The 253,169-nt window shown below is 35.3% G+C and overlaps 10 protein-coding genes across 10 annotated transcripts; 4 read left to right on the top strand and 6 right to left on the bottom strand.

Moving 5' to 3' along the window:
- Positions 1-3,766: 3,766 nt before the first annotated feature.
- Positions 3,767-21,257, top strand: LOC123662456 (DDB1- and CUL4-associated factor 10). Its single transcript, XM_045597298.1, has 11 exons — positions 3,767-4,185; positions 5,753-5,866; positions 7,017-7,386; positions 8,309-8,464; positions 8,723-8,782; positions 10,137-10,330; positions 11,469-11,591; positions 11,851-12,030; positions 18,131-18,274; positions 19,477-19,618; positions 20,082-21,257. Exons 1-11 carry the CDS (start codon positions 3,959-3,961, stop codon positions 20,355-20,357), a joined length of 1,986 nt encoding a protein of 661 aa, XP_045453254.1. The 5' UTR covers positions 3,767-3,958; the 3' UTR covers positions 20,358-21,257.
- LOC123662332 (electron transfer flavoprotein subunit beta) lies at positions 21,155-23,544 on the bottom strand. The gene is made up of 6 exons (XM_045597186.1): positions 23,357-23,544; positions 22,900-23,058; positions 22,584-22,742; positions 22,423-22,503; positions 21,776-21,916; positions 21,155-21,438 (listed from the first exon to the last, which is right to left on the bottom strand). The coding sequence occupies exons 1-6, from the start codon at positions 23,405-23,407 to the stop codon at positions 21,268-21,270; spliced, it is 762 nt and encodes a 253-aa protein (XP_045453142.1). The 5' UTR covers positions 23,408-23,544; the 3' UTR covers positions 21,155-21,267.
- Positions 23,545-31,625: 8,081 nt separating this feature from the next.
- On the bottom strand, positions 31,626-42,087 carry LOC123662026 (splicing factor 3B subunit 2). The gene is made up of 13 exons (XM_045596917.1): positions 41,397-42,087; positions 39,861-39,991; positions 39,467-39,645; positions 38,938-39,133; positions 38,328-38,537; positions 37,426-37,628; positions 36,619-36,769; positions 35,254-35,457; positions 34,275-34,350; positions 33,459-33,630; positions 32,611-32,717; positions 32,223-32,437; positions 31,626-31,739 (listed from the first exon to the last, which is right to left on the bottom strand). Exons 1-13 carry the CDS (start codon positions 42,034-42,036, stop codon positions 31,671-31,673), a joined length of 2,553 nt encoding a protein of 850 aa, XP_045452873.1. The 5' UTR covers positions 42,037-42,087; the 3' UTR covers positions 31,626-31,670.
- A 2,309-nt stretch (positions 42,088-44,396) lies between these two features.
- LOC123662054 (ubiquitin-conjugating enzyme E2 J1-like) lies at positions 44,397-46,361 on the top strand. Its single transcript, XM_045596943.1, has one exon. It carries the CDS (start codon positions 44,606-44,608, stop codon positions 45,359-45,361), a length of 756 nt encoding a protein of 251 aa, XP_045452899.1. The 5' UTR covers positions 44,397-44,605; the 3' UTR covers positions 45,362-46,361.
- A 6,987-nt stretch (positions 46,362-53,348) lies between these two features.
- On the bottom strand, positions 53,349-55,931 carry LOC123662010 (eukaryotic initiation factor 4A-III). Its single transcript, XM_045596907.1, has 5 exons — positions 55,766-55,931; positions 55,261-55,596; positions 54,692-54,914; positions 53,908-54,162; positions 53,349-53,744 (listed from the first exon to the last, which is right to left on the bottom strand). Exons 1-5 carry the CDS (start codon positions 55,914-55,916, stop codon positions 53,492-53,494), a joined length of 1,218 nt encoding a protein of 405 aa, XP_045452863.1. The 5' UTR covers positions 55,917-55,931; the 3' UTR covers positions 53,349-53,491.
- A 1,649-nt stretch (positions 55,932-57,580) lies between these two features.
- On the top strand, positions 57,581-63,347 carry LOC123662401 (transcriptional regulatory protein AlgP-like). The gene is made up of 3 exons (XM_045597243.1): positions 57,581-58,203; positions 61,701-63,098; positions 63,319-63,347. Exons 1-3 carry the CDS (start codon positions 58,029-58,031, stop codon positions 63,345-63,347), a joined length of 1,602 nt encoding a protein of 533 aa, XP_045453199.1. The 5' UTR covers positions 57,581-58,028.
- Positions 63,348-69,330: 5,983 nt separating this feature from the next.
- Positions 69,331-168,899, bottom strand: LOC123662535 (metastasis-associated protein MTA3). Its single transcript, XM_045597379.1, has 20 exons — positions 168,533-168,899; positions 150,952-151,113; positions 115,777-115,884; positions 87,568-87,761; positions 82,433-82,550; positions 81,878-82,080; positions 80,508-80,707; positions 80,100-80,106; positions 79,366-79,499; positions 78,778-78,899; positions 78,547-78,647; positions 78,200-78,322; positions 77,435-77,654; positions 77,014-77,235; positions 76,549-76,628; positions 76,383-76,446; positions 73,559-73,704; positions 72,171-72,277; positions 69,750-69,819; positions 69,331-69,707 (listed from the first exon to the last, which is right to left on the bottom strand). The coding sequence occupies exons 1-20, from the start codon at positions 168,558-168,560 to the stop codon at positions 69,663-69,665; spliced, it is 2,454 nt and encodes an 817-aa protein (XP_045453335.1). The 5' UTR covers positions 168,561-168,899; the 3' UTR covers positions 69,331-69,662.
- A 489-nt stretch (positions 168,900-169,388) lies between these two features.
- On the top strand, positions 169,389-182,494 carry LOC123662043 (protein transport protein Sec23A). The gene is made up of 13 exons (XM_045596930.1): positions 169,389-169,534; positions 169,623-169,910; positions 170,241-170,496; positions 170,591-171,161; positions 171,495-171,637; positions 172,142-172,281; positions 173,644-173,762; positions 174,431-174,584; positions 175,192-175,343; positions 176,254-176,428; positions 176,877-177,032; positions 181,556-181,621; positions 182,333-182,494. The coding sequence occupies exons 2-13, from the start codon at positions 169,632-169,634 to the stop codon at positions 182,420-182,422; spliced, it is 2,301 nt and encodes a 766-aa protein (XP_045452886.1). The 5' UTR covers positions 169,389-169,534; positions 169,623-169,631; the 3' UTR covers positions 182,423-182,494.
- A 694-nt stretch (positions 182,495-183,188) lies between these two features.
- LOC123661987 (calcineurin B homologous protein 1) lies at positions 183,189-186,929 on the bottom strand. Its single transcript, XM_045596890.1, has 5 exons — positions 186,605-186,929; positions 186,173-186,436; positions 185,191-185,284; positions 183,541-184,661; positions 183,189-183,508 (listed from the first exon to the last, which is right to left on the bottom strand). The coding sequence occupies exons 1-4, from the start codon at positions 186,669-186,671 to the stop codon at positions 184,517-184,519; spliced, it is 570 nt and encodes a 189-aa protein (XP_045452846.1). The 5' UTR covers positions 186,672-186,929; the 3' UTR covers positions 183,189-183,508; positions 183,541-184,516.
- A 6,973-nt stretch (positions 186,930-193,902) lies between these two features.
- Positions 193,903-199,577, bottom strand: LOC123662215 (protein distal antenna). Its single transcript, XM_045597089.1, has 2 exons — positions 199,281-199,577; positions 193,903-196,774 (listed from the first exon to the last, which is right to left on the bottom strand). The coding sequence occupies exon 2, from the start codon at positions 196,756-196,758 to the stop codon at positions 195,238-195,240; it is 1,521 nt and encodes a 506-aa protein (XP_045453045.1). The 5' UTR covers positions 196,759-196,774; positions 199,281-199,577; the 3' UTR covers positions 193,903-195,237.
- Between the last annotated feature and the right edge of the window lie 53,592 nt (positions 199,578-253,169).

The following is a 253,169-nucleotide window of genomic DNA, read 5'->3' as shown; positions in this document are numbered from 1 at the left end:
TTCATAATCGAACGAATTACAAAGCGTTTTGAATTTTGGAAGTGATAGAAGAAATTTAAAGATTCATGTATTTCTTGTTTTTTAAATTTGTTTAATAGTTAGTTAGTCAGTGTTGTTAGTTAGTAATAGTTAGTTAGTGTTTATATTCATTGTATATATTCATTGTATACATATAGTTTAGATTTCGATAAAAATCGTCTATAGTTAGTTCTATTATTTGCTAGTGTTCTTATTATTTGTTAGGACTTAGGTTTAGGTGTAAAACTTTTAACTTATTATTTAGGCATAAAAATGTCTCTTAATAAAAAAGTGAGTGAATCATCGAAATCGGTCTACCCAGTAAAAAGTTCTGAGGTAATACATAAAATAATTGTGTTTGCTCGCAAACGAAAAAAAAAACCGACTTCAATTACATCGACAAGTAATACAACGTAGATCGACGAAAAAATAGTCAAGCAACTACGCGTTATCAAAGATTACTCAAAAAGAAGTTATCAGATCTCGATAAAATTTATATGTGACCACATGATAAACATCAGCTTTCGATTAAATTAAAAATTATCAAAATCGGTACACGCAGTAAAAAGTTATTACGGATTTTCGAGAGTTTCCCTCGATTTTTCTAGGATCCCATCATCAGATCCTGGTTTCCTTATTACGGTACCAAACTAGGGATATCTCCTTTCCAACAAAAAAAGAATTATCAAAATCGGTACATCCAGTAGAAAGTTATGCGGTATAATACAACGTAGGTCGACGAAAAAAGCGTCAAGTAAAAACGCATTATAAGATATAACTCAAAAAGTAGTTGTTAGATCTCAAATAAATTTAAATGGGACCAATTGGCACACACCACCTTTCGATTAAAACAAAATTTGTCGAAATCGGTCTACCCGGTCAAAAGTTCTGATGTAACATACATAAAAAAAAAAAAAAAAAAAAAAAAAATACAGTCGAATTGAGAACCTCCTCCTTTTTTGGAAGTCGGTTAAAAAATACAATCGAATTGAGAACCTCCTCCTTTTTTGGAAGTCGGTTGATGAAGGGAGTTGTTCAGTTTACAATTTACAAGAACAAAGTTCGTTATCCGCATAAACTTAAATAACAGGCTGTTATTTTATAACAGGTATTGATATCTGTTATTTTTCCATAACAGTAACAGATATAACAGGTAACATGTTTCACCTGTTATAACCCACGTCTAGTAGTGATCTTTACTAAAAAAAAAGAGCTTGGCGCTCAAAGCCATAAATAAAATTTTGAATTGGCTAATAAGCCGCGATAAAATCCGAAAAAAATGTTTCATTATAATGATTTAAATTCGTTTAAGCATTAGAAAACAATATAAAATAAAGATAAATTAGCCTTTTGTACCATTATGCGTTATATAAAATCTATACCTACAATGTTAAAGTTTAAGTTAAATTTCTGATCAAAATTTTAATCAAATGCACTTTGTAATTGTTACATAATCAAATCGATGAAAAACTCATATAAATTTGAATCGATTTATTGTATTTGGTGAGTATCGAATACCGAGTTGTATGGTTACTAAAAATTTTTGAATATCATATCAAAAATCGACCGTTCCAGCGGGGATCGAACCTGCATCTCCGACTGACCGTGTCGGTGCTCTAGCCAATTAAGCCATGGAACTGTTATAAGACTTTGGTTAAGGCTCTTTTTAAAAAAGGAATATTCACAAAACTGGAAATACTTTAAATAAAACGAATTTGAAATGAATTTTAAACGCGACCGTCGGAGTCGGAGGTAGGAATAGGACTGACTGGGAGGAGCAGGCGTGTGAGGGTTCTAGAGAAAAGGTGCTGAGATGGCAGGACAGGTAAGGGATAAGGCTAACATGTCAGGGTTATAACACCTCCCCGGGGTAGACTAAACTTCGGGGTTGATCGTCGAAGTTTAGGAAGGATAAAACTATATATGCCTTCTGGTACTGGCTGGTGGAATGATCTCCGGAGCCTGGTTTACCTCATTAGTTGGGATCGGACTTGGAGTAGGTGGATTTGATGAAGGCGGATCTGCATGGGCTAGTTGAGAAGCAATAGGGATTTGGTGGGTAAGACGGTTACGCGATTTAATGTATAAGAATAATCGAGACATTGAATACATAAAATGACACAAATAATAATAATTAATATTATTGAGTAGTGGTCCCCGTATTTTACTATTAGTTGTTGATTTATTATTCCTTTTGTTTCTTCTGCTAATGATTTTAATTTAAATTTTGTTTCTGGAGTAAATGTGTCAAGGTCTACATTTTGTAATTTAATATAATAATAATAATAATAATAATAATGAGGGCCATTACTTATTACATTCTTGAACTTATCAAATGTACAACATGAATCTTGAATTATATTAAAATCAGGGTCAATAGTAGTGGCATTAATCTTAATGCTAACAGATTTAGGTATTAATTTGGTACTTTTACAATATGCGTAACAGTTCATGGGAAACTTTACAATTCCTGTAACAAGTATATTTAATTCTGAGTTTTTGTGTTACATTCGAAAAACATTTTGTTACTTTGCGACTGCACATAAATCCATTTACTATTACTAAGCGGTTTCCATAGATCTAATTGTCCGTAAATAAAGTCTATTTTGCATTGAGTTGGTAAAGTATTTATTACGTTAGATAAAAGTTCACTTTCACAACTAGGGTTGGCACTTGTCGAATACGCAGTAATCACGTCACAGTTGAACTCGCGGGAGTTATCGTTTTGCATTCAGTGAGTGAATTCAAGTCACAATATTCTGATTTGTCCTTAATCAATGCGATGTATTTACTATTAGGTACAACAAAAATAAATGAGTTAGCATGCGGCGTAGGTAATGGTATATTATGGTACAAACTATATTCCTTAGAGAATACTAAAGGGATTCTTAGAATAAAAATAATCTTATTACTTAAACTAAAACACATTTCACTGGATACATTCATTAATACATGTATATTACTTAATTCTAATGTAGTTAGTAATTTACGGTCAGCAGGTGACCGGTACCAATGCATTTTTAACCGACTTCAAAAAAAGGAGGAGGTTACTCAATTCGACCGTATATATATCATACACGATCGCCCGTCAACCCGCTGATTCAGAGCCTATATTAGAGTAGATGGCAAACAATTTGAACGTTTATTATAAAACTATATATTTGAAATTGTTGTTTACCGATTTTCGAAATAAAATTCTTATTTTATTATTTGTTTTGGTTAAAAGAAAAATAGGGCTAGAGAAACACAAGTAGCAATAACTCGGTAATTTGACAATAAAAAAATTGAGTAAAATACCATTTAAAAAACTTCATGAAGTAGGCATGTTTTTTAAGCTATGGGCCACCTAGGTCCCCCTACGTTTTTATTATACTACAGGTGCTCAAATTTTATCATAAAAAATTCGAAGACACAATTTTTCATTTTTAAGTATTTGAAAAAAAGAAACAGTTGTGGTTAGAAATATTTTGTAATGCGCGTGAGCAAGGCCGATTATTCACGGTTATTTACAGAGAAAATCAATTCTTTATTATTGAATTTGCAGCCGTAGTGCCCAAAAGTTGGAACAAAGGTATCGAATTTCGTACTTATTTTTTTTTTTTTCTTAAATAAATCTTAGACCGTTGCAGATAGATTTATTTTTTATTTTTTTCTTGGGTTGGCCCTGTGCCCCTCCACAGTGCCGTTTTGTGTTTGTGATACACGACAGCTGTCATTTCAACATTGACAAACAACTGCGTTCATTGGTCTGTGGCAATGTCTGTGGTTTACGTTCTACATTTTGTGCTACCTGCATTGATTATTATTTTTTCATTATTGCGGAAAAACATTGCTTAGCTAAATTTTAAGAGACGTATGAGCCATATAATAGTTTTGTTTGATATGTTATGTACTTAAATATTTAATCAAAGTTTAAAGTGTTTTACTGTTTATCATCACAATGGGTACGAAAACCATACGAGATAGTACTTTCATGGCGAAATATTCAGCATACAGCCCTTATCGGCTTTTTCGACGGGAGAGTGGGTTCGCCAACCCGATAGGAGCTAGCGATGCGATGGCTCGCAGCTTATACTGTGGCATGAAGCCTATTGCTTCATGGGATTGTGAGCAAGCAAATGCTCTTCCCACCGGTGGCGTATTCAACCTTGAATTTTCCCCGGACGGGTAAGTAAAATGTCTGTTAGCCTTGGTTTAGGTTTTACTACCGCGTAGTTTTAACATATACCGAATTTTATAATTTTTATATTTATAGTTATATGAAAAAATATCATGCATAGATAGCTGGATTTACATAATTCTATTTTTACTTTTATAAAAAATTTTACTATTAAATTATAGCAACTTATAAAATGAAACACAACTGGACACGACTAGCTTTCATTTGTTTATTTTAATGACTAAACATTTATTTGAAAATAAAATTATTTTTGTTGTCGGTTGTCGCATGAACATTTACTACTCTATATTATTTATAAAGGTCTCGGACTTCACATGTTGTGTTAATATAATGCTATTAGATATATTATTGTAGGTAAAACATATGTTGATCTATATGTAAATGTGTCTAAATAATTCTTATTCAACTTTATTGATAAATATTAATTTTATTTTCTACATTAATATACCATTAACATATGTGTCAAGGTACAATAAATATATCAGCCATTAAAAAGGAGTTTCTCAAATATAGGTTTATATGATAATGACAATTGCTGTGGTGTATGTGTGTAGGCACCTCAAATACCAGCGGTTGTGAATTTAATTCCCGTTTGGGATGGATATTCATATTAGTACAAATATTTGTTTCTCGTCTGGTCTAGGTGTGGGTTTTCCCATGGTGTCTCAGAGATTCTTATGAATAGTAGTGAATGGTGGATGGACTAGCAGTGCTAAAAAACTGTGAAAATGTTTAATTCCTCATCTTATTGCTTCCACTCCAGATAATCGGCACAACAACTTCTAATTGTTTTTGCTGCACTGTTTATCACATAAATTGTATCAAGTTTTTTCTGTCAATAAATAAATAATTCAATGGGGAAATGCTACCAGCACTCTTGGCACCATTCCATGCAGACATAAGTTATACTGCAAGTATCTGTAAAGATATACTTCTTATGTTGTAAATTGTAAATATGAATAATATAGTTAAAATTTTGAATTTTTATTCTATTCCATTTTAATTTCACATTAAGTAAACTCTGATTTATATTAAATAATTAATTAATTTATTAAAGGATAACCAACAAAAGATACATTAATAATAGTTTCTTACACATAAGCATACAATAGGCTTTTAATGTTCTTTTAATTACAGGTTATTACAACATGCATTATCACGTCAAATAATACAAAGAATTAGTTAATGAGTAAATTTATCAATAAGCAATCTATAATCTAATATAGCTTATGGTATAGTTTATTTAGGGTTCTCATTTACAAATTTTATTGTTGGCTAAAAGTTAATTTATTATTTTAATAAAAAGGTACAATAGAATTGGCTTAATGCGCTACTATGTACTTTTTACTGAGCACAAAAATTGCTAATTTAGAATAATATAAATTGATTATTATTTTATACTGTGGTAATGTTGTATAGTAGTATATGTCGTACATTTAGTTCTGATATCATTTGTAAGAAAACAATGGGAACTAAAATTAAAGTCTCCCTTAATTTGTGAAAATCTGTCATATATTACATTACAATGTCATAAATTACAATTTGTTTCCACAGATCCCTTCTAGTTGCAGCATGTGAGAAGAAATCTATACAGATTTTTGATCCGTTAACACATCAGAGAATCCACTCAGTTAATGGAGCACATTCAGACTGTGTAAATTGCGTAAAGTAAGTTAGTTTATCTATACCAATATTAAAATTATAACTGATCTATGTATGTGACATTATATACATATTTAAAAGAACAACGTTGTTTGGGTCTTTACAAAAACGATAGGTCCATTAAATCGATATTCGATCCCATAGAATTAAGTGTCCAAAGTAATTCAATCTAGAACTTTTGTCTATCTATCTTTCTGTATGTTTGATCCCACATCATGGAAAATAGGCTGGACAAGATTAGATGCGATTTTCACATACAAGATTCTGGAGATATAACTTAAAATCTACTGAAGGTTTCATTTTGATACACTATCCAAAAAGTTACTTGTTACTCTTAACAATTAAAATTATATTGTAATATAGTAAATTCAACATGTATGAAGTAAACGGATAATATTTTAAAGACTAAAAAAATGTGTTTTAAATTAGCCATTTCAATTAGATTATTAACCAATGGAAAGAAGACCTATGTTTTATTTAATTAACATTAATGATATTAACATTTAAAATTATATAACAAACTAAATTTTAATATTAATCTGCTAACTATATTTAGTCAGAGAAACTGACTATATTTTTACTTTATTTTAGACAAAGTATTTATTTTTTTTTTTTTTAATGGAAAAGCCAATAATTAAATATTATTACATAAAAAAATAGCTACTGTTACACCTGTGCTAGCCACATATCAGCATGTATGCACTCTTGGGCATGAGTGGGAGTGTTGATTGTGGTTTTGTTGACTACGATCTCCTCATTGTAAGGGCTTAACACAAAATAATGAATTGGTATATGATAGTTCTTTATTAATAATTAGATAAACTTACAAAATGTAAATGAAGTATGTTATTATATAAAATTTAAATATTTTATTAAAATGTAACAACAATATTAATGATTTGTTTACTTATCATAATCTAATACGGATAAGGAATTGTTGATTTATTTAACAAGGCTATGAACATTTATTTGATTTTCCTTTTTATTAAAGTTAGCATGTTTAAAAGATGAGATAAAAAAATCAAACGTAATTAACTAATTTTATTAGTTTATGTAATAAGTTATTATGTGTAAAATTAATTACCATTTAAACTTTGTAATAAAATTTCACCTTTTTTACTTTGCAATTATTATATTTTTAAATTTATTTCTACAGATTCCTAGACAGTAGAATGTTTGCGACATGCTCCGACGACACGACAATAGCTTTATGGGATGTTAGATATTTAAAGAAAAAAATCCGATCTCTCTTAGGACATTCGAACTGGGTGAAAAATATAGAATTTTCAGTGAAAGACAAATTACTAGTCACGTCTGGACTAGACGGCAGTATATATACGTGGGACATAAATTCTTACACAGAGTCGAATCTAGTATACCAAAGAGTATTTCACGCGTCCGGACTGATGAGGTGTCGGCTGTCGCCGGACGCTAAACAGATGGTCATGTGCACCACTGGCGGACTACTGGTCATCATTCACGATTTGAATTTGTCAACGCTGGCTCAACACTTACATGGATTCAAAGTGAGTTTTATAATGCATATTATCGATTGGTTTTAAAATGTAACTTACTTTTAATTGTATTCTCTAGCAACGCAATAAAACTAATTTGATTCTTTAGGTATTGATCTTGTGTCATACCAGGATATATTTTAACGCATTTTAAAACACGATTTTTTCTTTTATTCTATTAATAACGAATTAATATAGGGAATTATAGCTTTATAATTATTGTCAAATATTTGTGTTTTTTTACATTGTACATAACTTTTTGTTCCTCAATAAAATGAAATAGAAATGAGACAGTACATTGATGTCAATAAATTTGAGAAGCAGCAGTTTTATATTGCTGTACCCTGCGCGCGTTTCTACGCTTTTTTATTATTATTTATATTTTGGTCGTACCAACTCAAAATTTTTTTGGGCTCATGCACAACACTTTGCTGAAGATCATGACATGATCAAATGCATAGTTTACGATTGTAGAAACAAATGTTTGTCAAGGCCATACGGATCTTTGGCGCGTTCTGTGGTTCCGTGTTTGTTTGTGTTGTGTGTGCTTCTGAACCCGTGAAGTGTATTAATTTTTAAGTTAATTTACCAGATAATATTTCTTAACTATCAATATTACGATTGATCGGTTGCTTTCTGAATGTAGGTACGAAGTTTAGATTAAATGACGACGCGTTTGTGCAGCGGTCACAGCAGTGGCTGTTGCGCTGACGGTCGCGGTTTCGAACCCCCGCTAATGGCAAAGATTTGTATAAGCCATAGAATTGTTTGCCATGTTCTGGGCGTTCGTGCTTGTGTATTGTGTGTGTTTGACACAGGAGTAAATCCTAGTGGAGGCCGTTGAGTATGAGGCCTTGATTAGTGTTATTAATATAGATAGATATATATGACCTCAATTTTGATACTATTATTCCATACTATTATGGATTTCCAGCCAAATCTATACAGACTGATGCAAATGAGCCAGCAGTTGATACCGATCGCGGCCATGTACGACCATTTATTTGATCTGAAACGCACTGAGAACAGGGTCGAGTTTGTGTCTGATTTTCCTGATGGCAATGATGCGGAGGTCGTTAGCGCGCTTCAGGTAAATACTAACGATGTTTTAAAAAAAAGTATAAAAATGTACGTTTTTTTTTTGTTGCCTTGAGCGTAATACATAAAATAACAAATACATTAATTTTAAATTAAAAACTTGATATAATTACAAATATAAAAACAATAATGTTATTGAATTAAAATGAAGTTTGTGTACTGGAATGGATTATTTGCTTGGAATTTATTATGACATTACATGTTGATTTATTATATTATGCTGTTCTTAAATCTATTGTATTTATTTCAGATTCACCCACAAGGATGGAGCGCTTTAAGTAGAAATATAAGTCACGATGATAGGTCGGAGGTAATTACTTTCATAATAGCATTTTTTTTTGTATATTGCCATGTCCTACTGCACTACTACTACTATATATTAATTACCTAGTGTGATAGTACACACTTAAATAATCAAAAAATCGCTATCGCTATTTATAAAATATTTTATATTTCATTAATCTAACTGATATAACAAATTAAAAGCATATACATATATACCTCGCCACAGCGCTTCGCATAGCGCCTCCTCCATTCCGACGAACGTCCAACCAGTGCCCTCCAAAGGGCCCACATCTTCCTTGGCGGCCGGTGTCTATAGTACCCGGCCCTTCTCACCGGTGACGTTGTATAAGGGCCAGTAGGGCCAACAGTAATTCATTTCGAAAAAAAAAATACATATATACTAATTAGGTACTACCAGCAACCAATTTGATATTAATGATTTTATCGAAATATGTATATTGAAAAAGCGAAAACCCATATTGAGAGCTTCAAAATTTTATATTAGGAAAGTAATAAATACAGTCCCCTGATGCTGACACAATAATTAAAAAATAGTTTTAGTACAATTTGACAAATATTAAAATCATATTCAATTAAAATACATCTTGAGACTTTATATCTATTGAATATGTTAAATGCTAGGCTATCGGTTATTTTATCTTCATGTGAATAATAAGTAATAAATATATTTAACATACACAAACGGTTGTCTGTTGCTGGGGTACTGCTTTATGACTGTTATAGGTAACAGTCGACTGATATAGATAATTATTGAGATGACGTCTAATTAATCTATGAACGTCGGCTGCATGCACGAAAAAGGATTACTTGTTGCCCCGATACGCACTTTGTCCCATTACGCTCATTGCGCTTAGTACGCTTGCGCCGCATCTATCTCTCTTCCACTCGATTGGCCTATGTGTCCGAGAAGATGTTTTGTTATGACGTTACGTTAAACTATCATCGTAAATCAACTTTACAGACAACCAATATTTTTTAACTGACTTCCAAAAAAGGAGGAGGTTCTCAATTCGACTGTATTTTTTTTATGTATGTTACATCAGAACTTTTGACCGTGTGGACCGATTTCGACAATTTCTTTTTTAATCGAAAGGTGGTGTGTGTCAATTGGTCACTCCTGAATAGTGTAGCTTTCTGTTAGTGAAAGAATTTTCATGATCGGATCAGTATTTGCGAAGTTTCCCCCCTACATACAAACAAAGTTATAAACTTTACCTCTTTATAATATTAGTATAGATAATAATAATAATATATTTTTATATGTAATAACCGTACGTATATCGTATCGGCAATCGTTCCTAAGGAGTAAACTTTGCGTGTCAGAGGCGACACCGTGTGTAATGTGCTGGTGTGTGCAGTGGTCGTGCGTGCACGACATCCAGGCGGGCGGCGGGGCGCGCGCGCGCGACAAGGGCACGCGCGCGCGCTCGCCGCCCCGCCGCGCCGCGCCGCGCCGCCGCGCCCGCCCGCGCGCGCGCCCCTACCGCCAGCCCGCCGCGCCGCCTGCCCCCGCCACGCCGCCCGCCCCCGCCGCCGCAGCCGCCTCGCGACCGTGAGCATACCGATAGCTTTACGCTGTAGCCTCACTCCCCGTCCCTCCACCCTCCACCTCGCGCCTATTGTACTCCTCGCTGACCCGACACCCTTTGCCTTTTTTTTTACCCAGAGGAAATCCCTAACGGATGCCTACAGCCCGGGGGAGCTGGAGGGTATGTCCGAGTCGCACGGATTAAAACCTCTGGGGTGTTCCTTGGACACGCCTGGGCGTCACAGGGACGCAGTTGCACTTCCGCGAAACACCGTTTGCCCTGTCTCGTGAACTATAAAACATATGCAGTTTAAATGATCGTTGACGGTGCGTTGGCGCAACGGTCACAGCACTGGTTTGTGGCTTTTGCGCTGGCGGGTGCGGGTTCGATCCCCGCACATGACGAACATTTGTATTGACCATACGGATGTTTACCGTGGTCTGAGTGTTTGTGCAGTCCTTGTGGATCTTCCCATCGTGCCTCGGAGAGCACGTTAAGCGTCGGTCCCGGTTGTTATGATGTACACCTGATAGCGATCGTTACTCATAGTAAGGAATATATCCGCCAACCCGCATTGGAGCAGCGTGGTGGATTAAGCTTTGATCCTTCTCTATATGGGGAAAGAGGCCTATGCCCAGCCGTGGGATATTACAGGCAGAAGCGCGAAATGATCGACGACTGTAGCTCTAACCCCTCGCGTCACGAACGTTAGCTCTTCTTCGGCACGATCATTGATTAGCTCGTATTTTAGCCTAGCTGACCCGACAGAGGCGACTTGTGGATTGTCTGACGTAGAGCTTTGCATAATCGTACGTTTTCTGACATTTTCCGAATTACTCCGCAATTTTCTGAACTTATCATTCCGTAATAAATTTCTTCAAATAATAATAATAATAATACACTTTATTGTACATCAAAAACAGAAATGATACATAGCAAAGAAAGAAAAGTATTAACAATATATTCATTAGGTACAAAGGGCTAAACTAAAGGGCTAAAGGGAAGGGGATAACTTTCTTCAAAGTACTTATTAGAAAAACTCAAAAAAATAATGGCCAAATAATCCAGCCATTTTCGAGTTTTGTGCGTAGTCAGTAAAGATAAAAATACCCTGAAATTGATTTTGTCATGACTTTAAATAAAGTCGATATGTCGCGTCAGACCGTCCGAGAGCCCCCGGCGGGAGCGCGACGAGGAGGCGGAGCCCGGGGCGGGGCCCAGCGCGGCGCGACAGGAGCCGGTGAGTCATGGGACTGTTTGTGTGAGCGACACGAGGGTCCGGGCGTAGGGCTCTTATACAATACTTGGATATCATTTTGGGGGCAATAACATTTGATAGGCGATATGATATCTCTTGGCGGACTTAAAGACCTTATCATATGTAGATAGCATTTAATTATAAATTTGAATCGAGAACTTTCTAATTATTTTTAATAAAAAAACGCCACAGAATTTAAATTAAATAACAAAATCAATAAATAATCAAAAACTAATATAATAAATAATGAAGTAGTATTTTTTTAATTGTTGATTTTTTCAATAGTTTCAGTTTGAGGGTAGACAGTAAGGTACAGTACAAATATTACTTTATTGGTGTATCTGTTATAAATTATAGTAAAGAGATATGTATTTTTGTCCAGGGTCTGTCGAGTATTCAGAATGACGTGTGGGAGGCGTCTATTACTATCAAACAACATCGAATGCTCCAAGAGATGTACAGCAGGTAACATAAAATACACATACTTTAAAATCTTATTAAATCTAAAATCTCTTTTATTCTGTTCTCGCTCACATAAACAGATTTCATCGACTCATCATAAAAGCGCTCTCACCTCTTTTATGTACTTTTAAGTGGCGATAATCAAGTAAAATATTTGATTAGATAAGAATAACTATCGCTATTGTAGGTTACTACTAAATTAGGTTAGGCAGTGGCGTATTGTGGAGGACCGGTTTGGGCATAGGTCTCGAGCGGCAAACGAAGACGGGAGCGGTAAGCGCCACTACTCTTTCAATTGAAAAAAAAAAACACTCAAAATCGCGTTTGAAACGGCACGTAAGTGCCTAACGAAAGGGAAAAGGCGAGAAAAAAGATAAATTGAAGAAGTGCTGTAGTATTTCTACGTTCTCACTAGTAGTAACTAGTAGGAACTTTAAAGCCTCTGCCTCTGCCGTTATGCATAGTGTCTTCGAATTAATCTCTATCATTGTGTAGGGGTGTCGTGGGGATATTAGGAATATTTCAATAACTAGGCCAGCTTTTTGATTCAAACTAGCAGTATACAATCGTGATACGATAAGCTATGCAGTGTTTGTCTATAAAAATTCACTAATTTACTATTTATAGGAGAGTTTTTTTTAAATGTATTCACGGATAGTAAAGGTAAAACTCGAAACACAAGAAGTAGGTCTGGTTGTATTGAAGTTATGTTAATAAAATAAAGGTTATTTGTCTAAAAAGAAAAACTAAAATTTTTACTTTTACCCCTCAACGAAGGTTAAACGTCTCTTGGATTTGGACGGTCATCGTCACCGCGTCGCATATACTCGTACATCTCTATATATCGCTAGTCGATATGCCATCGCTGAAAATAATTCATATTATCAAAGGTCTCGACAGAATCTGCGCTTTACTTGTTACTAGCGACCCGCCCCGGCTTCGCACGGTTGCAATGCTGATACTAAATATACTACAGAATGTTTTTATTTATAGTGAGAATCTAGTTAATAGTGTGGTTATTAACATAATAACAACAACATTCAAATATGCGTCGTTAGATTGCGCGTTGTTACAGAATGCGTTAAAGAAATAAAGGTTCACTGCCTATATGTTGACCCGACTTAATAATATTCGTGCCAAATTTGAAGTAAATTCATGCAGTACTTTTTGAGTTTATCCCGGACATACAGACAAAAATTCTAAAAACCATATTTTTTGGCTTCGGTGTCGATTGTAGATCACACCCCAAGTATTCTTTTAATAAAATATTCAATGTACAGTTTGACTTTCCTACCATTTTATTATATGTATAGATAAATGTCACGACTGATTAAACCTATCAGTCTTTTGTAAAGTCTGCCTAACAGTGCTGTAGCCACCTTGATGAAATGAAAAACATACAAAGTGTATGAACATTTTGGAATCCCTGTTTCAAACACAATAGTTTACAATAACTTCCCATACAAATCATCGTTTTTATTTGGAATTTTCAGCAGGGCAGTTCGAAAACCAGCCTTAAATACTGAAATAAGGACAACTTCAAAGAAATGCACGTGGATCTTTGATCTACGGAGTCTCAGACTTGTCCATCTATAAAATTTATCAACCTTTACCCAAATCTGAGGGCTAGAGCAAATGATTTTGCCTCGCTTTGGTCTTCTCATAAAATTCTCATAAAAGTTTTATGCTGTACATATTTCTTGTATTTGAGCAGCGGAGATCTCCGCGTATAAGTTTGCGTACCTTCTTGGAAATGATCTTCTGTCTCATGATATCCAAGGTTTCAAAAGAAAGTTGGGACTGGTGTAGTCCCATTCTTCTCACACTGAAATTAACTTTGTCTGTGGAAAATACCTGCGACCCAGACGGTGTGTACGCTTGGGTGTCTTCAATGTAGTATGTCATCTCGTCCACGAATCGATTGTGCAGTTCCAGTTGGAACTGCTCTGAGTGACATAGTATTTAGGGTAGCTAAGGTTGGTGGATAGATTCCTAAGGCATATATTCCTTAATTGCTTCGCTGATTATGTTTCTTGGTCTCCATGACGAAATTTATCACGTTCATTGTTACAGTGTGCGGCCCTTGCTATGTTCACCTCGATTTCTGCATACCCAATTCGAAAAAAAAAAAAAGAAAATGCATCTTTATACACATAATGTTTAGTTTATTTTTAGAAAAACTAATTAAGAAATTGATACGCTGATTATATGTTTCTTGGTCTCCATGACGAAATCTATCACGTTCATTGTTACAGTGTGCGGCCCTTGCTATGTTCACCTCGATTTCTGCATACCCAATTCGAAAAAAAAAAAAAGAAAATGCATCTTTATACACATAATGTTTAGTTTATTTTTAGAAAAACTAATTAAGAAATTGATACGCTGATTATATGTTTCTTGGTCTCCATGACGAAATCTATCACGTTCATTGTTACAGTGTGCGGTCCTTGCTATGTTCATCTCGATTTCTGCATACCCAATTCGAAAAAAAAAGAAAGAAAATGCATCTTTATACACATAATGTTTAGTTTATTTTTAGAAAAACTAATTAAGAAATTGATTTAAAATTTTTAGAAGTGTAAAAACTTTGAGAATTGCCTGATTTCTTTGTGATTTTTAACATAATAACTACAGTATGTACTTTAAATATGTTAATTCTTGCCCGTTACTAGAAAGATCATCTAGAGAAGACGGTTTAAACCAAAAGGCTTAACTTTCCAAAAAAGGAGGAGGTTCTCAATTCGATTGTATTTTTTTTAATGCATGTTACTTCAGAACTTTTGACTGGATGGACCGATTTCGATATTTTTTTTTGTAATCGAAAGGTGGTGCGTATCATTTGGTCCCATTTATATTTATTTGAGATCTAACAACTACTTTTCGAGTTATATCTAATAATTCGTTTTTACTTTACTATTTTTTCTTCGACCTACGTTTTATTATACCGCATAACTTTTTACTAGGTGTACCGATTTTGATGATTTTTAATTTAATCGAAAGCTGATGTTTATCACGTGGTTACATTTAAATTTCGTCGCGATCTGATTACAACTTTTTGAGTCATCTTTGATAACGCGTATTTACTTGACTATTTTTTCATCTACGTTGTATTACTTGTCGATGTAATTGAAGTCGGTTTTTTTTTCGTTTGCGAGCAAACACAATTATGTTATTGATGTATGAGTAAAGATAGGGCAAATTTTCGTTCGTGGGGACTTCTTAAGAAGCTCCCCCTTCTCAATGACCTTGAGCATTTAGACTTTGCCCACCCCACCCACCCGCACTTCACCTGATCAGTGTTACGTAAAGGTTATTAAACTCGGCCATCTACCGGCTCTAGCTTGTACTACTAGGACATGCGATCGATCCGTTTCCTAGACCAAGAGCTTGCGTACAAGTTGTGATCATCCATAATTATTATTTAATTTTCTCCTCATCGTGTCGATCATTTAGGCTATAAAATTATATTAATTACTAATTGTTGCTTGTTGTTCAGTTCGCAGTTATAAAATAAATAAATTTCTAAAATAAAAGTAGCCTAAGTAACTCCTTACTATATCAGCTATCTGCCAGTGAAAGTCCCGTCAGAATCGGTCTAGCCGTTTCAGAGATTAGCCGGAACACACAGACATACAGACAGACAAAAATTGTCAAAATGCTATTTTTGTGTATGTATCGTGTATACATCCATATGCATTTAGTAAAAAGCGGTTATTTTAATATTACAAACAGACACTCCAATTTTATTTGTATAGATATACTAAATTTATGTTTTATTCTATTATCGGCTCGGTGAAGATCGACTTTAGTTTCGGATCTTAGACTACAAACTAAGCAGCTTTACATTTACACAGCTCAAAATTAATAATTTAAATTATTTTTTTATTTGAAGTAAATACAATTGCAAAATTCAACAGTAAGTCTGTCTGTCTGTTACATTTTCATGCCTATCTTGGATTTAAAAAAGTAAATAAATATGCGCGTAAGCAAGAGCAGCGTGCGATGGCGAGCGACACAAGTTCCCCGTACAAAGGCCTCTGGCCGTCTGCCGCGGGCCGCCTATCGCCTGGCAAATAACCAGAAATTATATTTTTACGATTTTCTAATAAAATACTGCACTTAATAAAAAACCCTTCTGTAGAAATATTAAGTACAGGATTCTTAATTAATAAAAAAAATATTCACTATTGTAAGTAGTAAAATTAGAAAGCCTATACGATTTTTGTACGCGAAAGGAGGTCCAGATAAACAATTATTTCTCTTTATTTAGAGAGTTTTATACAATTATCTTACAGTCACATTAATAAACTGAATCCGAGTTACAACATATATTTATTTGATATTTTTAACGTAACTTTAACGTATACTTTGTAGCACATGAAAACGGCCGAATTTGTCTGGGATCCCCTTAATGTACTAGATCGTTCAATAAGTCCCGAGACTAACCTGAAAATGGCGCATATATTAAAAACTCTTTTGATTTTTAAAAAGTACTGGCTATCAATACAAGAATATGTGTCAAATTTTTAAAAATGGAACAATAAAATTATTGATTTTGAAACATTTAAGTGACGCTACGGTTGTAATTTCGATACAATGGAAAAAAACGAGTTTCGCGTGTTGATAAAACATTGTTTTTTAATGGGAAAAATACCGTTGAAGCACAGCAATGGCTTATAAAATGTTATGCAATGCAGGATCAGCTCCCTCTTAAGCAACCATTTGTCGGTGGTATGCCGACTTCAAACGCGGTCGCATGGACACCAATGATGGGGAACGCTCAGGTCGTCCAAATGAAGCAGTGACTCAACAAAATATTAACCAAGTCCTCAAAATCGTATTGGAAGATCGGAAGGTAAAAGTGCGAGAGATAGCCGAGGTAGTGAAGATTTCAGCTGGTAGTGTTTTCACTATTTTACATAAAAATTTGGCCATGAAAAAGCTTTTTTCTAAGTGGGTGCCGCGTTTGCTTACAACTAATCAAAAGGAACAACGTATCAATGATTCAGAGCGATGTTTGGCGCTGATGAATCATAATAAAAAGGATTTTTTACGTCGGTATGTAACAATGGATGAAACCTGGATATACCATTTCACTCCGGAATCCAATCGGCAGGCAGCGGAGTGGAGAGCGGCTGGTGAAAGCCGCCCGAAGCGTCCAAAGACTCAGAAATCGGCCGGTAAGGTTATGGCGTCTATATTTTGGGATGCGCATGGAATACTTTTCATCGACTACCTTGAAAAAGGGCAAAATATAAATAGTGACTATTACATGTGCTTATTGGAGCGATTGAAGTACGAAATTGCGGATAAACGGCCTCACATGAACAAAAAGAAAGTGGTGTTTCACCAGGACAACGCGCCTTGTCACAAGTCCGTGAGAACGATAGCCAAAATTAACGAATTGGGCTTCGAATTGCTTCCTCATCCCCCTTATTCGCCAGACTTGGCCCCCAGCGATTACTGGCTGTTTGCAGACCTCGAAAAAATGCTTCAGGGTAAGAAATTTGACTCAAATAGTGAAGTTATCGCAGCAACGGAGGCTTATTTTGAAGCCAAAGACAAATCGTTCTACACACATGGGATAGAAAAGTTAGAAAAGCGTTGGAGGGACTGTATCGCTCTTGGAGGAGACTATGTTGATGAATAAAAATTAATTTTATAAAAAAGACCTTTTTTTAGTACTTAGTCTCGGGACTTATTGAACCACGTGTTACATATTACAGTGGTCTACCAATTATTGTTCCAATCGTTGTTTTGTCATATATTTTATTAACCTTCTCCAACCCCCCCCCCCACCTTAAAACTTAGGGGAATGAAAAAAAATTTCAGCCGATTCTCAGACCTACCCGATATGCACACAAAATTTCATAATATTTTATTAACCCTCTTAACCCACATTATAACTTAGGGGTATGAAAAATAGATATTGTTCGATTCTCAGACCTTCCCTTGATATGCACACAAAATTACATGAGAATCGGTCAAGCCGTTTCGTAGGAGTTTAACTACAAACACCGGGACACGAGAATTTTATATATTAGATATTGTACTGTATAACAAGTGGCTCGCCCACACATATAACCCACCGGTACGTGCGCAGAGGGCAGGTGGGCCGCAACTTCAACATGCAGCGCATCATGGGCATCAACACGGGCATCGCCCCGCCCGCGGCGCTGCGGGCGCGCTCGCTGCGGGCCGCGCCCGCGCGCCTGCTGCCGCGCCTCAGCGCCGCGCCCGCCGACAGGTGAGCGCCACGGTCACCTGTATGAGACGCACTACCTGCCCTTTTTTTCCTGCTTCAGAATGTAATATCCCACTACTCGGTATAGGCCTCTTTCCCCATGTAGGAGAAGGATCAGAGCTTAATCCACCACGCTGCTCTAATGCGGGTTGGTGGATATATTTATTCCTTACTATGAGTAACGATCGCTATCAGGTGTACATGATAACAACCGGGACCGACGGCTTAAGGTGCTCTCCGAGGCACGGTAGGGAGACCCACAAGGACTGCACAAACACCCAGACCTGTATGGCCAATACAATGTTTGTCATGTGCGGGGATCGAACCTACAACCGCCAGCGCAACAGGTACAATTCATGGCTGTGACCGTTGCGCTAACGCGGCGTCTTCCTTTTCTTTTTTTTAACCAGAAGAAATCCCTAACGGATGCCCCCAGCCCGGAGGAACTGGAGGGTATGTTTGATTCACACGGACAAAAACCTCTGGGGTGTTCCTTCGACACGCCTGAGTGAAATCACGGGGACGCGATTGCACTTCTGCGATCCCGCTAGCGGTTGCTTTAAGGACTCGTCGCTATTAGTAACTCCTGAGAGGCTCCCTCGAACACAAAGGTCGCCTCCCTTCTCAGGACCGTGCAATAAGGACGATACACCCCCGATCTATCGCCCGCTGATACGGCGTTACGGCGGATTGGCCAGGTAGGCCCAGCGTCGCCGAATCGCGCCTTCCGCGGCGCATCGGGAACGAGTTTGGATCTTGTTCTCCTTGCCCTGCTTAATGTGATCTCACTTGCTGTTAATCGAATGAAATCAAAAATAACTTTATTCAAATAGGCTTTTAAGCGCTTTCGGATCGTCATTTTAAAATTAAAATTTTATAGTGATTATTATTTTCTTAAAGTGGAGCTACCACCGATTCGGAATGTAGATTCTGCAGAGAAGAATCGAAAAGAAACTCCGCAGTTACTCTTTTGAAAATAATATATAAACTATATATTAATATCAGCGGAGCTATCACAGACAAATTTATAAACAGCATTAGCTTGGAAGTCAGTAGCAGTAGCTGAGTATTCCAAGTAGGCACTACAGTATTTTAAAAATTCTCAACCCTTTTCCGTTAACCGGGTCGTCCCGGTTTGAAAGTCTTTTATCTCCAAACTATTTTACCTGGGAAGACAAACCAATTAAGGAATATCTCTGTCGCAGCACGCTGCCGTCGACGTCGGGGCAGACGCCGGCCTGCGACGACGACCCGCTGCACTGCATTCGCCAGAACCGCGACCGCCTGCTCTACTACGTCGAGGAGACCAACGAGGGCAAGGGCTTCATCAAGGTACGCCGCACTTGCGTGACATTATATCGGAATCTATATACAACTAGCCGACCCGACAGACGTTGTCTTGTTTTAACTGAACCACGCAAGAACTGTCGTCTCACTCACGAATTTCAAGAAGAAGCAAATCAGTAGTTGTTGTCAAGTCATGGCGTGTTCAAGGGAAATAGGGATAAATATATTATAAAATACAGATAAATCACGTTTTCGTCACTATCGAGTACAAAGAGCCTTTATAAAACCTTTTTGAGCAGTACAAACGATACGAAAACTCGAACGTAAAAAAGAAGGGTGTTATAAAATTGACGACATCATCTGTTTGCGGCATCATAGCTCTCGAGCGGATGGACCGATTTCTTGTGGTGGTTTCTAAAATCGATCCAGCATTTTAAAAAGTAGCACTTTTTTTCTTCAAAATATTGTAAAGCATTAATAGGGGTCGATAAGAATGTAAATATGTAAAGATCGTCCCTCGCAGGAGCTGTGCTTCTCGGCGGACGGGCGGCTGGTGTGCTCGCCGTTCGGGCGCGGCATGCGGCTGCTGGCGCTGAACGCGGCGTGCGCGGAGCTGCCGCACGTGGCGGGCCAGCTGGCCGCGCCCGCGCAGCTGCTGGAGCTGGGCCAGAGCCTGGGCATCCACCAGGACCTGGTGGTCAGCTCGCGGTTCAGCCCGCGACACCACCTGCTCGTCACCGGCTGCCTCGAGGGCAAGATCGTCTGGTACGAGCCCTACAGCGGCGAGTCCTGCTACTAGGTGCATAGCTCGATACTTAACGGCGGCCTCTCGGGGACCGGGTGGCTAGACGAGATTTACCGATCGAGTAACTCAAAATTTTGGTCGAAATGTACAGAAGTCAAAAACGATTTTCATATAATTATGTAAACAAACGGACACAAACGGGAGTTGCCAATCATAAAATTTTGTCTAGACCCTATTATAGACTAGTGTATACACTAAGCGACACTTGCTGACATTGCTAACATACACACTGCTATTGTGTGGAGAGGAAACTAGCTCCATCTCGTTGATGGGTATGATTGCAAAATAATATACGGCAATTGTTGCCTAATAATACACGGGTTTGCTCACCCCTCAGACTGTATATTTTAACTTTTGTGTTCATTAAATATAACGTAGTGTTGAGATTGAGCAGGTAAATGTAACTGAGTAACTGAGTGGATACTGAATATAACTTATGATGTGAACATATTAAGGTTTCATTTTACTGAAAGCTGGCTTTTCGTATATTTTGCTGTAGTTTTTCGTAATTTGTTACACTAATATGAGTGAAAATTTCCAAAAGTGAGTTATTAGTTGATTATTAGGTGAGTTGATTATTATTATCTAATAATATAGTTCTAAATATGATCAAGGTAAAAAAACAGATCTTGGTTATTGAATATCAAAATTTTGTATTATATTGTTCAAATGTAATAAAAATGATTGATATCTTAATGGAAATAAATTTAACTTATTAGACTTTAAATTTTTAAAAATAGACTAAAAAATAAACAATAATGAATTTAATAAGACTAAGAAAAATATCTCCGTAACTTGACAAAATATATTTAACAAGTATATAGATCTACATTCAAAAACCATGTACAAAATGATTTTACATTACTATACAGAGAATAAAACAAGATGGTAGTATGGTGTTGTTTTAAATGTGTCCTCCTTCCTTGAGCTTAGCGACGAGTGTGTCTACGTCAGGGACTATGGAGCCAGACTGCCTGACGGGAGGATCTTCTACGCTGACAACTTTTATTCTAGCAGCCAAGTCAACTCCTAGATCCTTGGCTGTAACTTTCTTCATTGGCTTCTTCTTTGCTTTCTGTTTATAAAGAAAAAAAACTCATTGTTAGAACATTAGAAAAAATTAAAAATGTAATTTAATAATAACAAACATAGTTACGTAAATGAAATAAACAGGTAAGTTTAAAATATACAAGATTAATAGAAAGGCGCATATATTCGGGGCTTTTGGCTGTTCTCTTTTCTCCCATTATATAGCTCATGTCACTCAGTGACATCATAGCATTCTAATACTGAAAGACTTTTTAAAGGCAGTAGTTTGAGTTTATCATTACAAAGACAAAAAAAAAAAAATGTTTTCTTCTATATAATAATAGTATACATTAGGTACATATAGGTAAGTTAACATCACTCACCATGATGTTAGGTAGTGTTGCGTATCTTGGTTCATTCAGTCTAAGGTCTGCACTGAGTACAGCCGGTAGTTTAGTTTTGATTGTCTCTAAACCTCCATCAATTTCACGGACTACCTTCAGTCCAGAATCAATCTTTTCTACCTGGAGTAACCGAGTTGATACAGATTAGTGTTAGTAGAAATGTATTTTAATAAAAACAATTCATTTAAAAGATAATTTACAAATAAGAAATGAGTCATTACTTTTTGTTTTGTTATTTTGATAATTTTTATTGTATACAGTAGTTTATTTAAAAGTAAATTATTCAGTTACAACATCTAAGAAGTTACTATAATATAGTAGTTATTATAATATAGTAGTTACTATAATATAGTAACTTCATGATCATGTAATATTATTATAAGCATCAAAAAATAATGGATAAATTATTATCTCTGCGTATAGAAACATGAGTTGTCTTATTTAATTTTAAGTTTAAAGAAAAATGTTATCATGAGGTTATCTAAAAACAAATCAAACAAAATAGATAATTGGAATATTGACTTAAAAATTTACTGTTGTACAGTTATTTCAATTATAGTACTGTAGTAATACTGGTATGCAAATTTTGTTTTAATTTGGTAAAAAATATATTTTTAATATAATACCTTTGAGGCAAAAGTTCCTTGAGGCCAGTCTAGGAGGGCTGCAGTCATTTGAGCGGTTTGATTGGAGTCATCGTCAATGGCCTAAAAGTAACAAAACAATAATAATCATTACATATAATATTATTATATTGGTTCGTTAACTAAATATGAGTTATACTTACTTGTTTCCCAACAATCACTAAATCAGCCTTTTCATCTTGTGAGAGTTTGGCTAATATTTTAGCTACATGCAGAGGCTGCATGGTTTCATACTCAGGTCCTGCGACTTCTACGTGAATTGCTCTATCAGCTCCCATGGCGAGTGCGGTTCTTAGAGTTTCCTAAAAGAAATAAATACCTTTTTCTACTATTAATAAGTTTGTCTTTTACTGCAGACAACAAATATATTTTTTTAATTAGGTAGTGATTTTGTTTATCACTCATAATTTAATTTTGAAACAGTTTCTCATTTATTAACATTATTATAGTCCTTTTTACCTGAGATTGTGCTGGGCCACAAGACACTGCAATAACCTCACTAGCTAATTTCTTTTCCTTCATCCTGACAGCCTCCTCCACTGCAATCTCATCAAACGGGTTCATGGAGTGCTTGACTCCATCTGTTACTACTCCAGATTTGTCCGGTTTCACTCGGATCTAAAATACAATTTAAGAATGAGACAGCTGTTTTATGTATATCATTAATTAGTTTTTAACAAAAGTGGCTTAAAAAGGGTTTAAGAGTAGTAGTCAGTGTTAGTATGAAAATATGAAGTTTGTGTATAGGTCACAAAATTTTGTTTAAAAATTTATCATAAAATTGTTTCTATTTAACTGACATACAGTGTACGACTAACTAGTCGTGATGTTCTTAGACATAATCTATGAGAAATTTTTATTATTAATTTAATGTTATAAATAATAATTATAACCTTTGCACCTCCTTTCAACTTACCTTAACTGCATAATCAATAACTCTCTTAACTCCTACTAGAACTCGAGCCATTTTTATTGTTTATAAATATAAAACCTTAGAACTAAATTAAATTAAATTATTACAAACAAAAAAAAATCCGATCAAAGATTCCAATACAACAGTAGGTACGAAGTCCAGCCAACAAGTAGCAATGTTGTCGGCCTATAAAATGTTTTTGCCTAATTTTATGAAAAAATTACTTATAAAATATAAACAGCTAGCTTTTCACCGTGACTTCACTCGCATTATTTATTTATTTTATAAAAAGTATTCTATGCTACTTCTAACACCTCCAAGAATATGTGTACAAAGTTTTATGACGATCGATTAAGTTTGATTGAAGATGACGATAGTTTTCGCATGAAAGGGTAACCAACAAACTTACATTCACATTTATAATATAATTAGGGATATGAACAAAACTTTTTATTTAATGCTAATAATGTTGCTTAATAGAAATAGAGCTAAAATTAAATTATTTTTTGGTCAGATTACAGTACCATACAATTATGTATTCCAAAATTTTATGTTGCTAACGCGTAATTGTCAGTGAATAGTACATTATTCACGAAATAGAAAAAACTATTTTACTTTTGAAGTTATACTTCTTTTGGCACGTTATAGAAAAATAATAAGAGCAAATTATTACGATGGGTGCGCACATCGTCACAAAAAAACCGACAACCTTAAGTTAGCTAGCCAATAAATGCGCGCACACCGCAAAGAGTATAATAATATATAGGCACACCGTCACAAAAAACCTACAACCTGAAGTTAACTAGTCAACGAAGAAGAATTTAGCAACGTGAAGTTAGCTAGCCAATGAAGTATACCTTCTTACACGCTTCTTACGTACGTACATAAATACACACAATTTTTTTTTATTCGTGGGTACATTAGTACTATAAAACTGTGCAATTATGTACGAATTTTGAAGAGTTTGGTGTCCATAGCCGACCTAGTCGGACATGTATCAGACGCAGTGCGCAGCGCGATCACACGCGCCCCCCGGCCCCCGCCGCCCCACACACGGTGCGCTCACACGCACCCCCCTCGGCCCCCGCCGATCGCTCGCGTCCGCTCCCCAGCGTGACCGCGAGCCCACCCGGCGACGACCCAGTCGCCCGCCGCCGCTCAATGAGAGAGGCAGTCGCCGAATAGGATTGAAGTGCCACGGACATTTTGGACTTTCAGTGCAGTGCCACGGACAATTGGACAATTGGACTGTCATTAGGTCAGATTAGTGCAGTGATCGTTCGATAGGTTTATAGACTGTTGGACTTTCAGTGTATTTGTGCTCGGACATTATAAGTGCAAGGACTTTTTAGTGTCTTCGCGTACGCGGGCCCGCTCCTCCCGGAGCCGAGCCGACCAATCACACACCCGGAATATCAGGTCAGTCTTAGGGACTCATCTCTGTCACCTACGGGCAGAGCTCATTAGGGACCAGACCGTAGGCACTCACCTCCCCTGCCCCGGCAGGGGAGCAACATACCCCTTTTCTTCCCCCGTGTCCACTAGGGACATAGTTAATTAAAAATGGAGCGACTCATAAAGTTGCTCGCCACCCGTTTCCCAGAGGTCCTAGAGACCCTAAACCGCGAGCTCAACGAGCAGGACGCGGCCTCCGTAGCCCCCACCGCTGCCGCCTCGGGTTCGATTCCCGACGGACCGGCCTCCCCCGATTCGGTATCGATGGATACCGAAAGCGAAAACGAATCGTCGAACGGCGACGACTCAGAGTCGCGATCGCGGTCGGCTTCACCGACCGGAAGCGACTCAGATTCGGACGGTTTCGAGACCGTCCAAAACAAAAAACGGAAGCGCAACCGCCGCAAGGGCAGATCTACGAGTCCGCCCCCTGTCAAGAAAAGACCCGCCATCGCTTCAGCGGCCAACATAGCCCGCCGCACGCCCCCCGCATCCCCGAACCCTTCGCAGGCAACCAGTGTGCCAGCAAGCTCCGCGCCTAGCGCGACTCCCGCGCCTAACGCGACTCCCGCGACTTCGGCGGGGCCTAAAAAGCCTCCGCCTATTTACATACAGGACCTTAGGTCCTGGAACGATATCTCGGCAAAAATTAAGGCCAAGAAAATTAATTTCACCCACGCGCAATCCACAGCGCAGGGTATCAGAGTCACGTTACCGGACTCTGACTCCCATCGTAAACTCTCGACCCTCCTTCGTGCCGAAAAAGTCGGCTATCACACACACGCACTCGACGACGAACGTCAGCTGCGTGTAGTCATACGCGGGCTCCCGAAAGAGATCGACATTAAGTCGATCCACGAGGACTTAAAAGCCCAGGACCTCCCCATCAAAGAAGTACACAGGATGTACAATCTTCGCACCAAAGAACCATACAATATGGTTCTATGCATTCTCGATCTTTCCCCGCAAGGGAAGAAAATTTATAATATCAAAACAGTGTGCCATCTCTCCGGCCTCACTGTAGAGGCCCCTCAAACGTGGCGTCCCCGGACAATGCCACAACTGCCAAAAATACGGGCACTCCGCCCGCAATTGCTTCACGAGGCCTAGGTGCGTAAAGTGCCTAGGAGACCACAGTACGACGGACTGTCCTCGTAAGGTCCCAGACCCCTCTACTCCTCCCAGCTGCGTCCTCTGCAATTCGCAGGGGCACCCAGCGAATTACCGCGGCTGCCCGAAGGCCCCGCGCAGACGCCCACGGGCTATCAAAGCCCACAAGAACTCGAACACGAGTTCCAAGCCCAGCCCCGCTTCCGCCGAATCCCAGCCAGCGAAAACAATCACCTCTTCTGCTCCTCCCACGGAGCAAACAGTCCCGCGGGAGGAAAAGAACACCCCCGCATCCATTCAAAAGACCCCTCAGGTCAATAACCCGTTGGGAGCCTGGGCTAGACCGTTGTCCAACGGCATCCCTACAGCTACCACTTCTCCGGCAAAACCGGAAGCAGTCACAAAAAGCCAATTGCTAGGCATGAAGGCTTATTTAGATAGTGTCAGGGCTAATCTTGACAGCATGGCGGCGCTCATAGAGCAATCCCTTTGTAGTTTTTAATGGCTACAAACGCTAGGAACAAACCGCGATCGCTCAGCGTTGTTACTTTCAACGCAAACGGCCTTATCCGGCAAATTGATTTAGTACGTCAATTTCTGAGGGACCACCCCGTCGACGTCATGTTAGTGCAGGAAACCTTCCTCAAGCCGTCAATTAGAAGTCCTAGGATATCTAATTATCGGCTCGTTAGGAATGATAGGAACTCCGCCCGCGGAGGCACTATCATTTACTATAAGTCTTCCTTGCACTGCATTCCGCTCGACCCACCCACGCTTCTCAACATCGAGGTGTCAATGTGTCGAGTCAGTTTGACGGGCCATCAGCCCATAACAATAATATCAGCCTACTCCTCTCCGAGCAAATCCCTATTAGAAAGTGACATAAGATCACTACTCTCGTTGGACGTCGCGGTCATTCTGGCCGGCGACTTAAACTGTAAACACCCCCGCTGGAATTCCCGTAGAACAAATACCAAAGGCAGGGAACTAGACAGACTGACGTCACTACCGACCTTCGACTTCGAAGTGATCGCCCCTATGACGCCCACTCGCTACCCCGATAGGAACGGTGACTTACCCGACATACTCGACATAGCGATCTTGAGGGGAGTGACCTTACAGTTACGAACCATAGAGACGTTATCCGAGTTAGACTCTGACCATCGCCCCGTCCTAATCCAGCTAGGACCAGACCCGGATCTCCTCCAACCCACTAAAATCATAATAGATTTTAAGAAACTCGACATCGAGTTAAATAATACTGATTCCAACGAGAATTTGAATAGAATACCCGACACAATTGACTCCGTAGATGTCGCGAAAGCAGCCGCGTTAAATCTCACCTCTTTTATTAATCGCCCTGGAGAGCGATGGGAACTCTCGGAGGAGTTGAAAGACCTGATCAGGCGCAAGAACGCGCAGACTAGAGCCCATGACACTTACCCGACTGACGACAATCGGAGGAAACTCCGTGCCCTACAGAGGGAGGTGAAAGCACGCTTCGCCGAACTCAGGGACGACCGACACAGTAGGCGCCTCGGAGAGCTCACGCCTTCGCACACAGCTTACTGGTCGCTAGCGCGATCTCTCCGAAGCGACACTGTCACCACGATACCCCCCTTGCTACGTCCGAACCTCCCTCCAGCCCTCGACGATCTGGATAAGGCCAAGTGTCTTGCTAGTAGCCTGGAGAGCCAATGCTCGCCAAGCACTGAGCCGGTCGATCAAAGTCACCTCTTAAAGGTGGACTTTGAAGTAGAGCGCAAGGCGGCTTCACCGCCTACTGACGAACCACTCCCTCCGACTACCGTCGAGGAGGTTGAATCGATCCTCAAAGGCCTTCACGCAAAAAAGTCTCCGGGGCCCGATAGGATTTCAAACAAGACGCTTAAGCATCTTCCAAGGCAGTTACTCGCCCTCCTAGTAATGATTTATAACTCCCTCCTGGCTGGCTGCTCCTTTCCCGACCAGTGGAAAGAAGCAATAGTTATAGGTATTCACAAACCTGGCAACCCCAGGAACCTCCCTACTAGCTACCGCCCTATAAGTCTTCTCAATACGCTCGGTAAAGTGTTCGAGAAAATTATCCTTAATAGATTAAAGAAAGCCATGGAGACCATGGAACCTCCGCTCATTGATGAGCAGTTCGGATTCCGAGCCGGACACTCACCAGTTTACCAAGTGCACCGCATCACCGAACATATCCTGTCCGGTTTCGCTAAATCGAAAGCCCACTCGACGGGCGCTCTCTTCTTCGACATAGCGAAAGCTTTCGACAAAGTCTGGCATAACGGCTTAATCTACAAGCTGTACAATCTAAAAATACCAGACAGACTCGTGCTCATCATACGAGACTACTTGTCGAATCGCATCTTCCGCTATCGAGTCGAAGGCACGTTATCGTCGCCTCGGCCGATACGCGCCGGCGTCCCACAGGGATCCCTACTTTATCCGTTCCTGTATTCTCTGTACACGAACGACATCCCCATACCCACCCAAAGCTCAGCAACCAAGCTGGTTCTCTTCGCAGACGACACTGCAATATTCACGACCTCCGTCTCCGTAGCCATGATGTCCAAACGACTCCAATCTACCACCGCACTAGGCGAGTGGTTCAGGAAGTGGAGAATCGAGGTCAACGCCGAGAAAAGCTCAGCGGTGCACTTCACCCGAAACCCAAAATTCGTATTTTGGAGACAAGGGCGCCCGGAGACAATCAAACTCTTCGGGACACCGATCCCATGGCAAAAAGAAGCCAAATATCTCGGAGTCACTCTAGACAGGAAACTTATTTTCAAGTCCCACATCAATCGCGTTCGTAACCGAGCCGCCTTCGTACTCGGTAGGCTTTATATGATGCTATGCGGAAGGAGTAAAATGTCTCTTAGAAATAAGACGACATTATACAAACTCTGCGTTCGTCCTATCATGACCTACGCGAGTCCAGTCTTCGCCCACTGTCACCCCACCTACATCCAACGGCTGCAAGCGTTGCAGAACCGCTTCTTACGCACGGCCACGGCCTCACCGTGGTACGTGCGTAACGTCGACCTCCATAAGGACTTTGGGATCGATTCAATCGCCAAGCATCTCAAAAAGCTTTCTTCAAGGTTTTTTGAGAGAGCGCTCCGACACCCCAACCCTCTTGTAGCAGAGGCCTGCTCCTACGTAGGTAGAGGAAGCGTACAGACGAGACTTAGACGTCCTAAACACGTCTTGACAGACCCCGACGATAGAATAACCGCAGCCAACGCCCCTCTCGTAGGTAACACACCCACACACCGAACACTCACGCACCGCCTTCGCCGGCGAAGACGAGGTCCCCCGCGTTAGGACGGCTCGGATACGCTTAGGCGCATCGACCGTCCACAACACGCCGCAGCGCTCCGCATAGCGCCTCCTCCATCCCGACGACGTTCTAAGCCGAGGTGCGATCTCGCTAGGAGACACCCTTAGGACGAACGTCACCCCCGTGCCCGCCGAAAAGGGCCCACATCTTCCTTCGCGGCCGGTTGCCTAAGTGCCCGGCCCCTCTCACCGGTGACGCTGTAAAGGCCAGTAGGGCCAACAGCAACTGACCTTTCGAAAAAAAAACGAATTTTGATACAAATGCGAAGTTCGCACGATAGCTTTTCTATTCTATCGATTAATATATATGGGCTTATTAGGTTTCTGCTTTTCTGCCTCCTTATATTTGGCTATAACGACAAAAAATATAAAAAATTATGTGGTGTCATGGGACACCAGGAAGGAACGAAGTTCCTTCGGATAGTATAGAAGCAACACAATTTGAAAAAAAAATGTTGAATTTTATATTTATTTTCTAATTTATATAACTGAGGTAGAGCACAGCAGGAATTTCCTGCTCAAAATATGGAGCAGCCCGACTGGGGTAGTAAGTGCCTCGACCTAACAGAAGATCACAGCTAAATAATACTGTTTTCAAGCAGTATTTTGTTCCTGTTGGTGAGTAAGGTGACCAGAGCTCCTGGAGGCCCCCCTCCAATTCCCCAAGGCCCCAACGTTTGCGGGGTCAGCTAGTTATATATAAAATACACTCGCAAATAAGTACATAAAGTCATAAGCTCATTGAATAATAGAATCGTCGAGTAGATGTAGTAAGTAATCTGCTTATTTGTTTTATTATTTATCAAGAATGCCTTGAACTTGAAAGGTAATACACAGTGAAATATACACTAGAATTTATGCTAAAATTAAACTTATGTCATATAGCATTTAACACAAGCTCCCATGAGATCGTGCCAAGAATTTCGGTCCTTAGTTCCCGACAGCCCCACTATTCCCGGCTACGGCAGCAGTTGAGGTAGCGGTGAGGTAAAGGGAGCTAGGAATCACCGGCTTACGGGAGGCAGCCACCCAATACTATACCTGGCTACGTATAATGGACGCACTCTACGTCTAGTCAACGAAGCAGTCCAAAGTTTCTCCCGAAGCCTTGGTTCGTTGGAATCTCATGCAGCAGAGGCGCGAGTTGCCGCTGCTCAAGCAGCTTCGCCAGAACAGAAGGATTTTATGGATGGCTGTAATCTTCGAGCGCACGCAAGCCTCAGACACCGAAGATCCACGTGCACCATTGTTGCCCCTTTTATTCGGAGGATATCCAGGACATCGAAGTAGGTGAGATTAGTGCGGCGTTTGGGCAGCTTAAACACGGGAGGACTCCGGGGGATGACGGAGTTACGACAGAGATCCTTAAGGGCGACCTGCCCTTGTGAGACTCTTTAACGCTGTCATCCACTGAGGTACCATGACGGAGGCGTGGTCCAGGAGTGTGCTGGTGCTGTTCCTTGAGAGGCAATAAGTCTCTGTTAAAGAATTACAGACCGATCTCACTTCTAAGCCACGTCTATAAGCTGTTTTCGAGCGTCGTTACGAATTGTCTCGCCAGAAGACTCGACGAATTTCAACCACCGAAGCAGACTGGGTTTCGAAATGGCTACAGCACCCTAGACCACATCCATAAAACAATTATGATGTTCGGCATATTATACAAAAGCCGAAGAATATAATCAGCCGCTGTGTATGGCATTTATGGACTACGAGAAAGCCTTCGACTCTGTCGTGACCTGGACTGTCCTGAACTGTCTCCAGACATGTCGTATTGACCGGCGTTATATCGAGGTACTGATATGTATGTACGACGCGGCGACGATGACAGTTCATATCCAAGACCAGAGAACAAGACCCATTTTCCTCCGGGCAAAGTCCAGATGAGATATTCTATTATACGGTAAAATAATTAAATTTTATTATTATTGCCGAATTTCATAAAGGATTCACACTACTTTGCAAGAAATTAGAAAATTTACCTACTAATAACAAATTTAAACGGCACTTTCACCCCTTTAGATGATAAATTCCCCAAAATCTTTTCTGATTGGGTGTCAACTTATAAATTACTTCTCTGCCAAATTTCATCTTTATACGTCACGTAGTTTTTGATATTTGGTGATGAAATGATAAACTAATAGCATATTGTTTTTTTACTTTACAGCAGTTTTGCATTCTTTATTTTTATTTTAAGTGCTGTTACTATACCACGACTTGAAAACATGACGTTAATGTTTATTTTGCTTTTATAGTTTTCTCGTTTGATTATTATTTTTGAAGCGCAGCTTCTTTAGAAAAAAAAATAACATTTTTTTCGCCCGATTATTTATTATCATAGTTATTGACATATACAATATTATAGTCAGTACACTTATATTTAAAATATATAATTGTATTACAATTAAAACTTGAATTCTTTGTATTTCTTCGCTTGTTTGGAATCCGTATTTTGTTGACGTTTCCGCTTGTTCTGTAAAAAAAATTGATGGTTAGAAATGACGAAATAAAAGACAGACTAGCATGTTTGTCATATGGTGACCATATTTGAAATGGTGCTAAAAACCAAAAAAAGTAATTTAATTTCCGAAAAACTACTAAAAGTTTGCATGTACAATATTAAAATGAATACGGTATATTGATCGACATAAATAGAACAGGTGTAGTCACATCGAAAAAAAGAAAAAGAACCGAACTAGGGGAGGCCTAGGTCGAGCAGTGAACTATGATAGGCTGAATATTGACTACTATTGTATTTTCGTGCTAAAATTGTTATACTGTACTTATTTATTATTTATTGGTTTATTTACTTACGGTAGTTTATTATCTACATTTTATTGCCAAAAAAATTGGATGAAAAGTGTATGAGACTATACAATACTATTCCTGATTTAATATTTTTTCTTAATTTTAATAATTAGTTATAATATTGACCCCGTCGGTCGGTAGATCGTACCTTCTGGCGCGCGACGTGGTCGGCCAGCATGTCGGAGAGGTCCTCCTTGGCGCGCGGGCGCGTCTCGCGCAGATGGCGCTCGTAGCGCGCCGCCACCGCCTCGGGCTCCAGCTCCAGCTCGGACGGGTCCAGCGCCACGTCCACGCCGCCCGCCTCGCCGCCCGCCGCGCCCGCCGCGCCCGCCCCGCCCGCCGCGCCCGCCGCCGCGCGCTTGCCTGACACGCGCACGCAGTTAACGAATTTATAATGAACTAATGAGGTATTACAACTGTTTTAGGCGAGCGATGAAAAATATATTTTTAAACATTTTGTCTTTTTAACAATAATAATAATTTGCATATATGTCGAATGTGTCTGGAGCAAGAGGTAGTAAAAGATGTTTTATTACCAGGGTTGGCGGCGTTGATGTCGTAAACGTGCGTAGAGGCCATCATTCCAGCCGTTAGCCCCACACGCCGCTCCGGCAACACTTGGTACAGCGCGGGTGTGTCGCCGCTGTGATAATAAAAAAATAGTAATTTAAAAATAATAATCGCCGATGAGAGATTGTTACATTTATTACTTTTAGTCTTAACAATATTAGTAACAGTATTTTGGTTTGAAATATTAACCAAAATTAGCTCCCTCCTGCTGCTCTACAAGTAAGTATAAGCTCTTCAGTCAACAACGTATCCGAGTATCTTGGCACTACAAATATTTATAGTAATAACCAAGAACCGGCTCAGTCTAAGTCGTCACGCAACACCGAAAAGGTTTTTTTTTTGGGTGTCGTTCTAGTAAATATATAGTGTGTGCTTAAGACCACACGGCAGAAATGAAAACTTCATTGGCAATCAATTTATAATATAACAATAACTATTAGATTAATAATAACGATTATAATGTATTAATTGAATATTGTAACATATATTTTTGTTCTTTGTTCATTCTCGCGCGACAATATACTGAACACAGCTACACAACAGCGAATAGCAGCTGACTGTATCTTTCTCGTTCGGGTACACTCGGCGGTCCCGAGTTCACCCGATCAAGCCTTTCATCTCGGAGCGTGACGGATCAGCCTAACTTACAACCTACGAAAAAATGTGTGTGCGGTGCGCCAAAAGAAGTTTTCACTTCGAAAATTTTGAAGATTGCATTGTACCGAGCATTTCAGAAGAATCCAGAAGTTCTTCTGACACGCGTGGAATCTAGATAAGTTAGGGTCGCCGGGCTGCAGCGGGCGGCGGTACGTACCCCTCGACGTCGGAGTCCAGCTTCTTCTTGCGCAGCTCGATGGTGTCGGGCGTCTCGACGCCGGGCGGCACGGAGCTGGTGCCCAGCGGCGTGACCAGCCCCTCGCCCGGCGTGGCCGCGCCCGCCGCCAGCGCCGCCTCCGCGCCCGCCGGCTCGCCCTCGTCCGACTCCTCTGCGGGCGGGGGGACTGTTACTAGCGCTTATTCATACTATCAAGGCGAGGTACGAGCGTACGACACGGCTGAAGTGGATGCTGTAGCCTATACACTTAAAATATTGATTAAGAACGAAAAAAAGAATAGGGGGTTGCAATTGCAGCAATATCTATGTGATTCCGTTTTGGATTTTAGTTTAGAACACATTAAAAAATCTACATCAAAAATTATCTTAGTATCTAATAGCAATCAAAAGACTATCTTTGAAAATAAAATTTAAATTTAAACATTTTAAATTTCTAAACTGCGCAAAAACGTTGTTGCTATCTGTGGCGCTGGACACGTGACTTGTGTGTGATGTCACACGCAAATAAACATTTTAATAATCTTAAAACATAAAAGTCACATTTTCATCATTTTTCTTTAAATTTAATTGATAAAATTGTGTTTAATTGGTGTATAATTAATTTCACAGTGTATTACAAATAAAACACACACGTCTTCCGACCTGGCAACGAAATGAATGATTGGGTTGGTCATGCGTTGACTGGAAGAAATCTCTTTCAGAGATAAGTCCACCTTTGCCATTAACTTTACTATTATTTTATGTTTCTATATGCATTTTTAAGTGCAATAAATTATATAATAAGTCGATGCTTACCTTCTTCAGATTCCTCCTCAGACTCCGATTCCAGTTCACCCCACATAGTCCTATCAATGTCTTGATCCTCAGCGTCCTAGAAAAATTATTTTATTAGAAAAAAATGAGATCATTTTCCTATAATTTACTTAATGAGAATTACTGAAGTCACGTTCCTGAATCATATACAGTAGACTCTCTTTAATTCAAATCTGCGATAATTCGAACCTCTCTATGATTCAAAGTCATCACGAGTTCCCTACAAAATCTCTTTATATTTCGAACTAAATCTATACATTTTTATACACTTGGTAATTCGAACGAAAAAACCATTGCCACATAACAAAACGACGCGTTAATTCGAACTCATCGGCGTCAAACACTCGACAATTCAAAGTTGCAGGGAGAAAGAAACAGAAAGCTTAGTACATTTCGAACTTGTGCATACATGTATCATCGTACACGAGTTTTTGTTTTTATTATGACTAGTTTGGCACACACTTCCGCACAAATTTGTTTGTTTAGTTATGTTTCAGTTACTGTTATTCTTTCGTTATTTACAGATTAAAAGTTTATGTTATTTATGAATCCTAAAAATTATAAATCCTTGACGATTGCTGTAAAGAAGAAGTTAATCGAAAAAGTAGGGGGGTGAGAAGAAATGTGCCTTTTGTCATTGTTATAGAATAGCAATTAATAAATTTATATGTAATAATTGACCAACACTTAATAATTCGAAGTTTTTACATATTTTCTCTCAAAAATTTCGAACCATTTGATATTTCAAACACTCGATAATTCGTAACAGTTTTCGAGTCCCCCGAGTTTCGAATTAACGAGAGTCGACTGTAATTATATAAACCTACTATGTAATAATACATTTTATTTATAAATAAGGATCAACATCCAAGTATAGAAGAAAAAGTGCAAACAGTATCGCATGTGCTTAAACTAAACTATACACGTAGTGGCTCGGGGCTAGGAGTTGAAAGAGGCTCACGTCCTGTCCGCTGGAGTGGTGGCCGAAGACGTCGCCGTACAGCGGCTTGCCGGTCTCGTCGACGGGCGGCTTGCCCCAGCCGCCGGCGTGGTAGCCGAAGGCGCAGCCCTCGGGGATGGGCGCGTTGAGGCCGGGGATCTTCAGGTTGGGGTACGAGGGCGGCGGCCCGTAGCGCTGCTGCGCGATCAGCCACGGCGGCGGCACCTGCGGGCGGCGCTCGCTGTGTATGTGTTCAACGTGCTCACACTACCTTATACTATATTTGAGATAACAACCAGCCTATATAGGAAACACATTTGTTTTGTTTGTTTGTTCATATATATTTTTTAAATAAAGTACATATAAATTATTGATGAATTCAGGCTGTAATACCCCACAACTGGGCATTAGCCTCTCCAAGTAAGAGAACGCGTTGGAGCTTAATCCGCAACACATACAAATAACACATATGCAAGTAAATATATTTTTCAGCCAGTGGCAGTAACAGACTGCAATATCGTGATTGGAGATGAACAAATTGAACAGGTAAATGAGTTTGTATATCTGGGTTCAAGGTTTACAGGAGATGGAAAGTGTGAGTGATATTGAAAGAAGAGTGAATGCAGGGAACAGGGTGAATGGAGCTTTGCACTCCTTTATGAGCAGTCGGAAGACGTCTAACAAGGCTCATTTGGCTGTGCATGAGGGGGTGTTGGTCCCGACACTCATGTACGGAAGTAAAAGTTGGGTATGACAGAAGAAACATGAAAGCGGAATAAATGCAGTTGAGATGAGAGCGTTAAGAAGTATGATAGGAGTTAAACTGAGTGGCAGGATAAGAAAAAGTGAGATAAGAAAACGTTGTCGTCTGAAAGACGATGTAGTGACAAAAATTGAAAAAGGTATGGGTCAGATGGTTTGGCCATGTCAAAAGAATGAGTTAAGAACGATTGACGAAAAAAGTGTATAAGGCGAGTATGAATGGGGTTGGACGGCGGGTTAAGGCTAGGCGGACATTTCGGGACCAAATAAGGAACGTCTTGAAAAAAGGCCAGGTCAAGAGAACCCTAAACCGAAGAGCATGTATGAAGGGAATAATGAAAGTGGACGAAGCGAAACAAGTATGTAAGGATCGTAGCAAGTGGAAAGAAGTAATCTCTGGGGTACCCCTACGGGAAAGAGGCGTGATTATATGTATGTATGTCGCAATAATCTGAGCCACCAACTCTGGAAAAGGCAGCAGGGTACTGTCAACTGCGCCAACGGACCAGTCAAATTTTAACGGCATGGTTATTGCACATGTTACCTCTAATCTTTAATATTAACAGAGTTTACGCCCAAAGTTGGTTCATTTACAAACCAAGACGTATGTATCACAATTCTTACCTTGTGCGATCCCGGGCCCACGGGCATACCCAGAGCGGTTCGCAGCTCTTCAGAGAGGTCACCCGGTTTCTTTTCCCGAAGCCGGGTCTCGAACTCCTTACCCTCGTAGTACAAATCCCCATGAATGGTCATACGGGGTTTTGTTTGCCATCTTTAAAATAGAACACACAATTTAATCACTATAAAATATAAATATAAGTAGGATATTCAAATTAACAAAGATGACTAAAATAAATAATAAAAAATGATTTTCATTTTCAAATAAGTTTACTCACCTTTTAAACAATTGATATTAGTTAGCGAAATATTTTCCTGATTACCTAAAAACCTGACAAGTAGTAAAAAGTTGTTTAAGCTAGTCTAGTGTTTCAACTTGACTAAATGGATCAAAGTATCTAGAATACATAAGTATTCCATTTTAAGATCTCATTTTTATTAGAAAGAATATTGTGAACGAATATAAACTAAGGATTTTATCATATTTCAACGAATCAGTAACTTATTGTAGTTTTCATTCATGTAAACTTACAAAGGTACATAACTACATACATAATGCTATACAAATCAGTATCAATAATCTACAATATTTTACCACAATAGTTTAAGAAGTAAAGTAAAGAATGATTTGTCGAAATTATTTTTAACATTCCAAACACATTAGCTGTTATTGAGGAAAGAAAAACTGGAGTTTAGGAAAACTAAAAAATGCATTAATTTTTTTAGGAATTTAGATAGAACAGAGATGACTAGCTCAAGTAAAAAAAAATGTACTACAATTAATTAGATGTGAACTTATGAGGGACTCACTTGAAGAACGCATCGTGTAGTTTCTGGTAATCGATATCGATTTTGCCAAGCTTCGGTCGTGTCCGCTCGCGCATTTTGGCCTTCAGGGTCTTGGTCTCCTCCTTGTCTTGCAGCGACGCACGCATCTCCATGATTCCCGTCTTCTTGATGAAGTCTGGCAGGTCGAAGGGGGGCTTCTCGATACCACGCTTGCCTTGCAAGTACTGAAACAATTTTACATAACTAATTTAATATGCTCCAACCATTCCTCTTTGTAGAAAGGACGTAGGACTAGTAGTAGTAAGCAGCAGTGAAATTTGGAGGGTGGTCTTCTTTGTTTCAAAATATCGCTTCTTGATGTAATGGATCATGGATTCATAATAAAAATAAAAATTATGCCACGTACTAGTGAGCCTTGTCTTATGAACACTTCCTTAATTTCTTACAGATAAACGAAAAGTTGCTATTACATTAATTACATTTTACGAAATATGAATACGAATTTTACACTTAAAAAGTAAAGAATAGATTGAAGGTATTTAAAACTTATAATATCAAAACAGTGAACATTTGTGATGACAACGCGAGTCTCATGTCGCACTTCGCTACCATTCGTATAGCTGTGCTGTAGTTGAGAGCGGCTTTACCTACGGTGCAGGGAGTGTGCTGCACCCCGGGTCCCGGATGTTAGGGGGTGCCGAAAGCCGCAATCAAGGTGTAAAGTCATTGGATAAAATCGATAGTTTTACAATGTAATTTGACAACAGTTATAATAAAGTCCTCCCGTGACCACGGTTGCTGTAAAGTATCCAAAACGTCGGACATCCAGGTTCAAAAGTTGTTTCATTATAATGAGTGTAATTCGCGTAAACGTGAGGAAACAAGCCCGCGGCCAGTGGGTGGTGGTGGGGCCCGCACGGTACCTTGCGCTTGTAGCACCAGTGGCGCGGCACCTGCACGGTGTTGCGGTGCGCCTTGAGCTGCACGAGCAGGCGCGGGTCGCGCGCCGTCACGTCGTACATCTCCACCACGTCGGGCCGCGCCACCAGCTGCTTCAGCTCCGCCACCGACAGCCGCGACAGCTTCTTCAGCTTGCGCTTCGACAGGCGGTCCTTCTCGTCCGCCGCGTGCTTCTGCGGGACCATTTCAATTTTACAAATTCCAGTCCAAATGAGACTAATTCAAAATTTATTTACAACTAAAGAGGACAACGGTGTGATAAAATAAAGTAGGTGTTTGATTCTAGAATAGTCCACTGAGGTGAGGCATAGCAGGATAACCTGCTCAAAATCTGGAGCAGCCCGACTGGGGAAGGAACTCTTACAGAAGATCAAAACTAAATAATATTACTCTCAAGTAGTCTTGTGTTCCTGTGGTGAGTGAGGTGACCAAAGTTTCTATGCGGTTAGGGGGTACTTTTGGTGTTGCAGGCGTCTATAACCTACGTTAATCGTTTACTATCAGATGAGCTATGCACATGTTTGCCGAACTAGTTACATAAAAAAAAAATTAAATTGTAAAAGCTATTTTTACCTCAACAGCTTCCTCGTCGGCTGCAAACTGATCAGTGACTTTTTCTTGCGGTTTATTACTCAGTTTAGGAGCATCTTTACCAAATTCTTCTTTTATGTCTTCTTTCTTCTCTGTGATTTTAAACGCCTCTAATATTCGATGGAACTGTCGGTACATTGGTTCCAATTCATGAAATTGAATGTTTTCTTGAACATACCTGAAAGTCAAACCATATTTAGTAATTGGCTGCTGATATTGGTTGATTCTTTAAGATAATAAAAATTTTGCATTCAAAACTGACTTCATAAGACTACCAAGAACAAAATAATACTTTGTTAGTGTTATTCATATACGGATTTTAAAAAAATATACCTATATAAATTAATTCATGATAATATTATACGCTCTACTTTGACTAAGATGATTTTTGCTTGATTGTAACCTATAAAGTCTAAAATAATGATATGTATATAGATAATTCTCTATTAACGTTTAAAAATATATGTATAATGTTCCAACAACACTTGTTTTTAATTAGTGATATACTAACTCAATTTCAGCTTCCTTCTCATTTTCTTTATCACTAGATTTCTGTGAATTATCTTTATCTGTTCCCTCTGCTTCTTTATTCTTAGCTTCCTTTCGCTTCTGCTTCGCTTCCTTCTTCTTCTTCTTTTTGCGTTTATTCTTATTTACCTTTTTAGCTTTGTTCGACTTGTTGTCTTGACCCTGAGAGATTTATTTTTATGTAATTAATTTTTTTTGCAGAAGTGTTAAAAGTATCATATTTAGGTTCATAAAGAAAAATCCAAACTAATAACAATAAAATAAAAGAATTCTAATATAATTTAAATTCTTATGACCGTAAAATACAAAGGAAATTAGGTTTATCATATGTGCACATAATATTTGTGAAACTGTGATAAGAGTTCATTCGTTTTTACCTCCTGTTTGGATATGACCGGTGGTAACGGAGCCTCAGGAATGTTTTCCTCATCTGATTCCCCCTCTTCTTCAATGTCATACTCAGTACTGATCACTGGAGCTGGGGGTGCTTCTGGTTCCTTTTCAGTCTCTGTATTGAATTCAATTTTATTATTTAATGTTCAATGTATATATATATATATATATATATATATATAAAGCCGGTCACCAACCCGCCTGCCCAGCGTGGTGACTATGGGCAAAACACATAAGTTCACGCTATTTTTGGCGAAAGCTTATGGAGGCCTATGTCCAGCAGTGGACTGTATAGGTTGTAATGATATATAAAGCAAATGATAACAATATTTTCTTTAAAATAGAAAATATGCAAGTGATTCTACAAATTTTTTACTCATCTCAATACTAAGTAAGTGAAACTGAGCTTTGGAAAACACACCACTGTTGGTCCGTCGAATTATGATCACAAAAGTTATTGACGTGAGATATATCAGTTTCAATATTCATGCTTACATCAGTACACTCCTATTGTGTTTTCTGTTGACTGTCTGTGACATTTACAACAGTATAAACTCAATCACTTCAGCCTCATACAGTCCACTGCTGGGCATAGGCCTCCACTAGTCCGCACCAAAAATGGATTGAACTCATGTGTTTTTCGCATAGTCACCACGCTGGGCAGGCGGGTTGGTGACTGCAGAGCTGGCTTTGTCGCACCGAAGACGCTGCTGCCCGTCTTCGACTTGTGTATTTAAAAGCCAGCTGTTGGATGGTTATCCTGCCATCGGTCTTCTTTTTAAGTTCCAAGGTGGTAGTGAAACTATGTTATCCCTTAGTTGCCTCTTACGACACCCACAGGAAGAGAAGGGGTGGCTATATTCTTAATGACATAACCACACAGCAATAAACTCAATATTAGAGATATATTTTATTACTTCACATAACCTCACTTTTATTTTTTCGAATACATATAATAAAACGCTAACTCAAAAAGTGAACTTCACAATAGAGGCTTCTAACAGGGAAAAACTGAAACTTGAAATTCGATATCTTTAATAGTTAATTATTCATTACGATTTCACGATTTTGTTATTACATATAAAAACACATTTTATCAAGTTGGCATTTAAAAAAAAAACAACTTTTGGAAAATGCGAGTTGGGGTAGTATAAATTGTTGGTGTCGATTTGGTGTTCTTTTAATAGTTTTCAGGCATAGATGTAAAAAGAAATATGTATAAAATGATTTTTAGTTGAAAATCGTAAATAGTAATTGGACCCATATAATAAGCAACACATGCATGAACATGAGTAACAACATCTAAGTTGTCGAATGGCATTATTCAAAAACATCAACATAAATCAATATTTTATAAAAAAAAAAAATTAAAAATTTGAGCAATTTGACAACATTTTAACTAGTTACAAACATTAGGAATAAAATAAACCAATAAAATAATACCAGATACCTTTTCTCTATTATTTTGATAACTATACACATGTCACATAAAGTTTGGCAATTATAATAAAACTAAGTACCTGTTTCTTTTTCAGTTTGATCTCCTAATGCAGCTTGTCTTTGATCTTTATATGCCAAGGCCTCTTCTAAAGCCTTTGGAAGAACTACACCTCCCACTGCTGAGGGTGGTTTGTTTCTAAACTCTTCAGGAGTATCTATTTTCATTGTTAATAAGGATGGCAGTGATGATCCTGTGGGTCCTGCATCAACATTATCTTCATCGTTTTCGTCACCATCATCACCTTGGTCGTCCCAGCCTGGTGGCCCATCGCCCCTTCCTTGTCGGCCCCATCCTGGAGGACCTTGACCTTCCCATGGTCCCATATTTGGACCCATTCCAGGTGGCCCCATATTAGGCGGAGGGCCCATTCCAGGCGGTCCCATATCCATTGGTTGATTAAAGTTTCCTTTCATATTTGGTCCGCCGTGCATCATAGACGGCGACATACGAGGCGGTATTCCTGGGGGCCCCATTGGCGGTGGACCCATTCCAGGAGGAGGTGGAGGACCCATGCCGGGTGGACCCATACCCATCATACCAGGAGGACCCATTCCGGGTGGTGGCATATTGGGAGGGCCACTCGTTGAAGGCATAGATCCTGGTCCAATTGGTGGGGGACCCATAGTTCCCGGTGGAGGCATTTGTGGAAAACTTGTCATTCAAAATATAGGTTACTGACTTTGACAAATGACATATTACTCTGTAGTTTATTATACATTAAGCATTACCAAAAACAATTGTAGAACACAAGGTAAGTAGATAACCTACATAAAGATGGATGAGCGGGAAACTTGAACGTGCGCGGTTGTGTTTTTTCTTGCTACTATTAAAATTACTTTAAATATAGTTCAGAACCGGTGTAAAGTGTATATATTTTGTTATTTAGAGATCTCGTCTTCATAAAATCTACAAACATTGTAATAAGAAAGAGTGATTTTGCACCCCATCACATTTGGAGACTTCCTCATGAAAAATAAGATATATAATATTATTAATGGCAGTTTGAAAAAGATAGGACGAAACAGAATTTCTGTAGCATTTAATAATTTTAAAGATGCGAACTCATTTTTAAATCATAGCCTGCTTCTTGAAAATAGTTATCATGCTTTTATACTATCTTTTAACGTTATTGGAATCGGTATCGTGCCAATAGAGTTGTCCCCAGAAGAAATTATAAAAAATATTTCTACACCTATTGGTTGTGGTAAAGTTGTAAAGGTAAGACGTTTAAATTACAAAACTGTTGTTGAAGGCGCTACTGTGTGGAAGCCCACAGAATCAGTAGTAATTTACTTTGATGGCAGGGTCCTCCCAAAAATAATTTTTATATGCTACAATTCCCTTCCAGTCGAGCTTTACATCTTTCCCACAATTCAGTGATTTAATTAAATTCAGTAAATTTCATGATTTTAAACTATATTATATATTTCTTAATAATATAGATATTTAATATTATATCCCATATAATATGATTTTTTTTATTTTTTATTTATTTTCCTTTTCATCATAAAAAATATTGTTTTATTTCTTCTTATCCTGTTCTGAATCCTGTCATAAATTCCTCTGGTCCGTTATCCTCAATTTTTGAACATTTTTCTTAATTCCTGCTCGTCATTGGCAATGCACTAAGTGCAGTCCATAAAAAAACATACATAAACTTTTTAAAATATTACAATATTTCTAGCTAACCCCGCAAATGTTGTTTTGCCATAACACAAAATTTCAAATATTTTTCTCAATTTGATCGCAGCACCAACTATCGGGACAAACTGAAATTAAAATATAATAATATAAAATATTTGATGCTGCGATGGTAGTGCAGTCTACCGGATCCAATGTAAAACTACTTATAAATGAAAAATTAGTTAAAAAAAGATTTTCCAGTGGACCAAATTGTGAATCTAAACCATCCTCGAATCCCCTTGAACTCACACAAAAAATTTCATCAAAATCGGTCCAGCCGTCTTGGAGGAGTTCAGTGATATACAGACGCACACAAGAAATATATATATAAAGATTAATATTTATAATTTATAACTTAAGATAATATTTATTCTACTCTATGGGCACAACTAAGAAGCATTGAACGAAAGTTTATTACTAATTTTATTAGTACACACATTATGTAGACGTTTACATTATGTAGATAATATCTCAATATTTTATTTTTGCATTTATTTGTTTAGATTAAGATATAAGCGATCAGCGACAGAGTAAGGATACTTTTACTCATTGTGCAGAAATTACAATAATTGTGTTTGCTAGCAAACGAAAAAACCGACTTCAATTACATAGACAAGTAACACAGCGTAGGGAGATGAAAAAAAATAACAAACGCACTAATCATCACTGCGGTTTTCGAAGGTTTCCCTTGATTTCTTTGAGACGCCATCATCAGATCCTGGTTTCCTTATCATTGCACCACCCTTGGGATATCTCCTTTCCAACAAAAAAGAATCATCAAAATCGGTTCATAAACGACGAAGTTATCCGCGACACACTTAATATATATATATATATACCTACATAATAATTATGTATATACGGTCGAATTGCGTAACTTCCTCTTTTTTTAACTCGGTTAAAAAGCAACAATAACGCGTTCTGTACAAAATTAAATAAAATGAAAAAGTATTTAGTAAATATTCGTTAAATATCTACATCTAAAACCATAAAATGTTCAAACAAAGTTGAAGGTCAGCGCTTAATATCCGTTCCAATAACTATAATAGAAGTAAGATAAATCCATGGTAAACGTTTTTGTAAAAAATAGTCATAGGTATCCCTTAATTATAGTAGCAAAATAGCATGTTATGTAGGGATACCACACCCATTTTTTTGTTAGGACGCGTTGTAAATATATTAGTTAGGTACTCACGGTCTGTACTACCGTGTAGTTACTACCAGTTACTGACAACTTGACAAGTGTTAGCTCTTTAAAAATTCATATTAAAAATATTTGCTAAACAATACTGAACCTTAATTGCTGAGATACCTAGTACAAATTCTTTAACTTGTCAAAGGAATATAAATTTGTCTTTGTTTTTCATAACAATACTAAATATCTGTATATCTGTGCTATTCTAATTTGTGATCACCTGTTCTAATGAATTCGTCACAAGTCATTAATTTACAACAACACTGAGAAATTTCTTATCAATTGTAAATGGTGATAAATTAAGCGGTTTATACATTCGACGTGTTACTAACATCTGGAATTTTCTAAATATGGCTGAGAAATATAATACTAAATGTCCAGGTGTAAAACGGCTTATGCGAGAAGCACTTGAATTAGCTGAAGCCACTGAAGAGTATTGTGCAAGACCTCTAGAAGACAATTTATTTGAATGGCATTTTACGGTGCGCGGACCAAGGGGAACTGATTTCGAAGATGGCATATACCACGGTAGGATATTGTTGCCAAAGGAATATCCTATGCACCCTCCTCACATAATACTTTTAACTCCAAATGGCAGATTCGAAGTGAACAAAAAAATTTGCTTGTCGATTTCTGGCCACCATCCAGAAACATGGCAGCCTTCTTGGTCAATAAGAACAGCGTTACTGGCCCTGATTGCTTTTATGCCCACACCAGCTGAAGGAACAATTGGTTCCTTAGACTACTCCCCCGCAGAACGTAAGATCCTTGCTAAAAAATCAAGCAGTTGGGTGTGTCCTCAGTGTGGTCAAATTGCCGAATTACTATCTTCAACTGCTGCAAAGCCTCCAACAGAGGAGGAGCAGTCAGTACTGAATCAAATAGCATTCAAAGGTGAAGAGGAGCAGGCACAGAAACCTCTTGGTGAACCTATTTTTGAACCACAAAATATTCAGTTTGCTCCACAAGTTTTGGAGTCCTCTGATACAACAACAAGTTTCTTAGATCAGTTGACAGAAATCCTTGTAGCTCTGTTGATCGGTGCAATAGGAATATTTATATATAGACGTTGGAATGCTGTTGCAGCTGCTGATTCAGAATTGTAATTTAATAAAAAATGTCAAACATGCAACGACTAAGCTCACCATTGATTATTAATTTAAAATCTTTATGTGTGTGCAAGATACAATATTATTATAAATTCACAAATCTGTATTTCAAATATATAATCTTAAAATAAATGTTTGTGGAATGTTAATGGGGAAATGTTATCTACTAAAACAGATAATTTGTAACTTTAAAGAAAAATAAGTGTCTCAAAGCTATTGTTAATTACAATACTTAATCTTTTACGTGTTGACCTTCATACCATGGGTGTCCCCAGATTTTTTGTAAAAGGGCAAAACAAACAAGGTAAAACTCAATAAGTATGAGATATTTTTTTTAAATTTTATTTTGACTTTTTAATCACTTTGACTATCTACATTACTTCAATAATAGTCTGAGGAGGTTTTGGCTAAATATACCTAAAATTTCCTTCTTAAAATCTAAAATATCAATTGTTAGCTTTGACTCAAGGTGGGGCAAATACCTGCCCTGCCTGGCCCCGCTGTATGTGTTCATGCTTCATATTAATTTCAAATTTGTGCCTTAATGATTAGATTTTTATCAAGCAGTCTTTAAGGCCTATAATACATTAAATCAAATTATGATTTATATATTATCAACAGTATTTTTTACAAATTACTTCATAATTCATGTATGAACTACATTTAAGGTTTTGGTATAATGTACTCAAGACATCTTTACACTTTTCTAAAAACATTTTTTTAACATTTGCTGCATGTATTACATAAGGTACACATACATTATAGAGATCATCTAATTTACATTCCTTATTAGAATGAAAATTATTTTTCAGGCACTTGAATTTTCTGCATAATTTACACATATTATGGTGGTACTGGATAACTAATTTATGTATGTTAGCAGTAAATCTTGCTATTTGCAACAAATAAGTCTAATATTTCACTAGTTTCTTTAACTACTTAAATTCATTTTGAATATTATTTTTTTATTATTACATATTAAAGATTTTAATATTAACCAGACTTTAATATTAACCCCAAGAAGATAGGGTGCCACAAAAGAAACTGAGAAGGATAATAATTGTTTAAAGACAAACGGTATCTATACATATAATAAAATGGTAGGAAAGTCAAAACTGTACATTGAATATTTTTTTTAAAGAATACTTGGGGGATCTACAATCGATACCGAAGCCAAAAATATAGTTTTTAGAATTTTTGTCTGTTTGTCTGTATGTATGTCCGGGATAAACTCAAAAAGTACCGCATGGATTAACTTCAAATTTGGCACGAATATTATTAAGAAGTCGGGTCAACATATAGGCTACATATTATCACGCCATCACCTATGGGGAACGAGCAGTGAACCTCTATTTCTTCAACGCATTCTGTAACAACGTGTAATCTAACGACGCATATTTGAATGTTGTTGTTATTATGTTAATAACCATGTCGTAAGCTAGCTTCACACTATAAATAAAAACATTCTGTAGTATATTTAGTATCAGCATTGCACCCGTGCGAAGCCGGGGCGGACTAGTATTATATATAAATAGTATATCTATACTAATATTATAAAGCTGACAAGTTTTGAATTAAGAAACTACTGGTTTGAATTGATTTTTTTTGTGTTGGATAGCCCATTTACTGAGGAAGGCTTATAGACTATTTTTTCTCAAATATATCAATAAATAACATACATGCAATTCGTAAACGTAAAATTGAATGTTAATTAAGACCAATATTTTGCTGATCATGAGTATTAAATGTAATATTGAAAAGCAATTTAACCTGATATTTATACTTCAACATGCCAAATTTATCTAGGTTTATTAGGTTTAATGGTGCAGAAAATGCGGATAGTAACTCAAACCTCGCCTTGCTACTCCTGTATAAAAATGTTTTGTTTATGTAATAGTCTTTATATATAATTATAATTGATTTGATATCATTTTATAGTTATATTAATCATTCATCGACGCCGCGTTGGCGCAACGGTTACAGCCATGGATTGTACCTGTTGCGTTGGCGGTTGCGTGTTCGATCCCCGCTCATGACAAACATTTGTATTGGCCATACAGATGTTTGTCGTGGTCTGGGTGTTTGTGCAGTCCTTGTGGGTCTCCCCACCGTGCCTCGGAGAGCACGTTAAGCCGTCGGTCCCGGTTGTTATCATGTACACCTGATAGCGATCGTTACTCGTAGTAGGGATTATATATATCCGCATTGGAGCAGCGTGGTGGATTAGGCTCTGATTATTCATCATTATTAATTATTATTAAGCTCTGATCATCCATCATTATTATATATCATAGGTCATTATTATTTAAAAGACATTAAGTTAATTTGTCTTTGTTTAGTGAGTAGTGACCCTCGGTTGTTTTGAATAACATAACTATGGGTTTTCTTTTAAAAAAAATTAGACCACCAATAAATAAGTAAAATATATATATTTACAATTACTTTATTCGCAATTTTCGGTTATCGTTGTTGGAGGAATTCAATTAATTTCGAGCGAATTCAAGTTATAATTGAACATGGAATATGACAATATTTCAGATTTTCGTACAGAGTTCCGGTTAGCTGTTAATCTTCTTCACAGAAATACTTCTCTACTGTTTATCGACTTATAATAATATGAATCATTTTTATAATGAAAATTTAATTTTCTAGGACTCGTATAGATGCGTCTATGCTCTTATGCTCTGAAGCCTTTCAGATCCTTTTTTTTAAACTATAGGTATTTAAGGTATTGTATATCCTTTTTTTTTATATATATATGGTTTTTTATATATAGCTATTCTTTTTCCTTTCATAACTTCGCAGTAACTGTTTTAATTATAATATTTAAACGGTGTTTTAATACAAAATTAGTATGATCTTGAATGAAATACAGCGTTACCAGTTCACACATCTTTATCATCTTTGTAATCTTGCACCGAATAATAAGCTTTATATATTGATTTCTTTTTAATAAACACTAAATTTTTGAGGCAATTGCAAAATTGTTTGTGAGATTTCATTATACGTGCGACCATAACTCCGAAAGAAGTTTACTTTGCGCAGTCGGAAAGTTGGGGTTTACAATTTCGTTATTCCTTCTTCTTTACAATCAAATTCCGAATACGTAATTACTATTTTAATTTTTGTGGCAAATTCCGTGCAGTTTGATATCTATTCTTTTTTACTTGTCGTGTCCCTCTTTATGCCTTTTATATCATGTCTGGATGAGATCGCTGTTCTAGCAATATAATTATTTTTCGTTTTGTCTTATTTTTTCGTGTGCACACTAATGTAAATAAAAAATACGTGAAATAGACAAAGAATGGGAAGTTAAGATAATTAAAACTTTATTTTTTGGGAGTAAATTATTTTATCCAAATCACAATCTGTTTTTATTCACTGAGATCACTATTATTGCAAGAATTTGTAATATTTGTATAATGTATCCAACATTCCAAAAACTTTGCTGTTTAAAAAATGTGCTATTGTATTGTTGGCAACAATACTTATTAATTAAACCAAATTCATTAAAATAATTGTAGATTCTTGTGTATTATGTACTGTAGGATTTATTTGCTTCTAAGATATGCTGCATTTGCTATAAATATATTTATCAGTTTGTAAATTGACAAATTATTTTTATTTACCTCTTCAGTTATGTAAGAACATTTCGCACCTTTAATAAAACAAAGATGTAACTCAAAATTTGTGGATTTGGAGATTTTATAATAAAACCCGTCTTCGTCGCGTAAAGAATAGTTAGACTTCGACTCCGGCGTTTTAACTATAAGATACAGAGAGATACGCGACTGTTGCTCTCTTTTCTATCAACTGGAACTGACAAGTCAGTTCTTATAAAGTGGCGTGATTCAGAGATGCACCGGCAGTGAGCGGAGATTGAAGTGCTGCCGTTTTGAGTAACATCAAATAATTCGATATTAGATTAAAAGGGATTTAAAATAAAAAGATGATTTTTGTTATACTTCATTCTCTCAGAAAACGCATTTGATAATGATGTGTAACATTTGGATTTACTTCGGTTTTGTTTTAAAAATTGACAAATTTTACAAAGTTAACGCCTAACACTTCAGTTTTATATTGAAATATATGCCTTAGTTGTTGGAGTAATTGGTTAAGTATCACTTTATTGTAATAAATAAGGCTATTTATAAAAGTCACTTTTGTTTACTTCTTTTTATTATTTAGAATGACGAAAGATAAGTAAAAACTTTCAACATTCCCTTTTCGTGTAAAAGTTAAGAATAACTTGTAACTGTTGTGCTTATTTGTATAGGTTTTGAAAATGGTCTTAGAGCTCACAATTTTTTTTAAGTTTAATACCACATTCAGAACTGAAACAACTGAACACCACAATGAAGAGTTACAGCGTATCGAGCGTAAAAGTTATAAGATAAACATAATAGTGTATCATTACAACCTATACAGTCCACTGCTGGACATAGGCCTCCACAAGCTTTCGCCAAAAATAGCGTGAACTTATGTGTTTTGCCCATAGTCACCACGCTGGGCAGGCGGGTTGGTGACCGCAGGGCTGGCTTTGTCGCTCCGAAGACTCTGCTGCCCGTCTTCGGCCTGTGTATTTCAAAGCCAGCAGTTGGATGGTTATCCCGCCACCGGTCGGCTTTTTAAGTAATATAATAATAGTGTAATAAGTTATAATTTTTTTTCATCTGATTACTGTAATTAATGTGAAAGTTTATGAGGATGACGTATGGATGGATGATTGTTACTCTTTTATGGCAAAACGACTGAATAGATAATTGTCATTCAACAATGCTGCTATTTTGACGTTAAATAATTATGATTATTATTCATCCTTAAAATATACTACAGTGTTATGAATTATTGTTATTTTAGACTAAAGAAGTTATGCAGGTTGAAGAGGAAAATCAACAAAATACATATATCTCCAGAGGCCAAAAATGTAACTGCAGAGCTGACGAAAATGATGACACCGACTCAATATTTTACTGTCACTTATGAGTTGACGAGAAAAATGACACCTAAATAATACTAGCCATTTACAGTCCTCTAGTTCGTCTTCAAGATCATCTTAATCTAGTTCCGATTCATCTAGCTCATCATCGTCAAGCTCTTCTAGCTCATCTTCATCCAGTTTTTCAAGCTCCAATAGTTCAATGCCTACCCAAAACCCTGCCCCACAAAACTTTACAACGGATTGTGAAGAAAAGACGTCTTACACCAATTCACCACAAAATACTGAGCAAAATATGAGCAAATTCAGCTGAGAGAGCGACGAAATTACAATAGTGTGGCCAGTTACAATATTTCTCCAGTATAATACACAGATCTAAGTGACGTCGACCTGAGTGACGACGATGCACTGTAGATTTTAATACGTTGTTTAATAAGCCTGTCAACAGAAGAAATTTTATGTTTGAAAATCAAAGTTCTTCTGACTCTGACTGCAATAATAAACCAAATATTTGTCAGTCAGTTCAGCCTATTGCAATGCACTGCTGGACATAGGCCTCCCCAAGTTCGCGCTAGACATCCCGGTTTTCCGCAATCCTCATCCAGCTTACACCGGCAATCTTAGGTAGATCGTCGGTCCAACGGGCCAGAGGACGTCACACACTGTGTTTGCCAAGACGCGATCTCTTCTCCAGGACGCGTCTGCTCCAACAGCCACCGGTCCTGCGCCACAGATGACCAGCCCACTGCCACTTCAACTTGCTAATTCTGTGGGCTATATCGGTTACTTTCGTTCTCTCGCGGTAGTCTCGTTTCTAATCCTATCTTTGAGGGAAACCCCAAGCATGGCCAGTTCCATTGCACGTTGAGGGACTTTATATTTGTGGACCAGTCCCTTCGTCAGTGTCCATGTCTCGGCTCGGTAATGTTAACACAGGCAGGACGTATTGCTCGAAGATTTTTGTCTTCAAGCCTTGCGGAATCTTCGAAGTGAAGACTCGACGAATCCTGCCAAATGCCGCCCAGCCCCACCGAATTCTCCTATCGGCCTCCTTCTCAAAGTTGTTGCGGCCTAGTTGGATAGTATGGCCTAAGTAAATATAATCCTGAACAACTTAGAGAAGGGTACCATCGACCGATACCTGTCTCGGTATGACTTGGTTGTTAGACATAACTTTCGTTTTGTCCAAGTTCATACAGAGAACGACACGTCGGGAGGACTCGTTTAGACCGGCTAGCATTTGGCCTAACTCATTTAACGTGTCCGCAAAGATGACGATATCGTCGGCGAAATGAAGGTGAGATGTATTCACCGTTGACATTGATGCCTTGTTCAAGGTCTTAAAGATATCCTCCAGCGCAGTGGTAAACAGTTTCGGTGATATTACATCTTGCTGTCTTACCCCACGCCGCAGGGAAATAGGTCTTGTTCTCTGGTCCTGGACATGAACGGTCATCGTCGTTGCGTCGTACATACATCTCAGTACCACGATATATCGCCAGTCGATATGACATCTCTGCAGAGAGTCCAGGACAGCCCAGGTCTCGACACAGTTGAAGGCTTTCTCGCAGTCCACAAATTCCATACACAGCGGCTGATTATATGTCTCTGTCTTTTGAATAATCTGTCGAACAGTATGGATGTGGTCTACGGTGTTGTAGTCATTTCGAAACCCAACCTGCTCTGGTGGTTGGAATTCGTCGAGTCTTATGGCGAGACGATTCAAATGTGCAGAAAATATTGATTGCGACGGTATTTAACTTAGGGTTTCACCAACCAAAAAAAGGTCAGTGTGATATATGTGTATCATATGATAATTCAAACAATGAGCAAAAACAAGATGATAGACAATATAAGAAAGAAGAGACTGCTGATTTTTATACTATTTACTAGCTGACCCCGCAAACGTTGTTTTGCCATATATGATAACTTAGGGGTATGAAAAATAGATGTTGTTCGATTCTCAGACCTACCCGATGCACACAAAATTTCGTGTGAATCGGTCTAGCCGTTTCGGAGGAGTTTAACTACAAACACCGCGACACGAGAATTTTATATATTAGATTATTTGTGGTTAGTAATTATTTGTGATTTTAGGAGATATTTACTAGAGACTCATCATCATCATTACAGCCTATACAGTCCACTGCTGGACATAGGCCTCCACAAGTTTACGCCAAAAATAGCGTGAACTCATGTGTTTTGCCCATAGTCACCACGCTGGGCAGGCGGGTTGGTGACCGCAGTACTGGCTTTGTCGCACCGAAGACGCTGCTGCCCGTCTTCGGCCTGTGTATTTCAAAGCCAGCAGTTGGGTGGTTATCCCGCCACCGGTCGGCTTTTTAAGTTCCAAGGTGGTAGTGCAACTGTGTTATCCCTTAGTCGCCTCTTACGACACCCACGGAAAGAGAGGGGGTGGCTATATTCTTTGGTACCGTAGCCACACAGTACTAGAGACTAATTGTACCTAATTCTTATAATAGTGTATAGTTTTTGTTTTGTTTAAAAAACAATATTTGTAGCCATAAAGAGATATATAAATATCGAAAGATTAATAAAAATTTGTTTAATTTAAAAAAAAGGTGATAAATTTCAGTTTTCGTTTTATAAAAAAATGATGCATTAGTACATACAACATCATAATTACAATTAAATAATCATAAAACGAAACATTGTGATTTATTTTTAAAACTTTTTGTTATGTTTTAATACTAAAGAGAATTTTTTTGAAATACTACCTAAAATATTAAGTAATTTTTGGCATAAAGAGATTTAAGTCGGAACTTTTTTTTCATCTCCATTTTACAGCTATTATAGATTTTAACACAGTTGTTTTTCTATTATTCTATTAATCTCTGTACTTTAAACTACTGATATCAATACTAAAAGTCATTAAAAGCATTACAAATAATTGGTAATTTTTAATCAAACACAATGCGGAAAAAGTGCTAAACTTCAAACGCCAATTCCCACAAATTGCGATTTTTGAGTTACATCTTTGTTTTATTAAGGGTGCGATTTATAAGTAATAAAAAAAACAATAAATTTGGGCTATAATTTATTTATAAAGTATATGTTAAGAAATACAAGCTGTTCGGAGAAAGTAATCGTCTTAGTTTTTTTGCATACTGACATTTGAAAGTATTTTGTGAATAAAATATGTAAGTGTCTAATAAAATGAGAACAAATTAAATTAAGTCAGCTACATTCATCGGCATTTCATCAATTTGTGTTGAATAGTACTGTTCAATATCTCTTAAAATCCTGATGTCATCTGATTTTACAAAGTTGATAGCTACACCTTTACGTCCAAAACGACCTGAACGGCCGATTCTGTGGATGTACAACTCACGATTGTTGGGCAGATCATAATTAATGACTAGGGAAACTTGCTGGACATCTATTCCCCTCGCCCAGACATCAGTTGTAATGAGAACTCGGCTGCAATGAAAATGTCAATCTTTATAAAATTAATTACATACAAGATATTTACTTTAATAAGCAAATATTTAATAGATTCAAAGGTAGAAGTGTTAAAAAACTTAATTCAACAAAATTGACTAAAGCAATAAGTACATTTTCAATAAACAATTATTTATATTACCTTTGGCCAGATCTAAACTCTTTCATAATATTATCTCTTTCTTTCTGTGGCATGTCTCCGTGCATAGAGCTTACTGTGAAGTTGGCCTCTTGCATCTTTTGCGTTAACCAGTCAACCTTCCTCTTAGTATTACAAAAGATCACGGCTTGTGTTATTGTTAGAGTATCATAAAGGTCACAGAGAGTATCAAATTTCCATTCCTCACGTTCCACAGCCACAAAGAACTGCTTGATGCCTTCCAGAGTCAACTCGTCACTGTAATATAAATATCATCTATTCAATAAATTCAGTTTACAGTTTTTGTTATTTACAAATATAAAGTTACTTTAATAAAGGGGTCGTCCAACAATCACGTGAGACTCAAAAGGGGAGCAGGGGTTTTGGAAAGAAACCACAAAATATCATCATGAATATTTCTTTTTGTCTAATGTGCAATTTCTATACCAACAAATACCCTACAATCTCAATGTATATCTAGAAATTTGTACCATGATGCTTAATTTTCTAAAATTTAATCAGATTTATATTCTGAAAATTTCAATAACTAAAATTATTTTGAAACTTTGCACAAAAAAAGTTGGGGGCGTTGGTGGGAGAGATAGTCTAAAACCTCACCACAGATCACCAAAGTTTTATGCAAGTTGCTAAAAAAATCATATGAATAATTAACAAACCCTCCAATTTTATAAATGTCGAAATATAAATTAATACAATCACAAAATAATTATATTCAATTTTAACTTTCAAGCTTAAAAAAATAATTAAAAAAAGTTTGTATACCAACCGTTTTACAAGTATCCTTATGGGATCTGTCATAAACTTTGATGTCATTTCCAGAATTTCATGAGGTAGTGTAGCAGAAATAAGCACAACTTGAGTTGCTGGGGGTAGATAACGGTAGACATCATAGATCTGTTCCTTAAAACCTTTGTTTAACATTTCATCTGCCTCATCAAGCACCAACATTTTGATTGACCTTGTACGAAGCACACGTCTTCTTATCATGTCTACAGAAAATAAACACATGTGAAATAAGTTTAGAGGACATGCATTTTTTTACATAAAAAACTCCCTAATTCCAGTTTTTAAAACAATGAAAGTAAAATATAAATTAAATATTTATTATTTTAGGAATAATAATATAAAACATCTACAATAAATCTGAAAAAATTAAAACTTAAAAATCTATTACCATTTAATGGTATATAAAGGAGTTATGGGAAAAACATACAAAATAAACATATAACATCAATTTGACATGTAAAAACTTTTTATGTATATAGAAAAGTATTCATTTATAGAAATAAGAAAAAGTTTACAATATAATGAAAGTAGTGCAAATAGAATAATTACCAAAAACTCGTCCTGGTGTTCCTGATACTACATGTTGACCATAGTCCAGTTTCCTTATATCTTCCCCGAGGTTAGTGCCGCCAATACAGGCATGGCACTGGACGTTCATAAAGTCACCTAAAGCCAATATAACTTTCTGGATTTGTGTAGCCAACTCACGAGTCGGTGAAAGGACTAATACTTGTGTTTCACGTAGTGTAGTATCTAGCGACTGAAGTATTGATATGGAAAAGGTTGCAGTTTTCCCTGTACCAGACTGAGCTTGAGCTATCACATCACGGCCTTTTACTATTGGCAATATACTTCTCTGCTGTATAGCTGATGGCTTTTCGAAACCTGAAACAAACAGTTCATGATATTTAAATATAACGTAAAATCACACGTAAACAAAATAAAATAAAAAATCACACGTTGAAAAAAAATAAAACTTGAATTGACACGGGAAAGAAATAACACTCATAACTAAATATTGAATATGTTTATGAATATGATAATATTGCTTTACCATAGGTATATATTCCACGTAATAATTCATCGCGTAGACCCATAGAATCGAAAGTTGGTATAACTTCGACATCTTCACTTGTATCGAATTCCACATTCGACAAGTCTTCTGATATTATTTTACGATTGTAAGATACTTCTGACGCCGTCATATTTGTGTTATCGTGTACCGACTCTACTTTCTAAACATTAACCAAAAACAGTGTCTAGAAAATAACTTTGTATAAGCAAGTAACTACTAAATGCTTTTGTAGTTTAACTTTTAAAACGGTATATCCATGCGATAATTACACTAGTAATATTAAGTTCTATTACACCAACAAATTCAAAATTCGTATAATACTACACTAGCATGGACTTCATTGAACAAACTTAATATGGCGGCGTGATGGCGGCCAAAGAATAAACAATTACCACAGAGTACTTTGTATATCTAGGTAATAGAGACACGACTCAGGGCTAAAATGCATCACTAGCGCCGCTGGATTTGAGATTTGGTACCACTTCCACTACCACTTCAGCCCATCGAATATCGCTGCTGGACATAGGCTTCCACAATTTCGCGCTAAAAATGGCGCTCTCACGTATTTTGCTCACAGTCACCACGCTGGGCAAGCGGTTTGGTGACCGTAGGGCTGGCTTTGTCGCACCGATGACGCTGCTATCCGTCTTCGGCCTGTGTATTTCAAAGCCGGTATTTGGATTAATCACACAGATTTGGTACTAACGTGGTTGAATCTAGATCTATGCCTACGTACATACGCATATTAAGCGTAGGCACAGTACCTAAATATATGTATGTAGTACGTTTCAAATATAATATCTACTTTTACCTACAATTTGTATTAAGCTGACAACCAACTGACCAAAGACTACAATAAATGCCATTAGCATCTCGTATAGCAATCATTGTCCTCTACCTTCATCCCCACTTTCATATAGGTAGTAACAAAAAAAAAACAGTTTAAAAAGTTAAACAAAGAATTAAACGCATTCAGCCTGTAACATCCCACTGCTGGGCGTAGGCCTCTTTCTCCATGCAGGAGAAGAATTGGAGCTTAATCCACCACACTGCTCCACAGCCACTGCGGCTTGGCGGATAAAGAGAAAGAATTAAACGATGACATGAAATAACGGTTTGAATCACTACAAGAACAATTTTATTCAGCAAATTTTTGGATCGTTATGCAGAATTCATACTATAGAGAGAAGTAAAAATGGAATTATGAAAAATGACTGTATAATACTTATTGAAAGTAAATATTGAGTATAGTCGAAATGGAAACTATTTTTCCGAATGAATGAATGAATGAATACATCTCCTGTGTATCATTTCTCTAACAATTTTCCTGTGTGTATTGTCGTTTATACCAGTATCGTATGCTCTTGGAAATTAACTTAATTTAATGATATGTAAGTATGTATAAGTTAAAAGTGAACTATATAATTATAATTTGTTCAACTTTAACATAGAACAAACCTGTGGAACAAATTTATTTACCATAGACTTGAAGGATTAAAAAACTAAAAAGCATTATGTTTTTCCAAGTTTTTATTCAAAATTGATTTTTAATAGAAACTTATAATTTTTTTATTATTATTTATAAGTGCCCGTAAGTATTTTGAATAAAAATTGTGTAAAACAATTTAGGTGCTTCAATCTTAATACATTTTTAGGTAACTAAATTATTAGGTAAACAAAAATACTTCCGAGATATTGTATTTAAATTTTTTTTTATATAACTGAATGTACTATTTTTAGATTTTCAATAAAAACAGCAATAACTAAACGTATTTAACAACGCATTCTGATTTCAAGTTTATTTGTGGCCAAAATGAACGATTATATTTGGATTTTGAACGAATCAAAATGGATGCTGGGTGTGAATGAACTATGTACTGAAAAACGAACAGCTTTTTATCGAGTTGTGTCGTGGGCCCGATTATAATCGGGAATCCGGCATCACGGGTCTGTTTAGTAATTATTTGATCAGTTGTGAACTCGTAAATGTGTCCTAAGAATAGGGATTGATCGATTTAGTGGCTAAATTCGGTAAATACCTTGTCGGTTATGTGTTTACGAGAGTGTCAGGCGAGCTTCCCGCAGGTGTCCCTAATAGGATGAGGACTCTGACGGAAATATTGAATGTCGATGCAAATCAGCGAGTGGTGTGTGTCGGGCTGCCGTAGCTACTCGGTGCAAGATGGCGAGAATATACGGACTAAAGTGTTGCTCGTGTGCTCTATGAGCGGGCAGAAATGAAATGCATATACAGGAAGGAACAAACACAACTCTGACAACATGTACCAAAATGACAGAAGAAGTAGACAGAAGACATGGTGTGAATGGAAACAGCAGTAGTAAGGGTGTCAATGACGATCCTCCTGTGCACAGTACAGCTCCCGCTGCGACGGGTGGAAGGCTTAAATTCTTCAAAGGTCAGTGTGGTATAATCGTCAGCTGTAATTAATTACAAAATATACTAATATATTTTTCGTTATTGTTATTATATTACTTTTTGGGTCTATTATTTTATTATTCATTGATTTGAACTTGAGTGTGAGTATTTATCAAAGTTAGAAAAACTAGAAAGTTATTCATGCTCTGATAAACACATACAGCTACATTTGAGTGAGCAGTTGCCAATTGTGAGCGCAAACCTCTGTGCTATTGTTGTTTTGTAAGGAGCTGGAGGCACCCTTGCGGAAACATATCTTTTTCATGTATGCTACACTTCACCATAATAGTTTTAAAGTTTTTATCAGCCTGACACCTTGTGGTATAATGAAAAATATTCTCATTTCTTGCGTAATTCAATATATTTTTTAATTGAATATTTTTTTCACTACTTATGTTTTTTTTAGTCAATTTAAAGATAATAAATTTATAGTATAGTGAAACAGAAAGTAGAAGCTCATACACTAATGTACTAGACATGAATCCTTTAAACATCAGACAAACCTACAATATTTAAAGATAATATTATGTTATGTAAGTAGTGTACTATCTCAATAAACATGATCGTATTGTCAGCAAAACCAGCACAGTTGACCCCAGAGTAAGCACATTGTTGTTTTATAAACAAACATTTAGGGCAAGTGTCAATTACAAGATACGCAAATAATACAGTGATAGCATATCTGGATAAATACCAGTAGATTCATATTAAACTACTAGCTGACCTGGCGAACTTCGTATCACCTCATTTTATTCTGAAATATAATAATAACATAATATATCAAAATAAAATATAGCCTATCTTTTAAGTTGGATCGAACTGCACATGGTGTGCGAATTTTATTATAATCGGTTAAGTGGTTTAGGAGTCCATTGAGGACAAACATTGTGACACGAGATTTATATATATTAAGATTATCCATACACGAAACTGTTTTTAAATTTTTCATTAAGATATTACTCTATACTATTTTTATTATACATATTACTCTTCCAACTAATTGAAATTAAAGAAAGTTTTTAATGGAATGTTATTAATGTATAAAGCAATTTTAATTTATAATATAAAGTTTAAGTTCCAGTTCAACATTTCATTATACTGTAACATATATTGTACAGATGCTATGAAGTAGTATTTTTAATCCTTCTTACTCTTTTTTGTGAGAAAGTTATGCAGTGGTCTTTGGTATAGAAGTAAGTAGTTTACTCTGAGGTACACTTGCTGTGTGGTTACAGCATTAAGAATATAGCCACCCCCTCTCTTCCTGTGGGTGTCGTAAGAGGCAACTGAGGGATAACACAGAGCCACTACCACCTTGGAACTTAAGAAGCCGACTGATGGCCGGATAACCATTTAACTGCTGGCTTTGAAATACACAAGTCGAAGACTGGCAGCGGCGTCTTCAGCGACAAAGACACAAGACAAAGGCAGCCTTGCGGTCACCAACCCGCCTGCCCAGCGTGGTGACTGTGGGTAAAACACATGAGTCTACTCCATTTTTGGCGCGAACTTGTGGAGGCCATGTCCAGCAGTGCACTATAATAGGCTGAAATGATGATGATGATAACACCTTGCTTTATTTTTATTAAGTTAATGCTTGTAATTTAAAGAAAAAAAAAACATTATTGCAAATTTTTGGGTTTAGGAAAATACAGAATTTAAAGGTTTTCCTTTAAAATAATTTTATACAAAGTTTTATACAGTTATACAATTTATTTACATTTTTCATGTTTACAATATTTAAAGTTAGTATTTTGGTAAGCAAATATGAGTTATCAAGATAATTATATAATATTTATTTGTGTGTGTATGAACTTGTGGCAGACACAAATATATCTTATGTAAACAATGTAAGGTGTGTTTGTATTTGGTTACTATTTATTATTTAAAATCTTATTCTTATTTATATATGCCCTGTCTTATCAATGTTTGGTTTTGTTGTAGTTTTCTTTCAATTTCTATTTAAATTATTAGACTCAGTCTTAACAGGTTAAGAATAATTTTGCTGTTACACTGGTGACGATAATATTTATGAATTTATGAAGTCTTTAATATAAAGCTGCATTCAGTCTTGCATCACATATCGTCAGGGATAGTGCAAATACGCATATCTACCACACGTTAATGCCGCGTGCGTATCTGCAATAGATGCAACTAGCGACCAGCCCCGGCTTCGCACGGGTGCAATGCTGATACTAAATATACTACAGAATGTCTTTATTTATAGTGTGAAACTAGCTTATAGCATGGTTATTAACATAATAACAACAACAACATTCAAATATGCGTCGTTAGATTACACGTTGTTACAGAATGCGTTAAAGAAATATAGGTTCACTGCTCGTTCCCCATAGGTGATAGCGTGATAATATGTAGCCTATATGTTGACCCGACTTGTTAATAATATTCGTGCCAAATTTGAAGTAATCCATGCAGTACTTTTTGAGTTTATCCTGTACATAATACAAACTAACAGACAAAAATTCTAAAAACTATATTTTTGGCTTCGGTATCGATTGTAAATCACACCCCAAGTATTCTCTTTAAAAAATTTATCAATGTACAGTTTTGACTTTCCTACCATTTCATTATATGTATAGATTTTACAGGGGAAGGTTAAAACTTAACATAAGTTTTTTATTTAAACGAATTTTGCAGTCATTTTTACACAGAGAGTAATTATTTATGTGTTTTATCTCAAGTTAGGAAAAGTATTCAATTAAAGTAAATAATTTAGGCTGTACGGCAATTACGCGGAATTTATTTGACCATAAACTTATCACATTGTAACCTAATAATAAGTTACGCGGTTTTAAAATGAAACAAAACTACTTAAAAAAACCTAATTCCTACGTAAAGTAGGTATACTTTACGTTTTATGAACAACATAGATCACATGCATCCTTTTTCGGTTAAAACAAGGCTATGTTTTCACCTTTCAGAACATCTTCAAAAAGTTGTTTGTTGCCTTTTCAACATAAATACGGTATAGTTCAAGTTTAGACTGTATTATTGACTCTAAATATAATTTCGTACTTTCTTTTCTGCACTAGCGAACAGGCATTATGGGCATATTATATTTAAAAATGTTTAAGTAAATACAGAGTTTTATAGCAAAAATAGACCACAAACGCGCTCCCGGTGTCATCAGATTCACGCAAGTATTGTTATTGGGCGATTTCTGACTTCCTATCGGTCGAAATAAACTCACCTCAAAGTGGTGGCAGCCGAATAAGATTTTGTGTGAATTGCCTACGAAAACTTAAATTGGCTGCATTTGTCAGATACGCGGAATTATCCAATGCTAGTTACGCGGAATTGCACTATCCCCGACGATATTTAATTATTCTAAATTACTTCTAAATATCATTCTTATTTATTGTGTCAAAAATAAGAAATAGTCCGGCTACGTGCCGCACGCCGCCCGGCGTCGAATAGATGTATTACAATTAAAGTTTTGCGTGTTTTTTTTTTTAGATGGTAAATTTATCCTGGAGTTGGTCCGCGGCAGCGCGCGCGAAGGCGAGCGCGTCGGCTGGGTGTCGGTGCCGCGCAAGACGTTCTGGCCGCCCGCCGCCGCGCCGCCCACGCCGCCGCACGCCGCGCCGCCCGCCCCGCTGTCGCTCTCCGACGACAACTCCTCGCTGCACTCCTCGCCCTGCGCCTCGCACCGCGACCACTGCTTCAAGCAGGCCGCGCCGCGCCGCAACCTCTCCAAAGAGCTAGCCATGTACTACTGCCGACCGACCACTCTGCACACGGCGCACATCCAGGCCGCTAGCCGGCTCAAGCGGAGGAGGCCCTTCGACACGAGCCACCTCGACGGCCCCGACGGAACCTTACGTAGGGCCGTCGCCAACGGGCTGTGCGACAAGAAACGAAACGGCGACGTCGGCTCGCCGGAGAGCGGGAGCTGTCGGAGCGAGGACGTCGTCGACGCCTCGAACGACTCGAAGATGAAAACGGACGAGGACAGGTGGACGGATTTCGATCGAGAGAAATACTATCACATGAAACTTAAAAAACCATATCAGTATCATAAGCTAAGAGTGTACAAAAAGACGCGGTCCGCGATCCGGCGAAAGGAGCTGGCTCGAACCGTCGACCGACTGCGCGAGAAGGTCGCGTCGCTGCCGGTGCTCGTGAACGCGAAGCTGGCGAGTTGCCGGCAGGAGCACATGATGGTGTCGCCGCGCAAGCGTATCTTGCGCGAGATGGAGCGCGTGAGCCTCGAGGACCAGGCCACCAAGCGCCGCGCCAAGACCGTGCCCGCGCTCAGCACCGCGTCCTACCCGCCGTCGCCGGGGCCCAGCCACGCGCACGCGCCGCCGCGCGCCAACGGCGCCGCGCCGCGCAAGGAGCCCGTCAGCCGCAACGTCAGCAGCTACAGCATCCACTCGCTGCTCAGCATGCCCGACGACAGCCCGCGCCGCTCGCCGCACTCCTACCCGCCCTCGCTGAAGACGGAGTCGCCGTCGAGCGTCACCTCGCCCGACTTGAGCCCCAGCCCCGACGGCTACCGCTACCGCTACTCGGCAGTGGCGCGCGACTCGCCCACGCCGCCGCAGCCGGCCGCACCGGCCGCGCCGCCCGCGCCGCCCGCCTTCCGCAGCTACGCGCCTCCCACTTCGCCGTACGCGCCGCGCGCCTGGCCCGCGCCGCCCGCCCCCGCGCCCGCCTACCGCGCGCGCGACGACTGGGCGGGCGCGGGGGCGGGCTACGTGTTCGGCTACGGCTACGTGCCGCACGTGTACCGCGCGCCGGCGCCGCTGTGGATGCACTACGCGCTGGCGCCGGGCGCGCCGCCGGGGCCCTGGGCGCCGCTGGCGCACCCGCTGCTCACCGACCACATCCCCAAGGACGAGCCTACTTCCGGTGCGAACCGACTGCTAACTCTATTCTTTCTTACAAATTTCGATTGCTAATTTTCTGTTACGAATAACGTATACCAAATCGAAGCGGAAATCTTAATATTTTTGCATCGATTCGTAATCGAGCACATTTATTTAACTTAAGAAAATAAAATAATCGTTTGATTTGTCATCTCCACGTTTGCAGTTTACATAAATCTAATTTTCTCTCTCGTGCGTTTCAGATTTGCCACTGAACCTATCGAAGCACTGAAGCCGTCGTCGCGAGCGCGGGTCGCCTCAGTGCGGCTCGGCCTCGCCGTTACGAGTCGAAAACGAGTCACAGAAGGGATCAGAGAACTCGTCGCCACGGAACACGTCCGCCGCGCCCAGTGTGCGACGGTCCGACGTATGACTACGAAGCTGTTAAAGACTTAGATTAGTTGCAAGTGAAACAACCGCGACGCCGCCCTCGCGCACGCGCGGCGCCCACGCATCCCACCCCCCGCGGCGCGGGCCGCCCTTCGGGTAGAGATTATTAACTATTTCTGCGAGAGCGAACAATATTTTTATATATCGTGATTATCCGGCGCACCCGAGTGACCGGAAATTTATTTACAAAGTTATATGTATAATAATATACAGATGCGACTTTATTTTAGTACGAGCCGTATGTGTGTATGCAGAGTCGTGCGTGTATTTTCATACGAATTATTCGAACTGCGAGTAAATATTTTAATATTGGCTATTATTTTAGAATAAGACGCTAAGACCTAAACGAAACAAAAATACAGTTATCGATTGTTAACGATCAGTGCCTTGTAATAGATGAAGATATTATTGATGAAAATATTTATGAATAATAATATTATGAAGTATTACGAATTTCCTGATCTTGTGAGAAATATATTAAATACAGTTTTTCTATCGTGATCGTATCCGTTTTTGATATATTTACAAATAGGTACAAAGATTTCGGTCCGTTTAAAATCCATAAAGAATGACTACGTTCGATCTCATTATTTAATTTAGAAAATAAACGAGGTAAAGACTACAGTTTTGGGATCAAATTTGGATGTGTGTTATGTAACATGTATATTAAAAGACATTGTATATAATTTGTGAATGGTGTATTATTGATGAAAGTGGGCGTAGAATTTACGAGCATCGACCGCTTGCGGTCCACTCCTGTAAGAGTTTATTACCTTCAAATAATAATTAATTATGGTAATTGTACAGTATTTTTGTATCGAGTATTTTATGGCGATCGTGGCGACTACCGTGTGCGTCACGTTATATGTACCGTGGAGACGGCGCGTGCCCGCGGCGACGCAGCCTTGAGATTAAAATATAGAAGTAGTTTTCTGCAATTGTAGCATGGGGGTTATGTATTATAAGGACAGTTAAAAGACGGTATGGGACTGAATCTGATGTAATTTTATCTCTTATGGAATTGTATAAAATAGTCGTGTATTCGGAGGCCTACTGTAACATTGTCCGCCAACAAAGTTGACTTAGTGTAAATTTAGTTTTAATAGAACCTGCTCAATTAAACTCTGAGTAAAGTTAGGGAACAACTTATTATCGACGTTGTCACCGGGACGAAACTGATTTTTGTAATTTCTTTTAATGCTCTCGTGTGACCTGTCTTTAATAATATGCGTTTAGTATTAATGACACAGCTTGTAGTTTTTATGAGATTAAATTTATATTAGATTTCATCGAAGTGATAACACTATAAGCCTAATATATTGAATGAGGTATGTAGACTATCTTGTAAATTATATGTTAATATATACTAAAACAGTAAAACGGCCTCTGGTTTATAACTGTACTTGGGAAGTTTAGTTTGTACTATTGAAATCTGACTGTTTAATCTGTCTTGAAATGGACTGTTACGTTTATTTATTAATATGTGAAAATATTACTAAAAACTACAAAAGTACACACATGTGCCATTAAATACGTAGGTTTGTAAGAAATTAGGAACTCAGTTTTCTCCCGCGCACAATGTTCTCTCGCTACTGTTATTGCAAAGTTAATATTTTTCTACGCAGACATGTATTTGTAATGTATGTGATAGCGCTTTTCGAATAAAGTGAAACGTGACGACGCAGGTGTCTTAAAATCAACTTAAAACATATTTATCACGCGGAATAATAGCTATTATCCATTTATATTAAGATGTAGTTATGTACTCGAATAAATATAACTTTTTAAATTATGTTGTTTTATTTTTAAATTTTAATTGTTGAGCCTGTAAGATAAAAACATAATGAATTGTGGTATCGCTAAGCGATTTCTAATTTATTGTTTTCAATGAAAAAGAATCTAAATAATTTAGAACTATTATGCAGCAAAAACAATTCTTACAAATTTATGCTCCATTGTCATTACGAACGAGAACAAATATTAATTGGATACAAAATTATTTAGGCCAATCTAATACCTTCAAACGAGCAATTCTTGTATACATACATACATACATGTGAAAGGTTAAGTCGAATAGTCGTACGAAGATTTAAAAAAAAAATCCATTTGTGCCGAAAATGCCTTGTATCATTTTGGAAAAGAGCTGGTACTTTTTGAATCGCAGATGCGGTTTTTACCAAAATGCTAAAAACTAGTGCAAGGAACCGCACCACAGATACTGGCGTTAAACTCTTTTTTCGTTTGAGATAATAAATAATAATAAAAAAACTAAGCACAATAAGAAAATTGCCCTGTATGATCGACGCTTCTGCACGAAGCGCAGGTACATAAAACACCTAGTTGCGTAATTTTTAATTTAATATCAAAAATTGTAAATACACTTATTATTTTAGTTTATATTTTATTAAAGGCACGATGGGAGACTCGACAGATACCAATATCAGAAAAAAGTTATTGTACACATACAAATATCTGCTCCGAGCGATAATTGAATCCCCGACCGCTAGCATAAGGCGGCTACACGGATCACTATACCAGAACGGTTGTCGGCATCGTATTTTCAATTTTGTAGATATGTGTTATATTTATTGCTGAAACTAATAACTTCTACAGTGTTTTTTGATAAGTATTTATTCTTCTTTTATTTTCAGTTGTCAACCGTAATTTTTTAATGTTAATAAATTGTCACTCTTCGCACCAAAACTGCCACTCGTGCGGTTTTCGTGATTCGTTCCTTTCCCTTACTGCATGTGCGCTAAGCCGTTGATACAAATTAGTGCTTCGATTAAAATCTATATTCTGTTGAATTTAACTTTACTTATGACGAAATGGCTATTTAGCCATAAGTCTGCCCATTGAACTGTTTGTAACTACCTTTATGCTCTGTTTGTAATATATTTGTGATGTACAATAAAGTATAAAATAAATAAATAAATATTAAAAAATAAATATAGATAAGATATTTTTAAGATATGCTGTGTGGTTACGGCATCAAAGAATATAGCCACCCCCTCTGTTCCCGTGGGTGTCGTAAGAGGTGACTAAGAGATAATACAGTTCCACTACTACATTGGAACTTAAAAAGCCGACCGATGGCGGGATAACTGCTGGCTCTGAAATACACAGGCCGAAGAAGGGCAGCAGCGTCTTCGGCGCGACAAAGCCAGCCCTGCGGTCACCAACCCGCCGGCCCAACGTGGTGACTATGGGCAAAACACATGAGTTCACGCCATTTTTGGCGTGAACTTGTGGAGGCCTATGTCCAGTAGTGGACTGCGAAAGGCTGCTGTGATGATGTGATGAAGATAGGAGAATTAAGATAAGATTTATAAGATATTTATGAGTACCATATATTTACATTTTATTTATATACTAGCTGTGCTCGCGATTTCGCGTGGAATTTAACAAAAAAGTTGGTGTTCAGTTCACAAGAGTTATAAAATAAAATTATCCTAAGTTACTCATTATTACGTTAGCTATCTGCCAGTGAAAGTCCCGACAAAATCGGCCCAGCCGTTTCAAAGATTTGGTCACATCAGCTCACGGACACCCACTGCTGGGCATAAGCCTCCCCAAATGTTTTCTACGACGATCAGTCCTGTGCAGCACGCATCCAGAGGCTTTCCGCGACCCTGATCAGATCGTCGGTCCACCTCGTGGGAGGCCTGCCAACGCTGCGGCGTCCGGTATGCGGTCGCCACTCGAGAACCTTTCCACCCCATCGGCCATCGGTTTTTCGAGCTATGTGCCCTGCCCATTTCTGCCCACTTCAGCTGGGCGATCCTTCGAGCAATGTCGATTACCTTGTTTCTCCTACGGATATCCTCATTTCTGACAATCACGTAGGAAAATACCGAGCATTGCCCTCTCCATCATCCGCTGAGCGACAAAATTAGCCGGAACAAATAAACAGACAAGAAAAAATTTGTAAAAAATGTTAAATTGGTATATGTACCGTGTATACATCCATATGCATTTAGTAATTGGCGGTTATTTTAACATTACAAACAGATACTTCAATTTTATTTATTTGAAAAATCTATATTTTTTATACTAAAAAACTACTTTCTTCAAGGTTCTAATTTCATTTAAATTTTAATATTTTTGGTGTTTAATAAATTTATTTTCCTTTCATACATAAAGAAAATACCGCTTCGATACCCATCGAACGATCAGGGGCGTAGCTACCGCCGTAACAGTCGTATCAATGATAAAGGCTCCCGGGCTAAAGAGGCCCCTAACTAGTGTAAGCAAAAATTAGTAAAATGTTATCCACGGCGTCACTTAATCTCGTTCTTCACGGGAAAAACACATAAAAAACTGTCATACGTGCCTTTATCGCTTTAGAAATGACAAAAGTTAAAAAAAGCAATCCCTTTTCTTTTGTGAGAAATATTTACCCTTAATTTGGGCCCCCCAGGTACGCTACGCCATTGCGTACGATGTGCAAAGCTAACCCTACTATCGCCGAGCGCTCAGGATCCGTGGCATATTGATTAATACGCAATGGCGTATTTTAAGATTCAGCGGCTCTGGTTAATTTTGGTTTTTGACATGTTTCGGCTGATTTTTTTTAATAAGGCACCCGTTCCATAAAATTTTTAAGGAAACATATCCGGAGCATATTTCGCCTTACCTTTTTTTAGATAATTGTTTAAAATTGATTATTTTTCACGTCCTACTATGCGTGTGCTTGACTTGTGCCGCCGCCATAGCATAGGGCAAATACGCATGTCTGTAAGAGTCTAACCTTTCCTTGAACTTGAGTTACAACCACCCAATCAAACAACGCAAGCTTCTTTACAAAACAGAATTCAGTATAAATTACAACGTGTACATGAAACGATGTAGCCTTTCAACTCTGTGCATTGACTGAGAACCTAAGCTACTCTGGCAGCGTGCTTCTGCATCGCTCGCTTCAGCCTGTAATATCCCACTGTTGGACATAAGTTTCTTTCCCTATGTAGGAGAAGGATCAGAGCTATTTCTGCATAACTGTCCTATACTATTTTTCGTAAACCTAAAAAGGTCGATAAGTGAGAACAATGAAATATTAATACTAACTGCCGTATTCAAGTAAAGAACTTTATATGGAAACGAATTCACGTTTTCGTAGAATATGCATTATTAATAATGCATTATTTTAGAACAAATTTGATTAGCATAAAAAACTTTATAGCGAACCTTAAAAGATAGGCATAATTATATGCTACCGCAGATTTTTTTGTAGAACTTTTAAAGTGGAACAATTCTGTCATACATTTTTGCGAAAATTTAACTGTTTACGCAGCGTACGCAGCGGAAGCTCTCAAAAGGAAAAAAAACCTATCCATTAGTTTTTTTTTTAATTTAATGTTTCGGGTAAATAGAATAAGAAACGTTGTACATTTATAATGAATACAAATTGATGTTTAAAGGTATAAATGTGTCATGGGCAATAAAACGATAGAAATCTTGATTTAGAATAAAATTTTGTTTAGTAGTTAAATGGCACATTAATAATAATAATTTGAAAGTACTAATTTATACTAGTATTATATAGTTGAAAAGTTTGTTTGTTTGTTTAAATGCGCTAATCTCAGGAGCTACTAGTTTGAATTTAAAAATAAAATTAGTTGTTATTATTTACATTAAATAGCCTATTACCGATGAATTTAGAAATGGATTCTTGATTCTTTATTTTTATATTTAATCTTTAAATTAAAGATAATTTTAGTTATTACCTTAAGACTCAACAACGAGCGATTGATTGGCCGTTTACTTTTAAGTTAGGCTTTTAAATTAGGTACGATACAAAATCATAAAAAGAAATAAAATACGCAGTATTTCAATTTGTGCTTTTATTTATGAAAAAAATTGTAAATTATCCTACAATGAATCTCCGAATGAAATAAGACTTACATATCAATATGTATCAAATACATTATTTTGCTCATCGCCAGATCAAACCACATAAGAACAATATAGTTTAAAATATTATCTACAGAATCCTTCGTCGGCGATTCGATTACCAAAAATACAATCTTCGCTCAGGTCGGGGCGGCCGCTCGGGGCTATGTACACGAGCAATATACAGCGGGGCGGCTCAGCCGAGCAGCGCCTCCATGGTGTAGGGGTGCGGCGGGGGCGGCGGGGGCGGCGGGCGCGGCGGCTCCTGTCAGTCCAGGATGACGAGCTGCAGCGGCGCCGCGCCCGCCCCCGCCTTGCCGGCGCCCGCCCCGGCGCCGCCCACTGCGCCCGCCGCGCGCATGGCCCGCCAGGGCGCGCGCGCTCCGCGCCGCAGCTCGCCGCAGCTCAGCGTCCGCCTGGCGGCCCTGCGATCACATCGGTCGAGTTAGGAGACATGCTTTTTGATTTTTATTTATTTATTTATTTATTATAGGACAACTTACAAAACGTACACTAAAACAGATTTTACAAAAATGTTTACAATAATTTGCTGAGTGTTGTTTTATTTAAAAGTTGCTACGGCGTGGTTAAGGACTGTTACATTTTAAATTTGTATAAATGTAAAATACAAAAAACCTAAAAACTCCCAATAACAAATTCTTATATAAATTAAAATTTACAAAAAGATAGAAAGAAAAAAAAAATACAATTTATCCATAAACAATAACAAATTAATGTTAGCTAAAAAAAATTTTAAAAGAAAAATTATATACAAAATATAAAATATACACTCATACATCTCATGAAAAACATACAGAACATGATCGATATTGAAGGACATAGTGATGCATTTAATGTCAAAATAAAGGAGAAGTAAAGCTTGCAATAAGTTTATTTTTAAATTTTGCAAGGCTGTCTGAAAAAATATCCACATCAATATCGTTGGTTTTTGTTATTTGGTTATACTGTTCAAATAATCTGTTCATGGTAGCGTTCTGACCTAATTTTGTTTTTGAACGTTGAATCGAAAATGGAACGTATTTACTTGCACGGAGAAATCTAGTGGGCGCATTTATATATATTTTTACAAGATCGGGGCTGTCCAACATACCGTTAACCAATCTATAAATTCTACTACAGTAAGATGTCTGTATCGTTTATGGGGCATGCTAACACTTTACCCAGTTGCTTTACTACTGTAATTATGTTTTCCATTTTATGTTCAGGTACGCATTGAATTTCCAGATTCGACAAACGCATTAGTTGGTCTAATTGGATACAGCGAGCAGAGGCAGCCATGAGATCATTTTTAATAGATTCGTTCTCTTTCTTAATACGATCGATATCACCCTTGTATGCCTTTATTTCAGCATTTAGTGTTTCGAAGTGATTGTTCATAAAAGCAATCGAGTCATTAAAATTTCTAATATCATCTTTGATTTCACGTAACTGGACATTAATTGATATTAAACTTAAAATCAGAAATACAGTTCCGCAGTTCATCCTTTATAAATACTACGAAGATCCGAATGCGATAAACAAGAGGGTATGCAACAAACACTTTCGTCCCATTGTCGCGAAGTTCAGTAGTATCGCGCTTAGCTACGTTAACATTAGAACGGGAGGTAGGCGACAACAACGGCCGGACTGGCGTGTTTGAATTATCATTCTTAGGAGCTTTACAACGACAGGCAGGACATAACCATTTTGATTTGGTATCAGTAGTAAGGTTCTTAAATTCTTTATTGGATATACTGATGTGAAACACAGAGTGTGAAAGTATAATAAACACGACCGGCATTTCAAATATAAATCGTCTTTAATAGTCGACTGACACCCAGAACAGTGCATTTTCGTTGTCTGTATCAGCGTCGTAATCAGTCGTTGATTTTGAGATTAAATTATTGATACTCGCCACTGAAACAAAAGTGACGCAACCCCAAACGCCACGTCGACGGATTCCATTTTCAGTTGTATTTGGTTTCAATCGATTGAGTTTTAAATTAAACCGTACTAACAATAACTAGTCAATTATTTAATAACTAGCTGTACCCGCGACAACGTCCGCGTGGTATTTAACAAAAAGTTATTATTTAGTTTAGTTATATAAAATAAATAAATTTCGAAAATAAAAGTAGCCTAAGTTACTCCTTACTATATCAGCTATCTGCCAGTGAAAGTCCCGTCAGAATCGGTCCAGCCGTTTCAGAGATTAGACAAAACAAACAGACAGACAAACAGAAAAAAATTGTAAAAAATGTTATTTTGGTATATGTACTGTGTATACATCCATGTGCATTTAATAAAAGACGAATATTTTATTATTACAAACAGACACTTCAATTTTATTTATTGGTATAGATGATAAATAAACGACGCGTTGGCGCAACGGTCACAGCACTGGTTTGTGGCTGTTGCGGGTTCGATCCCCACAGATGACAAACTTTTGTATTGGCCACAAAGTTGTTAGCCGTGGTCTGGGTGTTGGAGCAGTCCTTGTGGGTCTCTCCACCGTGTCTCGGAGAGCACGTTAAGCCGTTGGTGCCGGTTGTTATCATGTACACCTGATATTGATACTAATGTACACCTTATAGTGATCGTGACCCAACCATTGGAGCAGCGTGGTGGATTAAGTTCTGATCCTTTTTCTACACGGGGAATGAGGCTTATGCGCTTATGCCCAGCAGTAGGATATTACAGGTTGAAGTGCAAAGCGTAAATTAATATGTTACTTTTATTGGGCGGGGGGGATTAGTAAACATGGCATGGTACGTACTTGGCGGTCTCGGTGGCTCTGAAATAGAGGTCGTCGGGTGCGTCCATCCAAGAAATGACGTGACGTCTGCCTCCACGACCAGTCAAATTAGTCGGTTTGCCGTTAACCTATATATACAACAAAAAAACAAGATATACTTAATGCGTTATTTATAGTACATATCATAAAGTCATCAGTATCATAAATAATAATAGTAATAATAATAATATTTTTTTTATTTGCATTAAACTTGACATACATTATACAATATAGATAATACATATACATGTTTAGTCAACAATATGACATGCAAAATTTGATTGGAAAGTAATAAAAAAAATTATAGTTACATAAAAAATTATAAACATTTTTGAATATTATATCAATAATTGTGTTTGCTCGCAAACGAAAAAAAAACCGACTTCAATTACATCGACGAGTAATACAACGTAGATCGACGATAATTGTGTTTGCTCGCAAACGAAAAAAAAACCGACTTCAATTACATCGACAAGTATTACAACGTAGATCGACGAAAAAATAGTCAAGCAACTATGCGTTATCAAAGATTACTCAAAAAGTTATCAGATCTCGATAAAATTTATATGTGACCACATGATAAACATCAGCTTTCGATTAAATTAAAAATTATTAAAATCGGTACACCCAGTAAAAAGTTATTGGGGATTTTCGAGAGTTTCCCTCGATTTCTCTGGGATACCATCATCAGATCCTGGTTTCCTTATCATGGTACTAAACTAGGGATATTCCCTTTCCAACAAAAAAAGAATTATCAAAATCGGTACATCCAGTAGAAAGTTATGCGGTATAATACAACGTAGCTCGACGAAAAAAGCGTCAAGTAAAAACACATTATTAGATATAACTCGAAAAGTAGTTGTTAGATCTCAAATAAATTTAAATGGGACCAATTGGCACACACCACCTTTCGATTAAAACAAAATTTGTCGAAATCGGTCTACCCAGTCAAAAGTTCTGATGTAACATACATAAAAAAAAAAAAAAAAAAAAAATACAGTTGAATTGAGAACCTCCTCCTTTTTTGGAAGTCGGTTAAAAATTGACCGCTCCAGCGGGGTTCGAACCCGCGTCTCCGACTGACCGTGTCGGCGCTGTAGCCAATTAAGCTATGGAACGATGTACCCGCTAGATCGAAATTTTTGATATGATGATTTTATTTTCAGTTTAAGCGAAACTTTGATATGATATTCAAAAATGTTTAGAATTCCTAATGTGTGGGTAACACAAAAATAAAATTGTACATATTAAAAAATTATAGTTATAATTATGTATATAAAAAAAAGTTAAAACATTATATTAAGTAGATATTTTTATTATTTAAAAACATAATTCGAAGTTTGAATATGCGTGCGCGTGCGAGTACGTACGTGCGCGAACACGTGCGCGGGCAGCGGCTGGCCGGTGGCCTGCGCGCGCGCGCACATGGCGGCGTACTGCTCGCGCGACGGCCGCTGCATGGGCGCGGGGTGCTTGTTGGGCCGCTTGGCGGGCGGCGGCGCGGCCTCGCGCGCGCCTCCTGCAACACGCTCGCGTCACTACTGGCGTCAGCGCGCAGGGGCGCTACTCACGGCACGGCTCGGGCGAGTGCTTAGCGGGAGGCATTCAGTACGACGAGTAGCATTCCATTTTAGGAACGATACGATTTCGATTATCGAAATTATCGATTTCGATGTATCGATCAAATTGTATCGTTCCGAAACGTGTGGATCTCCAGGAGATATTGTGGCTTCGACCGAGTGTATCAAGTGTCGTATCACATTATATTACCTAGGGATCCAGTCTGAATATACAAAAAAAGAAGAGGTGAAGCGACAGATTTACAACTATATAAAAAAAACATTGTAAGAAAAACAAATAGGGCAAGGACAACTTCGATTTACCCGTCGATGTTAGCTCGACTATTAGCGTCATCGAACACCGCACGATAAGACTTCGCTGTTTGTTTCACAGCCGTTGTAAAACATCATTCATTCGCAAAAACAATACAAAAATATTGCAACACACTTACGGAGTAGATCTGCGTGTTAAAATACATTTAAATATGGGTAATTAAAAGAATTTTGTAAAAAACATTTATTTGCTAAAAAACTTTGTTATGATTTCAAACCTGTTGCTACTCCAGGAAAGTAAGCAGCACAAAAAGAAAAATTCATTTCATAGAAATTATTATATATAAAATTTCATGTGTTTCTCTTATTTTAAATTGCTTTTAACCAGTTTATGAATTTGTAAATCCATTACAACTGGTATATTATAATTATCATATGTATATGCAAAACCTTCGTACCTAAGTGAATTTCATTGGAATGTGTAAGTTCAAGTTACATATCTATTGGACATTGCTATACAAACATTACATTACATATATAATCTTTGTATAGTAGAGGTAAATAGTATAGAAACTATTGGATTACGTACTTTTTGTTTCTTTTGTTTAGTTTAAATCGTTGTTGATCTGTTACAGCTTTATAGTACCTAAGTTAGCGGTAAGAATATAGTGACTCATCGATGCAACTCAACTGAGTCAGGCTCCTTGATCAATGAGATCAAAGTAAATTGTATTCATATTAAACACTAGTTGAAGTAAGGCCTTCTGAAAGCAAAGGCGCGTCTTTTATCAATTTTAAAAATGAATAATTCATCTATTTGTAAACGTAGAAGATAAACAATAATTTATAGTATAACTAAAAATCAAAGAAATACTGTCACTATAGTTAAAATCCTTGAAAAAATAACGTAAAAATTATAAAATGCATGATTAGCTTAAAAAATATATTTAATTTATTTTAATTTATTTTACAGTAATTTTAATTTTGATTTTAATTTTGATTTTGATTTTAATTTTAATTTTGATTTTGATTTGTCTTTGATTTTGATTTAATTTTGATTTTGATTTTGATTTTAATCTTTCTATTTGGAATTTTTTGATAATTTGATTTGACTTTTGTTATTTCCCTATTCTTAATTACTTAATTAATGAATTTGTTCTAATTGAATTAATTAATAATTTGTTTCTAATCGTTATTTTGATTAAATTGTCCAATTGTTTAATTTTATAAATGTATATGATAATAATAGGTTTTTTATCTTTATTTTTGATTTTGATTATTTTGGTTGTGATGATGATGATGGGGTGTCACTCTTTTTTTTTTGAATATTGTAAGTGTTGAACTATATTAATGTAGGTATATTTAAAGTTCAAATATTTTAATTATTTGTGATTTTTTGTGCTTTTAAACATTGTATTCCAAAATGTTATGTACACTTGTAAGTGACATGCATATCAGATACTTTGTTATTATATATTTGTAATTTTAAAATTTTTATATGTATGTTGTAAGTGTGCTTTTGAAAATAAATAAATAAATAAATAAATAAATAAAAAAAAATATAGAACTCGAAAAGCAGTTAGATAATTAATTTCAAAGTTATATAATAATATTCTATCGATTGCAATTAAATATTAAAATAATGACTAAATATTAATTTTTGAAAATACTGTGTAGTAAAATTTTTGCCCTTTATCTTGGAGTTGAACTGATGCGTCATTATTTTCTTAACACGAATATATCTACTAAAGAATTGGTCGTTTACAATATATTTTGAGAGAGAGTATAATAATAAATTAGATACGGTAGTGTGTTAAATTTTAGTAAGCTTTCGAAATAAGATTAAAAAACAAATACGTAAATTAAAAGAAATAATTGAATTCGAGTTCCACTTTTATTTATTATAATTTTGTTAATTATAACAATCCGTCATAATATGAAGATAAAATTTTGAGATGTGTATGTGCCAAAATTATGAAAAGATTTTAACAGGGTCCCCTCAGACATCACTATCTAAAAAGTGACTAAAATATCATTTTTAAGTTCGATAAAACTCGACAAGTATATGACTAAAGGAGGTCGAAGGACGCGGAACGAATGCGTATAGGAAGGCGCACAGTCCGGGCTTAGGTAAAAGGTACTGACAGTTTCTTATTGCTTTTGTAAAATTTTGAAGTCATTACATTTCCTTTATGATTACAATTGTAAAAAATATCATTTAACCTATTGTATCAAACCTATATTAATATTATTATAACAAATCAAAAACAAAACTAAAGTTTCTTGTTTCGATATCGAGACTTCAGTGTCTTTTACCTCAGCGCGGTGGCGGCGGTGTGAATACCGGTATACATACGAGTACGACACAATAGTGCGGGATGGCGATACTGACTGTCGAGCCCGTTGATGTCGTCGTAGGCGCGGCGCTTGAGCGCGGTCACGGCGTGCGCGGCGTGCGGCGCGTGCGGCGCGTGCGCGGCGAGCGGCGGCGGCGCGAGCGGCGCGTGCGGCGCGTGCGGCACCAGCGCCGCGGCGGCCGCGCCCGCCTCGCTGCGCCGCGCCTCCAGCTCCGCGCGCGACATCACGCGCTCGTACATCAGGCTGCCGTCTGCGGGCCGGAGGGCGACGATGTTAGTATACCGTTATACGACGACGACGTATGTACTTCATTTCTACGCAAAGGTTTCTAATAGCGAGTCTCGCGGATGCGGCTCGCTGTCGTACTGCTGATTGAGCGATAGCCTCACCGTGTTACTCGAAATGCGAATGTACGTGCTCGATTAAATGTAAAAGCGTGGCTCTCGGTCGCTCGTTTCTAACCGCCATAGTTAGTAATTTCGTTAAAGGGTCGACTTTTTGCTCCTTTTTTTGTCAAACTTGCATTTGAAATCGCCAAAACGATAATAAAAGTGTCATCGTAATAAAAATGTCAGTAATTACTTATAAAAGAGTGTAATTAAAATTAGAAGTCGAAAAAGACGTATCGCACGCACCTGGCGCCTTGGGCGGCTTCGGGAAGGCGACGTGCGCGGGCACGGGCATGCGGTCGCGCGGCGTGAGCGTGAGCCAGTCCTGCGCGCGCGGCGCCGCCGTGCCCATGGCGGCCGCCAGGCGCGCCGCCACCGCGCCCACGGGGCCGCGCGCGCGCGCCACTCCCGCCGGGCCCGCACCGCGCATCTCCGCGCCGCCGCCCAGCGCCGCCATCGCTATCGTACCTGCGGACGGAAGCGCGTCAGCGATGTTCACGTATGTGCGCATATCTTGGCGATAAGTATTTATTACGGGAGAGCTAGAAATTTTAAAACGGGATTATATAAATACCATCGTGCATAATATGGATATTTTACTTCGATTCATACATAGAACATAATCGAATTATCTACATAAAGTTTGTCGTCGACGGCGGGTACTCACACTCGTGCTTGACCTGGTGCAGGTTAATGGGCGAGAAGGGCGAGCGCGCGTAGTGGCGCGGGCGGCGCAGCGCGCGCGCGAGGCGGCGCGCCAGGCGCGTGAAGGGCGAGGCGCGCAGGTAGAAGGCGGCGCGCGTCTTCATGACGGGCCGCGCGCCCTCGCCCGCGCCGCCGTGCGCCGTGGCCACGTGCCGCGCCAGGTGCGCGCGCAGCTTGAACTCCTGCCACACACACGCACTGTTACTAGGCCGAGAGAGAGGTGAACGAGGGCTATCGCGAATTTTTATACTAACTCTGGATTAAAAGAGCTTAGTTCTAACTCACTTGGGTATATATATAATGGTCGCTTGAAAATATGTTGCGTACGTAATGTTACTCCTGGTGACATTTATTTATTGAAATAAACTTCTTTACGAAGTGACTTGGGGAGTGAGCTGATGAATGTGTGACGAGAGCGTTACGAAACGTGTGATCGGGCGAGACGAGCAGAAATTGAGAGGGATATATGAGTCAATGAAGATAGAGAGAGAGAGAGTTACGTTTCGTATATTGTAGGGGCAAGAGAGGTCCATCTATATGTATATATATTTGCTTAAGAAGTTTTACTTCAGTCGTGTGATCTAAGCACACTCGTTTTTATTTGTTCCACAGTAGGTAACATTGTTGAAAAAATTATTACAGTATATATTATGTCAGTTGCAGTTAAAGTTCTAATTATAAAATCGGAAATATAAAATAGATAAACATTTAAGTATAATTTGTGAACCTTGGCGCAGTTAATGACAGTGCAGCGGTGTGGGCGGTGCGACACGGACAGCGTCGTGTCCTCGCCTTCGGCGCGCCCGGTGCGCGCTACTTCCGTTTCGCTCTCTCCGAAAACTCCTGCGGTCTGCGTAAAAATAATATATTTTATATTTGCTGCGTGCTTCATATAAGCGATAAAAAGAAAATAAAGCTTAATGTTAGCAATAGAATGGTATCAATGTCAATATCAACGGTGCCAATAGATCACTTAAAAAAGAGCAATTTAAAAACATTTAACACATTATCCTAAAAAATGACATATTTTAAGTGAAATAGTTAAAAACAGTAGAAGTTTCTTGTTACCTTTACCTTAAGCCCGCCGTACTTCTTCCAATATTGCCAGCAAGATCCACACAATCTGTATTGTAAATGCTGTGGACCCCACGCATACCACTGGTTTGAGTTCGTCACTGGAATATAATAAAAAATCAATTAATAAACACGTTTCGATTTTTTTTAATGTTAGATTAAAAATACATTGGAGAAGTATATATAACTTTTTCAGTTTCCTGAAGAAAGGTTTCGGATGCGCGTGCGTACCTTGGCAGGAGGCGCACAGCGAGGGCGCGACGGCGGCGGTCCCGTTGGTGCCCCCGTTGAGCACGGCGGCCTTGTTGCCCGCGCCACCCGCGCCGGCTAGCAGCGCCGGGTTCGGCTTGTTGCTGTAATTGTAGCGGCCGCTTCGTCATACGTCTATCTCTACTCTGCTATATGTCATATTGTCCGACGAAAACTCTTCTGTATTTGGTAAATTAGCGAACTAACACGATTCTCCACTGAAGATTGGCTTATTCACATATGATTCCGAATTGCACAAACTTCAGATTAGCGAAATTGGAAAAAATTCAGTAGTGCTAGTTTGAATTCTACCTAATTCTTAGATTACTGTTTAGATTATTCACTAGATCAGTAAACTTTTTACTGCTTATTATGAGTAAAGATTAGAAAACTGTTTAAACTGTACATCTGTACGTCACATATTATTTTTTTATTTAAACAAATATTCTTAAACCATGAGAAGCGTTGTCAATAAAATATTCAAAAGGTAACTAAAAATGGAAATAATAAAATAATCCGCAAAAGAAATAGAACATATGAGAGTAATGGTGTCTCGGTACAAACACTCACTAGTTGGGAATGTACACTTGCTTAAGCTTCGACTCGGCTTCTACCGCTTTCACGCGTTTCTGTTGAACATAACGGTCTGTCGTTTTCCACATATAGTAGTACTCCACCAGATTCTTGAGCGTCTTCCATGGCAACTGTAATATTAAGTACACACGGTCAGTAAGTAATAAAGTACAATAAAAAGGCGACTTGAGCATTTAGACATGAAATACTTATAATTTTTTATTTTTATTTCAAGTAGGTTTTCTCACAATATTTACAATATAAACATACCATTTTTTATTACAATTGAGTCTAGAAGCAAGCAATTGACTATTGCTAATGTAAGATGTCAGTCTATCATCATCGAAGTGGTTAGAGTACATTCTGATAAAAATTGGCAGGCAGTGTGGTCACTTCTAGAGGTTCACTTTGCATGGTGTGTTAAGAGAGCTGCATACATTTGTCTTTTCTGATACTGCGAATGTTCATTAGTAGCAGTGATCACTTGACATCATGTTTTTATTAATTTATAAAGGTGTTTCAGTAATCGATATTAAATAAACTCTTAAAATGTATGGGGTTTAATTAAGTATTTCCTACTGGGTAATTGAATATAAAATAAATAGTTTATGTATAAATATTCATTTCATTTCCGTGCTGGTGCTTGATTTTAACAATGATCATAATCGCTTCAGCCTGTAATATCCCACTGTTGGGCATAGGCTTCAGGTAAGGATCAGAGCTTAATCCACCACGCTGCTCCAATGCGGGTTGGCGGATATATTCCCTACTATGAGTAACGATCGCTATCAGGTGTACATGATAACAACCGGGACCGAGGGCTTAACGTGCACTCCGAGGCACGGTGGGGAGACCCACAAAGACTACACAAACACCCAGACCATGGCAAACACCTGTATGGCCAATACAAATGTATGTCATGTGCGGGGATCGAACCCGCAACCGCCAGCGCAACCGGCACAATCCATAGCTGTGACCGTTGCGCCAACGCGGCGTCATGCAATGATCATAATATACTTATAAAAAAAATTACTTTTTGACAAATGAAACAAAAGACAGTTTGAACAACATTTTACAATAATTCTTTTCCGTATGTTGGGTGCGGTAGATAACTAGACATGGTAATGCTGTTGTTATACGTCACACTCACAAAGTCCTGCCGGATGTCCGCGAAGTCCTTGCCGTACTTGTCGAGGGCTTCTTCGAAGAGATTGGCCTCGCTCGCGGACCACTCCTCCATTTCGTCACGACACAGCACGGGCCCCGACGCCGGCACCAGCGACGACAGCGCCGCCTCTATACTGTAGCCCGACTTGTGCAGCGTGTCCATCGCGTGGAACTGGCGAAACATTACAAACTATAGATATGCTGTGCTATATGAGATAAGAATAGATTGCCTACAATTAGATTATCCATATTTACTATAATATTTTATTGTCTATTATAATATTTTAGAAAGAAGGTCATTTCGACGCCCCCGGGGAATAAAGTCATAAAGTGCTATTACCACTATTTTAATGTTTATGTATTTTCGGCATCTATAAGTTACATCTAATAATAGTATCAGAAATATCTAGATAATCAGAAGATGTATTACATCTAGTAATACATCTTCTGATTTTTTTATATTTTTGTTCTAAAAATCCATGAAGTTATAACAATTTATATTTTTATCCTCCAGAAATCATATCACAACTATAACCCATAATAATATCGTAGTCATATAATATGGAATGAACACCTGTCTCAATAAGCTGGCAAGCCGCTATACTATTTTATTCACGTAAAAAAATGGATAGCTAATTTCCGTAACACACGTTACCGCAGTGTTCGGTAAGTGTTAGGCGGTATACGTACATTACGGCTTTATTATTAGCTTAATTTTTGATACGATTTAACGTATACATGATTTACAAATTTCATTACGAATTTTAAGTAACGTATTCGTTTAATACTATTTTTTTAGTGTCGTAATGCATACAAATAGTTTTCATTACATTACAACTTCACGGGAATAAAATAGTTATATGCTGTTACTTAGTATACATTTGATATAAAAATCAGTATTACACATTTTTAGCAATGGCTTTAAAAATACACGTGATGTTACGTAAAAAATGCTAAAAATAATTATGTACAAATACAATATTATAGCCCGTTTAGGACAAGCGATATAAAAGAAAAACTGTTTATTGCTCGTCCTGTAAAATTTACTTTTCTCTATTACCACTTTATTCCCCGGGGCGTTGATTTGGTTTTAATCATGAACTTTGAAATTTCAGAATCGTTTTCAGTAACAATTTCATCATCATTTTTCAATGAAGAAAGAGTTTGTCAGCAAATGTCGTTTCCAAATCAACATTCTTCAAGTAAAGTTACATGTTTGAGTAAGGTCATCATCACAGATACTGAGTGCTATCTATTTTCAAGACTCTTCGAAACGATCCCCACTCTGTCACCGAGCGCTAATATCCTAACTAACAGCTATACGGTTCACGCGTCAACTCACGAGCGTGATGTCGCGGCTGGCGGCGGCGGCCGACATGTGCAGGCTGGGCTGCTTGACGCTGGAGGAGCAGTCCAGCGCGCGCGCGAACGTGCCCACCGAGCGCGCCACCACCAGGAACTGGTCGATCTGCCGGTCCGACAGCCCGTGCGCCGGCGTCCAAACCAGCGTCTCCAGCTCGGAGCTGTTGCGAGTGTCCTCCTCGCCTGCCGACGACAAGACCCACATTATTAATATGACTACCGCGACACGAGGGTTTATTGACTAATATTAGGCATACTAATGCTCCATTGCTATTTATGTAATAGACCAGGTAATTAGCGTAATATGTTAATTTTTGTACATATCATGATGGTGGTTCTTCTTATAATTTGAATGCTCAAGATATTTACCGTCTTTTTCTTATGGAGTTTCTATATAGAGCATTGTATGATAATTATTTTTATACATAATAGACATATATCTATATACAGATATAATTCATATGTACATAGTATATATTTATATATTAATAGTACACGACTTATAGACATTAATATTAAATCTAAGAGTGCTTACCTTCTTTTAATAAATTAGTTACTTCAGTCTGATATCTACTTCCAACTTTGATTTCTCCCTTATCTGCTAATAAAGTCTTTTGCGAAGGATCAAATACTAAACAATAAAAAAATGCGTCCTGAAACAAAGAAAATATATAAATTAATTTTACAGTAATTAGCGAAAGCTTTCTCGTAGCGTATTACAAAACAATAACTGCCTTCACATTCAAGACTCTTTCGTAGCTAATTATTTATTTCCTCATTGAATATTTTTTTTTTAAATTAACTAATTTAAGATAACTTGTTAGGAATATCAAGGGTATTAAACTAAATTTACAAATGAATCATATAACATAAAAAGTTGTACGACAACTACATTAATTTGGACGCACAAAAAGTAGACTATATACATATTTATTTTTAATGAAATATTTAAATCAGCAATGTGTGTATGTGATAACTAAATTTATAAAAATTATCTTTTAAATCGTAAAGCTACGCATTTGAATAAGAGTAAAAATGTTCAAATCGCATTAAAATCAACCAATTTTTTCAACCACACGTGTTCTCTTTGAAAATGTTGACGTCACCTTTAAACACGTTAAAACAATGATTAAATTTAATACAAATCTTTATATGGTTATGGTAACAAAGCAAACAGGAAGTTCGGTAAGCGATACGAGATAGTCGACAAGTGCATGCTCATTTCCTTATTAGTTGGCGTAGATGGAATATTATTGGAGTTGCGATCAGCGCCGGACGCAGGGATACGTAAAGTATTTATACGTTCGTATATAGAAACAAACGTGTTCTAATTCGTGGCAAGTGCTCATTACGAAATACGTAATACCTTATCAATTTTTAGAGGACAAGTTACGTGGCCAAGCAAACAAATATTGCTCTGATACATTTTGTATTTAATATATATATATATATATATACACATGATATGTCGACCCGGGTTTTGCGATAGTTTATGCAGCTTGACCGACCTTTGACTGCGATCTCTTTCGTACATTCTAATTGTATATCCACTTTTCATTAACAGTGATCAATCTCTTCAAAAATGGTTTGATATCATTACTTCTTAAGGGCGTCCCCTATCTGAATGACCTCGCGCGTTTCGACTCGCTTGACCGCCCCCTTTCCGCTCTTCACCTGACAACTTTTACGTATTTAAGCGCATGAGGGAAAATACGACATCTAGCGGATTTGTTGCGTATTATTACAACGCGCAGTCATCAATCGATTTTATAGGCCGAGAGTTGATAACGCAAACAGATTAAAATACCTAAATATATTTTATTTATAATTCACTTTTAAATATATGTGAATATTAACTTTGCAAATTATTTAAATACGCTACAGAGTTAATTTGCAATTAGGGATGGACTAAAAAGAAATACCTGGATATCTATTTGTTGGTAAGTAATTTAATTAGTATAGATGTGCTGATTATAGCTTTGGCCGACTAGCCGAATAGTCGATTGTAAAGAGACCACTAGTCAGCGGGCCGAATAAATTAAAAAAAATCCTACTCTTTTTAACCGACTTCAAAAAAGGAGGAGGACCGTATATATTTTTTTATGTATGTTCGGGGATAACTTCGTCGTTTATCGACCAATTTTGGTAATTCTTTTTTTTTTGGAAAGGAGATATCTTAGGTGTGGTACCATGATAAGTAAACTAGGATCTGATGATAGGATCCCAGAGAAATCGAGGGAAACTCGAAAATCCGCATAACATTTTAGTGTACCGATTTTGACAATTTTTGATTTAATCGAAAGCCGGTGTTTATCATGTGGTCACATTTAAATTTCATCGAGATCTGATTATAACTTTTGGAGTAATCTTCGATAATGCGTATTTAATTGACTAATTTTTTGTCTACCTGCGTTTTATTACTTGTCGATATAACTGAAGTCGGTTTTTTTTCGTTTGCCTGCAAACACAATTATTATATTGAGTACACATGATTAAACATACACTCATTGATTTAAAATTGTGATTTTTATTTTTAAATATGAATCGGTTACATTTTTGCTTTTATTTATTTGAGTATATTTCTTAAATAATGTGTTCGGATCAATCAGTTCTGGAAGTATGCAGTCAATATAGAATTTTGTCAACTTTTGTTTTATTTCCTTCTGCCAAAAATTATCGTCTTTATTAATAATTTCGATTCTAAGTGATTCATTTTCACTGCCCCATACCGCATATATACATTTTTTGCTTTGTGTTACATGTAATTGACCTTGAATTTGGTAATACCAATTTTTGTTAATGTGGTATTGAACATTCTTATTTATTTTCCTGACGGTTATTTTTTTCTTCCTAATTGCTTCGTCTATTCCGATTCTATGCGCTGTAATGGGACATTTCACCTCAATGAGATGACGATGTTTGCCAATAACCTTGTGATTGTGGTCGTACGTATTTTCAGTGAAACTAGGCAAATTTATAGCTGACAACACTTCTTCAAGTTGTGACCGGCCACATCCTATTGCGATGGTACCAGCTACTGCACATGCATTCAAATTTAAATAATTGTCTTCACAGATATCATTTTCGATTGTAAGAGTTACGTTATACATTTTACACTGAAAAGTAAATAATGATATCAGACTATTTTGATTTTCTCCTGTTAGTATTATATCATTCGATGAATACGCTAGATGGCCATGTTTACAAAAGTTGAGTAATTTTTTGCGTGAATTGAGATATGGCCACAATCTTCCTTCCGACGTGTTTATCGGATATAATTTCTTCCGGTTCCGTAGTAACAGTATACTGAAATTAAAAAAATAACTGAATCGAGAACAAAAAGTTGAACACATATTTTATTTGTTTACCAGAAAGAAAATGTGAAAGGTAAAATAATACAGTGATAACTAAAATGGAAATACCTCTTTTTCTTCACTTTCTGATCCCTGACAATAGGTTGAATTAAACCCATTAGTTGACTCTGCAAACTTATTCTTATGTGCCATAGGCGTAATTAAATCTAGACCTTGTGGCACTTTTTTGAAGGTAGTCCTAGAAAAAAATATACATTTACTAAGATAATAACATATTTTACATTTTGTACACATTGAATTAAGATAACACAAAGACACATATCTACACACACATCCACGCAAACAAATACTAGTACACTTATTGCTGCATTTTTTTTTTGGTACTATATATGTATGTTTGACACACTAAAACATACATTCATAAATAATATACATATACAAATACTTTATTCGTCGATTATAAGTAGGTCTGTTATTTCATTAGATAGTATGAATAAAGACAAAAAGAATACACAATATAACATACATACATACATACATACTTAATTACATACACACATACATATAGCACACAAAACTTATACTATTACGTAATCGATGCCTACGATTAAAATGTCACTTCCTGGCTAGGTACTCATTTTTCATTTAAACTAATCCTAAGTAAAAAAAGGAAATTAAAAGAAATAAATAAAAACCGACTGCATAAAAACTGAAAAGAAAGATAAACAAGTCCAGTACTCAATCTAGATTCCTATACTGAGTACTGGACTTGATTTTAAATCACTCACAGCGATTTAAGCAGTCGGGTTCACATACCGATTTACTTTTTTTATAACCGCACCAAGTCCGCAAAGCCCAGTCAGGAAGTGTCTAATAATGCGGTGTGACTCTTAGCCTATTTTACTTACTGTGTGACATCGCAAGTTCGAAGTTGACAATTTTCTGAAGTTAAATCTTGGTTTTCTATATTTCCATCGAGTTGTTGTAGTACCTGTCTTTTTCTTTGAGCTCTGTAAATAAAATAATAAGATGATTATTTATATTGTAAATTTTCCTATGCGCATAAATTGTTCAGTGTAATTGATATTATATTAGTTTTATTAATACGTTCTATAGTATTGTAATAAAGTTACAATACAATATAAAATTACGATAAAAAATCAGTACGTAATTAAGTACTTACACTGCGATTTTTATTTCCGTGAGCCTCTGTTGCTGATATCATTTCACTTTTGATACTTTCGGCATATTCAATTTGCACAAGTAAACAAATAGGTAGTTATTTCGTCCTTTCGCTCGCTTATAAAACTAAATAAACAGTATTTGCACAAGCAAATAAGTAAATGCGTCCTTTCGTTCACTTGTAAAACTAAAGTGTCTACAGTGTCCTATCACACAAATGTCAAAATTGTGGGGTCAATAAAAATAAAATAATAAACAATAAATGCGCGCGCGTCGCATCAAACGACACAAGGTCCTCATACAACGGCCGAGAGGCGAATGCTCCTCGTCGCCCGCGCAGACACCCGCTTGCCCGGCTTACTTACGAAATTCAATATTACAGATTTCTCAAAAATTATCTATTTAATTGAAAAATTGGCAGACAGTATTGAAGATTAATGCATTATTCACTACTGGTTAAAGTTTCATGTCTATGCGTTGTATATTTAGCGAGTTTATACGGATTTTAGACCGAGAAAAGCGTTCACGAAAAATTCATTTTCTCGTGATAAGGTAAATTTTTCAATATATCAGTAGACACAATTACAGATCAATTATCAAGCTAAAATATTGTCTTTAGAACTTTATTGTTTATTCAACGTTCAAGCATGCTATAAGGAATGTAAAAACAGTAAATTCGGCCGGGTAGCCCCTTAAGAGAGAATCGCAAATGAGTACACGGTTCATTAGGTTTCTTTCAGTAAGTTTATGTGGCACCCATATATCGAGCTTTTTTCCAGCCTTCTTCAGATGGGTCAAAACTGTCAATTCTCAGATCTTCAGCTATAATCGCAACTACTGAAATGTCGATCTAGTTGCACTTTTTCAAAAATGTCGTCACGTTTATCCGTAACTGGGCGACCAGAGCGAAATGCATCTATGACATCAAAATTTCCTGACTGAAAACGCTTAAACAATTTTTGTGCTACTCTTAATGACCTTATGCTATGCATTCGGTCCATTAATGTCACAATAGTTTTTTTTCGCGGCTTGAGGCGCATTTTTAACGTTCTTAAAGTAAAACTTTAAAATGTAACAAATTTCTTCGTTAAATTCACCCATTTTGGCGGACAAAAAACAAATGAAAAGTGGCGGTAAGCTAAATTTTTCTGTCCCTCTTGCGGTACATACTCACATCCTTATTGAGATAGCTGAGCAGCGATTCTGTTTCGTTGAGGAGCGTCACGGTGCACTTGCCGCGGATGTGTGTGGCTGGCAGCGTCTCGACGTGCCGCGAGAGGAACAGTTCGCGGTGCTTCGCTTGGTGCCGCTGCTTGGGCGCCAGTCCGTCTGTGCCCGGTAAGTCTGTAGATTCCTCCTCCATTGCCACTGGAAATTAAACATTGTAAAATCAAAATCAAAAATTACAATTTTAAGTACAATACATAAGATAGTACAATTTCCCACCTACACATTAGTGTATCTAAAATAGGATATAGATTACTATATCCTATTTTAGATTATAGTTATCTCTTTATTCCTTGATTTGATTGAAGAGTAATATTAATTATGCAGTATGGCATTCTTTTTTTATATAACTAGATCGGCAAACAAGCGTACGGCTCATCTGATGGTAAGCGATTACCGTAGCTTACAGAAGCCTGCAACACCAGAAGCTTCGCAAGCACGTAACCGACCCTATTCCCAACCCCCACCCCCCCATCCCCAGAAGCTCTGGTCACCTTACTCACCAACAGAAACACAATACTGCTTGAAAACAGTATTATTTAGCTGTGGTCTTCTGTAAGGTCGAAGTACTATCCCAGTCGGGCTGCTCCATATTTTGAGCAAGAAATTTCCTGCTGTGCCCTACCTCACTTAAAATAGGCATAACACACTTTAATTTCATCATCTTTACTAATATAATATAGATGAAAACAACATAGTTAAAAATCACAAAGTAAAATTAAGAAACTAAAACTAAAAACAAAAAAAAAATATACTTATCTAACTTTATTTCAGCATTAAATCTATACTAACTTGGTAAAGCTGAAGAGTTTGTTTGTTTGAACGTGCTAATCTCAGGATCAGGATTACTGGTTCAAATTAAAAAATATTATTTGTGTTGGATAGCCGATTTACCGAGAAAAGCTATAGGTTAATGTTACGCAAGACACTTCCAGTAATAATATAAGTATAGCCTGTGGCCAGGTTTTTTTTTTTTATATTATCCTTTGCAAAGCCTTGCCTGGAAGAGATCGCTATATTAGAGATAACGCCTTCGATTAATAAGTGTTTTTTTATTTATTTGTTAGCTGTTTTCGTTTCTGATAATCGTTTGCATAATATAACATGTTTTTAAATGTGATTTTAAATTTCATCAACATTGCAGTTACTTACTATTTTGGGAAATAATACATTGGGATCAGTTCCTAAAAGATCGATTGAAATGACGTAAATCGTTAGATATCAATATAAGAAGTAAAGATTTAATTATTAAACAATATAAAGGATTAATATAATAGGATGTAATTGATTAATATTGGGATGTAATTAATCGATTGTGAAACTGAAGCAGTACAAGTGCGAGCACTGGGACGGCAACGCAGCAGCCGGCGCGGGCGGGCAGGTGCGTTGCGAAACGTGCCCAGTTGCTCACGTCAGCTTATGATTTTTATACGCCGATCTGCCGCCATTACGACACGCGTACTTGTATCACAACATGTCCGCCGTTTCGATTTATTTATATTATTTTTGTTCGAGTCCAATCCAAATGAATGACTATCGACACACGAATATACCTATATCAATTATTCATTGTTATGATTCTTAAAGTCGAGCAATGAATCTATACAATTAAGCGTTATCAATACACCATTGCTAAAATTGAGACTTCTAAATTTGCCAATAAGTATTCTTAATAATTACAAATAAGAAATATACGAGGAAGTAATTTCCAGATTGTAAAAAAAAAATGGCTTCGACAAGTATAGGCAAGTTTAAAAAGCTAACTACACTCACTTGACAAAATCTAATATAAATTTTCATGTTTAATAGCAACTTATATTACAGGTATGAATTGTATATTGTTCGTCAAGTCGCAGTTTGATTCATATGAACTAGGTCACATAATATTTCATTCATTACGTTAAATTAAAAGTTGGCCATATCGAGGACCGGTTTAAGTTAAGATGGCTTTTGTGTGGTGACGCGGCGCGTGCGGTCGGTGGGGTGGGGGTCGGGTGTCGAGGGGTGGTAACGGCTACTTATTATTACCACGCAGTCTCACGCAGACACCTCACTAATACATACATACGTGTTATAATAAAATCATATAATCCTAAAGCAATCGACGATACTAATGACGACTGTTAATGATTTTTTACGGCGGCAATAAAAACTTACACTACTGCTATAGGCGGTTATAAATTATTCATTTTGAGGTATATCAAATCAAAATGTGAGATCATCGATTCACAAATCCAAGTAACAAGCGTTAGAGAGTTCGTGAGGTAGGGCTGCCTGGAGCATTCTATTAGTCTTGTGCTACGTTCCTTGTCCTTATACACCATATTGGTACTGTGCAAGAGATATATAATATACATAAATATTTCGATTAATTTCGACGAATCAATAGTTTTTAACACATTGTTAATGTAATATTTACTTTACAGCTTATTTTGTAAGGCAGCAAATTTCACAGAAATATTGACAACCCTACCGTGAGAACATATTTAACGAGAAATTATAACGAAGTCTAGTAAAAACCGGTCGTTAGGTAGAAAACAGTTAAAATAAACACAAAAGATGTATCGCCAAACATCGTCCATTTAGCTCGATATACTAAGGCCATTATTGGCATTAGTAGAAAAGGGGAGGGGAACAAAAAGATTGGATGTTAAGGCAAGCGGCGCATTAATTCCGATGGCTATACTTGTAGCGCTGTGATGGCGAATTTAAAAAGACTGCTCTTCGAGTTCGGATAATAACGTACATGAGTTATGTTACTATATACGTAACGAAAATATAAGGTTATTGATTTTCTTTCAGAAGAATCTCTAAAAATAGTCTTCTTTCTATCTTTAATCTCAAAATGTCGCCGAATAAGAAAAGGGTAAAAAACATTTCAAGCAGATAAAATTTTATTTTCACTGACTGTTAACATATACATGGGTATGTTAAAACACCCCTTAATGTGGTAGACATGGTGCAAATAAGTATGATGATTATAGTAAAATTCATAGCACACGAGCCACAAAGCGACAAAAAATCTGGATAGTTTTTTACGGGCGGACAAAATTTAATCGCAATATTACAGAAAACTCTCATCTTGGATATTAATAGATTGGATAGTGGGATAACCAGGTTAATTTAATATTAGGTAAGTATTATTATGTGTGATGTTGAAGATACATATCTCATTTCAGAAAAAATATAAAACAACTTAATAAAAGGTTCATTTTTAGATTTGTTACTATAGTATCTAGACACAAAGTATTTTAAAAAAGTTTACACAGAAATAACATCGAAATCAATTCAAGTTTACTTCATTAATTAACCATTTATGACAATTCAGCCTGTAACATCCCACAGCTGGGCATAGGCCTCTTTTCCATGTATAAACGCTTATATAAACGTTTCACACTCAACGGCCCGCAGTAGGATTTACGTCTGTGTCCGGAAACACACACAATACACAAGCACAAACACCCAGACCACGACAAACATCTATATGGCCAATACAAATGTCTGTCGTGAGCGGGGACCGAACCCGCGACTCAATGTGGAAGATTTTTCACTTCATTCGAGTAGGCTTTAAAAGCACTAACTAAAAGTTAGTGCTTTTAAATCGCCACTACAATAATATGAGTTAACGTGAAACCACTGGATTTCGAATCAGAATGGAAAAGACCAAAAAGAAAACTTTCACGACATCATTTAATAATAATTATTTGTAATATGCCCTTCGAGAAAACCAGCATTTAGGTTAACTAGCCTAACTAAGCCGCCATATATTTGTAATTATAATTTCTTTTTTACTAATTTTAATGTACATTAATAAAAACGAATCGGTGTCGTTAAGCGCATAAATCAAACGCGGCGAATTCGAAAAATTTTTAAGTTTTTTCTGATACTTTTTCGAATGTTCTTATTTAAAAATTAAGAAAATTCATTATAAAAAAATTATTACATCTAAGAAAATAAAGTTTATTTAGACATTATTCGTCGACAGGAAAACCTCTGTAGGGTCTCACAAATACTTATAATTGTTTTTGTTCGCAAATAAAAAAAAAAAAAATCGACTTCAATTACATTGACAAGTAATGCAACGTAAGTAGAAGTCAAGTCAATATTCGTTATCAAAGATTATTCAAAAAAAGTCACCAGATCCCAATTAAATTTAAAAGGGACCACAAGACAAGCATCAGCTTTCGATTAAAAAAGAATCATCAAAATTGGTACATCGAGTGAAAAGTTATGCGGTATAATAAGTAAATACGCATTATTAGATATAATTCGAAAAGTACTTGTTAGATCTCACATGACACGCAACACATTTCGATTTAAAAAAAGAAACATCGAAATCGGTCCTGCCAATGAAAAGTTCTAAGGTTACATACATAAAAAAAAAATATATATATATAATCGAATTGAGAACTTCCTCCTTCTTTTTAAGTCGGTTAAAAAATTACAATATATTTTTTTGTGACGTATCTATACAAAATTTTATTTTTAGTTTACATAGATTCTTTAAAATTACGATTATACTTTTTTAAAACATGCTCAGGCGTGTCTGTTGAGTAATAATTTTCTATGTAACATGAGTATAACGGGATTCGCAAAATGCGGTCCGATCGTAACATTCTAAGAAACAAGCAGGCAAACAAGTGGAATGTAGGATCACGACATAGACGTCGCGAGTTACTCATGAATATAAAACATTATGTCGGCATAAGTACATCTCGTTTGATGACTTACGTTAGTTGCTGCTAACCGAACCTTTATATGCACAATAAGGTTTTCTTTAATCAAATATGAAATTTACATTTTGAAAGGCATCTGTCTACTGAGCTTAAACTTAGATTACATATTTAAAGTTTATTTAATCATATGTATTGATACTGTATAGCCTTATTATTTACTAGCGAATGTCCGCGTTGAATAGTAACTTGAAAAAAAAAATTCCGTTTTTGAAACATTCTTCATTAGTGCTCCGCTCCTATTGGTCTTAGCGTGATGATATATAGCCTTCCTCGATAAATGGTCTAATAGGTACTGAAAGAATTTTTCAAATCAACCAGTACTTCCTGAGATTAACGCGTTCAAACAAACAAATAATTGTGTTTGCTGGCAAACGAAAATAAACCGACTTCAATTATATCGACAAGTAATACAACGTAGGTAGACGAAAAAAAAATAAAATAGTCAAGTAAATACGCATTATCAAAGATTACTCCAAAAGTTGTTATCAGATCTCGATGAAATTAAATGTGACCACATGATAAACATCGGCTTTCGATAAAATTAAAAATTATCAAAATCGGTACACCCCGTAAAATGTTATGCGGATTTTCGAGAGTTTCCCTCGATTTCTCTGAGATCCCATCATCAGATCCTGGTTTCCTTATCATAAAAAATATATATACGGTCAAATTGAGTAACCTCCTCCTTTCTGAAGTCGGTTAACAAACAAACTCGTCAACTTTATAATATATATATAATATATAGTATAGATTGCTTTAGTAAATTTTACAACAATAAAATGCAGTGAAGGAAGCTTTGCAAGATGTTTCAAAACGGATTTTATGCGTGTTTATTTACATCGTACAGGTTTATTTCATTTGATTGTCTGGTGAGTCCTTATTTGCACCCATATTTCCCTGTGGCGCAGTGAATACAATAAGTACGTCAAACAATACCAGACGGTTGTGGCTTCATACCTTCAATTGTCAAAGTCTTCAAGTGTTGATTTTCTAGTATTTTAAGTCCTAGAAAACGTTTTTAATCAAAATTCGTCAACGAGAAATAATGCTTCCAATCTGAATTAGGTAGGTAGTTATTAAATTTAATTTAACATTCAATACATTGTATACATTTGTATATTTATTTCGGACTTTTCGTTTTACGATATAGTAAATACTTATGTGGGTAGGTCTTGAAATAACAACTCATTTTTGAATAATGTATTTTATCCGATAGACACAAGTGTCGTGTTCGTGCCGGTAGTTCACGCCAATGTTTCGACGCGTGTACACAGGGAAGCTTTGTCCTATTACAGGTGAGGCGCGGTGTATCACTTCTTATCTTATCTTTCTGTTATGGTGGCATTGTCAGCGTCGAAAACTCAAGATTAGGACTTAATGGAACAGCTTTATTTCTACGACTATATACGGGCAATGGTTATTAACGCTTTTTATGCTTTGTAAGCATACGCGTGGATCTAGGCTTGTCGCATTAAATAAAATTCTAAGTTTAGGGTCTGTCGTAGCTGTTTTAGATCGCGGTAACTAACGGGTTAGTATTTTCGGCATGAGATGATTCGACACTTTCTTGTTGGTATATAACCTAAGTTTTAGACCTGGAACATTATTATATATCTATTACATTTTAGAAAAAAAATCTTTTGGCAATTTAATAAGTCCGGATTATGGATATGGATACACACGCGTCACTACGCAACTAATTAAAGCGTAGGCAAAGAGAAAATGGCAATCTGTGGAGCCCCCCCCCCCCCCAGTGGGGGGTCGGTTACGTGTGCCCCCTTGGGGTGGTCGGGTGTATGGTTTTTCTGCTCGGGCATCCTTTGCTTACTTATTGATCCAGTCAAATGTGTGGAGGTGGCGCGGTGGGTGGCGCGCCCGACCCCCCTGCCCCCGTAGGGGGTACGTCCAAATAAATCTGCCCGCCCGCGAAACACCGCAGTGACAACAGCGGCCACCGGTAAGATGCGGCCGCAGTCAACATCCGAGGCCCATCTCTAGGGACGCACGAGTGCCCGGGAGACGCTGCCGCCACGCGGCTGTCTCTCGCGACATAAACATGAATGCCATTTTAATTAAAATCATTTCCATCGAAAGGCAGCGGGCGCGACCTTAGAAACAGGCATGCGCGCAACCGCCGAAGGTACCTAGTGTTAAACCGCGAGGCTTCTGCTATTTTCATAGGGGTCATTGCCTTTTTATATTAAATAAAATATACAATTACCATTGCTATCGTCTAGAATCTGTAATTCAAAACGAGATTCAACACGTAAGCTGTTCTCAATAACGATTAAGCATTATGTATAATAGATATTTAAATGTTATCCATTATTCATTTAGAGGCAACTACTATTAGCAGTAAGATTATATAATTATCTTTTAAATTCTATAAAACTCAGCGAAAATAACAATAATCAGATGCAAAAAGTTTTATTAAAAAAAATAACGTTCTATTATTATGTGTAATAAAAACAAAGGATTTACAACTACGAATCGTTAAGGCGTTGAGGTTAATTCTTTTAAATGTTGATTAAAATGTTGTTTTAAATTTAAATATTAAACGTAAAAAACGTTTGTGCCTAAGAGAGCGTTAAAAAATTAAAAGGAAGCTCGTCTATATATATAGTTTTAACCAGATATCTAGTTCGTTCACTTTACGAAGATGTCACGCTCTAAAGACTATTATTAGAAAAAGATAATAAGCCGGTGTTTGTGTGTAGACGTTGATTAAGTTAGACTTGCAAGAAAAAGAAAGCTTCTATATATAAAATTTTCATGTCTTGTGGTAAATTAAATTCAAAGAAATTTTCATTTCAAATCAAAAAAGAAATTCACACATTTTTGTAAATATATATAATGTATGCAAATACCAAAACCTACATTTTCAATTTTAGGATCACATATTTATTCATTTAAATCTATTGAATTGGTTCTAAGAATTTTTTTAACAGATTAAATCAACGAAACGAAACGAAAATCGATAAATATTAACTTTCTCAAACGTTCCTTATATAGTTTTATTATAGTGAAAATCCACATAGGCATTAATTGCTTTATTAACAAAACTGCTTGTGATAAAATTATGTTTAAATAAAATACAGGAGGTCCAGATAGTGGCAAGAAAGCTGTGGTTAACATCAGTATTTAAAATAAAATTAGTACTTGATTATAATACTTGTATACTAGAATGTCATATAAAAACTTCGTAGTCAATCGTACCGTAGTCGGCACAGGGTCGTACCTAATGACAATTTTCGATTTAAGCCGAAACTAATGAACTATTCTAATTAAAATTAATGAATAGAGATATCTTAACTTTAATAGAATGCTGGCACTAAAATTGTTATGAAAACCAAGTTACTACATTTTAATTACAGCTATAGGTAAGAGTAAAACCTACATCGACGCTGATAAATGTACATTACTCATCTTCAGTCTGTTGAATGCTAGTCATATATATTGAAGACTGGCTAAAGATAGTACGTCTATGATCACTATTTAACTTATAGAAAATATAAATATAAAATAATTGTGTTTGCAGACAAACGAAAAAAAACCGACTTCAATTACATCGACAAGTAATACAACGTAGATCGACGAAAAAATTGTCAAGTAACTACGCGTTATCAAAGATTACTCAAAAAGTAGTTATCAGATCTCGATAAAATTTAAATGTGACCACATGATGAACATCAGCTTTTCATTACATTAAAAATTATCAAAATCGGTACACCCAGTAAAAAGTTATTGCGGATTTTCGAGAGTTTCCCTCGATTTCTCTGGGATCCCATCATCAGATCCTGGTTTCCTTATCATGGTACTAAACTAGGGATATCCCCTTTCTAACAAAAAAAGAATTATTCAAATCAGTATATCCAGTAGAAAGTTATGCCGTATAATACAACGTAGGTCGACGAAAAAAGCGTCAAGTAAAAACGCATTATTAAATATAACTCGAAAAGTAGTTGTTAGATCTCAAATAAATTTAAATGGGATTAATTGGCACACACAACCTTTCGATTAAAATAAAATTTGTCGAAATCGGTCTACCCGGTCAAAAGTTCTGATGCATAACATACATAAAAAAAAAAAAAAAAATACAGTCGAATTGAGAACCTCCTCCTTTTTTGGAAGTCGGTTAAAAAAGCTCGGAATCATTCAGTGAAGGCGAGATTGCTTGTTGTAGTCTAGAGTTCCTGACGACGATAGTTTTGTTGATCATCATTACAAGTCTATAATAAATAATATAATATAAGTATAAATATAATTATGAAGGAAACAATAATGAATGTAAGAAAAACTGGCTTTTTTCCCGGAATCTCTTCTGTAATGTGTCAACTGTAATGTAATTAGTCTGTAAGGACCCCACTACTAAAACGATCTCATGAATCTGATATCGAAAATACTTGTGGTGACAGTCGTTACTAGGATTATTACCAAAATATATGAACACCTACTTCCTACAAAAGAGATAACTTTTCTTACATTAAAAAAAAAAAAAAAAAAAAAATTAAGTACGAGTTAGACAAATGCAAAAAACATTTTAAATTAATTTTTTAAGAAAGTCGTTTATAGGTGTCATTGACTTTATTTATTAAAAAAAAAAATCAGCTTTATTACAAACAGTATTAGTATAGACTATTATAGATAGTATTGACACTACGAAGAAAAAAGAGATGTGCCAATTCCCAAAGTATTATTCGGACAATCCCTTGTAAATATGCCAAGGAAATCAAAAAGTAGTTAAATTCTTTGTCTTTCTAACTTTACAATAATCTGGATGAGGCAATCTGCTTTTACTAAAATAATTTCTCAAAATTTGCAGGCACGTTTTCTGTTATGTTCATCCTTTCTTTATAACAGATCAATTACAAGTTTCATACATAAATCAGTCATTCAGTGCTAAAATATTAATGTAATGTCGCTAAATCAATGAACAATTACTGTTCAGAAATAAATTATCTTTATAGGCCACAGGATGAGATGAGTCGTACGACTTCCTACACAATATGGAGAAACAAGTATATTAAATATGTATTGACTGATATAAATAAAAGAATTAAAAATATATATCGATGGCAAATTTTCGCTTTTAGTTAATTCTAGATGAAGATAAAGTTTCCTTACAGAGATACTTTATACATGATCGAATATCGATGTCTACTACATCCAGTTATTTATTTGACAATCCTATTTGGTTATTTACCAATCACGAATATTGTCGGTCAAGTGTCAATGTTGCACTTTAATAAGTTTGTTCATCTGTCGACGCGACGCGTTGGCGCAACGGTCACATTACTGGTTTGTGGCTATTCTGCTGGAGGTTGCGGGTTCGATCCCCGCACACGACAAATATTTATATTGGCCATACAGTTGTTTGCCGTGGTTTGGGTGTTTGTGCAGTCCTTGTGGGTCTCTCTACCGTACCTCGGAGAGCACGTTAAGCCGTCAGTCCCGGTAGTATATATGTACACCTGATGGCGATCGTCACTCACGCAGTGGAGCGGTGTGGTGGATTAAGCTATGACCCTTCTACATGGGAAAAGAGGCCTTTGCCCGGCATTGGGATGTTACAGGTTGAAGCGTAATCTGACAGCAGCTAAAATAGGTTCATCTTCTCTTATTATAATTTATTGAGTACCTTCCTGCCTATTACAGATGTAGAGTATTACAGACAATCTACATGAAAGTAAAATATAGCCCCGCCCTATTAGTATACTGCCGTGTCTTTCAAAAAAAAATTTTTTTTTTACAAGTGATATACATCCACGGGTTTATGAACCCATGTCCTTTTTTATTCCAAAAACATGCGATTTTTATTTTTTTTTTATTTTTCACATCGCTGTTCAAGTTAGACTATGTTTTTAATGTCTCCAAAAGAGACGTGAGTCCACCGACCGGTTCTTATTCTAATGTATGGTACAATTTCTGTTTTATTATTATTATTATTTCCTTATAATACTATACTTATATCTAGCTTAATCTTACATTATTTACATGCGTACTCGTTTTCTTAAAAATATATTTTTTAATATTATCTGTATTACCACCACCTTACTCCTCCCAAGCAAAGCAACCTATTCGAATTTTATTTTGACATCTCGAAAATACTCTCAACGACGGCGGTGTCTCTATTATGAATCGCCATCTTGAGACTATGCTCGAGGATGTCTTTTTCCGTAGCCTCCGCCGCCCTCCCGACGAAACGACAGATCGCGTCATCTCTGTAGTCGGTGTAGTAGACACAGGCCTTGGTGTGTCTAGTCACCGCGACTATCGCGTGCGAAACGCTGTCATGTATTCGCAGCCTCCCACTCCTCGTCTGGATGACGATGACACTCTCACTCGTCTGGCCCTGCGCCTCGTGGATAGTCATGACACGCCACCCCTCCCCTTTCCCGTATCCCCGGTCCACCAGCAACTTCTTCTCTTCCTGCGTGAAGACCAGGTATAGGGTCCAGTTCTGTCTTGCAGAGATTTGCGCGCCCGTGCAGCTTTCCACGCGCAGGGAACGGATTATTGGGCTTGAGCTATATCTTTGTAGACCTCGCTGATGGCGAAGGCGACGTCCTTAGGGTTTCGGTGCGTACAAGACAGCTCCCACGATATGCCTGTTATCAGGGTTGGTCTGCTGTACCGCATCTTGAACAGGTTTTCCCTGTCGATGTACGGCAGCTGGTTAATGTCTCCGACCACCTTCTTGGCCCCTGATAATCGGGCTGCCATCACTATGGCCCCAAAGTGGTTCATTCTTCAAAAATATTGGAAAAAGTAGTATGCGATCAGATGACTGAATATCTTAATACAAATAAGGTATTGCCCATTACTCGGTCCGGCTTCCGTAGGCGACACAGTACTACAACGGCGCTTGCGGATGTGTTTGACAATGTGCTGGCTGCTCAAGATGAAGGTCAGGGTACTATTCTTGTTCTCTTGGATTACTCACGTGCGTTTGATACGATTAACAAAACACTCTTACTGTCAAAGCTCGGGTTTTATGGCTTTTGTCCTGACACGATATCCTGGTTCGACAGTTACCTCAGTGAACGTGCTCAGGTGGTTGAGGTAAAAAATCATGATGGTACTACAGTATGCTCTGACCCCAGCCCTACATATAGAGGTGTCCCGCAGGGTTCCAATATTTGTCCTTTAATATTTGCACTGTATTGGCTGATATTATCAAGAACATTAAACACTGTAAGTACCACATTTATGCAGACGATATACAGCTCTATATATCTTGTAAGCCTGCTGATATACGCAAAGCTGTCGAAAAATTAAATGAAGATCTTGCCCGTATTGCTAAGTGGTCTCAAGCTAATGCACTGACGTTGAATCCAAATAAAACCAAATATATTTTATTAGGCACCCGATCTCAAGTGCAAAGAATGTCGTGCTCACCTCCCGTCATCCAAATATTAAACGAGCAAATTGAACGAGTTGCTGAGGCGCGCAATTTGGGCATCTTGATGGATGAAGGTTTAAAATTCGAGAAACACGTCATACGAACCGCAAGCAATTGTTACTACCGACTGAAAGTTTTATATAAAATAAGAAATTCATTATCTGTTGACCTTCGTGTAAAGCTATGTGAGTCATTGATCTTGTCAAAGTTTAACTACGGTGCTGCCGCGATAGGGTCGTGACTACTCTCTCGATCAAAAAAACTAATACAAAAAGTACAGAACGCATGTGCCCGATTTTGTTTTGACGTACCTTTCCGTGCGCATGTGTCGCCCTTCCTCAACGAGGCCAAGATCCTTCGTATGGACAAAAGAATGGAACTACACTTTGCTACTCTATTATTTGGCATAATTCGTTACAGAACGCCGCCTTTATGATAAACTGCAATGGGCGTGTGATAGGCATAATCATAACACTAGAGGATCGGCGTTCATGCTCATCACATGCGCACACAGAACAGCCGCATTTCGAGGTAGTTTCAGGTACATGGCGACAAAGTGCTGGAATAATTTACCTCCGCCATTACTATCTCTTGAAACGGTTAATAATTTCAAAATTAAATTAAAAAAACACTTGTTGGATGTGCAAATACACTGCTAATTTTTATTACTTTATAAAATATTGGTCACAGGAATACTTACTAATTTAAAAAGTATTTACATTATCATCATCATCATCATTCCAGCCTGTTGCAGTCCACTGCTGGACATAGGCGTGTGTGTGTGTGTGTGTGTATGTGTATGACTGTGTATATGTGTATTTATGCATATATTTATATACTTATGTGTGTGTGTGTGTACAAATCAATTGATTTGAATTGAATTGAAATCAATTTTGTGTTTCGAGTCTTATAATATGTACAAATATTCATATTAATTCTTACGTATTTTTTTTCTATATAAGGTTAAAGATCACTTATTTCTCACAAGAATACAATTAACTTACATGAGAAATTACAAAAACTAAACTAAACTGGAATTGTCATTGTTCAAGGAGTTACTTTATGTGTTATTTATGTAACTAAAATTAATACACCAATCCATTTTTATATATTTATTTATCCTTTTTTTTTCATTAAAGTAAAGACGTATTAATTGTTTTGCTTTATCATATTTATATAATGTTAGTATTATATGTGTACCTTTGTTCAAAATTTATTATTATTATAGATTTATTAATATATTTTATATAAGAACTGCTTTCCGCCAATCTCTTTACGGGTGACGCTAAAAATCGGCGTTGGAGTCTTGATTCTCCAACAAATGCCGAGCGTCATCGATTTCAATGCTCCCATCAGTACATCACTATGCAGATTGCCGCTTTCTTTCTTTTTTTATATACATTTTGCTTATTTTTCATTTTTTTTTGTTTTTTAATTGTTATTGTTGATTTTATGTGGGTAGTTACCTATTATTATTGTTTTTGATTTTATTGTTTTATTTCGGTTGTATATTGTGTTCATTGTTTCCAATTTAGCTATTTGTCATAATATCTATATAGATATATTTTAATAGAATTGTTATGTTGTGATTTTTATATTTTGTCTTGACTGTATATCGATGTATGTGTGTGCGTATGAATAAATGTTTATAAATATTAATTTTTTTTTTAAATATATAGACTAGCGCTTGACTGCGATCTCACCTGAAGTCAAGTGAAGTGATGCAGCCTAAGGTGGTGCGCGCTTGCCTAGAAGATGCCTATTCATTCTTGATTTAAAGATACCCAAGTTATAGTTCGTTGGAAAAACGGAAGCCGGAAGGGCATTCCAAATTTTAGTGGTGCGTATTAGGAACGAGGAAGCAAATCGTTTAGTGCGAGATCGTGGGATTTCAACCACATAGCGGAGCAGATTCATGCGATGCCTTGCGGTTCGGTGGTAGAAAGGTGATGGTGGAACCAAATTATATAGTTCTAGAGCACACTCTCCGAAATATAACCTGTAAAATACCGACAAACAGGCAACCTTGCGCCGATGTTCGAGACTTTGAAGTCTCGAGCGAACCAGCGATTTGTCACCGATGAGTCTTCTGGCGCGTCGATCCACAGAATCCAAAGCAGCGAGCTGGTACTTGGCAGAGCCATCCCATAAGTGGCTGCAGTACTCCATACACGATCGAACTTGTGCTTGGTAGAGAGTAAGAAGCTGTTCCGGTGTGAAGTACTGCCTGACTTTATTGAGGATGCCAAGTTTCTTACCAGCAATTTTTGCCTTGGATTCTATGCATTGTCCGAAGTTCATATTAGACGAAATATTTATGCCTAGAAGATCAATATTATCGGTGATCGGTACAGATACACCCCGGAAAGTCGGAGCTAATGGGAATGGACTCCGTTTAGCAGTGAAAAGACACGCTTGTGTTTTGGAAGCATTAAATTTGACTAGGTTGGCGTCGCCCCAATCGGATACCTCTTTCAAAGCCAAATTCATGCGTTCAACCAGGGCCTCTCTATGCTCATGAGTTTCAGCCCCACCAGCTCGGGGACCGGACACGTATCTCTCCGTAACAGTGCTGTCATCCGCGTATCCAAAGATACCGGGCCTGAGGAGGTCATTTATGTGAATCAAGAAGAGGGTTGCAGAGAGAACTGATCCCTGAGGGACACCGGCATTAACCGCCATCAAGTCAGATGAGGAGCCATCTAAGACCACCCGAAATGATCGCCCACTCAGGAAATCTGATATCCAGTCACACAAGCTCGGGGGTATTCCGTAAGCTGAAAGCTTGCTCAATAGGCTCTCATGCCAGACCCGGTCAAATGCCTTCGATACATCAAGTGAGACAGCTAGCGCTTCTCCGTGCTTGTCCAAGGCTTCGCCCCAGATGTGCGAGGCGTACACTAAAAGATCCCCCGTGGACCTGTTACGGCGGAAACCGTATTGCTGGTCCGACAGGAGGTCATTCAACTCGAGGTATGCTAGGAGCTTATCATTAAGTATACGCTCCAAACTTTTACACAGTATGGAGGTGATCGCGATAGGTCTATAGTTAGCCGGGTCAGCACGACTACCTTTTTTAGGTACAGGTTGTACGTTGGCAATCTTCCATGCTTTAGGAACTTGAGCGGATTTTAGAGAGAGGCGGTACAAGCGCGTGAGAATAGGAGACAACTCAGGAGCACAGTGTTTAAGTACTCTTGCTGGTATCCCGTCAGGGCCACTAGCCTTATTCACATCCAAGTTACGGAGTACTCTCAAAACCTCAGTTTGGCGAATGCGTAGTTCAGACATAACAGAGTCGCAAGGTGGATGTCTGGGCGGTGAGGCACTACCTGCATCAAGGAGCGAATTTTCTGCAAACAGATTCGCTAAAAGGTTAGCCTTGTCTGTCGCAGTGAAGGCCAGCGATCCATCTGGTTTCAGCAGAGGAGGCAGCGAAGGGCGGCAGAAGCTCTATTATGTAGGGGCTCGTCCAATGAGTAAAATCTTTATCCATACAAATAAATAAAATTGGAGTGTCTGTTTAAAATATTAAAATAACCGCTTTTACTAAATGCATATGGATGTATACGCGGTCCATATACCAAAATAACATTTTTTAAAATTTTTGCCTGTCTATTTGTTCCGGCTAATCTCTGAAACAGCTGGATCGATCCTGACTACTACTTTTTTGTTAAATTCCACACGGACGAAGTCGCGGACACAGCTAGTCTACAATAAAACTGTAACACGCCCAATTCCGTACTAAATTTTAATTTAAATAAATCAAATGTTTCATTTGCCTTTATCTAGGTAATGTAGATATAGGGAATTCGATACAGGGATCCTGGCTGATTTTTTGGCATTGAAATTCCGTGATTAAAGCTGTCAGAATTTTCGGCATTTGAAACAAAACAACTTCTTGTATATAATTTTTTATACATAAAAAAGATACGTTACGTTAGTTCTGTTAATACCCGTACATAGGAAATACCAAACGCGTGTCTTTTTTCACTTTTAATTTCTGAACGAAACGTTAAATGAAGAAGCTGAAGATTAGGTGTAAAACATTGGGTTCTTTGTTATTTTTACCTTTTATTTTCGTAATACCAAAAATAGAAACCCTAATAGTTAAATATAATAATTATTGTGATATTTTGACTGATAGGTGATAATATCTACGTTTAATATTAAATTTCTGTTTCAATATTAAAAATAAGTAGGTTCCTAGCTACTTCAGTGAAATGTAAATGTTAGTGTTAAGGTTTATTGATTGTTTATAGTAAAAAATACTTAATTAGTATTTGAAAGTAATTATGATTAGTTGATAACACTGCAGTAACTATTAAGTTCTATAAATTATGATCACTATTGTAAAAGAATTAATAAACTAATTTTTATGTTTTTTTTAACCCTTTTTTGTGAAATTCTAAAATCCTGGGATGTTAGAATTACTTGGTGTCACCGTAATTAACCATATTACATAAAATATACACACCCCACGTTGTAAAAGACCGCAATCTAAGAACTTAGCTTGCTTAACATCGATCAAATACATTAACATTATGTATCACACATTATCTTCTTCTAAAATTCTGGGATTTCCGAAAAAAGAGCCGGGATCGAATTTCAGAGTCATGCACTTAAATAGAATCAACAAAATGAATGTGAATGACATTCGAAATGAATCGAGTCCATATTACGACGTCGGACACTGTACTTTTTTGTCTCGAAATTCAGCGCGATTCCCTTGAAATGAGATGAATTACAAAATATGTATGTATGTATTTATTCGCGAACGAAGTAGCTGGTACAGCTATAGCACGTAAATTTAAATATTACAAGAATGAATAAAAACCAAAAAGACCTCTTTATCTTCAATACTTTTTGTCATTTTTATTTAGTCGGCTAATATCATGAATTTTAACATTTTGAGACGCCGTTATAACTGAAAGGTCAACCGTTAACAATTCTGAGTAGCCAATGGTAATATCATTGTATTTTATATGAGACTTGTCAGTCATGCAACGATTCCCGTGAAAGAAGCCTAATGTGAATTGACACTCAAAATTTACTTTTCTTAAATTTTACTTGTATGGGAATTTTATATCTATTTGTTTTCTGAACGTTAGAAAGCTGTCTTGAATAATTGGATGTGATCTACATTACATTTGTTTGAAATGCATAAAAACTCAAAAATGTTTAGATTTTTTTTTGTTATAAACGAAGTTAAGTAAACTAAAGTATTACTTCCTTGTTTATATGATTATTCTTGAAAACGAGCGTGTGGTCCGCCCGCAGGTATGAGGTTACCGTAGCCTACAACAATTATGACATATTAGTATAGGTTCATGTACTTTTTTTATTGATAACTAGCTGTACCGTGCGTGAGTTTTTTTTTTTTTGGTCGTACCAACTCAGAAACCTATGTGAGCTCATGCACAACATTTTGCTGAAGATCATGACAGGATCATAGTTTACGATTCTATGAAGGTCATACAGAGAAACATTAATTTTTTTATAACAGATCTTTACCTATGAAATTTTCGTTTTTGATGAAATAGTTAAGTTGACGCACTTTTTTATTTTTATTATTCAAAGTAATGACCCATGGAATGAATGCATTTTTGCCAACGTAGCGGTAATTTATTGATGCCTTTCTTGAAAAACTCTGCTGGACGGGAGGCAACAAACTCTTCAAAGGCATTTTGTACTGCCTCTCGGGTATTGAATTTTTTTCCCGCCAAAAAGTTATCCAAATTCTGGAAAAAGTGGAAGTCTGTAGGGCCAAGATCTGGTGAGTACGGTGGATGATGGAGAACTTCCAACCCCAGCTCTTGTAACTTGGAGACCGTCTGCTGTGCAGTATGAGGTAGCGCGTTGTCGTGCAGGAGCCACGGAGCCGAACGACTGAACAAAGTTAAAGTAGTTCTTCACAGTACACATCTGCAGAATTGCTCATGCCGTTTGGTAAGAAGCTGTGATGAATTACACCGGCGCTAGACCACCAAACAGTCACCATCGCTTTCTTAGGGGTCATTTTTCGTTTAGGGCATTGTTTAGGTACTGAACCAGGATCTAACCAACTAGCTGAGCGCTTGCGATTGTCGAATAGAATCCATTTTTCGTCACAATTAACAATGCGATACATTATGCCTTCGTTTGTGTGTCTGTTGGACAGTGCAAGGCACATCTCGAAACGTATTACGCGCAGGCGTTCATTCAATTCGTGAGGCACCCATTTGTCGAGCTTCTTTACCTTGCCAATTTGACGCAAATGGACCAATATTGTTTTAGTGCTAACTTCGAAAATTGGTACTAATTCAGCTGTAGTTTGAGAATCATCAGCCTCCACAGTTGCCTTTAATTCGTCATTGTCGACCAACATTTTCGGCCGACCACGTGGTTCATTTCTTAGGTCAAAATTTCCGGAACGAAAGCGAGTAAACCAATAAAGGGTGGTACGCTCGTTAGTAGTGTTCGCACCGTAAACGTCGTTGATGTTGCGTGCCGCTTCTGCCGCTTTGCTACTACGAAACTCATACTCCATAATCACTCGAATTTTTAACATCCATGATGACGAAAAACGTACAAATGGGATGTTAACAGAATGCTAACCATTAAACAAATGACTAATTATATAAAAAGAATTCTATATTTTTAAAATAAAAATAATTTGAAATTTGAGTTGTTAGCGATTTTTTTTTTAGTTTTGAAATAGCCAGTACGACGAAACGGCAATTTCATAGGTAAAGACCTAATATATTAATAATCTAATTTATATATTAATACCTGAAGCAAAAACTTTGTACGCCTTTTTACGAAAATTGCTCTTACGGAGGCGTAAGCAGTGCAGAATTCTAATATTTTTTGAAAATTATGTATAAAAAATACATTAAATAGATAAAAAACATTACACACACTGCCATGTATTTAACACACATACACATATACTCTTTTGTTTATTATTATAGAAGTATTGTCTTTGACAACAGAACCTTAATAATGTTCAAACTTATAATTTAAAGAAATTATGGTCGAATTACGACTACTGGGCAACCACTAGTTAAAGTTAACAATTAAGTCTCTTGGCGATTTTCTTCTTTCTTTCTCTAGGCTAAGCCTGAGATTTTTGTGTTAGATTGAAAACCTTTACAGGCAACATTTATTATATAATTTCAACAAAATATCTGAACCAGTTCAGATACGGAAAAAACATTTTTTTTTTATTTCTATCGAATTCCCTTTTAACATTTTGATGCGAGGTGGAAAAGGATAATATGTAAGAATAAATTATACTGAAGTGAACGAGTAATAAACCCTTTCCTATACACTTAGTCATAGCGCAGTTTGTTTCATAATTATGTAAATTAAATTAATTTCGTTGTACACTCTTATCCTAAAAAGAAACATTAAATCGTAGCATCGTGTAAAAACTGCGCATGGTTAAACAACCTGTTGTTATTTGTTGGTTAGTAAAAACATATTTAGAAACCGTAAATGAGATTTTAAAAAAAAGCAATTAGAAGCAAACAACAATTTTAAGCGGAAGTGAGTTGAATTTTAAACCAAGAGTGCAACGTTCTTTTATTGTGTGCCAAATGAAAAAGTTAAATGATACATGCTGTGGTTATAAGTGAAGTGATTGACACATAATATCAAAGAACATAAAAACAAAAAAAGTCTTTCAAATAACATAAATAAATAAATAAATGCAATATCATAATGCATACCCTACTCCATTATCGTAATACGTAGATAAATTTCGAGCCTATCGAATACGCCAGATAGATTTCAATCCTCCAGACAAGATTCGAGAGCTCATGTGGGTTTTCTTAAATATTAACAGATGTATTTAAAAGTTATTTTCTTAAAACTGGCGAAATCAAAGAACATATATAAGTGCATAACAAGAAATACAACATTGGGTTTGGGATTCACGCAAGGGTTGATTTGTGTGACAAATTTAGGATGCACAGAAAAGGTTAATTGTAAAGATACAAATCGGAATTTTTTATTTAGTTTATATAGAGGAGCGCAGAATGCTAATATTTGTTTAAAATTATAAATAGAAATACTTAAATCAATAAAAAAAATTACACACCACCATGTATTTGACACACAACACGTATACACATATAGTGTATATTTGTTTGTTATTATAGAAGTATATATAGTCTTTGTCAACAGAGTAATAATGTTCAAAACTTATAAATTAACTTAATTATGGTCGAATTTCGATAACTGGGCGACCACTTGTATTTAATAAGTACACATTCTTCATTTACAGTTTCATTGAAGTTCAGTTTCTAATCTTGCCATTGGTTGACATTTTTAGATAATGTCTGCTTAGAGCCGAAATTTAAACATGCTAAATATAAAAAAGTCAAATCGGATTGGTAATTCCGGAGACTTATTTAATTTTGGTTTCGTGATTATAACGTAGTTCAGTAATTATTGTGCCAACAAATATTTAAAATTCAAAACCATTATTACAAAAGGGCGGGATTTAAGTGGATCGGAGGGAACACGTCACCAAGAGCCCTCCGCGTGGGTTTTTTAGTAGGAAGAAATTATAATTTACAATAGAAAGTGATGGAGTGCAAATAGGATTTATAGGTGAAAGATTCCGTTGAAAAAGGGAAAAAACTACTTGTACAACAATTTTAAAGTAAACATTAACACAGAAAATGCTATGATTTCTTCACGAAATATAATAAATAAGAAAGAAATATACGACATTTTTACTAAAAGCAGTACAATATCTTAAACAACGTACATTGAATAATTATTATTCATTAGTTTTAATGAAAAAAAGCTTAAGGCACAGAAAATCTTTACCTATTTATGTAATAAACTTTTTGTTAGGTCGGTAATAAATATAAATTATTTATAGAAAGTATATATATATTGACATTGACAGATAGGAAGAAAATTGGTTTGAGGCTTGAATAAATTATCTACAATTATTATCGAGTAATTGGTATTATTTTCCACGATACATTCATTGCACTTCTCATGAAAAAAAAAAAAAAAATTATGGGCAAGCAAATGGATTATGGACAATTATACGACGTTTTATTATACAGTATTTAAGACATTATTTCGGTTTTGGAATTTTCTATGCTGAGAATACCTTGACTTAAAATTGTATTGTTTAATTTTTAAATATATATTCGAAAAAGCCTGATCTTTATTATAATAGCCCACATTGTGTGTTAATATAGCTGGAAGCTAAGCGAGAAAAAGCTGGTGATCACGTTCTATGTTGTTCAGCGCTTCAAACACAAAAAATACACGCTGTCCACGGCCTCTTTTGTTTAATTACTCACATATAAGAATATACACAAATATTTTGTACGTACATTTACGGCATTTATGGTATTGTAATACCAAATGAACAGTTCAAACAAAAGCACGAGTACCACTCACTGCAGGCCATTACGTTTGCATACCTACCTAAAATTTTTATACTTTAGTGTTTCAGATAATTAACTTTTAGAAATATTTCAGATTATTTTTTTAATAAATTCGCTTTTCCTTATATTAAACGTATTCATAACAATAACAATTGTCATTTAGGTCACACACAAAAAAAAACTCGATTTCGACATAAAAAAATAATACTTAAGTTCCTTTTTTTGGAAAAAATGTATATCTCGTGTGAACGAGTTGATGGACAAAAATCATACAATTGATATTTCTAGTTATTTTTTCGATGTCTGGTAACTTTAAATAACGAAGTTGCAGACGCTTCAAACATACGAGTACTGCAGGAGTTAAAACGCAACCACAGCTGGAAAAAGAGCGTAAACATCAAAACCTCCACTATTGACAGTTCAACAACAAAAAAAAAGGTTGGCTATTCGAAACTATATAATAAATTCTGTTATTCTTTTTGCATGTCATTTTATTTAGGGTTGATTAACTTTTGAAACAGTTAAAAGCAATAAGTTAGTATCGATAACAAAAATATAATTATTCAAGGACTGGAAATAAGAAGATTCAAATAAACATTAAATTGTTCGTTTTCGAGTGTCATGTTTTAATAGTATTCATAAACTAAAATCAGATTTTTTTTGCGTTATAGGTTGTTAATGACCCACTGTTTGGTAAAGGTCTCATCTCCTTCGAAAGAGAAGGGACAGGAACATCCACTCTCCTCATTTAGTTTGCATACGTAACGGTTGTTTTAGAATTTCTGTTAAATCATTCATGTTTATTTTAATTTAAATTTTATAGGACTTGCACACCTTGCTTATTATATTGAAGAAACATTGACAGAAACACACAAAGACACGGAATGGAGTGTTATAGTTTGATGACTATATCTATTAAATGTTGTAAATCGTAGCTTCCAAACTGATGTAACGATAATGTTTTATGTTTTTTTTTTGTTTGAGTATTTGATTTGTTGATTGTTCTTAGCTGTTACACTAAATCTGTCCAGTCGTTTAAAGAACATCAGCTTTTATCTAGATAATAAAGATTGTGATAAACTTCCCAAAGGTTGGCGCGGTTCTAAATTTGAAATCCGGCAGGAAATCCAACTCTTGACCAACTTTGCACAGGTATTGTGTTTTAGCTTATTTAATGGACCTTAGTGGATTTCAATTATATTAGTGACCGCAGTATAACACATAAATGCAATACCGTTTGTAGGAATGCTCATGTATAGGATTTAGCCTGTAACATTCCACTGCTGGGCATAGGCCTCTTGCTTCATGGAGGAGAAGGATCGGAGCTTATTTATATGTGAGTGAAGTGAATGGAAAAATCGATAAATAAACAAACATGACATTTATGTTTCGAAAAATTGTGATAACATTTATAATTTTGACCAGACGACCGCTCTGGTGTAATGGTGCATGTGCTGTTTGGGCGGCGCCTAAGCACCAACGGTCGCGAGTTCAAATTCCGCTCAGGTTGGAATATTGTTTTCAGTCTGGTTGTTGATACAAATATTTATTTCCGGTCTATTTGTTAGTTCATGTGGGTCTCTCCACCGTACCTCGGAGAGCACTTTAAGCTGTCGGTCGCGGTTGTTATCATATACACCTAATAGCGATCGTTACTCATAGTAAGGAATATTTTCGCCAACCAGCATTGGAACAGCGTGGTGAATTAAACTCCTATATGGGGATATAGGCCTATGCCCAGCTGTGGGCTATTACAGGTTGAAGCGTATTTATAATTTTATTTTTCTTTATAGATTAGTTTATCTTACATAGTTATAGACATATTTTGTTTTTTTTTTTTCGTCATAAGAAGACCTCGCCTTATGTCGGAAAGGACATGGAGCATTTCGATTTTTCATAGATGTGTAGCCTTCGGACCTTGCATTAAACTGCTTTGATTACCTGATTCTTTTTAATTACCCGACCTTGCCCTAGATAAGTTTAAACAACAATTGGACCTGTACTTTTCTTGAATAGTTCCCACAATATTTATTCAAAGATATTTATTATATCACGGGGGTGTGGAAAGCATATTGTCCGCCTGACGGTAAGCGATTATTCGAGCCTAGGGACGCCTGCAACTCTAGGTATACCAGAAGCGTATTACCTACCATATCCGAGAGCTTTTAACTACCAATAGGAATACAACACTATTTGAGAGCAGAATTATTGCACTGTGATTCTGTATGGTTTAAGGTACTTCCCTAGTCGGGCTGCTCCAAATTTCGAGCAAGATATTTCCTTCTATTCCCCTTACACATATTAGACGTATCATAATCTTTGTTTGCAATCATCATTAAATGGAAAAATAATTGAAATCATTTAAATAGAAAAAAGATTATAAAGAATCGTAGAAATAAAACATTAATTTTCTATATTTCGTTATCTTGTTCGTCGATATTGGTCACTAATAAGAGTTGAGTAGACGCACACGTTTACTTTTCCAAGCGTCATATAGTGCTTATCTTATCTATGTACACATATACTGTAGAAAATCTCAATTATCGCTATACTATATTTGAAACAGAGTTACATCATTCTACGAGCATCAAGATTAAGTTTTAATATTATTTGCTATTGCATGAGAACGCTTTAATTTTTGTGAAATCTAATCTTCTTTTGCGTCTAAGAACATATAGAATCTTTATGATATAACATTTAAAGGTATTTAAGCGTTTCCACATGATTTAGGTACAGATTAAATGTATTTTTTTTTCTATGTACTTATATTTCCACAGACTACTTGTGAAACTAAATGTTTATTTCTTTATTAGGTATTAGTTACTCTTTATGTACGAGTCTCTCTGCGTATATATGATTGAACCTTTTTTCTTTTCTTACTATATTTGACTTTTTACTCCCAAAATAATTATTCGGGTAAAGTATAACATATGTAGGCTTATTAGATTTCAATGTCACAAAGGTAAAGTAAAATGTATACATAATTATAACTTCGAAGAGTTACTTTTTTCGTTTTGAAGGCAAGAGGTAAATAGAGAAGGTAGGTGGCGTTGCTTCTACGGAGTATCGTTATAAATTATTACGCTCGTGGTAACAAAGTTGCACTTACGCCGTAAAACTTTATCAAGTACATTTTATAATAATTACATAGGTCTTACTAAAATTTCCAAGCAGTTTTTAAGGTTTTTTATTTATTTATTAATATTAAGTATACCTAAAGACAAAACGGTTCATTACGCCAGCATGACAGCTCAGAGTAATGGATATTGAAAACAAAAATAAGAAATTTTGTTTTGAAGTCAGGGTTTTCTTAGACTTGATAACATAATAATGACATCGAAAGGTAAAACTGTAAATGTGTAATGAGAGGATCGGTGCGGTCCTGCGAGGCGCCGCGCGGTGCGGCGTGGTCGCCGGGGCGGGGAGGACGGGCGCGCGGAAGGAATGCGTCGTTTTCGCATCGGGAGAAACGAATGCGTTTAAGCGTCGCGGTACACAATGGCGGCGTGACGAGATCCGGTTCGCGGGTGGCGAGGGGCGTTCGGGGCGGGGGGCTCTAATCGATAGCCGGCGAGCGACGGCCGGGCGACTGCGGCGCATAGGTGACAGCTCGGGCCCAATCAAATTACCGCCGGTGGAGGAGAGCTGCAATGGCACGCACGTCGGAGAAACACACGCTGTCGCCGCCCGCCGAGACCGCGGCCCGGGCTGCGATAACGAGTAGCGGCGTCGTCCGCGACTGAACCAGTACCACACCATCGACTCATGATATGACCACAATGCATTTGCAACAAAACGATACGCGTACTTGCATTGCCCTATGTAGGTGTTATCATCTACTTTAGTTCAAGGAAATTTATTCAAACAAAATATTTTTCAACCCGTCAATTATATAAACAAAGAATATAATGGATACATCCATTAGGTTCAATTTTCTTATGTTTCAGTTCATGGGTAACTATTGTAATTTGCGGCCAAGAGACGGGCTTCCAAGCCATACATAATATAACACATCCATCACCACTATAACCTGTGACACCAAAGCACTGTCCGTCCTTCAACACATACGAGTACACAGCTTCCGAAAACCTATTACCGTAGTCATGCATTCTTAAATACGTTGGTTTTCTCTTAAATGTAATCTGACTTACTCTTAAATAATTCAATAGAATCGATCGACAAAATTTGTCCTATCGTTGAAGATAACAAGAAGATAAAACAAGAAGTTTGCTGCAATTCAAATTCAGTTAATGAACTTAAAAATAATCATGTTTTGTTGTCACGTTTAAGATTATGTAAAACAACCAATTATAGAGTTTCTCTATAATATAAAATCGTTTTTGACCAAAAAATAAAATCGTATTTACTCCAGAAATAAAAGTAATAGTACATTAAGTAGATATTAGTAGAAACGTAGACATATCAATAAAATTGTGCAAACGAGTATAAAAAAAGCAAATGTTCTTCGTTTAAAATCACCTTCCTATAAAAAGAACGCGAATTCAATATCGGAAAATATTTCAAAGTGTAATTTGTAACGAAAACAAAATCGGCAAGCTTAAAGACTGCTCAATATCAAACATTTATGCGGATAGAGTGAACGTGTTCCGAGTTTCATAGCCGAGGATTGGTGTACGCGCATCTAATTATAGGTTATTCCTCTCGCGTACCACACAACAGATCTACGTTATACCATTAACGACCTGCTCACGATTGTGTGTAATGTATGCACACAGGCACACGGCTACCTATGCACCGGCCACGTTACGTTGCGCCAAAATTAATATACGTTCACAAGGACATTTTTATTCGCCTGTCGATGTCAGTCGCTCGTACACGTGGCGGTCTCGACACGATAAACTGTTTCTGGAATACATTCTCGAAAAATCTAAACAACGGAGCTTATGATTACGTTACATATGTATGTGTTTCTAATTATATCTATAGGACTAACGTCGTACGTCCTGTACGATATTCGAAAAATCGATTAATCGGTATAATTCCAATGTGATACCGATGTCGTTTTTATAAGTAACTAGCTGTGCCCGCGGCTTCGCCCGCGTTGAAATCAGAGTGTCACAAAGTTTTCCCGGCAAACTTCCAGTGAAACTCTCATCAAAATCGGCTTAGCCGTTACGTAAACCTTCCTCTTAAACCGCATGAAAATCCGTTCAGTAGATTTTGAGGGAATCTATCACATACAGTTTTGGAGACTGTTTTATAATACACTAACTGTTGCCCGCGACTACATCCGCGTGGTTATAAAGATATGCATTACTATTAAGATGTTTAACGCAAATTATTGTTTTATTTCAGTTACTTGAAATGCTTATCACACTAAGTAACTTTTTAAAAGGCACAATTTAGTATAATTTAATAGTTGTTTTTATAAAACCTCTCTATACACCACATTCTTAGTTTTATTTTCAGGCAGCAGTATAAATAACCTATCAGGCGAACTTATATGTTTCATACAAACTATCAACCCCAATTAAGCCCCTTAGCGGTGGAATATCGCAAAATTCGTTCTTAGCGGACGTCTACTAACTATAATCTACCTCCCTGCCAAATTTCATCTTTGTCCATCCTGGATGGATGAACCCTCCAGCGGTTTTTGAGTTCTCGTGATGAGTGAGTCAGTGACCTTTCTCTTTTATATATATAGATTACGATGCATTATTTGGACAGCATCTCATCATCTATAGAGCACACATTTAACATTTCAAGTCTCTTACTTCAAAAACATAGGACTTTCATACAAACTTCCAACCCCCGGTTCACCCCCTTAGGGATCGAGTTTCGTAAAATCCGTTCTTAGCGGATACCTACGTCTTATAAGGAGCCTACCTGCCAAATTTCAAGTTTGTAGGTGTTATAGTTTCGGAGATTTCGTGATGAGTGAGTGACCTTTCGCTTTTATATATATTATAGATTATAGATTATAGATTATAGATAAAGTGACCGTCGCAATTAAATCGATGACATCATGACTTTAATGTTCGCTGTGGTGGGAAATAAAAGCACAATTCAACCAACTGACAACTACATATCGGTTGCTAGCGACTCGCGAAGTATTAGGCTATTACATACACAGATATTTATGGACAAAAAAAAATCTAATTTATACAACTTTGTCAAAACAGCTACATCTACAGTACAAAAATCGCTAAGACGAGATAGATACATACAAGTACAAAACTTAATTATTAATTAAAATACAAATATGTACTTAGCACGTTTTTAATTTAAGAAAGTCGAGGTATTGGTTGTCTATCAAACGGAACCGGTACCCGTTTACTTTTTACTCGAAAAACTTATTGAGGTGTTTAGTAGACTAATTATTAATTAAAACACCTGCTGTCTGCATGTCACTACTCACATACATTTTGGATAGTTTAATTAAATATAAAAAAAAAAATATTGTGACTATACTTAACCTAAACTGAACCATCTGTGATAAATTTAAATATAATTCTTCATACACTTTGTACGACTAAAGAATCAATTGCACATCGGTGCAAAGACGGGACGCGTCGCTAGTTAGAAATTGCTTTTGAGAATCTATCACACATGAAACTAATCCAAAGTTTATGAAAAGCGATTCTGAGCATTACACTTACCTATCGCTGGGTCGAGAACAGCTTGTGCCGCCTGTTCCTCGCCTATCGGCGTCTTAAGGCATATTTTCTTAAGTTTCATCGCAACCGGTGAGTCTTCTGACTGGGCCACTGTAACACATAGCCATTTTAATAACACAATTCTCTATAAAATCTAAATTAGATGATAATATACTAATTATTAGATATATTATAATTGTTCCTTATAAGAGCGCGGGGGCCGCGTGAGAGCGGGGAGATTGCTTTGATGTAAAACTATTTTTCAGTTTTTTTTTTCGACAGATGTGAATAATTTATTCAAGTAATGTTATTAAATAATAAAATTAATGAGTCGCAAGCTATTTTTTCATACCACTGCAACGCCATTAATTATTGTTTCTGTTTCTGCCTACCTGCAGCCCTGTGTATATTAGTCCAGCAGCCTACGAATGTTTTTTTCAGTGATTAATAACAGACTGATTTGTTGAGATTCAAACTTAGAAAAATTTACGAACATTAAATTTGAAATGACTGATAGTTAATGATCTGCTATAACCACTGCAGATATAGATATCGAATCCTAGGCGGGACGCTATATTGCTAGTAATTTAGTACTAGTCTAGTGATGTTATCATTAAAGGCTTTGAGTAGTACCTAGTGTATAACAACATAATTTTTCAATTTTTATAGTATTATATAGATTCGAACATTATGTAAAAAATACTTTTTGGTCGTCATTGGTAAATGTAGACCAATGCCGATAATTTTTGAAACAAAAAAAAACTGAGTAAGATGAAACGCATTGTAAAAGAAAGAGAATACAACGAAAACGCAAGAAATAATAAATTAAGGGCGTTATTTTTTTAATTTTAAATATGTTTACTTTTTAAAAAAAATAATATTATCTTTTTACCATTTTTAAAGGCTAAAAAGCACTGGTCTAATGTAATTAGTAAATTATTATGAAAATGTTAATTCAACTATACTATAACACAATTATATTTCACAAACTCCTAAATAACAGACAAAAAGACAATAGCAATTGTGTTTACAGATTGACCTTAATTAAATCGATGTCACTTTTGCTTATGAACATTTTAAAAATTATGTTTGCTCGCAAACGAAAAAAAAAACCGACTTAAATTACATCGACGAGTAATACAACGTAGATCGACGAAAAAATAGTCAAGTAACTACGTAAAGATCATCAAAATCGGTACACCCAGTAAAAAGTTATGCGGTATAATACAACGAAGGTCGACGAAAAAATAGTCAAGTAAAAACGCTTATTAGATATAGCTCGAAAACTAGTTGTTAGATCTCAAATAAATTTAAGTGGGACCAATGACACACACCACCGTTCGATTAAAAAAAAAATTGTCGAAATCGGTCCACCCAGTCAAAGTTCTGAAGTAACATACATTTAAAAAAAATACAGTCGAATTGAGAACCACCTCCTTTTTTGAAAGTCGGTTAATTATATAGTACATATTATGTGTGAAACTAAACTGTTTTATTATCGGTTATGTTATGTCATTGTGATGGAATTTATTATGATTGTACTCACTCATTTATAAATCTTTGATTATCCACCTATTAGGAGTATAAAATTTAATCGTGTGTGTGTGTGCGTGTGTGTGTGTGCGTGTGTGTGTGTGCGTGTGTGTATGTGTGTGCGCGTGCGCGTTTGCGGGTGTGCGTGTGTGTCTGATGTGATAGAAAATAGGCTTAAATCTGATCTAGAGCTGCTTAGCCCTTTGCAGTTTCTAGCTCCTGCCTGGTACATCGCTTATGTACATGTTTTACATCAGGTTTAATTTTATTTATACCGATACCACACATTCCCATTATGTCCTACGAAAACATAAAGTTTTGCGTTTATGACAACATTTTTCTCATTTTCAAATAGAAAAGATAAAATAAAATAGTCTGATAAAATATTTATCATCTTAAAGGGTTAATATATATATATATATATATGTTCGGAAGGACGCCCAATAGAGGATTCATACATGTCACGAAAAATTGCATTGATAATAAAATATAATTGAGGAGATAATTATATTGAAGAAAATAACTCGGACAGAATTCAATTAGCTTCGGTCAGTCCTCATTATTACTACATATTGCCTCGTAACGCTGGCAGTTTTATCGAAATAATTTAGAAATACATAACCGTCTATCTGGTACCCTATTAGGATTAAATCAAAAATTATATAAATAGCGTGCCTTCTAATAATAAGTACTTTCAGGGCGTCCTTCCGAACATATATATATATATATATATATTCGGAAGGACGCCCAATAGAGGATTCATACATGTCACGAAAAATTGCATTGATAATAAAATATAATTGAGGAGATAATTATATTGAAGAAAATAACTCGGACAGAATTCAATTAGCTTCGGTCAGTCCTCATTATTACTACATATTGCCTCGTAACGCTGGCAGTTTTATCGAAATAATTTAGAAATACATAACCGTCTATCTGGTACCCTATTAGGATTAAATCAAAAATTATATAAATAGCGTGCCTTCTAATAATAAGTACTTTCAGGGCGTCCTTCCGAACATATATATATATATATATATATATATATATTCGGAAGGACGCCCAATAGAGGATTCATACATGTCACGAAAAATTGCATTGATAATAAAATATAATTGAGGAGATAATTATATTGAAGAAAATAACTCGGACAGAATTCAATTAGCTTCGGTCAGTCCTCATTATTACTACATATTGCCTCGTAACGCTGGCAGTTTTATCGAAATAATTTAGAAATATATAACCGTCTATCTGGTACCCTATTAGGATTAAATCAAAAATTAAATAGCGTGCCTTCTAATAATAAGTACCTTCAGTACGTAATGTCTGCGACCTTGGGAGCTTGTCGGTCACAGGAGACCTCGTGAGGGACACGAGTCGTTCCTGAATTTATCTCGGTAAAATAAATATCGAAAATAGTACTACCACGCTTCTAGCTCCTTTTATAGAGGTTAATAAGTCACATTATATTTTTGTTATTAGGTATCGACACTCGTATAAAAAAAAAAACAATTAACGGTTTGCTCGTCACATGAAAGATTCGATTTTTAATTTTATTAAGGACCATGTTAAATGCGAAAGATGTCATTTTGTGTGGAATCTGAATGATATTAATATTAATATTCAACGTAAAGTAAGACACGTTAAAAAAAAATTAGAAATAAAACAACTTTAAAACAATGTATAACGTTATTTAAAACTTATACTATATATCTACTAGTGACATAATAAAAAAGTGATATCTTCTTCGTTTCGTCTGCGACCTTGAGAGTGCTTCAGTCCCGGAGCTCGGTCGAAAGGCGCGTCGCCCTATCAAAGCGGCTCGACGTACCCTGCCCTGGCAATGCCTAACCGCGACCATACCCAACAAGGGCCCAATGTGGGCCAATCTGTTTATTTACTTGCATTTATTACTTAGTGACTTTATTTGTAATATAAAATGCTTTAAAATGCTTAATTTTTGATTATTATACTTGTATATAATTATTTGAAGAATAAAATTTAATAATTAAAAAAAAAAATTGTTCGCGAATTTATAACAAAGATATTCCATGCCCAATTCAGGTTATGAAAATCGACGAGTTTAATTTATTTCTTATCAATTATTTTACTTTAAAAATAATAAAAATAAGGACATTGCGTTGAAATATCATTGTTTTTTTTTTTTTTTTAATATAATTATAATCGGTATCTGTTTTAGAATATAAGTAAGTGTAATATTTTTATACCTTGTGCTTCCGACCTTGTGGTAAGAGCTACATTCAAAGTAGGTATCGGGTCGCGGCCGCTCTTGAGGGCGGGCGTATAACGCCTATAGCATTTTATAACCTATCTAAATAACAGAATGAGCTTTTACCGTAGTTATTTATTGTTAACGCAAATAAAGATTATAATAGGTATGAAATACCTATGAAATTGCCGTTTTTGATGAAATAAGTTAACGCACTTTTTTTTTAAATTTTTTATTTTTATTATTCCAACTAATTACCCATGGTTTCAATGCATTTTCGCCAACGTAGTGGTAACTTATTGATGCCTTTCTTGAAAAACTCTGCTGGACGGGAGGCAACAAACTCTTCAAAGGCATTTTGTACTGCCTCTCGGGTATTCAATTTTTTTCCTGTCAAAAAGTTATCCAAATTCTGGAAAAAGTGGAAGTCTGTAGGGCCAAGATCTGGTGAGTACGGTGGATGACGGAGAGCTTCCAACCCCAGCTATTGTAAGTTGGCGACCGTATGCTGTGCAGTATGAAGTCGCGCGTTGTCGTGCAGGAACAGCAGAGCCAAGCGATTGACCAAAGCTGGTCGGAGACGTGCGACCTTCCCCATTATTGTGTTTAGTTCTTCACAGTACACATCTGCAGAATTGCTCATGCCGTTTGGTAAGAAGCTGTGATGAATTACACCGGCGCTAGACCACCAAACAGTCACCATCGCTTTCTTAGGGGGTCATTTTTCGTTTAGGGCATTGTTTAGGTACTGAACCAGGATCTAACCAACTAGTTGAGCGCTTGCGATTGTCGAATAGAATTCATTTTTCGTCACAATTAACAATGCAATACAATATGCCTTCGTTTGTGTGTCTGTTTGACAGTGCAAGACACATCTCGACACGTATTACGCGCAGGCGTTCATTCAATTCGTGAGGCACCCATTTGACGAGCTTCTTTACCTTGCCAATTTGACGCAAATGGACCAATATTGTTTTAGTGCTAACTTCGAAAGCTGCTGCTAATTCAGCTGTAGTTTGAGAATCATCAGCCTCCACAGTCGCCTTTAATTCGTCATTGTCGACCAACATTTTCGGCCGACCACGTGGTTCATTTCTTAGGTCAAAATTTCCGGAACGAAAGCGAGTAAACCAATAAAGGGTGGTACGCTCGTTAGTAGCGTTCGCACCGTAAACGTCGTTGATGTTGCGTGCCGCTTCTGCCGCTTTGCTACTACGGAACTCATACTCCATAATCACTCGAATTTTTAACATCCATGATGACGAAAAACCTACAAATGCGATGTTAACAGAACGCTAACCATTAAACAAATGACTAATTATATTCAAAGAATTCTATATTTTTAAAATAAAAATAATTAGAATTTTTTTTAGTTTTTAAATAGCCAGTACGACGAAACGGCAATTTCATAGGTAGTCCATACATAATACATAAAATTTCTATTAGAAACTTCAAAAATCATAGTCATAATATTTAAATTTTCTATTAGAAACTTTAAAGTAAAACATGTGATAACTCTATACTATTCATCAAATCTTCCAAGAAGAATCCTACTAACTATTTGAAAACCTAGTTTCCTTAGGATATTTCGATTTCAACTGAGTTCACGGTCACTAAGAATGGAACGAGGCCAAAAGGGCTCGGCCTCAGAGATCCCGCTCGAGGAAAGTTCTTGCACACGTTCACTTTGTCATGGTCTTTGCCTATATTTTACTGAAAGTTCCGTTTATTTTGACAACCACACATGTCAGAAACATTTTTTTGAAAATTGGTTGCGTAAAATATAACGCGTGGATTCTACCGTCGACTTCTTTAAAAAGAATTTTACCTCAATCCTTATCAGGATATCATACTTAGCGAAAGTTTAACGAAGGTTTTACAAAAATGACAAGTTGTGAAGTCATCAATTTTTTCAACAGCATTATGTATCAAAATTATAAGACACTTAATCCAGTATACCGGGAGGTGTGCTTTGTTCGCATAGTTTTGAGAGCGATGAGATGTCGCTAGTGTGTCGCGGTTAGGCCGCGATACAGGGCTACAGGCGGCCGGGCAGGTGCAAGCTGCACGCTGCGCCGGGAGGCTGCCACCCACCCCCGCTTTCCCCACACCCCCACTCCGCGCACGCCATCTTAACAAATCGATAGGATATGACTGTTCTCAACTTCGCGGGGACGACATTTGGGAGACCGAGTGACCCCTGCTTGATTATATAACGCTAAGCGTTAAAATCGTTCTTATTTTTTTCAGGTTTTTATTTTATAGTTTAATCTTGGTGAAACATCAATAATCTTTTTTTCACTACACGCAAGGACTAAATAATTTTTATTTAATCAATACTTCGATCAACCATTAGATAACAAGAATAACGAAGTTCCCTCCCTAACATTTTGCCCCCAAGCTTATAAAAAGGAACAAAAGAAAACGTTTGCGAGAAACGAAGATTTCCAATTCTATTCTACTTCATATTTTTAATTGCGACGAATGTAATGATGTTTGTTATTCTTCTACACTAAATTTTGCGTTTAAATTGAGAATTTATAAGATGAAAACCCAGGGCATTGCTAAGCCTTATTTTTTCTAAAAATCCTGAAGTGTCGCGGTCGAGGTACAGCTATTTACGTAAATGTAAGGAAGATAAATGCAACTTCTGCAAAACAATAGCGGAAACCCTAGTACCGGGTGGATTTATCATGAAGAATGTTCAAGACATCAACCACATTCATAGGTACTCAGGGATGTCAGCACATGCCTTGTACTCGGCAATTGCAGAACTCTGTCTAGTATCGGTTGTGGATTTCCGCACACGCAAGAAGCGGATAAATTCATAATATTTTTCTATGTAATTATGTATTTACCATTTTTAAGACCCCTTTGCAATTTTAACCTTTCTTGCCACTCCTACTTTAACGCTAGAGTTTATCCCTTAAGATACGTTGAGGTCAGTAGTATGAAAAATATAGGAAATGAAATAGTGTGAAACCTACCGTAACTTTTATGGCATATTTTTGATAAGGTTAGATTGTAGACAAACTATTATTTGACTAACTTAAGGGCATTTTTTGATTTAGTGACCTCGCGAATTTTTTGAGTTTTTATTTTTTCGCGATTGGAACAGGTGAAGAAAAAGGTTCTTCTTGAGACTTCATCAGTTTAAAATTTCACAGAGAGGATCACTTTGGCATATTTTCAAGTTTTGTAATTTTCACTTAATCTGTTCCTCACTTAACTATCCTAAAATCTGAGAGTTAATAAATAAAATTCGGTATTCGGTAAATATTGCTGTGATTCTTAAGTTAGTTGTTTAGTATTAAGCGATGAAATTTGATAAAAAAAAGACCTACAGCTATGGTGTATGGCTATGGTAGCCTAGAGTTTTAGACACATATAAATATTCATAAACTTTTAATGATAAGATGTAGACTTTTTAAGACAGTGCCAGCCGAATTTTATTATACTATGTTTATGATTACACGTTTCTTTAAAACTGTAAATTTGACACAAATCTATATATTAATAGGTGAAGCAAAAGCTTTGTACCCTTTTTTACGAAAATTCCGCGAACGGAGAAGTATGAAATTTCGCACACTTCAGGGGGTGATAGACACAGTTAAAAACCGCGTACTTTAAGTTCGCACGTCTATCACCCCCTTTATAGTTTATATAGAAAAAGCGTGCCTAATCCATTTTTTTTAACTACGCATAAAAATAGATTAAATCCATAAAGACATATATATATTTCTATAGATTAATATTGTTGTCAAACATAATCATTACATAGTATAAAACAGTCGCTTCCCGCTGTCTGTATGCTTTAATCTAAGACTCGCGTTTTCTTATTCCGCCGATAAACTATCACTCAGTTTGGCGGGTTAAGAAATTGTAAAGTATTTGGTCCAAAAATGAATTTATTTTATATTTATTATTATTATTGTTATTATTTAAAAACGATGGCAATTTTTTTAAGCAGCAGCCGGCGGCGTGTCCTGGAATAACTTTCATTAGTACATTGTAATTTCTGTGTAATGTGTATGGTAGAAACCGAACTCTATATGTAGCAGTTACGCAGTTTTGACATCTTAAATAATCGAAACGAAAAACCCCCACCATTTTATTGAGAATTAGAATGTCAACCACACACAATGCAAATAAAAATAAACTAACGCATAAGATAGTTTGGTACACCCGAGAAAACACGATAAGCAGTAATTCAGAACGCCTGGTCATTCAGTAGTACTTAGTGAATCTTGACATTGTAGTTCGAAAAACTAACGTCACGTGTGTAATGCCATATTTATATATGGGGTTAAGGCTTTAGATATAGATGTCTTGTAGAACAACGCACATCTCTTCTGATATGTCCCTAACTTGGACGTGCTTGGTTTCTGTTTTGGTTTATTTTTAAATGTTTTATATATTTATACTAAACGACCGCTCTGGTGTAATAGTGCTGTGCCATGTCGACGGCGCCTAAATAACATCCGACGGTCACGGGTTCGACTTCCGCTCGGAGTGGATATTTGTGGTCATACAAATATTTATTTCCGGTCTGGTTGTTAGTCCTTCCCCGTGGATTATTCCCATCGTGCCTCAGAGAGAACGTTAAGCTGTCGGTCCTGGTTGCTATCATGTACACCCGCGAAAGCGATCGTTACTCATGGTGGGTCATATTATATCCGCCAACCCGCATTGGAGCAGCGTGGTGGATTTATCGCGGTGAGGGTGATCCGGGGGTACCGTACGGTATCGTGGGCTGCAGCTACTGCTCTAGCCGGTGAAACCCCGTGGGAACTCGTGGCGGAGGTCCTTGTCGAGACCTACTCATACGTCTCGGGTAGGAGGGCTCTCGGTGAGAACCCTACGTTGGACGGAATCCTACGAGTACGCCGTATGGGGCAAGAAGCGTTAATGCAGATGTGGGGGGAGAACCTGGTGGAGCAGCCGTATGGCACACGCGTAACGGCTGCCTTGCACCCGGTCCTTGAGCGGTGAATGCGCCGTAAGTGTAAGCCCCTCACCTTCCGTCTGACGCAAGTTCTCACCGGGCACGGCTGCTTTGATGAATATTTGTGTCGGACGGCCCAAAGTGAGCCGACGACTGGATGTCACGATTGCGGCGCGGCGGTGGACTCTGCCCAGCACACCCTCGAGGTGTGCCCGAGATGGGCGGCACTGCGTCACAATCTGAAGACAGTCCTCGGAGGGAACTTGTCACTGCCGAGCGTTATCACCGCGATGCTTGGCGACGACGAGTCCTGGAAGGCGATGGTCTCCTTTTGCGAGACAGTAATGTCCCAGAAGGAGAGTGACGAGCGGATAAGAGAGGAGGCCGCCGACGAGGCCTCCGTCCGCAGGCGACGAACGGGGGTGCGTAAGAGGCACTACTTAATGCGCCTCCAGTAACGCCCTTGTGCCCGTGTCGGGACGGGATGGGAACCCGGTCCTGCTAGACTTGGCATCGTCGGGATTGTTCAGAGGTGAGCCGGACAGTCCCATGGAGAAGTCTGGTCTTTTCGCCGAGGCCAGCCTGTCGCTGGAGGGATCCTGTTGCCTGCAGATCCGGGACCCTCCAATTAATGCGGCTGAAGGCTCACGCAGGGGTTTTTGTCAACTGAAGCCGACATATGGTCTAGGAATGCCTACCCGGGCATCCTGGATATCACACTATGAAAATGGGTTCACCTTGCGATATCAAAAAAAGCGTGGTGGATTTAGCTCTGATCCTTCTCCTACATACGGAAAGAGGACTATGCCCAGCAGTGGGTTATTACAGGCTGAAGCGTATTTTTACTAGCTGTGCTCCGCCTATTTACGCCCGCCTTAATTTGATTAAATCAAACGTACTAAAATATTATGTAGCCTCTATAGCCTTCCTCGGTAAATGTACTATGAAATACAAAAATATAAGTAGTTCCTGAGATTAGGGCGTTCAAATAAAGAAACAAATTCTACGGCTTTATATTAGTATCTATAGATAACAATTTATCAATTACTATCTGTGCCTGCGACTTCGTCCGCGTGGAACTAAAAAAAAAATATTGTTCATTTCCCAGTTACAAAAGAAATAAATTTCTAAAATAAAAGTAGTCTAAGTTACTCCTTATTACTTCAGCTATGTGTCATTGAAAGTTCCGTCACAATCGGCCCAGCAGTTTCAGAGGTTAGCGTCACAAAAATTGTAAAAAACGTTATTTTTGTATATAAACTGTGTATACATCCATATGTATTTAGTAAAAAACGGTGATTTTAATATTACAAACAGACACTCCAATTTAATTTATTTGTATAAATTAAACAATAAGTTTTGCATAAAGAATCAAATGCACTTTTAAAGCCAGTTGAAGTAAAATATATTTTTTTTTTTAAATATTTTAACACTTGTTCGTTTTCAAGTACACACTAATTAAATCCATTTTGGAAGTCGGTTAACAAAACTAAAATGTGTGAAATTGAAAGTTGTTGTTGCGTTTATATTTCAACGTCTTAAAATTAAACAACAATTCTTAAGACTTGTGATAAATTGTGTTCAAGATCTATCATTATATATCTTCCGTCTATTGTAGAAACGTTAGTAAGTTAGAAATACCTAATCTTAGTAGGGGAACCATTTGAACATAGTTTTAGAGTTAGAAAGTATGATTATTAATTTAGTCTATAAAATAAGACGCTATCGTAAGACGGAAGCAGTTATCAGAAATATCTACCAGTCTAGTAAGTAACAAAGCTCATCACGGGTGAATCCGAGCGTGACGTCTATTATATTTATGTTAATAAAATCGTATTTAGTTTCGTGTCTGTGGGAATTGTGCAAAACTACTGATGTCTAGATGCTTCATTGAAATTCCGGGGAGTTTTTACACACGGGGTTTTAGACACGTGTCACGATGTCGACAATTCGACATAGTATTTTGGAGACAAAATCGCGTGTATCGAGCTTATCTTTGCGAAGAATAGATAACGGCACGAGGCGTGATGAGTCTCAAAACTCGTGCTCGACCTTCGTGTCCAAATATAATAACTCCAACGGTCAGCGGTCGACATACGAAAAACAATTAAATATTTAATTTTAAGTGAACGTGACTAAGTAAGGTTGTCTACGTTGTGAAGGCGAATCGTTTTTTTTATTTTTTATTTCACGAAACTACGACCGAGGCTGATCGTCGCCGTCGATTTTTCATAATATAATATTCTCTATAATGCCGCTTCGCTAAGGTTGAAATAACTACCTAAAACAAAAATGTATTTAGTGTATGTATATTTATTGTTGCGAGTATAGATACTAAAAGCTAATTAAAAATCTTTAAAAATCTTTATTAATTCGTTGTGTCCATTTAGTATAATATTAATAGTAGTAATAAATGATAACTGATTTGATTATTTCCGTAAAATGAATAATAATAAATACGAAGGTTTGAGAGACTGGAGCAGTTGATTGCATGGATGTGGTTTGCTGATCTTCTACGAACCTTTTGAAGAGGTTGCGAACGAAGAAAAGCGCGAGGAAGCTGCGAGGAAACGAACAAAACCACGAAACAAAACTAGCTGTTGATCAAATGTTCTTTTTTGATGTAATAGTGAATTAATCCGCCAACCGTAGGACATTCTCTAGACATACATGTCATGTCAAGTTTATTACTCTATTGCGTTACTACTGTATTTGGTGTATGAATTCATTTTACACAATGAATGAAAGAAAAATGCATTTTTAAAGTCATAATATTCATAACGCATTATTGAGAACGAGTCTGTTACCTACTGATTACTGCGCAGGTAGAAACGGATATTCGCTTCAGTTGCTCACTTCCGTTAGATAATTGCAAGAAACACTCATGAATAGCTTTCTCTAATATTGTCACTGGAGTTAGAGAATCAGTTATTACAATTTTATGAACTCCAGTAAGCCTTGCACAATTTTGTTGTAGCAGCGAATACAGCACATCATTTTTTTATAAAAACGAATGATATATATTCAAATAGACTTTATTTTATTAGCATTTTGTACATTTAATAACGAATAACTCTACGGTCCATAATAGGTTTTGTTGTTTTCGTTTGTGGTTAGATGAAGTGGTGCGGATATCGAAACAATGAGACGGTCATGTACAAGTGCGGATCGGTTGGATGCGCGGGGTTCGCCGACCCGGCGTGTAACCGTGTCCCCCCCTCCCCCTCGCGGTCTCACTTTCGATGCGCCCGCGGCTTCTCCGGCCCGACCACGTGCCGGGCCGCCACCGACGCGCCTGACGTCACCACAGGACGCAACGGTGCCCGGTGCTCGCTAGAGCGTGGACTTGTTTGCGCTCTTCATTAGGAGCGCCATGGGAACCGTGCTATTCTGCGGCCTTCTTCTCACTGGCATAATTAATTGAGAAATTTTTCTTTACGCAATAGATATTACGTGGTTATTAACACATACCAAAATTAATTGAAAAAAAAAGCAATTTCGCTTATCATTTTTATCAAAAGCTGAACAAGTATTTTTCACTATAGGTAACGTTATGGAAAACAGTTTAAGAAATAATAATAATAAAACCATTCTATCATCCACTTTTATTTTGATGATTAATATAATATTACTGTTATTTTTGATGATAATAATTGTTTGCTCGCAAACGAAAAAAAAACCGACTTCAATTACATCGACGAGTAATACAACGTAGATCGACGAAAAAATAGTCAAGTAACTACGCGTTATCAAAGATTACTCAAAAAGTGGTTATCAGATCTCGATAAATTTTATATGTGAACATATGATAAACATCAGCTTTCGATTAAATAAAAAATTATCAAAATCGGTACACCCAGTAAAAAGTTATTGCGAATTTTCGAGAGTTTCCCTCGATTTCTCTGGGATCCCATCATCAGATCCTGGTTTCCTTATCATGGTACCAAACTAGGGATATCTCCTTTCCAACAAAAAAAGAATTATCAAAATCGGTACATCCAATAGAAAGTTATGCGGTATAATACAACGTAGGTCGACGAAAAAAGCGTCAAGTAAAAACGCATTATTAGATATAACTCGAAAAGTAGTTGTTAGATCTCAAATAAATTTAAATGGGACCAATTGACACAGACTACCTTTCGATTAAAAAAAAAATTGTCGAAATCGGTCCACCCGGTCAAAAGTTCTGATGTAACATACATAAAAAAAAAGAAATACAGTCGAATTGAGAACCTCCTCCTTTTTTGGAAGTCGGTTAAAAAAGTCATTTATTATATGTATTAAAACTATACTGATGTGAACTAGAATTATTATTTCTGTAGTTTTTTCTTTCTTTCATATGCAGTTTTTTTATCAACAATCAGAACTGACAAATGAACATCGAAAAGAAATAAATATGTTTACCACAAATTATTTCAAATATAGAAGACAAACAGTGACGTGTCTAGACGGAAGAAAGTGCGAAATATTGCGCTTTAGTGTCAATGTGGTACAAAATGAACTAGCATGACGCGGTGACGGTGACTGCGGTTGACAATAATTGGTATCGTCCATTTTATCCGATTATGTCAGCACTAGCTACTCTTTGTTTCACACGTGTTAATTTGAGGGAAAAAAATAATCTCGTTATATGAGCTATCTATATAGCATAAAAAGAATTTTTCAATTCGAACCTGCAGTTCCTAAGATTAGAGCGTTTAAACAAACAAACACGCTTTTCATCTTTACAATTATTAGTATAGATTTATCTTCCGTGCTTCAAGTATTGAAATTAATTCCCAAATAAAACAAATTTTGTCATAAAAATTGCAATAAAATAAACGGGTCAAGAAAAGAGGATCATTAAAACCTAATACTGGTAAGTCAATCAGGAAACCAAAGGTTGAAACGAATGTACGACAAAGCTAATGATCTTGGATGATCTGATTCTAGTACGATGCGCTTATATAAGACTAAATTACGTCTATAATGCTGTTTCGTAAGAGTGCCTGTTAAACGAAGGTTTCACCAATGCAGACGATTTTTTCATAAAGGTAGCAAGCATAAACATAAACAAGTAAAAACGCGGGTATTTTCTACATTTATAATAAGCCTTTCATTACATTTCAATTATGATCTTTAAGTTATTTTTTTCATATAGGTATTTATATTTTCATACAGTAAGCATAAAAGTATTAATAAAACTAATAATATAAGCCTAATAAAACCAAGTCCAAGGCAAATACTAGGAGTTAATCCTCAATTTCCCAGGCTGTAGTGCAATAGCTAAAACCGCATTATGGCGAGGTGAAAGTAGAAAATCGTTATTGTACGATAATTATTGTGTAAATTACAAAATAAGTTATTACATAATTTTAATTAATGTATTTTCTTCCACGATTTAAGATTTCACACGAAAACACTAAAATAAAATCAAAATATTATAACATGAAGTGGCCGTATCTATATAAAAACGGTGAAATAAAAAATAATAAAATGTATTCGCTGCAAAAATTACTTCCTGATATTTCAAAAAAACAAAATGTTTTCTTATACAATTTTTAAAATAAAGAAACGTAGACTAAATGATATTCTGTTAAATAGTAGACCAACTAATAAGGTGTTTTCAAACAGGCGAGGCGAGGCGTGGATGGGCCGAGCGTGAATTGAAATCTCCAAGATGCTTTCATAGCGGCGGTGAGGCGAGGAGTGTTAGGGCGACAATGCGCCAAGCAGGGGTTGATTATTATACTGTTACATTTGTAAAACAAAGGTAAGGTAATTAAACGGTTCTATAATGATTATTTTTAATAGTTTTTTTTTTATTCTACTGTAATACTGACTTTCATGACCTTTTGTTGAAAAGTCAGGTTAGTCTTCCTTATGAAGTTGTACATTTATTCGTTACATATTTCATTCGTTCGGATAAAAATATGATAAAATGAAGTTATATTAAATAAAATATCGGGTGTCTTATTTTATCTATAATCTATAATATATATAAACGCGAAAGGTCATTCATCACAAAATCTCCGAAACTATAACACCTACAAACTTGAAATTTGGCAGGTAGGCTCCTTATAGAAAGTAGACATCCGCTAAGAACGGATTTTACGAAACTCAACCCCTAAGGGGGTAAAATGGGGGTTGAAAGTTTGTATGAGAGTCCCATGTTTTTGACGTAAGAGACTTGAAATTTAAAATGTATGCTCTATAGATGGTAACAAGGTGTTCAAATAATGTATCTTTAGAAATCAACTCCCTTTTGGGGTTAAAACGGGGTTAGGTAGGTTGACTCATTCATCACGAAATCTTCGAAACTATAACAGCTACAAACTTGAAATTCGGCAGGTAGGTTCTTTATAGGGCGTAGACATCTGCTAAGAACGGATTTTACGAAACTCGACCCCTAAGAGGATAAAACGCGGGTTGGAAGTTTCTATGAAAGTCCTATGTTTTTGAAGTAAGAGACTTGAAATTTCAAATGTAAGCTCTATAGATAGTGAAAAGGTGTCCAAATAATGTATCTTTAAAAATCAACCCCTTTTTGGGGTTAAAACGGGGGATAGTAGGTTGGCTCACTCATCACGAAATCTCCGAAACTATAACAGTTACAAACTTGAAATTTGGCAGAAAGGCTCCTTATAGGGCGTAGACATCAGCTAAGAACGAATTTTACGAAATTCGACCCTTAAGGGGGTAAAACGGGGCTTGGAAGTTTGTGTGAAAGTCCCATGTTTTTGAAGTAAGAGACTTGAAATTTAAGATGTATACCTTATAGATGATGAGGTGTCCAAATAATGAATCTTTAGAAATCAACTCCCTTTTGGGGTTAAAACGGGGGATGATAGGTTTACTCACCCATCACGAAATCTCCGAAACTATAACACCTACAAACTTGAAATTTGGCAGGTAGGCTCCTTATAGGGCGTAGACATTTGCTAAGAACGGGTTTTACAAAACTCGACCCCTAAGGGGGTAAAACGGAGGTTGGAAGTTTGTATGAAAGTCCTATGTTTTTGAAATTTAATATTTATGCTCTATAGATGGTGAGAAGGTGTCCAAATAATGTATCTTTAGAAAGCAACTCCCTTTTGGGGTTAAAACGGGGGATGGTAGATTGACTCACTCATCACGAAATCTCCGAAACTATAACAGCTACAAACTTGAAATTTGGCAGGTAGGTTTCTTATAGAGCGTAGACATCCACTAAGAACTTATTTTACGAAACTCAACCCCTAAGGGGATAAAACGGGGGATGGAAGTTTGTATGAAAGTCCTATGTTTTTGAAATTTAATATTTATGCTCTATAGATGGTGAGAAGGTGTCCAAATAATGTATCTTTAGAAAGCAACTCCCTTTTGGGGTTAAAAAGGGGGATGGTAGATTGACTCACTCATCACGAAATCTCCGAAACTATAACAGCTACAAACTTGAAATTTGGCAGGTAGGTTTCTTATAGGGCGTAGACATCCGCTAAGAACTTATTTTACGAAACTCAACCCCTAAGGGGATAAAACGGGGGATGGAAGTTTGTATGAAAGTCCTATGTTTTTGAAGTAAGAGACTTGAAATATAAAATTTATGCTCTTTAGATGGTGACAAGGTGTTCAATTAATGTATCTTTAGAAATCAAATCCTTTTTGAGGTTAAAACGGGGGATGGTAGGTTGACTCACTCATCACGAAATCTCCGAAACTAAAACAGCTACAAACTAGAAATTTGGCAAGTAGGTTCCTTATAGGACGTAGACATCCGCTGAGAACGGATTTTTGAAACCCGACCCCTAAAGGGATAAAATGGGGGTTGGAATTTGTATCAAAGTCCTATGTTTTTGAAGTAAGAGACTTGTAATTTAAAATGTATGCTCTATAGATGATGAGAAGATGTCCAAATAATGCATCGTAATATATAAAAGAGAAAGGTCACTGACTCACTCATCACGAGAACTCAAAAACCGCTAGATGGTCCATCAATCCAGGATGGACAAAGATGAAATTTGGCAGGGAGGTAGATTATAGTTAGTGGACGTCCGCTAAGAACGGATTTTGCGATATTCCCACCGCTAAGGGGGTTTAATTGGGGTTGATAGTTTGTATGAAACATATACAGCCTGAAAATAAAACTAAAAATGAGGTTTTATAAAAATAACTATTAAATTATACTAAATTGTGCCTTTTAAAAAGTTACTCACTTTAATAAGCATTTCAAGTGACTGAAATAAAAAATAATTTGCGTTAAACATCTTAATAGTAATGCATATCTGCATAACCACGCGGACGTAATCGCGGGCAACAGTTAGTGTATTATAAAACAAAGTCTCCAAAAGTGTACTTATGTGATCGATTCGCTCAAAATCTACTGAACGGATTTTCATGCGGTTTCACCAAAGGAGAGGGGGCTTCAAGAGGAAGGTTTACGGAACGGCTAAGCCGATTTTGATGAGAGTTTCACTGGAAGTTTGCCAGGAAAACTTTGTGACACACTGATTTAAACGCGGGCGAAGCCGCGGGCACAGCTAGTTGACTATAAATTAAAGTAAAATAGTGAATCCAAACAGGAGCGGGAGTTCGGGATACATTTCGAGCTGGCGCGTGCCGGCGCGAGACGGCGCCTCCTGTTGCAATATTTTCAGTATCCAAAGTAATAAATACTCTATTCACGTAGTTATACAGTTGAATATTGTTACAACAAATATTTAAGTTCCTGCCTAGCATATCTTAACGCACCAAAATCTTTCGCACCAAAGTGGGGTGTAATGAAAATTTCAATTTTGTCTTGTTTTGACTTAACAAAACCACTAGTTCGTATTGGTGATAAAAATAATAATTTAGAAGTTTATTCTAGGGTACCGACTTTTTAAAGACAGATTAACAAATTAGGATTAAATATAATTAATTTTAAAAAGAGTTTTGCTAGATACTATTGTTTTAACGTCAAGATTTTTCAAACTTTGCATTTACACGAAATAAAAAAATCATATACAGGATAAGATATTTAAAGAGAAATGGAAAAGGTTCGTTTCGAGCCGGTTGAAAAGATCCTAGATAAATCAGAAAAGTTTTAGGATATAAGGTACAAGAGAAGAAATGAAGATTACATGAGTGAACTGCACAAAAATATTTCATTAAAATATAAAATAATTTATTTGAAAGGGATCAAAACAAAATGAAATTGCTACAAACGTTTTCAGAACGCAGGTACAAAGTAATGGTTTGCTATCTCATCGTTTATTTTATGAACAGAGAGATAGCCAGAGGATAAATTATCAAAAATTGTATTTCCGATTATAATATATGAACAGAGACCAAACAGAAAAATTAACTTTTAAGTAAATTGCAAATATATTTATACTATAAAATAACAATATAATTTAAAATATTCTAAGTGATTTTATATGTAATCTTTAAATACTATTTAATATTAATATTATTGCAAATAATATTTAAATTAACATTTAAAATAAATAAAAGCTTTTATTTTTATCACAAAAAGGTATAATTTTATTTCTAAAAGAAATAGAAGTATATAAGAGTTTCTGACGAGATTACTGGTATCTTAGTTTGAGAGGGTCATCGCAGGAGCGACAATTAAAACCGGGATAAGTGTTACGTATACCTGCGAGATGAGGGCGCGGCGGTCGATACGAGGGGCTTGCGAGGATCTAGTTAAGAAGTTCCGAGTGGATGGAATCATTCCTTTTTTTAATATTTTAAGAACGAGTAACAATGTTTATTTTATGTCTAATTTTATTTATTTCGAAATTAATATAATATGTATATATGAGGACGAATTACATTTATAATGATTTTGATGAAGACTTCTTTAATTTTAATACATATGTAGTTCGTTATTGATAGCATAAACTAATAAATAATTAAATAAAAACATTAAACATTTAAAAAAAATATTGAACAGATCGCTATCGGTAATATAAATAAGTGTAAATGTGTTGTACGGGAGGCAGACAGAGGCGGGGAGGTACAGAGGCACTCTTCATTCCATTTAGCTGGTAAATTGTAGAGTTGGGAGGCCATGATTATGTTTACTAACCCCGGCCGACGCCCTACGGTCTACGCGGAGCGAATTAACACTCGATCGTCGTCCCGAAACACGGCGTTTTGTGTAGACGTCCGAATATCTTTAGACAAATAGAATTTATTAATAACGAGCTGTGCCCGCGACTTCGTCCGCGTCGAGTTTAAAAAAAAATGTTCAGTTCGCAGAGTTACAAAATAGATAAATTTCTAAAATAAATCTAGCCTAAGTTACTCCTTGTTACACCAACTATCTGCCAGTGAAAATCCAGATCGGTCCAGTCGTTTCAGAGATTAGCCGGAACAAAGAGACAGACATAAATTATGAAAAAAATTATTTTGGTATAATTATGTTCTGTGTATACATCCATTTGAAATTAGTAAAAATCGGTTATTTTAATATTATACAAACAGACACTCGAATTTTATTTATATATGTATGACTAGCCCGTTGGCGCAGTTTGTAGTGCTTTCTGTTCTGCGGGTTGCGGGTTCGATTCCCGCCTGAGTCTGGGTGTAATATAATATTTGTATTTATATATGTATTATTTCTATGTATATTTATCAAACAATAATTGTGTTTGCTCGCAAACGAAAAAAAACCGACTTCAATTACATCGACGAGTAATACAACGTAGATCGATGAAAAAATAGTCAAGTAACTACGCGTTATTAAAGATTACTCAAAAAGTAGTTATCAGCCGGCCTAGCATGCATACAACGAGATATCTCTTGACGAGAGAGAAAGATAATGTCTACATCGAGTATTTTCTCGATTACCCTAACATGCGCACTACGAGAGACAAAATTCTCTTCCGAAGACTTCGCCTTGTCGAGTAGAGAAACATTATCAACCATAATCACAACTGAATATCATTCTTATTTCTTATGTCGTAAAGTTGAATTTACAAGGTTATTGACCAATTTCAAACGAGTGACACATGTTTTATTTAAAAAAGTTCTCGGCCTTTTGGCTAAGATAAAAAGTGTATATCTAATTTAAAAAACTCTAATATGGAAAATAAAACGGCGTAAGTAAATGAATTTAATTATATATGTAAAACAATATGCTCGTGTTGTGCTTTATATCTTGTCGCACATTAGATAATTGTAATTCTATCACGCATTGTTTGTTTGTTTTTTTTTTTTTTTAATTTTTAAAATTTTTTGAATTTTTGATTTTTTTTTTTTTTGATTATTGATTTTACTTTTATTCTATTTAATTTTATTTTTAGTTATTGATTTTTTAAATATAATTTTGTTTTGTTTTTTATTCTGAATGTTGTCTTGTCTTGTTGTACTAACCCAATATGGACTTATACTTTGGTCTAAAATAAAGTATTATTATTATTATTATTATTTAGAATAAGAAGCAACAGGGCGCAAATACGTTTTTTGTGTCATTATATGGCACACTTCACTCGACTTTTCGCATTTCCCGCTCTTCGTATACCGAAATTATATAATTATAATAGGGAAACGCCATGGTATACAAAAAATAGGCACCCGGTTTTATTTATTTTTTATTTATCGTCTTTCTCGTCGATAATATTGAAGACGAGAAGTTTCTCTTCCTAAAACGACAAAATTCGACAAAATTACGATGTCATGTTAGCTTCCGTAGAGATAAATATCACAGATCACTAAAATTTAATGATTATCTCTTCTTGACGTAACGAGAAGAGTATCGCGTGCACGCATGTTAGCTACTGTAGACATAGAGAGATAATACGAGAAAAGGGGTCGACAAAATTTTGTCGTGGCGTGCATGCTAGGCCTGCAGATCTCGATAAAATTTATACGTGACCACATGACAAACATCAGCTATCGATTAAATAAAAAAATATCAAAATCGGTACACCCAGTAAAAAGTTATTGCGGATTTTCAAGATTTTCCCTCGATTTCTCTGGGATCCCATCATCAGATCCTGGTTTCCTTATTATGGTACTAAACTAGGGATATCTTCTTTCCAACAAAAAAAGAATTATCAAAATCGGTACACCCAGTAAAAAGTTATTGCGGATTTTCAAGAGTTTCCCTCGATATCTCTGAGATCCCATCATCAGATCCTGGTTTCCTTATCATGGTACTAAATTTGGAATATCTCCTTTCCAACAAAAAAAGAATTATCAAAATCGGTATATCCAGTAGAAAGTTATGCGGTATAATACAACGTAGGTCGACGAAAAAAGCGTCAAGTAAAAACGCATTATTAGATATAACTCGAAAAGTAGTTGTTAGATCTCAAATAAATTTAAATGGGACCAATTGGCACACACCACCTTTCGATTAAAATAAAATTTGTCGAAATCGGTCCACACGGTCAAAAGTTCTGATGTAACATACATAAAAAAAAAAAATACAGTCGAATTGAGAACCTCCTCCTTTTTTGGAAGTCGGTTAAAAATATAGTTATAACAGTCGGCTGTTACCTGTAACACAAACATTAAGTTGCTTACCATAGGAACAGACGACCGTGTGTATGTTATATGATATTTATATTTATTTATTTATTTATTTGTATAGATTAATGTATAAAACATACTTTATTATCCATGCTAATATTACAAAGCTAATAATTGTGTTTGCTCGCAAACGAAAAAAAAACCGACTTCAATTACATCAACGAGTAATACAATGTAGATCGACGAAAAAATAGTCAAGTAACTACGCGTTATCAAAGATTACTCAAAAAGTAGTTATCAGATCTCAATAAAATTTATATGTGCGCACATGACAAACATCAGCTTTCGATTAAATTAAAAATTATCAAAATCGGTACACCCAGTAAAAAGTTATTGCGGATTTTCAAGAGTTTCCCTCGATTTCTCTAGGATCCCATCATCAGATCCTGGTTTTCTTATCATGGTACTAAACTAGGGATATCTTCTTTCCAACAAAAAAAGAATTATCAAAATCGGTACATCCAGTAAAAAGTTATGTCGTATAATACAACGTAGGTCGACGAAAAAAGCGTCAAGTAAAAACGCATTATTCGATATAACTCGAAAAGTAGTTGTTAGATCTCAAAAAAATTTAAATGGGACCAATTGGCACACAACACCTTTCGATTAAAACAAACTTTGTCGAAATCGGTCCACACGGTCAAAAGTTCTGATGTAACATACATAAAAAAAAAAAAAAAAAAAATACAGTCGAATTGAGAACCTCCTCCTTTTTTGGAAGTCGGTTAAAAACAAGCTCTTCTCTTCTTTATTTGAACTTGTGTCATATAATCTCGTGAGCTAAGACTATCGTTATTTTTTTTTTTGCCTCTGATAAAACATTTAATGAAGATGTTAAACTATAAAGAAACACGCTACAACGCATAGGTGACGAGCAACAACTACAAAAATATCAAACTTGTCGTCGAGTGCATAAAGTTTGTCTTTCATAAAATTTGGAGATAAAATTCTTTATCTACTGATTTTATCTTCTTGTAAACAATATGTGAAATAAGGCGATCTTATAAATTTTAGTTATATGCTTGGTTAGAAAATAATAAAACAATTTGCTGTAAAGTTAACAGGATTACTCCACAACTATAAAGAAACTTAAGCGGTGCTAACTCGACTTTGAACGTTTCTATCGAGACTCTGCGGCTACAAAGAGTGTAGCAGTATAAGCACGGGTCAGATGCCCCTGGGGGAATTTATGTCAAAATTTTGATGACGAAATCATCGTGTTAAGAGGAACATTTCCCTAGGTTACCACACCTCTGAACGCGCTAGTTTTTCAAAAATTTTTTTTTTTCAAATTTTGAAAAAAAAAATTTTTTTCTCTTGCAATATAATATTTATTTGTAATTTTTCTACCAATCGCTAGATATACTAAAGAAGCATTAAATAAGGTACTTTTGAAGTCTTCGCAGCAATTGATATATCGGAATATCACAAATTCAAAATTTTAAAATTTTAAATCTCACGTATTTTAAGAGACACTATCACGAATTTTTTTTTATAAATAGCCCTTACTACGCTCTATAAAATATATTTTTTTCAAAATTTTCTCTAGGGTAGATCAGTGTTAAAAAAAATATTATTACTATCCTGATACGAATAATTGAGCATCTGAGTAATACTGCTTTTATTTTTTAAATGTAATTTTAATAATAAGAACAATAATAATAACAACAATAATAATAATAATAATAATAATAATAATAATAATAATAATAATAATAATAATAATTCAGTACAATAATAATAATAATAATAATAATTAATCTTCGCCACTTTCTTCTTCAATCGTTACTGTGATATTGTCTTTTGAGAATAATCGACTGAGTGTAAAATATTTTTCACATCTTTCGCTGTAATTTTTGTGTCATAGGAATATATTTTAATTAACTGTAAATCGTCTTCATAAAACCGATTATTAATTATATGGGTTGAACAACAACGGTTCCCTGTAGGAATGAAAATAGACTTCTTTGAATAACAGTGTAAGCGTGCATTGTCAGGTACAGTAATTAAATCTCTAGTGCTTGAACAAATAAAACAATATCTATGTGTAGATATAGTTCTTGGTATGAAGAGTTCTAAATAATGTTCTGAAAATTCGTTAGAATCACTCCGTACTTTATAAGTAACGGATGGGTCCGAATCTGGAATCGGCTCAATTTCTGTTTCATCGAAAGCTTCTGAAGCTTTGCGCTTATACATTTTTATACGACAGGCTCCACATACTGCACTATTTGGAAAAACAGTTTTTGGTTTTTCTAGCACACTTTGACATAATTTGATATCTTCCGGGGTTGTTAAAATTTTTTTTTTGACCTTTCACTTTAAACACAGATCTATCACACACAACACATTTGAGATTCTTGTCACTCTGCATTTTTATCAACGAAGATAAATAGCTAAGATCACATGAAATGTTACTATTTAAATACAATGTCACTATGTTACATTACTGCGTTTTCGCCTTTAAATGTTAGTTTTAAATAATTTATTTAAAATTATTTTTATTCAAAATCACAGTATAAAAATATTAGAATCACTATATCAGAATCACTAATATTGAACTATATGGCAGTCAACTTCGTAATAAGATGATTTCGTATTAGCAGACAAAAGAAACATACGTTTAGACCGCGAATTCAAGAAAACAACAAAGTAAACAAACACGCATCAACTTGTCGCGTATTGGGAGCGACGACTAGATGCTCGCTCGAAACAAATGTAACAATAAACCGAGAACTAAAATAGTAACAATATACATATAAATTAACCTCATATAAAACATTCCCAAATAAAACACAAACTAAAAGAATTTCTTTAGACGTAGCTAAAAATAATCTTTTAATTTTCATGCCTCTTGAGTAGAAATACAACTTAATGCATAAAACAAGTAAAAGTTCATCATTAAGAATTATAAAAAAATTTTAAACATAAAAAACAAAAATCGCACATCAATTTCTTACTGTTATAATTATTAATATCGTAAATATTAAAATTACATTTAAAAATTATAGCAGTATTACTTGCTCAGATGCTTAATTATTCATATGAGGATAGTAATAATATTTTTTTTAACACTGATCTACCCTAGAGAAAATTTTGAAAAAAATATATTTTATAGAGCGTAGTAAGGGCTATTTATAAAAAAAAATTCGTGATAGTGTCTCTTAAAATACGTGAGATTTAAAATTTTAAAATTTTGAATTTGTGATATTCCGATATATCAATTGCTGCGAAGTCTTCAAAAGTACCTTATTTAATGCTTCTTTAGTGTATCTAGCGATTGGTAGAAAAATTACAAATAAATATTATATTGCAAGAGAAAAAAAAATTTTTTTTCAAAATTTGAAAAAAAATTTTTTTTGAAAAACTAGCGCGTTCAGAGGTGTGGTAACCTAGGGAAATGTTCCTCTTAACACAGTGATTTCGTCATCAAAATTTTGACATAAATTCCCCCAGGGGCATCTGACCCGTGCTTATACTGCTACACTCTTTTACTTATTTAAATGATTTTTTTTTATTAATTAATGTGATAAATGAGATATAGTGATGATAAAATTTAAAGTTTGTTTTTAAAAAGTTTAACTCAACCTTGTACTTATTTTCTAAACAACAAAAATATCACATCGCCGCGAACTCGTAACAGTCCCTCTAGTTGGTCGGTAGGCCATTGCTCTCGAATGAGTAAAATCTACCTGCCGTGTTTGTTTATTGTTTAAGAAATTAACAATACGATGTTTGGGACTTAAGTGCAATGTTTAGGTGACCGTCCTAGCAACTAAAATTATTCCTGTAGTATCTACATTCCGAATCGCTGTTATTTTTTAATTATAATTAATTTATTAAAAACTTATACAATTTTAATTTGTAAAATAATTATTTAATAGAGCTTTTGAAGCATATTTGAATAAAGTAATTTAGACTTTAAAACTTAATAATGGTATTTTTAATTTAGGTAAATGTGAGATACAAAGTAAATATAACGACACGATAGACACACATAGTGCGAAGTTAATAGCGCTGTTCAGGTAGAAGGTCGCTTAATGAAAGTCGATGAGATGAATGTTTCGGATTTAATTAGAATTGATTAAAATCACCACCCCGATTCCAGGTAACTCTATTGAGATGCTGTGACAAAAAGTAGACCGAATTGTTAGGATATCTTGGGGCTAAACTGGACTGAATAGTTTAAAATTTATTTAAAACTGGTCCGACACACGTTATCGTGCATTGCGAACTATCAACATGTGAAGTTTAAATGTTAGTTATGATTTCAATAATTTACTAATTTTTCATTTAATAAGCCTTCTCTCTACAAGGTAATATAGTAGGAAATCTGAACTAGAGGCGAACTTCGCCCATCTGCTTTAGGGATGAAAATTATTTAATATTTATTTTATTATATTAGAAAAATAACCGCGAAAGGGTTAAGGGATACTTCAAAATCCTGGCCAGGCTATATTTAATTCAAAATTGAAAAAAATATTTTTATTTAAAAATGCACCTACGAGTTTAAATAACTACCAAAAAGCACAGATTTACAAGGGCTAGCGAAATTATTTTAGTTTAAAAATACTAATTTTGAAGCATTTTTTATTGAATGTTTAACATATTTTATTTGCAGTCAACAGTAAAAGTCTGATTACACGTGTATACTCCGTGGCACTAACATTTCATAATCTTCAAGTGTAGTCTAACCATTACTAATACCACCAAGTGTATTTCGAAAAACTTGCTGTTATCCATTTAAGTAGTCTATATAATGTCGCTCGCTTCAGTATGTAACATCACACTGCTAGGCATAGGCCTGTTTTCCCATGTAGGAGAAGGATCAGAGCTTAATCCACCACGCAGCTCTAATGCAGGTAGGCGAATATATTGCCTACTACGAGTAACGATCGCTATCAGGTGTACATGATAACAACCGGGACCGACACCTTAACGTGCTCTCCTAGGCACGGTGGGGAGACCGACAAGGACTAACAACCAGACAGATTCCGAGCGGGAATCGAACCCGTGACCGCCGGTGTTTAGGCAACGTCGGCACGGCACACGCACCATTACGCCAGAGCGATCGTCTATATAATGTGGATAAAAAGAAATATATTTTGGATACTTGATGTAATAATTTTCCTTCTAAATAAATTCACTTCACGTTTATTAAGTTTATGTCACGACAAATATTCCTATTTTACATATAAATAAATAATATTTAAATATAAATATCTACACAATACACACATGGTTGTCCGTTCCTAAAGTAAGCAACTAGTGCTTGTGTTATAGGTAAAAGCCGTCTGGTATAGCAACATTTTTTTTTTCGATAAACATACTTAATACATATATAATATATAAATAAATATTTATATTACACCCAGACTGTGGTGGGAATCGAACCCACAACCCTCGGAGCAGAAAGCAGGGTCACTACAAACTGCGCCAACGCATCATAGTATTAGCATTGCATGGGATAATTTTAAATCTAGGATGTTTTGCAAATCTACCATCTTCATACACCATAGGAAATTTTAAATATTCAGTATTAGAAATCTTACAAACTCGTCATCTCTAATAACGCCTTTATCAGTAGGAAATACTCTGCAAATATCACATGCAAATTGGTTAATTGGTAAAGAATGCAGACTAAGCCAACGTAAAGTACGAGATCTATCATTTTCTTCCTCGTTACTGATTACACTATTCACGGTTTTACGATTACATATATGTAAGTCTAACTAACGACTATGAAACAAATTCTAAGTATTCTGTGCTGGCTCAAAATTACCGGACACTACAAAAATTGAGAATTGCCACGAAGAAAAGTTGAATCCGCATTTCGAACTTTTGTGACGTTCTTCTTATAGGATTCATCAAAGAACACTTTTGTTCACCATATTTACGACCAGTTAACCTAAGTCTTTACGGCATTTTGCTGCATGTAAAAATAATCGTTACCTTAAATAAAAAAAGTACCGACACGATTTCAATAATTTACCGGGAATATATAAGTTAAAATCAAATAACGTTTCTCTAAGTTTCTGTTGTAGATACTTATATTTATTTATAACTAGCTCTGTGTCCATTTTCCAGTTTGTAGCACAAAAAATTAGGAACATTTATAAAATATTTCGAGAGCCCTTAGATCTTCTTAATATGGCCCTGTCTCAAAATTAGTTCTTAGTAGACGTTTACTAACTATTCCTGCTAAATTTCAAGCTTGTAGCATAAAAAATAAGCAGTTTCACACAAACGTGTAAGCTGTAGACCCCTTTAATCCGGCCATATCAAAAAATTCGTTCTTAGCGGACTGCTACTAACTATAAACTACCTCAAGCGGTTTTTGAGATTTGACATAAATATCACAAAAAATTCTAAAACACAATAATGACACACACACACGGTAGCGCTGTAATTCTATTTTCTCTAAAGTTCTAAGAACACGTAGAGCTATAGGGTATGTAGGACTGTTAGCCCTACCGGAAGCAATGCAAGCAATTTCACACAGACTCAGTTACTATAAACAGGTACAAAGTAGAGCATATTTGTGTGGCAGTTGATAAAATAAAATGCATGTGAGTAAGACTACTTTATTACAAGTCAGCTGTAAGTGTATGCATGTTTATAAGCCGACCCGACGGACGTTGTTACGACAAATATGTATCATTATCATTTTCACCAAATACACTAAAAAGAAATCATAAAAATCAATCGAACCGTTTTGGAATAGGGCGATCACAAATACCGTGAAATGAAATTATTATACATCAGATGTGAAAAGAAAAAAAAAAAAAGAAATTAAGCTATCCATATTTTAAAACACTGGATTTCTAACTGTGTGTACCACACTCAGAAATAATACGTCGGTTATAAGCATTTTGTAACGTATATTTTTATTCTTCGTTCATTCTCTTAACAATTATATCGTTTCGTCGAATCGCTATTCTTCATTGCTAGGTGTTTCGCTATTAGTGTATTTCGTGTGACGTAGGGCTGCGTAAGCAACCATTGGTGGGGTTTGCAGTGTAGATTAGGCTCAGCACTATATAAGCGCTGGTGCTGTGCGGCTTCTTCTTTTTCCTTTGTCTTCAGCCTCGGTCAGGTTCAGGTGTGATTTTGTTGGGATCCTTGGTGTGGCGGACACGTGCGGTGCCGTTGTTGCCGGTGATACCACGTGGCAGGATTTTGTGGGTTGGCTGCTAGGACCCCAACATCTACGATAAAGAACTGCTCAACCTTGTCGATCCTTCTTGTGGCTCGTGCTGTGCTTGAGCACGGATCAGCATCGCGATTCTTTCCACTGGTCGAGCAAAATTTTTTTAACCCCGGCTGACATCGTGATGGAGATGGTGTCGTGGAGTTTGGACAACTGAACTCGAGAGACTGGCGGGCAATCATCCAGGGAGTTTCTGCGGAGCCACGTGTCACGGAGACCCGCTATGATAAGTGACCACAGTTAAACTCCCACCCACGTGTCAAAAATAATTCGAACCCGCAGTGTAGTTCAAATTAATATCAGATAAATCAAAAATGTATTTCGGTCCATAGTACAGATTTAAAATTATTTCGGGTTGTGTCAAACTCGTTCGTTTAATCCATAAAAGGAAGATAAAGTTGTTTGTTCATTCAAATTTGTATTAAAGCTTAAAATTGTATTTCCTTGTATTAAATTACTTTCCACATTAGTCTAATTTAATTTTGTTCTCCAATCCAATCTGATCGCTAACTTTTTTTTAAATATATATTTACCTCTCTGTGATTTAGTTCGTCGCGTTAAGAAAGAATTAATATTCTCTTATTCTATGATCTTTAATTTAATTATATTTACATTTATTTTTTACATATTTTTTAACGCGCGACAATTTGATAGATATTTCTTATTTTACCTGTTTATAAATATTTCGACGACGTTTCTTAAGCGATATATAATGAATGACGCTTGCAAAATAAATTTTTATAACTTGCTTATTCAACTTTAATCCGCTTATACATGTTAAATCTTAACCCATTGTTAAAAATTTAGTAAACAAGTCGAAAAGCGCGGTTTGCTTGTAATTTTTAAAGCCAACACAATCTTAATTATTAAAAACGTTTCACTGTAACACAAAAACCAGTTTTTAAAATGGGATCAATAATTCGGCGATTAGCGTGTTCAAACTTAGCTTTAAATTCTATACACTATGTACACTATTTTAGTACGTAAAGACAAATTATGCAAAAGTTAAAATGCACAATATTTGAATTAGAATAAAGATTGTTTCAGATAAAAAAAAGACACTAGAAAAAGTTTCTTTAATTATTTGTTCAAACGATAACCATCAAAATCTCGTTAGTGTAATATAAATACATTTTATACTTTGTTGTGTCTGTTATATTATTTTATTTCGTAGTAGTTCGCTCAAAATGACGGTTCTTCCACTTATAAAATGCGTTAAAACATAAAAGCCTCATCATAACAACGTACACAAAAAAATGATTTTTAAAGGTCAATTTAATCGATACTTGCACCGAAGTCTAACGTCAAAGTGAAGAAGGCCCAAGGTTGTATGGTACACAGGTCGTCACATTTCTTAGTCGCGTGTTCGCGTGATTCCCGACCGTTGGCTGAACGCTGTAAAACTCGATAGAAGGATTCAGTTAGACTTATAAAGAGTTGATATTTATTTTCGTAAAAATATGTTTAAATAATAAATTTTAATATTATAGAGACGGTTATAAGACTGTTATCTTAAACAACGGTATATCTGCGCTTAAAATAAAACGTCAACTCTGTAATCATGATATTATTACGTTATGGCCCCACCTAGGTTACTTTATGATGTAATGACAAAAATAATTAAATTCCAAGATAAATGTTTTATATAAATAATCTAGTTGACCCGGTAAACTTTTTTTTACTTTATTTTATACAACATGACCCGGTGAACTTCCTATCACTTACATAGATTGGTGAAAAATATGAGCAAAATTTCCGAATGCACCTATAAAAAATATTTGACAATCGTGACATTTTTTTTGACAAAAGACATCAAATGTTTCAGAGCTTTTGTATGGATTCCGTTACCTATTATTCATGTTTTTAGCCTTTTCTAACCTTCCATGAACGATCAAAAAAAAGATCAAAATTAGCCAAATCAGTCCAGCCATTCTCGAGTTTTAACGAGACAAACGAACAGCAATTCATATACAATCTTCTAATATATTAAATTCTCGTGTCATGGTGTTAAACATTGAACTCCTAACGGCTCGACCGATTTTAATAACATTTTGTGGGCATATCGGGTAGGTTTGAGAATCGGCCAACGTCTATTTTTCATACCCCTAAGTTATAAGGGGGGGGGATTAAGCGGGTTAATAACATGTATGGCAAAGAAACGTGGGTCAGCTAGTATATGTATATATACATAGATAAACCTAGTCCTGACACTAAAAACAAAAAATAGTTTGGTGCAATCTCCCAAAATTACAAAAAATCAATTCTCAAAATAAAAGAAATATAATATGCTGACAAATTTTTGTATAAAATACGTAGTAAGCAAGTAAGCCTTACCATTTCTGACTGCATGGTTCTTAACTTTTCTCAACTTAATTGTTATAGTATTGCCGTGAAAAATAAAATTTGATGAGGAAATGATAAAATCAAACATAACCTACAAAAATGGTTATACATAACCTGAAATTAAATGACACTTAAGGCAAGGTTTTACTCGTCAAAATATGTAAAACAATATAAAAATTATTACAAAATAATTGTTCGCTCGCAACATAGAAAAAAAAATTCAATTACATCAAAAAGTAAATACAACGTAGATAGACGAAAAAATACTCCAGTAGATACGCGTTATCAAACATCACTCAAAAAATAGTCACCAGATCTCGACTGATCAATAAATGGGATTACAAGATAAGCATAAGTTTTAGATTAAAAAAAGAATCATCAAAATCGGAACGGCCAGTGAAAAGTTATGCGGTATAAATACAACGTAGGTCGACGAAAATATAGTCAAGTAAATATGTACGCATTATTAAATGTAACTCAAAAAGTACTTGTCAGATCTCAATTTAATTTAAATGAGACATGATACGCACCACCTTTCGTTTAAAAAGGAATCATCGAAATCGGTTCACCCAGTCTAAAGTTCTGAGGTAACATACATAAAAAAAACTCATCTTTTAGAAGTTTGTTACTAAAATAATTACGATGTTTTAATTTAAGGTGAAGGAATGATATCTAAATTTAAATAATTCAATGAAAATCAGTTGACTCCAACACATTTCTTCGCGCTGTGCAACAATGCTAATTTGGTTACATTAGTAGTGATGCCAACTACAAAAAAAGCATAAGTGCGGCAACATTAGATCTAATTCAAAAGTACAATTCAAGTGCTAAAAAAATGAGAAAACGATATATATATATATATATATATATATATATATATATATATATATTTTGATCCAGATAAAAATTAAATTTTACTTTCAAAACAAGTACTTTTCAAGGAATTAATTAATGATATCAAAATGATTATTTTCATAAAACAAAATAAAGATCATCAAATAAAGATATAATATCATTATCATTGTAATATTAAGAATGGGATGGTGCTCAAAGTATTCAGTCACCTGCCATTTCTTATTTTCAGATGATAGTAACTAAAATAACGTATAAGAGTAGAGAGAGTAGCTTTTCTAAAAAAGTATGAAGCTTATGTTAATAAGCCTAATGTTAATAACACATAAAACGGTGTAACACAATTTTCGTAAATTTCTAAGGACTAAACTGGACCTTCTTGAATATCATCATAAGTAGTTTTGTTTGGGGTCCAGTGTAGTCACACACGTTTCAGGAATTCCTTTCTATTGATATAAAGACGAAAATAAAAAAAAAGATATGGATTGATATAATTATTTGATTATAAAATCGTATTTAGGTTGCAATAGAATGAAAACTTGCAGTAAATTTAAGGATAGACGCTATTTCGGTTTAATTAGAAGAATGTTTGTACAAGACTCCGTAAACAATGTATGGTCTCTGTTCCACTTTTATTTGTACAAATGATAAACATACACATAGCTTTAGAATCAATGTCCATAGTATTTGTTTTGGTTAGAAAATTTCCAAGAGCAACGTAACTATGGTACGTATCATTATCATCATCATCATCATTCCAGCCTATTGCATTCCACTGCTGGGCATAGGCCTCCACAAGTTCGCGCCAAAAATGCGTGAACTCATGTGTGTTGCCCATAGTCACCACTCTGGGCAGGCGGGTTGGTGACTGCAGGGTGGCTTTGTCGCAACTAAGACGCTGCTGCCCGTCTTCGGCCTGTATATTACAAAGCCAGCGGTTAAATGGTTATCCCACCATCGGTCGGCTTTTTAAGTTACAAGGTGGCAGTGGAACCTTGTTATCCATCAGTCGCCTCTTGCGACACCCACGCGAAGAGAAGGAGTGGCTTATATTCGTTGGTGCCGTAGCCTCACAGCACGTATGCATTATGTAAAAAAAAAACCCGGCTGGCATGAAAGTGAAGGATAAGTCAAATCATTCTCTCTTTGTGCATGTCTCCGACTGCATGTTATCTACGACGTTGCATAAAGTTTCGAAGGACTACCGTATTAATATATTTCAAATGTACAGCACAAAAAGTTTGATATTGTTTCTATTTATTTCGCTGACCTTGTGTGCATATTGAATTTTTATCTTGTTCCAGCTTTTTCAGTTGATTTTCTATTAGTTGTTCTTCACGCAGGCGAGTTTTTTGTTTTTTTTTTTTAATTATTATTTTATTTATGTCTTTTTAGTCAGACAAATTACGTGATCGGTTCAATTCATTAAAACAGTTTACATCATGTGGTTGATTAAGTAATTTTTTAGGGTCAAGAGAACTGATAGCAAGCCCGGAGAAAGATCTCACTCTGCTCAAAGCAACGTAAGCCTGACCTTTAGCAAATAGGTGAGACTGCTTAAGTCAACAACTATTAGTTTTAATATAATGAAATTATTATTAAAATTATTTGTTTGTATTTGGTATTATGTATTTGTTATTGATTTTATTAATGTAATTGTAAATTGGTGTGACATTTGTTAATTTTTATTTGTAATTTTAATTGTATGTTTTTTTTAACCATTGTATTTTATTAGAAAGTCCCGAAGTTGATCGTCGCCTAGGAGGCGAGTTTGGCATGGCATAGGCGTGAGAAAGAGCAAAGTCCACATTGTTTAAACTTTAATATTGTATTTATTTATTAGTATTACGGTAATAATAATCATGATATACCTTTTTAAAATACTCATATATAGAGTATTCGAGAAAAAATTTTTTTTTTCATTAACTACAATGGCTTCGCGCAGCCGCCATGTTTGATTTTTTTTAATGTCACCTATCTAAGAACACTTGGGCAGCTAAGACGAACCTAACGATACCTCAATTATGTAAATCCGTTCAGTGGTTCTGGAAATATGAGGTAGTAAAGAATATTACATACAAACATTCATTACTTACAAGATACGCGCGAAAAACATAACCCTTCCTTGGCAGTCGGGTAATTAAATCTATATGTTAGTTCAATGTTAACCAAATATAACTATCAATATAGTTTTCCATTTTTATTATTTCTTTGTTATACTGTTTCTTCAGTATTTATACAATTAAACGCGTAGGTATATAAAACAACAAAAAACGAATAAGAACAAATTAGGATATATATTTATAATTCTACTAGCTGTGCTCGCGTCTTATCGTCCGCGTGGAATATTGACTTTAAATGTTCAACGTGATTCTTTAAATTGGCATAAGTTTTTATCTATGAACCGATTGACATGAAACTAATATTAAATGTTAAGTTAAGCTTGCCACAATATATTAGTAAAAACCACATCTAAATCGAATAAGCCATTTTTAAAATTAGCGTGCACAAAAGCTCATACAAACAGACAAAATTTCTGACAATCATTGTTTTGAGTGCTATTTGCGTTGATAAAGGTCCCAATAATATTTTTTCTCATATATCTTAAATGTACAGACGGCGACCCGTTACATTTTTATTATATGTATTGATTGATGCTATTACAAAAATAATAATCATCACAACAACGAACATTATTGCTAAGTTTCCGCTGACAATTGGTCCGTCATAGGCATCTTCAGAACAAATAGTAAGTATAGCCGACTAAAAAGTTAAGTATTTAGTAAAAGAAAGTAGACAAGAAACTTTTTATTCGATGTCTTCCGCTTGGTCTTAAAGAATTTACTAAATTTAATTAATATTGAATATTGTACAGTGTAATTTTCGATAATACAACTGACACTTAACCGTTCTTAATCATCGCTTACTAAATATATTAAAATTATTTTACAGGAGAATAAACAAAATTGGTACACAACTACAGAGTACCGGGGCGTCACGGTGATGAAGAACCAAGCAACCATATGGTCATAAATTTTTTTAAAATTATTCAATACGTTTATAGACTCGTAATAAAGTTTTTTGTAAATATCACTATAGCTTAGAGAATCCTAATAGAAACATTCTATTGATTTTTTAGAACACTCAAATATTATTATAGTCGAAGTTTCCAGACACCCCACTGTGAAAATTAGTTCATGCTGGATACACTTAATATAGAGTAATCGTCTATTTATAGACAATAATAATCAAACGTTTGTATAGCCACATGGGTTCGTTTGATGCAGACAAAATACAAGCCCTAACTGCTCTACCTAAACATTGCTATCTATAGCAAATATATTATATAACATTGAATATTTTTTTTTGTTGAATTGATAGCACTGTGTTGATAGCATGTAATGTTTATTTTATGCTTTATAAGAAATCTTGCTTTTTTCACGTGATTACTTTCTTATATTAGAGCAAACATGAAGATACATAGAAAATCATTTAGTTATTTCATTACTTATTCAAAGCACATTAATAACAAAATCATTCGCATTATGCCATTAATTATTACATAAGTGAAGCATTACTCACTTTGATGCTTATCAGCTAATTGTATGAGAGGGTTGGGCAGGTCTCGCCGCCTGTAGAAGCACATGACCTTTGCCTCCACGTTCCCCGACGCGGTCTTGTTTAGTTCTTCTATCCGCCGGATCTGGTACGGAGACGTCGACGACGTCTCGAAATAGACGCAGTCTGTGGACAATTGCAATGGCTGTAATTAAATTAAAACTTTGATTACATTTTTTTACATCATAGTTTTTTTTATTAAGTAGCTAAACAGACAGACATTATGTTGTCTGGTCTGTCAAACGCTTGAATTTTAAATAATCATATTGTTTGGTGAAATTTTCTAATTTCATTATTCTACAAGAACGTTCTTCAATGTGTTAGAAAACTTATAAAAAAGTATCTGAATCAATCTAGGTATTTTCGAGTTTTGAGCTTACGAACACACTAAGCAATTTGTTTTTATTTATCTAGAAGATTTCATTTAATAGGGTTCACTAGTGGCAAGATAGCACAGATGATTATATGCCAATGTTCACGTAGAATGGTACACGACTAGGTATTATATTATTTCCGAGTTTATCCTTCTCTGTCAAAATGCTGATATATAGAACAGAAATTGTACTAGTTATCCTGTTATTAGGCAGGAAACGGGAAAAAAGTAATAAGTGATTACTGTAGATATATACGACTAACTAACATCTGATTAACTACGATATTATTTTAATTTTTTTATATTGCAATGGCGGTAAGTAAGCGGACAAAGCCATCTGATGTTAAATAGCGACCGGCGCCCATGGACACCTGCAACATTTTTTTTTTGGGAAAACCTCATGTCGTTGCAAAATTTGCATATGCGCGAAAAGAACGGCGCGTGAAGTTCGCGCGTTGGTAGCAAACCAAACATCCAAGAGGTGTAGATGAACCTTAGTCCTTCGGTCAAGAGTGCGATGGCAATAACATGACGGTGGCACTATATCAAAGACTTCTTAAGAGCACCCACTAGTATACAGACGGTATAAACAACATAGGGAGCCAACGTTAACGTTAGGGGGGCATATATAACTTATTATTAATTGATTCTGTTATTTTGTTGAATGATAAACCTATAATGTATTTTATTTTCGTATTTTTCATCAACAAAATGTAGGGATGTTTAATATACCCAGAAGGTCAATAGATCGTATCACTTTTAATCACAATAGTTTTAAAAACATTGTAACCCATGGAAACTAAATTGATTCGTCCTTAGTTCTATCTAATTACACAAATAGTTTTATAACATATCACGACGAACACTAAGTAGTTCTGTGATTTAGTCAAAACTGTTTTTACAACGGTTCTCAAACTTGTTAATGTTTTATGAAATTAAAATATAAAAAAGAGGTTCATTTTAAGAATATTAACTGCGGGTAGTACTACTTGGCTTTATTAGGAGGTGCGCCAGCCGTCAACCGGTTGGGCAGCTCAAAACGAAAGCGAAATGGATGAGAACAACGTCTTCGTGCAACCATACGCGCTTCGTGACGAAGTGCATCTCAATTTTATCACCACGGAGACGTTATACACACATACGTTATAAACTTAACACATGACATACTAAATCTCGGAAACAATCGATAAAATCGATTGTTTCCGAGATTTAGGATACCGGAACAGTATGTATGTAATTGTAACTCCAAGTTTCCGACTGCGAAAAGTAAACGTTTCCTTTCTGGGTCACGGTATTCGCATGTATAATAAAATACCACAAACGATTTTGGAATTGTCTCAACATAAATTTAAAGTTTTTATTAAAAAATAATAATAGATAAAGCTTATTACTCGGTGCAGGATTACATAGTTGATAAAGATGTCTGGACTTAGTGACGCTGTATTTCATGCAACATGTTTATAATTTTGTGCTAAAACACAGTTTATATATTATTTTCAAAAGAGTAACTGCGGAGTTTCTTGCCGATTCTTCTCTGCAGAATCTACATTACGAATCGGTGGTAGCCTATTTGAATAAAGCTATTTTTGATTTTGATATGAATTAAATACTCTACCCTCGTCGTATTTTGTCACAATTTTTTCATCAAATTCATGGTTTTATTATGGTATAGTTTTAATAAAAATCTAATATTATCAAGACGTAAAGTTTTTAACTTTGAGAGAAAGTTACACTACTCACGGGTGATAAAGGCTATATTTTATTGTTATTGAACAAACAATTCAGTGAAAAAAAAAATAGTATATGTAAATCAAGTCGAGGAAATGCGAGCGAGATGAAAACTTTACTATGCGAGTTTACTGCGAGTTGGCATATATTTCTTATATGATAACCACAGGGATCGACAGCTTCGACTATCTGAGGCACGTTTGGGAAACCCACAAGGACAGACAGACACCAAAGACAGGAAACAGATATTTGTACAAATACAAATATCCATTAATTACGCTTAATATTGTTGTATTGTATTTATAAAATAATGAGTGTTGCATTAAATTAAAGGAATGTTATTATGTATTCATATACGAGCATTTAATCATTGAAGCTTTGTGTTATTTAGAAATTCTATCGTATTACATTTTAAAAACCAAAAAGACGAAGTTCTGAAATAATTCATTTTGTGTAATCTCTCAATCAAAAGTAATAAAAATTACGAATACCTACACTACAAGCGTACCGTTGCGCGTCCACGGACTAGCGAAAAATAATTGTGATTTAAAAAAAACCGACTTCAATTACATCGACAAGTAAAACATCGTAGGTAGACGAAAAAACAGTCAAGTAAATACGCATTATTAGATTTAACCCAAAAACTACTTATTAGATCGCAATCAAATTTAAATGGGACCACACGATACACAATACCTTTTGATTAAATAAAATTCATGAAAATTGGCCCACCCAGTCAAAAGTTCTAAGGTTCTGAATCGAATTGCAAACCTCCTTTTTTGGAAGTCGGTTAAAATTGGTTGCTCGCGGGTTACGAGCAAAATATCAAACTTGTCGGATCGCCAATGAACATTACTCGGCGGTTTTAAAGTACGCGTACTTAGGTAGGACACACTAGCGAAAAAGGCCGTCGAGCCACAAATTCGCGAACTTGCACGTCTATCACACCCTATAGACGAATATAAAATTCATTTTATGTTCAAATAATTAACGATATCGATATATTGCTAATATTATTTTAAAACCTGATAATATTTTGAATATTTTTGCTAAGAATTAGTAGAGGTACAGAATTACGAAAAAAAAAAAAACAAAAAATATTAATCGAGTATCTTGATAAAAGACAACAAATTTATATTTCGTTTATGTAAAATGATCGGTAAAAAAGACGTCACAAATAAAATTTACAGCACAATAGGGCGGCCTGTGTCTAGAAAAAAAAAGTCGACCCTATTAGTATTATTGTCACATTATTTGTATTTACTATGAATAAGAAACCCTGCGCCGGCGACACTCTCTAACATAAAAAAGGACTAATAGTATTGTTCTCCACGAAGCTCCCATTGGGTAATCCTAAGTCTCATCTTAGTCTCAAAAATTTTTCCTGTGAACTACAGTAAACTTTTATGCCATTGCTATATTTTACATATATTTTACTTTAATATTATATGGGATAGCGTTAAAAATGTTCAGGGTAAAATTGATATTCAGAAATATTCATAATATAAAATAAAACCTTTACAATGAACACTTTATCATAAAAGATTGACATTTGCAATATTTTATAAGGATTTTTTTTTGCGCTCAACATAAAAAAAAAAACAATAACAAAAACAAATTAATAACAAATCGCTATACGGTAACATTATTTAACAAATTATAATTCGTGAAAATTTAAAATATAGGTAAAGAACATGGCCTATTTTATCGCTCATGCTGTTCATTCACTTATACTCATTCAACTCTAAAAATTAATATGACCACATCCCTATTTGACTTTTAAAAAAAGATATTGAAATGTCATATTCAAAAATATTAGTTATCTGTACTCTCGGAATTCGTATTTTAGTAGTTTTTGTGTTTAAAATGATAAATTGATCTTTGTTTTTAGTGAAATAAATAGTAAAGGAGTTTAACAAATGTCCGTAAGCTAATATGTTGTGAAAGTGAGTGATAAATGCGGAAAAAACGTGAATTACGATTGTTGTTTACCATAAGACTTCCAAAAAAAACGGAATATATATAAATAACTAAAGGCTGAGTTTTTTAAATTAAAATTCAGCACATCCGATTTTACAGATAAATTAAAAATTGTTCATTGTAGCCCATACTCAGCTTAGATATAAAACAGAAAACTGCAAACGGAACAGTAACTAGGAAATTTTGCAATAAATATTATGAAAAATATAGCTGGTTAACTGGGAGCGTTCATAGTTCATACTAACAAATTATATTGTTTTTTTTTTGCTTGTTATTCGACACATGTTGTTTGACAAAAACGAAATTATCAGAGTACAGGCCTTATGAGGTCACTATGTCTATCTAGTAACTGATTTGTTTGATAAGTTCATAAGTATCAGTTGGTTGCTGTATATATAAGTGGCGCATAAAAGATTCGGCACGACTTGTATCACATGCCAAGAAAAGCCGGACAAATCAATAAGCATGGTATCTATAGTTAAATTTATTTTATGTAGGTACTGCTGTATGTGTATGCCTGCATAATTAGTATAAATGCACTTTATGTGTCCAATAATTTACTTGTCTGTTCTTGAAATTATCTAAAATCCTCTATTCCCAATAAAATTGAAATAAATTAGGAAAAAATTCATCATCATCATCATCACAGCAGCCTTTCGCAGTCCACTATTGGACATAGGCCTCCACAAGTTCACGCCAAAAATGGTGTGAACTCGTGTGTCGTGTAGAAAAAAATTGCGGAAAGTAAGTGCAGTTTGGCTGTTCATATTTTTTTTTGACTGCCTACCCCGTCAAAAAACTTTATGCACGCCACTGGTACCATCTCATATACTTCAAGATACTCGAAAGACAACAGCAACCTAAGACCGTCTATCCATTTCTGATTATTATTCACAGGTAATAACTTAATCTTTGAATTTAACATCATGAGCAAAGCATTTTTTTTTTATTTCAACAAAAAGTAAACAATTAAGTCAAAAGCGTTCATAGTTGTTCCCGCTCGTAGATGTCCCCGCTGTCGACACTCACTAGCATCGTGGTTCGGACCACACGAATTAACAAATGAAATGGCGGCGTTTACCGTTACAATTTACAATAGAACATGCGGCTTGCGCAGTGTGACTGGTTATTCTACAAATCTAGCTACTTCATTATAATCATTACACTTAAACGAATTATTAATTAAAAATATTAAGTAAATACAAACTTTTTGTTAATTTCGCTAATTTTACATTAAAGGCACCACCAAGCAGGGTTACAGAAAACTAATGTAATTAACGACAGATTGGAAATTTATTTTAAAAATAAAATGAGATTACGTCACAATTTTAGTAGATACTTTGAAACTGCTCATTATTAAAATAATTTTACTTAAAAAATTTGATTACATAAAAGTGTAAGTACAACAGTAAAGAATATAGCCACCCCCTCTCTTCCCGTGGGTGTCGTAAGAGGCGACTAAGGGATAACACAGTTCCACTACCACCTTGGAATTTAAAAAGTCGACCGATTGCGGGATAACCTTCTAACTGCTGGATTTGAAATACACAGACAAAGCCAGCCCAGCGTGGTGACTATGGGCAAAACACATGAGTTCATGCCATTTTTGCCGCCAACTTGTGGTATATGAAAATCTATTTGTAAACTGATGAATATAATAATATACTATCATCCTCTTCTCTAATCTTTAGTTTTCTGTAAACTTTTTTTTAAACTTACCGTTTACGATACTACTTCATTTAATGAACCGGTTTTTTAAATTAATAATCCAATATTTTAACAAAAAAAAAAAAAAAAAACCGGTACATCATATGCAAAATTTTATTTCTCTCTCTACGTGCATTACTTTGCCCTAAAGTGCATAGTTTCTGAGATATCGGCCAAAAACGTTTTTTCAAGATAGCGTTTGAAGCTCTAGATGAATCTGTCAGCATTTTGTACTTTATAAAGTAAGTGATCCTATTCCTTATAAAAAAAAAATGGCAAACAAACGGCTATTTTAACAAGCCTAGTTTAAAATTAACCAAAATTTTCATCCAAACGTTTTACCGCTATACAATAATTCGACCACATTAAAGATAACACAACAAAAAATATTCCGTACGACGGATATGACGGTAGCATCTTAAATTAAACTAGAACGAGATTCAATTAACTAAAATATAGGAAATAATATCATTACGACCTTTTATTATTTATTATTGTTTGAGTATAGGTAAGTAGACATAGTTTATTAAATCTTTTTAGCTACGTCTGCTTTACCCTGCCCTGCGGTCACCAACCCGCCTGCCCAGCGTGGTGACTATGGGCAAAACACATGAGTTCACGCTATTTTTGGCGTAAACTTGTGTAGGCCTATGTCCAGTAGTGGACTGTAAAGGCTGTAATGATGTAATGATGACGTCTGCTTTAAGTTACGTAATTAACTACAAGGAATTTAACTTGCTTTATGAATAATTATTTTAAAAATCTGTTACATAGTATCTAAATAAAATTTACCACACATGTCAATCCTAGTCACTATCAGATTTTCTGAAACATTGCCCCAACTGCATAGTAAAGATATTCATTCCTAATCATGAGTAATCTCTTTGAAAAAGAGAGTAGTCAGTAAGGAAAATTTAATTTAAAGAAATAAATAAAAATCTGAGATTAATCTAGTAAATCTTTTAATTTGTTTAAAAACACTATGTAACTTTATTTGGTAAACAACATCGTAATTCGAACCTTTATCAGCTTGACTCAAATGTATGAAAATCTAAGGTCATCCGAGTCACAGCAATGACAATGAAAAATATCGCACAAATAGGTTCTTGTATTAGTGTACACGTCGGCTTGTTAGTCCGTAACATTTCAATTACCTTTTATACTTTCTATTATTTTGTTTCTATAACTTTGTTTCATTCAATTTCTTTATTAATATAGAAATTTAATGCACACGCAATTACGCATAATTATGTGTTTATACACATTGGAAGTCCGCCATATTGGATAAACGAATCATGTTTTTAACACCGTCTTCTAATCAATTTTAATCAAAATCAGTTTGCATGTTAAATGAAGTTACAGCATACAACTTTACTCTTTTAATATCTTGTTCCTAACGTTAATATATTATTATATATTTAAGACAAATTGCAGAGTAAATTACGACTAAATCGAATTATGTAAAATTACGATGAATAAACATCGACATAATATTTTAACGGAATACAATACTTATATATAAAGGTTATACTAAAACTAGCGACCCCGCCCCGGCTTCGTACGGTTGCAAAAACTTGTCAGTGTTCCTCTACTATATTATGCATGTATTATACATATAAACATTCCTCTGGAATCACTCTATTTACTAAAGAAAACCGTATCAAAATCCGTTGCGTACTTTTAAAAATCTAAGCATACAGACAGCGGGAAGCGACATTGTTTTATACTATGCAATGATTCAAACAACATTCATAACGTACAAGTAATAATGGTGTTTGCAGGCAAACGAAAAAAAACCGACTTCAATTATATCGACAAGTAATACAACGTAGGTAGACGAAAAAATAGTTAAGTAAATATGCATTATCAAAGATTACTCCAAAAGTTGTATAATCAGATCTCGATGAAATTTAAATGTGACTACATGATAAACATTGGCTTTCGATTAAATTAAAAATCATTAAAATCGGTACACCCAGTAAAAAGTTATGCGAATTTTCGAGTTTCCTTCGATTTCTCTGGGATCCCATCATTAGATCCTGGTTTCCTTATCATGGTACCAAACTAGAGATATCTCCTTTCCAACAAAAAAAAAAAAAAAAAAAAATTATCAAAATCGGTTCATAAACGACAGAGTTATCCCCGAACAAACATAAAATATATATACGGTCGAATTGAGTAACCTCCTCCTTTTTTTGAAATCAGTTAAAAATAAATAGTAATAATTATATTATGGTTACGAGTATATAACAACACGCGTTACATATCATTTCTTAATTCTTCGTTAATAATTGTGATCTTCATTGTAATATCTATTAAAACGATGCAGAGAAAATTCTTTCGGAAGTAGATAAAGTTAATTTATTGTACATTCTGTTATCTGTCACTAGAAGCAGTGACGTGTTGATTATAATGTACTTATATTACTCTCTTATTCGAGCAAATATTATCCATTTATCGTTAGTATGAATAATCTTTTACTGTTGGCAAAAGCATGAAAATGGAAATATTTTTATTTATAGCGCAACGTAAAGTAACAGGACCTCGACTGGTAAGTAAATGGACCACCTAAATTGAAATCAGTTAAAACATTGTTAGAATTTAAAAATAAATTATTGTCAGAGCGTTTCCATTTATAATGCTAATTCTTTTTACTAATTTATTTGTTTGCGATAAAAAACATTGCTTATTAGTGGCAGGATGATCATTGCGTGGGTAGTTCTTACTCAGGTGAACTTGGGGTGTGCACTATGAGTTGTACATTTGTTGAAGTAAGTTTTATATTGTAAGCGATGTTTAACTCGTGTTTACGTATAAACTCTACGCAACATTCACTTAGTAATACGTGTAACACATGATTTTTATTTAAGTATCGACTCGGACGCATTTTTTTCCGGATAGATAAAAAGGCGTATAATACACAATACTGAAGTTTCAACTAGACTTGTAAAAAAAAAAAAAAAATAGGAGTAAAGAGGAAGATTACATTTTTTGTTTGTTTGTAATAGATGCAATACAAAAATACTCGAGCCATTTTAAAAATTGTTTACCAATATTAAGTTACATTATCACTAAGCGACATAGGCCACATTTTAACGGCAGAAAACGGAACAGCCAAAATCGTGTAGTCTTCGCGGTCGAAAAAATTCCTACATAAATAAAAAATAAAGAATTATCGGGAGTATAATATAGTGCAAATTATCACTAACAGAGTTTCGTTAATACTGATTACATTATATTTATAATTGTGTTTGCAGGCAAACGAAGAAAAACCGACTTCAATTATATCGACAAGTAATACAACGTAGGTAGACAAAAAAATTGTCAAGTAGGTAAATACGCATTATCAAAGATTATTCAAAAAGTTGTTATCAGATCTCGATGAAATTTAAATGTGATCACATGATAAACATCAGCTTTCGATTAAATTAAAAATCATCAAAATCGGTACACCCAGTAAAAAGTTATGCGGATTTTGAGTGTTTCCCTCGATTTAAAGTATTATATGTCGCTCATTAAGTCAACTGTCACAATTTGTAGTTTACTTTATGTGTACATATGTATATATTTATGTGTGTGTGTGTGTGTATATAGGTATATATTTTAATATGTGTATGTATATATGTGTGTATGTATGTATATGTATATTATATATTATATAATAAAATATTTACTTATTTATATGGTTTTTTTTCTTTAATAATTATGTGTTTATCATATCGTAGTTTTTATCTATTTATTATTGATTTTACCTCCTTAATTTGTGCACACTTCTAACCGCTGCTACTGTATCGTGTCCAGTACTCAAAGGTTATCTGGAAGACATCGCTATTTAGCGATAAGATCGCCTTTGTACATCTTGAATTGTATATTTCTTTAAATGTGTCTGTATTTCGGTGTACATTAAGAATAAATAAATAAAATAAATAAATAAGATAAAGAAATAAAATAAATAAATAAAATAAATATTTATATACTAGTGTACCGATAGTAAACGGTAATAATAAGCCGAATGAATACAGCGGGGTCGTAAAAACTAGAGTGTCAGCGGTGTCACGACCCAGCGGCAGCAAGAACTTTACACATACGGTTTTTAATGTGATCTTTATAATGTGCTCCGTAGTCAACGCCGATTTACATAGACATAGATGCACACGCGGGGCAACAAGCGTGGCGGGTTCGCCTAGCGCCCGTACACGGGGTCCGCTAGTTATGTATGTATAAGAGGCATTATGCGGTTGATAGCGATGTTAACGCCCGTTCAGTTTTGCCAAGACTTTCGTGTATTTTTGGAACGTGTCAATAAGTAAGTGTATGGTAAATTTAGCCCGGCCACGTCATAGCCGCACGAGAATTATTGGATTTCCCTCGAATCGGACGCAGCTCTACAATACTGACACGTAATAACGGCTATAATAAACGAAATTATTTCATACAGTCAAAATCGTTAGAACAAACTAGAATGTAAAATTATTAGTATATTTTACAACTTTTTTGGTAATATCCTAATTTGCATAACAACGTCCACTGAAGAGGGACAATAATCAAACGGCAAATATAAATTATTCATTTTTAGTTTTTATACAAAACGGACGATAAAGAGTTGTTATTAACAATTTTAAATTTCTTGATGACTTTTTTGTCATTTGTGAATTAACTTTACTTATCTAACTTCTCTATCATTTATTTAATTGAAACAGCAGTGCTAATAGTTTCTTAACAAAAAATAATTAATACTTGAAAAAATTAGGGATGGGATAAACATAACTCGAAATACTTTGAGGATACATGTAAACATATTTACGCACTAAACAACAAGAAACAAACAAACGAGAGACAGTTAAAGCCATTTTAAAAAATAAGAGTATTGCGGTAAAGTGCTTGATTAAATTTAATCTCATTCATCATAATTTCAGTCACCGTAAGTTTCAAAGCCTGCATTGGAACATTGGAGGGCTGTTACTTTATTTAATGTAACTGCTGTGTAAAACCGCTATAGAAAAACAGTAAAATTATTTATCTCCGTACATAAGTTTATGACTCTCATGACCACTGGTTGACTAGAAGAGATCTCTTTTAGGGATAAGTTCACATTTGCCATCAACTATACGTGTAATTTTCTGTATATATTTTGTTTTTAAGTGCAATAAAGTATATATATAAGTTTAAGCATTCACGAGATGGTTTGCACACACTTACCAATTAAGTGTTTGTCGAGCAAACAATAAAAAATTCAATAGGTATGCATTTCGGATCATTGACCTACTAATAATTTGTATGACTTGTGGTCAAAACAAAATTTGTCTTACGGATTTAAACAACACCATTCGATGACGATGACTTAAATATGCAGTTATCAAAATGCATATTATGCAATTTCGATGTAGTTACTTGAACTAAACCATTCAATATTATTTCAAAACTAACAGTAATATAAACACAGCGAAAGGTTTTTTTTTTAAGTTTGATTTTGATAAAATAATTTGCAGGAATTTTGGCAGGTTCGATACTAAGGTCAAGCTTATTCACTGAAGGTTTTTAAAGGAAGAACTAAAACATTGTTTTTAGACGCATAGTAGTGGCGTAGTCCGCGAGTGAAACAAATATAAATGCTCAATATTTTGTTTCAAAGATATAAATCTCGAAGGCTATTAATAAACTCTTACTTAAACGAGACTTAATGCTATTGTCAATATTATTTCCTTTTTATTTGAGAACTGATTGATCACGGAAGCTTACAAAAAACTAAGCTAAGGGTTTGTTTCATCTTTTGATCTATACCACCGAAGACTATAAGTAGGAGTTAAAACAATAATTATCATTTTACGAGCTGTAAATAGAAATATTTAACAGATAAAATGAAATTTGATGGTGAATGTCATGAGCAAACGTATCAGTTACTAATGTTGGTTGGTTATTACAATGATAACTAACCGGAACTTTATAGCAACAGGTGAAACAGGCCCTAAGATGTAGCGGAACAGTAGTAATAAACGCCGAAAGCTAGTTAAAATAGCCGTTTTTTGGACAGTCTCGGACTAAATTTCCGACCCAATTTTTTTGGAAGGTTTAGGATCACTTACTGAGCATAAAATTAAAAAATGCTGACAGATTCAGATGGAGCTTCAAGCGCAATCTTAAAAAAAGTTTTCGGCCGAGATCTCGGAAAGTGTGCACTGTAGGATTATTGAGACCATTTTTCTTTGAAATAGTTTCGTATCTTTCTAAAACTTACACTTTTACGATTTATGGCCCGCTTAATGAACGGGCAGAAGAGATGGTATAGATAGTTTTACGAGTTATAAAAAAAACCGGTAGTCTTAACCAAACAACGAGGATACACAATCGGTGCAACGACTCTTAATTTTTTAAGTGCTTATTTTGTTTAAAAATACATCATAAAGTTTTGGTATCGCCTGGAAATAATTTTAAGGTAGTTGTGTGGCAGTTTACTGAAGTCACATTGTTGATAACGTATAATGTAATAAGAGAAAAGGGAAAAAAAGACTCTGAAGGACGATCCAAATTCTCAAAGTTACATCAGAGTAGTTTTTTTTCACTTTTGGTGGATACAATAAAGATATAAAGAATGTCATTACTCGCTTCAGCTTGTAATATCCCACTGCTAGGCATAGGCTTCTTTCCCCATGTACGAGAAGGATCAGAGCTTAATCCACCACGCTGCTCAAATGCGGGTTGGAGGATATATTCCCTACTATGAGTAACGATCGCTATCAGGTGTACACCTACATGATAACACCCGGGACCGACTGAGGCACGGTGGGGAGACCCACGAGGACTGCACAAACACCCAGATTACGGCAAACATCTGTATGGCCAATACAAATGTTTGTGCGGGGATCGAACCCGCAACCGCCAGCGCAAATGCCACAAACCAGTGCTGGACCGTTGCGCCAACGCGTCGTTAATGTCATTACCAATTCTTCTAATTCCCTTCTCGATTTTTTAGACATTTGACTGTTGATAATTCCTATAAAAATTTGAAATTTTATACACGGAAATACCAGAAAAATATTTAAATTCCAAAATATTTGCAACAAGTTTTTTAATCGTTTTTTATGTAATGTATTACTTTACATGTTTATAAAAGACCCACGGCTTGGTATAAACCGCTTTGTATACCGTGTACAACATAGTAATAGTAGGGTGTGTACCCATATACCGCCCGACTGAGACTTACGATACTTGTCTCATTGTCAGTTTGAGTATGGAGACGATGTGCGTCGGAAAATTGTTAGTAAAATAATAAATTACGGCAACTGGTCGGTCGAGTTTAGCTTGTCAGGACCAGTTTATTGTTCGGAAACGTACTTAGGTATGCAACTTTCACCAGTGAACGACGGTAATTGCGAGCTCATAGCGTCAAACGAATCATTGTTTCCTATATGTTATGATCGCTTCATTTTCTCTCTATATATATAAAGCATTAAATTATCGAGGTCTAATAACTAACGAGATTGATAATCGTTATGTAATTAAACATTATAAGTATTACAAAAACTTCTGTAATATAATGTAATTTGAAATATACGAGTAACAGTTAATTTTCACCATATTGATTATTCAGGATAACTAAGTCGCTAGGACTTTGTTCGTACGAATTTATTTTGCTGAAGCTCTTAACAAACATTTAAATTAAGGGATTATAAACTGTTAACACTAATATACTATTATACGAAATAAAAAAGCTTTTAAAAACCTTTGTTTGCCTTTAAACCGTGAGAATTTTTTAGTTGTCTAATAATCGAAACATTAAGATATCTCACGTTTATGAGTATTTTAAAAGTCATAGATATAATATACATTTAGTAGGCACACCATAAAATTTACTTGTACTGCTTTATTAAAGTCAGTTATTGTGAATTTCAACACGTTAAGTTTAGAAGTTGGCCGATTAATTTGTAAAAAAAATGTTTGGCGTTGAGTCTTTTTTTGATATGAATTATTTTAAGTTAAGTATAATATATTACGCCACAAGTAATGGTAACAATAAAAAGCCTCTAATCCAATAAAAAAATTAGACCTAAAAAACAGTAAGAAAATAAGAAAATCTTAACAGTAATTTCTTTAGCCATAAATTATGTTACATTTATTTAAATGCTCTTACCACTTCAAATGTTAAAAGTAAAATTATTTAAATAGAATCCTATGTGACAATTTCCAGTTATTATACTGGTCACCACGATACAATTGGATTGGACACGTTATTTCGGTCGTGATGATTATATAAATCAATAACATATTGATTATTTTCTCACCTGGAAGTAAAGAATTTTCCATTTGGTAAACACACTTCGATTTTTTATAATAAATTTATATTATAGGGAATAGCATAATCTCAATCGATCACCAAGAAAAAAATCTAAAGTCGCCAAATGGGAATAGTATATTATTACGCGAAGTATTTATGTTCAACGAATTAGATGAACAGTCTCCTAATGTTGTATTTGTAATTAAAAAAAATGCCCTATTGTTGACATTATCATGGGGTATTATGATACATCTGCCCCAATTCACGAGATGTAAAGGGACAAAATAAACACTGATTGATATTATACATAACTAGCGAGTTGACTTGGCTTCGCGCGGGTGCAATGCTGATACAAAATATAAAACAAAAATTTGCCATGTAAGCGCAAAAAAATGTGTTTATTTACGACATCAGTGTTCCTCTTCTATATTATGCATGTATTATAAATTTATATATAATATATATATAAACCTTCCTCTGAAATAACTCTATCTAATAAAATAACCGCATCAAAATCCGTTGCGTAGTTTTAAAGATCTAAGCATACAGACAGCGGGAAGCCACTTTGTTTTATTCTATGTAGTGATGCAGGTAATATTTATCGAATGATTTTAAGCTTTTAACGGATTTTCGTAAGAAGCGATAGACCATGACAAAGTTTTTTATTCTTTAAGTTATATGAGAATAGATTGTTAGATTGTTTTCAATGTCTTTGGTATAAAAAGTTGTTTAATGTTATGTTGTTAGAAGCGGTGAATTAAGCCACGCGATCTCTAGAAGAAAAGCCTTCACAAATAGTTGGTGTGGTGTTTACAAGTCACTACTACATCTCAGATTTCAAATCACGTAAGACACGAATAACGATTGTTTAAAATAACGATATTTTGTCGAAATAATACGTAATAAAATAACTAACGTTTATTAAATTTAGTTATTTTAAAAAAAAGGTCGTTACTAAGACCTTTTCTCAATCAATGAAGTGATGAAAGTTGAGTTGTTATTTCTACAATTCTGCTGATAATAATCCATGTGCTTATCATGATTTTTGGAATCATTATATTCTGTGGCAAATATTTTATACTGATTAATTTTTGTATAGGCAGGTATTCTATTGTGTGCCAATAGTTTGTTTTTAGTTGTAGTAAAAGTGTAGGTTATATGAGTAGTTTACAACATTGGAGAACAAAGTAAATGGCCTGTATCTAGCACTGACCTTGACTTTGAAACTTTTTAATATCATTACACTTTTTACAGATCATCACCATCACTCCAGAAGTCTCAAGCAACTGGTGACCAATATAAGTAAATAGCAATATTTACAAGTCCGATCCCTATGAAATCGTACAACATATGAAGTTTCTGTACTTGAATTAAACCAGTGTAAACATTTGGTTTAATTGAATGTTACTATTAAACAAAAGTATTAATTTGAATTTTATATTTTAGTAATGAAACTACATTGAAGTAGGAAATATAGCAGCATATCATCATGTAATTCATACTGATGCATCTATCATAGCATGGATTGTACAAAAATATTGCAAGAAGACTAGATCGAAATCATCGAAAATAAGTATGATGCAGTGCCAATTGATTTGATACATAAAAATAATACCAATAAAATTTAACAAAAATAATACGAAAAAATTATTTAGGAATATAATATAAAACATAGCCTAGTCTTTACTCACACATTAAGAAATATATTATTAAATAAAACAATAAAGATATAACTGATTTGTTTGTTTGTTTATAAATAGTTATAATTCTAAATTTATTCGTCTAAATTTATTTCAATACACGTACGTACCTAAGCATTATTTACTAAATAGTGTTCAAGTTAATAATTTTCATATATTTTTTTTATTTACCATTGGCTTTGTGACTTTGATATAATCAATATTAGTTTCTATTAAACATTTAAAAAAAGTGTGATGTGAATAAAATAATGTGAATGTTCTTTTATTAATCTTTATGCAAATTAAAGTGATATAACAGTAATCTTAAATAAAATGTAGCAGCACATTTTGAAATTTAAAGAGCGCTATTGCTTTTAATGTGACTTTAGTATAATTATATTAGGACATGAAAAATTAGCTGTTTAGGCATTTTAATCCCTTACTTCTTGTTAAATATTAATAATATTAAATTAATTCTTTATATAATTTAAGCATAGCTTGGTTACTTAGTTTAATTACGTCCATGATAAATCATGTAAGTGCTTTAATAAAAATTTTAAAATTACAATCTTTAAAATAAATGTCAAATAAAGAACATTTATGCAAAGTAAAAGTTGACTATCTAAGTACTATCTAAGTTGAATGAACTCATTTACATAGGTGATTATATGTATGTGAAGTAAAAACATAGAAGAAGTTTTAATTATGTAATTTAACTTGTTATAGATTACAGAGTTACTTGTATCGTGTTTTATATAAAATAATGACTTTTTTAAATTTGTTTCAACAGTTTTTTAAATTATATAAAATTCAATATTGCTAATGAAATATTTGTATTTAGATTAAAATGTTTGTATCTTTATTTTAATAATACACAAGGTAAAATAAGTGGGTCAAGATTTTTTGTTTGCTAGACTAATATTTTATACATTCTTGTTGTGGCCTGTACATAATAAAAACTTAAAAACATTAATCTAACTTTTATTTAGCTAAAATTATAACTCAATATAAATTATCAGCAGGGTTAAGGAATCTTTAATACAATAAAATTATATTAGTTAGTGTGAGAAGCATAGTATGTAAAACAATGGTTTAATAATGTGATACCAGTTTTCAATGACGCGATATTTAGTGATAGGAAGTAGTCTAAAAGGAAGAGCTAATTAACATTCGGCGTGGCGACTGCGATGCGCGCCACACGAGTCGCCAGCTCGCGACAAAGCCAACTTCAACCACCAGACTATAGAGGCGCCCCTGATAACACCCGCCGTACACAACGAGAAATTTACCCAAACATATAAAAAATCCAATACTTTTAATCTTTTACTTAGCATTCATTACATCGAACTAGTGGTCCATCTGAGTACCCTCAGTATATAGAAATATGCAACAAAATGTTTTGACAACATCAATTATAACCTAAAATCTCGTGTCAATACTAACAAAACTCTACAAAGAACATCGAAAATGATTTAATAAACAATCACCGAAACTTCGATTCGCATGTCTAATCATCTGCACGCAGATACGCAAGCCGATATAATGATACCTAGTCGCAAATGCTAATGTCCTATTTGAAGAAATTTGGTAAAATAATAAGTTATTGACAAAATATAATAGCCGGCAAGTTTTGCTCTAAATCTCTTAGAAATCAGTATAATTTTATCAAAAACGCGGAATATAACAATACTGAACTAATTAATGTGAGCAATTAATGAAGGTACGACAATCAAAGCAAAGCACCGCTAGTCGGCTGGCGGTGAACCGGCGAAGCTACAACAAAAATAACCAATTATTGTTACTTACCGCCGACTCTGTACATATTCGCAGCCATTTTTATACACAATCACTATTCATTAACACTTAATTAATCTACATCTGACACAATTAATAACTATAACACTATGTAATTGAGCTTTTAACAATGTTTTTCATCACGTTAACTCCGGACGCCTTTCGCTGATCGCCATTTTCTTTCACACTACCTACTAATTTGGCCAGTGCGCAGTCGCACTTTTTGGCGTAAACTTCCTGCTCTTGAAACAAAGCAATGACATGTCATTAAATTAATATGCACTTATTTTCTTCGAATTAGGTATAACTTTAAATAACAGTATAAATTATTTTACAAATCATGTCCTACAATTGAAATATAATTTACTATATCCTATCCTAAAATAAAAAAAAAATGTTTCATTCAATAACGTTCCTTTCCAAGACTGGAATTTTTATAGATGAACGTTTTTAATGTCTAGAATTTTAATGACTTTATTTTAAATGCAATATATTTATTGAATATAATCCTCAAATGCTTTTATTACAAGGAAAAAATATTCTTTAATTTTCAGTAGCATTTTCACTATATTTTTAACATGTAAAAATATGGTACTGAATGAAACGAAACGTAATATTTGTAAATCATAGACAAGGACGCTCAGATTCCCTATGGAAATTTCGTTCATAAACCTCTACCAAATTACTGTAAAAAAAAATCATATATGGAAATGAAATTTATAATAATTTGTAACTTAAAATGTATTTTTCTCCGCTTTTATAATCACATTAAGTAAAATAAATAAATATTTATTTTATGTGCTGCGTTTTCAAAAATGACGTGGCCAAAGTGACAGCTCTTATTAGTATGTCTATGGTATTGAGTAATTGACTACTGCCAAATCAGCTAGGATTGGTCCTTCTGTTAGAAAATTTTGTAAAAATCTGTTTTATTTTGTATTCCTGAATGAGTTTGGGTTGATATAGTCGGAAATTGCTAGTGTATCTAGCTTATAATCGTCATATGCTATCTTGGTTTGTAATTAAAAAATATTTTACAACTTTTATTACTTTTAAAAGTGTTTTGGGTTGTGCTAATTGTTTTTTCGTATTTCATTTATAGAACAGTGATATGGCGACCTATGAGGAGTTTATTCAACAGAATGAGGATAGGGATGGCATAAGGTTTACGTGGAATGTATGGCCATCGAGTAGAATCGAAACGACGAGGCTCGTTGTGCCCTTAGTTGCTCTTTATCAACCTTTAAAGGAACGGCCAGATTTACCACCAATTGAGTACGAACCCGTACTATGCACACGTAGTACATGTCGTGCAGTGTTAAATCCCATGTGCCAGGTTGACTATAGAGCCAAGTTATGGGTATGCAACTTCTGCTTCCAAAGAAATCCAGTAAGTACTCATATTCTTATACAACTTTGTAAACTAAGACAAATTTGCTACTTACATTACGCTGAAACAATTTTGCATATTATTTTCCTACACATATAATTCTGTGTTCCGAAGACGGGCAGCAGCGTCTTCGGTGCGACAAAGCCAGTACTGCGGTCACCAACCCGCCTGCCCAGCGTGGTGACTATGGGCAAAACACATGATTTCACGTTATTTTTGGCGTGAACTTGTGGAGGCCTGTGTCCAGCAGTGGACTGTATAGGCTGTAAAGATAATTCTGTGTTAAATTTGCAATAACATTAATGTTTGGTATTTTGTTCAACATTCCAGTTCCCTCCGCAATATGCAGCCATTTCAGAGCAACATCAGCCGGCTGAGTTGGTTCCTCATTTTTCAACAATAGAGTACACTATAACAAGAGCTCAGAGCATGCCTCCAATTTTCCTCTTGGTTGTGGATACATGCCTCGATGAAGAGGAATTAGGAGCTCTCAAGGATTCCCTCCAAACTTCACTCAGTTTAATGCCGCAGAACGCACTTGTTGGACTTATTACCTTTGGTCGGATGGTACAAATCCATGAACTAGGTTAGTGTGCAAATATATCTTCAGTGTCATTTTTTGCTGCATAAAACTATTTATATTTCTGTATAATGTCTAAACAAAATATGCATATTTATAGGTACAGAAGGCATTTACAAATGCTTTGTATTCAAAGGAACAAAAGATTTGTCAGCAAAACAAATTCAGGAGCAGCTGGCTATTGGTCGTGTTAACGCACCAAATCCCCAACAACGAACGGGTGCACCGATGCCACAACCACCGGCTCATCGTTTCTTGCAGCCAGTGAAACAATGTGACATGGCTCTGACAGACTTGCTTAGTGAACTTGGTCGAGATCCTTGGCCTCTAGGTGTGGGCAAAAGACCTTTAAGGAGCAGTGGAGTTGCACTTTCATTAGCCGTAGGATTGTTAGAAGTCACCTATCCCAATACCGGAGCAAGAATTATGATGTTCCTCGGTGGACCTTGTTCTCAGGGTCCAGGTCAAGTAGTAAATGATGAACTAAAACAGCCTATTAGGTCTCATCATGACATTCACAAAGATAATGCAAAGTATATGAAGAAGGCCATCAAACACTATGAAGCCTTGTCCTTGAGGGCAGCCACTAATGGACATGCAATAGATATATACTCGTGTGCTCTGGATCAAACTGGTTTAATGGAGATGAAGCAATGTTGTAATTCGACTGGGTAACTATTTCTCTTTTCTTTTAGAGTTTTAGTCATTAGATAAGTTTTTTTTTTATATCTAAATAATACTACTGATTATTATTGTAAAATATGTAGTTATTCTTTCTTTTGTATTGATTGTGACTATGCATAAATTATATATTAGAAGTTTAATTTAAATTTATAAGTGAAGTTGAAATTATATATTTCAAGGTAAATTGAGTCTATAAGTGAATCCATAGTTGACCTCCCAAGATAACAAGTTTGTATACAAAGCTATGTCAATATGTTAATTATATATATTTAATTAGCTATATATATTTAATTAGCTATATATATTTTTTCGTCTTCCAGAGGACACATGGTAATGGGAGACTCTTTTAACTCCTCACTGTTCAAGCAAACTTTCCAAAGAGTCTTTGCTAAGGATCAGAAAGGTGACTACAAAATGGCATTCAATGGAACCTTGGAAGTCAAGTGCAGTCGGGAACTTAAAAGTAAGCCAATAGTCAACTACATTAATATGGTTGTGATATTGAAAAAAGATCAAGTATCTATTTGTTTATTAGTAAAAACACACTTATAACATATCAATAATAATTTTTGGGTCACATCTAATTATTTATAGACAAAAGTAAGTGAATAAATTTAGAATAAGTGCTATTTATATATATACATATAAAACCTAGTCAGTTATGTAATAAAATACTATATATAATATTATAAAATGTTTAGTGTTTAAACCAGAACATGCATTAAATATTTCATTTTAAGGAGTTATCTCCAAATAAAAAAGTGCACGTGAATACAACAAAGCAACTGTCTCACATAACATCTATGGCAGGACACATCTCGCTTTCAATCAGAGGCCATCCATAAATTACTTAACAATAATTTCATGATTTTTTTTACCCTTTGTCACAGTTGTTAACCAGACACCCCCCCCCCCCCTCAAATCCCTTAAAAATAAATTGAATTTTAATCATAATATTTTTATACAGTTAGTGGTGCAATTGGATCCTGCGTGTCACTGAATGTGAAAGGCCCGTGTGTGTCTGATCAAGAAGTCGGAATGGGCAACACTTGCCAGTGGAAGATGTGCACTTTCACTCCAAGTACAACTATGGCTATATTCTTTGAGGCATGTATTAATTAATTATAGTTGTAATCATAATTGTAATCTAATGTCCAAATAAAGGCTTTCTATTTATTGATTTTAGTTGTAACCATATTTTTGTGTGCTTAGAATTTGCTTAAAATAACATTAAAATTAAAAATGTATGTAAAAAAACAGTAAAAAAAATCCATAATTTCACATATGTAGTTGGACACATGGTGGACCATTTTTTAAATTTAACATGAAAAAATATCTTTTATATTGTTGTTTCTACAACATTACTATATAATTATAAGTATATGGTTAAACATTTTAATGTTATTCACTTCATCATCACTTCAGCCTATCGCAGTTCACTGTTGGACGTAGGCCTCCCCAAGTTCGCACCAAACATTATGGTGCGAACTCATGTGTTTTGCCCATAGTCACCACGCTGGGCAGGCGGGTTGGTGACCGCAGGGCTGGCTTTGTCTCATTGAAGACGTTGCTGCCCGTTTTCGGCCTGTGTATTTCAAACGTTTTATGTGGCACCTTACTTTTAGATTTGGCTTAGCTAATAAAATACCGCATTATCGTGATAGATTGAGTCACTTTAATATGAACACTCTCGAAAGTCGAAGATGCTTGCTTGATAACCTGTTTCTGCATAAACTAATTAATGGTGTACTGGATTGTCCTGTTTTGCTTAGTTCTGTTTGCTTATCGGCACCTACTAAATGTCTACGTGTAAATAAACGAATGCTATTTTATTGTAACTCAGCTTGTTCTAACTTGGGCTATCAGGCACCTTTAAACAGGATGATGAGATCCTACAGCATTATTTCAAAAAATCTGGACATAGATATTTTTAACGACACAAATTTTAAATTTAAAATAATGATTAAATTTTATTTATCAGCAAAGTGATCAGTATTTAGTATTTTACAAATTATTTCTTTTTAATATTTTGATTTCTTTTGTTCAATCTTTTAATGTAGTTAATTTAACTGTATAACACTATCTTAAGTTCTTGTCATATGTATGTTATTTATGTGTGTTATTAGTGTATGTTACTCAAATTTAATGTAGTTATCACCTATAATTAAAGTTACACTCAGACTCTACTGTTATTGTATATGTACTTGAAATTTGGTGTATACTTTGTTGGTGTTCTATAAATAAACAAATAAATAAATAAATAAATAAAATCAGTTGTTGGATACTTATCCTGCCATCGGTCGGCTTTATGAGTTCCACGGTGGTAGTGGAACCTTGTTATCCCTCAGTCGCCTTTTACGACACCCATGGGAAGAGAGGGGGTGGCTATAATATTATGTTATTATAAAAATAAAAAAAATTGTGTGTTAAATGTTTTAAAGTATATAAATATGTATGTATTATTTGCAGGTCGTAAACCAGCATGCCACTCCGGTGCCTCAAGGCGGGAGAGGATGTGTTCAACTAATTACACAGTACCAGCATTCAAGTGGAAAACGTCGTGTTCGAGTTACTACTGCCGCTAGAAAGTAAGCAATAAATATAAAACAAATATTCTTTATTTTAACTTAATTAACTCTTTACTTTAATTAACCAAAATGTCAAGACATGTCAAACCTCCCCCTCCTTCTGATATTTCGTTATATTTTTCCGAAATTTCGAGCCTTACGTGATTGATGGATAAACCTAAAGTTAGGAGGTGGTTCGTCGCTGACGGTATATGATATACTAGCCGATCCGTGCCCACTTCGTTGGGCGTTGATTATTATTATATTAACCAAATAACATACTTTAAAGAACGAATTTTACAGCACTTAAATAAATAATATGTTGCTCCATCATTCATCCATCATGTATATTAAAAATCGAGAAAACGTCATCGATAGACTAAAATAAGACTAAATCAATAACGTCGAAAGACTAATAAATTGTTTTCTAATAGCGTTAGATGGCGCTAGTTTATTTACCATTTTGATATTATATTTTAATCTTTTTCTTAGTTACTGAATTTTTTGTTCAATTACAATAAAATATAGCTTATAGCACTCCCGAATAGTGTAGCTTTCTGTTAGTGAAAAAATTTTCATGATCGGATCAGTATTTGCGAAGATTACCCCCTACATACAAACAAACTTTACCTCTTTATAATATTAGTATAGATTTAAAAGTATGATATATATATAATATGTATGTGTAGCTGGGGCGACGCGGCCGCGAATCTGCACCACATCTCGGCAGGCTTCGACCAGGAGGCGGCGGCCGTGGTGATGGCGCGCCTCGTGGTGTACCGCGCCGAGCAGGAGGACGGGCCCGACGTGCTGCGCTGGCTCGACCGCATGCTCATCCGACTGGTAGCTACCGCCGCCCTCACCCTCACTAGCTATACTGTCACGAACAGGAGGTGGTGGCCGTGGTGACAGTGCGCCTCGTGGTAGCTACCACACTCACTCTCCCACCACCATTTTGTGCATCTCTATAAAAGGACATTGCTTGGATATTATGCGAAAAAGGTTGAAATTGGGGATAAAAGTTTATATGGGAGTTCGTTATTATGGAATATAAATGAAACTGAAACTTTGGATGTAGGCACTATATAAAAACTCAGAATAATATTTGAAAAAAAAAAGGGAATTAAAACGTCAAAAATGCTGCACAAAGTGGTGTGCCCACTATATAAACGCCGCTCCAGTAATTATCGTTCGTCCGTTCCCAGGACTTATTATTAGACCAAATAGGTTTATACTTTAAAAGTTTACAGCGTGTCTCTATTATATATTTTTTATGCCTATAACAACAACAAATAAAAAACATTAGTAACAAAATAAGTGCTATATGGTGAGGAAAAATCGATCGTTCGAATTTGAAACTTCTATTCTGTCCGTTTTTTCTGGTTATCAATTTTGGTTTCTTGATAATAATAGAATGTCACTAACACAAATAATTTGTTTATACCCACAGTGTCAAAAGTTCGGCGAGTACGCGAAGGACGATCCGAACAGCTTCAGACTATCAGAGAACTTCAGCTTATACCCGCAATTTATGTATCATCTCCGGCGTTCGCAATTCCTACAAGTCTTTAACAACTCGCCTGACGAAACTACGTTCTATCGGTATGTTTCATTCAAGAAAATATTTTTGGGGACGTGAAGAAAAGGGAGGATCCTCCGACCAGACGGGTGTTGTGTCTGGCGGGCTACCGGCCCCGACGGTCGTTGTCGGGATCTTGTATATATACTTAATGACTTTGAAAACTCTGATAGCGCGATGTAGCATACGTCAGTTTTTTCTCTAATTACGTAGTTTGTAATCGTTCGTATTTCGCGCGTTAAATGTCGCCACATATTTTTTATTATCATTAAAAGGTGGCGTACAAGCCTCCAGTCTGGCTGATGGTAAGTAGAGACCGTAGCATATGGACGCTTGCAGAGCAAGTAGCGTTGCTAGCGCGTTGCCTACTCTATCTCCGACCTTCCCAAGGAGCTGTGGCTTCCTTACTCACCACAGGAACACAGAAATACTTAAGAACAGTGTAATTTAGTTGTTATCTTCTGTGTGGTTAAGATGCTTCTCCAGTGTAGCTGCACTAAATTTTGAGCAAGATATATCCTGCTGTGTCCTACTTCAATAAAAATAAACTTATTATATAACTTAATATATATAAATCTCGTGTCACAATGTTTGTCCTCAATGGACTCCTAAACTACTTAACCGATTTTAGTCAAATTTGCACACCGTGTGCAGTTTGATCCAACTTAAAAGATAGGCTATATTTTATTTTGATATATTATGTTATTATTATATTTCAGAAAAAAATAATGTGATACGAAGTTCGCCAGGTCAGCTAGTAGAATATATATAAACTTATGATGCATAAATCTGGTCTTAGTGTTTATAAAATACTCGTATGATCTCAAATTTCAGCGCTGTCTTTTTTTTAGATTGTAATACAATATAAGAATGAAATTTTTATTAATATAAAACTTTTTTTCATTTATTTGTTTATTATTTATTTATTCACAGGCATATGCTGATGCGTGAAGACTTAACGCAGTCGTTGATTATGATTCAGCCTATACTGTATTCGTATAGTTTTGGAGGTCCACCAGAGCCGGTGCTACTTGACACGTCGTCAATACAACCGGACCGAATCTTGCTTATGGACACGTTCTTCCAAATACTTATATACCACGGCGAGGTAATTTATAAAAAAAATGATCTTATAATATATTTTTGAAGAGATTATTACTGCTAGTAAAATAAATCTGTGTCTATTAAACTACAAGATTAGCTCTCATAGAGCTGCAATAGGTTAGGCAGTTTTTTTTAATTCGTTTGAGTTGTTTGGATATATTTCTGGGGAAAACTGATTAAAGGACAAGAGAAAATAAGCCTAATTCAGTGTGCAAAAAATGTTTTCTCTTGGATAACTCAATTTTATTTAATATTTAGTTTTTTTTTTTTTTTTTTTTTAATTGATTTAAAGTATTTTCATGCATATTTAAAAAAAGAAATAGTAATATTCTGCACTGCTCTATACAAACTATAAGTGTGCTAAATTTCACACTCCTCAGTCCGTGCAATTTTCGTTAAAAAGGGGTACAAAGTTTGTGCTTCGTGTATTGATATATTGATGACTGTTGCAGACGATAGCGCAGTGGCGCGCGCTGCGCTACCAGGACATGGCGGAGTACGAGAGCTTCGCGCAGCTGCTGCGGGCGCCCGTGGACGACGCGCAGGAGATCCTGCAGAGCCGCTTCCCCGTGCCGCGCTACATCGACACCGAGCACGGCGGCTCGCAGGTATCGTAGGGGCGCTGTGCCACATGACTGCTGCAGACGATAGCGCTGCGCTACCAGGACATGGCGGAGTACGAGAGCTTCGCGCAGCTGCTGCGGGCGCCCGTGGACGACGCGCAGGAGATCCTGCAGAGCCGCTTCCCCGTGCCGCGCTACATCGACACCGAGCACGGCGGCTCGCAGGTATCGTAGGGGCGCTGTGCCACATGACTGCTGCAGACGATAGCGCTGCGCTACCAGGACATGGCGGAGTACGAGAGCTTCGCGCAGCTGCTGCTGCAACTTATCCACACACTAAAGATGGCGTTCGGAAATTAACAGTGTATTCTTTTTAAAACTAAATAGAGACAACCAGCGACTATAAACATAAAGCACCATATACAACTGTAACGGATATGCCACGGTGCCACGTCCTTGGAACGCGTTAAACCACCCAACTCAAAGAAAGTATTTTTAAGCGCATTTCTTCATGTAGTTTTTTTTTCATCAATCAATGGGCTCAAAATTGCCATATGTTTTTCAAACCGTGCATTACGCTTATCCTACAGGCAGTTTATTAGTTAAGACTGCAGATCGACTGTCCTGTGACTACCTAGTAATCTAGGTCCAACACTGGCAGTATTTCTCTAACAGCACACACTGTATAGTGTTTAAATTTTTTGTATATGTACGTTTCTTAATTTCTTTTCCGTAAACACCAGCCACAGAACATCGTAGAAGTTCAAAATTAATTGCTTATATTAATTTTTAACAAGAAAATGGGATCAAATGGTCTGTGATCGTGGCCCTAGTTCTGCAACTGTACGAAACTATATTATGTAATTTTTAACATATTGCCTACTTTATGCCATTTCTTTTATATTGATTGAGGTACGTAAAAAAGTAGTCCTCTTTGAGCAGAATATTATTTTATAACGGGTGACATAATAAGCAGGACACTAATAATAAATATCTAAATACATATCAAATTAATATACATTCAGTTTTGTAATTCATATGTTATTTATTTGGATAATATGAAGTCTATATTACAAAAACTTAATAATATTTTTCTAAACTAAACTTAGATTAGTTAAGCTATTTCTACACTTCGAGCTCTGCTCCTAGATGCAAGTATTCTCTCCAGCATATCCGTTACTTTTTGTTGAGATTTTAAGAAGTTTTTAAAATGTGAATCGTCATAAGAGCGCTGTTTCTTCACGTCGTGAAGCGACATCTGTTGACGGGCAGCTATTTTACGTTGGCAACATTCAGCCATTTGTTTCGAGTAAGCGTATCTTTCATCACAACAATCCACTCTATTTTTATACTCTTTTCGTGGTACATCATAGTCTACTCCTCTTTCTAATTGTTCATGGAAACGTGGTGCATCTGAATGTTTGAGTTCATCTTTATGTTCAGTATCTTTATATCCGGTTAAGGTGATTCTTTCATTGTATGTAGTGTCATAATTAGAGTGTTCTTTATTCAATGAGAATTTGTTGCTATTTTGGTTCGTATAAGGAAATGACGGTTGGAAACGATCTTGTGGTGATTTATGAATCAAATCTTCTACTCTTAAATTTGGTAATTTCATTTTATTAAATCCATAATTTTTCTTGCCTATTCTATGGGGGTTCGTTGTAGATACGATTATGTTTTGGTTTATCGGATTTTCTGGATTATCCACCGGTATACCTAAAGGTGGTATTTCCATATTGTTAGTTTGAACTGTGATTGGTATAGCTTTAACAGGGACACGTAGAACTGGCTCGGAAACTATATTCGATCTGAACTTATGTTCTTGTGGAAAAAAGTCGAAGGTATTTTGTGGATTTTTAGGATAAGCTTTTGGTATGGAGTAATTTGGTTGGTCCATATCGTTATATGTTGTAAGACGTGCCGCGGGATATTTTGGTGCCTCTCTATTCACATAATCTTTTCTAGCTTCACTCGAAATTACTAAAGACTTAAGATTCAAGGATTTAAATTCTTCAAACAAATCCATAAATTTGTTTAAAATAGACTTTTCAACAATTTGATTTCCCTTTTTGATTATTGAAGTTCGTTCTTCTGTAAAATTAAAAATAAAAATACAATATTTAATATAGAGTAACCAGTGTTGTTTGATGCTATAAAATAAGTTATTAACCTCTGTTTGTTGTTGTTGTTTCTGTGACTGTTGTCGTTGTGATCGTGCTTGTTTGAAATATTTCTTTTCGCAAGTCTCTCAAAACTAATTCCTTAACGTTTTTTGCTATTTCCTTGATAATATTTTGTGACAGAGTATGGTCTGTCATTTTAGGTGTTACAGCTGTTTCTGTAGTAAAATTTTTTTTATGTTGCGTATATTTATTTGAATATTCCGATGATCTTAAACTTTCTTTGTCGTTGCCATCTAAGTACTCGTCGTAATTATCTTTTTTTGTTATCGGATAATTGATTTTAAATGATTGAAGAGCATTGATTATATCATTAAAACTGTTTGGATTTATTGATTGGTATTTTTCTCTATCTGATTTTTGGTGTATTCTGTTTTTTATCGGCTTATTGTTTAAGGAATAATGCTCCGCTTGCGTGCCTTCAAAATTTATAGGAAAACTCTTGGGAGATTTATAGTTTTCATTGTCTTTTGTGTCTATCATTGTATTTTGCTTATTTGGAATATAAAAATCGCCATATGGGTGATCACTGTTGATAATTTTTTTAGTTACATCTTCATCAAATTGTTTGTTTTCTTTCTTTAAAATAAAATTTAGTAACAATTTTTGAATGACATCTGATTCGTTAGAATTAAAGGCATCAGGAATGTTTCTTTTATTTTTCTGCTCTGTTCTAAAAGTTTCATGTATTTGTTGCGTTTTATATTTTTTTATCGAATTGTTATTTTTTATGTCGTTCCAAAAGTTCAAAATACTATTTAGTTCCGGTTGACCATCTTTGTATTGTATTACATGCTTACTATTTGCTTTTTCAAGACTATTCTTATAGAAAGTGTTTCCTTGTGAGTTATTATTTCGTAATTTGTAGTTGTCATCTCTATCTGGATCACTTTTTTCAGGATAAATTTTTTCTTGTTTACCTAAAAGAAAATATTCTACTTACGATTTCTTACAAGTATATTTTAAATACGCCTATGAAATTATTTACTTACTTTTATCTTCAACCTCATGTGTTAAGGGTGTTGTAATTTTGTCATTCAAAGACTTGAACGTTGTACATTGTTGAAGTAACTCACTGAAATTAATATTTTCAAAGCTAAATATTTTTAAAAACACATGTTACGTAACGGAGCATGAAAACTTACTAATTGTTCAAATCGTGTATGTTTACGTTGTACCGCTGTAGTTTGTTCAACACGCTCGAGTCGAAGTCCTCTTTTTGTATTCCACTCAACAATAGAACGCACATTAGGTCTGTAAAGAAACACGTTTTTGATCAAATTTTACAAACCATAAACATATAAAAAATAAAGGGGAATTGTTATAATACTAGCTGTTCCCGTGACTTTGTTCGTATACAAATTTTCGTATTATCCCATATGTTATCAAAAGGAATAAATTTTCCTCGTTTTTGTAACATTTGTCGTTAATACTTCGCTGCTATCAATTGTTGTGTGATATTATGTAACCTCTATCCTTCCTTGACAAATGGTCTTCCCAACATTCAGCCGTTCATCTTGAACCAGTAGTTTCTAATATTAAGGCGTTCAACAAAACGCTTTATAATAAAGTAAGTATGTGTCTATTAAATATGATTGCGTGGAACCTTTTATTCGGTCTAAGCGCTGTGTGCTCGGACCGTGTGCGTGTGTTCGTGATAACGTACATGAGACAGCCACCGCAGCCAATAGAACTCGACACGTGCACAACATTACGACGTCCTGTCACTGCGACACCTGAGGCTCTGTGAGTGACCATTGTTATCGATCTAACGAGAATAAAACTAAACTGGTCAGTCTCTTCCTATATATGGGTACTTTTTAATTTGGGTATGTCTAGAGAATTCGATCCCAGCCCTTTTCCGATTTTTTTCGTCAATACCGAAATCCCGGGTTGATCCCGGGATTTTAGATTTTCACAAAAAAAGAGGCAAAAACACACGAGTCACTTTTTATTCAGACTGCAATGGTAATCACATTTTTGAACTAAATAGACACTATAGCGTCATTCACACGGTCCCGAAATTCGGTTTTACCTAATCTAGATCTTAGCCAAAAAAAATAATAGAATTTCGGTAAATGGCAACGTTTAAAAAAAATCCTAATATCTTTAACATACAAAATTTGCAGTGTTACAATTTTATTATAAATCTACTAGCTAGGTTGAATAAAAATATTTTTGTCGATTCATAACAGAAAAAAATGTGATTAATTTACCTAAAAATTATTTTGTACCCAATTCGAGTTTGGTATTTAATATTTCTTAAAAACAATTTTTTTTCTGTGTTCATAAATTCCAAAACTTTAAATCTTATAATATGTGTTGTATTAATAATAAATATTTTTTTTTTATATTTTATAGCTATTATTTTTACTTTTTTTGCAGGCAAGATTCTTACTTTCAAAGGTGAACCCATCGCAGACTCACAACAACATGTACGCGTACGGCGGGGTGAGTTGAAATTATAACATTTTGTAGATGTAATAATTGTTTTTTTCTTTCCATTGCAAGATTAAAAGCTAAAAAATTGCACGAGTTTGTATTTAACTATTAATTTTTAATAAATATTGTAAATTTGAATAAAATGTTTTTGCATAATCAGTGTTTTTCGATGTTTTGCATGTTTGATGTTGATGCGCCATCACGGCATGGTTTGAATTTATTTGTTTTTCTTTTGTTTCATCATTTTTTTGGCGAAAACCAGGCGATGCCGATACCATCAGCGGTAGAGTTTTTTTTTTTATTTCAAATTGGGTTTGGGTTGACAATTTTTTATGCTATTTTTTTTTATTTCTTATATTTGCTTTTTTATCTACTGCTTCTTTTTTAGGTTTTTATAATTATGAAGGGTTTAAAAAATTTGTCCTTTTTTAATTCCAAATTTATTGCAATGAAAAGAATAAATATTTATTTATATATATATTTTAACATTATATTACTATATTTTTTGTTATCATGTAATGACGTAATTAATTTATTTAAAATATATTAAGCCATAAAATAGCCATGATTACTAACACCTGCTTAATTTGTTTGAAATTTTTAATTACCTGGAAATGATATATTTATTTATAAGCATTTAAAAATTACTGCCAAGATACTAACCAAAACATGCATTTTTAGTAATACATATAATTTATTAATATTTGTTTTATTCAATAGGATGGAGGTGCCCCCGTGCTGACAGATGACGTCTCGCTTCAAGTGTTCATGGAGCATTTGAAGAAATTGGCGGTCTCGTCAACAGCTTAACACCTTAATAACGTTATATGTATTTGAAAACCTTCCGATGTAATCAGTATATTAAATAAATTATATTCCTGATTTTATTTTTATTTTATATATATTTTTTTGTATTTCTAGGAAATAGGTAGATACGTATTCAGTCTAAACATACTTCAAAAGCATGTTTTAATAATAATTCATTGATCGGAGAATAACTTTTTTATAGTTATCCGTCTCATATATACAAAAATATTTTTAATTCTGCGTAGTTGATTTTTTTTTAAATATTATTTTGCAGCCGTTCTAAAATTTGGTATAGCAAAGATGACCAGTAAAATGATTATATATATGATACGATTTTTGTTTTTGATTGTATAAATATTGTTTATATTTTATTTACATAAATATGAAATTACAAAAATAATGACGAAACTCAATTTTTTTGTTGAAATGTTTTGTATTCCGGTTTCTAATAGTGTAATTGTAAATTATAAAGAAATAAATGTTTATTTGTAATTTGTATATTCATTTTATTGTATGTACTATAAAAAAAATAGGGAATGAAAATTTTTTAGAAGCTTATTATTAATTTGCAATGAATCACGTCCTTAGGGTTTTTTACTGTCATCCTATAAAATGGTGAAGATATAAAATGAGAAGGTAGTTTACATAACGAAAAGATTAAAGTACAAAGTATGATTTTTTCTTCTAGTTCTTCATAAGTTTGTGAGGGTACTCTTTCAATTGTGTACAGTCGCGTCGCGCAGATATTTTAATGGAAATAAAACACTAATTACATAAATATTGATATATTATATTATCTACATAATTATCATCACATCATTAGTTGACTTCGTATCCTAATAGTTACATGTTTTTATTGTTACTTTATTATTTTTTATAAAACAATATTTTGCGCTATCGTGTTTATTAATTAGCAAATATGAAAATAACGAAACGGCTCATAATTCAATGGTAAGAGATTACCATCACAAAACAACCAATATCTGATACAACACCAAATAGATGAGCTACAAACTCAAAGACTATAAGGACTTACGTGAATACATAATATGAGCTAAAGGTGGAATACAAATATACTTTATTGTACACCTAAATGATATTTTATATACTTTATTGTACACCTAAATGATATTTTATATCAAAAATGGAACATAACAAATATAAACAAATTTATTTATAGATTTTGTTAGAATAAAGGTTATTAGACATACAGTAACCAATCTAACACAACATATTAAACCCCTATAAGTACTTAAGCATTCATGCTCACTGTGGACATGTTTAATTCTACGGGAGATATCGTGATTGTTGACAGTTAAAAAGTCCAATCTATGTATACAAATGAATGTTTGTGTGTATGTCCTTTATAGAAACAAACTCTGTATTTGATCATGCCATGATCTTCAGCAAAGTGTTGTGCATGAGCCCACAAAGGTTTCTGAGTTGGTATGACCAAAAAAAAAGAGTAACAACACGCAGGGTACAGCTAGTAGAATCATAAATATGAAACGGTTGTATATTGTGGGTTTATTACTACTCCGATTCAGACAGCCATATACAAGCTATAGTAAATTACCTACCATTAAACAAACTCGAATATTTTGTTTAAATATACATATTACAAATATGTATATACTAATATGGTATTAACTAAACAACACTAAATTGTTAGTAGATATTATTTACTCTAAAAAGTGTTATGTTCTAAATATTTTATTTAATCTATCTACACCATTAAATGCATAACAAAAAAGAAAGTTTTGTAGTATTTATAAACATTGAAAGCAATATTAGCATACATACCGATAAAAAATGACTTAACATATAAAAACTTAATTTCAATTGCACTGAATTTTTTTTAATTAGTACTATTTTCCATTAACTAGGTAACACAACTTTTTCTAAAATAGTTCCCTTTTTATACCCAATTAACACTTCTATTAAAAATAAATTATTTACTAAAACGGTACTAATAGTAAGGTAGGATATAACTCAGTACACAGTCAATCATTTACTTTTCGTTAGGAGCCCATATATAATAACCAGAAGCACTATAGCCATAGTGTAAGTAATATATATAGTTCAGGAGTTTGGAGGTCAGTTGAGGAAACGAATGGACATCTTCTGTTCGACATCCGTCCTCTCAAGGGCTCGGCAGAACTCTTCAAAGGAGATCATTTGATCATTATTTGTGTCTGCCTCTATGATTGTCCTCTCAGCAATGCTTGTTAGTTGTTCTTCACTGGAAAGTAAAATTTGTAAACATTGTCAATTATTAATATTTTTTATTAATATTATAAACCAATAATAAACCAATATTAATATTTTATGTATGTATAAATCATAATAGTTGTAATAAATTTTTAAAAAAGTCACTACTTTTGTTATTTTATAAATTGTTGAGTTGTAAAGCTGCAGAGGTTAAATTTTTTGCCATAACACATTTTTAACTATACCCTCGCTCAAGAAGCAGTATTTTACTGAATTTTGGGATAAACAAAATTAAGTTCTAGAATGGTTAATTCATTTGATTGACAAACATGAAAAAATAATATTTTTGGCTTCGGTTTACAGTATAAAAAGCTCAAAATTATAAATATAACTAAATATTCAGAATTGCATGTATTACAGTTTTATTATAAGTAGAAGTGAAGTATAAAAATCAAACCAGAACAAATTTGTTTTGTGATAACCTTAGTTATGCATACCACATTTGTTTTGTTACATAACTTAAGCATTACTAATCACAAAATGAATGTGAAATAACCAACCTGATGTTTACTCCGACCATCATATGTAAAATTGCGAGCAGTTCGTCTCTTGAGATCTTGCCATCATTGTCCAGGTCATACATCGAAAATGCAACTGTAATCAAAAAGATATAAAATCAGACTAATATTGGAACAATTCAGAAAACATTACGAAAAATATGTCTTGTGTCATTTGGTGTTACGATATGATATTTTATTATAGCATAAAATATTTTTATTTTTTCATTGTTCAGTCTAGATGTTTCGTTTTTATAGGTCTTTGTTCATCATCACTTTAGCCTAATACAGTCCACTGCTGGGCAAAGGCTTCCACAAGTTCGCGCCAAAAATGGAGTGAACTCATGTGTTTTGCCCATAGTCACCACGCTGGGCAAGTGGGTTGGTGACCGCAGAGCTTGCTTTGTCGCACCGAAGATGCTGCTGCCCATCTTCGGCCTGTGTATTTCAAAGCCAGCAGTTGGATGGTTATCCCGCCATCAGTCGGCTTTTTAAGTTCCAAGGTTCTAGTGGAACTGTGTTATATCTTAATCACTTCTTACAACACCCACGCGAAGAGGGGTGGCTATATTCTTAATGCCGTAACCACACATCTTACACCATTAATTGCCTTGTTGCCATTGCTTTGTTGCCAAACAAGTTATTGTTAAATTTCTTGATGAATTTTAAAAATTAATGAAAAATTATTACAATATCATAAACAAAACTATAAAAATAATATAATAAATTTTTAATAATATAGTTTCAATATATATGTATGCGTACATTCTAAATATAAAGTTGTTTTGAAATATATTGTATATATTCACTCCACATAATTCAAGATATTTTTATATCATTTACCACTGAGAAGCCTTCCTCTCTTAATAGAAAAAAAAAGGATTTTGTCAAGCTATCAAATCTGAACTTCTTATTAGACAAATACTGACAGTAGCAGTAGCGGTGCAGGTTGTTCTTTAATTGTAATAACAACAAATTTACTTACATCTCAACTTTTCTTCTCTGCTATTAAGTCGGTTTTCTCTGTTCTTTCTGATAGGGCGGAAGTGAGACAGCACTCTCATGAACTGTAGAAAATTGACTCTATCATCGTGGCTCTCTGCAAAGAATGAGTGTACAATCCTTTCGCTCAGAGGGTTGATAGCCAGCTCTGGAATTCTGAGGAAATCTTCCCTGGACAGCGTTCCGCAGTCGTTTTTGTCGAGAGACGTGAAGCGAGAGTATAAACGCTCAATTTGATTTGGCGTGACTGTAAATTAGGTCCATAGATTACTGGGGTGAATCATACAGGTGATTATTTTTTTAACCAATTAACACTGCAATGACATTAATTTAATATGATAAGAGAAATATCTATTGAAAGACCTCCACAAAAGAAATATCTAATGGTATATTTTATCATTATTTTAATACTCACAGCCAGTTTCTTCTTGGATTTGCGCAATTTCCTCTTCCCTTAATAACAATGACGATTTATTCCCCATTTTAAAATTTTATAATTCAAAAAACTTAAACTTAATATAAGCTTGCGTTATAACTGATAAGATGTTTTGTTAACTTGGAAACAATCGATTTTCCACACTGATTGCGTTTAAACTGATTTTAAAAAAATTACTCGTGTAAATTCGAAGATCCTACGCACTATGTAATTTACAAACAGAATTAACAAACAATGATTTCGAAATGTTTCAATAAAACCTTGTACGTGAAACGACCTTTGAGTTCGATATTCACAATAATTCTGAGTAATAAAAATACCGTAAAATGGGGTGAATAGACACAACTTTCAACTTCAACACTGATTTTCTTACATATTTTGTATAGAAGCTTATTAATAAAACATTGTGAAATCGTGAGTCGCGTTGTAATATACCAAATATGAATCCCAAAAATTAGCTAAATCATGTCTATTATTTGTAAATTGAAAAAAAGTAGGTGGTTTCTATTTACCCGGAAACTGGGGTCAAAAGACACGAGGGAAGGGGTGAATAGAGAAAAAACACTAGGGGTGTCAAATTCAACTTTAATTTATTTATTGAAATAATAAGTAAGAACAAACACAACATAAATGTATGTATATATTTTATAAATCAATATATATATAATTATTAAGTATTTTCAGGAACATTTAATTAAATAATTTAGGAATACAAAAATGAGCAGTATATTTTACAAGCAAACAAGCTTAAAAAAATAACAAAAATATAAGAATGTTTAATTCTAACATAAACTATAAAATTCTAAAAAAAAAAAAACTATATTTGGTAAATAATCTAAGGTTTTCTATAAAATGCGATCAATAATCACAATTGAAAATAAAATTGGGAACATTGTGATTATAGTAGCAATATAATTCACTTTTGGGGTTTAGTTTTGGAAATTAAATTGGTAACTTGTTATACTACCTACTTAATCTGAATCCATCAGAGCATTTATACATATATCATCATCACACCTATAATAAGTGGGCCGCCTAGAAATGGTTTTCGTTGATGCTGTCTCAACAAATGTATTTGACAATGTTTTCATTAATTCTGCATCGCTCAGAAGAACAATTCTTTAGAATTCCTTTTATACTTCTTGCCACGAGGATCTGGTTTATAAATCCTTGGCATGGCGAACGCAATACGATGTAGTGTACCTGTTTCAAATAAATATCAATTATTTAGACTGATATCATTATTATTTACTGAACAGCAAATACAGATAATTATTTAATTTATTTTAATGTTTAAATTTATATTAAAAAAAACAGATAACTACTTAAAATGGTTTTCTAATAATTAATTGATACTTATAATATTTTTAAAGCACGTAGGTAGCCAAGTATAATGAACTAGTCTACGATAGACAACCCTAAAAAACGTGTTTCTATTAACCCCTTTCTCGTTTCTATTAACCTCTCATTCGTATCTATTCACCTCTTTCTTCGTGTCTATTGACCCTAAAGGCGTTTCTATTTACCCCTTTCTCGTATCTATTCACCTCGAAATTGCAGAAAAATGCCTGCATCCTGATTTCACAAGAAATAAGAAAGAAATAATTGAATATTAACAACTTACCTTTGTATTCCTAAAAGATTAGAAATGTATCTTTCCAAATAAATCAATTCGCTAGGTGAAATCTTCAAAGAACTCAATATTGAGCAAAACTTTTCGCAAGGTCTAAAATCACTATTCACACACGTTCACTTTAACGGCTTTTTTCTTTAAACCATTAAACTTTACGTAAATTTGTGTGTTATCAGCATAAAGGGAAAATATTGCTGTGTAATTAATAGAAGAAATAAATCTTCAATAATAAGCTATAGATAATCTAGAGATAAAATAATGAAACTTCCAGTTTTGTTTCTATTCACCCCGCGATTTCTATTCACCCCATTTTACGGTATAAGAAAATGATGTAGTACAAATGTAATGTTGAAGTTTTAAAGTAGACTTTATTCCAACCACGCAAAGGTTAAATTTCAATACAAATTATTTGGTAGCTATAGTTTTTCTTTATGGCGTGACATTAGAATTAGACGTATCAAGTCATCGCAATGACATTGACGTTTTGTGTTTCGTTTTAAATATTTGAAATATAGTAAACTACAACACACATACAACATATTGTTATGTTAAGCACCAAACATTTATTATTATTTGTAAGAGATACAAAAAAGTTTTATTACTTATGCAGTCATAACACTACTTTGTCTGAAACAGCATGCACACATTTCTTGCTGAGATGAATATCCAGCGGTTGGAAGCTTAACCTGTTTTACTATTCCACTGTTTCGTTTCTTGAAATGTACTTTCCACGAATGCCGTTTTCTGTTACGTATTAATCTATAATAACAACTGAACACAACAGCTTAAACATTTTAACAGGTGGTAGGGGGTGGATATGGATTCCCACGCCTAGCTTGCGACCACTATCATATTAAAGTCGAACCGACAAACATCTTCAATGGGTTCCAGTTTGATGTTACGTACGAACTTGGTGTCATTTATGTCCTATCTTAGTAAAGAAATAGATAGACGCCAACAAGTGGACTGTATATGGATTTCTCAAACGCTTTTGATAAGGTGTGTCACTCGCGTCTTATACATAAATTGAGAAAGTCTGGTGTGGGTGGGACCTTACTTGAATGGTTTGAGTCATACTTAGCAAAAAGAGTTCGGTTTGTGGTGCTAAACGGTTACATATCACATGAGTATCTTGCGTATTCAGGAGTATCACAAGGATCCCATTTGGGTCCTGTTCTCTTCCAGTGTTTATAAATGACATTACTTCTTCTACACATTACTGTAAATACTACCTTTTTGCTGATGACCTCAAAGTATTCAAAACTGTCAGTACGACCAATGAGGTGGAGCTCATTGAAGCTGATCTCGATGGAATAAATGTGAGTACAATTGCCATCATCGTATAAATTACAGTCCGTCTGTCTGTCTGTCTGTCTGTCAACTGTGTGTGTGACAAAAACTATTGTGTGTTAGAAACAGGAATTCCAAATACTTTATTCAGATACGTTAAAATACAATTTTTATCTGGGTATTTTTCGATCCAGATAGATCTAGCTGGATTCCCAATGGAACTTAACATTTTATATCGGAGTTTTTCCACAGGAACAAGTCAGCTGATTGGGATGGTTTGCATTTCCTCGACGTCAAGAAGTCTAGTAATCCTGATGGCCATTGTGCTTAAGACGTGTGTGCTCCTGAATTGACTTCGGTTTTAACGTTTGTATTCTCACTCTCTTACACCACTGGCATAGTACCGTCTTCGTGGAAAGTAGCAATTGTGCACTCTATCCCCAACAAGGGTGACAGCACAGATCCATTCAATTACCGTCCGATTGTAATCACTTCCTTGCTTTCTAAAGTGGTGGAGCTGGTTTTTAACTCTCAGCTCTTTGCTTAACTGGAAATTTGCCAGCTAATAAGTGACTGACAATACGGATTTCATCGTGGTCGAAGCGTTAGAGATCTTCTAGCGTACTTAACACACCGCTGGGCATTTGCCATTTAAAGCAAGGGAGCTATTGCAATCAGCCTGAATATCATGAAGGCCTTTGATCGGGTCTGGCATAAAGTTATTTTAGCAAAGTTTCCATATTACGGTCTTCGAGTGCTAGTTTTTCCCGAGCGCTATAATTTGGTTTTCAAGCGTTGAGTGTATAGATATCTTTCCCTTAAAGGCCGGCAGCGCACCTCCAACTCCTCTTATGTTATAGATGTGCGTGGGTGACGGCAGCCATTTAACATCAGATTGTTTCGTCTGCTCGGTTGCACCCATTGTTATAAAAAAAAAAAAAAACGAAATCGACAACTGAAATGAATCAGTTCGTGAACATCTTCTGTTAGGGTGCATATCCAGCGAATGAAGTGCGTAATCTGCTTCGCTAATCAACTGTTGTTCAATTTCCTTCCCACGAGTAGCGATCACTATTGCGTATTGATTTATGATAACAACCGAAATCGACATATATACGTGCTCTTTAGTTATCCTAAATTAAATTGATTATGAGTACCTGTAGAGTAATGTAAATTACTAAGGTAATTATTGTTGCCGTGGCTCCACACATGGCTATTTGTGTTTGCGTATTTGCCATATTTGACAAATAACTTCCATGTGTGGAGAGTGTATTTGCCAAATTTATAACAAATACGGCTTACCGAACTTCTGTCGGTTTTGCAAGCAATATTAAAAAAAAGTTTAATTTTTTGATATTTGTCTCCATGTGTAGGCGGTCGTATCGTCTATTTGCCCGTACGTCAAATATTTTGTCAAAAACAACAAATACTGAACAGCAAACACAAATAGCCATGTGTGGAGCCACCTTTAGGTATTAAGAGTGTATGCTACCTCAAATTGCTTATTTTCCACTCGGCAAGATGTCCATATCTTCCAAACTTCTGAATATTTAAGTTTGAAATTTGTATATGGCAAAGTTCAGGACATAAACTATCTTTCATATGTTTCGAAAACACGATTCCATAAAATTTTCTCAATACAAAAAAATCGCAAAATTACCTCTATTTTTGTATTAAAACCTTAATATCACAGTAAATATAGAAGTTATGGACTTGACATTAAGCATGGTAATTAAAATAAGTATGAAGAACATTTTATATGTTGCGTTTTAAAAAAATTAACTATTGGTAATGTTTGTGGGGAGAAAATACATATAATTCGCGCGATGAACAACCAAGCGCTCTCAATTCTCATGTGTTTTTAGTATGGGTGAAATCTGAATTCGAGCTGAGGTAGTGTAGCCCCTTAAGTATAAAATTTAGCTGTAATAACTATACGTAAATGGGAAAAATAATAAAGCAGTTTTGTTGGTTATTGATGATTTGGTATTTTCATTTTCTCGTCATTGGCATACATATTATGAAAAAGTATCACAAAATAAAATATTGTTGCGATAGATCTGGCTTTTGTCGTTATTGTTGAATGAAAGGAAGCTCTGCATCTCATCCTCTGTACGTACTGATAGATAAATAGTAGCTTTCTTCTGGATTATGTTAAGTAGTAAATTTACATAATAATCAGATATAAAAAATATGGTTTTTCCTCTATTAGGTTATTTTATTACGTTTTCTTTGAACTCTAACGGATCAGCTGATACGACGAAAAAATGTAATCAATTATTGTAATTCATTCTTCAACTTTGCACTTACAATGTTTATGCCGATAAACTATGATGTTAAAATTACGTTGAAATATTTATATACTTAATCGAGTTACGACAATCAGATGGCAATATTGCAAACAAATAGCAAGTGATTAAATATGTATGCAAACCTTTATAAGACAGGATGACATAGTAACATCATATTAATTACAACGACAGTTTTTCAGATTTTCAGTTACCCGGCAACAAGACTATCGTTGCCGGGTAACTGAAGACCTGAAAGTGAAGCTTCAAAAATGACCTACTTTTCATAGTTTGACGTTCGTGGTTTATCATAACATGTTATTGTTTAATACGATTTATTTTTAAATAGTTGTACAAAAATGAGTACGATAAAAGTATTGTCCGAAACTTATTCCATGGAAAAAAAATCGGAATTAGATCAGCTCGACCCACTTTTGGAAGTTAATGAAAACATAACAAGCGAAATATTTGATCATCCTGCTGAAGAACAAGAATTTGAAGAAATATCTCCAAAAATTTTCGGTTTAAAAGATGTTTCCGAACCACTGACTATAGAATCTTTGAATAATGCAATATATGAACTCGGTGTGATTAATCTTTGCTGGCCAGAAATAAAAGAAGCTGTTTTCGAAACACGCACCTGTTTTCCTAAAAGTTATTACATTAATACGAACAAAGAGAGACTTCTTCTGGCGTATGCGGAAAACTTTCGTCGACAATTTCAATTTTATTACAAGTTTCGAAAATCTTTATTTTTGCAAGCTCCTAATGAATGTGGGCTTCAGGTGTCGTTATCTTATTAATATAAGTTGATAATATTATGTTTGCCTAAATTTATGTGTTAAGAGTGTGTAAAAAGTCCATACGCACGTGCAAATTTGTCGTGTGTCTTATTATTATTTTTGAAATCCGCACTGTCGCTATTGCATATATATATTGCAATCATTTTAAGTCTACATCATAATTTGATTCTGTGTATGACATACTGACTGTGGTGGTACTGAGTGTGTGGCATGTTAACAGATACAAAACTAGAGCATTTAGTTGAGTGGAGTAAGTTAAGTTCTTAGGGGACATCCATTAATTACGTGTGCTCAGAATGGGGGAGAGAGGTTCAATAAAATCTCACCAAATCTCCTTTAAACCGAGGGGTGGGGGTAATCGAAAATCTCACCTCAACTTCAAAAGATATAAAATTTTACACGAAAAAGTACACAAGTCTACATTGATTAAGTAAAAATTAAAAAAGTGCTGTTTTTATCTGTTTTTGACTTGAATTTTAAACGGTTTATTATTTTCCCGAATAATAAAAATGGAGGGGTGGGAGGAGTGTGTCCAGGTTAATCTCACCTAAGGGGGGGGGGGTCTAAACTGATCACCTACATGTACCAATCTGTAGATCATATTTTGGTTGACATTTATAACCGACAATATACCGTTAAGCACCCTGAATGATTAAATTCCAATCCTTCATTTATATTTTAATTTCCTACAAAACCGTTACAATAACAAAAATTTGCTACATTTATATTAAAATGTAATAATTTTGTTTTTTGTTATTAATTTATAATTATAACATATTATTTCAGAAAATGGTATGTACTACGATAAGGCCAACAAAACTGTGTTTTTCTGATACTACGACTTGGGAAGGATTAGCATCATTAGTTTCTGATTACTTTGATTACGAACCGCTACGAAAGCCAATGTTGCACGTAAGTAAACTTCTTTAAATTTTTTAATGCTGCTATTGTCTACTAGATGGCAGCACACAACTTGTATTTATAAATGTTCATAATAATGATCTTTATTTAGAAGCGTTGCTATAGTACTACAATTTAATTAAAACAATAGATTATAATAGGATGCAGTTACACGTTATTTAGGTATTGTTTCCACCGCTAGATGGCGTTAGATTGCCGAACCTTTTAATGTTGCAATTTACTTAATAATATGATCATGGTTTGAAATTGAGTCATTATTTTGTTATTATTCAACAAAATTAATAATGGTAATCTTATTTTGTCAGATAAGTAGGTTTCAGTAAAAAAATAAAATACTTCTCGTACTTCAATCAAATTTTATTTTTTAACATTTTTTTAGAACAATACATTTTGTGTAAGAGTAGTATCATATTAATTCCATTTTGTATTTTGTACAAAATATTTTCTGAAACAATTTGTCAGAGGAGCTAATATGTAACACGAAAGGCAAATAAACTTTACTAACTTCAGTGAAAAGGAATTTTAAAGTTTGCTAAGTTGCCACTTGGCACCTGTCAGACAACCGTTAAATCATTGGACAATTATCATAACATTACAATAATACACTCTGTTAATTAGGAATGTACTTATATTATTAATAATCTCTCAATAATTTATAATTTTGATCACAGAGTTCTTAAATGTTAACTTTAACATATAGTACAATTCCGAGTCGAGACATAGACAATGTCTACAATATAAAATACTGAGCAATAGAAAACAATTACACGAATATCTATCTCTAACACATTGTTCATAAATTATCTTAACAATATACCTTGTCCGCATGATTGGCACACAAGAACGCATCCTTTCAATATTTGGTATGATGCACGACATCCATCGGAACGCCGATTGACGAGCGTGCTCGCGGTATCGGCGGCTATTGAAAGACGCCGTGACTTAGCATTAGCCATGCTTGACTTGAGGTAGAACATAGGGTTCGTCTAGTTAATAGGGTTCAGCTAGGAATGTAATAATTGAATTGCGACATACGAGTACAGCGGTTCTAATTACAATTAGACTAATCACGTAACAATTTGCGTGCATCGAAAAGTAAGGTGTCTGTCGATCAATAACATTCATTTACAAAGATAACTATATAATCGTATTTGTGTGTCACATTAAGGGCCTGTTTCACCTCCTGCCGATAAAGTATCCGATAGCCTATCGGTCTATACTTGGTTTGACAAAAACCAGAACTTAAGGTTGCAAATTGATATATCTGACAGACAATGTGGAGTATTATTGTTGAAAAAAAAAAAAACAAGAAACTGTTCTGTCAGATAATTTTATGTATCAGATAACTATCTAAAACTTTATTAGCAACTGGTGAAGTTGGTCTTAATTTAGATATAAACTCGAAAATAGATTAACTATTATATAGTCACAGTCACTCGAAAAAGCTTTAAAGAGAACAGCGACTGACTTTAAACCTTATTTTCTAAATAGAGACTAAAATTAAAAGATACAATGCATAGCTTTCCTTTTAGAACAAAGAAAATACGCAAATTTGGCTACACATATCACAAGAGACTTACTGACTGCTTACTTATTATTACTGGCGTCTTTTACATCACACGAACATTTACACGTAATTGAAATATTCCCTGTAGCAAACGCGATATTCCCGGGCGATTATTTGCGTCGCGGTGTCTCGGTGGGCGCGGCGGGCACGGCGCGGCGCGTGCGCAGGTTGTGCAGCAAGCAGCGCAGTTGGTGGACGTGCATGCGGGTCACGCTGGGGTCGCTGCTGGCCTCCAGCCATGCGAGGAACTTGTCACCGTGCTCGAGCGCCTCTGCGGTGCACAATTCCCTTTCGCCGTTTGTAGACCCAATGGTCTTAATTTCTTCCGCTGACGCCTGATTGCCACTGTTGAACAGCAGGTTGTCCAAAACATTTCTTACTTTAGTCTGACTTCTGCCACTGTCGATAGGTTTTTCTGTAGCGGGTTCCTTATTTTCGACTTCGACTTCTGGACTTATAGGTGGCTCGGCTACGCATGGTTCTCGAGGTGAAGTAATAGTTTGGCAAACTTCTGCTGTTAGTGATTGGTTTTGTACGGGGCTACTTGATGCTCTGCTATTCTCAGTCTTCCCCTTAGTTAAGTGTGAATAAAGTATGTTATCGGCGGATTGGTCTTTTGGCACTTGTGAAGCGGACCTTAATTTATCTTCGGGCAAAGGCATTGCACCGCCGAATTGTTTGTAATATTGCCATAGCCATGAACTTCTGTTGTAATCTAAATGTGCAGGGACAACAGATGCGGGAGCGACTGGTTTCGTTTGTAAGGTCGGGTCGCTGGCTTTCCCTATTTGAAGCGGATACGTCGCTGCCGTTTGTGTCAAGTCAAGCATAGCTTGTTGAGTCTTTAGCCAATACCACAATGTCTCATCTACTGGTTGACTAGACGATGCTTGAGAACTACCAGGCTGACTCGATTTTGAACTACTGTGCCTGTAGAGATCTGACGTGTGGTTTGATCTGCTGCGATGCCTTGTCTCATTTAAATTGAGCATGCCGTTGTGTGCCGGTTTAGGGGTTCGCACAGATCGTAACGCACGGCTCGCGGGTTGAGATGCTAATGCGGCCAAGCCTGGATTGAGTTGCGCAAGTAGTGTAAGATTAGTTGCAATTTCACTGAAACTCGATCCTAAATGTGAGTGTGCAAGTCCAGGCAAGTGACTGAGCCCTGATAAAGGACTAATAGCGCTCATTGAGACACTCGCGCCTGGATCTGGGCGACGCTCACGGGTCGTGTGTTGCGGTGGAGGAGGATCATTTCGTTTGGTTGTAAGTTCAACCGGCGAGTCGGTCGGCGCGGTCGGTGGTGGGGCGCTGTGTGTTACAACGGCTGGGTTGGAAAGATCGAGACCAGTCGCGGCAGGTGAACGCGGTGCAGCAGCTGGAGATTCGGTGCGTGCTCGCTTTTCGGGAGTCTCTCCGTCGTTACTTTTGTCCGTATCTGGTGAAGACATGCGAGAGGACATGTAGCGTAGTTTGTCTTCATTCTTGCACCAGCCGCGGAGAGTAGACTCCGGCACGCCAATGTCGCGTGCAACAGATGCTTTTGATTCGCCATCATTGACACGCTGTATTGCCTCAATTTTATCCCCTGGGGTGAGTGCGCGCATAGGACGCTTTCCTTTTGTCGTCATTTTGGCCTCTCGCGTGCTGTAAAGAAAAAAAAAAAAACAAAATTATAATTTGCCAATAATGACCACAATCTCGTTAAATTATTTTAGGGACTGTTAACTATATTCTGTTGTTAATGAAGATTATTTAGAACAAATGTTACTGTTAGGCTATCAGCAGGAAGTAACACAGGCCATTAGAACCTGTTTCTTCTAAGTATAATTACTTTTGATTTCATAAGTTGCGAATAGAAATATCTTACAGCTTTAATGAATGTTGTAGGTAAAACAAACAAAAAAAAAACTATTTTTTTTTATCATTGAGACAGATTATATTTTTACAAGATAATTGGTGTTAGCAGATAATATCTACTTAATTATTTCATTATATTAATAGGCGAAGTACAAAAACTTTGTACCCCTTTTTATGAAAATTGCGCGGACGGAGGAGTATGTAATTTCGTACACTTCTAGTTTATATAGAGAAGGAGAGCAGAATGCGAATATTTTTCTAAAATTATGCATAAAAATATATTAAATCAATAAAAAAAAACCACTACACACACTACCATGTATTTGAAACACGCATATTATATCTTATTATTATTATTCTTGGACTTAATGGCTTTCAGTTGTGCATTATACTCTTTTGTCGATTGTCAAAAGACTGAGATAGTCTATATAGAATAGTATAATAGTAGTAGTCAAATTGAAAATTTTAAATTTAATAGTAGTCAAAATAAAAAAAGGTTCTTTATTTCCATTATTTTTTGGTTTTCTTTAATTTAAATTTTTAATTATGGTCGAATTTCTGCGTCCATCATAAAGAAATATACAACATTGAAAAGATACTTCATATAATTTATACATAATTAGTTAAATATACTTTAATTTTACCTAATCGTGAACTAGTAACATTAATCATGGAGAATATACACATAATGCCCAGTGATCCTTGCTTCCTACATTTCCTCATAAATATGTACATAATAATATATTCATTACTAGCTGCCTGGGCAGACTTCGTTCTGTCAAAAGTTAATAGATATTTGTTTATAAGGCTTTTTATATCTTTTTTGTTTATTTTTTTTAAGTATTAAAACCTTCCTTGGGTATTAAGGATACAAAAAAAAAATTGCCGAATTGATCGAGCTATTCTCGAGTTATGCGCTTAAGCAACATTCATTTTTATTTATATAGGAGATTATTTAAAAACTTTAGTAAATAAACTTTAGTAAATAAAAATATTTGGGTAAAACGATAAACTTGTTTACGCGGGAAGCTATAAAGTTGCGAAAAGATAAACAAAAAGGAGACATAAAATTATGACCTACGACAACAGTAAGCGGCAAAAGTTGTCGGGTCGTTGACACCGTGACCTTGCTAGCTCTTTATCTCACGTCCGCCGACAGATGGCGTTGCTTGACACAAATAATTATTTATCTCAAATATTTATTTTACGATTTTTTGCGATAAAATTAAAATGAGAATTTTTCGGTTCTTTCATTATATCAAGTACATTTTTTACATATAAGTAAGTAGCCCTAACGTTTGTTATTGTAAATATTTTTCTTTAGTAATAAAGAATATCTTTATTTTTATTATTTATAGGTTTTTTGTAGTAAATACCTGTTTCTTCATAGTTTGTTAATTGTTTTGGCTTTAACTGACGTATTTCTTAGTTATAAGTGTTTTTTTTTTGTATTTAAATATATTACATGTCATAATTTTATATAATAATGTTCTATACTCTTTTGGCGAGATTTACGAAGTAGTGTAATATTTACGATTACCTACGATATAATATATAATAGACAAGCGTCTTGTTTATGATTTGTTTTGGTAATGAAAAAAATAAAAATATAAAATAAACAAAAAGGGTATTTTCATTATGTATAAAAATATGTTAAAGTTAATTAAATACTAAATTTTATGATAAACTAAAATAAAAATTAATTGATATTTTTGAATTTATCTTTTGAAATAAACTGGATATAATTTATGTTTAAAAAAGTTAGTTAATTTCAAACTGGTGAAATTTGATGTTACCGTACAAAAAACACTTATTTATCATGATTAATATTGTTGAGAATTCGTGAAAAACATTTTTATTTAGTTCATCTATAATCTTAAAACATCCTTAAAATTACTGTACTTTTTAACATATTTTTGGTTTCATTTTAACAAGACAAGTTTTACTAAGATTGACATCTTTTATTGATTATTGATTTAAATTAAATTTAAATATATTTTTATGCATTACAAAATATTTAGCTCTTTTTTGTCGTGCATTGGTAAAAGGTAGTAAAATTTAAAAATTAATTTGTATCGAAGAAAATTAGTATTTAAAGTCCTAGATTTGTTTGAACTAAAGAAATGGTATTATAATAATAATACAGGTTTAATAATATATTTTGCGATTGTAATTTTAAAAGAGATAATTATTTTAATATTAAAAAAGCAGTAAATGAAGTGAATTTATTTACCTAAGCAAGGCAATATATTCCCTACGAACATATTATGAAATAATAAAATTCACAACTTACTTGCGAGTCGGCACGTGTGTTCTGTTTACAATTTTTGACAGATCAGCCGTTTTGCTTTTTAATAAACGTGAAACGGCTGCGTACTGAAAACTCCAACCAATAAAAATATAGCACGGATGCGCAGTGCGCGGCACGTGTTAACACTGGTGTCGGTTCGGGTTCACTCACAATCACAAGTCACTGGTCGAGCGTTCGACAACACTAAGCGTAAGACGTCCGTCGCAGAGCGCGCGCGGCGGCTGAGTGCGATGCGAATGCCGGTGAGTAGGTGATAAGACCGGTCGCGAGTCTCGGTCCGCCAGTCGCCGGCCGCCGGGCCGCGCCTCTCCTTTGTGTCCGTCCGCCGCCCGCGCCCGCGCCGCCCCGCCGCCCCGCGCCCCGCGCCCTACGCCCGTAAACACCGGCCTAGCCTCCGTACTTTATTAATGCAATTAATTCCCGACGCATCAACTTTCCGTCGACCCCCAAAAGATCTCGACGAAACTTTTATCGCTTGTAAAGTTCACTCAACTTTTCCGCTCAATCGCGGTGTTCGCAACTTTTCCCGGTTACAAACTTTGCAACGATGTCTCGTGGGTATCTCGCGACTAGTTAGCGTTCCCGCATCTAGTGGTCGTAATTATAAAACCCGAACTTACTTTTTTTTCAAGCGTGATTTGGACGATTAAAAAGAAAAGATGCATTTACTTACTATACAAGTGAGTGTTTTCACACTCGCGGCTATCTTAATAAAATTACGACGCGACGTAGAAAAAGAGCGAAGCTATACTGTGAATGATTCTACCATCAGCTCTTAAGTAGGAATTAAAATGAATTTAAAAAAATAAAGAAAAATAAGTACAATTATATTAGACTTGACTTGCGTTGAAATTAATCGTAAGGTTTCGCCCGATGATATTCGTACATTCACAAATTGTACATTCGCACAACAATGTAAGTTATACACGTGGAAAACAAATGAATAGAAAGAGGGGTATATTGTATAGACTATACAGTATAGTCCTTGTTATTTTATGAAGAAGTAGACCATTTAGAAGTAGACTAATTTTGTGTAGATTTTGAAGTTACACTTCTTTTGGCACACACTTCAGCCTATCGCAATTTACTGCTGGATATAGGCCTCCACAATCTCGCGCCAAAAATGGCGAGCTCATGTGTATTGCCCATAGTCACCATGCTGGGCAGGCGGGTTGGTGATCGCAGGGCTGACTTTGTCGCACCGAACACCCTGAAGTCAGCTAGTCAACGAAGAAGAAGTTAGCAACGTGAAGTGAGTTAGCGAGCTAAGTGAAATATAATTTCTTAAGTGCGTACATACCTAAGTACACACATTTTTTATAGCCTAGTAGGTACTTTAATTTTCCTTAATATGTTTACAATAACGAAATCGATGCCTAAAATTTAAATAGGTATTATTAAAAATGTAGTGTAACAATTAACACTAACACTTAACACTTAATTATTCGTGTTATTACAAATTTCTAAATATGTCCCACCAACGTCTTGCTCCCTGCTGCGTAGTTTTTGTCTTTGTGTAGGGGTACTGTGGCTATTTCAATAAATAGTCAAAATCTATTGTCTAAACAACCGGTCTCAGGTAAAAGTGTTCTTGCATTGTCTTCAAAGTGTTCTTGTTGCAAGTGCGTGGAATTTTCGTTTGTAATTGTAGATGTTTCTTGGAAAACGACAAGTAAGTTAGTCATCTCAAAAACTCTTTCAAAATTTTTTAAGTCTTTATTATACTATTTGTTTCAATATAATTCACAGAAAAAGATTGTTTGTTTCAAAAGTTTGTTTTCAGAGACCGCGAAAAACGCCTATCATCATACATACATACGAAAGCACTCGTGTATTCGTAATAGAGTTCAACTTCAAAATTATAAGGATTCATTTTAAGATGATTATAGTGACGTAATTTAAAATTGTCGGTCCCGGTTGTTATCATATACACCTGATAGCGATCGTTACTCATTGTAGGGAATATATCCGCCAACCCGCATTGGAGCAGCGTGGTGGATTAAGCTCTGATCCTTCTCCTACATGGGGAAAGAGGCCTATGCCCAACAGTGGGATATTACAGGCTGAAGCGAATTTAAAATTGAAATGTTATTTTAATTAATTTGATTTTGTGAACTAACTTGTCTTTTGAGGTTATTTAAAAAAAGTTTTTACGGCAAACTTTTATATTTTAAAACTTGTCAAGATTACAGTCAAAAGGACTTAAGATTCATAATCACTTGATACAATAGTTGAAAGAATCTTTTGATTCGCAATTCGTTTGTAACGATTTTAAGATGAATAACGTATTCTTCTTATTTTGTAATTGTGAAGAAGTTATGTAGCAAGAGAAGCACGAAATCACTCAAAGGTTTAGTGATCTGGTGGAAACTCAACTTTTACAAGTTAAAATATGTTTGGTACAAATTGTTTGGAATGTTCATACTAGCTGTGCCCGCGACTTTGTCCACGTGGAATTTGACAAAAAGGTTATTGTTCAGTTCGCAGAGCTATAAAATAAATAAATTTCTGAAATAAAAGTAGCCTAAGTTACTCCTTACTATAAGATATCTGCCAGTGAAAGTCCCGTCAAAATCGGTCCAGCTATTTCAGAGATTAGCCGGAACAAATAGACAAACAGACAGACAAAAATCGTAAAAAGTGTTATTTTGGTTATACATCCATACGCATTTAGTAAAAAGCGGTTATTTTGATATTAAAAACAGACACTCCAATTTTATTTATTTGTATAGATAATAATGATTATAATTAGTGTATATATTAATAACGTTCCAACCAATTCGGATCTTCCTAATTGTTTCTTAAATATCATTAAAATGCAGTTGTGAGTACCGATTATAATGATAATGATGTACGGAACTACAGGCATACAGAAATTATTTGAATTAATTAAATAAAAATATGTTTGTCAAGTGTAAATACCATGTACAATTAATTAATACAATGACACATAATTACTTTTGTAACGCACCTTTCAATATTAATATTAGGGTAATAAGTAAAAGTAAAAATAATGTAGATATATATTCAAAAACTTATTTAAAATCAGGTGTATTAGCGACTTTTTTTTATTATAATTGTGTTTGCAAATGAAAAAAACCGACTTCAACTCGATTCGAACATCGACAAGTAATACAACGTAGGTACACGAAATAATAGTCAAGTAAATACGCATTATCTATCTATACTAATAAATGGAGAGCCTAATGGAGAGTATTTTTGTTCGATTGTACTGCGAAAACTACTGAACCGATCGGAATAGTACTTATACCATAAGATGCAGCGTGTTTCGGAGAAAGTTTTAGACTTTAGTATATGATATGTTGGTGACTACTTATCGTGTAAAATATGGGCGGGATAGACGTCGCTTGTTGGATATAACTCAAAAAGTACTTGCCAGATCTCAGTTAAATTTAAATTCGACCACATTACACGCATCACTTTGAGAATTGAGACCTCCTCGTTTTTTGGAAGTCGGTTAAAACACATTAATACTATTGATTTTGGTGTTATACCTATACGGTTATTAAAGATAGTTGGAGACATTTTGGTGCGCCGACATATACCTGTGAACGTGTACTTTGAAATATAGAACAATTATGTGTATGTGTACATGTGACAGTGACGTCATAGTCCCCAGCCAGTCAAAGTTTACCCTAAAAACTCAAAGCCTAGATTCAACATCACATATTGACATATTCATGCGTTTATGTATATAAAAAACGTGCTTTATTGTTTATTGTAATGCATACTGTTACTGTATTAGAACAAGATTGACGCACTCATTGCACCTATAGCATCTATTCGCTTTTGCTGTAATAACCACCCACTGCTGAGCATAGGCCTCTTTCCCCATAGCAAGTTATATACTATATATTTGTTTGTGTTATGAGATCTCAGATAACATATGGTGTGGCTAAAATGAAAGTGATAGTAGATTGTGTAAATTTAAGTTGACTTAAAGCGAATTTTAAAAAAGGTATCAACTTTTTTAATTCACATAATTCTTTCCAATTTTCTATATGTATATAGTCCGGGGGCGGTTAATTATAGGAGTAGGAAATCTATCTGCTAAAAAATCAAAAAAAGAATATTCTGTTTTTTTTTATGTGCTTATCTCATATACTGTTTAATTTTAAACAAACCAATAACATACACTGGAAGAGATTGCTTTTAAGCAATAAGGCCGCCTTTTGTACATTTTTTTTTCTACAAATTATTTTTAATGTTGCTTGTTTATTTTGTTTGTTCGGTGTACAATAAAGTGTAAAATATATAAATAAATATATAGATTACGTAAAAACAGTATGCTACCACCAGGCAAGATATACATTTGTGTATCTTCTTCAAAGTACGTCATGGAACTCAACCCAGTAGACGAGTGTGGCAAACATGCCATTGGGAAGTAATTTGTGTCTAATTGACACAATTTAAAGCCATATTACAAATAAATAATATATAAATACATCTTTAACATAAACACACGGTTGCAGATCCTAAAATAAGCTACTCAATGTTGTAGGAGATAGCCATCTGATATATCTACTTTTTTGACAAATAAGTATATCTACAAAAATTACTTGTATAAATGAATACATAAATACATATTGTACACTCAGATTCAGGGCAGAAATCGAAACTACAACCTCTGGATCAGATAGCAGGATTGTTGCACACTGCGCCAACGACCTAGTCCCAACAATGAAGAATAGAATTTAGCAGCGTGGTCGATTTAGCTGCAATTCTTCTCTTTATGGAAAGATAGACCCACATCTTGTAATGTGACTTGTTTACAGTCTTATATAGAACATTGCAACTGATAACCGTTCTGGGACTGTTCTGGACTGAGACGTAGTCGTCTTAACACAGACCATACATACATCATATACAGAGAGGTCTTTATCTGTATAAACATATGTTCTGGTTAGAGCGTATATATTTATGGTCCCCAACATCGAGCTGTGGACGTAAAGCCGCCAATCACGGTTGTTATGATATACACCGATAGCGATCGTTCATATTAGTGAATTTATCTGTCCACCTGCAGTTGAAGAATGTTGTGGATTGAGTCTGCCCTTCTTCTACATGGAGAAAAGTACCTTGCAAGTTCCTTAGTAAGAGTGCTGTGTGGTTACCAACGGCTACTTGCGTGCCTTTTAATAATAACAATAATAATCGTTTATTCACACTCACATACATACATCGATACACAGGCAACTTAAACATTAGACACAAAAAAAATCAATATTACAAGATAACTACTCCATTGAACTATAACCGTGTAGTAGTTACAAATAGTTAATTTGGAAACAATGTATATACTACGCAACTGAAATAAAACATAATAAATTTACAAAATAATAATAATAATTATAATAATAGTAGTTTAGTTGTCTCAATTTGCAAATGTAACCCTGGAAAACTTCTTTTCTTCACTTGTCTATCAAAGGATAATATAAAATTATAATTAATATTTGCACACAGACTGCTTATGTCCGATGGAAAAAAAAAACTTATACTCGACCGTTTTTTATACAACGTTGAAAGAATTAAAAGTTTCTAAGGTGTGTGTTTACTTTTATGCGTATATTTTGTAACGTTAAAAAAAATCTGACTGGACCCGTGTCGGCTCGCACAGAGTCATAAAGTTAACAATTTTTTTTTTTTTTTCTTTTTGTTCATTTTCTGTGCGATAGTTATTTTATTGTTCCTACTAAGTAACAAAGGATTGGAAATGGTCGCGACTAGATAGTTTTACCGTCAGTATTTTTTTGCACGGTGTCTGTCTCCTTTGATATGTGTGTTACCTGCGCGGTCTTATCTAGGCGTCATTACAATGTACCCTCTCGTTTTTATAAGTAATGTGTCATTGTTTCCTACAATCGATTCTCGAACAGCGAAATAATGGGGCAAAGTTTATATTAAGCATTCCAATGAAACAAAAAAGTTAACACTTTAATAGCGATATATAGTTAACAGCGTTCTTGGTGCTAGTTTGGCTAGCCTGAACCCTCAGGTTTTACAACGTGTGCGATCTCCGCCTGCTTCGCTAATCGCTAGGCGTCGATTTTTTTTACTCTTATTGACGCCGTTACCCACGGTAAAGTTCATCTTTACGTACCTCTTGAACTATGCGCTCAAACGACGTACTGTTTACCTTCATACAACTATCTCGGTAATTAATATGCCAACGTTTGTAATAATGATCATAAATCACTTTGCAAAATTTAATAAATTTTTGACACAAAATGCTATTTCGTGGTCTATCTACCAAAGATCTATATGGAAATATATCTATCTATATAGTGTCGGGGACTCTTTTCAAATCTACAAAAGACTAAAATTTTCAAAGTACGTTGTATCATTTATAAGTATGCGGATGAAGCAACTCGGTAGTTTTCCTCTGACTCAATTTACTAATGTAACTTTTTGTCTGATTAAAAACTTATCATTACGCCGATGTCATCCAGAAATAATTAAAATTTTCAACTAGTAAAAGACACTTTAAAATTGTGAAACGATATAATTCTAGAGATTAGTGACTACAAAACAAAGTCACAAACTTCTTTATAATATCACTAATATTAAAAGTATAGTTTACCCATAACGCAGAGTAGAAACAATAGATTGATAATGACGACGAAATCGTTCACCCAGTTGTTATAATAGTGTTTTACGCCAGGGTTGTTTGATTCCTTCCTAGAGTCTTGGTGCTACTATTGGGAATAGTATATATTATAATGGTTAGCACATTTATTCATGTCTTATGTATATAGGGTACTCGACTCTTAACTGCGTTCCTTCAAATAGGTCCTAATAATCCTGTAGGTGCTAAAGATCAGAAAAAATAAATAAGCGTGAAAAAAAATCCTAGCACTTTTTAAAATTTATTTTATCTTAATATATGAGCTACTCTGGTAACGTAATATTAACGATTTATATTATTACGTTCGAAAATTTTATAATTTAGACATTGTATTTTGACCTGACGTTTAATGAGCTAGCTTCATATATACTAACTAATCTGTGGTGGTGATTTGTTAATCGTATTTGACTCCAACATTTTGTTTTTTCATTTTTATTTTGTTTTCATTTTTAATAAGTTTTTTTTGTTGGATGGATCATTCTAAATTTGTATGCTTTTGATACTAGATTAGCACATCAAACTTGATACATAGGTATTAACGATATTGTCATTTTGAACTTTTATTAATGATTGTTTATTGAGAAATTTACTCATAAACTAATTCTTTTTATTACTTGACGTGATAATGCATGTTGTAATAACCTGTAATTAAAAGAACATTAACAGCTTATTGTACGCTCATGTGTAAGAAACTATTATTAATGTATCTTTTGTTGGTTATCCTTTAGTAAATAAATAAATAAATAAACGCCCTTCTGTATAACCGCCCGAAATTAATCTTCTTAGCTTTAAAGAATGACCATGAAGTGAAATATTAATACTAACTGCCGCATACAACTAAAGAACCGCATATGGAAATGAATTCATTTTTTCGTCGAATGTTTTTATTTCAAATTATAGCCGTACTTAAGACTTCACGAAAGGTATCTTGCGAATTGAGTCTATCTATCAATCATCTGTCAAAGTAGTTTGTCTATTTAAAGAAGACAAATTTTAAATGGGCTAGGCTCAGATTAATAAACACCTTTTGTTTATTAATCCGAGGGGCTAGGAATTTTTTAACGCGGAATGTGATAACGATTCCCATTGATTTATATATATCCCATTTGGAGGAAGGCAGTTAGGACTCGAACTCCTTATATCTAATATATAAATTCTCGTGTCGCGGTGTTTGTAGTTAAACTCCTCCAAAGCGGCTTGACAGATTATCATGAAATTTTGTGTGCATATTGGGTAAGTCTGAGAATCGAACAACATTTTTTATCCCCCTAAATGTTAAGGGTAGTCCACCCCTAATTTTTTTATTATTATTTTTTGATAAATTATTAATTTTTTATTTTATTCTGATTTGGCGTTGAAAAATACATAAGTACAACCCAAAATTTTCACGCTTCTACCACCAACCTCTATTTTTAAATAGCGTTTAGCGGCAAGATAACGTTTGTCGAGTCAGCTAGTATATGTATAAACTTACTTCAAAAATATAAATGTGTATATTAGAACGCTGCTACTTATAACACCGGCATTTAGTTGCACATATCTTCGGAACAGACGGTCGTGTCTATATGTCAAAGATATAGTTCAAGGAAATGAGGAAATATTGAAAAAGTTTATAAATAGTATATCAACCTAGAAATAAATAAATATGACGACGCGTTGGCGCAGCGGCCACAGTACTGACTGTTGCGCTGGCGGTCGCGGGTTCGATCCCCGCTCACGATTTATATTTGTATTGGCCATATAGATGTTTGTCGTGGTCTGGGCGTTTGTGCATGTGTATTGTGTGTGTTTCCGGACTCCCAACACAGGAGAAAATTCTACTGGGGACCGATGAGTGTGAAGCGTTAAAAAAATCACAATACACACATGGTCGTCTGTTTCTAAAGTATGCTTGTGTTATTGGTTGTTACCTATAACACAAGCATAGCCGACTGGTATAGCTAAATTTTTTTTTCGATACACAACACATACTTATAAAGAATACATTATATATATATATTACACCCAGACTCGGAATGGTAAAAGAAATGGTAATCCCTTAAAAATATTTCCTGAAGATAGTCTAATATTATTAAGAACAAAAGAGGCTTTTGCAAGAGTGTTTCAATAATTATTAATGAATTTGTCTGTAGACGAAAAAACTCACGGAAACGCCGTAAGACTGTCACGTAGACTCAACTTTTCCATATTGACCTTTTCTAAGTTTTACTCGTATACTTACTGTTTTATACATAAAAACAATTTATTTTTATAAACATTTTTATAACTAGCTGTGCACGCGATTTCGTTCGCGTGGAATAACAAAGAAAAATTATTGTTCAGATCGCAGAGTTACAAAATAAATAAATTTTTAAAATAAAAGTAGCCTAAGTTACTCCTTATTACATCAGCTATCTGCCAGGGAAAGTCCCGTCAAAATCGGTCAAGCCGTTTCAAAGATTAGCCGGAACAAACAGACCGACAGACAGACAAAATTTTAAAAACATGTTATTTTGGTATATGTATCGTGTATACATCCATATACATTTAGTAAAAAGTGGTTATTTTAATATTACAAACAGACACTCTAATTTTATTTATTTGTATAGAATTATAGATGTATAGATTAATCTGTGTCGCAACTAAATTAAATTATCACACAACTACCTGTAGAATTCGACTTATGTATATTTTCTTACACGTGCTACTTTTTTCAACAATGGTTTTTGGCAAGGTGTTCTTATAATTTTGACAAAAATGTGTACATATTTTTTCACTACATTGTTTAAAAGTAAATAAAAACTATATTAAAAGTTGAAAAGTTGTACTACTCGGATTCATCAAATTGAATGGAACTTTATTTTGATCGCTAAAGATGTTTGTTATTGTACCTTTTCAGTGAGTTACTCGTATCTCGACGCTAAAGTACTTGTTTTGCTCAAGTTGGAGCATCATGCTGACCGGTCTCAACGTTACCTAACTGTTTTTGTCGCGTGTTTTTGCGAGGCTTAGGTAGATAGCGGAGTCGAAGCGAGGCAGGCGTAGGTATGTTTATGCCAAGTCGAGGCCACAAAGGCCCTCCGAGGCGCGCGATTTACGACGCGTCGCCCGCACTGTATTTCGGGCATTGGCGATGTTTACCGACACGCGAATTACTCGGATGTGGCATTTCTATTTCTAGGATGATTTTTTTTATTTATTTTTCATTATATTGTAAGTTAATTTACACAATTAATTATTAAGACTATCATATATAGAAATAGCCAGATAAAGGAGTATATTAACAACATTTTTCTATGTGCAAGAACGGGTTTTTACGGTAATAAATAGATTTGGCTTCCTGATAAAATAAAGTATCAAAGTCATCATAGTTTATATGGTATTATTAAATGTATAACACGCCTAGCAGGTGTAAGAGGGTTATATGCCAATTTTTATGTGTTATATAAGATTTTAGCGGAATGTGAAAACTGCCACGTCCATCTCAAGTGTATGGATGACATCGCGGTCCACGTTCTCTAGTGATTTTGTTATCGGCGGCGCGGCGCGGCACCCCCCGGCGACATCCGACGCCGCGCGCCATTACCGCGACCCCCCTGCCCGCTCGCCAGCACCCCCGCCTCCCCCTCGGACCCCCGACCCCGCGCCACTCATTAGCCCGATGGCGCGAGACCGGCTGCACTCGCTGACGCCGCGACTTGAATTTTTAGACGCCACTCTACGTATGGCACATACATACACACGTGTATATGTGTCTATCGATGACGCTTATCTCAGAGCTGGGGCGGACATCTGTCGCGCGTGATTATCGAGTGTGCATCGACCGAAGTCCGTTCACATTGACGCACTTTCTCAACCTTTTTTTTTGGCCTAAATTGTAAACGTTCATTCCTTTTATTGGTAGTTTCACGAGCAACTATTAAATGAAAAGACGTACACATACCATAAATTTTATAATTAGTTATAGTATTATACTCTATAACAATATTTGTACCTCACAGAGGTATTTTTATTATTAGTCTCAATGTGTCAATTACTATTACAGATATTACCGCTATCTCAGAGATACACGAGGACCGAGTGGACGCTCGTAAGTTGTTACGAGTAGTCTGTTTAAAGTTCTACCTAAAAGCTAAAACCCTCGAATCGCGTAAGACTTTAAATTCAAATTGGTCCCGTAATATTGAAGCAGAACGTAAAACTCAAAGCTAACGCAAACTGTCCTTGAGAGTTGAGATATTGTGCAATGCAGTCAAGTGCTGGGAATTAGGTCATATGAACCTCTGGCTTAGGATATCTAGCTGCAACGCGGACCTAGCTATACTATGTCAGTATGTTAGGTACCTTTAAACCGTTCAGTATTTAGTATTCGACTCGAAGCAGCGCCTCTGATCGCCACGTACCTATGCAACGTCGTCCTCCCGTCTCTACGGCCCAGAGCATAAGGTTGACAATCACCGGTACAAGTGTGAGCAACAAAATAAGTTTCTCAGTAATTGTTATCGTGACACTCGCGAGTGCAACAGGGCCGAGGCGCGTCGAGCGAGGCCATTCGACCAATATATAGATAACGGCCCAACCCTGTAACCTTCGGCTCACCGCAAATGAATTTAAGCCTTAATACGACGTGGTAACCCTGTTTTTAATGAGGTCCCCGGTAGGGTTGTCAATTACCGGGGTTTAAGTCGTCAATCAACCGCTGACTATTATGCTTAAAGTTATCTGGAGTTACTGAGGTCTTTAGTGAGTCATGCTGTGACCAGATATATTGAGAATGTGCTGAAGAAGATCTACTAAAATAGGTGGCGTGGCTCGTTCGCTGGCCAATTAGCGCACGTTTTTCTAATTTTATACAATACCCGATCTAGACACTTACAGTGCAAATTAATAAAGTTATTTTTAAACTTTACGACTCTGGTTAATTTGATGAGTATGAAGGAATAATGCGATAACTTATCTTAACAAAAAGTTTCAGATATTGATTGCGTTCTATGATTAAAGGCGTATGTTCAAGGAAATAGAACTCTGTTGGTTATGTTATAGCAGGTACATTGTATTATGTATGACGTTGTTCACGTATTTCATGTTGGTAAACACACATCTTGATGCAGACTCTAATCTGTCGGTAGGTGGTTAGTACAATAATGTCGAAACATTTGCTTGTTGGTTTCAATGCATTTATATCAAGATCTGCCACTTTCATTAAGGACTTCTTTTTGCGTGTAATGACGCCATTTTTTTTTTCATTTTAGTTTTAAATTTTTATAATATAATATTTATTAGCTCTTTTTATATCATTAACTTAATAATAATTAATTCCTGAGGGCATAAGTTGTTGTTACATGTAATCAAGGTGAGGATACTAGCTTCTGCAACACAGCACTGCTAGTGCAGGAGTCAGGGTAATCTATTTATTGTATGAATTAGTATAGATTAAGATTGTGTCCAATAAAGATTATTATTATTATGGTAAGATTGGTTTGATCGTCGTATGCTGGATATAAGTTTTGTATATTATGATTCTGCAACATTCGATTTTAAAAACCGATAGAAACAAGGAGCACCTTGCGAAACATACAAGGTTACTATGTCCACCCTATGCGGAGTATATCAGCACTTTGTTTCCTAGTGTAAGGCCGCCATTATAGCATCTTAGAATGACGATTAATTTTTGTTAAAATATTTAAATTTATAGTCTTCTAATGAGACCCATCCATAGTAATCCTAGGTGATGTGATGATGATGTAGGACATGATTTTCAGACTTAATTGTTAAGAAACTCTACACTGCATTAAGCATTTTTAATATGTACGATTTTATTTTTGTGTTACCCACACATAAGGACTGCATTAAGCATTGTTTGAGGTTCTTTAGAGTCTTTATCAATATGATGTAGAGCCTGATTGAATCAATAAGTAAGATCAAAATAAATTCATTTTTGAGGGTTTTAGTTTAGTCGGACAAAATATACAGTGTACAGAACGCTTACTATATGAGTCCTACTCATATTTATTTGTTTTCATAATACTATAATGTACATAAGTGTAACTATTATATTCAGAGACGACAGTTTTTGTTCGCATTGTTGATTGACTCCTTGTATGATAACGCAATCCGTATTACGAGTAGATATATATTACGAGTACAGAAGTACGTTGAAGTAAACTTATACTGTTTATGATAACAACCTGATAGCGATTGTAAGTCATAGTAGGCTTACTGTGTGGTTACGGCAGAAAAGAATTTAGCCATCCCCTCTTTTCCCGTGGGTATCGTAAAAGGCGACGGACGGGGGGGGGGGGGGGGAACACAGTTCCACTACCAACTTGGAACCTAAATAGCCTACCGATGGCGGGATAACCATCCAAATGTTGGCTTTAAAATACACAGGCCGAAGACGCACAGCAGGGTCTTCAGTGCGACAAAGCCAGCACTATGGTCACCAACCCGCCTGCCCAGCGTGGTGACTATGGGCGGCACACATGAGTTCACGCCATTTTTGGCGCGAACTTATGGAGGCCAGCAGTGTACTGCGATAGGCTGAAGTGATGATGAAGTGAGTCATAGTAGGTAATATGTCCACCAACCCGCAGTGGAGCAGCGTGGTGGATTAAGCTCCGACCCTTCTCCTATACGGAGAAAGAAGCCTATGCTCACCAGTGGCATATTACAGGTCTATCAGTAATTCTTACTCGTATATTATCGTATATATCGGTATCAGCTTACGTTGAAATCTTTCAGTTCTAGCACACGACAGCCCTGCAGCTGTAGTCAAACATCACGTTTTAATAATAGCGCAGGGACGCACAATTTAACCGCGTGAATACTCGAAACATGACGCGTCATGACGAGACAGCGGAAATTCATTAATGGTTTTACGGAATCACTATCTGCCATAACTCTTTTGAATGCAACTTCCTTATCTGTGTGTATTGTTATAAAGAAGTCTTGCTGTTTTGATTTTGTGCGTTATCGCTTTCTATAGATTAGAAGTCGAACGCTGAATGTACAGGTTATCGTATAGACCACACCGATATTATGCGTATTTCGTTGCAGGTTTTATTATTAAACAATACGTTATTGGTTTTACTGTTACGTTATATGAGTCACGAATAACGGAGTTGTTTGTTAATCAATGATAAATTCCGAAATCATTAAAAAATTATAAATTTTTATATACTTTCGTACATGTTAAATAGCTTCTCACTGCTTAGGTACCAATTATTATGTTACCTATATAGTTAACTAGTGTTATTTCCATAAACTTTAGGAACTTGTTCTTTAAAGTAGGAAACTCCATGTGCATTATTTATGCCTATTTGTTAAGGTAGGCTATGGGCTGTAAAATATAATGCAATGACTCATATTGTCGATACAATAACCAACGAATTATGTGCGGGTACGACACGTGATCGTCTCATTAAAGGTTTAGTTTTGTATGTCATTTATTGTCATTAGGTAAAATCTAGTAAATATCTACGTACATATTTTTAACAAGATATACTTATTAGGGCAACTCAATGAGTGACTTACGTAAATGACACGTCTGGAGAATTTACGGAATGTACTTTGTTATTGTTTTATTTAAAATGAACTGACTTCTTTGATTAAAGCACCTTTTGATTATTATACACTTTATACATTTATTGTTCGGCTTTGGTTCTTGATTGTTATGGATGATATTTGTACCGTATATTGAGTCTTTAACCAGGAATATAAGATCAGTAATTCTGTTTTTGATCTATCGGTGGAAATATCGTTACTCTTTATAATAATTTTTCCGCAGTAAAGCAGCATGGCGTATAGACCTTCACCCAGGACAGATTTTTATAGGCAGGTTCAGCTCAGTCTAATAAAGCTTAGAAGTTTGTTTGTTCGTAGGTTTGTTGGGTTCATTTTGGAACTAATTCTTTTACCAGTAAACTTATACTGTATCTAGTACTGATGGACTGAAACTTACAGCCTGACAGAATTACATTAGTTAAACGAAAATTCGAATAAACAAACACTACTGCAGCGCTTTATCATGCAGATAAAAGTTAACGTCATGATAAGTGATACGTTTACATAATGTCGTATCTAAATGTAAGTCTTAAGTAGATCGAAAAAGAGTCCGCGATACCACAAAGATATTTCATATACCAATAACTTTGGTAATTACCAAAACTACATTTTTGTTAAATATAATAAAATTTGAAAAGTGATTTATTTATGGGTTTTTTATACACCACGGAAAATTATTCTTATTAATAAAAGTAACTTCACTATCAAGATCAGGAAGAATTATATCTTAAGTGGTGTTGAACTCATACTTTAAGAGATTCGGCGTAAATGGGTGGAATAAAATTTTGCTATATTACACACTAAAGCTTATGAGCTTTAGCTAAGCTATTGTTTAAAATCAAAAAAAAAAATTAAACAATCAGCGTTTTGTCGACGTGACCCTAAAAGAGAAATTTCTCAAGACGGTCTCGTAAACGCGAAGTAGAAGATATTTTGTGACCCTTTTTTCTACACTTCCTCATGATTGTTCTTAAACAAAGGACGAGGAATCGTGAATGGTCAGTTCAACTAAATGCGGGGTGTAATTTTTTTACCAATAAAGTTTTGTGTATGTCTCGTGAAATAACAATTTCACAGACAGTTGGCTATTGGCAGAGGCTTATAAAATAAAGGATATTGTGTATCTTTTGTAATGTAACATTAACAATTGGTGCTGAGCTGCATAAAATAGAAGAAAAACTTTATTTTTCATTTTGGTTTACAAAACTGTATGGTGAGCTTAATGTTATCTTAATTAATATTTACATAATCGTCATTAACGTTTTAGATAAGCGTTATCGTTGTCAGTCTGAGCTGACTGCTTGGTACTCGTAATATTAGCGTCGCGTCGTTATGAAATACTCGTAGAGTATTGGTTTTTCTTGTTTAACAATAATGTGACTTCCTGTAAATTAATGAATTGGGTAAATATGTAATTATTGTATCTTTTTATGCTATTTTCCAACTTTTTAGGGTTCCGTACATCAAAAGGAAAAAACTGAACCCTTGTCCTATCACTTTGTTGTTCGTCTGTCTATCATGACTATTTTTCTCAGGAACGCATGGAGGTATAAAGCTGAAATTCATATCAAATACTCAGGTCTACTGTCTCTTGGAGCTGTGAAAAAATAAAACTTCTAAGCCAACACACTCAAAAGATACAGCCGTTTATGCTGCAAAATTTTCAACGCAAAGGAATCAAAATCTACAAGGGTACATCCCGTGAACTCAGAATCTTGATATTTGGTTGAAAGCAACATCTTATAGCACAGATAAAACAAAAATTGCGGAAAGCAAAAAATTTTAGTTATATCATATCATAAAAATATTTTTAATAATTTTGTTTGTACTGAGCCCTCGGTGCGCGAGTATGACTCGCACTTTGCCATTTTTTTTACAAATAAAGATTTTACTTACTGTAATACGATTACGATTTGATAATATCGCATAATATTATGACAGTAAGAGGGTAGGTTCTACTAATGAAATCGTTTTCAAAATCGGTTCATAGATAACCGCTTACAATTACAAATAAACTCATTAACTTTTATTTTGTAATATTAGTATAGAAGTAAATAATTTATTTATTTACTTTATTTTTTATTGTGTACTACCGTAATAAACTGCATTAAAATAAATCACACATTAAATAATTATAAACTAAGCTAAATGCAAGCAATTTTTAACCGACTGCAAAAAAGGAGGAGGTTACTCAGTTTGACCGTATATGTTATATTCTTGGATAACTTCGTCGGTTTCGTTGTCTTTTTTGGTTGGAAAGGAGATATCCCTGGTGTGGTACCATGATAAGGAAACCAGATCTGATGATGGGATCTCAGAGAAATTGAGGGAAACTCTTAAAAATCCGCATAACTTAGTACCGATTTTGATGACTTTATTTTATAATTTATTCGAAAGCCGACGTTTATCATGTGGTTACATTTAAATTTCATCGAGATCTGATTACAACTTTTGGAGTAATCTTTGATAATGCGTATTTACTTGACTATTTTTTCATCTACCTACGTTGTATTACTTGTCGATATAATTGAAGTCGGTTTTTTTTCGTTTGCCTGCAAACACAATTATTGATATCACTAAATGAGAATACGAATTTAAAGTTCATATCCGAACCAAAAATACTTTCTCGAAGCAAAATCAATATAAATAATTAAATACGAAAAAGATACACATGTGTATTTACGAACATGAAAGCTTTAAAAATATTTGGTTTCAACAGGGGAAGAGATTAACGAAAACCGAAGCTAATAAAACGTTTTAATTACTGTAAATGGAGTTCGCAAAACAATAAGAGCAACAGGTCGTCTGTATGTTCATTTAATTGTTATACGGCTTGTTTAAATTTATGACAGCGGTGCATAGATCGCTGGAAGTGAACTGAAATTAACTATATAACAATTTTAATTTAAAGGTATAAGTTTTATCGTAGTACTTATATAAGTAGTATTCTTGTATGTGTGTACATGGTTAAATTTCATTTTGTAAGTAGTATGTATTTTAAATACCGATTAAAAAAAAAACTTTTTTAACCGACTTCAAAAAAGGAGGTTGTTACCTACTCAATTCGACCATATATATTTATATATTTTTTATGTATGTTCGGGGATAACTTTGTCGTTTATGAACCGATTTTGATAATTATTTTTTGTTGGAAAGGAGATATCTCAAGGGTGGTACCATAATAAGGAAACCAGGATGTGATGATGGAATCCCGGAGAAATCGAGGGGAACCCTCGAAAATCGTAGTGATGACTAATGCGTTTGTTAATTTTTTTTTCGTCAACTTACGTTGTACTACTGGCTTTGATTTACACAGGCCGTAGACGGGCAGCAGCGTCTTCGATGCGACAAAGCCAGCCCTGCGGCAATACATACACACGAGTTCACGCCATTTTGGGCTCGAACTTGTGGAGGCCTATGTCACGCAGTGGACTGCGATAGGCTGATATGATACGTTGTATTTTACTTGTCTATGTAATTCAAGTCTGTTTTTTTCGTTGGCGAGAAAACACATTCGTTTAAGATGCATATGTTACATAAAGTTTCTGAAAATAATTATTTGTGTGACAAAAGTAATATTAATAATAATTATTAATAAATCAATTGATGACTAATTTTTATATAAAAACTTTTTCTACAGACGATGTTTTGTACAATGATAAACTCCTACATTCAGCGTTAATACAAATATGATTTTGATGATGTAAATAAAAAGCCATTCAAACTTTTGTAGACCGTAAAATTAACCGTTTGGTCATCAATGTTGTGTTATGACTTTTAAAAGTTTCAAGTCAGTCGTAAATGCGTCACCGATCGTTGTTTGTTTTCTATAGCGACCTTAGTGTACTAGTTTGAGTACATTCGACCTTAAAGACATAAATTTTTATTTCAAGTGCACTCATACTACCCTAAAATACTGCGTATTTTTTGTGCTCGTTGTCTTGGGGTCTCAAAGTGATCAATTCAAAAATTCTCAAGTCAAAAGCCCATCGACCCTGTTATGAAAACCAAAAATTAATAATAGGACGTTTGGTTGAAACATTTGCTAACGCTTAAAGTGTCCTTTTCATGTTTTTTTATAGATTTATAATGGTGTCCAGCGAGCGCGCGAGAACAATCAGATATTGTTTAACTAATCTCTTTGTTACGCTAACACAATGAATTTTTGCCATTTTAAAACTCTCCTGCAACGTCTAATACCCCGCACCGCTTAAAGCTATTCTTCAAAATACAATTAACGAATAGATATTCGAAACAATTTGTTCTCGGAACGACAGCTTTGTTTGTATTTGTTATCACAGCGCTGAGCTGCGACGTCGGAGGCACGTCCGAACGTAATAAGCGATGCGATAACAAAAGGTGCAGTTCTTTTCAATTAGTTTTTACAAAGATAATGATTTACAGCGGCCGAGCGTCGTCGATGGCGGGTAGCGGTAATCGCGGCCATCTTTTCCCGGAAAGCGACAATGGTACGCGCCCGCGCTCGCCCGCCCTTTGTTTGCCGCTGCTATAATAATAACCCTGTCCCGCCGTCCCACGGCTCCATCCATGTGCGTCCGCAATGCGTGCACGCGGCCGCGCCATGGTATTAGGCAGGGGGTATTAACGCAGGACAGTAGAAAAAACTTGGTGCATTGATTGCTTTGTACGAAATTATTTGTGTGTGTGTAACACTATTTCCTTTCCATGGTTCATTAGGATTTTGACAAATCTTTTTTAATTGTACCTGTGTTATTCTTTCTCGGTACGTGGTGTTTTACATTTATAACACAATTTTTGTGTTCGGTACAAGGTACTCGGGCTAATATTTTATTATTATATTTTTTTTTTATCAGAAGATTAAATCATCAAGAATATGTGGTGTCATGGGACACCAGGTAGGAACGAAGTTCCTGCGGAAAGTATAGAAGCAGGCATTTTCTAGTTCATGATTTTTTTTTTAATTTGTTTGATTGGTTTTTAATTAAGTACATAAAAGTATTTAGGAAATTTAGTATTTTAGAAAATAATAAATACCGTAAAAGAAAATAAATCAAACAAAATAATAATAATTCAAACTATTAAGTGAAATAAAAAAAAACATATGGCTTTATTTATTTTTGTCGATAGTATAAAATTACATAAATAATTTTAAAAAGTTTACTAGTAATATTTTATTTTACAAAAGTCATATTATACAGTGGTGTGACTGATATTACGTCACTTCCGTTATTTATTTTTCTTACGATTTTAGTATCACATTTTTTCAGTTCGCTCGCCCAGTCAAATGTCAAGACTGCCTGCCGTAAGGAATTTCGTTCCAAAAATCCGCTAAGTTTTGGATGTACTAAATTTTTGTTCTTTTATATTAAAAAAAAAAAAATTCTTGGTTTCGAAGACGTTTTTATACACGTAGTACAGGGCGAAGTTTATACTTTACAGGCTGTTACGAGCTTATGTTTATGCCGCGGTACACAGCCACAGCTGAAAATTATGTATAAGCTTTCACAGGCATGCGTGAATGCGTGATATTACTGCGGTCGCGTGCGTGAATAATCTTCGTTGAATGAGACGTGCGTCACCCATTTTCTGATCACGATTATACCCAATATCGCGACTTCCCTTGCACGGAAAAGTAGCCGTTGTAACCGGTGGTTAAGCATTATTATTGTCTGGCTTTTACATAACATGGTGAACCTAACGGAGAGGCGCATTTAATTACGCACAGTACATCATTTCGCCACGATTATATTATTTTGTTTCACTACACCGTATTACCCTCGCTATCCTTTCCTTTTCCAAGTAAAACTTCTTTACGCACGCTTGACTTGGGGAGTAAGCTGGTGAATGCGTGACGAGAGCATTACGAAAAGTGTGATCGGGCGAGGCGAACGGCGAAGTTAAGTGGGAGCTATAAGTTAGTGAAGATAGAAAAAGAGAGAGAATTAAGTTTCGTAAGTTTTACTTCAGTCGTGTGGTCTGAAGCACACTCGTTTTAAATATTTCTATAGCATTCATAGAAAATATGTACATAATTATCAAACTAAATGTTAAGCAATTAATGCAAATTAACTTAAAAAGTACCGTTAAAAGTTATGATATTAAAAAAGAACCGTGTAAGTCGCATCAAAGTTTATTTATTTTTTACAACTTTTTTTATTTTTATATAACTAAGTCGGCAAAAAAGCATACGGCTCACTTGATGGTAAGCGATTAGGGTAGCTTAAAGATGCCTGCATGACCATAAGCAGTTGCCGACACTATCCCCGATTCCCCGAGGGGCTTTGGTCACCTTACTCAAAAACAGGAACACAACACTGTATTATTATTTAATTTAATTTAATTTAATTTACTCTTTATTGTACACATAAAAAAAAGTTTACAATTTACAAAACGATTTACAAAAAGAAATGTACAACAGGCGGTCTTATCGCTAAACAGCGATCTCTTCCAGACAACCAGCTTGGAGGAGATAATGTGAATAAATATTATTTATATTACAATAATAATATTATTTATCTGTGATCTTCTGTAAGGTCGAGGTACTGCGGTATTTTCTGCTATACCCTACCTCAGTTGCTTGAAACATTAAAATTTTCAATGAAAAGTTTCATAAAAAAAAAAAAAAATATTTATCACAGTCGATAATTGAGTTAATCCGGTCATTAGCATGAATTCCGAGTAATAAACATCTCTAGGGAACGTTTGTGGACTGGTTTGTTTCGATAATACGACTTTAAAATGGTACATAATACGCGAAACGGTAAAATTGGTGTCGCGGAAAAAACCTTGGGATCGTAATTGTGGACGGCAGGTAGACGCGCTGTAATGAGCGCCAGTCAGGTACGTGGATGGCACCGCGCTGGAAACGACACGCCACCACGATTCACCCGCCGCGCCGTGTCGAATTGTTTCGAGGGTAGAATTGATTTATTTTCGTAATTTCTATTTTCTTTTCATGAAATATTTTTTTTATTAAAACACTCAAAGAATACAACTTCTATGAAAAGTATTTCAGATGCGATACGAGATATATTTTTAATTATTTACAAATAAAACTTTGACCATGAAACAACAAAATTAAAAAGAAACTAATGAACATTGTTAGGAAATATTATTCAATAGAATGTTCTCTATACTACTTCTCTTTTGAACAAAGTCAAGAGGTACGAGTCACTTTTAGTTTACACGATTATGTTACTTGACGAATAGAGCGTAGATATTTTTTACAGTTAAGGGTCGGTAACTCGGTATGCTTTAAAAGAGATGACATCAACTTGACTTTAATAATAATAAATAGCGGAGGGTAATTATTTCTCTATTATTAGCTTATTTTAATAGAGTTGTGTAGTTTTGATATGCGCATTGTATAAATACTCGACTAGATATCCCATTATATTTAAACAATTTTTATATATTTTCTCTCGCCTGCAATGGATATATATGAGCGCAAGTTTGTCTTTATATTGCTATACTGTCTAGTCATTCACTTTTTTATCCATACATATTTTTGAAGTAAAACTTCTTTACTTGACAACGCTTGACTTGGGGAGTAGCTTGAGTTGGGCGAGGTGAACGGAGCAAGAGATAGTGAGGTGCGAGCAAAAATTTTCTTTCTCTCTTTCTCTCATAGCCAGTTACATTTCGTATATCTAAGACGTAGTGTGGGGCCTATTGTGCAGGCTTATTGCCGAAGAAGTTTTACTTCAGTCATGTGGTCTAAAGCACACTCTTTTTTCAAATAAAAACGTATTGCCGAAATTTAAGTATGATATAACTGACGAACGACTTCACCATTTTTTTTTTGTGTTCGTTCTAGTCAAGTTCAAGTTTGATATAAAATAAAATTAAAAAAACTGATAAAACAGCTAGTTCTGTATAAACTTTCGTTCACCGTTTTTTTGTGTAGTTAAGACGTAAAAATCGATGTCTCATCGCGTACGGTGTACTCGTATATCCGTGTCGGCCGCGATAATGGCGGCTGCGAGGCGCGCTGGCGGCGCTGCAATGCGTGAATGTAAATGCGAGTTGCGGTATTCGCGTCTCGTGGTATCCTGTCTTAATGGTGATTTTCCATGTCCATACCTTTGTCTGTCAAGCGATTCCTTAACTGATCGCAGATATTTAAATTAGTCACGCAATGCAACCTGTTATATACGAACGTCTAATCCCTTTTCAAACTGGATATTTGGCTTATGCACTTTAGAAATCAATGAAAATGGTAAAATTTTTGTTTTATTGGTGCTCGATTTTAATCCCAGACTATATGTTACTGCTATAACGAGATATATTTTATTTTTAACCTGGATATCGAATAATTAAATATGAAAATGCTGTCAACAAAGACCGTGTAGGAAAGAACGATATTCATGATTTTTGTAGCTCATACAATCATTAATAATGTTTATATAACATTTGTTATACATGTGTATAGTTTGACTATTAGACTTTTCTTTTCACATCAATAGTAAGGAGTATTGTTAAATGGTTGCACTCAACTGGTTTCAGCTAACCGAATTTTTTGCGCCTTTTCTTCTGTTTATTGATAAAAGGTAACAACAGACTATAAATATAAAACCTGTGATGACAAGTTTGAAATGGGTCAAATATTTGGTATCAATATAAATTAGTGATTATCTATTCATAATGATGTGTTTTTGCTGCATGATAATTAATGTAGATAGGACTTTGTATGGCTTTCTTCATAAACTGTAAATTCATCCACGCAAGTTTGTGAATTATAATTAGTAGTACTAAGATATTAAGTTGAGAACCTTTCACATAGTGCGCATTACATAAACCTACGAAATGCTTTCGTAGGTTTATGTAACTTAGACGATATATATAATAAAAAAAATCTAGAGAGATGCGCTTGAAATAGCTAAATGCAATGTAATATCTCGTCAGCGGTACATAAGTAGATATAAAGGTTCTATATGGCATCGTGTAGATGAAGGCTTGACATTTCGCGTGCCTCCCCCGGCCCTTGCGGGGGATAAGATTCGAGTGGGCTCGTAACTCCTAAGGGTGTCGAGTGACTGGTAACTACCGAGGTGTCTACAGCGTGAAATTCGCGATGAAGTGAACTGAAGATCGCGCCATTATGCGAGAGTACAGATTATATATAGTAGAACTGTGACGTAAGCTGTCAGCTATGTGGTCGGCTGGTCGCTTGGTATCGGAAATTGGCGTGATTTTATTAACCAATACGCGTCACGTTTTAGTTAATGTCGATTATTTATGGGATTTACCGCAAAACGCTCGTTTGGTAAATGAGTTGATAAAGATATTATTTTGCTGCGGTTTCGCTTACATAGACGGAGTGTTTTCTTGCCTGTTTGTCTATTATTCTAATTACATTGACCATCTTAAGTGTCGAAATGGTATCTATAACAATTAATTAACGTATTATAGTGTTCATTAATTATTTGTAAATAACGCGATAGAAGGGTTTTAAATTGACGAAATTACAACATGGTTAACATAAAAAAAAAACATCTAAGTAAGTGAACCTAAAACTTCCTTGATTAAAAGAGGAAACATTTGTTTCTTCTTTAATTGAAATTTACAATCAACAACTTGTATCACGTTAATATGTCTACAATGACAGACTGGACCTTTTACAGTTAGTATGATGAATCTGTAATAATACTGTATATCTTTTGGTCTAAGATGGCGAAATTCTTATTGTGTTCGATTGCAACCGTAGCCGTGTAAGTGTCATTCAGCCACATGTACATGCACTTATCGAAACTCGTACGATAACGGCGTGCAATGACATCCGCGACGGCGTCGCCTGTCGACATCAGTCACGCCATTGTTCTCACTCCAAACGATCATCAGACACGTTTAGAAATGTCTCCGAGATTATCTAATCTCCTTTACAATGTACTTACGGATGGCTACATTCTTAAACTGTCCGCTTAACTTATTGTTATTTGTAGGGAATTGAAATCGAGTAAGCTGAGCGTTGTATTGCACCCCTCGCTGATTAGTCACTGGCTTCGTAATGAGCGCATTCCGATAATTATAATGTTGATGTCTTTAGTTTAATATTATGAATCGGAAGACTTTATCTGCTTATATTTTTTTTCAAAGCGCCAGTATAAGACTTTCATTACAGTTTAAAATATAACATTGTAACACGAACACTATGAACATTTGTGATTCTACGGGTCCTACCGCGATCGTCATTTTGAAACTTCCGACATTTCGGTGAGTCATCCGTGACCATGGCGTGTAAAACGTCGACGAAATATCGACCGGACTCACAAAATGACTATCGCTGTAAGTCCAGTAGTATCAACAGTGATCTGCTTAATGTGGATGATTCCAGACTAAAAAGAGCTAGCTATAATGCGTAGATGTAGAGCAGGAATTAAAAAACCCTTTTTGTAAGTTCCGTTATTCAATCAAGATCTTTCGTTTGCCCGGCTGTACATAACTGACAAATAAACACCTATTATTTTTACTAGCTGCTTATTGTCTCTTTCAATGCTAACTGGTTCCGTCACTTTGGCAGTTGATAACAATATCATTTTAAATTCATCGTGGTACGATTATGTTTGGGGATGTATTCGGAACTCTTTTCTCTTATCGGCCCTTTGCATTTCTCCGAATTAACAATGGACTTTAGGTTTTTTTTGCGAGATTCATAACGAAACGCGTCAGACCATATGCACCCGGCGCGAGTTTGAAAGGTAGCCTTGTGTCCTTATGAAGGCTATACGATGATGTGCGACATAATAATTATAACGCTTCGCAAAAAGTTAAAAGTTTTTACAAAAAGTAAATTCTAGTCTATTTCAGTTTATTTTGTTTAGTATTTTTTAAATAAAATATTTTTAAAAATAATAATGCTTTTAATAGAGTGTTAAGTAAATTAAATGTTCTTACATTAACGAATACAAAAAAAAGGATTAGGTATCCAATTAGGTGCAGTCTTGTGGAAGTTATGTACGTATATTTTTAGCGACTCATTTTTTATATAGATTAATGAATACAGTTACGATTATAGCGCTATAAAATTTGTGGGGTTGCTACTTTATTTTCCGCGGTCGAGATGTGTGTCGCGAACTTACACTCGTGGGAATACTTCCTGGGAAGGGTTGAGAACCGCGAAGTAGCAAAAACTAATATAGGGACGCTTCTCACGATCACACTCTTTATATAACTTTATTTACATACAGAAATATTGTCACTTTCAATATATTTCGTTTTTCTTTTAAGTATTTTTTTAATATACATATTGCATTACTTTACTGCAATGTTAGTGGTGCTTCGTAGCTATACCCACATGATTTTTGGTCACGTAGTTTTTTCTGTAAGTAGTCAAATTTATCAATTTAGTTGCTTTTACTGAAAGAGTGACAAACATCCATTCATCCTCACAAACTTTACTTTTGTAATAAAAATCAGAATAAGTACACACACACACACACACACACACAACACACACACACACACACACACACACTTTTAAAATGCATTTTAAATAGCGTGTTACAACGGTCTTTAATAAGCATACCGTCACCCGAGCAATGATACTTTGACTAATTTGCTACCTGCGACGTTGTCCGCTTGGATTTTTTTTTGCGCCGAACCTTTATTCTTTTAAAGGTACTTGTAAGTCAGAAATCTGGCAGTGATTTTTTATGCATTAGAAAGAACATTCTTTAATTACAAACAGACAAAGGTATTGGGATGATATAGGATGCATACACTATATTAGAAAAATAATCGCGAAAGGGTTGTCTGAAAAATCCTGGCCAGGCTATATTTAATTCCAAATTGTAAAATTTATTTTTATTAAAAAATACAGCTACGAGTTTGTATTCTTCAAATTTAATAATTTGAATGATTGATTTGAACAAATTTAATACCTATCGACAGTATGAAGCCATTATGAAATGCATATCTAGTTAGGGTTGTCTGTTATTTTCCTGGCATAGCTACTGGGTGGCATGTATGAACAGGTAAACTAGAAATATATATATAGGTATATATATATTGTTCTAGTTACCCTAAATATCATATATATTTATAATAAATCTTATATCGAAATGAGCGCTGTTTTATTGCGAAACGATGACAAAGGACTGCCTGCTATATATGTTTTGAATGGCGGTTGCCGAATATAATATAGCCTGGCTAGGAATTTTCCAGCCAACCTTTTCGTGATTAAAGAAAGGTACCGTGGTTTACTTTTAAAAGGTTTTTCCCAATAGTATTACTAAAATATACACGAAATCTGCTTTAAAAGCAAACAAAGTTTAGTTAAATTTTATGTAAAATGAAAGTGTGAGGCGTCTGTTTATAGTTTTATACCTATGTACAGAATATTTGCACCGCAGCGGCCAAGGGACCTGGCGGTTTTAAGGCGTTGCTTTCTCGTGAGAATATAACATATACTAGGATTCTTTCGCGGTTTCACTCGCATTTCGATGTGATAAAAGTTTATGGTTACCATTCCGTTTGTACAAGTCGTATCGTGTTATTTTAATTGATTTTACGACCCATACCGAAAACAGGCAGCAGTGTCTTCGGTGCGACAAAGCCAGCCCTGCGGTCAACAATCCGCCTACGCAGCGTGGTGACTATGGGCAAAACACATGAGTTCGCGCCATTTTTGGCGCGAACTTGTGGAGACCTATGTCCAGCAGTGGACTGCGTCAGGCTAAAGTGATAATGATGATGATACGGCCTATAATGTTGTTCTAGTTTATATATTTTTTTGGCAAAACTCATTTAAAAGTAAAATAAGACAGAGTATAATGAATGTAAGCGACGAATAATTACGTTATTGTTTAAAATAATTATTGTGTAAATTATTTATTTAATTAATTATTAATTATGACTTCTTCTTAAGCTTTATTTTAAGTTTCAAGTGACAAAACTTTTTACGATGAAAAAGGAAATTTAAGACAAAAATCGAACCTATATTATCATAACATTTGTTTGTTTTTTTTTTTTCAAGAAACAAAGCATCTACTGCAACAAATGTTTTTTTTTAAATGTTAGTAAAATCTTAACAAACAATACTTTTTAGCCGACATCAAAAAAGCAGTAGGTGCTCAATTCGACTGTATTTTTATGTGTGTTATCTCATAATTTTTACTGTATGTGCCGATTTTGATGATTCTTTTTTAAATCGAAAGCTAGTGCTTGTCCCGTTTGTTATTATGTACACCTGATAGCGATCGTTACTCATAGTACGGAATATATCCACCAACCCGCATTGGAGCAGCGTGGTGGATTAAGCTCTGATCCTTCTCCTACATGGGGAAAGAGGCCTATGCCCAGTAGTGATATTACAGGCTGAAGCGATGTATCCTAGACTCAGGCGGGAACCAAGCACACAACCATTGAGAAAGCAATCAGAGTCACTTACAAACTGCGCTAACGAGCTAGTCAGTTATCGAATAGTGTAGTTGTTCCCAGTAGTGGGATATTACAGTCTGAAGCGTAGTGCTTGTCATGTGGTTAGTTAAAATTTGAGTCCCTTTTAAATTTGACAGAGATCTTACGAGTACTTTTTGAGTTATATCAAAAAGTGCGTTTTTAATTGACTATTTCTTCAACTACCCACGTTTAATTAACTATCGATGTCGTATGAAGTATGAAGTCGTTTTTATTTAAGTTTGAGAACTATTATATTATACAAGCGACTGTCCGTCCATTTTTTTTACACGATAAGTAATCACCTTCATATCTTATACTAAAACCTTCTCGGAAACGCGCTTCATCTTATGGTACCTATAAGTATTATTCCGATCGGCTCAGTAGTTTTCGCAGTATAAGCGAACAAAAAAAAAAAAAAAAAACGTTTCTCCATTTATTAGGATATAGATAGACAAGACTTTTAGTACATAATATAGAGATTTACTGCACATGTAGTGGTAGTTACATATACATGTACAGTAAACCTCACACATTAAGAGAGGAGTTGGAATTCAACAAGATTATTTCAAGTCTCAATGCGAGTCGCGTGAGAGATTCCCGTTTCGATAATAAAATCCACTGTTAATTGCTCCCTCTTTAAATTTCGGCGCTATGCATGGATGCGTGTCGTGACGCCATCGTGGTCTTGATAGAAGATATATTTCTTTATTAGTGAAAGAATCATTAAGATTAAAAGAAAAATATTAATTGATATCAATGATGTTTTTGATTATATTTTTATTATCCTATTGTACTTTCTTTGTAATTGAATTTGAAGTTTAGTTCTTTTAATACACTTGTAGAGAGGTTACTGTGAGGGCTGGATATATTCGACTGATTATATCTAATTGTACGTATACATACGGCTTGTTTAAAGTTGTAATATCACTTCTTAACGTCTCACTTCGAATTACTTGTGATGACTTTCCTTGTTTATTCAGCAATAATGACGTTATCAAATAATTTGTTCTCCATAATCGACAATTTCTTATAGAATTTGTTTTGGTACATACTCGTATACACCAATCTATACTAATCTTAATATATATAAATCTCGTGTCACAATGTTTGTTCTCAATGGACTCCTAAGCTACTTAACCGATTTTAGTCAAATTTGCACACCGTGTGCAGTTTGATCCAACTTAAAAGATAGGCTATATTTTATTTTGATATATTATGTTATTATTATATTTCAGAAAAAAATAAGGTGATACGAAGTTCAGGTCAGCTAGTATTATATAAAGAGGAAAGATTTGATTGTTTGTTTGTTTGCATTGAATAGGTTTCGAAACTACTGATCCAATTATAAAAAAAATTTCACTGTTGGAAAGATATACTAACCGTGGATGACATAGGCTATATTATATTTAACAAAATAAGGATTTTTTTTAAATTTTTGTTAAATACCCGTGCGAAGCCGGGTCAGGATGCTAGTAAATTATAAGCCGATTAAACATCTCAGTTTTATTCCGTGTACGGTTCTGAGTATATATGTACTCGTATGTATATGTATACTCATAATGAGCGTCACATTGGTAGGAATTAATTTTCAGGGACTTTGTTCTTATTCATATAAGTAGATATAGTCCGCAAGATGTATGGTTGTGGTATGGCCATACATATAAATACGAATGTAAGTACTGTCGGTATCTGAACGCGCTGCGCCTTACCGTAGCCATCGTTATAGAAAGGTGAGCGTTGCTCATAGGATTGTGTAAGGTTTTCTAGCCTATCCCTGAGCTACGGGGCCCTAATTACATGTGTACCTTACAAACATTCTACGTAAATTATCAGCTACATAATCAATTATATATGAATATAATTTGGCTTAAATGTAAAATAGATTTTGTCATAATTACCTGAAATTAAAATGTTCTTATGAAGTTAATTAATATTTAATTATCTGATTGTGATTCAAAAGATTGCTAATCATTTTGTATGTTTAACGCTTATTTTTACGCCATCTCCAAAATTATTGACTTGTTTTGTCTTGGTTGTTACATAGTTAGTTAGTGATGGTCGATCTATCTAGTGTATAGGTACATCGGGCGGAGGTGGGGGACGAGCTGGCCCAAGTTTCAGAGGTCATTATGTATGCTAATGGCCCTCGTTGGCCCTGAGCCCCTGTTTCTCGCCGACACAAGAAACCGCTCGAGTGGGACGTTTTCACCTACTGCGATCGATGTGGAGTATAATGTTTTGTTTAAAATGCAAATAAGTTAGAAATAAAATCTTTTTTAATGAACACACATTTTGTCTTAATGCTTAGGTTCAGAAAAAACATAGTGTATGAATCAAGTACTATTTATATGTCAATAGCAAATGAGACCTAAAAAGAATATTGTACAATAATTATGTGAATCTAGCTCTTCCAACTGTGAGACGTGTCAGACTGTCGAAGATGTCTGATCATTTGCTAATTGAATGTATACGATTTCAATCTGGCAGAGAAGCCATTATGAGACTTATGAATTTGAATAGATTACCTAGATACTGGAATGTTCCACGGTATCCAACTTCTAATGAGGCCATAATACTATTCAGGCTCACAGCCCTCATCTGATGGTACAGTTATAATAAGGTTACGACGGGACTGACATGTACAAGCGTATTTAAGACCCTAAACAAAATAAAGAATAAAAACATTTACATGTTAATCGAGATTATTTTCAATTTGAAATCGACTTTAACATCTAGTTAAGCTAAAAGTTCTTGAATAACTAAGTTTGTTTGACCGTTGAGAGTTTAGTTAAATGATAAAAAAAGTAGGTAAATAAACTAACACGTGTTAGTAAATATTTTAGGTAGATAAATATTAAGCATGAAGTAACGCGCAACGAATGTTTGTGTGTTTCGTGAGTGAGCCGGTAACGGTCATTATACCCGCTAATTGCGCGGGCGCAGGCGGGCGCTGACGACTGACGGTGCGTTGTGACTCAACGGAGACGCGATCGACGGACTCGACGGTTACCGATGCGGCCATTTGCAATCAAACACATTTCTATGTACATCTGCACGGTCCTGTAGGATAGACCATAGTCTGCTCTGTGGGTCCACCCACGGACGCGGTGATAGATCACTCGTCCAGTAACCGAACTATTTTTGTCCTTTTTTTTGTCGTCTAAGCGTTAATATCCTTGAATCTTGGGATTGTATAGAAAAAAATGTAACGAAGTAAATTTGTATGTGGGAAGTGTCGGTTAATTTTGAAAAATGTCTATTGTTGATGTTGAAGACTACACGTGGTACTTTACATATAGTTTAATGTAGGATACGAGCGTAGGTAAAATTGCATAATTTTATAATAATAATAATAATAATAGTGAAAATTAACGTTAATAGTTGCCGCCGAAAAATAATGAATTTACATTATTGATGAAAGCTATAAATTGCCTAGTCATGCCGTCCTAAAACGGATATAATAGTTCAGCAACAACGCACGCATTTCACGCGCGGCTGGCTGGAGCCAACTCGCCTATCTATACCTGACGTTGACGCTCGCGATCTTATTACCGCGCCGACGAGAAAAAAAAAAACAAAGGAAGCGATGGCAACGGCGGCAGGCCTCTCGGAGATTTATGGAGTCGCGGCGCCGGCTCGCGAGCACACTGTGCCGATACACGGAAACGATTGTGTACCCGGGATAAATGAACAATACCACTGGCTACAGTCATAATATTTCCTAAAATATTGCACGGGAACCGAGCTGAGAGTTGTGAATTAATCAATTTTCGAGATATCTCATTAATGATAGTTTCTGTACGCGTAGGCCAAATGACTAATGACAATTTTTTTTTTACTGTAACACGAAGGACAATAAAATGAGAAATGTTGAAATACACTACGACGACATTTTAGTGGCCTATTGTCAAGTGTATCCCTAAAATGGTGTGTTTTATGATTGTTTACACTCTATACAACATTGTGCGACGGGTTTTACCCGCGTTCCAGGTAGCGATGCGGAGCCGTCTCAGCGGAGCGCACGACGCACAACGTGTATTGATTGGCATTATAAATAGCTAGGAATTCTTCTGCATCAGTTTTGACTTTTAATTAGATAATTGGAGCCAATTTTATGTCTTTGTTAAAATTTTGATATTTGATATAAGGTACTTAAGTATAGCTACTTTTTTTGTCTTGGTTCGTATACAAGAACAATATTTTTGTACAATTTACTGCTTCTTAGAGCAATCTAATCCACTGTCCCCAGAAAAATGTATAAAAATAGCCTACCTATATATATTCTTTAATAAATATCAAAAGGCTACTTCTTCTTTAGTTTGTTAGTTCGAGATTCATTTTTCTCCATTGCATCATGTCCTACATCGTCCTGTTCCAGATTATTCCAGCTGCGGATATTATCTTCCCATTTTCTGAATTGACGTTCCCCTTTTGAAATCGTTAAGAATCAAGTGATCGTTTTGCTCTCTTTTCCCTTTTATAAATTTGTCTTAATCAGAATCACAAAATAATTAGTAAATTGTGTTTTATATTTTTCCCCTTCAATATGGATCCTACTTATCATATTATTTTATAATCTATTGCATGATGAAATGCTTAATAGTTGAAAAAAAGAAATATATTGAAAAAAAAGTGTGTGTGCTTATGTACACACGTAAGAAGTTATACTTAATTGTCTAGGTAACTTCACGTTGCTAACTTCTTCTTCGTTGACTAGCTAACTTCAGGGTGTCGGTTTTTTTCGTGACATTGTGCGTCGCAGCGTGAAAATTTACTCTCATGATTTTTCCTTCACTTGCCAAAACAAGTATAACTTCAATAAATAAACATGAAGGTTAGAATACTCAAATGGTACGCTATAAATATTTTAAGCATTTCCAAACGAAAATGACTTCAACGAAAGCAATTACTTTCGCACTTCGATACGATTATAATTTATATCGGTTAGTGATTTTGACTAACTAAGTAATTAGTCTTTTACCTCCTTTGTCCACCAGAAACTTATTCAGACGTTCTTCACTTTTTTTCTAAGAAGGACGCTATAGATTTTGATTTGATACAAGCAAGCGGCATACACGATCGTCTTAAGTTATCCATTAAAGTTTCAGGAAACGCGATCCAGTCCCTCGGACACCGATCGAATATTGATTGGCCGGCACTATTAATAGGGCCACGAGAGACCCCCGCGTCCACGCTGCCTTTCCGGTACCCATTTCGCTAATTGCTTCGCATCGGACGCGGCATGTCCTTGTTAAGTGCTGCCGACTAGTGGCCCAGTAATTTTAGCAGATAGCCGGTTATTTTAGATGTTTCGATAGCAAGATTTGATGTTACGGTTTCTAATGGAAATAATATTGGTTTTGAATGTATTTTGTTCTAATTTGTTTTTAATTCTTCTTCTATCTTTAAATGTACAGTTTATTTACAGCGTTATTCTTATTTTTTTATGCTTTTGAAGCACAGCCATTTTTCAATAGAGTATACTTACGTTACTCTTACGTTATAATAATTTTATTTATAAGTTTTAAAATAAGTCTTAATTCGTCTACATTTAACTGAAATCTATTTTGACTAACTTCCAATAAAGGAGGAGGTTCTCAATTCGATTGATTTTTTTAAATGTATGGTGGGTTTTTATGTGCTCTCATATTAATTTTATTGAAAGCTGACAAGTAATTTTCGAGTTATATCAAATTATATCACATATTACATTACATGCGTATTTACTTGAGTATTTTTTCGTCGACCTACGTTGTATTATATACCGCATAACTTTTCACTGGGTGTACCGATTTTGATGATTCTCGTTTTAATCGAAAGTTGATACTTGCTTGTGGTTCCATTTAAATTTGATCGACATACAGACATTAACTTTGATAACGCGTATCTACTTGACTATTTTTTCGTGTACCTACGTTGTATTACTTGTCAATGTAATTGAAGTCGGTTTTTTATTTGCGAGCAAACACAGTAATTAACTTGCTTAAATTAAATTGCGTGTGATATAATCGCTTCGTCTTTTGGTAATTACATATAATTGATTAATAATTATTAATAATTAATCAGTAAGCGACAGTTTGTATTACGTTAACATTTAGTTGAGTCAGTAGATACGACTTCTATGCAGCATTTGTACAAGATCGCTTATTGCGATCCCGCTCGCGCGAATATAAAAATTTCCCTCGGGAACACCTCAATTATCTCCAGATGATAAAAGCTTTAATCCACCGCAGACTGTCAGGTTATTTATGTTCGTTTTAAGTGACTTATACCATATATCCATATAAATTAAAAAATTTGCTAAACGTATCGCTTAGCACAAACTCTAAAGTTAATAAGTGTAAAGCTTTTACCAATCCTAGCTGATTTTTTTTTTAAAGTTTACTAACACTTTATAGAAGGTTGTTGTGGATTTATAATTGCGTAGAATATTTGAGAATTTTAAGAAAACGTAATGACAATATAAACTCACGTGTTTAACAGTTCGCAAGATAGCACTTCTGTCGTGTCAGCTAGTTTGTACATAAAATATTCATTTTGAAAGTATCGATCGAAGGGCTAATGTTTTATTATTTATGAAATATTTGCCTTTCTATAATATAAAAATGAGTCGCTGAATGTGTTGCTAAGCGCAAAACTCGAGAACGGTTGGACCGATTTCGCTAATTCTTTTTTTAAAATATTCCTTGAAGTACGAGGATGGTTCTTACGGAGAGAAAAATTCTAAAAAAAAAATTTAATTTTCCTGAAAAAGTCTAAAAACAACACTTTTCTATACTCCCATACAAAAGATTTGTGATAATACTTAAAAGTCACTGTTAGGCGATACGAAGTTCGCCGGGTCAGCTAGTTTATTATAAAAGGCAACGTTATGTTGTTATGGAATGTCGATATGTCTTTGTTTATGCGGCTTGATGACTTTTAATTTACGAATAGTCATCGCAGTCTTAATTGATCGGTTTCTTAGATCTAGATCGATATGAACGTTAGAATAAAAGATTTTTTTAATGTCGTGCCATTTGTGGTAAGCTCGATTTAAAACATTCTTACGCAACAGTACATTAGAAATAAAATATCACACAATAGATGACCCTTTCGCATTTGAATATGCTGATGTTTTAGATAGTATCTCAGCGTGTGAGAATATTATTACGAAACGCCTTACGTGCTGCTTATATAAAATCCTCTGAGGGTTGCAGGATGCGGGTGTTTTAAGTTTATACAATGTACGAATAAGACAGTGCAATGTTTATTGGAGGAGATCAATTCTTTAAACAGAAGCTGTTCAGTTTATTGATATCATTTTTTATATAAGTACCTATTATTAATTTTCTTAATATTATTTCTTGTACCTACTCCTTAAGGACGACTGGTTTATCACAGATCGATAGATAGTAGATAGCATCGATAGGCTGTGAGGCTTCTTGTCTGATATCTGCTCGAAATATTTTGTACCTATAGTTGCTTGAAAATAAGTAAATAATGATTAAACAAATGTAATTAAAATTTGTTTATTCAAGAACGATTCATAGGCACTTTAAATTAACATTTTGCAAAATATTTATTAGTTATTTATTTTTAAGTGATTTCTATTTATTTAGAATGTAGCTTCAGCTAAGAAAAATCGGTAAGACACCTAACATCATCATGATCGAACATCATCTAAACCCTATTGGCTATGGTATTCGGTTAGTATGTTTGCATCTATAATTTCCAACTTGGGAGATAGGATAGTTTTTAACTCAATTATTTATCTCAATATTTGTCATTGCAAATGAAATGTTTATTATTCGACTTTAGTGTGTATTTATCGGTTAGTTCTATAAAATTCTAATAGATGGCGGTTTCACATCTAATTTGCACAGATATCCGGTAGACGGCGCCGTATTTCTATTTCTATATTATAGATGGGGCGTTTGAATATTGAATTTACATATATTTTAATAAATTATAATTACTGACAACAGCAACGCGTGACTGGGCCAGCTCGAATAAATATAAATTATATACGTTATACATACACTTGAGGGTAGCATGTCATCCATTCCTAAGATAATAACTGCTGTGTTTGATGTAACAGCCACCTGATGAATTGTGTTTTTTTTAAAATAAATATACATATAAATATGCATCCTAGACTCAGGACGAGAACCAAGCACACATTCTTGGGAAAGCAACCAGAGTCACTTAAAACTGGGCTAACGGGCTAGTCAGTTATCGAATATTGTTTTATACAAGTGAATAATTTATTAAGCAATAACAATGGAAACGATAAAAGTTGCATTGCTATTACCCTTGTAGGAAGGAAGTTTTAATGTTAATTAGGTTCTATAGGCTTAAATTAAGTCATGAAAATCAGCCAAGTGCAAACTAAACTAGGACACGGGAGTTCCGCACATACTTTTAACATAACTTACACTATTGAGTTTTAATTTTGTCTAATTTTATCCAAAATTTTTGAATGTAATATGGCTATTTCATAACTGCAATTCCTACTTATTTTTGAGACTTTAATGTTCCTACCTATTACCGATCTGAGTAATCGGATTCAATTCGTACCCCTTGAGTACGGAACCCGAAATAAGAGGTGTCTTTTAACCATATAAATAATTCATCTCTTGGTTATTAAATTGATATAGTACTTAGTCATATCTTTATCACTTAACGAATGTTTAACAATCCATTATTTTGATAAATATTTAAACCTTTTTTCCTATTTTACCTTTACGGTGATAAATTGTCGCGTCAATTTATACAGCTTTACTTTCTTTATAAGGTAACGATAATGAAAAAGTCAGTTACCCCGACCTTATACGGACGTAATGGTAATTAGTCAAGGAACAGGAGCCAGAATTAAATATGCTTTTACATGACGTTTTTAAACGTATGTGTTAATATTGTTATAATATTACAATAAAACCTCCTTGTTCGTTTAAAAATGTCAATAAATAAGTATTTATTGTCTGTTAATGTCTGTTGTTCTGGATGCGCGCGAGTGCTAACAAGTTTTAATAATTTTTAATAAATTGTGGATTGATAAGTAAGCTATTTGGTTTTTTGTTTAGTTTTGACGAAAATTCTTTTTTTTTCAGCTATTAAATAATATAACACAATAAAGTGTAACATTTTCCAAGAATTCTGCTCTTGGATACTGCCATTTTACAATTTTTAAAGAGTATGGGGTATGTATGACCAAAAAGATCGAATATACCTAGACCAAATAGAGCGAAGGAAAATTTCTCGTCTCATAGGAAAGTCCAAAAGCTCCACCCACTAAAGCACCGCTCTAAAATTAAGATAGATGTTTTTTTTACACTTATGCTCAATATATGTTCTACGTTCTGATTCACTTTGTCATTCGCAAAAGGTCACTATGTATTAGACAAGAAAATCATAACAAGTTTACAAAGACTAGATTTATTTAAGTGAATAACCTAATTACATATTCATATCTAATATATCCTAAAAGATTTACTGAACCCAATGCATATTTTAAAAATTTTAGTTGACTTGAGTTTTTAGGAAATAATGCAGTCAGCTACGAGAACAATTTGTCGATAGAACTTTACCTCTACAACACATAAATATTTTTAATTTTTTTTCCAAACTTGTTGTGATTTTGCTATTATTGACGAAATTACATTAATGATCATCACGTCATTTCAATTTTGGGATTTTTGATAGCGTTGTTATTGTCAAGGTCAGTTTTTACATCGAACATTAGTCATCCTTGGTTTTAAAGGACTATTTAGAATCTGTTCCAATTTTCACCCATATAAAACCCACCGTGTTGATCAAAGGAGCTAAAATTGTTCAAATGTTTAAGGAAGGTAAGCTATAAAAAGGGTATATATTCATATAATACATATGATAATGCTATATTTTTTTCCCTTAAAGCGTCAATATATCCTAATGATTACCGGTAACAATTGTTGCAGATTTGAAGGTTTTTGGTCCTCAAAGTCTATAACGTCTGAAGCCACAGAGATGTTATCACAGAGCAGTAGGTGCGGGAGAAAGTCGTACGTGACAAGCTTCTAGAAAGTGCGCAGCAATCGGTCTCGAACGTTAATCGTTAAGACGCAGACAGTGACCTGTTAGTCGCCCGTCACGCGGATGACGCGTGCGTGAGCGCCGGCCGCAGCCGCGGATAGGGATGTACTATAACTACTCTTTATCGATATTCTGTAGACGTTTATTAATTTTGAACACTCTTGCAATAAGATATTTTTATTTTCTTTTACGATTGGCCAGTTTTAGATTCTTTTGAAAGTAGTATTCTTTTGAAGTATATAGATTTGTGTTATAGGTAAATAGACTCTTATCTAATAAAGCGATAAAAGTTATGAATAGTGTTTACACAATACACCGTGTTTATCGCGACTTTAATCAACACGTTTCTTCGTTATTGACAAAATTCAACGACTAACACGTGGCACGTCACTACCCGCGACGGCGGTGACCTCGCGGCGCGGGCGCATGTACGATGCGTACGACTAATATAGATGCGTCGAAATGAACCAAAACAGAATTTTCAATAATCATAGCGAATATTTATACTAATTATAATAGAAACCTGTAAGTCTAGTTCAGGTTACGAATTATGTTAGGTTAATTACTTTGAGCTTTGAAATCGGCATTTTTATATTATATTTTTAACAAGAAACTCGTATATAAATACATAACGTTTTTATAGTACGTAAGACTATCAGAGAAAGTTTGTTGTTCGGCGTTACTACTCCAAATTACCAACTAATATAATACATACGAATTATATTAGCAATAACAACAGGGTAACCAAAAATCTACTTGTCCAGTAAAACAGGAAAGGTCACATTCAAAATTTATAAATACACAAGAAAGGAGTTGCGAATGTGAGCGCTAGTAAAAAAATAAAGAAAATACTTGAGAGTCGAAGCAATCATTATCTGTCGTGTAAGTTCGCCCCCTCGTCGGTCGCACGGGGAGTACGCGTTGCGTCACCGCATCGAGCGGATATAGCCGCGATCGATCAACATCGCTCGTTTCCTTTATTTTTGCCTCAACCCAACGACGCCAGCGCCTTCACTTCGAAAGGTTAAACTACTAAATTGCTTATTCTTTTTTTGAATTGGGCGATATTTGACGACATAAGTCACAACACTTTTTTATAGATATATGTCTACATTGTCTGCGCTTATCTGTCAATTATAAAGATGTTAGCAAATCCTTTTTTGTGGAAGAACTTTCTATACCAGTCAAGGTAAGGAAAACTCATGAGGCTGTATATATCGGAGACGACATTTTATAACTTAATAGTTTCCGAATTCATTTTCTCAGAAAAATCTCTCTCTTTTTCTGAATATAGGAAGCGGGCATGCTCGTTATACGTACTTTGTTGTAAAAAGTAACAATCAAATGACACTGCATACTTAACTCTCTAACAGTGTAACAGCGGCTGGCCGTTAGCGCAATTGCTTTAGAAACTTATCCCAAACGTACAGGTTTATTTACAATCTACTGTTTTGCGTGTTCGTGATATGAATTGTAAATACCGATTCTTATGCGATTATGCTTAACATATGGTAATTAACCAAGTGTGTAGGTATATATATATATATATATATGCGTGCCTTAGTCGTTTCGGTACTGTCACATAGGCGTGAAGTGAAAAATTCACCCACAGTTCTTTATTTTTTTGTTATACAATAGTTCTTGTAGTAACGAAAGTTATGTGGGTCCAAAGAAACGTTTTGAGGAAACGTACGTGTGTTATGTAGTGCCCTTGTGCTACGCTTGGCTCGTCTTGGCGGGGGCGCTATCCTGCCCCCAGATTCATCCTGTTCTATTTCATTTCACAGTATAGTGATCGCCAAGATTATCTGAATAGAATTGCGCTTTAGCGACAGGATCGACGTTTCAGATCTCTTTGTTTTCAATTACTGGTACCGTTTTATTGTTCGTTTTCAATAAAAAATAGTATTGTTATAGTTATATCCGAGTTCTTTATATATTCTCAATAGTGGGTATTTTTTATGTAACTAGATCGGCAAACAAGTATACGGCTCACCTGATGGTAAGCGATTACTGTAGCAACACCAGAAGCATCGCTAGCGCATTGCCGACCCCATCCCCAGTTCTCCCCAGGAGTTCTGGTCACCTTACTGCAGGAACACGACACTGCATAAAAACAGTCATATTAAGCTGTAATCTTCTGTAAGGTCGAGATATTTCCTGTTGTCCTTCCTCAAAAGTAAAGTTCATTTTCCCATGAAAAACTTTTCAATTCCGATATATAAAGTATTAGAAACGTAAAAAATATAACCAAATTATGTCACTCGTTCTTGTTTATAAAAATAAATCGTTGAAATATGTAGCAACACATTTTGCGGTTCATTTTTATTTATATTAATAAATTGTTATTGATTTAAATATTTAATACACCATTTGTACGATATTAAGTTATTATAATCAGTAAATTAATAAAAGTGTGTATTTGGCTTTACCAAAAAGAACAAATTAATTATCGTTTTGTTACAAGTGCGTGTAAACGATGCTACGTCGTCTTTGTTTGCTGATGTTACGGTAATATTTACACGAACTCTATTCACTGAATATTTTTTTTGTGGATGTCTGTAAGACTCTCCTAATAAACATGCATTGTATTTTGAATTTTGTGTTGTTTAGTTGAATTTTTAAAGGTGGTTGATTGATGACGAGAATTCGTTTTTTGAGTAATATTATAGAGTTTATTTTTACTGTTTTAGTATATTAATGAGATAACCTAAAACACCGTAGACTTCGTAAAAGACGTTAAATAAAAGAGTGTTAAATAAAGTAAGAATGTAAAATAATGAATAAAATTTATACTTAATTATTTCAACATTTAATAAAAATATTCTAATTTCATCACAAAAAGTGCCATTTGCTAGTATGTTGTAAAGGTTACATAGTGGTTTAGTCTTCTTTTTTTTTTTTTTTTTTTTTTTTTTTCACCAGGTCGGCAAACAAGCGTACGGCTCACCTGATGGTAAGCGATTACCGTAGCTTATAGACGCCTGCAACACCAGAGGCATCGCAAGCGCGTTGCCGACCCAATCCCCAACCCCCATGAGCTCTGGTCACCTTACTCACCAACAGGAACACAATACTGCTTGAAAACAGTATTATTTAGCTGTGATCTTCTGTAAGGTCGAGGTACTACCCCAGTCGGGCTGCTCCAGATTTTGAGCAGGAAATTCCTGCTGTGCCCTACCTCAGTTAAAAATCTTCTACAACGTTTTCCTTAAACGTTATTCTAATTACTAGTTTTAGACTGAAATAGCGGCACTTTCAGTTGTAATCTATTTCAATCTTACCTCTGTCGAAAGACATTATACTTTCATGGTGAATATTTTATTGGAAAAATATTTTTGAACTTAAACTTATAAATCTAACGAAATTTAGAACATTATTTAAATACATATAAACTTGTACATAGCCTATCTACAATCTCCATACACGAACATACAAATTCACTATACCACTAATCATAAATGATTGATTTTAACACGGTCTTCCACTGGACCGCGCCCAGGGTCGGTGATTTTTAACCCCGAACCCTTATATAATCACCGTTGAAGCCCGGGGCTTATTTACTGCCCACTGCCTACCTGTGTCTAACTTAGTTGTAGTTTCCGTCCGACTGAACCGAACCGATCTCCCGAGGCAATCTTCTAACTGATTCTAAGAACCCATCCGCGTTTGCCGATGAATATTTGAGATGATGCGGAAATTGTTGAATAAATCCTGTTATAATGGAGATTTATTTACTCATAGATCACACATTCTATCTCTATAAACATGCGTGAATGTCTCACAAACATAAACGGTCATATGTCCTAAAGTAGTCATAAGCTAACTATGTACGATTTTTATTTTTGTGTTACCCACACATTAGGAATACTAAACATTTTTGAATATCATATCAAAAATTGACCCCTCCAGCGGGGATCGAACCCGCGTCTCCGACTGACCGTGTCGGCGCTCTAGCGAATTAAGCTATGGAACGATGTACCCGCTAGATCGAAACTTTTGATATGATGATTTTATTCGGTTTAAGCGAACCGTGGCGCCGTCTATAGTGAGTTCTTTGCAGAAACTCGTAACTATTCAAAGTTTCATATTACAATGAAAATCTTTGACAGGAGACGACACCATGCTATTTTTAATATGTACGATTTTATTTTTGTGTTACCCACACATTACGAATTCTAAACATTTTTTAATATCATATCAAAAAGCCAATTAAGGTTCGCTTAAACCGAATAAAATCATCGTACCAAAATTTTCGATCTAGCGGGTACATCGTTCCATAGCTTAATTGGCTAGAGCGCCGACACGGTCAGTCGGAGACGCGGGTTCGATCCCCGCTGGAGCGGTCAATTTTTGATATGATATTCAAAAATAAGCTAACTATATTTTAGATAAATAACGACTGATAAACCTTTTTCTAAATATATTTAAATATATAAATTACACCCCGACTCAGGGGTAATCAAATCTGCAAACTTCTAGACTCTGTCAGTCTGTGGATTCCATTACCTTCTTTATGAAAAGCTGTGTCAAGTCGTATTATTTTTTTAAAATTAAATGTTACCATACTCTTATGGATAATTAGATCACACTATTAGCTGTGCGTTAGTTTATTAAGACGTTTATAAAAGAAATTATGTTAGAAATAAGAACACTATTCAAAGTAGTATCTTTTTAAATTACGTGACCGTTTATTGAAGGATGTTACTGGCTATGAAACGTCATGCTATGACCAATATAAGCCAAGCAGTAACTTTAAACGTCAACGTTAGAGTATAATGCCTGTGAAGCCGTAGCGTACGTATATAATTAAGTATATATATTTGTTATAGTGAATTTGACATAGGTACATGACGAAATAATATATGAAAACTAAAAGTTTCTCGCAAATTTGACAATATCAGTCAGCTATTACTCAGTGATTGATTGAGTCTGTAACATCGCACTGCAAAGTCATCTTTCTTCATATCAGAGAAAGTTACCAGTAACATAGACATTAAGATTAAGAAAGAGTAAGAAATCGTGGACCGTGTGTTATTAGTCTTTCAAACCAATTCAATATCTGTCAATAAAAATAAGTATTACAATAGTATAGCGCAAGGTAGTATTATAAACAGCCTCATAAAAACGAGGTCACTGGCATGACACCCTTGTAAAATATGAAGTGTAGTATTAAAATGACTTTAATTCTATATGATTGATATTAAGCAGCTACCGCCTGCGGTTTTACCCGTGTAGGTTTCAAGGAGTAAAATTTTTACATTTTTAATCTTAACTTTTTTAAAGTTAAGTTTTAGATAAAGGTACACCAAAGAAGTCCAATGCTTTCTATTACAAAAGATCGTTTATCTGTCTGTTTTAACGATATTGCATTCCTTATCAATTATATTATTATTCGGCCTAGAAGAGAAGTCACCGCGGGTGACCTTGTGCTGCCAACGTTTGCATAACGAGAGGTGTTTCGACACGGGACTTCGTGAAAATAATACGGGAGTCAAAATGTCTGCGCTTCTTCCTCTGAAACTTGATCGTTCGATTTTTTTTACATATAAAAAATAGGCAACAATCACACATGTCGTGCTCACCAAGCTTAGTATTATTACCAATATGCACAGTACTTCTATCGTAACTAATAGTATGTATAAATCCACAGCCAGCCAAAAACCATCTTTGGAAATCAACAGTGGGCTTAATCACACTTGTCCACTGAGCTTATGCACGTAATAGAATTGCTTCCCAAACATTCTGGTGACGGTAGTATTAACTATTTCTACAATCACAAGAAACATTCTTTAACTTACAATATATATAGATACGAACAAATATAATATTTAGCGCGACGATATAGCCTATAGCCTTCCTCGATAAATGGGCTATCTAACACTAAAATAATTATTCAAATCTGACCAGTAGTTCCTGAGATTAGCGCGCTCAAACAAACAAACAAACTTTTCAGCTTTATAATATTAGTATAGATTCTCGTGTCACAGTTAGTTACAATACTCCTCCGAAACGGCTAGACAGATTTTTATGAAATTTTGTGTGCGTATCGGGTAGGTCTGACAATCGTCCAAAATCTTTTTTTTTTCATACCCCTAAGTTATAAGGGGGGAGGATTAAGGGGGCTAACAAAGTTTGCGGGGTCAGCTAGTAATAGTTATAAAAATGACTTGGAAAACTTAGATGCACATTATATTGACGCCGCGTTGGCGCAACGGTTACAGCCATGGATTGTGCCTGTTGCGCTGGCGGTTGCGGGTTCGATCCCCACACATGACAAACATTTGTATTGGCCATACAGGTGTTTGCCATGGTCTGGGTGTTTGTGCAGTCCTTGTGGGTCTCCCCACCGTGCCTCGGAGAGCACTTTAAGCCGTCGGTCCCGGTTGTTATCATGTACACCTGATAGCGATCGTTACTCATAGTAGGGAATATATCCGCCAACCCGCATTGGAGCAGCGTGGTGGATTAAGCTCTGATCTTTCTCCTACACGGGGAAAGAGGCCTATGCCCAGTAGTGGGATATTACAGGCTGAAGCGTACTATATTGCCGATTTTCCTTTTGTCAGTGACAAACGATGACAAATTATTTTATTACACATTTAATGTTATAAAATTGGATCAGGGAAAAAGACTGAAAAAATTGTGAATAATTAATCCGCTATGTTTGGTCATAAGACTCATACACATATCTACTACATATAAGTACATTTGTGAACACTAAACGGCTGTAAGTCAAGGACAAGACTACCTATTATAGAAATACGTGAAAAATTAGGAAGTTGACTTTTGAAAAACGTCACCATGGAAGTGAGTAAGTTGACATATTTGTCGCCACAGAACAGCAAGCGTATATCTGTGAGTTCACTTCAGTGAGTATGTATTTTACATACTTTTCCACATGCATGCCATATGCAGGTATTCTATTCACTGGCATTCAAGCTCACACGCTTTTATTACATGTTTGTATAATGTCACATGTCGTTTGATTAATCAGCAATTTTAATGTCGCCAAAGAATGAACGTCATTTGTCATCGCTATAACGCGTGTTACGAAAAGTATTGACGCCCGAAATGTCCCATGTCTCAATTAGCTCGACGCAGATCTTGGCAAGCTGTTTATTAAGTATTTTAATAGTGTAATATAGCTAATGCCAATGTCTTCATTGTTATATCACTGGTGAGTTGAGACATTATCAGAGAGACACTCTTCAGATAACTGAATCAGTCTGTAGACGTCCTACATCTGTGTGAAGGTTTCCTTTTTCTCCATATAGGAAAAAGATTGAAACTTAAATGAATTAAAATTTTTGTTATATAAAATATCCAAAAACAGGAATAGTTTTTGATTTTAGAGATAATATTTCAAAAAGTATCAAAAAGATTTCATTGAAATTGGTGTATGGATTTTTGGGTTGTTATAAAACTTTTGCTATTGTAATGCATTGCATAGACTTTACACTATTTTTAGTTTAGGCAAATAAAAAAACACACTCCTTTTTCGGACTGACGATTATTTTGACCCTAAAGAATTTGGATGAAATGGAAAAATTCTATCGACATTCTGGACTTCATACCACATTTTATGTACTTCGCTGAACGTGTAAACATCCTCGTAATATTTTCTTTTACCGCTCACTGTGAAAACAACTAAGTTGTTTTAGTCTGGTTCTAATTCTGTAATTTTTATTTCAGCTAAGGTTTTGTACGTATCTTTTTTACCCTCTGGATAGTCTTTACACGAACATAAAAAAAAATTCATCGATGTTGTGGAGGATGTAAACAAACAAATAACAATATTATTCTAAATTGTTAATAGAAATATTTGTCATAAGTGAGAGTTTAACGTGTAATAATGTAACCACGATTGACTTAATTCATTGCTGCGTGTGTTCGTTTCCAATTCTCAACTTAACTTTAATCTCTACATTTTTTCAGAGACGATTTAGATCTTTTCTTTCCGATGTTGTTTTAACTTTTTTTATTCCAGATTATTGCCCTAATCTGTAAAGCTGTAATGATTACAAATACGGTTCGAATGCAGGAGCTCCCACGCGTCTCCGTCGCCCTGTCGCGAACAATTGCCTCTCACTTAATTACGATTTATTTATATTGTCTGATAACATTTGTCCTGTTTTAAACATTTACTAAATAAGGAATAAACGATTTTTAAAAACTCTATCATTTAACTGTTATTTATTAATAAAAAAAAAATCAAAACAACAACTGAATATATATAATTTATATATATTTCATAAATATTTATATAATGTTCACTATTATTATTATCATTTTTTTTATTGTCACTAGGTCGGCAAACAAGCGTACGGTTCACCTGATGGTAAGCGATTACCGTAGCTTATAGACGCCTGCAATACCAGAAGCATCGCAAGCGCGTTACCGACCCAATCCCCAATCCCCTAGGAGCTCTGGTCACCTTACTCACCAACAGGAACACAATACTGCTTGAAAACAGTATTATTTTGCTGTGATATTCTGTAAGGTCGAGGTACTACCCCAGTCGGGCTGCTCCATATTTTGAGCAGGAAATTCCTGCTGTGCCCTACCTCAGTTAAATACTACCTCATTGTTATATATGTTATATTTGCTTCCATATAGAGTTAATTGTTTTTAAATTATACTTTCCTACTTATTTATACCTATAAATTAATATCAAAATAACTTTTTTTTCTGTTTTTCCTTTTATTTTATTTTTTCAGGTTTGGTAATTTAAATTTTAAACGGATGGATGGTCGTAATTGGTCTTTTTGATTATATTTCAATTCTTGTTTGTTTTATAATTTTTTCTGTGCTGTGTACCATACCTTATAAGTAAATAAATAAATAAAATTAATATGAAAGTTGCTTAAACTCTATATAATATTATACGAACTGTACTGAAATGGACTGTACTGTTTTATGACTTTATTGTTGCTTTAATTATAAGCAACTCTGCATTCTTTGTCACCACGACCACAATCAGGATAACCTAAAATTGGTAAATAAGAAAAAACTTATTTGTACTCGATATAAGTTATAATCTCTAGTATAAACTTTAGTACAAGAAACAGTATAAAAGTAACGAATGAACACGTTTTAATACTAATGAACATAAAAACAAACAAATTAACGTAACCAATATCTCCTATTGTGTAAACGCGATGGCAATAATTAGGAAGTACGTCCATAAGATATACCTCTCAATTGATCCCCAAAGCACCGTTTAAATATATATTCGCCGGAGATCGTGCGCGCACGCACCAGCCGGTGAGTCAGAACAATCCCACGCCGCCCCACCGGAGGGCGATAGCCCCTCGCTTAATTACGAGCCGTATTTCGCGGGTCCCCGTATCTCTCGACGAGGCTTTGTTAACGATCAGCCATTGTCTTCAATCAATCATGTCGGTATACCGTTGCTATTCCACGATCACGGACGTACTTAAAAATTGGAGTATTTTAACAGTGTATGTTATTGTTCTTTACTCACATGTACGTAGTGTAACAATTGCAGTTTAATTACATGTTATCCTGTGTATGATAGTTTTGTGACGAAGTGATTTATTTTGCTACTAGCTGTGCCCTGCGGTTTCACACGCGTCAATTGAAGAAAAGAACGTACTAAAATCTTAATATATATAAATTACGCGTTACGTTGTTTATCCTTGACGGACTCATAAACTACTTAACCGATTTTAATCAAATTTACACAACGTGTGTAGTTTGATCCTACTTGAAAGACAGGCTATATTTTGTTTCGATATATATAAATTTTATATTCAAGAAAAAATAATAAGGCGGTACGAAGTTCGCCAGGTCGGCTAGTGTTATATAGATTTTCCTCGATAAATTGACCATCCAGAACAAAAAGAATATTTCAATTCGAACCTGTAGTTCATGAGATTACCGAGCTCAAACAAACAAACTCTTTAGTTTTATAATATTAGTATAGATTACTAGTGATACAATAAAGGGCCTGTTTCAGCGGTTGTGGATAACGCTTTTGACCGATGAATAATTCAATAAGAAGACGTAATCTTAATCTAATAAAGACTCATCACTCGTCTCTTAAGATCACTGTCTAATTGAGGTTAATTATTGACACCAGATTGTTGTCTAGCCTTATAAAATATGGGTATTAAAAGGATATTTTAAAATCTCTCCAACAACGTAAGTTGTGCTTCACGATATAATTGTATCTTTTCTTTGATTAATTGCTCGTGATGAAATAAGTGCGGTGGGCATTTTCTAAGTTTTTATAAAAAGTGGGATAGTGTTATCGCATTATCTAGAAACATTTATTATGTATTAAAGGGGATAACACAGTTCCACTACCACCTTGGAACTTAAAAAGCCGATGGATGGCGGGATAACCATCCAGCTGCTGGCTTTAAAATACACAGGCCGAAGACAGGCAGTAGCGTCTTACGTGCGACAAAATCAGCCCTGCGGCCACCAACCCGCTGGCACGTACTTGTAGAGGCCTATGTCCAGCAGTGACTGCAATAGACTGAAATGATGATAATAAGATGATTTATAGATTAAATAAAAACGTTACAATAGAAATTAAACCGTTTATAAAGCGGTAATTATGTCGCGTTATGTAAGTTAATGTACGCAGGTAAATCGCGGTGGTTTATTCCAGGAAGCGTTGGTCGTGTTTCACAGAATGTGGGTGGCAGAATTTGTCGTCGCGGTCAGTGATGTAAAACTATCCGTTTTAGCGTTTCCCCTTCACAAAGAGAGCCGACTGCAGCGCGACGCAGCTGCGCTGTGTTTTTAACGTGAATTGCGAAAACACGGTCCGAGTTTGGAGCGGTAGCGAGCGGAAGATTAGGGGATTGTTATTGATTTATGATTTTTGGGCTAAAGCTATGTTTTCGGACGGAATACGTACGTCTCATTGTACATTAGTAACGTTGATGACGAGAAAGAAATTAAGCGTTCGCAAAATTTACACATACCTATATAAAATATTTGTATCTACAAGAACTGCGCCAAAGTACTACTTAAACTTACTTGCGTTCTTCAGTTATATAATATATAGTATAAGTCCCTTCGAATTTTAAAATAATGTAATTAAACTACTAACATTATTTTAAACTATCTTTAACATTGCTGTTAACTATTAAATTCGCTATAGCAATCCAGTAATTTCGTGTACAATGTATGAGCTTAGCGTCTTACTCATAGCATATATAAGCCTGGCTCTGATGTAGCTCATGATACATTGTGTGCACCGCGAGAGCCCAGCTGCGCTACGAAGAGAGTTTTTACGTAAATTGCGAATGTGGTGCAGGCGTGATGCGCGAGCGGTGACGGGGATATATATATATATATATATATATATATATATATATATATATATATATATATTATAATCGTCGTGAATATTATCGCGATTATAGTATTTATTTGAGAGTACCTTTGTATTTTATATTTGTTTATTTATTTAATGTATGATGATCAATGTAGGTTGATAAATCATATTTTTAGGCACTATTATATTTTGAAAATAGAATAAAAAAATAAGTGAATCTGTTAAATATTATATAAATTGAGGTACATATATATATATAAAGCGGTACATTTTCTACATTTATTGGTGGTCATTTCGAATTCCCGGTATTTCAACACTATTGCAGCTTACAAGCGTCAGGTTTACGTGAGCGTAATGCGTATTATGTAACTTGTTATTGGTGAGCAAAAAACATGGATTAGGTTGGGTTATTGTTAGATTTTTTCCAAGAATCATTCTCGTGTAGTGGTGCGAAAGTTCCAGTAACGATGACAATCGCAGCGACGAAGTGGATTAAACTTTAAGCCTTTTCATTTACGGCAGAAAAGCTTTGCGCACCATTGGGATATTTATAGGATAGTTTGAGTGTAGTTTAATTATTATTCTTTTTAGTTTGCACATAGCGCCAGAATACTAGACCGGATCACAATATGACGGTTTGGTATGTAAGTGCAGATTATAAATTAATAATGTTTACAATAATACTGGAACATGATTAAAATATAATTAAGGTTTGCCTTATTAAAATACACTATAATTATTATTAATTAGTTATTATAATTTTAATTTAACTCTGAATTAATTTATTATATACTTTGTTGCACTAAAAAATTATGTACATAAAATTACACATAAAGTTGATGCCAAAGGTGGACTTTGTCTCTAGAAGAGATCTCTTCCTGTCAATCGATCGTCATGAGCGAGAGTGTCATATAGCGGGGAACACAGTGTAAGATGTAACAATGTAAAGGAAAATAGCCAAATAACTGTAATATATTACATACTTACCAGTATTAATACATAAACTTTCATAGACAGACACATATACATATCATATATATACATAATATACTTATATCCATATAGACACATACATTATATAATATTATAGATTAACATTGTAATTAATTATTATAATTATTAGCATTAACTAGGTAACTAATAAAATAATGATCTCCTTGCTTATGCGCTTGCGCCGCGTACTAGGTGGTCGCTGACGCGTCGTGCGCGCGCGCAGATACCGCGGCCCGCTGACTCACGCGGAAAGGACAGGACGTGTACGCGACGGGAATTACAACTCTTAGATCTCTATAATTATGTACTATAGAAAATGCGTACATCGTAAAAATTCCGAACGGTTCTTTTCACAAAATGTAGTGTAACTACGTTTCCTCAACTACAGTAGTGAAAGTACGCACATTACAAAGCAAACGAAAATACGAGAGAGTCTGCGGTAAATGGCCACCCTACCCAATACAAGTGATATTTTGTGTTATGGATTAAAAATATATATTATGTAATTATGTTTGTTCGTAAATGAAAAAAGGTAGACGAAAAAATTGTAAAGTAAATACGCGTTATGAAAGATTACTCAATCAATTTTATCGAATTGTAATAAAACCACGTGATGATCAGCTTTGTATTAAAACAAGAGTCGTCAAAATCGGTACACCTATTAAAAAGTTATGTGGTATTATTATACCAACGCGGATCGACGAAAAAATTGTCAAGTAAATACTCATTATTATAGATCAATATAACTCGAAAGGTACTTGTCAGGTCTCGATCAATTTTAAATGAGACCACATGACAAGCACCAACCACCTTTTTATTAAAAAAAATAATCACCGAAATATAAGCTAACCCAGAAACCCAGTAAATTCAAACGTAATATATAGAAAAAGAAAAAATAAAAAAAAAACTGTCGAATTGAGATCTCCTGCTTTTTTGGAAGTCGGTTAACCAACACCCAACGCGTGCTAGCTTTCGTAAGGTGTAACGAACAATTTGCTTTTATTTCAAAACGCATTAGGCTGTCTCGTTTTGATTTTGACGTTCGAAATATTCTATTCATCTTCTTCTTCTTTAGAGACTATGGCTCCATCACCTTTTCACCGATGATTTTGCTAATGACAAGTGCTAATAGTGAATTATAAAAGTTCGGAGACAGAATCCGGTTTTGACACTACAACAGTGGGTTATGCCGCGGCTAATTAAAGTGGTTATCGAATTCCACTCTTTGGCCGATTATACTCGTAGTTTTATATATCATTGATCTCAATAAATTTAGCTTAGACAACACAAAGAAGTTGGCATAGCACGTGTTTATCTCCTGACAACTCACGAATTTGAAAACACTTTGAACGTTATCGTTAGAAATATTATGTAGAAATTATCTATAATGTCGACATAATATAAATACTCGCGAGTTCATGCTACAATCAATATATTACCATAATTAACATTTTCATAAATTTGCGAAGACGCTCTAACATCCAAAGACGGTGCTTTGATATACAATAATAAATGTACCTATTTATAACTCTTTTGATATTATTTGTTATTAAGAAATATGCGCACATGTGATTTCTTATTTTAGAATTTTTAGTTTTTAATCAGTAATGATTAAATTCAGATTGTTGCAAAACAAAATCACGAACTCTTTACTTCGTAAACATTAAGTATAGTTTTTTGTTATCTGTACCTATAACGATATTCAGAAAGACAAAAATAAAAAAATAACGATTTTTGAGTTCGAATATAGAATATTTGTGGAAATATCTGGACGGAGCTAGATCTGTTACATTATTATTATGTCTACATATAGACTAAATTTACTGCTAAAGATTTTTATTTCCGTTTATCATCTTGAATAGAATCGTCACTTATTTAACTAAAAGGAAAAACCTGCCAATCGTTAAAATAATTTGTTTTTATAAACACAATAGACCAGTGTGCTCTACCGCTTTTAGAAAAAATAACTATAAGGAACTCGTAGTGAATAACATGTCCACAATCAAAAGATCATTTGCCGATTTATTATCTACAATATTACAAACTTCTTCACAAACAGATTATAAATTTAAAATACAATAAACAGTTGATCTTAACAATCGCTAAAACATGTCATCCCTCGTAATAACATCTCACTTAACTGCTGAATGTTAAATAAAGTGAACTCAACAGAAAAATCCACTTTTATTGCTCTCAATAAAGTTGAAACTTGAATGTAACCTTTAGGGCGACGATAATAACAACAGGGCAAAGAAGGACCGCTCTAAAATGATCCTTCCGTCTCCCGTTTACGTTTAAATAGCAAAGTTTGTATGAAATGTTGAGGGTTCAGGCTGGGATGGTCGATTTATTGAGTCGTGCCGGGAAGTTTTGCAGATATTGAAACGAATAGCACCACCTGTTGAGCGCGGTCTGCAACTTCGTTAATGGATGTACCTATTTGCCGAATGGACTGGTGTCCGTTACTCGCTCGAAGGAAATTTAAATTATTAGATGACTCGGATTATTGGATTAAGACTATTTAGCATAGTATTTAACTTTGAACAGTTTCGTGTGCTCGAAGTTAGTGTGGTGTCGTTTTACCAAATATGAGTTGTGCGTCGTGAGGTGCTAGGGTGTGCGAGATTAGTAGCTGTCAAACTAATTGGTTTAACTGTGTCGTTAAACAGTTGTTTTTATTTTCTTTCAGAATATTATGGCCCATATATTTTTATGAAGAATCTCAGAATAATTGTTTTTTGTAGAGTTTTATAAAATAGTGGTGGTTCCAATCTGCAGAATACATAAATATATAAGACTTTTTTATAACAAACAAACACTTTCTGACTTACTTTTATACGAAATATGTAATTTTCAAGTTGAAGTTTCTTTAACCATTTTATGTAAAGTAACTAAAATGATGTGACTAGCAGAATTTTAATAATATGTATTAATGTTATTAAAGCAACAAAAACTAGAAAGTATAAGTAACAACCGATGGTAAGTTCTAAACTACGCAAATCGACGATAAAAACTGCTAAAAATAACTACACAGTAGAATTTATTATTAGCTTTTATTACTCTATCTAAGAAATGTTACATCACTAAATCCTTGTCATTAGAAATTTAGTAGTAATTAAAAAAAAAACTTACATTAAATAACTTTAGACATATCAGTTACAATAAACCGAAAGGTCATTCATGAAAATACGCCATGCGTATTTCTTCCTTTAAAATTTACATAAATACTTTTTTGATCGACCTTTTCCGTAACTCTGCCACGTTTTTAACCGACTTCCAAAAAAGGAGGAGGTTCTCAATTCGACTGTATTTTTTTTTTTTTTTTATGTATGTTACATCAGAACTTTTGACCGGGTAGACCGATTTCGACAAATTTTGTTTTAATCGAAAGGTTTTGTGTGCCAATTGGTCCCATTTAAATTTATTTGAGATCTAACAACTACTTTTCGAGTTATATCTAATAATGCGTTTTTACTTGATGCTTTTTTCGTCGACCTACGTTGTATTATACCACATAACTTTCTACTGGATGTACCGATTTTGATAATTCTTTTTTTGTTGGAAAGGGGATATCCTTAGTTTGGTACCATGATAAGGAAACCAGGATCTGATGATGGGATCCTAGACAAATCGAGGGAAACTCTCGAAAATCTGCAATAACTTTTTACTGGGTGTACCGATTTTGATAATTTTTAATTTAATCGAAAGCTGATGTTTATCATGTGGTCACATATAAATTTTATCGAGATCTGATAACTGCTTTTTGAGTAATCTTTGATAACGCGTTGTTACTTGACTATTTTTTCGTCGATCTACGTTGTATTACTAGTTGATGTAATTGAAGTCGGTTTTTTTTCGTTTGCGAGCAAACACAATTATTGTATTAACGTTAGTCGCTCCTTACTACCTAGTATGTTAGTGACAGTAAAACATATTACAT

The sequence above is a fragment of the Melitaea cinxia genome, chromosome 18 (genome assembly GCF_905220565.1).
Source record: "Melitaea cinxia chromosome 18, ilMelCinx1.1, whole genome shotgun sequence".
NCBI classification, from domain to species: Eukaryota; Metazoa; Arthropoda; class Insecta; order Lepidoptera; family Nymphalidae; genus Melitaea; species Melitaea cinxia.
Note: the sequence above shows the minus strand (reverse complement) of the source record. Positions and strands in the feature narration are given on the sequence as shown.

What these genes read in the sequence shown, in the direction of transcription:
- LOC123662456 (XM_045597298.1), top strand. Translation starts at nt 3,959, where the DNA reads ATGGGTACGAAAACCATACGAGATAGTACTTTCATGGCGAAATATTCA. An exon ending in GACTGTGTAAATTGCGTAAA is followed by an intron (nt 5,867 to 7,016) that starts GTAAGTTAGTTT and finishes TTATTTCTACAG; the next exon opens with ATTCCTAGACAGTAGAATGT. An exon ending in AGCGCCGCGCCCGCCGACAG is followed by an intron (nt 18,275 to 19,476) that starts GTGAGCGCCACG and finishes TCTCTGTCGCAG; the next exon opens with CACGCTGCCGTCGACGTCGG.
- LOC123662332 (XM_045597186.1), bottom strand. Translation starts at nt 23,407, where the DNA reads ATGGCTCGAGTTCTAGTAGGAGTTAAGAGAGTTATTGATTATGCAGTT. An exon ending in TTATTGATTATGCAGTTAAG is followed by an intron (nt 23,059 to 23,356) that starts GTAAGTTGAAAG and finishes ATTGTATTTTAG; the next exon opens with ATCCGAGTGAAACCGGACAA. An exon ending in TAGTGATTGTTGGGAAACAA is followed by an intron (nt 22,504 to 22,583) that starts GTAAGTATAACT and finishes TGTTACTTTTAG; the next exon opens with GCCATTGACGATGACTCCAA.
- LOC123662026 (XM_045596917.1), bottom strand. Translation starts at nt 42,036, where the DNA reads ATGACAAGTTTTCCACAAATGCCTCCACCGGGAACTATGGGTCCCCCA. An exon ending in CGGTCATATCCAAACAGGAG is followed by an intron (nt 39,646 to 39,860) that starts GTAAAAACGAAT and finishes TAAATCTCTCAG; the next exon opens with GGTCAAGACAACAAGTCGAA. An exon ending in ACCACGTCGCGCGCCAGAAG is followed by an intron (nt 31,740 to 32,222) that starts GTACGATCTACC and finishes TTTTTTTTACAG; the next exon opens with AACAAGCGGAAACGTCAACA.
- LOC123662054 (XM_045596943.1), top strand. Translation starts at nt 44,606, where the DNA reads ATGGCTGAGAAATATAATACTAAATGTCCAGGTGTAAAACGGCTTATG.
- LOC123662010 (XM_045596907.1), bottom strand. Translation starts at nt 55,916, where the DNA reads ATGACGGCGTCAGAAGTATCTTACAATCGTAAAATAATATCAGAAGAC. An exon ending in ACGTGGAATATATACCTATG is followed by an intron (nt 55,597 to 55,765) that starts GTAAAGCAATAT and finishes TGTTTGTTTCAG; the next exon opens with GTTTCGAAAAGCCATCAGCT. An exon ending in GAGTTTAGATCTGGCCAAAG is followed by an intron (nt 53,745 to 53,907) that starts GTAATATAAATA and finishes TTTTCATTGCAG; the next exon opens with CCGAGTTCTCATTACAACTG.
- LOC123662401 (XM_045597243.1), top strand. Translation starts at nt 58,029, where the DNA reads ATGCATATACAGGAAGGAACAAACACAACTCTGACAACATGTACCAAA. An exon ending in AAGGCTTAAATTCTTCAAAG is followed by an intron (nt 58,204 to 61,700) that starts GTCAGTGTGGTA and finishes TTTTTTTTTTAG; the next exon opens with ATGGTAAATTTATCCTGGAG. An exon ending in CAAGGACGAGCCTACTTCCG is followed by an intron (nt 63,099 to 63,318) that starts GTGCGAACCGAC and finishes CGTGCGTTTCAG; the next exon opens with ATTTGCCACTGAACCTATCG.
- LOC123662535 (XM_045597379.1), bottom strand. Translation starts at nt 168,560, where the DNA reads ATGGCTGCGAATATGTACAGAGTCGGCG. An exon ending in GCACCAGGTCAAGCACGAGT is followed by an intron (nt 77,236 to 77,434) that starts GTGAGTACCCGC and finishes TTCCGTCCGCAG; the next exon opens with GTACGATAGCGATGGCGGCG. An exon ending in CGCCCTGGCGGGCCATGCGC is followed by an intron (nt 69,708 to 69,749) that starts GCGGCGGGCGCA and finishes GGCGCCGGCAAG; the next exon opens with GCGGGGGCGGGCGCGGCGCC.
- LOC123662043 (XM_045596930.1), top strand. Translation starts at nt 169,632, where the DNA reads ATGGCGACCTATGAGGAGTTTATTCAACAGAATGAGGATAGGGATGGC. An exon ending in CAATGTTGTAATTCGACTGG is followed by an intron (nt 171,162 to 171,494) that starts GTAACTATTTCT and finishes TTCGTCTTCCAG; the next exon opens with AGGACACATGGTAATGGGAG. An exon ending in GACGAAACTACGTTCTATCG is followed by an intron (nt 175,344 to 176,253) that starts GTATGTTTCATT and finishes ATTTATTCACAG; the next exon opens with GCATATGCTGATGCGTGAAG.
- LOC123661987 (XM_045596890.1), bottom strand. Translation starts at nt 186,671, where the DNA reads ATGGGGAATAAATCGTCATTGTTATTAAGGGAAGAGGAAATTGCGCAA. An exon ending in CAGAGAAGAAAAGTTGAGAT is followed by an intron (nt 185,285 to 186,172) that starts GTAAGTAAATTT and finishes TTTTGATTACAG; the next exon opens with TTGCATTTTCGATGTATGAC. An exon ending in ATGGTCGGAGTAAACATCAG is followed by an intron (nt 184,662 to 185,190) that starts GTTGGTTATTTC and finishes TTTACTTTCCAG; the next exon opens with TGAAGAACAACTAACAAGCA.
- LOC123662215 (XM_045597089.1), bottom strand. Translation starts at nt 196,758, where the DNA reads ATGACGACAAAAGGAAAGCGTCCTATGCGCGCACTCACCCCAGGGGAT.